The sequence below is a fragment of the Carex rostrata genome, chromosome 22 (genome assembly GCF_964058835.1).
Source record: "Carex rostrata chromosome 22, lpCarRost1.2, whole genome shotgun sequence".
Lineage (NCBI taxonomy): Eukaryota > Viridiplantae > Streptophyta > Magnoliopsida > Poales > Cyperaceae > Carex > Carex rostrata.
In genome coordinates this window covers 8,263,985-8,547,919 of record NC_135939.1, presented here as the reverse complement: position 1 = coordinate 8,547,919, position 283,935 = coordinate 8,263,985, and the positions used below count along the sequence as shown (strand labels likewise).

The 283,935-nt window shown below is 35.0% G+C and overlaps 27 protein-coding genes, 4 long non-coding RNA genes and 1 other non-coding gene across 45 annotated transcripts; 11 read left to right on the top strand and 21 right to left on the bottom strand.

Annotated features, from left to right (window-relative positions):
* Window positions 1–33,376: 33,376 nt before the first annotated feature.
* LOC144574023 (cationic amino acid transporter 4, vacuolar-like) lies at window positions 33,377–35,703 on the bottom strand. Of its 3 annotated transcripts, XR_013518116.1 has the most exons (6): window positions 35,556–35,703; window positions 35,346–35,461; window positions 34,907–35,017; window positions 34,210–34,344; window positions 33,762–33,844; window positions 33,377–33,588 (listed from the first exon to the last, which is right to left on the bottom strand). XR_013518116.1 is itself a non-coding variant. In XM_078323841.1 (4 exons), exons 1-4 carry the CDS (start codon window positions 35,690–35,692, stop codon window positions 34,316–34,318), a joined length of 393 nt encoding a protein of 130 aa, XP_078179967.1. In that variant the 5' UTR covers window positions 35,693–35,703; the 3' UTR covers window positions 33,853–34,315. The 3 variants fall into 3 exon arrangements, 2 of the variants coding, with proteins under 2 accessions (XP_078179967.1, XP_078179968.1); XM_078323841.1 differs by lacking the exons at window positions 33,377–33,588; window positions 33,762–33,844 and having other exon boundaries at window positions 33,853–34,344; XM_078323842.1 differs by lacking the exons at window positions 33,377–33,588; window positions 33,762–33,844 and having other exon boundaries at window positions 33,853–34,344; window positions 35,346–35,458.
* A 126-nt stretch (window positions 35,704–35,829) lies between these two features.
* Window positions 35,830–36,869, bottom strand: LOC144574305 (cationic amino acid transporter 3, mitochondrial-like). Of its 2 annotated transcripts, XR_013518179.1 has the most exons (4): window positions 36,646–36,869; window positions 36,437–36,503; window positions 36,152–36,311; window positions 35,830–36,056 (listed from the first exon to the last, which is right to left on the bottom strand). XR_013518179.1 is itself a non-coding variant. In XM_078324244.1 (3 exons), exons 1-3 carry the CDS (start codon window positions 36,747–36,749, stop codon window positions 36,255–36,257), a joined length of 228 nt encoding a protein of 75 aa, XP_078180370.1. In that variant the 5' UTR covers window positions 36,750–36,869; the 3' UTR covers window positions 35,830–36,254. The 2 variants fall into 2 exon arrangements, 1 of the variants encoding a protein (XP_078180370.1); XM_078324244.1 differs by having other exon boundaries at window positions 35,830–36,311.
* A 3,079-nt stretch (window positions 36,870–39,948) lies between these two features.
* LOC144573921 (uncharacterized) lies at window positions 39,949–42,156 on the bottom strand. The gene is made up of 7 exons (XM_078323699.1): window positions 41,921–42,156; window positions 41,715–41,842; window positions 41,121–41,372; window positions 40,718–40,817; window positions 40,560–40,634; window positions 40,320–40,418; window positions 39,949–40,044 (listed from the first exon to the last, which is right to left on the bottom strand). Exons 1-7 carry the CDS (start codon window positions 42,050–42,052, stop codon window positions 39,949–39,951), a joined length of 882 nt encoding a protein of 293 aa, XP_078179825.1. The 5' UTR covers window positions 42,053–42,156.
* A 1,003-nt stretch (window positions 42,157–43,159) lies between these two features.
* Window positions 43,160–45,351, bottom strand: LOC144574407 (uncharacterized). Its single transcript, XR_013518202.1, has 3 exons — window positions 44,887–45,351; window positions 44,192–44,287; window positions 43,160–43,469 (listed from the first exon to the last, which is right to left on the bottom strand). It is a non-coding gene; the product is annotated as an uncharacterized LOC144574407 (long non-coding RNA).
* Window positions 45,352–57,958: 12,607 nt separating this feature from the next.
* On the top strand, window positions 57,959–63,902 carry LOC144574020 (phosphoglycerate mutase-like protein). 3 transcript variants are annotated; one of them, XM_078323838.1, is made up of 9 exons: window positions 57,959–58,051; window positions 58,524–58,586; window positions 58,713–58,820; window positions 58,923–59,002; window positions 62,278–62,440; window positions 62,577–62,893; window positions 63,125–63,244; window positions 63,337–63,381; window positions 63,497–63,902. In XM_078323838.1, exons 2-9 carry the CDS (start codon window positions 58,527–58,529, stop codon window positions 63,579–63,581), a joined length of 978 nt encoding a protein of 325 aa, XP_078179964.1. In that variant the 5' UTR covers window positions 57,959–58,051; window positions 58,524–58,526; the 3' UTR covers window positions 63,582–63,902. The 3 variants fall into 3 exon arrangements, with proteins under 3 accessions (XP_078179964.1, XP_078179963.1, XP_078179962.1); XM_078323837.1 differs by lacking the exons at window positions 58,524–58,586; window positions 58,713–58,820; window positions 58,923–59,002 and adding exons at window positions 61,765–61,827; window positions 61,924–62,031; window positions 62,111–62,190 and having other exon boundaries at window positions 57,971–58,051; XM_078323836.1 differs by lacking the exons at window positions 57,959–58,051; window positions 58,524–58,586; window positions 58,713–58,820; window positions 58,923–59,002 and adding exons at window positions 61,204–61,393; window positions 61,766–61,827; window positions 61,924–62,031; window positions 62,111–62,190.
* LOC144574021 (phosphoglycerate mutase-like protein 1) lies at window positions 59,524–60,453 on the top strand. Its single transcript, XM_078323840.1, has 4 exons — window positions 59,524–59,662; window positions 59,869–59,988; window positions 60,101–60,145; window positions 60,264–60,453. Exons 1-4 carry the CDS (start codon window positions 59,601–59,603, stop codon window positions 60,268–60,270), a joined length of 234 nt encoding a protein of 77 aa, XP_078179966.1. The 5' UTR covers window positions 59,524–59,600; the 3' UTR covers window positions 60,271–60,453.
* LOC144574022 (uncharacterized) lies at window positions 62,611–62,941 on the bottom strand. The gene is made up of 2 exons (XR_013518115.1): window positions 62,800–62,941; window positions 62,611–62,646 (listed from the first exon to the last, which is right to left on the bottom strand). It is a non-coding gene; the product is annotated as an uncharacterized LOC144574022 (long non-coding RNA).
* Window positions 63,903–64,928: 1,026 nt separating the features above from the next.
* On the bottom strand, window positions 64,929–70,406 carry FAAH (fatty acid amide hydrolase). Of its 2 annotated transcripts, XM_078323834.1 has the most exons (19): window positions 70,178–70,406; window positions 69,929–70,038; window positions 69,666–69,726; window positions 69,348–69,535; window positions 68,985–69,114; window positions 68,787–68,864; window positions 68,563–68,710; window positions 68,261–68,449; window positions 67,687–67,758; window positions 67,537–67,588; window positions 67,266–67,346; window positions 67,101–67,184; window positions 66,901–67,004; window positions 66,421–66,513; window positions 66,211–66,279; window positions 66,059–66,123; window positions 65,573–65,634; window positions 65,380–65,475; window positions 64,929–65,180 (listed from the first exon to the last, which is right to left on the bottom strand). In XM_078323834.1, exons 1-19 carry the CDS (start codon window positions 70,257–70,259, stop codon window positions 65,115–65,117), a joined length of 1,830 nt encoding a protein of 609 aa, XP_078179960.1. In that variant the 5' UTR covers window positions 70,260–70,406; the 3' UTR covers window positions 64,929–65,114. The 2 variants fall into 2 exon arrangements, with proteins under 2 accessions (XP_078179960.1, XP_078179961.1); XM_078323835.1 differs by lacking the exons at window positions 69,348–69,535; window positions 69,929–70,038; window positions 70,178–70,406 and having other exon boundaries at window positions 69,666–69,683.
* Window positions 70,407–70,959: 553 nt separating this feature from the next.
* Window positions 70,960–72,917, top strand: LOC144574018 (putative beta-1,4-xylosyltransferase IRX9H). 2 transcript variants are annotated; one of them, XM_078323832.1, is made up of 4 exons: window positions 70,960–71,622; window positions 71,906–72,155; window positions 72,326–72,565; window positions 72,703–72,917. In XM_078323832.1, exons 1-3 carry the CDS (start codon window positions 70,991–70,993, stop codon window positions 72,497–72,499), a joined length of 1,056 nt encoding a protein of 351 aa, XP_078179958.1. In that variant the 5' UTR covers window positions 70,960–70,990; the 3' UTR covers window positions 72,500–72,565; window positions 72,703–72,917. The 2 variants fall into 2 exon arrangements, with proteins under 2 accessions (XP_078179958.1, XP_078179959.1); XM_078323833.1 differs by having other exon boundaries at window positions 72,326–72,591.
* A 900-nt stretch (window positions 72,918–73,817) lies between these two features.
* Window positions 73,818–76,995, bottom strand: LOC144574017 (uncharacterized). The gene is made up of 9 exons (XM_078323831.1): window positions 76,820–76,995; window positions 76,554–76,683; window positions 76,338–76,476; window positions 76,050–76,262; window positions 75,805–75,949; window positions 75,449–75,712; window positions 74,459–74,556; window positions 74,288–74,357; window positions 73,818–74,175 (listed from the first exon to the last, which is right to left on the bottom strand). Exons 1-9 carry the CDS (start codon window positions 76,910–76,912, stop codon window positions 74,077–74,079), a joined length of 1,251 nt encoding a protein of 416 aa, XP_078179957.1. The 5' UTR covers window positions 76,913–76,995; the 3' UTR covers window positions 73,818–74,076.
* A 219-nt stretch (window positions 76,996–77,214) lies between these two features.
* HIT1 (Membrane trafficking VPS53 family protein) lies at window positions 77,215–83,023 on the top strand. The gene is made up of 22 exons (XM_078323829.1): window positions 77,215–77,514; window positions 77,661–77,755; window positions 77,837–78,044; window positions 78,125–78,195; window positions 78,751–78,875; window positions 78,976–79,136; window positions 79,238–79,379; window positions 79,463–79,526; window positions 79,624–79,830; window positions 79,906–79,947; window positions 80,076–80,180; window positions 80,335–80,472; window positions 80,570–80,677; window positions 80,760–80,825; window positions 80,963–81,040; window positions 81,215–81,348; window positions 81,453–81,546; window positions 81,623–81,700; window positions 81,809–81,871; window positions 81,971–82,039; window positions 82,129–82,224; window positions 82,359–83,023. Exons 1-22 carry the CDS (start codon window positions 77,466–77,468, stop codon window positions 82,725–82,727), a joined length of 2,562 nt encoding a protein of 853 aa, XP_078179955.1. The 5' UTR covers window positions 77,215–77,465; the 3' UTR covers window positions 82,728–83,023.
* Window positions 83,024–87,957: 4,934 nt separating this feature from the next.
* On the bottom strand, window positions 87,958–90,333 carry LOC144573920 (uncharacterized). Its single transcript, XM_078323698.1, has 3 exons — window positions 88,807–90,333; window positions 88,200–88,699; window positions 87,958–88,116 (listed from the first exon to the last, which is right to left on the bottom strand). The coding sequence occupies exons 1-3, from the start codon at window positions 90,331–90,333 to the stop codon at window positions 88,032–88,034; spliced, it is 2,112 nt and encodes a 703-aa protein (XP_078179824.1). The 3' UTR covers window positions 87,958–88,031.
* A 21,137-nt stretch (window positions 90,334–111,470) lies between these two features.
* LOC144574015 (Zinc finger (C3HC4-type RING finger) family protein) lies at window positions 111,471–114,718 on the top strand. The gene is made up of 2 exons (XM_078323828.1): window positions 111,471–112,065; window positions 112,443–114,718. The coding sequence occupies exons 1-2, from the start codon at window positions 111,802–111,804 to the stop codon at window positions 114,315–114,317; spliced, it is 2,139 nt and encodes a 712-aa protein (XP_078179954.1). The 5' UTR covers window positions 111,471–111,801; the 3' UTR covers window positions 114,318–114,718.
* A 577-nt stretch (window positions 114,719–115,295) lies between these two features.
* On the bottom strand, window positions 115,296–117,517 carry LOC144574406 (Pentatricopeptide repeat (PPR) superfamily protein). Its single transcript, XM_078324369.1, has one exon. The coding sequence runs from the start codon at window positions 117,500–117,502 to the stop codon at window positions 115,361–115,363; it is 2,142 nt and encodes a 713-aa protein (XP_078180495.1). The 5' UTR covers window positions 117,503–117,517; the 3' UTR covers window positions 115,296–115,360.
* Window positions 117,518–118,362: 845 nt separating this feature from the next.
* Window positions 118,363–126,563, bottom strand: LOC144574047 (S-adenosyl-L-methionine-dependent methyltransferases superfamily protein). Its single transcript, XM_078323875.1, has 9 exons — window positions 125,895–126,563; window positions 124,920–125,248; window positions 124,381–124,530; window positions 123,004–123,274; window positions 122,621–122,713; window positions 121,678–121,852; window positions 120,240–120,485; window positions 119,080–119,274; window positions 118,363–118,828 (listed from the first exon to the last, which is right to left on the bottom strand). The coding sequence occupies exons 1-9, from the start codon at window positions 126,307–126,309 to the stop codon at window positions 118,630–118,632; spliced, it is 2,073 nt and encodes a 690-aa protein (XP_078180001.1). The 5' UTR covers window positions 126,310–126,563; the 3' UTR covers window positions 118,363–118,629.
* A 3,299-nt stretch (window positions 126,564–129,862) lies between these two features.
* LOC144574012 (Leucine carboxyl methyltransferase) lies at window positions 129,863–131,933 on the top strand. Its single transcript, XM_078323826.1, has 2 exons — window positions 129,863–130,427; window positions 131,113–131,933. The coding sequence occupies exons 1-2, from the start codon at window positions 130,034–130,036 to the stop codon at window positions 131,742–131,744; spliced, it is 1,026 nt and encodes a 341-aa protein (XP_078179952.1). The 5' UTR covers window positions 129,863–130,033; the 3' UTR covers window positions 131,745–131,933.
* Window positions 131,934–132,047: 114 nt separating this feature from the next.
* LOC144574014 (plasma membrane fusion protein) lies at window positions 132,048–133,994 on the bottom strand. The gene is made up of 6 exons (XM_078323827.1): window positions 133,706–133,994; window positions 133,418–133,525; window positions 133,222–133,340; window positions 132,825–132,925; window positions 132,399–132,458; window positions 132,048–132,290 (listed from the first exon to the last, which is right to left on the bottom strand). The coding sequence occupies exons 1-6, from the start codon at window positions 133,926–133,928 to the stop codon at window positions 132,206–132,208; spliced, it is 696 nt and encodes a 231-aa protein (XP_078179953.1). The 5' UTR covers window positions 133,929–133,994; the 3' UTR covers window positions 132,048–132,205.
* An 881-nt stretch (window positions 133,995–134,875) lies between these two features.
* On the top strand, window positions 134,876–143,468 carry LOC144574011 (HAD-superfamily hydrolase, subfamily IG, 5'-nucleotidase). Of its 3 annotated transcripts, none has more exons than XM_078323823.1 (17): window positions 134,876–135,419; window positions 137,789–138,045; window positions 138,397–138,474; window positions 138,793–139,013; window positions 139,910–140,002; window positions 140,179–140,262; window positions 140,483–140,599; window positions 140,922–141,012; window positions 141,111–141,167; window positions 141,402–141,455; window positions 141,552–141,609; window positions 141,711–141,787; window positions 142,078–142,148; window positions 142,572–142,632; window positions 142,715–142,774; window positions 142,933–142,995; window positions 143,118–143,468. In XM_078323823.1, the coding sequence occupies exons 1-17, from the start codon at window positions 135,359–135,361 to the stop codon at window positions 143,238–143,240; spliced, it is 1,626 nt and encodes a 541-aa protein (XP_078179949.1). In that variant the 5' UTR covers window positions 134,876–135,358; the 3' UTR covers window positions 143,241–143,468. The 3 variants fall into 3 exon arrangements, with proteins under 3 accessions (XP_078179949.1, XP_078179950.1, XP_078179951.1); XM_078323824.1 differs by lacking the exon at window positions 134,876–135,419 and adding an exon at window positions 136,324–136,493; XM_078323825.1 differs by lacking the exon at window positions 134,876–135,419 and adding an exon at window positions 137,157–137,508.
* A 775-nt stretch (window positions 143,469–144,243) lies between these two features.
* LOC144573882 (uncharacterized) lies at window positions 144,244–146,456 on the bottom strand. The gene is made up of 3 exons (XR_013518104.1): window positions 145,734–146,456; window positions 144,956–145,080; window positions 144,244–144,607 (listed from the first exon to the last, which is right to left on the bottom strand). It is a non-coding gene; the product is annotated as an uncharacterized LOC144573882 (long non-coding RNA).
* Window positions 146,457–146,591: 135 nt separating this feature from the next.
* Window positions 146,592–148,687, top strand: LOC144573881 (uncharacterized). The gene is made up of 4 exons (XM_078323658.1): window positions 146,592–146,733; window positions 146,957–147,040; window positions 147,132–147,253; window positions 148,171–148,687. The coding sequence occupies exons 1-4, from the start codon at window positions 146,607–146,609 to the stop codon at window positions 148,396–148,398; spliced, it is 561 nt and encodes a 186-aa protein (XP_078179784.1). The 5' UTR covers window positions 146,592–146,606; the 3' UTR covers window positions 148,399–148,687.
* Window positions 148,688–148,879: 192 nt separating this feature from the next.
* EMB2219 (Mitochondrial transcription termination factor family protein) lies at window positions 148,880–155,207 on the bottom strand. Its single transcript, XM_078323657.1, has 7 exons — window positions 154,827–155,207; window positions 154,447–154,689; window positions 151,275–151,683; window positions 150,853–151,068; window positions 150,535–150,642; window positions 149,438–149,712; window positions 148,880–149,239 (listed from the first exon to the last, which is right to left on the bottom strand). Exons 1-7 carry the CDS (start codon window positions 155,162–155,164, stop codon window positions 149,020–149,022), a joined length of 1,809 nt encoding a protein of 602 aa, XP_078179783.1. The 5' UTR covers window positions 155,165–155,207; the 3' UTR covers window positions 148,880–149,019.
* Window positions 155,208–160,228: 5,021 nt separating this feature from the next.
* On the bottom strand, window positions 160,229–164,168 carry LOC144574403 (putative LRR receptor-like serine/threonine-protein kinase At2g16250). Its single transcript, XM_078324365.1, has 4 exons — window positions 162,455–164,168; window positions 161,971–162,099; window positions 161,184–161,206; window positions 160,229–161,096 (listed from the first exon to the last, which is right to left on the bottom strand). Exons 1-4 carry the CDS (start codon window positions 164,143–164,145, stop codon window positions 160,516–160,518), a joined length of 2,424 nt encoding a protein of 807 aa, XP_078180491.1. The 5' UTR covers window positions 164,146–164,168; the 3' UTR covers window positions 160,229–160,515.
* Window positions 164,169–165,519: 1,351 nt separating this feature from the next.
* Window positions 165,520–171,747, bottom strand: LOC144574010 (cyclin-T1-3-like). Of its 3 annotated transcripts, none has more exons than XM_078323820.1 (7): window positions 171,604–171,744; window positions 170,620–170,955; window positions 170,090–170,171; window positions 169,189–169,323; window positions 167,259–167,434; window positions 167,020–167,171; window positions 165,520–166,549 (listed from the first exon to the last, which is right to left on the bottom strand). In XM_078323820.1, the coding sequence occupies exons 2-7, from the start codon at window positions 170,838–170,840 to the stop codon at window positions 165,828–165,830; spliced, it is 1,488 nt and encodes a 495-aa protein (XP_078179946.1). In that variant the 5' UTR covers window positions 170,841–170,955; window positions 171,604–171,744; the 3' UTR covers window positions 165,520–165,827. The 3 variants fall into 3 exon arrangements, with proteins under 3 accessions (XP_078179946.1, XP_078179947.1, XP_078179948.1); XM_078323822.1 differs by lacking the exon at window positions 165,520–166,549 and adding an exon at window positions 166,571–166,862 and having other exon boundaries at window positions 166,963–167,171; window positions 171,604–171,747; XM_078323821.1 differs by lacking the exons at window positions 170,620–170,955; window positions 171,604–171,744 and adding an exon at window positions 170,301–170,564 and having other exon boundaries at window positions 170,090–170,258.
* Window positions 171,748–172,535: 788 nt separating this feature from the next.
* On the bottom strand, window positions 172,536–176,628 carry PPA6 (pyrophosphorylase 6). Its single transcript, XM_078323734.1, has 5 exons — window positions 176,128–176,628; window positions 175,919–176,019; window positions 175,607–175,788; window positions 174,274–174,372; window positions 172,536–172,831 (listed from the first exon to the last, which is right to left on the bottom strand). The coding sequence occupies exons 1-5, from the start codon at window positions 176,577–176,579 to the stop codon at window positions 172,739–172,741; spliced, it is 927 nt and encodes a 308-aa protein (XP_078179860.1). The 5' UTR covers window positions 176,580–176,628; the 3' UTR covers window positions 172,536–172,738.
* Window positions 176,629–197,664: 21,036 nt separating this feature from the next.
* LOC144574009 (P-loop containing nucleoside triphosphate hydrolases superfamily protein) lies at window positions 197,665–205,127 on the top strand. 2 transcript variants are annotated; one of them, XM_078323817.1, is made up of 15 exons: window positions 197,665–197,904; window positions 198,018–198,095; window positions 198,262–198,378; window positions 199,221–199,306; window positions 199,405–199,549; window positions 199,659–199,754; window positions 200,426–200,517; window positions 200,599–200,700; window positions 201,622–201,768; window positions 202,137–202,287; window positions 202,447–202,509; window positions 202,761–203,003; window positions 203,296–203,388; window positions 204,131–204,244; window positions 204,593–205,127. In XM_078323817.1, exons 1-15 carry the CDS (start codon window positions 197,857–197,859, stop codon window positions 204,953–204,955), a joined length of 1,938 nt encoding a protein of 645 aa, XP_078179943.1. In that variant the 5' UTR covers window positions 197,665–197,856; the 3' UTR covers window positions 204,956–205,127. The 2 variants fall into 2 exon arrangements, with proteins under 2 accessions (XP_078179943.1, XP_078179945.1); XM_078323819.1 differs by lacking the exon at window positions 203,296–203,388 and having other exon boundaries at window positions 197,666–197,904.
* A 12,706-nt stretch (window positions 205,128–217,833) lies between these two features.
* LOC144574008 (uncharacterized) lies at window positions 217,834–218,412 on the bottom strand. The gene is made up of 3 exons (XR_013518114.1): window positions 218,328–218,412; window positions 217,964–218,253; window positions 217,834–217,868 (listed from the first exon to the last, which is right to left on the bottom strand). It is a non-coding gene; the product is annotated as an uncharacterized LOC144574008 (long non-coding RNA).
* Window positions 218,413–218,578: 166 nt separating this feature from the next.
* Window positions 218,579–219,421, bottom strand: LOC144573918 (uncharacterized). Its single transcript, XM_078323697.1, has 2 exons — window positions 218,775–219,421; window positions 218,579–218,702 (listed from the first exon to the last, which is right to left on the bottom strand). Exons 1-2 carry the CDS (start codon window positions 219,419–219,421, stop codon window positions 218,579–218,581), a joined length of 771 nt encoding a protein of 256 aa, XP_078179823.1.
* Window positions 219,422–219,644: 223 nt separating this feature from the next.
* LOC144574409 (uncharacterized) lies at window positions 219,645–220,717 on the bottom strand. The gene is made up of 2 exons (XM_078324371.1): window positions 220,059–220,717; window positions 219,645–219,975 (listed from the first exon to the last, which is right to left on the bottom strand). Exons 1-2 carry the CDS (start codon window positions 220,593–220,595, stop codon window positions 219,721–219,723), a joined length of 792 nt encoding a protein of 263 aa, XP_078180497.1. The 5' UTR covers window positions 220,596–220,717; the 3' UTR covers window positions 219,645–219,720.
* Window positions 220,718–225,055: 4,338 nt separating this feature from the next.
* On the top strand, window positions 225,056–228,957 carry LOC144574007 (uncharacterized). Its single transcript, XM_078323816.1, has 2 exons — window positions 225,056–227,718; window positions 228,238–228,957. Exons 1-2 carry the CDS (start codon window positions 225,198–225,200, stop codon window positions 228,675–228,677), a joined length of 2,961 nt encoding a protein of 986 aa, XP_078179942.1. The 5' UTR covers window positions 225,056–225,197; the 3' UTR covers window positions 228,678–228,957.
* Window positions 228,958–254,221: 25,264 nt separating this feature from the next.
* PMDH2 (peroxisomal NAD-malate dehydrogenase 2) lies at window positions 254,222–258,109 on the bottom strand. The gene is made up of 9 exons (XM_078323815.1): window positions 257,855–258,109; window positions 257,518–257,733; window positions 256,691–257,005; window positions 255,311–255,400; window positions 255,135–255,218; window positions 254,941–254,976; window positions 254,745–254,834; window positions 254,546–254,640; window positions 254,222–254,450 (listed from the first exon to the last, which is right to left on the bottom strand). The coding sequence occupies exons 1-9, from the start codon at window positions 257,924–257,926 to the stop codon at window positions 254,378–254,380; spliced, it is 1,071 nt and encodes a 356-aa protein (XP_078179941.1). The 5' UTR covers window positions 257,927–258,109; the 3' UTR covers window positions 254,222–254,377.
* Window positions 258,110–262,415: 4,306 nt separating this feature from the next.
* LOC144574005 (tubulin alpha-1 chain) lies at window positions 262,416–264,925 on the top strand. Of its 2 annotated transcripts, XM_078323813.1 has the most exons (4): window positions 262,476–262,688; window positions 263,238–263,472; window positions 263,748–264,579; window positions 264,665–264,925. In XM_078323813.1, the coding sequence occupies exons 1-4, from the start codon at window positions 262,596–262,598 to the stop codon at window positions 264,918–264,920; spliced, it is 1,416 nt and encodes a 471-aa protein (XP_078179939.1). In that variant the 5' UTR covers window positions 262,476–262,595; the 3' UTR covers window positions 264,921–264,925. The 2 variants fall into 2 exon arrangements, with proteins under 2 accessions (XP_078179938.1, XP_078179939.1); XM_078323812.1 differs by having other exon boundaries at window positions 262,416–262,688; window positions 263,748–264,903.
* A 608-nt stretch (window positions 264,926–265,533) lies between these two features.
* Window positions 265,534–265,607, bottom strand: TRNAT-AGU (transfer RNA threonine (anticodon AGU)). The gene has a single exon. It is a non-coding gene; the product is annotated as a tRNA-Thr (tRNA).
* Window positions 265,608–283,935: the final 18,328 nt, after the last annotated feature.

Genomic DNA, 283,935 nt, shown 5'->3' with positions numbered 1-283,935 from the left:
TTTCCATGCCTAGCTACAGTGGAATGGGAATGGCTCCAAGATCATCGATCGAGGTATAATTTTAGAACTCAGACGTCAATAACTTCAACAATGTTTTGTTTACAACAAAATAATAGAAGTACTAAGATGCAGGAGTGTAAATAGATCGGATACGGACCGATAATAATAAAATTGTATACTTATATATTAATTATAATTATTTCAATATATATATAATATAAATAAATTGTATACAACAAAATAACCAGTGTAGCTATATATATATAGCGTGTTTTGTGTTGTTCTGTTTTAGATTATGCAATTTTTTAAATTATTGGTAGATTGTAGTGGTACGTACGTACTTTCGATACTGGAACAATTGGTGAATCATGAACGGTTGAGATTTTGATTGGAGATATCTCTCTAATTAGCGCACAGCTGCATATTGCAGTCGTTGGATTTAACGACTCTGATTTACATATTTTCTCCTCTAAATTAAGTTCATAATATCATATTTACCCTTTTAAATTTTTAAAATTCTCAAATTTACTCAATTAATCAATAACTCAAATTAATCATATATACTTGATATTCTCCTTCTCCTTGATACTTGATATTTACCCTCTTCCTTCTCCTTCTCTGGTGGCCATGGCAGATGGAGCGGATCTCTTTGGGTTGCTAGCTGTGAGAATATTAAAAAGAACAAGTTTCGTTCGATCCTTCCAACTCCTTTTCATCTTTGTTTGGATCTTCACAATCAATTTGAAGGTCAGCTTCTAGCTAGCTTCAAGCAATTAATCAAGTTTCCTGCTTTGTTTCCAGTCTCTTTGAATTTCCTCTCATTTTTCTCAATTCGCAACCAATTCTCCATTTTGCATTGCACCTGAAGGCTCCATGGCAACCGATGGAGACAAACCAAGCCAACAACATAATTCCATTTCTCAAATATAAAAAGCTTTGACTAAAAGACCATCCAAGAATTGATTCGAGAGCTGCCACCGCAAATTGGGATTATCTAGTCTTACATCTATTAGAATCCAAAAAAGGAAGCCGGCTCATGTCTTTTCCAAATGCCCCAAAATTTCCAAAATCCTTTTATGGGAGCCATTCAATGGAAGGAGAAGGACATGGATTAGGGATTAGGTGATTAATTATATTTTAAAGAATATTAACCATAGTTAATTTTAGTTATTGATTAATTGAGTAAATTTGTGACTTTTGAAAATTTAGAAGGGTAAATATGATATTATGAATTTTAGAGGAGAAAATACGTAATTTTGAAGTTTTTGAGGGGCATACGTGAAATTTCTCCTTATTTTTTAAAATTTAGATAGTTGATTCAAATTGTGAAATATGATTTCTATATAAAAAAAATTGTTTTTTTTATAGATAGAAAATTGCTAATGTTGGATGGTCCATAATTTGGTTTTCCCCTTATCTGAAAAAAAAAGAAATATAAAATTATGTAAAATTAATCTGCAAGTACATTTTTATATGAAGAAAACGTTAAACAGTTCACATCAACAGTTTGGATTTTAAAAAAAGTGATATGCATCCATAGCGATGGTAGTTGTGTGTTAAGGATGTGTTTGGATGCACTAAAAATATGAGCTATTTGGAATAGCAATGTGCACACATATAACAGTTTTGCTATCGAAATAGTTAGAACAGTTGTTATTATCTATTCTTTGTAAATGTTGGAATAACTATTATTCGAAAGTTTGAAGAGAGATAAAAAATATATCTTTCTCAGATTTTCATCCACACAGTCTCAAAATGACAAAATTAACGATAAATCTGTCATCTCCATGTCGTAACAATTCGTTTGAGACCCTGTGTAACATCCCGAAAAAAAAATAAGTTATTATTATTTTTGCTAACAAATTTTTTTTTATATTATAATAAAGATTATATGATGTTTTGAAAACATATTTTATTTATACAACACTAGATTGTCTTTGAAAAAAAAAATGAATAAAATAATTTTAGTCATTAATGCTCATGTTTCTCTGATTCAATCACTGTTAGTATAATCATAACATTATCATCATCTCTATCAGATTTAATTAATATACTGTACAACTCTATTTTGAATAATTATGGTATGTAAGTGCTACACTATATATATATAGTTTACTTTATATATATCTTCATCCTTTATAGCTTTAATAAAACAAGGTTACAAATGCTATTATGTTTAATTTCCAATTTGGCAATAACCACCATTTCACTGTACTTTCGGGAGTTTAATTTTATAAATAACCGTGTCCCCTAAACGCATCCTTTCTAATTCATCCACGCACCCTTTGAATTAAACCGACTCCTATAAATAAGAACTCATATATACCCTTTGATTCATTAAAGCTCACACCATGTGAAATTCCTTCTCCTGCCTTCTACTTTATTCTCTTTTCATAAAATTAAATACTATTATGATATATCTCCATGAATTATATCTTCAACTGGATTGTCAATGATGATCATTCCAGTCAACGCATATCTCATATGTCAGTAATCATTTCTCATTTTATTTCAATTTCCAAAATTCTAATTTCAATTATTGATCGATTGTCCGTCTCATTCGTATTCTGACTACGTCGCAGTGATTTTGAGTTGTTGAAATCCGATTTGAAGTTCTGAAAATCTTGCTATCAGGTAACCGGACTTCTCTATAACTGTGTTTTCATTTTGTATGGTTGATTTGAATATTGGTATATGTTGCATATTGAATTATGATGGTATATTTAACAGGATAGCGGGTCTGAGGTTAGAATTTGATATGTGATTGTAGCCTCTCACTGTTGGATGGATTTCCCAGTGGGTTGGCGGTCTTCCAATGTTGGATGGATTTTCCATTGGATTGGCGGATTAAAAGAATGAGAAAAGGTAATGTCCCCCGGGCTACAGTCCCCCAAAAATCTCCGTGTATAAAAGCCTTCCCTTTTTAGCTTAGTTCTGACGCGTTTTTAACTGCTACAACTGCCATAATTTTAACTGCTATAATTTCAAGTAAACTATGTATGTTTACAGAATTACATGTGTATGTTTATAGGATAATATGTGTATGTTTACAGGATAATATGTGTATGTTTACAGGATATTATGTGTATGTTCACAAAAATAAAAGGTAATGTTTACAGAATTATATGTGTATGTTTATAGGATAACATGTATATGTTTACAGGATAATATGTGTATGTTTACAGGATATTATGTGTATGTTCACAGAAGGTGGTCCCCAATAGCTGTCACGCGTTTTCAACAGCTGTCACGCGTTTTTAACAGCTTTCACGCGTTTTTATGTTTACAGGATTTGTTGAATTAGTTTACAGGATTTAGTATTGATGTTTACAGAATTAGTTGAAAATCTCCAGGGATTTTTGGAGAACTGGAGTTGGGGGACTGTTAGCTGCTTCCTAAAAGAATTGTGTTATGAGAATGTGGAAATCGCCTGTGACAGATACACATGTGTGAATATGATGTGATTGGTTTTATGGATAACCTAGACCGACATGCTATTGCTAGTTAAATATGCGTGCATAATTTGATGTGAATTTGTGTGGATTAATCTGGTTTATTTGAATGGTTGTTAAATTAAGCCTATTATAGAGAAGCGCGTCGTTAAATAACCGGTTCCTGAGCTTTGTAGCTGACTCCGTTTTGTTGTTTTGTTTTCATTTTGTTGGCGACGTAGGTTGACGGGCCAAGAAAATGTGTGAAGATGCTTATATAATCACGCTCCGGATGGTAAAAATCTCGGGTGTGACACCCTGTTTGCTTATTTTTCACTATTTCAAATGTACAATCCAAACAATATTTATACTAATCCGAATAGCATCGTTTTCACACTAATCTGAAAATCACGATTTTTTCTCTATTCTCATCTACTAAACTCAAATTTCGATATTCTAGGTTCCCTCGAAATATACCCTGATATGCATATTACCAAAATAAAAAATCTCATTATGAACTTGATTTTGTAAAAAAATAACTTAATACTGCACGGCTAATTTCTAATTTTATTTTTAAGATGAACTTGATGTCACAATGATCCAAAAATTATGATAAACGTAGAAAACAAATATTGGTTTATATTATTTCATTCTTATTAAATACTATATATTATTTCAACTACTAACATTTTTGTAAGAAAAAGTTTAATTTTATATATTGTCCCTACTGAGGTTAAAAAGGTTGATTAGGCTATAAATTATAAATAAAAAAATTCATTGGAGAAGGTTAATGAGCCTTAACAGAAAAAAAATTCAGTTTGATATAATTTTCTTGTCTGAACCTGAGAGTAGGAACTCCAATTAAACTTTGATCAAATATAATTGTATATTATATATTATATTAGGCCAATTTGAAAATTTCACAAAAGAAAAGGTAATACTAATTCACTATATATTTGGCACTCAAATTTAAGTCAAATTCATTGCACAATAAAAAATAAATTTTTTGATCAATTTGTACACAAACTTCTGATTTGATAATAAAAGATCAGGACAGTTGTGCAATGTAACGTTATGTGACATATCATTTCAAATCAAAGAGAGATACGTGATACACAAATAATGTCACTTGACCAACACACGTGACGTGATGTGATGAAACTGATAATGGTATAACTAATTTTCTACAATAAATATTATTATGAAAAATATGTATGAGAAAGCAACTATAAATTAATACTCTTGAAACTTAATCTATATCCTCCCAAGCACTTTAGACGATTCAGACTAGTACATTTCAACTAGTGTAGTGACAGTATTATTGGACTTTGAGATTTATGTCAAGTTAAAAGGAACGGTCTGAATCCACTAATTGTAAAAGATTCTCTTGTGTAATAATGAAGATGATGTGAATTCTCTGAAACTAACATACAATTAAATATCTTATGAAAATATTCTGATAATTATAATTAACCTATAAGAAATGGACTGTAGATATTTTCTTTGGTGCCTCTTTCGACTATTGCTCCATACACAAGAGATCTAACCAAGAGTGAAGGTTGTGAGATCTAACCACTTTAAAAAAAAAAACTATAACATAAACCTATCAGCTCAAACAAGTAACGCCCAAGTCAGCTTTGGCTTACTTCTACCGGTCAGGAACACGAAACAACCACAAGGGAAAGAAATAAGCCGTGAAACAAAAAAAGAAAGGATATATTGTGAAGGAAACTTATCTTACAAGCGAAACCGCAAGGAAGTCATGGTTGTTGGATGCGTGTCGTTCTAAGAAACGAGTCCACTTCAAAAAAAACTTCATCTACATAAATAAAAGTAAAACTCAAATATTGGTACTAATCAAGAGTGAATGTTGTGAGATCTAACCACTTAAAAAAAACTATACCATAGACCAATCAGGTCCAACAAGTAACGGCCAATTCAGCTTTGTTTGACTTCCACCGGTCAGGTACACAAAACAGCCACAAGGAGAAGAAATAAGTCATGCAACAAAAAAAAAAAAAGATGTAATGTGAAAGAAACTTATCTTACAAGTGAAACCGCAAGAAAGTCATGGTTGTTAGATTCGTGCCGTTCCATGAAAGCAGCCCACTTCAAGAAATGCCCCATCTACATAAACAAAAGTACAACTCAAATATCGGTATTAACAAAGAGTGAAGGTTGTGAGATCTGATCACCTAAAAAAACTATAATAGAGACCTATCAGCTAAAACAAATAACGGCCAAGTCAACATTGGATGACTTCTACTGGTTAGCAACACGAAACAGCCACAAGGGGAAGAAATAAGCTGTGCAACAAAAAAAGAAAGGATATATTGTGAAGAAAACTTATCTTACAAGCGAAACTGCAAGGAAGTCATGGTGGTTGCATGCGTGTCGTTCTAAGAAAGCAGCCCACTTCAAGAAAAGCTCTATCTACATAAATAAAAGTAAAACTCAAATATTAGTACTAACCAAGAGTGAATGTTGTGAGATCTGACCACTTAAAAAAAAAACTATACCATAGACCAATTAGCTCAAAAAAGTAACGGCCAATTCAGCTTTGGCTGACATCTACTGATCAGGTACACGAAACAGCCACAAGGAGAAGAAATAAGCCGTGCAACAAAAAAAAAATATATTGTGCAGGAAACTTATCTTACAAGTGAAACCGCAAGGAAGTCATGTTTGTTAGATGCATTCCGTTCAAAAAAAACAACCCACCTCAAAAAAAGCTCCATCAACATAAATAAAAGTACAACTCAATTATCAGCACTAACCAAGAGTGAAGGTTGTGAGAGCTAATCACCTAAAAAAACTATAACATAGACCTATCAGCTCAAACAAGTAACAATCAAGTCAGCTTCGGCAAACTTCTACCGGTTATGTCACAAGGAGAAGAAATAAGTTGTGCAACAAAAGAAGAAGGGATATATTGTGCAGGACACTTATCTTACAAGCGAAATTGCAAGAAAGTTATGGTTGTTGCATGCGTGCCGTTCCAAGAAAGCAGCCCACTTCAAGAAAAGCTCCATCTACATAAAGAAAAGTACAACTCAATTATCGGTACTAACCAAGAGTGAAGGTTGTGAGATCTGACCACCTAAAAAAAACTATAACATACACATATCAGCTCAAACAAGTAACGGTCAAGTAAGTTTTGGCTAACTTCTACCGGTTATGTACACGAAACATCCAAAAGGAGAAGAAATAACCCGTGCAACAAAAAAGGAAGGGATATATTGTGTAGGATACTTATTTTACAAGTGAAACCGCAAGGAAGCCATGTTTGTTAGATGCGTGCCGTTCAAAAAAAGCAGCCCACTTCAAGAAAAGCTACATCTACATAAACAAAAGTACAACTCAATTATCGATACTAACCAAGAGTGAAGGTTGTGAAATCTGATCACCTAAAAAAAACTATAACATAGACTTATCAACTCAAACAAGTAACGACCAAGTCAGTTTTGCCTGACATCTACCGGTTATGTACACGAAACAGCCACAAGGAGAAGAAATAAGCCGTGCAACAAAAAAAAAAGGATATGTTGTGAAGGAAACTTATCTTACAAGCGAAACTACAATGAAGCCATGGTAATTGCATGCGTGCCGTTCCAAGAAAGCAGCTCACTTCAAAAAAAGCTTCATCTACAAAATCAAAAGTACAACTCAATTATCGGTACTAACCAAGAGTGAAGGTTGTGAGTTCTGACCACTTAACAATAACTATAACATAGACCTATCAGCTCAAACAAGTAACGGCCAAGTCAGCTTTGGCTGACTTCTACCGGTTATGTACGCGAAACAGCCACAAGGAGAAGAAATAAGCCGTGCAACAAAAAAAGAAAGGATATGTTGTGAAGGAAACTTATCTTACAAGCGAAACTGCAAAGAAGCCATGGTAATTGCATGCGTGCCGTTCCAAGAAAGCAGCCTACTTTAAGAAAAGCTCCATCTACATAAACAAAAGTATAACTCAATTATCGGAACTAACCAAGAGTGAAGGTTGTGAGATCTGACTACCGAAAAAAAAACTATAACATAAACCTATCAACTCAAACAAGTAACGGCCAAGTCCGCTTTGGCTGACTTCTACCTGTTATGTACACAATACAAAAACAAGGGGAGGAAATAAGCCGTGCAACAAAAAAATAAAGGATATAATGTGAAGAAAACTTATCTTACAAGCGAAACTGCAAGGAAGCCATGTTTGTTAGATGAGTGTCGGTCTAAGAAAAGAAGGGATATATTGTGCAGGACACTTATCTTACAAGCGAAATTGCAAGAAAGTTATAGTTGTTGCATGCGTGCCGTTCCAAGAAAGCAGCCCACTTCAAGAAAAGCTCCATCTACATAAACAAAAGTACAACTCAATTATCGGTACTAACCAAGAGTGAAGGTTGTGAGATCTGACCACTTAACAATAACTATAACATAAACCTATCAGCTCAAACAAGTAACGGCCAAGTCAGCTTTTGCTGACTTCTACCGGTTTTGTACACGAAACATCCACAAAGAGAAGAAATAACCCGTGCAACAAAAAAAAAATGATATATTGTGAAGGAAACTTATCTAAAAGCGAAACCGGAAGGAAGCCATGGTTGTCGCATGCGTGCCGATCCAAGAAAGCAGCTCACTTCAACAAAAGTTCCATCTACAAAAACAAAAGTACAACTCAATTATCGATACTAACCAAGAGTGAAGGTTGTGAGATCTGACCACCAAAAAAAAACTATAACATAGACCTATCAGCTCAAACAAGTAATGGTCAAGTCAGCTTTGGCTGACTTCTACAGGTTATGTACACGATACAGAAACAAGGCAAAGAAAAAACCCGTGCAACAAAAATAGAAAAGATATAATGTGAAGGAAACTTATCTTACAAGCGAAACCGCAAGGAAGCCATGTTTGTTAGATGAGTGTCGTTCTAAGAAAAGAAGGGATATATTGTGCAGGACACTTATCTTACAAGCGAAATTGCAAGAAAGTTGTGGTTGTTGCATGCGTGCCGTTCCAAGAAAGCAGCCCACTTCAAGAAAAGCTCCATCTACATAAAAAAAAGTACAACTCAATTATCGGTACTAACCAAGAGTGAAGGTTGTGAGATCTGACCACCTAAAAAAAACTATAACATACACATATCAGCTCAAACAAGTAACGGTCAAGTAAGTTTTGGCTAACTTCTACCGGTTATGTACACGAAACATCCACAAGGAGAAGAAATAACCCGTGCAACAAAAAAGAAAGGATATATTGTGACAGAAACTTATCTAACAAGTGAAACCGAAAGGCAGCCATGGTTGTCGCATGCGTGCCGATCCAAGAAAGCAGCTCACTTCAAGAAAAGCTCCATCTACAAAAACAAAAGTACAACTCAATTATCAGTACTAACCAAGAGTGAAGGTTGTGAGATCTGACCACCTGAAAAAACTATAACACAGACCTATCAGCTCAAACAAGTAACGGTCAAGTCGGCTTTGCTTGACTTCTACCGGTTATGTACAGGAAACAGCCACAAGGAGAAGAAAAAAGCCGTGCAACAAAAAAGAAAGGATATATTGTGAAGGAAACTTATCTAACAAGCGAAACCGGAAGAAAGCCAACGTTGTCGCATGCGTGCCGATCCAAGAAAGCAGCTCACTTCAAGAAAAGCTCCATCTACAACAACAAAAGTACAACTCAATTATCGGTACTAACCAAGAGTGAAGGTTGTGAGATCTGACCACCTAAAAAAAACTATAACATAGACCTATCAGCTCAAAAAGTAACGGTCAAGTCAGCTTTGGCTGACTTCTACCGGTTATGTACACAAAATATCCAAAATCAGAAGAAATAACCAGTGCAACAAAAAAGAAAGGATATATTGTCAAGGAAACTTATCTTACTAGCGAAACCGCAAGGAAACCATGTTTGTCGCATGCGTGCCGATCCAAGAAATCAGCTCATACTTTGGAGAGAGAGGTGTGCAAGGTCGTTTGGGGAATTACAAAAAGAGCCAGAGGAATTGATCGGTGAGATTAGTCGGCAAGCAGAGTTTTACCAGTAAAAGGAAAGGCATGGGCTGCTAGGGGAAGAAAAGAAAAGAGATAAAGTATCAAAAAGGGGAACACAGTGGGAGGTACAACAGAACTGGTACCGGTTTCAAGATGGAGGCTGGAAACAATGTTTAAATGTTACACTTTGATTTTATCTTCTTGTTCTATTGGTTTCTATTTGATAATTTTCTACTCTAGACTTTTCTTAAGCTCAACTGTTTTGAGCAATCGCTTTTTATTCTTATTTCTAAATTTCCTATGTAATATGTTACAAAACTTTTGTAACCATCTTAATGAAATCAAATGTGGACTTGATCCACGTTTTTTCTCAAAAAAAAAAAAGAAATCAGCACACTTCAAGAAAAGCTTTATCTACAAAATCAAAAGTACAACTCAATTATCCGTACTAACCAAGAGTGAAGGTTGTGAGATCTGACCACCTAAAAAAAACTATAACATACACATATCAGCTCAAACAAGTAACGGTCAAGTCAGCTTTGGCTGACTTCTACCGGTTATGTACAGGAAACAGCCACAAGGAGAAGAAAAAAGCCGTGCAACAAAAAAGAAATGATATATTGTGAAGGAAACTTATCTAACAAGCGAAACCGGAAGAAAGCCAACGTTGTCGCATGCGTGCCGATCCAAGAAAGCAGCTCACTTCCAGAAAAACTCCATCTACAAAAAGAAAAGTACAACTCAATTATCAGTACTAACCAAGAGTGAAGGTTGTGAGATCTGACCACCTGAAAAAACTATAACACAGACCTATCAGCTCAAACAAGTAACGGTCAAGTCGGCTTTGGCTGACTTATACCGGTTATCTAGACGAAACATCAACAAAGAGAAGAAATAACCCGTACAACAAAAAAGAAAGGATATATTGTGAAAGAAACTTATCTTACAAGCGAAACCGGAAGGAAGCCATGGTTGTCGCATGCGTGCCGATCCAAGAAAGCAGCTCACTTCAAGAAAATCTCCATCTACAAAATCAAAAGTACAACTCAATTATCGGTACTAACCAAGAGTGAAGGTTGTGAGATCTGACCACCTTAAAAAAACTATAACATAGACCTATCAGCTTAAACAAGTAACGGTCAAGTCAGCTTTGGCCGACTTCTACCGGTTATGTACACGAAATATCCAAAATGAGAAGAAATAACCCGTGCAACAAAAAAGAAAGGATATATTGTCAAGGAAACTTATCTTACTAGCGAAACCGCAAGGAAGCCATGTTTGTCGCATACGTGCCGATCCAAGAAAGCAGCTTACTTCAAGAAAAGCTTCATCTACAAAATCAAAAGTACAACTCAATTATCAGTACTAACCAGGAGTGAAGGTTGTGAGATCTGACCACATAAAAAAAACTATAACATACATATATCAGCTCAAACAAGTAACGGTCAATTCAGCTTTGGCTGACTTCTACCGGTTATGTACACGAAACGTCCACAAGGAGAAGAAATAACCCGTGCAACAAAAAAGAAAGGATATATTGTGAAAAAAAACTTATCAAACAAGCGAAACCGGAAGGAAGCCATGGTTGTTGCATGCGTGCCGATCCAAGAAAGCAGCTCACTTCAAGAAAAGCTCCATCTACAAAAAGAAAAGTACAACTCAATTATCGGTACTAACCAAGAGTGAAGGTTGTGAGATCTGACCAACTGAAAAAACTATAACACAGACCTATCAGCTCAAACAAGTAACGGTCAAGTCGGCTTTGGCTGACTTCTACCGGTTATGTACACAAAACATCCACAATAGGAAGAAATAACTCATGCAACAAAAAAGAAAGGATATATTGTGAAGGAAACTTATCTAACAAGCGAAACCGGAAGGAAGCCATTTTTGTCGCATGCGTCCCGATCCAAGAAAGCAGCTCACTTCAAATAAAGCTCCATCTGCAAAATCAAAAGTAGAATTCAATTATCAGTACTAACCAATAGTGAAGGTTGTGCGATCTGACCACCTAAAAAAAACTATAACACAGACCTATCAACTCAAACAAGTAACGGTCAAGTCAGCTTTGGCTGACTTCTACCGGTTATGTACACGAAACATTGACAAGGAGATGAAATAACCCGTGCAACAAAAACGAAATGATATATTGTGAAGGAAACTTATCTAACAAGCGAAACCGGAAGGACGTCATGTTTGTCGCATGCGTGCCGATCCAAGAGAGCAGCTCACTTCAAGAAAAACTCCATCTATAAAAACAAAAGTACAACTCAATTATCGGTATTAACTAAGAGTGAAGGTTGTGAGAAATGACCACCTAAAAAAAACTATAACACAGACCTATCAGCTCAAACAAATAACGGTCAAGTCAGCTTTGGCTGATTTCTACCGGTTATGTACACGAAACAGCCCCAAGGAGAAGAAATAACCCGTGCAACAAAAAAGAAAGGATATATTGTGAAGAAAAGTTATCTTACTAGCGAAACCGCAAGAAAGCCATGCTTGTCGCATTCGTGCCGTTCCAAGAAAGCAACCCACTTCAAGAAAAGGTCCATCTACATAAACAAAAGTACAACTGATTTATCCGTACTAACTAAGAGTGAAGGTTGTGAGATCTGACTACCTAAAAAAAACTATAACATAGACCTATCAGCTAAAACAAGTAACGGTCAAGTCTGCTTTAGCTGACTTCTACCGGTTATGTACACGAAACATCCACAAAGAGAAGAAATAAGCCGTGCAACAAAAAAGAAGGGATATATTGTGCAGGAAACTTATCTGACAAGCGAAACCGCGAGAAAGTCATATTTGTCGCTTGCGTGACGTTCTAAGAAAGCAGACCACTTCAAGAAAAGCTCAATCTACATAAACAAAAGTACGACTGAATTGTCCGTACTAACCAAGAGTGAAGGTTGTGAGATCTGACCACCTAAAAAAAACTATAATAGAGACCTATCAGCTCAAATAAGTAACGGTCAAGTCAACTTTGGCTGACTTCTACCGGTTATGTACACGAAACAGCCACAAGGAAAAGAAATAAGTCGTGCAACAAAAAAGAAATGATATATTGTGAAGGAAACTTATCTTACTAGCGAAACCGCATGGAAGCCATGGTTGTCTCATGCGTGCCGATCCAAGAAAGCAGCACTTCAAGAAAAGCTCCATCTACAAAAAGAAAAGTACAACTCAATTATCGGTACTAACCAAGAGTGAATGTTGTGAGATCCGACCACCTAAAAATAACTATAACACAGACCTATCAGCTCAAACAAGTAACGGTCAAGTCGGCTTTGGTTGACTTCTACCGGTTATGTACACGAAACAGCCACAAGGAGAAGAAAAAAGCCGTGCAACAAAAAAGAAAGGATATATTGTGAAGGAAACTTATCTAACAAGCGAAACCGGAAGAAAGCCAACGTTGTCGCATGCGTGCCGATCCAAGAAAGCAGCTCACTTCAAGAAAAGCTCCATCTACAACAACAAAAGTACAACTCAATTATCGGTACTAACCAAGAGTGAAGGTTGTGAGATCTGACCACCTAAAAAAACTATAACGTAGACCTATCAGCTCAAACAAGTAACGGTCAAGTCAGCTTTGGCTGATTTCTACCGGTTATGTACACGAAACAGCCACAACGAGAAAAAATAACCCGTGCAACAAAAAAGAAATGATATATTGTGAGGAAACTTATCTAACAAGCGAAACCGCAAGGAAACCATGTTTGTCGCATGCGTGCCGATCCAAGAGAGCAGCTCATTTCAAAAAAAGCTTCATCTACAAAAACAAAAGTACAACTCAATTATCGGCACTAACCAAAAGTGAAGGTTGTGAGATCTGACCACCTAAAAAAAACTATAACACAGACCTATCAGCTCAACAAGTAACGGTCATGTCAGCTTTGGCTAACTTCTACCGTTTATATACACGAAATAGCCACAATGAGAAGAAATAAGTCGTGCAACAAAAAAGAAAGGATATATTGTGAAGGAAACTTATCTTATTAGCGAAACTGCAAGGAAGCCATGGTTGTCGCATGCGTGCCGTTTCAAGAAAGTATCCCACTTCAAGAAAAGGTTCATCTACATAAATAAAAGTACAACTGAATTATCCGTACTAACCAAGTGTTACGTTACGAAATTTTTACAATTAAATTCAAATGATTTAATAGAAGGAATCGATAAATCATGTTAACAAAATAAAAGTTTAAACCTTAATTAAGGTTCCCCTAAATAATTAAGTTAAGTGTGAATCGAAATCGCGTCGAAATTTCGAGATTTCGGAACTTTATAGGCTCAGTGCGGATGAGATTGACCCGTAGTGCGGGTGGGTGCATCCGCACTCATGCCATTCTGTGTTGGTCTGCATTTTTCTAAGTACTGAGTGCGGATGGATGGACCCGCAGTGCGGGTGGAAGTCATCCGCAGTTGGCTCAGACTTTCTCTGGACTTGTGTCTAAAATTGACTAAGTAGTGAGTGCGGGTGAGGGATCCGCAGTGCGGATGGGTCCAGCCGCACTCATGAATTTCTGTATTGCACTGAATTTTCCTGAAATCGGCTAAGTAGTGAGTGCGGATGAGGTTGACCCGCAGTGCAGGTGGGATTCATCCGCACTAGGCTCGGAGTTTTCCTGGATTCTGTTGACAACCGACTAAGTCTCGAGTGCGGATCAAGCCACCCGACTCGGGGTATACCATTCACCCGACTCGGGGTATACCATTCACCCGACTCGTGCCCATGACCGCATATGCGTTCCGAATGACTCAGAACTGAAGAATCTGATTCTGTCAGAAGCACACGACTCGGGGTATACCATTCACCCGGGTGAAGTCAAGATGTACCAAGATTTAAAGCGATATTTCTGGTGGCCAAAGATGAAAAGGAACGTGCAAAACTATGTGGAGAAATATCAAGTCTGTCAGCAGGTCAAAGCAGATAGACGGAAGAAGGCGGGATTACTAAGACCTCTGGAGATACCCATGAGAAAATTTGAGTCGATCACTATGGACTTCGTGACGGGATTTCCGAGAACCGTTGGGCGATACGATGCCATATGGGTGATAGTGGATAGGCTGACGAAGATTGCACACTTCATTCCACTTCGGATCGAGACATCCGGAAGAGAGTCGGCTGATCTGTTCTTGCAATACCAATTTAAATACCATGGATGTTCGCGGCACATTGTCTCCGACCGAGACCCTCGATTTACATCTCACTTTTGGGAAAGTTTTCAAGAAGCCATGGGCACGAAATTGAGATTCAGTACAGCCCATCATCCGCAAACCGATGGTCAATCCGAACGAACAATACAAACATTGGAGGACATGCTTCGATCCTGTGCTTTAAGTTTCCGATAATCCTGGATCAACCATTTGTACTTGGTGGAGTTTGCGTACAACAATAGCTACCATTCGAGTATCGGAATGTCACCACAAGAGGCACTTACGGGACAGCAGTGTCGCACACCGCTGTGGTGGGGACCCGCAGGTACGTATTTACCTACCGGGCCTCAAATTTTAGAAGAGATTGCCGAAAAGACGAAAGTCATTTTGAGTCGGCTTAAGTCGGCCCAAGAGCGACAAAAGAAATATGCAGATGTGCATAGAAGACCGTTGGAGTTTCAAGAAGGGGATCACGTGTGGCTTCGAGTTTCACCCGTCAGGGGTGTGCACCGATTTGGCGTATCAGGCAAGTTGAGTCCTAGATATATCGGACCATTTCAGATTTTGAGACGAATGGGACCGGTGGCATATGAGCTTGCATTGCCACCAGCATTGGACCGGGTTCATCCGGTGTTTCATGTGTCACAATTACGCCGGTATGTACGAGATCCATCCCACTGTATTGATCACTCCGACTTGCATGTCCAAGGTGACTTGTCCTATCAAGAAGAGCCAATGCAGATATTGGACCGAAAAGAACAACAACTTCGGAGCAAGACGATTAAGCTTGTCCTGGTCAAATGGGGACGCCATTCGACGAAAGAAGCAACGTGGGAACATGATGAGACCATTCGTGAGAAGTACCCAGAACTATTCAACGACTAAGGTACGCAATTTAGTTCAGAGGACTGAACTCTATTTTAAGGGGGGGAGAAATGTTACGTTACGAAATTTTTACAATTAAATTCAAATGATTTAATAGAAGGAATCGATAAATCATGTTAACAAAATAGAAGTTTAAACCTTAATTAAGGTTCCCCTAAATAATTAAGTTAAGTGTGAATCGAAACCGCGTCGAAATTTCGAGATTTCGGAACTTTATAGGCTCAGTGCGGATGAGATTGACCCGAAGTGCGGGTGGGTGCATCCGCACTCATGCCATTCTGTGTTGGTCTGCATTTTTCTAAGTACTGAGTGCGGATGGATGGACCCGCAGTGCGGGTGGAAGTCATCCGCAGTTGGCTCAGACTTTCTCTGGACTTGTGTCTAAAATTGACTAAGTAGTGAGTGCGGGTGAGGGATCCGCAGTGCGGATGGGTCCAGCCGCACTCATGAATTTCTGTATTGCACTGAATTTTCCTGAAATTGGCTAAGTAGTGAGTGCGGATGAGGTTGACCCGCAGTGCGGGTGGGATTCATCCGCACTAGGCTCGGAGTTTTCCTGGATTCTGTTGACAACCGACTAAGTCTCGAGTGCGGATCAAGCCACCCGCAGTGCGGATGGGTACATCCGCATTCAGGGTAAAATTAACCCTAAAATCCAAATCAAAGCTTCTCTCTCTCTCTCCTCCATCATTTCCCCATTTTTAAGTTATTTTCGTCCAAAGAGAGAAGGAAAAGAGCCCGTGAGTTTCCGTTTCTTTCAGACTCCCGATTGTTGCGAGAAATCGAGTCTGGAACCGAGAAAGCAGCCGAGGATCTCTCCGAACCCTTCTATTTGGTATTTCTTTCTCTCCTTTTTGCTTTCGAAACCTCGAATTTTCTCGATTTCTCAGATTCTCGTTTTAAACTCGAGATTTGTGTTCAAATTGCTCGAGGACTAGTTCCTCTACACTCCTTACTAGTTTGTTTGTCAATCTTTTTCCCTATTTCTTCCGATTTGTGAAATCTGATTTCTAGGGTTTCGTGCCAAAATTGGAAGTTGGCATAATCGTGATTTGATTTGTTTAACCCGACCAATTAGACTTGTAATCGGTAGGGTTGCTTCCTGATCTTGAATTTTTAGAACGTTTAACGGCTGATTTGAGGTTTTGACCAAATTAGGGTTTAACCAATCGGTAAATTGAATTGATCCGAGAACCAAAGTAGTGAAACGGTGATTGATGGTTACCAAAGTGAAAGGGTATATGGCTAGAGGGCCTAGATGCAATTGTGCACCGTTATATGAGATTTTTAATAAGAAAGAAGGAACCGAAAAGAATCGATACCAAAACATAAGAATTGATTTAGGACTGTACAAACCCTAAGTAAACGTATAGACCACTGAACCCGAATTAAACCAAGTATACGTATAATATAGGGGTAGGCTCGGTCGAGCAAGACTTAACGAGGCAATTCGAGACGCCCGATCCGTAGCTAAGCGGTACGCTCGTCTTATTCAGGTGCGGGATTCTTGGACTTGTTTGATACTTTATTTTCAGGAATTAAACTGTTTATTCGTTTGTCATGTTGAATGATTAATGGTTGCATATTTTGGAATTCATGCTGTAGATTGATTCTTGCATAACTGAGAATGATTTGAATTGTTTGGTTAAGATTACTTGGCATGTTGGTATGGTTATTATTTGATTAGTTCTATTAATTGTTCTTGATGTGAATGAATCCGCCAGGCCGACCTGTTTAGGTGGCTGGATAAGGTAACGGTGACCTATCCGTTGACCTGTGTTTATGAATTTGCCAGGCCGACCTGTTTAGGTGGCTGGATAGGGTGACGCTGCTGACTTATGCGTTTGACCTGTTAGAATTTGCCAGACCGACCTGTTTAGGTGGCTGGATAGGGTGACGCTGCTGACTTATGCGTTTGACCTGTTAGAATTTGCCAGACCGACCTGTTTAGGTGGCTGGATAGGGTGACGCTGCTGACTTATGCGTTTGACCTGTTAGAATTTGCCAGGCCGACCTGTTTAGGTGGCTGGATAGGGTGACGCTGCTGACTTATGCGTTTGACCTGTTATGATTTTGCGAGACTGACCTGTATGTGTGGCTTTGATATATATATATTTGCTTGAGATTTAACAAAGTTGACCTGTATAGGTAACTTTGATTCCGTGTGATTGCATTTGTCAAGTTGACCTGTATTGGTGACTTGTAACCGGACCTTAGGTAATGGTTAAGCCAAACAGCAATTGCAAATGGGTGTCTGATAAAGGGTCCAGCTTGGTTGGCCATCTGTAGGCGTCTGTAACCCTACAGATGTGGGTTTGATAACGGTTCAGCTCGAGAGAACATCTGTAATTGCTACAAGCCCTAATGAACTGAGTTATGAATCGAGTTAAGCCAAAATATATGTTGTGTTTTGAAATCCATCTTGTAAATTCCGTAAACTGTTTTCAGGTTGATAAATTGTTGTCGAGTATTGGCATTCTGCTATTTATGATTATACATATATCTGTTTGCATTGTTATTGTTTGGGTTTCATTGTTGAATATAGAGTTTGATTGCAAGTCCAATAATCTAAACTGTGGCAAATTTCGCACTGAGAATTTATTCTCACCCCCACCCTCCCGGTTATTTTACATGTACTGGTGCGACTGATTCTGGAGAGGCACGAGAGGAGTAGGCCTTAGTAGCTTACCAGTATATGACCCTAGATATGTTTTGGTGGTATAGATTTAGGGTAGGCCTCGTGGTTGGTATCCGGATGAGATACTTTTGTTGTATTATTTACTGTCCAGACTGTGTACTCCGATTTTATATTAGAAACTTGTTTTTATTGCTTGTTATTGGGTTTGAATTGTTAATTGCCTTGTAAGCATACACGGCATTGTATGCTTACGGCGGGGGACTGTTACGACCCGTGGCCGCGGGGTGTGACACCAAGAGTGAAAGTTGTGAGATCTGACCACCTAAAAAAACTATAACATAGAACTATTAGCTCAAACAAGTAACGGTCAAGTCAACTTTGGCTGACTTCTACCGGTTATGTACACGAAACATCTACAAAGAAAAGAAATAAGCCGTGCAACAAAAATTAAATGATATATTGTGAAGGAAACTTATCAAACAAGCGAAACCGGAAGGAAGCCATGTTTGTCGCATGCGTGCCGATTCAAGAAAGCAGCCCACTTCAAAAAAAGCTCCATCTGCAAAATCAAAAGTAGAATTCATTTATCAGTACTAACCAATAGTGAAGGTTGTGCGATCTGACCACCTAAAAAAAACTATAACACAGACCTATCAGCTCAAACAAGTAACGGCCAAGCCAGCTTTGGCTGACTTCTACCGGTTATGTACACGAAACATCCACAAGGAGAAGAAATAACCCGTGCAACAAAAAAGAAAGGATATAATGTGAAGGAAACTTATCTAACAACCGAAACCGGAAGGAAGCCATGTTTGTCGCATGCGTGCCGATCCAAGAAAGCAGCCCACTTCAAAAAAACCTCCATCTGCAAAATCAAAAGTAGAAATTAATTATCAGTAATAACCAAGAGTGAAGGTTGTGCGATCTGACCACCCAAAAAACACTATAGACCTATCAGCTCAAACAAGTAACGGTCAAGTCAGTTTTGGCTGACTTCTACCGGTTATGTACAGAAAACATCCAAAAGGAGAAGAAATAACCCGTGCAACAAAAAAGAAAGGTTATATTGTGAAGGAAACTTATCTAACAAGCGAAACCCGAAGGAAGCCATGGTTGTCTCATGCGTGCCGATCCACGAAAACAGCTCACTTCAAAAAAAGCTTCATCTACAAAATCAAAAGTATAACTCAATTATCAGTTCTAACCAAGAGTGAAGGTTGTGAGATCTAACCACCTAAAAAAAACTATAACACAGACCTATCAGCTCAAACAAGTAACGGTCAAGTCAGCTTCGGCTGACTTCTACCGGTTATGTACACGAAACATCCACAAGGAGAAGAAATAACCCGTGCAACAAAAAAAAAGATATATTATGAAGGAAACTAATCTTATTAGCGAAACCGCAAAGAAGCCATGCTTGTCGCATGCGTGCCGATCTAAGAAAGCAGCTCACTTCAACAAAAACATCATCTGCAAAATCAAAAGTACAATTCAATTATTAGTACTAACCAAGAGTGAAGGTTGTGCGATCTGACCACCTAAAAAAAACTATAACACAGACCTATCAGCTCAAACAAGTAACGGTCAAGTCAGCTTTGGCTGACGTCTACCGGTTATGTACACAAAACATCCACAAGGAGAAGAAATAACCCGTGCAACAAAAAAGAAATGATATATTGTGAAGGAAACTTATCTAACAAGAGAAACCGGAAGGAAGCCATGTTTGTCGCATGCGTGCCGATCCAAGAAAGCAGCCCACTTCAAAAAAAGCTCCATCTGCAAAATCAAAAGTACAACTCAATTATCAGTACTAACCAAGAGTGAATGTTGTGAAATCTAACCACCTAAAAACACTCTATAACACAGACCTATCAGCTCAAACAAGTAACGGTCAAGCCAGCTTTGGCTGACTTCTACCGGTTATGTACACGAAACATCCACAAGGAGAAGAAATAACCCGTGCAACAAAAAAGAAATGATATATTGTGAAGGAAACTTATCTAACAAGCGAAACCGGAAGGAAGCCATGTTTGTCGCATGCGTCCCGATCCAAGAAAGCAGCTCAATTCAAATAAAGCTTCATCTGCAAAATCAAAAGTAGAAATTAATTATCAGTAATAACCAAGAGTGAAGGTTGTGCGATCTGACCACCCAAAAAAAACTATAGACCTATCAGCTCAAACAAGTAACGGTCAAGTCAGCTTTGGCTGACTTCTACCGGTTATGTACACGAAACATCCACAAGGAGAAGAAATAACCCGTGCAACAAAAAAGAAAGGATATATTATGAAGGAAACTGATCTTAGTAGCGAAACCGCAAAGAAGCAATGCTTGTCGCATGCGTGCCGACCCAAGAAAGCAGCTCACTTCAAATAAAGCTTCATCTGCAAAATCGAAAGTAGAATTCAATTATCAGTACTAACCAAGAGTGAAGGTTGTGCGATCTGACCACCTAAAAAAAACTATAACACAGACCTATCAGCTCAAACAAGTAACAGTCAAGTCAGCTTTGGCTGACTTCTACCGGTTATGTACACGAAACATGCACAAGGAGAAGAAATAACCCGTGCAACAAAAAAAAGGATATATTGTGAAGGAAACTTATCTAACAAGCGAAACCGGAAGGAAGCCATTTTTGTCGCATGCGTCCCGATCCAAGAAAGCAGCTCACTTCAAATAAAGCTCCATCTGCAAAATCAAAAGTAGAATTCAATTATCAGTACTAACCAATAGTGAAGGTTGTGCGATCTGACCACCTAAAAAAAACTATAGACCTATCCGCTCAAACAAGTAACGGTCAAGTCAGCTTTGGCTGACTTCTACCGGTTATGTACACCAAAACATCCACAAGGAGAAGAAATAACCCGTGCAAAAAAAAAAAAAGATATATTGTGAAGGAAACTAATCTTACTAGCGAAACCGCAAAGAAGCAATGCTTGTCGCATGCGTGCCGATCTAAGAAAGCAGCTCACTTCAACAAAAACTCCATCTGCAAAATCAAAATTAGAATTCAATTATCAGTAGTAACCAAGAGTGAAGGTTGTGCGATCTGACCACCTAAAAAAAACTATAGACCTATCAGCTCAAACAAGTAACGGTCAAGTCAGCTTTGGCTGACTTCTACCGGTTATGTACACAAAACATCCACAATAGGAAGAAATAACTCGTGCAACAAAAAAGAAAGGATATATTGTGAAGGAAACTTATCTAACAAGCGAAACCGAAAGGAAGCCATGTTTGTCGCATGCGTGCCGATCCAAGAAAGCAACTCACTTCAAAAAAAGCTCCATCTGCAAAATCAAAAGTAGAATTCATTTATCAGTACTAACCAAGAGTAAATATTGTGAGATCTAACCACCTAAAAAAAACTATAACACAGACCTTTCATCTCAAACAAGTGACGGTCAAGCCAGCTTTGGCTGACTTCTACCGGTTATGTACACGAAACATCCACAAGGAGAAGAAATAACCCGTGGAACAAAAAAGAAATGATATATTGTGAAGGAAACTTATCTAACAAGCGAAACCGGAAGGAAGCCATGTTTGTCGCATGCGTGCCGATCCAAGAAAGCAGCTCACTTCAAAAAAAGCTCCATCTGCAAAATCAAAAGTACAACTCAATTATCAGTACTAACCAAGAGTGAATGTTGTGAGATCTAACCACCTAAAAAAAACTATAACACAGACCTATCAGCTCAAACAAGTAACGGTTAAGCCAGCTTTGGCTGACTTCTACCGGTTATGTACACGAAACATCCACAAGGAGAAGAAATAACCCGTGCAACAAAAAAGAAATGATATATTGTGAAGGAAACTTATCTAACAAGCGAAACCGAAAAGAAGCCATGTTTGTCGCATGCGTGCCGATCTAAGAAAGCAGCTCACTTCAAAAAAAGCTCCATCAGCAAAATCAAAAGTAGAATTCATTTATCAGTACTAACCAATAGTGAAGGTTGTGCGATCTGACCACCTAAAAAAAACTATAGACCTATCAGCTCAAACAAGTAACTGTCAAGTCAGCTTTGGCTGACTTCTACCGGTTATATACACAAAACATCCACAAGAAGAAGAAATAACCCGTGCAACAAAAAAAATGATATATTGTGAAGGAAACTAATCTTACTAGCGAAACCGCAAAGAAGCCATGCTTGTCACTTGCGTGCCGATCTAAGAAAGCAGCTCATTTCAACAAAAACTTCATCTGCAAAATCAAAAGTACAATTCATTTATCAGTACTAACCAAGAGTGAAGTTTCTGCGATCTGAACACCTAAAAAAAACAATAACACAGACCTATCAGCTCAAACAAGTAACGGTCAAGTCAGCTTTGGCTGACTTCTACCGGTTATATACACGAAACATCCACAAGGAGAAGAAATAACCCGTGCAACAATAAAAAAGGATATATTGTGAAGGAAACTAATCTCACAAGCGAAACCGGAAGGAAGCCATGTTCGTCGCATGCGTCCCGATCCAAGAAAGCAGCTCACTTCAAATAAAGCTCCATCTACAAAATCAAAAGTAGAATTCAATTATCAGTACTAACCAAGAGTGAAGGTTGTGCGACCTGACCACCTAAAAAAAACTATAGACCTATCAGCTCAAACAAGTAACGGTCAAGTCAGCTTTGGCTGACTTCTACCGGTTATGTACACAAAACATCCACAATAGGAAGAAATAACTCGTGCAACAAAAAAGAAAGGATATATTGTGAAGGAAACTTATCTAACAAGCGAAACCGAAAGGAAGCCATGTTTGTCGCATGCGTGCCGATCCAAGAAAGCAACTCACTTCAAAAAAAGCTCCATCTGCAAAATCAAAAGTAGAATTCATTTATCAGTACTAACCAAGAGTGAATATTGTGAGATCTAACCACCTAAAAAAAACTATAACACAGACCTTTCATCTCAAACAAGTGACGGTCAAGCCAGCTTTGGCTGACTTCTACCGGTTATGTACACGAAACATCCACAATGAGAAGAAATAACCCGTGGAACAAAAAAGAAATGATATATTGTGAAGGAAACTAATCTCACAAGCGAAACCGGAAGGAAGCCATGTTCGTCGCATGCGTCCCGATCCAAGAAAGCAGCTCACTTCAAATAAAGCTCCATCTACAAAATCAAAAGTAGAATTCAATTATCAGTACTAACCAAGAGTGAAGGTTGTGCGATCTGACCACCTAAAAAAAACTATAACACAGACCTATCAGCTCAAACAAGTAACGGTCAAGTCAGCTTTGGCTGACTTCTACCGGTTATGTACACGAAACATCCACAAGGAGAAGAAATAACCCGTGCAACAATAAAAAAGGATATATTGTGAAGGAAACTTATCTCACAAGCGAAACCGGAAGGAAGCCATGTTCGTCGCATGCGTCCCGTTCCAAGAAAGCAGCTCACTTCAAATAAAGCTCCATCTACAAAATCAAAATTAGAATTCAATTATCAGTACTAACCAAGAGTAAAGGTTGTGCGATCTGACCACCTAAAAAAAACTATAGACCTATCAGCTCAAACAAGTAACGGTCAAGTCAGCTTTGGCTGACTTCTACCGGTTATGTACACAAAACATCCACAATAGGAAGAAATAACTCGTGCAACAAAAAGAAATGATATATTGTGAAGGAAACTTATCTAACAAGTGAAACCGGAAGAAAGCCATTTTTGTCGCATGCGTCCCGATCCAAGAAAGCAGCTCAATTCAAATAAAGCTCCATCGCCAAAATCAAAAGTAGAATTCAATTATCAGTACTAACCAAGAGTGAAGGTTGTGCGATCTGACCACCTAAAAAAAACTATGGACCTATCAGCACAAACAAGTAACGGTCAAGTCAGCTTTGGCTGACTTCTACCGATTATGTACACAAAACAACCACAAAGAGAAGAAATAACCCGTGCAACAAAAAAGAAAGGATATATTGTGAAGGAAATTTATCTAACAAGCGAAACCGGAAGGAAGCCATTTTTGTCGTATGCGTCCCGACCCAAGAAAGCAGCTCACTTCAAATAAAGCTCCATCTGCAAAATCGAAAGTAGAATTCAATTATCAGTACTAACCAATAGTGAAGGTTGTGCGATCTGACCACCTAAAAAAAACTATAACACAGACCTATCAGCTAAAACAAGTAACGGTCAAGTCAGCTTTGGCTGACTTCTACCGGTTATGTACACAAAACATCCACAAGGAGAAGAAATAACCCGTGCAACAAAAAAGAAATGATATATTGTGAAAGAAACTTATCTAACAAGCGAAACCGGAAGGAAGCCATTTTTGTCGCATGCGTCCCTATCCAAGAAAGCAGCTCACTTCAAATAAAGCTCCATATGCAAAATCGAAAGTACAATTCAATTATCAGTACTAACCAAGAGTGAAGGTTGTGCGATCTGACCACCTAAAAAAAACTATAGACCTATCAGCTCAAACAAGTAACGGTCAAGTCAGCTTTTGCTGACTTCTACCGGTTATTTACACAAAACATCCACAATAGGAAGAAATAACTCATGCAACAAAAAAGAAAGGATATATTGTGAAGGAAACTTATCTAACAAGCGAAACCGGAAGGAAGCCATTTTTGTCGCATGCGTCCCGATCCAAGAAAGCAGCTCACTTCAAATAAAGCTCCATCGGCAAAATCAAAAGTAGAATTCAATTATCAGTACTAACCAAGAGTGAAGGTTGTGCGATCTGACCACCTAAAAAAAACTATAGACCTATCAGCTCAAACAAGTAACGGTCAAGTCAGCTTTGGCTGACTTCTACCGGTTATGTACACAAAACATCCAAAATAGGAAGAAATAACTCGTGCAACAAAAAAGAAATGATATATTGTGAAGGAAACTTATCTAACAAGCGAAACCGGAAGGAAGCCATTTTTGTCGCATGCGTCCCGATCCAAGAAAGCAGCTCACTTCAAATAAAGCTCCATCGGCAAAATCAAAAGTAGAATTCAATTATCAGTACTAACCAAGAGTGAAGGTTATGCGATCTGACCACCTAAAAAAAACTTTGGACCTATCAGCACAAACAAGTAACGGTCAAGTCAGCTTTGGCTGACTTCTACCGATTATGTACACAAAACTACCACAAAGAGAAGAAATAACCCGTGCAACAAAAAAGAAAGGATATATTGTGAAGGAAACTTATCTAACAAGCGAAACCGGAAGGAAGCCATTTTTGTCGCATGCGTTCCGATCCAAGAAAACAGCTCACTTCAAATAAAGCTCCATCGGCAAAATCAAAAGTAGAATTCAATTATCAGTACTAACCAAGAGTGAAGGTTGTGCGATCTGACCACCTAAAAAAAACTTTGGACCTATCAGCACAAACAAGTAACGGTCAAGTCAGCTTTGGCTGACTTCTACCGATTATGTACACAAGACTACCACAAAAAGAATAAATAACCCGTGCAACAAAAAAGAAAGGATATATTGTGAAGGAAACTTATCTAACAAGCGAAACCAGAAGGAAGCCATTTTTGTCGCATGCGTCCCGATCCAAGAAAGCAGCTCACTTCAAATAAAGCTCCATCGGCAAAATCAAAAGTAGAATTCAATTATCAGTACTAACCAAGAGTGAAGGTTGTGCGATCTGACCACCTAAAAAAAACTATGGACCTATCAGCACAAACAAGTAACGGTCAAGTCAGTTTTGGCTGACTTATACCGATTATGTACACAAAACAACCACAAAGAGAAGAAATAACCCGTGCAACAAAAAAGAAAGGATATATTGTGAAGGAAACTTATCTAACAAGCGAAACCGGAAGGAAGCCATTTTTGTCGCATGCGTCCCGATTCAAGAAAGCAGCTCACTTCAAATAAAGCTCCATCTGCAAAATCAAAAGTACAGTTCAATTATCAGTACTAACCAAGAGTGAAGGTTATGCGATCTGACCAACTAAAAAAAACTACAGACCTATCAGCTCAAACAAGTAACGGTCAAGTCAGCTTTAGCAGAGTTCTACCGGTTATGTACACAAAACATCAATAATAGGAAGAAATAACTGGTGCAACAAAAAAGAAAAGATATATTATGAAGAAAACTTATCTAACAAGCGAAACCGGAAGGAAGCCATTTTTGTCGCATGCGTTCCGATCCAAGAAAACAACTCACTTCAAATAAAGCTCCATCTGCAAAATCAAAAGTAGAATTCAATTATCAGTACTAGCCAATAGTGAAGGTTGTGCGATCTGATCACCTAAATAAAACTATAACACAGACCTATCAGCTCAAACAAGTAACGGACAAGTCAGCTTTGGCTGACTTCTACCGGTTATGTACACGAAACATCCACAAGGAGAAGAAATAACCTGTGCAACAAAAAAGAAAGGATATATTGTGAATGAAACTTATCTAATAAGCGAAACCGGAAGGAAGCCATTTTTGTCGCATGCGTCCCGATCCAAGAAAGCAGCTCACTTCAATTAAAGCTCCATCTGCAAAATCAAAAGTAGAATTCAATTATCAGTACTAACCAAGAGTGAAGGTTGTGCGATCTGATCACCTAAAAAAAACTATAGACCTATCAGCTCAAACAAGTAACGGTTAAGTCAGCTTTGGCTGACTTCTACCGGTTATGTACACAAAACATCCACAATAGGAAGAAATAACTCGTGCAACAAAAAAGAAAGGATATATTGTGAAGGAAACTTATCTAACAAGCGAAACCGGAATGAAGTCATTTTTGTCGCATGCGTCCCGATCCAAGAAAGCAGCTCACTTCAAATAAAGCTCCATCTGCAAAATCAAAAGTAGAATTCAATTATCAGTACTAACCAAGAGTGAAGGTTGTGCGATCTGACCACCTAAAAAAAACTATGGACCTATCAGCTCAAACAAGTAACGGTCAAGTCAGCTTTGGCTGACTTCTACCGGTTATGTACACAAAACAACCATAAAGAGAAAAAATAACCCGTGCAACAAAAAAGAAAGGATATATTGTGAAGGAAACTTATCTAACAAGCGAAACCGGAAGGAAGCCATGTTTGTCGCATGCGTGCCGTTTCACGAAAGTAACTCACTTCAAGAAAAGCTTCATCTACAAAATCAAAAATACAATTCAATTATCAGTACTAACCAAGAGTGAAGGTTGTGAGATCTAACCACCTAAAAAAACTATACCACAGATCTATCAGCTCAAACAAGTAACGGTTAAGTCAGCTTTGGCTGACTTCTACCGATTATGTAAACGAAACATCCACAACGAGAAGAAATAACTCGTGCAACAAAAAAGAAAGGATATATTGTGAAGGAAACTTATCTAACAAGCGAAACCGGAAGGAGGCGATGTTTGTCGCATGCGTGCCGATCCACGAAAGCAGCTCACTTCAAGAAATGCTCCATCTACAAAATCAAAAGTACAACTCAATTATCAGTACTAACCAAGAGTGAAGGTTGTGAGATCTAACCACTTAAAAAAACTATAACACAGACCTATCAGCTCAAACAAGTAACGGTCGAGTCAGCTTTTGGCTGACTTCTACCGGTTATATACGCGAAAAATCCACAAGGAGAAGAAATAACCCGTGCAACAAAAAAGAAAGGATATATTGTGAATAAAACTTATCTAACAAGCGAAATCGGAAGGAAGCCATGGTTGTCGCATGCGTGCCGATCCACGAAAGCAGCTCATTTCAAGAAAAGCTTCATCTACACAATCAAAAGTAAAACTCAATTATCAGTACTAACCAAGAGTGAAGGTTGTGAGATCTAACCACCTAAAAAAAACTATAACACAGACCTATCAACTCAAACAAGTAACGGTCAAGTCAGCTTTGGCTGACTTCTACCGATTATGTACACGAAACATTCACAAGGAGAAGAAATAACCCGTGCAACAAAAAAGAAAGGATTTATTGTGAAGGAAACTTATCTAACAAGCGAAACCGGAAGGAAGCCATGTTTGTCGCATGCGTGTCGATCCACGAAAGCAGCTCATTTTTTAAAAAAACCTCCATCTGCAAAATCAAAAGTAGAATTCAATTATCAGTACTAACCAATAGTGAAGGTTGTGCAATCTGACCACCTAAAAAAAACTATAACACAGACCTATCAACTCAAACAAGTAACGGTCAAGTCAGCTTTGGCTGACTTCTACCGGTTATGTACACAAAACATCCACAAGGAGAAGAAATAACCCGTGCAACAAAAAAGAAAGGATATATTGTGAAGGAAACTTATCTAACAAGCGAAACCGGAAGGAAGCCATGGTTGTCGCATGCGTGCCGATCCACGAAAGCAGCTCACTTTAAATAAAGCTCCATTTGCAAAATCAAAAGTACAACTCAATTATCAGTACTAACCAAGAGTGAAGGTTGTGCGATCTGACCACCTAAAAAAAACTTTGGACCTATCAGCACAAACAAGTAACGGTCAAGTCAGCTTTGGCTGACTTCTACCGATTATGTACACAAGACTACCACAAAAAGAATAAATAACCCGTGCAACAAAAAAGAAAGGATATATTGTGAAGGAAACTTATCTAACAAGCGAAACCAGAAGGAAGCCATTTTTGTCGCATGCGTCCCGATCCAAGAAAGCAGCTCACTTCAAATAAAGCTCCATCGGCAAAATCAAAAGTAGAATTCAATTATCAGTACTAACCAAGAGTGAAGGTTGTGCGATCTGACCACCTAAAAAAAACTATGGACCTATCAGCACAAACAAGTAACGGTCAAGTCAGTTTTGGCTGACTTATACCGATTATGTACACAAAACAACCACAAAGAGAAGAAATAACCCGTGCAACAAAAAAGAAAGGATATATTGTGAAGGAAACTTATCTAACAAGCGAAACCGGAAGGAAGCCATTTTTGTCGCATGCGTCCCGATTCAAGAAAGCAGCTCACTTCAAATAAAGCTCCATCTGCAAAATCAAAAGTACAGTTCAATTATCAGTACTAACCAAGAGTGAAGGTTATGCGATCTGACCAACTAAAAAAAACTACAGACCTATCAGCTCAAACAAGTAACGGTCAAGTCAGCTTTAGCAGAGTTCTACCGGTTATGTACACAAAACATCAATAATAGGAAGAAATAACTGGTGCAACAAAAAAGAAAAGATATATTATGAAGAAAACTTATCTAACAAGCGAAACCGGAAGGAAGCCATTTTTGTCGCATGCGTTCCGATCCAAGAAAACAACTCACTTCAAATAAAGCTCCATCTGCAAAATCAAAAGTAGAATTCAATTATCAGTACTAGCCAATAGTGAAGGTTGTGCGATCTGATCACCTAAATAAAACTATAACACAGACCTATCAGCTCAAACAAGTAACGGACAAGTCAGCTTTGGCTGACTTCTACCGGTTATGTACACGAAACATCCACAAGGAGAAGAAATAACCTGTGCAACAAAAAAGAAAGGATATATTGTGAATGAAACTTATCTAATAAGCGAAACCGGAAGGAAGCCATTTTTGTCGCATGCGTCCCGATCCAAGAAAGCAGCTCACTTCAATTAAAGCTCCATCTGCAAAATCAAAAGTAGAATTCAATTATCAGTACTAACCAAGAGTGAAGGTTGTGCGATCTGATCACCTAAAAAAAACTATAGACCTATCAGCTCAAACAAGTAACGGTTAAGTCAGCTTTGGCTGACTTCTACCGGTTATGTACACAAAACATCCACAATAGGAAGAAATAACTCGTGCAACAAAAAAGAAAGGATATATTGTGAAGGAAACTTATCTAACAAGCGAAACCGGAATGAAGTCATTTTTGTCGCATGCGTCCCGATCCAAGAAAGCAGCTCACTTCAAATAAAGCTCCATCTGCAAAATCAAAAGTAGAATTCAATTATCAGTACTAACCAAGAGTGAAGGTTGTGCGATCTGACCACCTAAAAAAAACTATGGACCTATCAGCTCAAACAAGTAACGGTCAAGTCAGCTTTGGCTGACTTCTACCGGTTATGTACACAAAACAACCATAAAGAGAAAAAATAACCCGTGCAACAAAAAAGAAAGGATATATTGTGAAGGAAACTTATCTAACAAGCGAAACCGGAAGGAAGCCATGTTTGTCGCATGCGTGCCGTTTCACGAAAGTAACTCACTTCAAGAAAAGCTTCATCTACAAAATCAAAAATACAATTCAATTATCAGTACTAACCAAGAGTGAAGGTTGTGAGATCTAACCACCTAAAAAAACTATAACACAGATCTATCAGCTCAAACAAGTAACGGTTAAGTCAGCTTTGGCTGACTTCTACCGATTATGTAAACGAAACATCCACAACGAGAAGAAATAACTCGTGCAACAAAAAAGAAAGGATATATTGTGAAGGAAACTTATCTAACAAGCGAAACCGGAAGGAGGCGATGTTTGTCGCATGCGTGCCGATCCACGAAAGCAGCTCACTTCAAGAAATGCTCCATCTACAAAATCAAAAGTACAACTCAATTATCAGTACTAACCAAGAGTGAAGGTTGTGAGATCTAACCACTTAAAAAAACTATAACACAGACCTATCAGCTCAAACAAGTAACGGTCGAGTCAGCTTTTGGCTGACTTCTACCGGTTATATACGCGAAAAATCCACAAGGAGAAGAAATAACCCGTGCAACAAAAAAGAAAGGATATATTGTGAATAAAACTTATCTAACAAGCGAAATCGGAAGGAAGCCATGGTTGTCGCATGCGTGCCGATCCACGAAAGCAGCTCATTTCAAGAAAAGCTTCATCTACACAATCAAAAGTAAAACTCAATTATCAGTACTAACCAAGAGTGAAGGTTGTGAGATCTAACCACCTAAAAAAAACTATAACACAGACCTATCAACTCAAACAAGTAACGGTCAAGTCAGCTTTGGCTGACTTCTACCGATTATGTACACGAAACATTCACAAGGAGAAGAAATAACCCGTGCAACAAAAAAGAAAGGATTTATTGTGAAGGAAACTTATCTAACAAGCGAAACCGGAAGGAAGCCATGTTTGTCGCATGCGTGTCGATCCACGAAAGCAGCTCATTTTTTAAAAAAACCTCCATCTGCAAAATCAAAAGTAGAATTCAATTATCAGTACTAACCAATAGTGAAGGTTGTGCGATCTGACCACCTAAAAAAAACTATAACACAGACCTATCAACTCAAACAAGTAACGGTCAAGTCAGCTTTGGCTGACTTCTACCGGTTATGTACACAAAACATCCACAAGGAGAAGAAATAACCCGTGCAACAAAAAAGAAAGGATATATTGTGAAGGAAACTTATCTAACAAGCGAAACCGGAAGGAAGCCATGGTTGTCGCATGCGTGCCGATCCACGAAAGCAGCTCACTTTAAATAAAGCTCCATTTGCAAAATCAAAAGTACAACTCAATTATCAGTACTAACCAAGAGTGAAGGTTGTGCCATCTGACCACCTAAAAAAAACTATAACACAGACCTATCAGCTCAAACAAGTAACGGTTAAGTCAGCTTTGGCTGACTTCTACCGGTTATGTACACGAAACAGCCACAAGGAGAAGAAATAACCCGTGCAACAAAAAAGAAAGGATATATTGTGAAGGAAACTTATCTTACTATCGAAACCGCAAGGAAGGCATGCTTGTCGCATGCGTGCCGATCCAAGAAAGCAGCTCATTTCAAAAAAAGCTCCATCTGCAAAATCAAAAGTAGAATTGAATTATCAGTACTAACCAAGAGTGAAGGTTGTGCGATCTGACCACCTAAAAAAAACTATAGACCTATCAGCTGAAACAAGTAATGGTCAAGTCAGCTTTGGCTGACTTCTACCGGTTATGTATACCAAACATCCAAAAGGAGAAGAAATAACCCATGCAACAAAAAAGAAATGATATATTGTGAAGGAAACTTATCTAACAAGCGGAACCGGAAGGAAGCCATGGTTGTCGCATACGTGCCGATCTAAGAAAGCAGCTCACTTCAAAAAAAGCTCCATGTGCAAAATCAAAAGTAGAATTCAATTATCAGTACTAACCAAGAGTGAAAGTTGTGCGATCTGACCACCTAAAAAAAACTATAGACCTATCAGCTCAAACAAGTAACGGTCAAGTCAGCTTTGGCTGACTTCTACCGGTTATGTACACAAAACATCCACAAGGAGAAGAAATAACCCGTGCAACAAAAAAGAAAGGACATATTGTGAAGGAAACTTATCTAACAAGCGAAACCGGAAGGAAGTGATGTTTGTCGCATGCGTGCCGATCCACGAAAGCATCTCATTTCAAGAAAAGCTCTATCTACAAAATCATAAGTACAACTCAATTATCCGTATTGACAAGAGTGAATGTTGTGAGATCTGACCACCTAAAAAAAATTATAACACAGACCTATGAGCTCAAACAAGTAACGGTCAAGTCAGCTTTGGCTGACTTCTAGCGGTTATGTACACGAAACATCTACAAGGAGAAGAAATAAGCTGTGCAACAAAAAAGAAGGGATATATTGTGCAGGAAACTTATCTTACAAGCGAAACCGCCAGGAAGTCATGGTTGTTGCATACGTACCGTTCCAAGAATGCAGCCCACTTCAAGAAAAGTTTTATCTAGATAAACAAAAATAAAACTTAATTATCGGTACTAACCAAGGGTGAAGATTCTGAGATCAGACCAAACAGTCAATCTTAACCGTTCAACACGATCTCCACATTTATATGTACTTGCAGACTAAGTTTTATATGTTTGAGATAGGTAGAATACTACTATTGAATGGTCTAAAATCTTTAGATAAAGTGATTTTCTACCTATCGAAAAAATTATTTAAAAAATTCTAAAAATTGTAAAATTTGATCTACAAGTACATATACACTAAATGCCTTGTTGCGGCGTAGCCACAACCATTTCCTTTGTGTATGCTGACATACATATTTTATATTGAAAATGTGTGTATATGCTACAAATTGTACAGAAGCATTAAATATTTCTTGAATTTGTATGTACCTGACAGTACCATATCTAAAGGTATATGTTACAAGTTATGCTAGACTAGTAAATATTTCTTGAATTTGTATGTACCAGACGATACCGTACCCAAAGGTAGTTCCAATGGTTTGTAAGAAAGGATCATATATAAAGGTTAAAGGAGCTCTTGCTGGTATAAAAGTATATATAAAAATTTATTAGAGAGCAAATAAATATTTGTAAAAGGTTATTACACCACAAACTTATATGGTAAGCAGCTAATTTCACAAATAAATTAATATAAGTGCCAGCAATTTTTAAAGTAGTCATTAATATTGAAAAATGTAAGCAAGAGTTCTCATACAAAACAAAAATTGCAAAAAAACCATGTCACATATTTTACATGGGAATATAAGTAAGAGTTATCAAACAAAACAAAAATTGCGACAAGCATATCATATATTTTACATGTCAATAGTAGGTAAACTACATTAGTTATGTAAACATTAGTTTATTACAAAATAATTAGCAAATTAAATGGCAATAACACTTGGGTAATATGATATAACACAGTGCTTATGTCATACACCGTCATTCACGGTGTAGTGGTGTACAGCTTTCATCATCCGCAGAACGGAGAACAATGCAATGAATAGTAGAAAAAACAGGGAAAATAAGTGTTAAATGTGAGAAATTTGGATGAAGAGGCAAAGCAGTGTACATAAAGATTATAGGACAAAATAAAGAAGAACAGCGCCTATTAGATAAGATTTAAGTAATAAGTTGAACCTGAAATAGGGCATTTGAGGATCGCCCGCAGCACTAATCATAGGGTCGATTCTGAAATAATTGTCAAAAATAGTTTGCAAGAGCTGCACAAAAGCAAAGCACATCAATTATATTTAAAGAGAAATTGCTGTTGATAGGATTTAAAAAGTAAAAAATCAGAACTAGTAGCAAGCATGAACCATATTTCTCGATATAAACATACGTTTCTCAGGTTTGCAACATACAACCAGCATAATTAGGGTTATTTTTGCAAAAAAATAGAACCATTCTGTCAAGAATTGACAATTTAATCTACATCAGTATCACTGATACCCAGTCTAAAGAAATAAGTCAAGAAAATCAAATGTTGAGTTCTCAATTCATATGCACAGGTCATAAAAATAAAATGTCACATATTTGTTCCACTGATAAAAGGACAAATATTGAGAAATTCTAAAAGAAGCAAAACCTGATCAAGCAAGAAAGGGGATGGAGATGGGGAGGGAGCTTGAGCGGGTGGGACCACCTGAGGGACGCCATAAGGGGAGGGAATCTGTTCAGGCATGATAAGAAGGTCAACGTTGTCTTCTTCGACCAGTGCATACTGTAAAAGAAGCAAAAAGCTAAAGTAAACAAAAATAACAAATCTCAATGTTCGTAATATGCCATGGTATAATACTGGTGAAAATACTAATGTTGTTCAAAGCACTATAATTTCTGTCATATTTTATAATTCTTGCAAGTCTTTTATGGCTAGTAGCTAAACGAACAACTTTTAGCATTACCAATGCACTTTATCTTTTGATCTTTTAGTATTTTTAGTTATCCAACGTGGAAATACTGCAAAGATTTATACGGAATATCCTAACTGTATTTACTAATAAAAAAACACACTTAAAAAACTGCTCAGGAAATCCTCGCCCCCGTGTCAGTAGAATGATGCCATTTGGACAAATTAAACATCATAAAGACATGTTAACTCAATTCAGTTCGCGAGAACAATTAAACTCCAAAGAATACATGCCATAATTTGATATGCATAGAAAGGAAGCAGAGTTGCTAATATGAACCATTTCAGCAATAGACAATCTGCCTTGATGATACTAACTATTAATCATCTAGCATAAAATAACACCACAACATATTCGATAAGAAAGAAACTTAACTTAATACAACCCTAGAAGAAGGATGCCTTCCCCTCCCACTTGCGAAGTCATCAGAGTTGCTCTTGTCAGTTGGCATCAACCAATCCATGTTGAATTCATTCCATCTTTCAGCTTCAAGAGAAGAAAAAAAAAATAGTTAGAAGTGTGGTTTTATTTCAAAATAACAAAATTAATTATCAAGGTTTTTAAACGAAAAAGAAGCCATTCAGTGGAATATACTTCTCATGCTAGCATGCAATTCAGTGGAATAATTCCATTCGATCTAAAAATTAATTGTGTTGGACATTTTTTTTTTTTAAAAAAAGGTCCCAACCTTAATGGCAGCTGCTTTAGATGGTACTTAAGTGGAAAGGTTCTGCTCATCGTGTTTTCAAGTACCGTACAACTATAGTTGCATACTGTTCATTAATGTTAGGTTAGTTACAAAAAAATATTATACCTCCAGTGTGGCCGAAACTATGGCGGCCATCATCTTGGTCTATATAGGACAGTACACCAAGTCCAGTCAGGAGCAGTAATCCACCCGCAACGCACCCAAAATATTTTGGAAAACTACTATATAAAAGAGGTTAGAAATGTTTATCTCCTTGAAAGTGTTTCTATCCTTCTCTTTTCTTTTTGTTATTCATCTTGAAAGCATGATAATTACCTAGACAGAAATGTTGCAGAGGCTGAAGCTGTGAGGATAAGAACACCTACAACAACAAATGCTATGTTCATAGCTGCTAGTTTTCGCCTTTTCTCCTCGTTAATCTCGTCTGCAAACACAAAAAATAATATTATCATACATTTTTTATTTTTTTTTGAAGTAGAAGACCACTAAACACTACAAATCTCAAAACTAGAGTAAAGTTGAGGTATTTTAGATTTCCTTTTTTTCTGTTTATTTAAGATATCAAAAAGAATTACATCCCTAAATTTTTTCTTTGAGCTGCATCTTCTTGTGAGCTGAAACGAAGCGAGACTGAGTCAATCAATTCTCTCAATGATGAAGGCAATGGTACCTGTTATCCATAACAAAATACCAAATCAAGCACACATAAAAAAAAAAAAATAGAACAGGAATAAAAAAGAAGAAAAGAAGGACATATCTGAGTATCAGGATTGAAACAGCAACTATCGTGAATACGAGAAGTGTGCCAACACTAACCTGTATAATTTAAAAAGGAGTTGCAATGATTGCATGCGAATATAATTCTACAAACTATCAAAGACTATACAACAAGGTGATTACTGGTACCATACCATTCCAGTTAGCTGACAGACTTCCATGAAGAATGAAAGGACAGCCGCACAGATGCCGGTAAGAACAGTACTCTTCACTGGTGCCTGGGTTCTTTGATTTACATCAGAGAAGAATGGCGGTACAAAATCTGTCTCTGGCCATTGCCATTAGTATTCTATACTGGATTTATGAAACAAAAAAAAAAATTCCTTTGTCAGTTCGGAGCTGATTGGAATCTTGCTTGATTATATGAAATAAAGGAAATAATAAAACACTAGTATCGTTATTGGTACTAGTCCAAGTACCTGAGGAAGAACTGAGCCCATGAGAGTCGAGCAAAGGGCAAGAACTGCACCACTTGTAACAATGTCCCTGAATTTTATAGAACTGTACATAAATCTGTGATTTAAGGATCATATTTCATTTCTCACTTATGTACCAGTCACACCAGGGGTACTAAAGCCTATAGCAATTGTACAGTACAATTTAATAAAACATAGAAAATTCGACTTACATAGCCCAGTGTAAGCCATGTCTGGTAAAGGCAGATGAGATAGGGGTATCTGGGTCCATAGCAAAATACGGTACCAGCCCAGCAATCACCACAGAAACCATCATGTAAAGCGCACAACATGTTGATAGTGCCAAACCGATGCCCCATGGTAAATCCCTCTGAGGATTCTTCACCTGAAAAATTAATTCTGTTATTTTATCTTGTTTTCTCTGACTCTATATGAAAATGTAGGACATTATTAGATGCATAATGAACATAGTTAGTTTTTGATGCATAATGAAAATAGTTAGTGGTACAATCTTGATATGTAAAGGCATGTACAATTAATATAATGCCTAATGTGTAAATCAAAAACCGCTAATAAAAAACCACAAGTAGATTGTAAAACAAATTGACCAAGCTAATAATACAAATTAGCTTGCGGTTTTTAATTTACTTGTGCTTATTCTTCACCAAGCTACTAAAATTTTCATTTTTCTAGAACAATAAGCAATATCTAAAAGTAAATTAAAAACCACAAGTAGATTGTAAAACAAATTGACCAACAGATTTAAAAAAAAATAAAAAATAACTCACCTCAAGCCCTTCAACTTAGAACCAGGGAATTTTTCAATCACTTTGGAAGATTTATTACTACCAGGCAACTGAGATAACCTGGATTCTGCAACTATGTAAACCACTTTAGAAACTGATGACCAGATCACAATTCAAAGCACATAGGAATGGTACAAAATTTCAGATATGTAACCTTGTCGTGTACAGAAAAGCTAACCTTGACATAGGTTAGATTGTGATTTACACAAAGGGCAAGGTTGCTAGGCAAAGTCCAAGGGGTGGTGGTCCACGCCACAAGAGCGGCAGCATCAGAATCATTGACTACAGGAAACGACACCATCACTGCCGGATCAGGAACATCCTTATAATTTAGTCCTGCCTCAAAATTTGAAAGAGGTGTCTCGCAACCAGTACTGTACGGCATAACCTGCAACAGAAATAATTAGTTTACTAGCATTTTTTGTCTAAATTGGTTTACTATGTTTGGTTGCAAAACAAGTAAAGCTAGAATAGCCAAATCAAGAATAGCTATTGTTTGTCTTATTAAAATAGCCAAATCTCAAAACCCTTATTAATTAGCGACCAACAAAAGAATCAGGTTACAACCTAATTAAAGAAAACTATTGAAGTAAACTTGATCAGTGATGTGCTCCAGTATAGTAAAGTAGTAACCACAAGGTTCAGCACATCACTCCAAGCAAATTGGATAATTAAATGCAAAAAATGTTGTTAGAAGGGAAATTGAGCAAAATTTCCAGCACATAACAGTGAATTCTAAGAAATTAGCCCGAGCTATAGATAGAATATAACAGTGAATTCTAAGAAAAATCAACCATATACCGGATTCAACAGTAGCTATAATTAAATGCGTAACTAGAGAAGAGAGATGGGGGAATATCAAGTTTGAATTACCATAAACAATAAAACTTCAAAAAGAAATGAAATATATTGCTTACCAGCTCAACGTATCACGAAAACAACTGACAATAATGATCAATTGAGAAATAGAATGAGAAAACAATACCTAACAGGTTTAATGAGACAATTTTGATGAAAATTTGTAGTTATACCTATCATCTTCTATCTCGATGTCTCTTACACTGACTGTTCCAGTGTTTGCCTTTATATGTCTGGCTTGATCCACATCTGCAATAATTCAAGTTTATTTACCTCTAAAGTGAAGAATTTAGAAACTATGTAGTTATGAAGGACAAATTAGTGAAAAAGCTCTTCATGTTTCAACCAATTATTTTCAGTGTTTAGACTTTAAGAGGGTTCTGAGCCAGTATAGTTTGGAATACCTTATCTAATAAAACATGGGGGTCAAACCGAAAAATTCCCAGCAGCACTTCTAAACTATAGACAAACTTGCCTACTACCCAGGACCAAACTTCAATGAACTCAATTCACTCAACATAGGAGCCAAAAACCAGCCACAAAGCAGTACCTCAACTCAATTTGAAAAGTGACAGAAATTCACTATTCTAAACAGTGCCAATTAGCACCATTGTTATTGTTATAAAGATTAAACACAGTTAAAGGTTCTTAAAATTCTTGGAAACTCCCTGAGGTTCTAGTACAGCATGCAAACCATAACCATGCTTAAACCAGACTGAAACACCCATTTTGACAATTTAAATCTTGGATCAAGGAGACTTAGACATGATCTACCTGCTGTGATTTTAATCCATACGTTTTTTCTCAATTTAAGGGAAGAAATCTACCTGCTGTGAGTTTGATCTGTGCATACATTAGATTTCCTAAATGTCATGATTTGCAAAGGACATGATCCTAATGCCGTGGCCTATACAAGTTGTGAAACTAAGGTGAAAGTGAGAAGGCATCAAATTTTCTCAATGTGATGATTTCCAAAAGGCAAGACGTGTGCCACGTTCAACACTCTTTTAGAAGAGCTACGCAAGAAAGGAGGGAACGACAAAGTATCACATTTGCTGAATGCGATGATTTCCAAACTGAAAATGAAATTGACAACGCTCATGAGTCTAATGTCATGACCTATAGCACTCTTTTTAGTGGGCTATACCAAAAAAATGAAATTGACAAGGCATTTTTTTTTTTTTGTAAACAGATCAAACTAAAAATTTAAACAAATGTCAAACTGAGGAGAAACCTGATTTTCCAAATGTCATGATTTTCAAAGGGCATGAGCTGGGCTATACCAAAAAAATGAAATTGACAAGGCATTTTTTTTTTTTGTAAACAGATCAAACTAAAAATTTAAACAAATGTCAAACTGAGGAGAAACCTGATTTTCCAAATGTCATGATTTTCAAAGGGCATGAGCCTAACACCAGGACTGGCACTTGAACAGGACTATACTGACTATACTGACTATTTATCCTTATTTATATAATAACAGACAGGACTGGCACTTGAACAGCCATTCAGTAAATTGGCGGACAAAATATAAACAAAGAAGAGAAAGTCAATGCAAGTGCTTAACCAGCATGAACAAATAAGCATACCTAAATCAAAAACAAAAAAAAGGACGGGAAATTGAGGTCATCACTGGGCACAATTGTAGTAATAGATGTGAAAAGCAAGTATATATGGGATTTATGGGCCACATTACCCAAAATGGCAGTAGGAACATACTATGGCAGTGCCTCACAACATATTCCCAACTTTTACATTATTAGTTATCAAGCAAACATCACAGACACAATTCGAAATCGTAAGTGATGCTCTGAAAATGTTGCTTAACTTCTAGTAAATATACCTTAAATGTCATTGTGTCCCAGATTGCAAGAGTTTTATCAGCACCAATGGTGCACTTCCCATTACTCTTGAGAGCTCAACTGCAACAACACCCCCGTCATGTGCCTGTTCACACCCAATAAAATAATGAGAAAATCAGATTATTATATGATAGCAGTTTAAGAACAGGCACTTTATTAGACATACTAAATTTGTGCATTTTGAGAACTTCAGACTGAAGTGCGATACATAGTATCTACAAATACAATTAAGTGCTGTCCTGAAATAAGAAAGGGAGTCCCATTCTATTCATCAAAAGCATGAATTTGAATTTTGGTTTTTCTCATTCGTTCCTCAAAATTTCGAAGTTCCATGCTAAACAAATGAGGAGGAAAAATTACCTTGAGACTAAGTTTTGGAACGAGTTCACGTGAATCATTGATATGATCAGCACTCCATAGTATAAGAAGGCCATCACTAGCGCCCGATACCAAAAATTGCTGATAAGGTCAAAATAGACAACAAAAAAAAAATTCTGCATCAACTATAACAAAGTCTAATTTATCAAAATTCATATCATGTAGTAACAAGTACCAGTAAATTAACCATGTCTTAAAAGAAAAGTTAATGTTGTGTGCTACCTCACCACTAGCTGCAACAAATGTCATCAAGCAAGCTATGGAGCCTTTATGACCTCCCGTGTACCTTCTGACCATCTACACAGTATACCATCTTCAGTCATGATTCATTAAAATATACCAAAAAGTTAAAAAAATCAATTTAGGAAGCTTCATATAACCTTCCATGTAATCATTGATAATACTCTTATAACACCATCAGAACCACCGAAAGCAACAAGTGGGCCATCGTTGGAAGCAGACCGAGATAAGAACTCCATACTATAATAAAAGAAAAGTTGAACATTTACTGGTGGCTCAAGTGATATTCAAACATTAAAAATCGAAAAAATGGAAAGGATAAAAGAAAAAGGTCTTGCGCGCGCTTAATTAACCAAATGGGTCATCTACTACTGAATATTAACAAACATTTTATAAGAACACCAAAATATGTCCACTACCTCACTCTCGAGATAGATCACGAGGACAATTTGGTCATATTTTTAGAAGAAATAACAAAAGAAAAGCATAACATTTAATCCTATTATGCTTAGTGATTCACAAGAAGAAGCTTTTTTCACATACCAAAGTAGAGATCGATTATCAAGCTCCTGTTTGGGTACATCCCGTCCCCGCATGGTAACGTGATCCAAAAAGATGGCCTTATTCTCACAACAAATCACGACAAAATGTCTCCCTCTAGTGGATGTCACTGGGCTACCGCCAAAAGCAGAGGAGTTTTGGTTCACTGCAGTTGGGGCCTCAGAAGCCGCAGCCCGGCTACGCCAGTGCTGCCAGTAACGCACGTCATCGTCAAAGAAACCAACCTGCTTCACACTTTACAGAAAGATAGTTCGTCAGTGTAAGGGCATCATTGTAATTTTCCATGTCAACTAGAAGCACTGACTGTAATAGACCAACCATTACACACAAATCAAAGTGAAAGGGGTCATCCCAGATGGACTTGAACTGGCATGTCAATACAAGCTTGCTTTAGTAAGGTACCTCCATAATTGATACCAGTATGATACAGAACTGTATACCTAATTATGGTATGAACTGAAACAGTATGTACAGTTAACTTACAAGATGGTATTATGCAATTCAGCACTGAATGTTGTATATCAGTACCAAAATTCTAGAAAAATGATGGTCTAAAGAAGGGTAAAATTGAGTTACCTGCCTCCTCTAATGGCCTCTGTGGGCCTCCCTCTGTGGGAATCTGTGTCACCCTCTGCTAATTTCTCGAGCTTTGCTCCAACTAACCGCCTCTCATCTACTCCTCCCGCTTTAAGCTCGTATATTATCTGAAATATCAGATCAGTGAAGATTTACAATGCATTGATCGTAATTCCTACAGAGAAAAAATGAAGTTGAATGGAAACCTGGCGGTGCTCCCAGTCCCAAACGAAGACGCGATAGGAGGCATCAGCAGTGACCATCCATGGATGCGTGGGATGAAGCTGGATCTTCACGATCTTGTCGCTCGTCGGGCGAAATGCCCTTAAGCGAAGCATCTTACTCTCTCACAATGACTTTCTTCACTTCTCTACTTCTCTAGAGAGAGAGAGAGGTTTGATAGATCTGAGGAAGAAGAAGAAGGAAGAGTTTCCCGAGTTGTAACAGGAAAAGGAATGAATTAGAGATCTGGAGCGCTATGTAATTACGAGAAAGTCGGTTGGCTAGCGCAAGAGAGTTCGATCGGTGTATGAGAGGCGGAGGCTTGGCGCGAGAGGAGAGGGCTCTCCCGATCTCTCTCTCTACCTCGCTCTTTCTCCGAAGAACTGAACTAAATGCCACTAAATAGATAGAAGTATGGGAGGAGCTAGCCGTTGTGACAAAATGGAAAGAATCTTCGATCTGGATTTTCTAAGATATCAAACAGATTTGGAATGGAATGGAGGAGTGAGAGAGAGCGGAGATAACATAAATTCCACCTGAGTTTTTTAGTTTTAGGAGAAAGACGATGATAGCACCTGAGGTAACATAAATTGTGAGTTTAGATCTTGACCGCTCCATCTGCTTTTGCACGAATATTAAAGGTGCCAGTGCATTCCACATGAATCGTGTTTTATTTGATGGTGATTCAACAGAGAGCCACAGTCCTTTGCTTTGCGTGTAGAGCAAGCCACCTACTTCAATTATTAAATTACATAACCTAATTCATTTATCTATATCTATATATGTGCATTTAAATTACATAAATGAATTAGGTTATAAAAAGATGTTATTAAATTACATAAATGTACAAATTATTAAATTAAAATTCTGTAAATAAGAATTTTCATAAAAATAACATACAATTTTTTTTGTGACATATTAAAAATAAGTAGTTTGATAAGAATAAAAATGTTAATAAAAAGTTTGCTAATAAAAAAAAGGGTAACTTAGATACAAACAAATTATAAATTGAGTTTAGAAACTTTCGTTTGATTAAATGTAATGGACGGTATTGTTCTTTTAATTGCCAGAGAAATCTCAATCGATCAATTACAACTTGCACGAATCTCAAAGCCCTTCTTACCTCTATTATATTTGAAAGGTTGCTTCGGCAACTATTATGCAATTGTTTTTAAGACATGGAAGAACATATATAGAGATGTTATATATATAAGGTGGTGAGCTTCATAGACATTATAGAAATTGCGCAAGTAATAGATCATGTTTTCATCTTTAAACAACAAAAACTAACACTTCACAGTAGGTAAGTCTAGACTGCAGATCATGTTTGGAAGAGAGATAACATGCTCTGTGTATGCGTGCTATCTGTTTATGGCAAATCTTCCAAACATACCTTTTGTCTGACAAGATAACTGTTTTGTTGATATCTCTATCAACACAAAATAGTATTTACAACTAACAAAATATGTCAACGTTTTTTAAAAACCATAGCTCAGTTATGCCTTCTTCTCTTTTGCTTTCCTGCTGCTTTCACTGTTGTTTAAAATAAGGATATGTGTTAGTTTGTCTTGTAATTCGGAAATGATTGAACTACTTTAATTTATTCAATTGTTTTAGTAAAAAATGAAGTGCATTTTTTTTTATATATTTTTCATCCAAACTCTTAATAGGGGATTTCTTATTGTAAGGCATAGTGAATATAATTTGGTTTAACGAATAGATTGTGAAGATGTTAATAATGTGTTTTGCAATGTTTCTATATGAGGAATTGTTTAGGGCGGTTTGGAGTTCATGGGGTTTTTAGGTAGGTTGCTTAAGTTTATAATTGTTGGTTTCTGATTTGTGGTTGAGGGTTTAGGTTTTATGAGTTGCATAAAAAAAAAGTGAAATTGTGAAGGTAATGGATGTTGTAGATGACAGATTTATGAAGGGTATGTGCCATACAGGTGGAATTTAGAAGGCCATAAAGGTCATCAATCTGATATTGCGACCTATAACAATCTGATTAATGGGATGTGCATTGAAGGTAAAATTGATGAGGCCGGTGATAATTTAAATAGCATGATTGCTAGAAGGCATAAGCCTAATGTTATGGGCTACATATTTTTATCGATGGCCTATGACAGAATGGTGAAAGTGATGTTATGGAGTACATTATGTAGAAGAGAGGTTAACATTACGTAACAGTCTTTTTGGTTGTTCTCTATAAAGTTTTGTGTATTGTTGAATATTATATGAATATAAGATTTCATTACCTGGTTCGTGGCTTTTTCAACAATTCTTGTATAAACAGTGGTCTGCTTGTTTTATTTGTCTCAGAAGTTGCTGGAAGTTTTGGTTGTGATTCAGAGCTGCATGAGAAAATTAGTTGTAGAAATAGATTAAATAGTGATTTCAAAGAAAAGGCATCAAGTAGAAACAGATTAAGTAGCACTCAAGCTGGTCGGAATAAAGTAGCAGGCATTTTTTTTTTAGTTGTATATACATGAGATAATTCATCAGGGAAACTTGTTTTCAGTTTTGAATTTCATCTACCTTGTACCAACTAAAGTAGCTGTAACCTCTTTATTGTTGTATATCAAAAGTGAAACTGAGAAGATATCAGACTTTCTATTTAAGACAAATCCTAAAAAAGTGCAAACCTAATATTGAAATGCAGGTTAGTAATAAGAGAACTACAACCTATAGCATTTTTATTCTTGGGATGTTTAACTTATGTGAAGCTAAAAAGACAAATAACTGAAGATATTGACATAGATTGCATTCAAAATGTGTAAGCTAATTATAATCTAATACTCTATGTGCATAATGTATCTATTAAGCACTATGCCTCATTGGCAACAATACTTGAATAAAGAAAAATGAGAAGTCACAGGTGGCAATGACTTTGTAGCATTTGTGCAGAATTACTTGAAAAACTGAGAAAAATATTGTGTTTTATTTTTAGTACCTGCTTTTTTGATATGGCGTTGCTGGTGTTGTCGGTAGTTGCTGTGTTGTTGTTGGTGGTACATCTCATATGTTAGTCACATGATAGTAGATGCTATCTTGTGTGAACCTGTTCCTTTCCCATTTTATTGTAAACAACAATTCTTTGTTCGTCAGCTCGCTAAATTTTGGCGGTAAGTATTCCTTTCCTTCGGTTTTGGACCAGTTTAAAAGGTCTTGTGCTGAAGAGCCAACCAAGTCCTCGGCTAGTTTTCCAATAAAACTGAATTGAGCCTCACTCGTATCGTCAGTAACTATCAAGCTGAAATTGAGCCTGTAGAACGAATTTAACAAAAATATATTAATAATAATTGTAGGAGAGATTGATGAGTTTTGAAGAACTTTATTATTGGTTTCTTAATGTAATAAACTCACCATGGCATAGGTTTTCGTACGTTGGCTTTGCATTTGTAACAGCAGTAAGATGGTTTTTCTTTGGTTTTTCTTTGGTTTGTGTTGATAAGGACATATTTGGAAATATTGCATCTTTCTGACATAATTAATTGTTTTTTCGTTAAATAAAAGTAAGGTTTTTCGTGCACATATTAAAACCAATACAATAGTCTACAATTAGTTTAAATGTTGGGAGAAATGAAACATTTTTAATTGGCGAATAATAGACAGGAAGTTATAAATTGCTTATGGTGGTCCTTCAAATTTAACAAAGTCTCTAATATTAAACTTATGATAAATTAACGAAGGTAAAAAAAAAAATTGGTAGGAAATTATGCATGGCAATGAAAATAATTGTTGTAAATACGTTTGAAGATATGAAAAGTTTTACATAACAGTAACGTACCTCTTTGTCAACAAATATATAGTCGTGAGAAATTTTTGTTCAATCTTTTGCGTTGAGAGCTGTCCAGAATTTTGTGATTCTTCCTCTAATTCTTTGTCGATACACTCCAGGTTTAAGCATTGCAACGGGCGTTATATTGTTCCGAGCAGCCATCTGAATATATATGGTAATGTTGAAAGTGTTAGCTAAAAGTACCAAATTTGTGCAAACTAATTTAAACATGGAAGCAACTATAATTACATAATATTGAAATATTTGTTCATGCATGAGCAAGTAATAGATGATGCAATACAACTATAGTGCTTGATCGCTATCATTAAGGAAAAGTGAGACTTGTTTATATTGTTCCGAGCAGCCATCAAGGGAAATTGACAAGAGAGATTTGCTTACATGTGAAAAGAAAGAAAAACCAACAATATTAGCCAACAAAAGTATCAAACTACAATAGGAGAGTTCCAGTTAGCAGCAAATCCGATGTAACAGTAGAATAAATACATTAGTGTTATGGTTGGCGCATCATATCGATAAGGATTCTTTGATGTTTTATATGCAAGTTTGGCAGTTCAGCAAACTGATGAAACTTGGATTTTGAGGCTCCATTTTGGGAGCTTTAGGAATTGAATTTGGTTAATTCAAGTTCACAACCTGATAGAGGAGTGAACAAATAGTCTTTGAGAGTTGAAAGCATGTCATTTGAATTTATGGTTTGATTTCTATTCAATTTGCAGAAGGGCATGTCAATATGTTTTGACTTTTATGCAATCATCAGGTTGATACTCTTTTTTTAACAATTTCTTCAAATTTCTTTAACACTACCCATCATTTTAAGTTCATAGGCATGTAGTAAATTGGTTATTAAGTGTTTGTGTAAAATTTCAGATTCTGGATCAAAAGGGAAAGCCTTGTTTCAATCCATAGCACAGTTGGTTCTCTATACTATGGATTTTGGCAGTCTGATTTGGCATTTTGTATTCCTTGATTTCTTGAATGTCAAGGGGTGATCTAAATTCGTAGATGTCTTCTAAATGCTATCAGATACACATCAGATCTATCTCATATTTTTAGGAATTTTATTTCACTTATTTCCATCCAACTTTGTATCGTCAACACAGCAGTTCAGGATCAGTGTTGGATACCACTCGGTGATTTGAATTTCTCTTTCTTTGGTTGTCATTTGATTTTGAAATTTGTCGAGGTTATTCTTTGCTATTTTTTCTTTAGGCTATAATATTTTGAGGATTTAAGGCATAGCCTATAAGATTTCATCAACGTTTGAAAACAGCAAGTTGGCTAAATTTTATGGTAAAAGCAAACTGCAACTTTCTCTGATCTTCTAAAGTACTGACCTTGAGAAATGGAAAACAGAGGCACGGTTGCAGTTCAAAACTTCTTTGAATTAGCTCTTAATGGAAGTATTGACACCGTCTTTTTTAAGATCGGATCCTATGAGAAGGGAAAGGGAAAAATTAGTATAAAATTGCACAAAATAATTTTACACGACAAATTTCGAAAATAGAGTGAACACGCCCTTCTTCGATGGAAGATGTATATGTTGATTTTTTCTTCGTATGATTAAATAATTCATTGACAGGCAAATTTCTTGAAGGAGGGAAAAATTGAGAAGCTTTAATGGTTGTAAAGCCTCAGTTGCAAATTCAGGCAAATCTGAAAAAATTAGCGTGGCCGATAACTAAAAAGGAGTCACTAGTGTCACAGACCAAAGCACATTTTCATATGGAGATCATGTTAAGCTGAACAGATCGATTATTTGAACTTTTAAAATGGAGCTAAGCATCCATAGAACAGACCAAAGTGCGCTATGCATAGTACCATAGCCTCACACTCTCTTCTAAATACAGAAAAGGAAATAACTGACAGGTAGTCTGGTGTCATAATTACTCTTTACTAATTAAGTAGTACCTTGTTGAGTTTGACTCGCCAGTTGCTTCAGTGTCTCCATCAGTTGATCGCACATTGTGTTAGTCGAGGAGAGCTTTGAATCTAACCCAAGCCAGAGCTTGGCATTCTCAGTCTGTTTTGCTTTCAGCTTTGCATTTGCATTTATAGCATGTCGAAACTTGGTTTCTACAGTTTGCATATGCTCTGTTGCCCTTTTTAGCTTAGCATGCTGCTCAAATTGCATATAATAGAGTTGAGCAGTGAAATCGTGACCCTTCCTCTTTAATGTGTCATCTGTATAATCAATCAAAAGAGATTCATTCACTCATCAGCTGAGGAAGAAATGATAGCTATTTGTGTAAAAAATAGGAACTTGTTTGATTTGATCGAAATCAACGGTTGCTTTTGCGGCAGCAGAAAAATTAGAGGAAATCATATACTTAAGAGGCACAGTAGCTTAGGGTTTTAGCTAAAGAGATTAAAGATCTGCACACTCACCGGTAGAGAAGCTATCGATCGTGTGAGAGAAGCCGATCCGAGTCAGATTTGACGCCAAGGGTTAGTGTATGGAAGTGCATTGAAAGGAGATAACGATCGACGAACTGATCAGTGGTTATGTTGCGAGGAAGAGAATTTGCCCCGACTCCTCTCTCCTCTCTCTCCTCTCTTCTCTCTCGCACCCTTTTTTTTTTTAGAAAATGACTTTGTATAGGTTACCAAGTTTCTCTCTCGCACCCTTTTTTCTCTGTCCTCCTCTCTCTCTCCCTCTCCGAGTCTCAGTTAGAAATGAAATGAACTGGGAAAAGAACCGACTACTACTATGTGTCCCTTTTTTCGGCTTTTTTTTTAATTTCAGTAAGAATTTTCACAAATAATGTATTAAATCGGATAAAATTTTACTATTAATGACAAGTACTTAAAATACTTGTAGATCGAATGATCTACTAAATTATTCATTTTACGCAAATAACAAAGTTGTATGCATTTTTAGTATTAATGATTGTCATCAAATATACTTGTAAATATATTTAATAAATAATGAGTTTGTAATTTTTGTTATGAAAATGATATTCCTCTTCTCCTCTCCTGTGTTCAATTTTATTTTTTACATCTTATTTGAGTGATTTTTTTTCAAAAATAATAAATAAACAAGTAGCGAAACTAAAGCATCATATATATATAATTATGTAAGTTTTAAATCTCATGTCTTTCATCCTTTATTTGTATTTTACATTTTTTTTCAAAATTCAAATAGTTGATTCGAACTGTTCGGAGTCATTGAACAATTATGAGAAGATTTTTCATCAATTATGAAAAGATTTTCAAACTTGTGATGGAAAATATATTTCCAAACCTGTGATGGAAAATCTCTCCCATTGATCTGATTTTCATCACAGGTTTGAAAAATCTTCTCATAATTGATGGGATTAAAATATTTCATGCCTTATTCGTGTTTTACATTCTTAAATAGAAAAGGTTTGAAAAGGTCTGATAAGAACATCGAACCAGCGATCAATTGATGTCGAGAAAAAAAAAACAAGAATACTATATAAGGAATTTGATTATTTGAACAAAATTTGACAAGTTAGACTCTTCGAGAATATATATTTGATAATGTTTTTAAGGGTGGGGATTTAAAAGTTTTACCCTTGAAAAAAAAAAATTGGGCTTGCAAGCTAGGTAATAGAAAATACATATGCTTGTGGCCATACAATCAACCAACAAGCTTAGATAAAAAATTTAGTCTGTGATGGAGAGAAAAATCATAAGAGCCAAATTATTTTATTTCAACCATTATTCCTGAAAATATTTATCATAGATGCACATTTTTTTACCATATTAATTTGAAAGCTAATTGGCTCATTGTCAGTATTTGTAATTTTTAACGAAGCACTTTTCTATATTACAGTTTTTTTTTTGAGGAAAAATATGGGTCTTGTCCACATTAAATTCCTTTTCTATATTACAGTTGTTTCTAGCATTGTATTATTTCTCTGAAACACTAGAGAATGGTATTGTGCTAATTACCAGTAGCAGTACCTAATTAAACTAAATATTTAATTTTTTAGATGCAGCTAGTCAATACTCAATACGTTCTGTTTTTAATAAAATTATAATTGAGGACCGAAAATTTTGTTTCAAAAGAATATTAGAAAAAACCACCTTCAAAAATCAAATGGTGATGCAATTTATACAGAAAATTAATGAAGAAAATCCAAAGGCAAAATGAGATGTGCACAATTACAAGAACTAGTAGAAGAAAATAAATGTACATATATAGATATGTGAGATTCCAAAATAACGTATAAATTAATTATGTATGCTACAAAAAGAGAAGAACAGACATATATTAATTCTCGAGACTCCTCTGTTCTTCTCTTTTGTTGACATATGAATAAATGGTTTGAATGATCCCATCAGAGCTGTCAGGTCCCACCATATTTGTTGCCTAGAATATAAAAAGTATAGACCTATCTATATTCGTTAACTGTGAATATAAAAAAGCTTAACTAAAAAATAGTTTGTAAAAGAGGTAACTCAAATTATTTGAGTGCGATCGATATATATTTGTAGATATTTGGTTGTATATTAATTATTTAATTTATATATAAAGATATGATTTTCGGATTTATTTAATAAATTAACTGACACTTTCCAAAAATAAAACCGTTCAAAAAAAGAAATTATGCTCAATCAAATTATTCTAAGAATCTTGTATCGGTTCCAATTTACTAGCTATGAGTCGTTTGGTTTTTGTAGTTGAGTCCGGATTATCTGACGTAACTCAAATTTTGAATTTAGATTTTAGGTTTTGAGTCCGGACAAGCAATCGGATAAATTTTATTAATCATGAGATTACAAATTAATTTTCTACAAAATTAAAATCTAAAAAATATATAATCAAACCGTCAATAAATAAATGAGAATGATCAGATGTGAGTTTTCTCTAAACTAATTAGTGATAAAACAATTATATAGCAAGTCTATTTGTTTAAACTAGTTTCAAGTTTATTATTAATGTTATTATGCAACACTTTTTTTGTTTAAAAATAAATAAAATTTTACGAAATTAGAATATCATAAATAACCTATGTTGCCCGGATACTCCACTTAGGATGTGATCTAGTGTCAAAAATCATTTTTTTTTTTTTTGCAATAAGCGAGAATTGAACTCGCGTCCTCTAGTGAAGGAATATACCACTTTGTCACTGCACCAAGTCAATTTTACTGTTAGAACAAAGTGTCATGGTATTTGAGATACTATATGATCCACATCTAATATTTTTGATATTTATTAAGTGTTAGATTAATAATATAATTAAAATAATAAAAAATATTATATTTAATAAGCGTATCGTATCCAAGATTTTTTAAATTTACCGTATCACCGTATCCGTATCGTATCCAATACGATACCCGTATCGGTATCCATGCAACATAGTAAATAACTCACTTCCAAATATAATCCCAAGCATGATGACTTGAAATTCTATCCAGTGCAGTCAAGATGCATATGATTAAAAACCCAACAAGAATCTAAAGACAAACTGATATCATATGATATGATCTAACATGTCTTCTTGTTGTTGCCACCTCTAGTTATGACATTATGTATATATGGACTACTTAAGTATTCACTAAAAATTGTTTAATTTGACAATCTTAACAATTGTCAGAATAAAATAAAATAACAAATCCAACATCCTAAGTATATAGTATAGTATATAGCATGCGTATTAAAAGTGATAATATTGACAGACTTTTCATTGTTCACAAAAATATTTGGCTATGAACGACATAAAAAATAGATCCTATTTTCACTTTAGTTACAACAAAATTTAGTTATGATGGCATAACATGCATAGAAGATTATTTAAAAAATAAATATGCAAAAGTATAACCATTACTGAAGTTACTGGTTCATTAAAAAAAAATATTAATGACTCGTGTAACAATTTTTTTTTATATACAAATACTACATCAAAAGATTTTTAATAAGTATATTATATATTTTATTTGGCTCCATTAAAACTTACAAAGAGAATATCTATATACATTAGGCCAAATATTTCCACTACGATTGACAACAATAAAACTTTAAAAAACAAAAATAGCAGTGCTGCATAAATACAATACAAGTTGTTTTCCAAAAAGTTCGTTTCTTGAAACTTCTTTTTTTTAAACCTCGAATTTTATGCACCAATTTCTAGGGAAAATTTTTAGACGGGAGTTGTATGAATCTTACAGTGACCGATACTTATAGTGTAAAAAAGAAAAAAAAATGTATTGTAGCTTCATTTTTAATGTTATCGTCTTTCGTAGAGATGATTTCAAGATCTGTTATTTTTGTAAGACAAGCACTCTGCATTGATCAATACTCTTTGACTTCTGGGCTTTAGTGATATTAGATATCTTATACCTATGCAGATATACCCATTTGTAGCCGAAAATTTTATTAAATATAAAAAAAAATCAAATTCTATCCATTTTTGTGGAGAGTTTTAAAAAATGTCCAAGCTGATTAAATTCTCACCGATTTTAGAGCTACTTTTCGGTTAATTTTTCACCGGTTCAAGAATTGGAACCGGTGAGATTCTACCCAATTTCAAAGAAAGGAATCGGTGAGATACCGGTTATTTTTGTTTGATTTTTTGTTGGAGATATTTGACCGGTTTTAGTGTACTTTTTAGCATGTGTGTTGTTGTTAGGGATGTAAACGGTTGGATACGGATCGGATAGTGGTCTAACCGTATCCGTATCCGTTATAATTTTTCTGATACGGATATTTTTTTTTTCTCAATTTGAATTCAAATGAAATCGGATAATATTCTATCCATTTACTCCCCTAGGTGTTGTGTATGTTGTTTGAGCGCAAAAAAAAGAAAAAGAAAAGAAGAATACTATACCTCTGACATTAGTCGTTCAGAAAAGAGCTGTGCATAAAAAACAAAATCTTATGTTCTTTTTTTATTGATAGAGTGGCAATTTATTGCTCTCTGATAGAGCTGCAAATGAATCGAATCGAACCGAATCGAAATTATTTTAGTTTGAATTTAGTTTTAATTAATTTCAAACTAAGTTTAGTTTCAATTAATTTTGAATCAATTTTTTTACGAACTTAATTTTTGAATCTTTTACAAATCGCCGAAAGCGAGAGATGAAAGTCGTCTAGAATTTTAAAATTGAGAGCTAGAATTATAATTTATGACTGGACAACCTTATGTTTTAACTTATAGCTGGGCGGCACTCGATCTCTCTTGATTTTGACAATTTGATTAATCTCTATCCTCTCTACGGTATTCGAATAAAACAAATAAGAGACCATTCAATACAGAAAATGAATGATATTGATTCGATATTCGTCGTACTGATCCAATTCCAAATGAAGACGGGATGATTGGTCAATCCGAACTTAAGACTCACAGAAAAGTAGATATTGATTAGGAATAATAACCCTCCTAATTAAAAATAGTGGGTTCAAAGATTAATCCAGCGAGGAATAAATTAACAGAGTTGGAGACTTTACCTTTTTCCCGTTATTTAACATGATGTATCCTAATTAATATGTGCTCCAACTCTAGTTTTAATTATATCGATTGATCATATATGAACAGCTTTTAAGCAAGCAACTCTCATTGCAATTCTAGTTTTAATTATTTAATCAACATTTCACGTGCCTGTTCAAGAAGAAATATATATATATCGCGATCGATACACACAGTCAAGAATAACACCAGAGGAGTACATCCACCTCCCATTTAATTTATTCTTGTTCATCTCAATTATATATATGTTTACTTTAAAAGAACGAGGCTTTCGTCCTAGCTAACTGTTTTCGCTTTCCCTTTTTAACAATTTTATTTTTTATTCATGCTTCCAGCTTTTAAATATATAATATTCATCTCTCATTCATTCAATTCAATCGTAATGTGAAGTCCTACACCAAAACTTCTTTAGTAGTAGTAGTAGTAATTTTCTACACATAATTAAATTAATGAACCATCCGTTCCGTTGGTTGATGGAAATAATTAACCTTTTTCACTTAATTTTTTTCAAATTTGTTCATCTTCTCTCAAGTCTGCAAAAAGCGCACACAATTTCATTCCATCAACTTAAAATTATTTGGAGGATCAAGATATATCATCTTCTTAATTTCTTCATAGATTTGTTTGATCTGGATGAAGGGTTTATTATAGCAAGCAATTCGCTGAATACCTCGTCGGCACAACTAGAAACTAATTATGCACATATATATAAACTATTAATTAAGCAGGCCATCTAATTGTTGCGGTGGAGATTAACAATATTACATTGTTATTGTACTTCAAATGCATTAATGAATTTATTACATTTTGTATATTTTTTTAATTACTATCTCGTTTGCAATCGGTATTATATATGTTCCAACATATATTGCATAAAAATTTAAGAGAGCAATAATTTGTTAAAAGAAGAAAAAGAATAAATTAAATTATTAGATGCAAATTAACCAGTTGGCCGTGGCACTGGACCTCTTGTAATAAGGCTTGATTAGATGAAATTAATTAATATATATTGAAATATCACATTTATTTTATTTTATTTCAAAAGTAATACAACTAAGTTTTTTTCTTTTCACATCCTCATTCCTCAATGACGTAGCAAGTTAAAAAAAAGGCTTTAGATATTTCTTTTTAGAATGATGATTGATGCCGTGATTTTTTTTTACCCAAAAAAAATATATTTTATTATAAATAACCACGATTTAGAAAAATTTATAAAAATACCCAAACCATACAGAATATATACGGTCTGGAATTAAAATTCCAAACCGTATATAATATTTACGACCCGGGTGATCTTGTCCTTGTCGACTCATGATCATTTCTCCTTGCAACCACTAACAACTAAATGTTTAATTGTATCAAGCAAACAGCCTCTAGTTTAAACCAAAACCTCTACCAATAATATACTAGAGGTATCTAAATTAGGTACATATATAAAATGGCAGATATTAAAAATAAGATCGATCGATGCAGCTCTAATTTTGGTATGAAGCATACGAATTACTTAAACCAATGGCATGAATCAAGCAAAAACTAAATCAAAATCTACCACCACTCTATCACCCGGGCAAATCAATTAGATCTTCAAACTATAAAGTTAATTATTTAATAAATTTCTACATTCAATAGGAGTTAATTTTACAATATTGTGTCATTTAACTCTATATTATATATAAAAAAAAAATTATACATAAAATACAAAAATTGGAGATCAATTGACCACATTCCCTTTTCTTTCCTCCTCCGGCCCCTGCTCCCTCAGTATATCTTGAACTTTAGTCTCATTTTTAATTTCGGTCATATCATCTTTCCTGACAATCGGGTAATCACTAAAGTCATAGTTTCTTTTTGCTGAGAATAATCTCTCATTTTGCACAAGTTATGTAATTTGATAGAGTTGACGTGATCAGAAAAGAAAGACCAAAATAGAGAGAACAATCTTTTCAAAAAAGGAAAATAGTGGGTGCTATAATTACCGTTTTTGTGTAATAATACCACACCAATTATTTACTCGTGTAATAATTAGCGTTTTACCATTAGAATTTAGAACTCCCAAATTTTTTTTTTTTGAGAAACAAGCAGAGGCTGCCAGTTTTATTGATAGAACTCCCAAATTTTAATGACAGTTTTGATCTGCACTATTCCGTTTCAAGTTAGAATAATTTGACTTTACATCAACACTAAATAAATAACATTATATATATATATATAGGTGAAAGCTAGTAAACAAACTAGGGTAAACGTACTTGAGATCAGATCGATGACACCAAATTTAATTTCCACAATGAAATTAGTATGATCTGAAAATTTATAGGTACATTAATTATATTGCCTGGGGTTTAATTGACCATCACTAATTTAATTTGTTCAGTTCTATCACATTCATCACATGATGGTGGGGAAATATATGGAATCAAAACTAGGAGATATGGCAAATAAATTCCAATATAAACCTGAACATGCATTACCTTACCTAGCTAGTTTTGAAAAGGCGCTTCACCTACATATAAATATAATTAATTAATTGGAACTTGTTTTTTAAATTAACTCTTTAATTAGAATCCTCCAATTCGCATCTTGTGGAGGCCCATTTCGGCATTCTACGGGCCGAATTATAAATTTTGCTCTCGAATGGTACGCTAGCTGACGCACGGCACGTGGCACCACAGTACCAATTACCAAAGGAAAGGAAGTGTGCAAGTGCAATGCATAGAGAAGGAAATTCCAACTTTTTCCCGAACAGATGATTAGAATTAATTAATTGGGTAAAGAATTAAGTACAGGACGCGTGGCGTATCATCATAATCACTAATTAATTTAATTTAACGATTAACACTTAACTGGACGCGTGGCGTAATGGCGTAATGGCGTATCATCATAATCACTAATTAATTTTAATTATTTATATATATATATATATACCTGGAGCTGGAGCTGGAGAGACACGGAAGGTCAGGTCAAATATCCAAATCCGAATTCAGACATGTAATATCCGACCCGTTTGCACCCCTACCTAGAACTCACTTCTTTTGTTAACTATGGTTCTTAATTAAGCTGGAGAGAGAGAGAGAGAGAGCGAGAGAGTAAAGGTCCATTAAAAAAGGAGAAGAATGAATCGATTAATTAATTTATTGCCAACTTTTGTTTTATTTCAACTTCAGTATTTTGTGAAAAACTTCTTTGACATGACAAAATGACTTAGAGTGTGATGTGCTCACTAAGAGAGGTTGGTAAGCACACCTCCGAATAAGGAGAAAAAAAAAGAATTTGTTCAGTTATTATGTTCATTTCTATTTGGTTTATGAAATCATTTTGTTCTATTTTTTATTATGTTTTGCTTATTTTGGTTTGAAGATTTTATATTGTGGAATTTGATTATTCCTTTGACACTTTTTTTTTCCATATTGATGGTATAATATAAAACAAATCCTTACTCATTCACTATATATTTTTGAGAAAAAAAAACATATAATGAATAAAATATCTTTCATAATGGAGGACTCAAATAAGATGGAACAAGATAAATTCAAATAATGAATAAAATTTTCTTTTTCCAAAAATAAGGAGGAAAAAAGAATTCATTCAGCTATTATGTTTGTTTCTATTCGGTTTATGGAATCATTTTGTTCTATTTTTTATTATGTTTTGCTCATTTTTGTTTGAAGATTTTATATTGTGGAATTTGATTCTAGACTATCGGATTGACTTTGAATTACAAATTCAAACCGTTGAAATCCATGTACTTCGTGTGTGATGCATATACATTCAAAAATATAAAGTTTCGAATTCATTTAGCACAAGCGGTCAAAACAATAAATATTTTATAAGTTATTTTTTAAATTGTTTTATGTATTCTTTTTTTATTATTTTTTTTGACAAAATAATAAATATATAAAATATTATGATCCTTCTACTTTTGGAAAAAAAAACACTCTCACATAACTCTGACAAAGATATTAAATAACTTAAAATTTTTATTTTTTTCCAAAAATAGGAGGATCACAATATTTTATGTATTTACCTAGCAGTGACTTTTGAACCTGAATCAATAACTCAGATTCAAAACATTTTTATTTTATTTCCAATCACACAAAAACAAATATTTTAATTTTTCTTACAGCCGTAAAAAATCTGGCCTGAAAATTATTGATCTGGATTATTTGTTACAGTCATTCTAATAAATCAAATTATGTAACATTCTATCTATTTTCGAAGAAATATAAAAAATATTTCAATACAAAAAATAGATAAATCATAATTTTTTTCTAAATAAAAAAAAAATGAATTCCCAACCGGTCATTTAATGGCTGATTCTCATTTTAATTCTCAACGGGTCATTAAATGACCGGTTAATTTGAACATTTTTAACATTGTCCAGATAACGTAAGTATACTTATTATTTTATAATGAAAAAAGAAAAAAAAAAGAAGGAAAGGAAGAAATTCACCTTCTCAAATATTATGTATATATAAATATATATTTTTTTAAAAACCTGACAGTGGCTGAAATATTATATTTTAGAGTATACAAATTCATCACTTTTTTCTGGAAGCGATCTGGCATCCTTTATTTGGTAAATCTCAACCGTTCAATTACGTTCTGCACGGATCTCAAAGCACAAAGAATAATACTGGCCGCCCATGCGCTATCCCCGAATCGGTCACGCAAAAGCAAAAGTTTTGAGAAGAGATAATACCACTGAAGATCTCAACGGAGCTGATCGATGTTCAATCCGCCAAACTTTTGCAATGCAAATTTTATTATAATAAAATTTGCCTCCTCCTCCTCCTCCTCTCGATTAATGAATCACTTTTTTTCCAATTCGTTTCTATCAAGTGGCCATTGCTCCTCTATAATCTATTAGCTGTTCCTCCTCCTACTCACATCTCATTCGATCCTTCTTAGGTTAGGTACCTCCTCCTAATTTATATTTCACCAGAATTTTCTTAATATATATATATATCAGAAGAGTGTAAAGTTTAAGCTTTTATTTAATTATTTCTGCATATATACAGTCATCCACCAAGTCCAAAACCAACCATTTCCAATTTAAATGAGATAGAGCCTAACCCAATTTTCATCCGACTTGCTTTCTTTCTTTCATATTACTGGCAAATGTTCTTCTTACCCTTTTTACGCTCATTAATAATTCATTGTTATGGTTGTATATATATTTGATCCCCCTTCCCCATGGGCCATAATGGCATCATATTAAAACTAATTCAAACAAGCCATACATGTGCAACAATTAGCATCAAATTTATAACAACAAATATATGGAATATATCATGTATCGAATATTATTGTTCAATTTATTCTTTGAAGGTAGGTGCCAGTTTCTTCTGATTTTGTGTAGAGATGGAAGGCACAACCAGCACTGGTATGTACCCCCTGCATCGTTGTAAAATCCTACATCTGGTGAATTAATTCTCCTCTTTTTGCTCTTAACATACATGTATAGTATAGCATAGTTAACTCCACACCACACTAACACATATAGTGCACTAATTGAAATTGAAATTGAAATAAAAAAAAATGTCTAAGGTGAGGCATGCACAAGGGATCCACAATGTGGCAGGAGAGAAGGATTTCGGTTCATATCTGTCTAATGATTACTTGGATGCACATCTCACTGATCTCGGCTGGAGCCAGGTTTCTTTCTGTTTATGTATATCAATTTGGTTTGAGATTACGTACTTGGATGCGAATATCTGTCATTTGCACTACCTATAAATTTGAATGGTATTGGTCTAGGTGGATAATTTGAGAATGCATGTACAAAGAACTGGGCTTGTAAAAAAGATTGAGCTGGTCATCACTTCCCCTTTGCTAAGGTATTTGCACATTTAATTCATCTCTTCCATGTAGTATGTATGTGGTAATGTGGGTAAACATATATATATAATTAATGGGGGTAAATAATGACAGGACAATGCAAACTGCAATTGGGGTTTTTGGTGGAGAGGAATGTACTGATGGAATAAATGCACCACCTCTCATGATACAAAATGCATTTAATAGCGGTCGACCAGCTGTATCTTGCCTGGGTGCCCCTCCTTTTCTTGCTGTAGAATCCTGCAGAGAGCATATGGTATAGGCAACTCTTTTTTCTTTTTCTTTTTTTATCTTTTGATTTATTACTGTCCAAGATTTCATAGTAATTTTGACTAAGGCAGTTATTTTCTTTTCTTTTTTATATTGTAAAATAAAATTTTAGGGAGAGCACTCATTTGACAAGAGGAGAAGTGTAACCGAGTATCGCCCTGCTTTTCCTGCAATTGATTTCTCTTTGGCAAGTCCTCTTACTGCATTTCATTCATTTATGCTATGTGCTTAGCAAAACTTTGAGAATGACAGTGATAAAGGAGAAACTATCTTATTTTCTTAAAAATATTGTTACCACAGATTGAGAATGATGAAGATGTACTATGGATGCCTGGTGTAGAAGAGAAAATTGAAGTGGTCACTGCCAGAGCTGCAAAGTTTATTAACTGGTACAATTTATTTCTTCAGTTTTATTGCCTTTCAAGTTTCAATTATCTGTGAATTGATAAGTTTAGTAGATATATCAGGTGTTACTTTATAACGATGAGCAAGCACAATTACATGAAGCAAACTTTTATATTTCAATTGACTGTCATTGAATAGGTAGATAAAACCATGGAATTTGTCCCCCCTTTTTTGTTATTGTTTAATTAAGGTTGTGGACACGAGAAGAGAAAGAAATAGCAATAGTGAGCCATAGTGGGTTCTTATATTATATGATGAACAACTTTGGGCAGGACTGCCATCCTGTCATTCAACAGGAGATCTCCAAGATGTACGCTTGATTCTCTCTCTCTCTCTCTCTCTCACTCCCACACACGCGCGCGCGCGTACACACCAAAAAATAAGGGAACAAAAATTTCAACATAATGTATGGATTTCTGCAGCTTTGCCAACTGTGAGCTCCGGTCCATGGTCTTGGTCGACAGAAGGTAATTACCTCCCTCCTATCTCTGTCTTACACACACACACACACACAGAGACACAGCTTTCAGTACCACAGAAGAGATTTAAGTGTATATGCGCTGACCTTGGAAAATGTTATGACAGCATTTAGGAATGGGCATACTACCCTGCAAAGACTGTTGAAAAATAAAGGACTGGATTTCAGTCGTAGATCTTCAGTTAAAAGTATACTATATATATATATATAGTACGTTTGATTTGAAATTTTTATTGACAATATCATTACCTACCAACACATGAGTAAGTAATTTATGACGGTATCATTAATTTCCAATTGTGATTTTGATGTATGACTTTAGTAGATGACTTTGATATCATTGCCTTGCTCTCTTTTCTCTTTTCTCTTTTCCAATTGTAATTTCATGCGGGTTGTGATCGGACAGGGACAGTCGGCATATATATAAATAGAAAGATTGATTGGTTATTTGAAGCTCTTCGCATCAGGCCGTGGCCCATTGTTGGTTGTTGTTTGTTGTAGGCTGGAAATTAATTTTATGTTAGAAGGCCGGGCCGAGCCGGGCCGGGCCCTGTGGTTTTTACAGACATGAAAATAGATTGAAATTAAAATTATTCTTATATAAAAGTTAACTAACAATAACAATAACAATAGACTCTTCTTCCTTGATAAAACGCAAAGAGAATGGACCGAATCCGAATGAGCTGCATGTTGACGCTTGTTATCTTTTTAAGATTGGGGCAGGGAATATCAGAGAATATGCTCCCTCCCAATCCCTATTCCCTCCCAACCCAAGTCGGAAGTCGGAACGCAGCCTTTAATATTTTCAACAAAACAAAACAAAGTGGAGAGGAGAGGAGAGGAGAGGCCACCACCAGGACCAGGCCTGTCAAAAAAAAAATGTAAATTATTATAAAATAATAAAATAAAAATAAATAAAGGCAAAGCCCAGCGCCAACCAACCAAATGTGAGTGTGAACTGTGAAGTGTCCCCTTTCTTTCTTTCTTTCTTTAATATTATTATTATTCGTATAACGAGGAAAGCTGCACGATTTTTGATTCGTCTTACTCTTTTCTTTTGCGATGCAATTTATAGTTATTATTGGCACTCCGTCCTGTTCCTGTTCCTCTCCATTAATTCTTCATCCCTATTTTTCCTCCGTTTCGTTTCGATCAATTCGCCACCGCTCCTCCTCCTCCTCCTTCTCTATTCGCTGTTCCTCCTCCTCCTCCTCCTCCTCCTCCTCCTCCTCAGCAGGTAGGTTCATTCTATGATCATCTGAGCGGGTCGCCGCCTGAACTAACTAACACACAACTGCTTTCGTTGCTGTAATACATTAATTAATTTTTCATTTTCTGCTTTCCATCGCCTCTTTTGTTTCTGGTTCTCGAATCGAGTCTCTGCTGGATCAAAAGCTTGGGGCTTGGGCCAGGATGTGTTTTAATTTTCTGGTTAATTTCCATTGCCTGCTTAATTTGTCCCCCAACCAAACCCCATAATGGCATCATATTCCAGAACTAATTGAAACAAACTATACATATATATATATGCAGCAATTAGCATTAAGATTTATAATAACAAATTATTAAATAAATAGATCACTCAGCAGTTTCTTCTGATTTTGTGTAGAGATGGAAGGCACAACCAGCACTGGTATGTACCCCCTGCATCGTTGTAAAACCCTACATCTGGTAAGTTACTCTCATATTTTTATTGTGCTCATAACATACATGTATAGTATAGCACATATAGTGCAATCATTGAAATTGAACTGAAAAATGTCTAAGGTGAGGCATGCACAAGGGATCCACAATGTGGCGGGAGAGAAGGATTACAGTGCATATCTCTCTAATGATTACTTGGATGCGCATCTCACTCATCTCGGCTGGAGCCAGGTTTTTTTTTCTGTTTGCTTGGATGCACATATATGTCATTTGCAGTACTATATATAAATTTTGAATGGTATTGGTCTAGGTGGATAATTTGAGAATGCATGTACAAAGAACTGGGGTTGTCAAAAAGATTGAGCTGGTCATCACTTCCCCTATGCTAAGGTATTTGCACATTTCAAGTTCTTCATCTCTTCCATGTAGTATGTATGTGGGCAAACATATAAAATTAATGGGGGTAAACAATGACAGGACAATGCAAACTGCAGTTGGTGTTTTTGGTGGAGAGGGATTTACTGATGGAACAAATGAACCACCACTCATGATACAAAATGCATTTAATAGCGGTCGGCCTGCTGTATCTAGCCTAGGTGCCCCTCCTTTTCTTGCTGTTGAATCCTGTAGAGAGCATTTGGTATAGGCAACTCTTTTTCTTTTTCTTTTTTATTTCTTTATTTTAATCTTTTGATTCATTACTGTCCAATATTGCATAGTAAATTTGACTGATACAGTTATATCCTTGTCGTTTATATTGTACAATAAAATTTTAGGGAGAGCACCCATGTGACAAGAGGAGAAGTATAACTGAGTATCGCCCTGTTTTTCCTGCAATTGATTTCTCTTTGGCAAGTCGATCTTACTCCCTTTCATTCATTCGCTTTTACTATTTTATTTTAGTCTGCGATGGTACCATGCTATGTCATATGTGCTTAGCCAAAGAGAATGATAGTGATAAAGAAGAAATTATCTTATTTTTCTTAAATATTTTGTTACCACAGATTCAGAATGATGAAGATGTACTGTGGAAACCTGATGTGAGAGAGACAAATGAAGAAATCACTGTCAGAGGTGCAAAGTTTATTAACTGGTACGGTTTATTTCTTCAGTTTGATGTGTATTTGTTTAGTTATTAGCTTTGAATTTCAATTCTCTGCAAATTCATATTTTAGCACAGGTATATCATATATCAGATGTTACTTTGTGACTGTATGCGAACACAACTACATCAAGCAAAATTATATATATCAATTGACTGGCAGTGAATAGGTAGATAAAACCTTTGAATTTTTCCCCTTTTTTCGTTATTGTTCAAATTAAGGTTGTGGACGCGAGAAGAGAAAGAAATAGCAATAGTGAGCCATAGTGGGTTCTTGTATCAAATGCTTAGCAACTTTGGGAAAGACTGCCATCCTGTCATTCAAGAGGAGATCACCAAGCAGTACGTTTACTCTCTCTCTCTCTCTCTCTCACACACACACACCAAAAAAGAAGGTATAAAAATTTCAACATCTAATGTATGGATTTATGCAGATTTGCCAACTGTGAGCTCCGGTCCATGGTCTTGGTCGACAGAAGGTAACCTCCCTCTCTCTCTCTCTGTCTCTCTCTCACAGACACACACAGACAGCCAGCTTGCAGCATTAGAGATATTCAATTGTAGATACACTAATTGTGGGAAATGTTGTGACAGCATGATGGGAATGGCTGCCTCAGGTACAAACCACCCTGGAAAGACCCCGCCTGGACTTGACAAACCCAGTGATCAGTCTCAGTGATAGACTGACAAGATTTCAGTTTAATAGGCCCTGGTTGGAGATTTCATTCGCTGGTATAGAAATAAAGGACTATATTTCAGACCTCTTCAGTTAAAATATATCATAATACGTTTGGTTTTAATTGACAACTCCTTGTCTTCATTCATCAACGCATCAATAATTTATGAAAGTTTCATTTCCGATTGTTATTTTCATGTATTACTTCAGTAGATAACACCTTGGTTATGTACCTTTGATATCATTGTTTTATTCTCGTTTGTTGCACCTCTCTATCTATAAGAATAGCAATGTCTTTTCTCTTCTATCTATGATCAGTCCTTTATATGCATGTCAGCTTTTAAAAAAGCTTTTGACAGCACTTCACAACAGGGTGGTTCTTCAGCGGTTAAACGGGATAAAGCAGCTGTTAGGTCTTTGATACCAGAATTTTATAAGATCTATTTTTCTTTTTCTTTTTGTTTTTTTTTTTTTTTTTTGAAAGAAAGATGAAGGTCAAGACACTAAATTTCATACCTTTGTTATTACAACAAATGATATCTCTCATTCGGATTTCGAACCCATAATTTCTCACATGAAAATCATGTACCTTTGAACTAAACCAAATAATAGTGCTTATCTATTTTTCTAGTTAATCAATTATATACTTAATAATAAATGATCAACAATTATGACATAATATTTAATAAAAAAAAATTATAGCATAATATAATATAAATGTTAACAACACAATGCAGTGAACTAGCAATTAAGAAATACAGTAAGGTTTCTTATAAAATCAGACGTATGGACTATCAATTATGGTCCATTTCTATATATAATGATTTAGATTATACGGCGAATAATAACCATTAAAATGGATTTTACAGTACTTAACGTTTAATCACAAGTTGACGTGCAAGAGTTGTCATGACATATAAGCTCTTGTATTTTTATAGAGTATATTACTAGTATAACATTGGTGTCATGTGAACTTCAAAATCAATTGAATAGATTTCAAATGACTAATCCAAACTGTTCAAACCGATTTACTTTATGAGTGATGCGTTTACATACAATTTTTTTATATTTTCGAGTTATTTTAGTATTGAATCAAGCGGTAAAAATGTTGAAAAATGAATGTATTAAAATTAACTTAAAAACTCACATTTGACCGCTTGACTTGATACTAAATAAATTCGAAAAATTATAAATTTTATTGTAAACGCACAACTAATGAAGTAGATCGGTTGGGATTCACCGTCTGAAATTGATTCGATATGTTTTGGAATTGGTGTTATATAGATTGAAATGACACTGATGTTATATTAGCCAGACTCATTTTTATAAACAAATAGCAAAACCAATAAATTAAAAAAAATAAAAATAAAAATAACATTAGCAACCCTGAACTTATTGAAGTAATATAGTTGCAACTTTTGAATATATAAAAGGAGAGCGGCATAATGCAATTCAATCAAGAATTCCACATGTGGTCTTTCCTCTCTTTTCTTCTTGGAAGGTTTCATTGGGTAGCACTCGTATTTTACATAACTCTCACGAAGTCTGGAGCACATTGAAAAATACACCAGATGGCCTGTTACGAAATTTCATACAAAGTTCCTGCAGATGTAAAACATTTCAATACTCAACAAACCAACCTAAAAATTAGAACAATAAGCTGTCCCAAGGCCAAGGATTTATGTACAGCATGCTAGTAGGTATGGTACCAGTAAACTCTACAGACTTGCCAATGGTATTACCAACTGCCTATTAGTTTGTGGCGAGGGAATAAGAATTTACTAAAATTAAAGATGTTTACCTCAAGTGCAAAAGCAACCCTGAGCAAGCTAGCCTCACCCCAGGGCCGGCCTATCAGTTGGAGTCCTATTGGGAGTCCATCCTTATCATGCCCGATCTGCAAAAATATAATAGAAGGTTAGCAATAAAATTCAGTAGTTTATAAATCCAATCTACTGGTGAAGCAATATTATCTTGCAGTGTTATCAACTTACTGGAACAGATATAGCAGGGAGACCAAGAAGGTTTCCAGGTTGCACAAATCGCATCAGATAGCCTATGTGAATACAAAGTAAATTTTGCTCAGAATTATTAATAAATTAGTTAAGAAAATCATTGTAGAGCAGCACGTTCAAAAGGGAATCCTCCAATATCCCCATGTCATAAGCTCGAAAAATATAAATTAATAATAGAAAAATGCACCACTGAACTTTTCAATTTTATTAACACGGACATAATCTTTTGCCCTTCACTGAAGTATTTTTAATTGTAGAAAATTAGGGTAACTTGTTACTCCCATTTTCTCATGAAAATTCTATAGCGAGTTGTGATGTGTAACCAAAGGCCAATCAAACCTAATAATTTGGCATTTTCAATCCTTTCCAGGGACAACAGGTTAATTAATTGGCTGGTTCAAGCCAAAATTTGAATTTCTTGATCTTCTGGCAAGTTAGGTTTTAAAAAGGTGATGTAGCTCTCACCTGATACATCATAATCAGACTCCCCTACTTTCAGAGCACTTGGTGATATTTCTGGTGCGGTTATTCTGGAAGAACAAAAAGGAAAGTAAGACCGAGAAAAAACAATCTATCTGAACTTAATACTATGTCTAGACAAACCGAAGAAAGTGTACCCTGTGGTAGGAGTCACAATGATATCAACCTTCTTAAATGCTTCCATAAAATAATACATTATTCTCCTCCTGTAATTTCCATGGGGAAAACCACCATCAAGTATATAACATAAAAAAGTAACAAAAGAACGGGTAAAAGGGACCATGTGTTCATTCAGTCTATTTAAACCATATATCATGGTTCGGAGAGAGAGAGAGGGGGGGGAGGACCTTATACGCTGGCATGCAACATAGTCTGAAGCAGAGAAGGAACTGAAAAGTGCCAAACTTGTTCGTGTATCTAGTGTAAAATCAGATCGCCTCCTTTACAGTCAATAACCCAAAAAAAAGCAAATTCAAAAATATATCACAAGTTTTATCCAAAGACCTGGGTCTACTATTTAAGCTTCAGGGCAAAAATAAAAGTAAGAAATCATCACATTAACTTGTATCATTAGGCTTAACCCGACAATTGCAACATCACGGTACAAATTACAAAGTCATATCTCCTATAGTATAACTTCTGATGTGTCTGTATTTCATCACATTAACTTGTATCTTTTTTTTTTCTTTTTTAGATTTTTTCCTTTTTCAATAGTTTGTTTTATCCTAGGAGTAATTTCCATTAGAATAAACTTCCTTTTCTAGTTATATGGAATAGATTGCTGATGTGCAAATGGAATTTTGCACAGCAAAGATCAGAACTCTTACCCCTCCAAATAATAAGGATTGAGGGGGCAAAGTGATTCAGCCCCAATTGAAACAACATGTGCTGTCCGCATCTCCTCTAACTCTGGTAAAACTATCTCCTCTATCTAAAATAATAAAGAAGGAAAAAAGGACCACCTTGTTAGAGAAGACTATAATAATTGTAACTCCACATAATTTCATAAAAGACTAGGTATATTTACCTGACTACCAAAGGTACTACAAAGTAGCTGCAGGGTATCATCGCATTTAGTCGAGATCTCAGTATTTGATACATCATGGAACCACTGTAAATTAAAAAAGAAAATCAGATAAAGTGCATCTAAGTAGATAGAAAAATAAAATGAACTTATCTTAGAAATGGGCACCTCAGAGTATTTTCCGAGTTTCAAAGATTGCAGTGTGGTTAAATTATCAGAAGATGACAAGTTCGGCAAACAAAGAGGTGACTGAAAGTAACATAGAAAAGATTGTAAGTTCTGAAATTATAGTTATGATATCTTTAGAAACAAATAAGACAACTATTAATCAGAGGTGTGAAAGGAAAGAAATAAGGGAACTTCATCACGCTTTATTGCATTGTCTCCAGGAATACAGTATAGTTATATAAAAGTACGTCAATTAAAAAGGATTACTTACAGGTCTCAGACTGATTTTATCAGAAGGAGAGGAGCCTGCTATGGCTGAGTATCTAAACATTTACATGTAGACGGACATAGTGTTCATAAATAAAACAACAAGTATTTGTGACATGTGCAGAAATTAGGATAAAGAAGAAAAAGTAGATACATGAGCATAGCGTCCTCAACAGAGGCTGCGAGGGGAGAAACAACTTCAACTGTCCCGCCGTCACACAAAACACTGCCATTTCATAATAGCAAAGGGTTCTTTTGCAAATTAAACCGAATTTCATATTATAATTTAAAATAAAACCAATCTTTTCTTCTATTTGATGGAAATAAAATGCAAGTTTTTCAGATACTGCAAAATAAAACAAAGCTATAATACTAATGTTATTGTAAAGGTAAGTTCCGCTTAATGGGAACAGTTTGACCCTACTAAAGAGCCTCCATTTTACATAAATACAAATTAAGTGAAGAAAAATAAGCTAAGATGATTTATGTGTCAGTGTCGGTCCTTAAACAAACAGATCAGAAAGTTATTTTTGAGTTGAGAAAAGAAACTTTGGAGCAATAATGTCACTGTCTCATAGTATTATCTTTTGGTTTAACAGTTGTGGTAATTGCAAGTAAACACAAACAATATTGAGTCCTAGTTGAAGATATGGTACAAAGAGCCGGCCATATTGGCAAAAACCTATCAAATAGAGGAAAATGAAGAAGCAAAATAAAGCTAAATGTACCCAGTCATATCGGTGCGCCCATAAGTGGTCTTAAGGCCGACTATACCACAGAGGGATGATGGAATCCTGACTGAACCACCCCCATCAGTGCCAAGGGCAGCAGGACACAAGCCAGATGCAACAATTGAGGCGGGACCTGACGATGAACCCCCAGTATACCTGTCTAATGCATGTGGGTTTCTAGCTGTTCTGTATTCATTTGCAGTTTAAACAAATATAAGAAATCAAAACAGTGAGTACAGGTCAGAAGAAGTAAAGAGTACAGAAATTTTGAAGAGGTAAAAGCTGTCAAATTTTAATACCCGTAATTAGGATTGTTTCCAGTAACTCCGAGTCCCAACTCATGCATGTTGGCTTTCCCTATTAGTATCGCACCACATCGCCTCAATCGAGCCACACACACTGCATCCTTATCCACTGCTCGTACCTGATCAAACCATGAGGTACCACCTGCAATATCATTCCAAACATAAGTTTGACTGTATTTGCATGAAAATAACATATACGAAAGAAAGATGAGGCTTACTTCTGCTTGGAAAAGGATAGCAGTCAACATCATCCTTGATTGCTATGAAAATTCCATCCAGTATGGATATCGGTTTCCCTGTGCATAAGATGGTCTTAATCAGTAATGATTTTCCATTAAACCCTGTTACTGAATCTGGAAGCAAGTTATTTAGATGCACATGTCTAGGATTTTATAAGCAATTAATGTTATAAGAACCTTGAACAAATCTTGAAGTGGAAACCTCTGCTTGCTTTCTGACATCTTCAGGATTGAAGTATATCAACATTGGCATGGATGGTTTAGCAGTGTTCCACTCTTTTATTGCTGATATAAGTTGCTCGGCTACCTTCATAATTGAAAATATTTAGATTGCATGCCGTCATAAAAAGGACATATATACAGAAGAAGTTTTAACAATCACACCACCAACAAAGTTGACTTTTGCTTATGCTTGTAGAACAAGGTTGTACAAAACAGTTAGCAGAATTGTGGTAACTGCATGCATGCTCATCCAGCTGTTAATTATGGTCCTTGAAAGTATTATAAATAAAAAAAAAAATTATCAAGAAGATAACATACAACAGAAGGGGTGGTAAGATTAGATCGGTATGCATGTGCATAATCTCGTATCTTCCAGTAGAGAAATGGAGGGGTGTCTTTGTTATGATGAATGGAGGGGTCATAGTTAGGGAGACAATGTGTGGCGGTGTGAAGGCGATCAATTGGATCTCTCTCTTCATCCACAATGGCCACCTCATTTTCAGGTTCTGCCATTTTAATTATGAGTAATAAAATAAATAAAACAGAAAGTGTCTTTTTTTTTGGCAGAAACTGATGACATCAATTTAAAGTTATTCTGATGGTCAAGTATTAAGATATTCTGGTAGGTTAGGTTACCTTGGGGTGGAAACTCTGGACGGTACATTGGCCGTTCAGGGATGATCGTGTGACGGAGCAACTGCAAAAGTGAAAGAAAGAAAGCATAGCAATATAGCATAGATGAATGGAATGGAACTCTTTCTCCCCTCTCCCAAAAATTGGAAAGCAAAGAAAGAATTGTCAAGTTAATAACCTAACCTATATATATATATATATTATGAAGTTAATTATTAAGAAGATAAAAAAAGAAAAGAAAAAAGGAGATGAAATTAAGAGCGGACCTGAGTCATCTTATTTTGGTTCTTGAGGGTAGAGATGATGAGAGGACCCAAGACAGGCGACTCCATGAGCCACACAAAAAGCTTGAGCGAAAATCCAGTCAGGTGTGGCGCTGTTCGTTCATCGATCATTTATATATTTATATAGTTATTATTATTATTATATAGTCAAATTAAACTTGGAGAAAAAGAAAGAAAAAGGAGAGAAATTGAAATTGAAATTGGAGTGTAGAGTAGAGTAGAGTACAGTACAGGTGATATTCTGGGGCTGGTACTTAACGGAGGAGAGGTGAACCTCCTCCGCCGGTGGCATCAGCTTCTTCATCTTTCCCATTTCTTTTCTCGCTTGCTTCTTTCTCCAGTACTCTGTAGTCTGTACTCTACTCTCGGCGGAGTCTTAATTTGAAAGCTAAATGATTTGGGAGAAAAATGAAGGATGTAGGCTGTAGGCTGTAGGATGTAGGATGTAGGTAGGTGGTCAGTTAAGACTTATTTTCGTCTTATCCTCTCCTCTCCTCTCCTCTCCTCTCCTCTGCAATTGCAATTATTTATGGAAGGAGAGACCGATGGGACTTATTCGGAGCATTTCCATTGACGTCCAGGATTCATTCCATTCAATTACTCGCGACCTTTGTGAAGATATATTGGTAGTTCAAGTTGAGGGATCATTAACATTAACATTAACATTAACATTAATTGTGACTAATTCAAACTGCATGTGTTCAAGAATTTGTCTTACTGACTATTCTATTTCTATTCTATTATTACACGGTGTACGAATTAAAAGTAATTCCTGCTTCTCTCTGTCTCTGTTTAATAGGAAATAAATTTCATCAATCATTTAATGGTATGTGGGTGGCCACTGACAGTGACTTAAGGAAGGGTAAATGAAAGCCAAGTCAAAACTCAAAACAAAAAAGGGTAGGGACTCAGCGATGGTCGATGGAGACCTCTTCTCCTTCTCCTTCTCCTTCTCCTTCTCCTTCTCCTTCTCCTTCTCCTTTCTTACACCTTCTATTCTACCCAATCCAATTCAATTCAATTCAATTGATCCCTTAATTTCACATGGCCACCGTCTCCGTGCGTCGCGCTTCCATTCCCAATTCACACCAGCATCATCATCATAAATCAGTCTCTTCCCCTTCTTCTTCTTCTTCTCTCAGATCAAGAGCAAGGGCACTCACCGCACCTTCCATCCCATACCACCCACCTTTGCTTCTCCGCCTCTTGCTCTTCTTCTTTGCCTCTGGCTTCGTGCTCGGCCTCACGCTTTTCTCCTCCCCTTACAAACACCAACACCAACCCCAAGCCAATCCATCCCATCACTCATTCAATCATGTACCAGAGCCCAAGCTAATCATTGTCGTAACTCCTACCTACAACCGTGCAGCACAAGCCTACTTCCTCCACCGCTTGGCCCAGACCCTGCGTCTCGTGCCGCCACCTCTGCTATGGATCGTGGTCGAAATGGGTTCAAAAACCTCCACAGAGACCGCATCCATACTGAGACGGTCTGGAGTAATGTACAGGCACATCTCCTGTAAGCACACCTCAGGTCAGATTAAGGACAGAGGAGTGAATCAGAGGAACAAAGCATTGGATCTCATAGAGTATCATAGGATGGAAGGGATCGTCTACTTTGCTGATGATGATAATATCTATTCGCTCGAGTTGTTTGATCATTTGAGGGATATTAGGTATCATTTTATTTTTTCTACTCTTATTAATTCTGAAATATGTTTTCTACCAATTGCTCAAAAAGAATAAAATGGGTATACTCTGGGTATTATTTGGGAATCTTGTTTCTATTCATTTTGCTCAGGACCTGTATCAGTAAATTTGGGTATCTTGTTACTATTGATTTTGCTCAGGACAACTATTGATTTGCTCAGGACAACTATTGATTTTGAAAGAAATAGTACCAACTTTTGGATAAAGTGAGGTTTATGTTTTAGTCTAAATCATAATGAATAATTTTAGGGGTTTCGGTACATGGCCGGTTGCAATGCTGACACATGACAAGAGCAAGGCGATACTGGAAGGTCCAGTTTGCAAGGATGGTAAGATCTTAGGTTGGCACACAAATGAAAAAAGCAAGAGATTAAGGAGATTTCATGTGGACATGTCTGGTTTTGCATTTAATTCAACTATGTTGTGGGACCCTGACAAGCGGGTCCACCTTGCATGGAACACAATCCGGCAGCTGGATTCAGTGAAGGAGGGTTTTCAGGTACTGTAAAACACTTCATTGCCCTATTACTAATGCTATGTTTTGCTACAAGTTGAAATTCTTTTATGTTTTTTTTTTTTTTTTTTTTACTAAAGAACAAGTGGAAATTCTGCAGTCTTCATTTAGTGTAAAGTAAAATATCTCGTGTTTTGTGGAAAAAAAAATGGCAGGAAACAACATTTATACAGCAATTAGTTGAGGATGAAACACAGATGGAAGGGTTACCGTCAGATTGTGCAAAAATACTGAATTGGCATCTCCACTTAGACTACAGGGATGTGGTTTACCCTAAAGATTGGCATCTCGGCGACAACCTTCATCCCATTGTGCCTCTGGAGCTGTAACCCTAATCGCTTTTGGCTTTGTACGTAGCCATGATATACCTTGGAGTAGATTCACACGGCCAGAAGGTAGCTCCTTCAATCATAGTTGCTTTGTTTTGTTTTTTTTTTTTTTTTCATTCTTTCTCGCTCTCCTCTCTTTATGCTTTATCTTGTACTTGTTATCTGACTTTGTTGTCCATGTGTTATTACCTGCTTGTGAGAAGTGTCAAGGTGAGGCGCTGGTAAATCTGATGCAAGAAAGGAGGAGCCAAGATGCAAGACCGAGCCATGCTATGATTATGTCCATCAAAATATTCTTTGTCAAAAGCAAATAAATATATTCATTTGTTGTACAGGCTTGGTATAGGATTGTTCATTTATTCTTTTTTCTGTGCTTTGTTTCCCATTCTCTTTTCATATTGAAATTAATTTTCTTTCATTTTTTTTTCCGTCATTGTTTTAGAAGCAAATCTTTTTTATTGAAAACTGAACGTTAGCACATTGCAGAACCAATCTGTTTGTTGCTTGAACCTAAAAACTTGGTAGTGGCTACCAATGTTACATAGAACTCAGAACAAACAAATACACCATGCAGCTACTAACAACCCTACATCCAGATAATAAGTAAAATACAAGCCGCACAAGGCACAACACACTGCACAACTATTTGTATTGCGAAATGCCGTGTCTCTCTCCTTCCACAGTAGCCAACGAACAGCAGTGAATCTAGCACTCCATTCCCTGTATCTGTATGACATGCACCGTCATATGTCGCCTCCTTTGCTGATGCATCTGTCACATATTGGCATTCAAACAAAATATGGTCACCTGTTTCTAGTTGGCATCCTGAACACACCACATTTTGCGTATCAAGCTATTCTCCTTCATTTGAGTGCTAAATAGACGACGGTCTTCACTGTTGGGGTAATTGTGTTCTTCCAAGATCTTAATTGCGTTTGTCAATCCTGCCCAATTTATTTTGCTCCAATCAAGCTTGCTCTCGATTTTGATTGATTATGATATAAGCTTATACTGTAGGCAGGATGAATGGAACATGCATATTTTCATGCCTTCAAAATTAAAGTTCAAAGATGGATTACCTCCTTACAATTACATACCCACAGACATAATATTACTTGTCAAGTCCTTTTAAAGGTAGATAGATCCGGTTACCAATAATACATATAAACTATACAGCAGATTCCAGCTCTTCAATTAACCCCATGTGACCATGTCCAATCTACCCACAATTGCCGCATAACTTTTGCCTGATTCAAGCAAATTGAAAACTAACAATACTAATTAAAGACGGAAAAAAAGGAATTCCAAAAGTGCACTAGCAAATACAAGAATTTAACTACAATCTTATCTTTCAAGTACATAAAAAGTCAAAAGGGTTAAAATTTTAAAAAGACAACAGTGCTGAGGCCTCTTTCTAAAAGCTCAAACTACCTCTTTACTCTTGAAAATGCAAACATAATATAATGCAATGAACCTCGACAAAACTGGACAATGTTTCTCACAGAAGACACTAGTGATATATTGGGGAAAATTGATGTGGAGCCTTGATTTTCAGCTAAAGATCAAGCAGAAACTAATTAGGAGCGCATTGCCAGGCCTTGAGCAGAAGAAGGCTGTACAGCCTCTTCTGATATTTTGTTTGCTTGTATTGTGCTTATTGCACTCGCAATATTTCCCTGTAAACAATATAAAAATGTTATCTAATCTTTGATCAGTTGACATCTGTAATACCACGGTTTAAAAAAAAACAACTAAAAAGAAAATTAAAGAAGATGGTAAAGTAATTACCTTCCAAAGTGAGAGCTTGGAACGAAGGTTATTCCACTGAGGAAGCCCAAAAACTCTATCTGTGTGTCGGCTGCAAGATATACATCAATCAATCATTTTTTTACATTTTGAATTAGTAGCATATTCTTGTCGGTACAATTTGGACAAGTTTATGATGATTAGTGATGATACCTTACAATAACAGTCTGACTCATCTGATCCATCTTGCAGTCTAGCAACTTTAAAGTAATTGCTTTAACTATCCAATACTCCACCTCCTCGTCGCTAATCTATTTAGCATAACAAATGAATTGTTGCTTTCAGTATAAATTTAATCAATGGTCCTAATATTAAAATATTCCATATTGCAGAAACATCCAACATGTTCTAAGCTATTTGCAGCAAAACAATAGATTGATAAAACAAAGTCCATGATGATAAATTTGACTAAATCATCCTGACATTGTCATCTTGACTCGAAAAAATTGATCCTCAACCAGTACCACAATCAGAATCTTACATGTAAATCATCTTTGCTTGAATTCAAGTTAAATTGGTCTAGAAGATGCAGAGGTATATCAAGAGAAGGGCAAATTTTGTCAAATAATACCATATACATCACACTAATCGAAAGATAATATTGAGTAGAACTAGGGTGTTCCTATGTTCACCAAACCCTGTTGTGAACTCAACTCTAAAATTTATCGGATTGGCTTCAAACAATGAATCCAAACAGTTGAAATCCTTCTACCTTACGAGTGATGTCTACATGTGAAAATTTTAAACTTTAAAATTAATTTAATATAAAGTCAAGTGGTCAAATTTAGAAGGTTTATAAATTAATTTTAATGCATTCATTTTTTGAACGCCTTTTGATCACTTGACACCATACAAAATTATTTTTTTTGCATGAACACATCGCTCATAAGGTTGAAGGATTTCAACGGTTTGGATTTGTCGTTTGAAGCCAATCCGATAGATTTTAGTGTTGAGTTCACAAAAAAACATGATGAACTTAGGAACACCCTAGTTCTACTTGATAATATTTACAAGGTCCAAGCTATTTTTGGTGTATGTAGGAAGGATGAGTGTTATATGCAACTATCACAAGAAAACAGGGTACAAATTTGCAAGATTCTTCTATTAGCCTTCAGAAAAGAAAAAAAGCAATTATACACTCACCTGGAGCGAATCTCTGATAAGAGAGTAAGGAATTGGAGCAGGGCAGGCATGAGAAGCAAGGTCGATCAGAGTAATAAGCCTCATTTTGCTGACACATTCATCATGTACAAGACCATAGTTCTGTAGAACAGCAGAGTTGGCAGAGTGGAATTCCATGTAGGCATTCAACCTCTGCGTCAGGAATATCTTCAACAGTAGGTAGATCAACGCATGCTTCCCATCTTTCTCCAGCTGTGTCACTGCCGGCATCTCCAAGAAATCACACTGCCGCAAAAATCATAGTATGCTATCACATTACTATTTCTTAACTCTTTTTTATATAATTCCCTTGCAAGAAAGAAGGTAGAATATGATACCCGAAACAGGTCTGGAGTTTTAATAAACTCAATAATAGCACGCACAGCATCCTCTTTCACCTCATTGATAGCAACTGCATCTTCATCCGTACCCGAAAATGTTGCCAAGTACTTGCTCAAGAATGTGAATGATTCTTTCCCCATGCTACAACCAACCAACAATTAGTACAAAAAATACAAAAAAATATTAAAAATTACAAAAAGGAAGACAGGGAGAGAGAGAGAGAGAGAGAGAGAGAGAGGACCTCTTGTTGTCCTTGAGGATGTTAGAGATGGAATGAAAAAGAGCTCGCTGGTCAACCTTGCCAATATTCCATTCGCTCAAAAAAGCATCAATCTTCTTAAAAGAAGGAATGATACTTTCGGTCACTTTACTGGCCACCGCTAGTTCAAGAGTTTTGAGGTAGACAATGAACCGGCTGTATGGGTTCTCTAACATATTGTACAATGTGAACAGCCTGCAATAGCACTGCATAATCAATCATCATGCCATCAAAAACTGATAAGATAGAGAGTAACACAAGTGATCATACATCTTAAGGCGCAGCTGAGGCTTGTCTTCTGGGTGCTGAACAAGTTTAGAGGAAATAAGCTTGGCCATCTCAAGTGCCTCATCAGGGGTACCGGCCTTTGTGACCAAGTTGCATATCACCGTGATTATGCACTCAAAATCTACATTTCCATTTCAATTTTTATGGTCTTAGTACAAGGCTAACTTGAACGAAGCATGGATGCAACAAATTTTGTACCTTTATCTGAGACTCTGGATAGAATAAGGTCAGCAGAGGTGAGGATGAGAGACACCAGATCCAGGTACCTCTCCATGGCCAGAAAATCTTGTGCTTCCAAGCATAGCCGAGTCACTTGCGGTTCTGCTACCTATGTAATCCATACAACACCCACAATACATAGATTACCTAAAATATCTAAACAAAGCCACTAAAATTCTACAAATAACAACAAATCCAGTCCAGTATTATATTAGGAATATAGAATGAGAAGGAAAGGGAAACACCTCGGGGCCAGCGTCGGCCCAAGCAAGCTCGGAGGAGAAACGCACCACCGCCAGAACAGGATCCTCCTCGGACGTGGGTATCACCGTCGCCATCTCTTCTCTTCTCTTTCGTATCGAGGCGGAGGGGAGAGGGAGTGGAGAAAGAGAGAGAGAGGCTGTCCAAACCAAAAACCCTAACCAAAGAAGGATGAGTAATGGTGCTGAGCTTCAATTTGGGCCGCTTGTCCTTATTGGGCTTGAACGACAGCATTAGCATGTATTAGTATTATCTATTTCTCTATTCCGGCCCAAAAAAGACTTATCAAAGAGGCCCAATTTCTTTGGAACTCTATTGCATTGCATTGCATTCCTTTCCTTGTAAAATAAATATAAATATAAAAAAAATAAAAAAAAATAAGCAAAATGCAACTGGCAAGATCTCAAATGGAAAAAATGCAAGTGAAAGCAAGTGTTCCAAATCCAAATCTGTGAAATCTTTCTTCTTCGTCGGATCGCCGGTATCGGTATCACCGTACCGCGACCGTTCATACCAAATCGGGAGTCTCAGCCTCTAGGCGTTTTCCGGTAACCTGGTCAAATCGTAGCTCAGCAGCACCCACCAACACCAATTGATCTCACTTTCCCATTGAGAAATTGAGGAAGAGAGATGGATAAATCAAGTGCTCTGGAGTACATTAATCAGATGTTTCCCACAGGTGCACATCTGCAGAGTTTATTCTTTCTAAATCATTCTTATTTTTTATTTTACCAATCGCTCCAATTCTCAGAAGAGGAAATGAGAATTGGTTTCTTTAGATCCAGTCCGTCTTTGGCATAAATTGCTCCAATTGTGAATTTTCAGAAGCATCGTTATCTGGAGTAGAGCCACTAATGCAAAAGATACAGACTGAGATTCGCCGGGTTGATGCTAGCATACTTGCAGCTGTCAGACAGCAGGTAAATTCTCTTCTACTTCCCAATTAGGCTATTCATTCTTCCAAATTCAATCAAAAATTTAATCATTGTGTTGTAAAAAAGAGCAATTCAGGAACAAAAGCAAAGGAAGAACTTGCAGCAGCAACAAGTGCTGTTCAGGAACTGATGCTCAAAATAAAGGAAATTAAGACAAAGGCCGAACAGAGCGAAACAATGGTGCAAGAGATTTGCCGTGATATTAAGAAATTGGATTGTGCTAAGAAGCATATTACAACAACCATCACTGCTCTTCACCGGCTGACCATGCTCGGTACATATTTCAAAATTTGGTGGAACATGCTTCTATTTTTGACATTTTTGACTGAGATAAGTAGTGATGTGGGTATGCAGTGTCGGCAGTGGAGCAACTTCAAGTAATGGCGGCAAAAAGACAATACAAAGAGGCAGCTGCCCAATTAGAGGTACCTTATTTTTCTTTCCTTCTTTTCCTTCCAATTTGCATATTATCCCCATCATCCTTATTTGCAGAAAAGCTTATCATTTGTGGTTCTGCAAAAGTGAACAAGACCAATAAATAATGAATATTAATGCGATATAATCTTTCTCTGTGATTTTTCTTGCTTTGGATACCATCCACTACTTGCACGTCTTTGCAGGAAAAATAATATTTTGTTTTTGTTTTTCTTCTTTTTAAAGTATGTAACTGTAACTAGAGTTTGGACAAATGGGACAAATAATAAGAGGGAAAGAAGAAATTAGAAGAGGAGAAACTTAATCTAGAGGAAAGAAAAAAGTTATTTATTGGCTCCAGATGAGGGCTAGATGTGTTAACATTGTGCCTAGGATATTTGAATAAGCAACAAAGCTGCCACATTTACTTTTCTAGTAACTCCCAGTTAATGCTCCGTATTTTGCAAGTACAGATTTTAGTGTAAATAGTGGGCATTCTTTGCCAAAATTCTTGTAAAATTCTCTCCCCTATCTCTCTCTGTCTATGATGATTTTCCATTCTGCAGGCAGTAAACCAGCTATGCAGCCATTTTGAAGCATACAGAGATGTGCCAAAGATAACAGAGCTAAGAGACAAGTTCAAGAACATTAAGAAAATACTTAAATCTCATGTTTTTTCTGATTTTTCAAGGTGTGCTAAATGCTTTTTAACATTATAATGCAGTTATTAAAATGTGTTGATTGTTTTACTATATAGTAAATATTCACGTGATTGGATGAAATTGTTTCAGCTTAGGAACTGGAAAGGAAACAGAAGAGCCAAATCTATTACAACAACTGTCGGATGCGTGCCTTGTTGTTGATGCTTTGGAGCCTTCTGTCAGGGAAGAATTAGTCAAGAACTTTTGTAATAAGGAACTCACTTCATATCGTCAAATCTTTGAAGGAGCAGGTCTTCCTCTACTATTCTTGGCCTTTTGATGTGTTTTCCCTTCAATCTCCCTCTTTACCTTCGTTTGGTTAGCCATACTGTTTATTTTCAATGAAAAGCAGAACTTGCAAAGTTGGACAAGACAGAGAGGAGGTATGCATGGATAAGGAGGCGGCTAAAGACAAATGAGGAAATATGGAAGATATTTCCACAAACTTGGCATGTTGACTATCTGCTTTGCATTCAATTCTGCAAGCTTACCAGGTTTGTTTTCATATGCTATTCAATCTACCTAACTAATATCCAAAGCTCATTTTCTATAATATTTCTTAATAAAACTGTTTCAGGACACAACTTGTTGACATACTGAACAACCTTAAAGAAAAGCCAGATGTCGGCACCTTGCTATTGGTACTTTTCTTTCACAAATTACATTAAATCTGTCATTTCCCTCCCTATCTCTTTAATTCAAATTCATAGTGAAAACCTATCTTCTTTGCTTAATCAGGCTTTGCAGAGAACCCTAGAATTTGAGGAGGAACTGGCTTCCAAATTTGGTGCTGGGACTGAAAAATCTCGAAGCAAAGAATCAACTAATGATGATGAAGAAATCGAGGAAGATGATGAAGCGAATGACCGCAAAAGAATTGCCGAAATCCGAAATAGATATCAGAAAAAGGATGCCTCCACTGAACCTGATGCCAAAGCCCAAATGGTATGTGAAATATAATCTCATACGAAAGCTATTTGAACTACTTATAGAATTCGCTCATGAAGTTTATGGTTGCAGGAAAAAGACAAGCAGAAAGATCTTGGAGTTCCTGGTGCAGGGGTTAGTAATCCGTCTTTTAAATTGCCTATTAATGTTTTTTTTGCAAACCTATCCTCCTATGATTAATTTTCCTTTTTAAGTAAGAATTCTTGAGATCATTAAGACATAAGGGCTCTGAATGATTGCAGTTCAATTTTAGAGGCATCATCTCATCATGTTTTGAGGCACATATGACGGTCTATGTCGAGCTGGAGGAGAAAACCCTAATGGAGAGCTTAGAAAAACTTGTACAGGTAATGTGCCAACAAAATAGAGTTCAACAGATCAATTTATTGCGTGGAATTTGAACGAAAGGGAAGTTTGTTTCATCATGTGTTGGTTTTGTGGTTAATTAGTAATTACAAGGAGAAAGTTATTAATTTTCGTAATTGGTTATTCTAATATTAGGAAGAAACATGGGAAACAGATGAAGGAAGTCAAACAAATATCCTATCAAGTAGTATGCAGGTGTTTTTAATTATCCGCAGAAGTTTGAAAAGGTGTAGTGCTTTGACCCAGAGCCAAACCCTGTTCAAAATGTTGGAGGTACTTTTACTATTTGTTCCATACTTATTTAGCTTCAAGTTAAAGATACATAGAGAACTTGGAGGTTTATATGTTTGTGTGTTTTTGCCTTGAGCAGGTGTTCCAGAGGATACTGAAAGCATATGCAAACAAACTATACAATAGATTGCCTAAAGGTGGTACAGGCATAGTTGCAGCTGCAACTGGCACTGATGGACAAATCAAGGTCCCATTTCTACTTTATTGTGCGTGCTTCTTTTTTATTTGTTTCTGTTGTATGAGAAATTTTGATAACTTTTTAAATGCAGACCTCAGATAGAGATGAGAGAATGATATGCTACATCGTGAATACAGCAGAATACTGCCATAAGACGGTAATATTAACATATTCATTATTTTCTCTATATCTGCTAATTAGATATGCTAAGAACGTAATCTTTAATTTCTTTCCTCATTACTTTCAGCGCCATCTATTGCATAATTTTATTTACTTTTTTTTTTATGTTTTTAGTCAGGGGAGCTAGCTGAAAATGTCTCGAATATGATTGATCCTCAATTTGTTGATAAAGTTGACATGTCTGAAGTTCAGGCAAGTACACGCTGCATCTCTTCCCTTTTGTTTTTTGTTTTTAGAGCTTGATTGAGGTGAAAGCATTCAGCATATTTTAAAAAGTATGAATTGGTTTCCTTTATTTCATTTTGGAAATGAGGTTGCCGTTTCCTCCAATAATGATTAAATTGGAAAGCCAATGGGTTTTGACAGGATGAGTTCTCAGCAGTGATAACAAAAGCATTAATAACACTTGTGAATGGAGTTGAGACTAAATTTGATGCTGAAATGCTTGCAATGACGCGGGTCCCATGGGCTAGCCTGGAAAGTGTTGGTGACCAATCTGAGTATGCCCTTCACATCCTTTCCTTTCTTATTTTCTATTATTGAGTAAAATCTTTTGCAACTCCAGAGACATGATTAATAAAATATTATGATGCCAATAATGCAGATATGTGAATGGCATAAATTCTATACTGTCAACTAGCATTCCTGTGCTTGGTTCTCTTCTCTCGCCGACCTACTTCCAATTTTTCTTGGACAAGGTATGCCTTAACATCGAGAACAGAAATAAGCCTTCTTTTGTCCTTTTACTAATTTTGAAATGATGCAATGTGTCAGCTAGCAGCCTCGCTTGGTCCCCGGTTCTCTCAAAACATATATAAATGCAAGAGCATATCAGAAACTGGCGCACAACAGGTTTTTTGTTATTTTCTATCGAGTATCAGACGTAATTTATGTGCTGATTAGGAGTATAAATTGCTTTTACTTTTGCTCACAACTTAACATCTTTTTCCTTGAATTTAGATGCTGCTCGACACTCAGGCTGTGAAGACAATCCTATTGGAAATACCAGCTTTAGGGAAGCAGGTATTTTATATTTTTGTTATATGTAATCTTTGATAGTTAGTGCTGGTTTACAAAGTACTGTTTAGTTAATCATTGATGGACTTTGGGGTTTATAAACAGACCACAGTTGCAACAAGCTATTCAAAGTTTGTGAGTCGGGAAATGAGCAAAGCTGAAGCTCTTTTAAAGGTAATCTTGAAAATAAAACTTAACCTCAATAAAATTTTGTGATATAATTGGATGATCTAATAGATATTTAAATGGCAAATATTTGATAGGTCATTTTGTCACCAGTGGATTCAGTTGCAAATACATATAGAGCTCTTCTTCCTGAAGGCACCCTTTCAGATTTCCAACGCATTCTTGAACTCAAGGTCGCCCCTTTCTGCCCCCCCCCCCCCCCCCCCCTCTCTCTCTCTCTCTCTCTCTCTCTCTCTATAAAACAAATATTGAACTCTTAATGGACTTTGTTTAATTCTGAAGATCATCCGTTACTTTTGATGCACAGGGCCTGAAGAAAACCGATCAGCAAACAATATTGGAGGATTTCAACAAACATTTCACTACCGCTACCAACATTAGACACCCCAGTATGGTCCCCAGTGTCGCTTTGCCACCTGCAGCTACCACTGCTCTGTCCTCTGCTCCTGCTTCCGCTGTAGTGGCTTCAATTTCTTCGGCATCTTCAGCTCCTGCTACTGCTTTTGCTTCTGCTCTGACGACTCCTCTTTCTGCCTACTCCCGAGAGGATGTGCTGACACGTGCTGCTGCACTTGGCCGTGGGGCTGCCACCACCGGCTTCAAGCGCTTCCTTGCATTGACTGAGGCTGCTAAAGACAAAAAAGACGGGCCTTTCCGTAAATTGTTCAACTCTTGATTGTTTTTTTTTTTTTCTTCTGTATGTTAGTCTACTTTCTGCAGCCCCGGCAACAGTATAGAGCTCCTATCTTTCAGCTTTTCAAGCTTCACACAGTAGTATTTTTCAATTTTGAGGATCATTTAGGATCCTTGTTATAGATGACAACATGGATCTATTTGGACCCACCCCTTCTCCTTTGCGGAGGTTTTACAGAGATAGATTTTGAGTACTTGTGGAAGCCAAACTTAGTGTTGTTACATGTCCATGTGGAGAACTGTGAGGAAATTTATAATAATTAATTAGCTCTACAAAAATGGAGATTTTAGAAAATTTGCTTCTTGAACAGTGTGAAATGTCATCCGATTAGGGAGAATTTACGAAAACATCCACCAAACTAAAATAATGCCATAGGAAACATGTTGGTTGAATTTACAATATAACTGCTCTGAAAGAGATTTTCTAAACTAATTAGTGTGTATGAAGTAAGAAATATCCACTAGAACTTTCAAAAACGCCCATCATGCTTCTTTCATTTTATTTAACATCTACAAAAACAAGTAATAAGAAATGTGTTAATTCCACGATTTTAGATTCCTCTAACAAAATCACTAGTATAGTGGTATACCTTATAAACATACAATTAAATATGCATAAGCATTAGGTGCAGCGTACTGCCTCAATCATTAAAACAACGTATTGCCTAAATGCTAAATAGCAGAGGCGAGATTAAATCTCTCTCAAAAAGAAAATATATTATCAAAGTTGTTTTTCTCTTACAAAATGCTCTCCTTTTATAACCATAAGGAGGGATTAATTTGTAACTTAGAAATAAACAAAACATAAATAATAACTTAAAAAATGTAAACAATCATTAATATTTGTAGAAAATGTAGTTGATCAATCCTCAAAATATGAGTCCGAGTCGAATTGGTCGTCCTTGTGAGATACCTTCTGAGAAACATGTTGACAAAGAAGCAATTGTCGATTGAGTGTGTGATACAATGCAACATCAGGTACCTCGTTGAATTTCCAGGGGATGCAGGCCATCCCCTTAGCAAGAGATCCCCACGGCCACATCAGAGTGCACCCTTTGCTCAAGAAATTGTTGTGGTTTGTCATATCATTATCATTACAAGATAAAAGAATGTTATATTTTTTCCGTCTTAGATCTTGAATGATTGACGAGAGACTACAATCGTCTGTAATTAAGAAAATATGGGCTGGAGGGGGGTTCTGCGAGGTCCAAATTAAAACATCTCTTTGTAAAAAAGAGCGTATGTCGTGTCTTTCACCTGTCAAAACCAATTTAATTATTAAATATGAGAACATGACATGCATGCATATATATATATATATAGGTGGGAATATTAATAGGCTAACAAATAAATGTACTTAATTACATTGAGGTAAATGAATGAGGTGAATCCCTGATGAGCAGAGGGCCTTCTGAGTTGAGATAGGAACATCGACTTTACAAAAATTTCCATACGCCTTAATCCACTTGGGGGATTCGATGCCTATGGATTCGAAGGCTCTCCCAATCTGATTGTAAACTAAGCACGGATCACCTTCTTTCGGAACTGAGCATTCTAAGTCCCAAAATACGTACGAACTTACGCTACGGATCAACGGAGGCACGCCAGGCAGGCGACGCGACGTCAGAACCGACATTTCGCTGAACAACAGAAATTCGGTCAAACAGATAGATATAAAACTTATTTAAACAAACAATTATGAGATACATCTAACCTTTCTTTTCTTTTCTTTTCTTTTTTCTTTTTTTCTGCCAAGGAGGAAGAGAGAATAGTACGGATCTTTATTGTAATAGCAGTTTTCTTTATAATAAATAGCGTTGCCAATTAAAGGCGGTTAATTTTAGGCAGTTATTTTTGGAGATTTGTCATTATATTTTGAGAATCGACGTTTCTTGTTATTGTTATTGGGCTGTCAAAATCATTATTTTAATTTGAGGCTTTGTATATTCAGATGACCTATAATTGGAAATTTTATAATATTCTAATTCCGGCTATTTTGTATTCTTATTTAAGGTGCCTATTTTGTATTCTTATTTAATTAAACTATTTAATTAAGGAAAAAAGAAAGATTTCTAAATTATTTTAATTGTACATTCATATAGTATATATATTGATTAACTTGGCGTTACATAATTGATTATAGTTTAAAAATAAAATTTTCAATTAGATCGTACGTACTTAAAATTACATGACATTACATTTAGAATCTAAGGAATTCTTGCCAATGACTTGGACAAGTCTGTCTATATACTAAGCATAAAGATCTATAGAAATAGATCGAAGAGACTCATTGGATTGAGTCAAAGCACGTACATTGATAAAGTGCTGATTGGTTCAGCATGGAAGATTCCAAAAGGGGATTTCTGGCAATGACTCATGGTGTTCAGCTTAGCAAGACTCAGTGTCATTTGATAACTAATGAGCGAAGCATGATGAATAGAGTATCATATGCTTCGGCCATTGGGTCTATTATGTACGCCATGTTGTGCACCCTCCCTGATGTCTCGTACGCTTAGAGTGTGATAAGTAGATATCAGGCTAATTCTGGCTTAAAACATTGTAATGCTGCAAGAATATCCCTAAGTACTTAAGAAGGGTCAAGGATATGTTCCTCGTCTACGGCGGTGATTCTAAACTCGTTATAAATAGTTACACCGATGTAAATTTCCAAACCAACCGAGATGACTCGAGATCACAGTCTGTTCTTTGACGTTATCACCTGATACGAGTGATCGTAAACAGAGGTGATGTAAAGATTTGCAAGGTTGATACAGGCAGCAACACAGCTGATCCATTGACAAAACCTCTTCCTCAAGCCAAGCATCAGATGCATACTACTTCTATGGGTCTGAGACACATAGGCGATTAGCTGTGAGATTTTCTTGGGATCTACAAGATCTTTGAGAATATAGAGGCTTGTGAATGTAGGGCTTACGTTGATTGGCTCTAGCTTAAGTGGGAAATTGTTAGTGTAAGAATCTAGAAGTCAATCATAGGATAATTGAATTCTATATATTTTGTTCATGAATTGAATGATTAATAAAGATATCATTTTGTTTCTTGAGATTTATCGCATTTATGAATCATTTCGAGTTAAGAATTTGAAATTGTATAACTCCATAATATAGATGATAAATACTCTTAATAGTCTCTAACCGTGGTAATTAGCAGGAACACTAATTGACCATAAAAATATTAGTATGTGGATTAAATGATGACTAAGTTTTACAGACCATAGACAATGAGTTATCATTTTAATCACACAGATACATGTTACAGAACATGGTATTTGACAGACCCTAAATTAAACGTTAATGGATTGTATTCGTGTTATTAATGTTTCATTTAGTGTTAAGTTCTAAAGTATGAGGTATTTGTCTTTCCTACATGAGAAATGTGTATTCCTGAGTGTTGTTCAATGCTGTATGTAAAAAATAACTATACAGATGACACTTCAGTATACATGACTTGTGCGGAGGGGAGATGTTCACTAAGATTACTATTGTCCCTCATATATAATACGAGTGATGGTATCACTAGGCCTCTTGATGAACTAAGGTTATCAGCGCGGTATGATTACAGAGTTAATCATATTTGATCATCTGCTTAAGATCGAGAAAAGATTAAGTTTGCAAGGATAACACGAATAAATTATTTACTGGATCATGATATTGTACTGTACAAGATCATCTGTGTAAATTAGATGGTCATAATGCATTCTGCCAGATGCCGCTTATGATTTGTAGAAGTTAAAAATGTTTTAATTCTATTTACCAACATAACACAGATCCTATCGGGTCACACTAATAAGAAGTTCATCAGAGAAGTTTATGATTAATTATAAATTATTATAATTAATATAAATGACATAAAGATGACAAGCTTAAACATTAAATTTATGGAAAAATTTCCTGTATGCCCATTCAAACTCTTGAAATAGCCAATTTCCCCATGATATCACTATAATAGCCAATATCCCCATTAAAAAGTCATTTTCTTTCTTCCATCCCCATTTAACAATTTCATCTTCAATTTAATTATTTTAAATTTCGAATTGACCATTATGCCCTTCAAAAATTAAATGGAGGTGTCCATTAACCTTTCACTTCCTAAATCGTTAGAAGGCAAGAGTGTAGTTGGAGGTGTCCATTATCTTCTTCAAAAAGTCATCTTTGTACGCTTGAAATCATCTCTTCCTAAATCGTCAGACCACGCCACATCATGTCACTACACTGGTAGACACACAGGTGCACTGATTATGCAAATTTGATTGCCCAACTATTTTCGTGAGAAAGATATAATTGCTCCATATTCCCAATCTTTGTCTATGTTGATTGATGGATATTAACAACTTGGAATTTTTTTTTTTTGGTTCTTACCCGTAGGCCTACAGCAAAATCATCCTTTTAGAGAAATAGAATCACTACATCCAAATTCCCTACAAGGTGTTCATGCATTTTATCACAATAGGCAACTCTGATTTTGGAATCCGATTGAACTCTTACTTTCCATGATTGTGTCACACACGGTAGAATTGGGATTCATCATGGGTCATGGAGAAGGTCATGGAGAGAACGTGAGTGAAAGCGTAGTCACCATGGGTCATGGTGAAGGACATGGAGGAACCGTGGGTGGAACTGGAAGAAACCAGGAGATGATGGTTCGAATCCATCAAGATCCTTAATAACCAGTAGTGATTTTTTATAACCAATACTCGGTGCCTGTAGAAGAAACTTGTAACCATTATCATTACCATCAAGATCTTTTCCTGTAATTCTAAATGCATAGAAAAATTTAAAATCTAATTCAAACTAACAAAGTAATGAGGTATATTATGATATTATGATTTCTAGTAACCAGTATTGACACAACTCGTGAATTGGTCCGGTATATGGTACCAGAATCTGGTACAAACGTTTTAAATGTTGATACATGGTATTAAGGACTGGTATTTGAAGATAAGTTCACAAAAATTCAGATTGGCGAATACTCAAATGTCAGACAAAATGAGGGAAAATTGCAATTAAACCCTTGCTCTTTTTATTATCATGTTTTCATCTTCTTTTGTTATAAAATCATAGATTCATGTCTATCTCTAAATCTCATGATTAGAATTATGACAAGACATGAATTAAAACCATTATACCATGTCTTAAATCCACAACTTAACAAAAAGAAGTAATAATTTCTTCCATTCCTAAATCCACAACTAAACATAAAAGATACTAATACTATTCAAAATATCATAGAATTTTCAATTCAAAACACAAAAAAGAATTGGATAAAGTTAAATATTTTCTTCTTGAAGTAGCTTGAAGATGCTAGGTGGACATGCTCTTTTTTTAGATCCAGCTTTACCCTTGCTTGTAACTCTACAAAAGAGCACACAATTAGAGTAATTATATAATATCAATGAAAACAAACTTATATACAAGCAAGTTATTGATTGAGGAACCTTTTGGCTTTCAATTTCTGATTGATCTCGCCATGAGAGGTACCTTCACCGTCTTGTGATGGAACTGCATTCTTGCATGTTTTCCTATGATGACCAAATTGACCACATCGTGTACATTTATGGGATCTCTTCTTTGGTTCATCACATGATTTTATACGATTTTTTCGAGGCCTCCCTGCAGGTCGTTTTAGTATTGGTGGCAACATTTTATAACCCAAATCCAAAGTCAACCATTCACCCTTACTCGGCATGGTAGCAATTCCATTAGCATAAGCTATTCTCAACCGAGCAACCTTAAAATATGGATCGACATAGTTTTCCCAACTTGCATTTCTAAGTGAAGAAATAAATACTGCCGCATGGACACAAGGAACACCTTTCACTTGCCATGCCCTGCAACTACACTCTTGCGCTTCTAAATTCACATCCCATCTTATTCCACTCTTTTGTACTTCAGCACAATGATCCGTACTTCTACGCAAATCATATCCACCTAAGCTCTAAAAAATCAAATAAATATATTTATGTTTCAAAATGTATAACAACAATATTAAGACTTAAGAGTCATATATTTATGTTAAAAATGAGTAAATATAAAAGACAGTACCCGGGAAATTTGTTTTATGTAATCAGCCACCTTAGGGACCAACGGGCCTTTCAAGGATCTTGCAATTCTTTTTCTTTGTTCAAACTTCATCATTACCTTTTGCCTTATAGAATCAATCAAATCCACAACCGGTTTGCTCCTCTCTTCAGTTATCCAGTTGTTAAATGTTTCGGCAATGTTGTTGGTAAGATTATCACATTTTGCTATTGTCTCAAATTTGCTTCTACTCCACAATTTGTTATGATCTTTCCTAAGATATTGAATTGCTGCAGGACATTCTGCCTCGATCTCATTAATGAAAGCAGCAAAACGAGTAGGAGAGTATGTCCGTGCAGCACCCCATAGGCCAAACTTGAAAAGATCTCCGTGGTATTGCTTCTTAAAATTGCTAAATAGGTGTCTCATGCATTCTCTATGCTCAGCTAACGGGTAGACCTTCTCGATAGCATTCTGTAATCCTTTTTGCATGTCAGATGATATCACAAGACCATGAGGCATCCCTATTGCTTTGTGCAAAGCTGTTAGAAACCATTCCCATGAATCTTCACTCTCAACTTCCATAACAGAATATGCAACTGGATACATCCAATTATTCCCGTCAATTGCTGTTGCAGAAGCGAGCACTCCTGGCCACTTGTTTTTCAAATGACATACGTCAATACCAATGTATGGCCTACAACCTATAAGAAAGCCAGATGTGCAAGCTCCAAGTGCAACAAAAAACCGTTGAAAATGTCGTTCCTTCCCAACTTCAGGTTGTGTTTTCAATTCCACCACACTTCCAGGATTCCTCCTCATTATCTCCTCTTTCAATGCACCTACTTGAACTAATGAATCCTTCCATTTACCGTATATCTCCTCTATTGCTAGTTCTTTTGCTTTCCAAACTCTATTGTATGATAATGACATACCAAAATTCATTTCAATCCTTCGCTTCAATTCTTTTGCAGAGACATCCCCCTCCTTTCTTAAATCATCTACAATTCTATCAGCTATCCATGCTTTATTTGCATGTTTGTTGCCGCTCTTATTAATCCCACAACATGTATGCTTCTCTTGCAAGGTTCTCACAACAAAAGTTACCCCATCTTCAGCCACTGCTGCATGAATTCTCCAATTACACTCCCGGTTTGCACAAGTTGCTGTTACTCGTGTTGGCTCACTCTGACCCAAGTCAAACTCGAAATCATGAGTGATGGCATAGTGACTCAAAGCCCTTCTAAATGCTATGACATGTGGATATTGTGCACCTACATCCATCTTAGGATCATCCTTGTCATGTGAATAGAACTCTCCCTCATACTCGATATCAATTTCATCTTCATACTCGTTATCTAGACTACGGTAACTATCCTCACTGGGACAGTAGTCAGACCCATATTCAAAATCCTCCAACCGATATTCATTTTCCCAAGTATCCATATCAGCCCCAAGACTTTCATCTATCCTTACTCCATCTTCTAAAGTTGTAATCTTCTCCGTAGTCGCATATATTATCACTTTTTTCTCCTCTTCCTCTTCATACATTGAAAGCATCAATTTGTAACTACTATCATCATCAATTTGAATAAATGACTGAGAACTTACACGCTTGTCTACAAAAAATAATGAGAGCTTCGAAGTGTCATCCTCTAGATAGAACTTACTCACTTCTTCTAACAATTCTTCTACACTATAGCTTGTCTCATCCAAATAAATAGTTCTCTGCCTTGCTGAATAATATTTTTGTTTTGTCCCATTCTTGATTTGTTTAAAATATCCACCATATTTCACTATTATCTTATAACGAGATGCGTTCATGCTGCAAAAAAAATTACAAATTAAGGTATAGAAAACTGATGTTAAAAATTACAATGTGTTTCAATTACTTGAAATGCCTTCCAGTTAACAATTGAGTACTTACTTTGAACTTTCATCAACATGCTTCTTCTTTTTTCTCCTTGTTTTCATCTTCTCACAGGTCACATTGATCGTAGGTGGATTCTCAATTTGTTCTTCGTGGTTGTGAGTAGAGATTGTAGCTTCAATCAGAGGCATAGGCTCGGGATGGATTATGAAAGAAGAGAAGGGATCTTTAGTTGCCATAGTAAACACTGTTGAGGAGAAAAGACAATTGATTTTAGAATACAAGGAATATGAGAAGTTAAAATTCAATTAGAGCTCTCAAAATGCATAGTTGATCTTTGGGAAAATTTCATTAAATGAACAAGAACTAGTTTTACAATTACATAATCTTTCAAAGGGAAATAAATAGAAAACATAAATTATGACATTTAAAAAACCAACGCTACTGAACTTCCTAAATACCAAAGTTACTGGAATTTCTAAATACACCTACATTAAAAAACACCTATCCTCCTAGCTGATATGTGAACCAGAGAAGAAATGAAGGGGCTCCTTGTAAAAAAACCATCATTCCTATTTGACAGCCTCTCCGTTGAAATACCAGTATCATAAAAAGGGGTCAGTCTCACCATTTAATGCCCTGTACCGGATTATTTTTCATACCAGTAAACCTTCTAGTCCGTACCAGTTCCTTCGACACTGTGTATCTTCAGTATTTGTTAACAAGGTTCAAACTTTTTTTACTTTAGAGACGATGATTTTAAAAGGAAAGTCAGAAAAAGAAAGAGATGATGAAATAACGATGAAAAGAACATCTATTACCGAGTATTAGAGAAAAAAGGAGACCAACGATAGAGAACCGAGAGGGCGGAGAAAATCGCGATCGAAGGAAAGAGCGATGAAAAGTTTGGCGGGAATAACATCGATCACAGAGGAAGATGAAGCGTCTCAAAGAAAGAAAGTTTCTTTTCAATCCTGTAAAAAGGTTAATGGACACCTCCATTTAATTTTTGAAGGGCATAATGGTCAATTTGAAATTTAAAATAATTAAATTGAAGATGAAATTGTTAAATGGGGATGGAAGAAAGAAAATGACTTTTTAATGGGGATATTGGCTATTATAGTGATATCATGGGGAAATTGGCTATTTCAAGAGTTTGAATGGGCATACAGGAAATTTTCCCTAAATTTATAAGCATGTATGACACGTTGTATAAATTTGTCGCAAGAAATATAATTGTTCAAAACAATTATATAGATATTAAATGGATTAAGAATATTAATTATGAATTAATATTTTGGGCTTAAAACCCATTTGAATTTGAGCATAAATTAAATCTAGAATTTAATTCAAAAGCTCAAATCAAAAGTCCAAAATTAACCAATTGAATTATGGGCTTATGTCTCAAAGGGTAATTTTGGAAATTACCCCATAACCGACTCTATGAGGGGCATTTTGTTAATTTCCAAAATCGACCCTAATGCCTATATAGAGGCATGAAGGGTGAGAGAGAAAAATATTCCGATAGTCTGAGTATGATTTTTGCGAGTTGTGAATAGTGTTTTCGCAGGAGTAGTAAATAGTGTTTTTGCAAAAGTTCCGATTTTGTTTTTACGCAAAGTTGTGAATCAGTTTTTGCGAAAGTCATGAATAGTGTTTTTACGACTGTCGTGAATAGTGTTTTTGCGAATACCGCTATTACAGTATTTCTGGCAAAAGAAATACCAGTTCTCTAGTTATTTCCCGGTGGACACTGATAGAGGCATCAGACGTCTGGTGCTTCAAAACGAGTCAGACTTCACTTCCAATTCGAATTTGGAATAAGATACAAAAGTTGTTTTAATTTATTTAAATGTTAAATAATTTTAGTTTTAGAAATCAATCAGGGAGCAGATCTTCGACTTTTGGTAGAAGTAAAATTTTTGTTTTACGTTATTTCCGCACCTTAAGTCTAAACGAAGTTCTGTGGTAGTTTTTCAAGTGGGATTTGACGCATCATTCCCCAACACATGCTTTCTTTACGTAACTATCCAAAATATATCACTAGTTTAATTAGCCAAAGACCTTCAACGAATTAAGTAAACACCAATTCAATCAAGAAAACATCAAATAAGCAAACAAGCAACAAATAAATATGTTGGAGGAATCTGAGAAAGACTCGAAACCCACAGCTTATTGACAATATTAGGATGATGTGTTCATGATTTACATAAGAGACAAACCTGTATCGAGGCCCAGGGAAGGGGAGGGGGATGGAAACTGCTCTCTTGGATTTTGAATTCTTATAGAAATATATATGTTCAAACTGATGAGTTTGTTCTCCTATACTTTTCTTTTGTTCCCTCTCTAGAATTCTAATTTATAATTTGTGTTAAATTTTAGAATTAAATTAAATTATTTGAATTTCAATTGATAATTAGAATTAAAAATTAGAGCATTGTTTTATATCTAGTATCCAATTAGCTATATATTTATATCTGATTCGTTATTTTTTCTCCTTTAATTTCTAACAAATTTTTTGAATCCGGCCCTGATATCAAGAAAAGTATAGGACCAAAGAAACCCCTTAATTAATTAATTAATATATGTTCAAGTAGTTTCGACTCTTGTATACTGATTTCTAAAATTATTTGTTTTTAGTTATGATCGTTAGTTTTAGTTTATACTGTTAACAAAATGTTTCACTATTCACTGTAATGTCTTTCATTTAAAATTAAATAAATAAATAATAAAAGTAAGAGGTTCAGATGAAGCCAGGTGTGTACGCTAGTCCACAATACAGTATATGCTATGTGGTAACAAGGAAGCACACAAAAAACATAATAATTAATGCATATATAGTTTTTCCATCCTACATTTTGTGCTGCATTTATAATGCAAACATATGCATATATATCATTATATTATATATCTACAGTACAAGTAGGTTTCTGATCAAAAGGAAAACAAAAAATTAATGTTAACAGACTAACGGATTTGAAATAAAGAGATAAGAAGACCAAACAGGAATATAAATTAATGTGTGTATATAATATAAAATATATTTATGAAAAGAAAAATTGATGGTGAGTAGGACTGGTTTCTGCACAGCAACTGCCAACAATTAATTGAGTGCATCTCTATCCTTCTTTCATTTTCTTTTTATTCTCTCTCATGGTCATGGTCATGGTCATGGATCATCCATCCAATCATTGGATCAATTATGCATGGGATATCATATTCATATTTCATATTGATCAATTGGTTGGTTAAGCTCGCTCTGTACATGCATGCAGAATGTCCCTTCTTCTGTTCATATATAATTATATCTTTTCTGTTATAAATGATTGAATAAATCAATGTAAAAATTAGATTGGTTATCTCAATCAATGGACTCAATAGCAATTTAATTTGTCATGCCTTGTGGGCCTATTTGTGAAATACTAATTTCTCATCCATAAAAAAATACATATATAGACCTTAATTCATTCATCATATAAGTAGGACTATTAATAGATATTTATAATCCGATCCAAATTTGCATCTAGCCACTAGTGGAAAAACTGGAATTAGGATCGGAATTTAATCGATCTTAATTCGGACGATACTAATACTAAACTAATTTGGATCAGTTAAACAACCAATCCTAAAAGTTTGAATTAGGATCGGTTGTTTCAAATAACCGATCCTAATTCGAGTTTCTGCCGAAAAAAAAAATTAGGATCGGTTGTTTCAAATAACCGATTCTAATAGTACTATTAGGATCGGTTATTTGAAACAATCGATTCTAATTCTTTTCTTTTTTTTTCTTTCAGAACAAACACTTTGTGAATCCAGATATATTGTATTACATAATATAACAAGAAATTTAAATCCAAAAAAATTAATTAACAAACATACAAAGTGACTGATTGAGCTATTTCTTCAATTAACACACATTTATGCAATATACACAGTTATGCAATTAGTGTAAAGCACAACAATAATAAAAAAAAAAAATTACCTCGTTTGCAATCACATCACTTTAGATTAGAAAAGACCCGAAAAACAAAAACAAAGGAAACAATTAGATGGAAAAATATTTTCCAATGAAAAATACAAAAAAAAAAAGTGTTTTAAAAGTATAATAATGAGAAAATTAGATAAAGCTAATACCGTGATAGTTGATCGACCGAATGATTAAGTAACTTGAGCGAGATATCCTCAAGACTGTAAAACAATATACAAACACCATTAATTAATTTTTGAAACAATAAAAAAAATTAAAAACTGACACAATTGAGCCGGAGGTGCGAGAGACTCGGCTTTGAGAGGGAGAGAGGGAGACAGAGAGAGAGAGAGAGAGAGAGACATGGAGGAGAGGGAGAGACAAAGAGAGAGACACACAGAGGTCTGAGGATTTAAGAGGGAGAGACGGAGACAGAGAGAGAGAGACGCTGTGTTGAAAATGAGAGGCGCGAAATGAAAATAAGAACCCTAAGCAGGTTATATAGGGAGTTATCAGGATCGGCTATTTCAAAATAACCGATTCTGATTGTTTCTAGGATCGGTTATTTATTGAACCAATACTAATAGTATTGAGACTCAAAAATTTTGGCTAAGTACAGAGGTGCGAAACAAAAATAAACCCTAGCGCCAAATTAGCATTAGAATCGGTTGTTTCAAAAAACCGATTCTAATTCTTTTTTTTTACAGAACCAACAATAAAAAAAATAAAAGAATTTTGATCGTTTTTTGAAACAACCGATCATAATTCTTTTTTTTTTTTTTTGTAGAACCAACATTAAAAAAAAAAAAGAATTAGGATCGGTTGTTTCAAAAAATCAATCCTAATAGTACTATTAAGATCGGTTATTTGAAACAACCGATCCCAATTTTTTTTTGTTTTTTTGGAGAACCAACATTTTGTGAATCCATATTATAATGCATTAGGATCAGTTATTATAAACAACTGATCATAATATATGGACCATTAGGATCGGTTGTTTATAATATTATGATCGGTTATTATAAACAACCGATCCTAATGGTGCATATATTAGGATTGGTTGTTTATAATATTATGATCGGTTATTATAAACAACTGATCCTAATGGTGCATATATTAGGATCGGTTCACTAAAAATACCGATCTAAATAGTTTTTAGGATCAGTTTTTTTGAAAAAACCAATCCAGGTAGGTATTAATATCGGTGGCTTAATATAGCTGATCTAGATAGGCCAATCCTAATTCCAGTTTTTCCACTAGTGAGCTTTGAATTACATAGTCGATAGCATATTAAATTTGCATTTGGATCTTGAATAAGGATCAATCTACTTACAAAATTTGCATCTAGATCTTACATGATCGAATCCATAATCCATGAAGAATTCAAAAAGTAATATTATTTAACACGCTAAATATTTTATTTAGCTATTTCCAAACTAAATGTCAAATATGTTAACGAAATTTAAAATTACACTAAATGCACTTAAAGAGTTCTTTCTAAACCATATGCATGTCACGCATGTTCAATGAATCAAATTAAAATTATTTATATGAGTTAATTTAATTTTTACTTTATAACATAAAATGTTTTTTTTTCACTTGTGTTATTCCTATATTTTTCCTATTTTAGATATTTTAGCTAAAACATCCGATATATGATCGTAATTAATTTATCTAAAATTTAAAGCCATAAGTTCCTATATATTGAATATGAATCCGCATGTAGATATCATAAAATCTTAGAAAGTTTCTCATTTAGATCATACTAGATTCCGGCCCTAATCCGATCATTAACAATTCTACATATATACATATCACCCTCATTAATTTATCATATGTATTTATTTAATAATTAATTTTTATTTCGAGTTCAATATGCAACGTATGTAATAGATAAATTTAGCAGAAATAATTTTAAAGTTTTACGAATGGTTTCTCACTTGCCATTATATATCTATACCCTCGTATTTGTCTAGGAAAATTTTAGTGAAGGCATCAGGGGCAGATCTACTGTAGCACAGGCGCGGGGGGGGGGGGGGGGGGGGGGGGGCACTGAAATATTTTTTTTATCCCCTTTGGATGTTTGATTTATAATTCAGGTTAAATTTAGTGTTAAAATCAAAATAAATTTCTTAAATTATGATTGGTAATATTAATTATAAGTCAGGGTATTGAAAAATATAAATCAAATCATTGTTTTTTTTATCGAGTACCCAATTAGTTAATGAGTTTAAATCTGATAAGCTATTTAAACTCGATTCAATATTTTTTTTGTTCCCCTGACGAAAATCCTGGGTCCGCCCCTGGAAAGTATCGAGAGCAAAAATAATTAATTAATTGTATGCAATCATCCTTTTCAATTATTAATCATTCCGCTAATTAATTATTGCACTTGTCCTATCCAAGGCATCTCGTTATGGACTTAATTATATTACTGTTTAGTTGTACTTGTTGATAGGGGGCCAATTAATTTATGAAGGCGAGACAGCTCCCATTCGAACAAATAATGTGAAATTTTTAACCGATGCAGAACAAATTATTGCATTTTTTGTATATATATATGACGAGGGATGAAGTTACAACAACCATTTTCTATATTTTCAAAGTCCAAATCGTTAGATGTGATCTCCACAATAAAATGTCATTCCATACCAAATTTTACATTTTTTGGAAATTTTTTACTATTTATTAAGATGGATACAAAATTCAATGGTCTGAATTTGACTAGTTTTTGTACCCATCTTAATAAATAGTAAAAAATTCCAAAAAATGTAAAATTCGGTATGGAAGCACATTTTATTGTGGAGATCACATCTAACGGTTTGAATCGACGATTTGGACTTTGAAAATGTAGAAAATGGTTGTTGTAACTTGTTGTAACTCAAAAATTGTTGTATATATATAGAGAGAGAGAGAGAGAGAGAGAGAGGGAGAGGGAGAGTAAGGCTACGGTGCCACGGCTCAATATTCGAGTTGTCAAAATCTCTAACGGTGGATCCGAACCGTTCCTCTTGTTCTCCATATTAATATGTGTTTGGAGACCAAATTTTACATTTTTTGAAAAAAATTTCCTATTTTTTTAGATAGGTAGAAAATCAAATATCTTAATGGTGCAAAAAATTTTAGATCAAGTGATTTTCGACCTATCTAAAAAAATAGTAAAAAATTTTCAAAAAATATAAAATTTGGTCTCCAAATACATATTAATATGGAGAACAAGATGAACAGTTCGGATCGACCGTTAGGATTTAAAAAACTTGAATATTAAGCCGTAGCACTGTAGCCCTGTAGGTATATATATATATATTGATTTAGACTACTGCATGTACAAATATTTGTATTTCCCTCAAAATATAAATAATTTCAATTATGTTTTGGTTGGGACATGAAAATAATTTTTCTCATATTAATTTAAAACATATTTGAGCGACTTGGATCTATCATTCAATACGAAAAGTCGGAAAGATGTAATTAGAGTCATTTGTTGTCCGAAATACAGATTTGTATAATAGCTTAACTCTCTCTCTCTCTCTCTCTCTCTCTCTGTATATATATATATATATATATATATGAGGTGGGCTACGGTGAGTTGCGAAGTAAAACGCGTTTCTACTTCACGCCGTATTTTTATTTTGAAAGTCCAAACGACCGATCCGAACCGTTAGATGTTTAATCCATATTGAAATGTGTTTGGAGACCAAATTTTACATTTTTTGGAATTTTTTTACTATTTATTAAGCATTTTTGAAAATTGCTGTTTTGCTGTGAACAGTAAAAAACAGTAAAATTTTATGGACCATCAGACCAGCGACATTCAAAAATGCTTAATAAATAGTAAAAAAATTCAAAAAAATGTAAAATTTGGTCTCCAAGCACATTTCAATATGAAGAATAAGATGAACGGTTCGGATCGACGTTTTGAACTTTAAAATCGCAAAATATGAGCGTGAAGTAAAATAATTGCTTTACTTCGCAACTCACCGTAGCCTAGCTCTATATATATATATATATATATATATATAGTTTAATCAAAAGAAAACAGTTAGTTACTCAGTCGAGAGAGGAGAGGTATCTTCCAACGGTCAATCAAATGAAACTAGTTAATTAAGAGTTGTATTAATTTACTAGTATATATAGATATAATATATATAAGATCGAGGTAAGCCAACAATCTCACATGCACCCAATTATACAAGTTTCTCCTCTCAAGATCTATTCATTTATATATATACCCATCTCTCTCCCATGACAAACCTTTTTTTTTTTTTTTTTAAATAAAAAGAAATCAAATTGTGAAAAACAATATAGCTTTCTTAAGTTGCAGCGTGTCTCCACCGCAAAAAATTTAAAAGTTGCAGGGACTAAACTATTGATTCGGTCCAGTAAGACTATGAAATCAACGGACCATCTTCTTTCTTTTCTCTCTATCACATGGGCCCCCATTGGGGAGAAGCCGATATTAGTTTGGTCAATTGATTTAATTTTCACATTTGTCTAGTTGTTGATAAATTGTAGAAATCAATAGGCCTGAACTATTTGTTTGTTTGGTCCCATTAGCTTGCCTTCCATGGGACCAAAGCAACAATTTAGTTTCATTTATTTATCGAAAAACAAAAACAATCTTGTTTCAATAAATTTATTATTCAGTTTCTAAAAATACGTAGAATTGAAACCTAGCTAGATATATAGAAGAATCCATTATTATTAAATAGTTGAGTAGCTAATTGATCTTCAACCTAGCTTTACGATTTAAAAAAAAAAATGCTCTTCCATAATTAGGTATTTGTTTGTTCTAGCTAGTTTCATAACATATAATTAAAAAGGGCAATATTAATTCAAGAGAAGGGAGCAGAGAAAGAAAGAAAGTGTAGTTAATGATTCTCTCAAACTCGATCCCCCTAGCTCTATCTAATCATTAGTCATAATATTTATTTATTTATTTACTTAACCTGTATCGATCTTTTCCTAAAGGCACCTAACATTTGTTTTCTATATTGAATGCAATTTGTAATCCATGTGATCACCATGTTATGGCATCCAATTGGGAGATCATCACAGATTAATTATACATGCATATATATATATATATATATATATATATATATATAAAAGACGAGTGACATGATACCAAATCCAGTACCACTGGCAGGTCAAGTTTTCGGCATTATTTCTTTTTTTATTATCCTCCTCAATTAATTAAATTATAATCTAGCTCTCTTGATTAGAAGGCCAGGGTCCATGTGAAATGAAATCAAATTAACAACTTGATCGCCTAATATATATAATTAATAAATGTCAACAAAGAGTATAATTAGATTAATAAATATTGTTATATAACCAACCTGTAGGTGTATGATCGATCAGTAAATATGCATGTTAATTTATGATCTTAATTTTGACTTGTCAGATATATCCCAGGGCAGTTCCAATTAACACCATATATACATGGGTTTGCAATTAAGGAAGGATCCGGAACTAGCTAGCTAGCTAGAGATTCATTCGTTCATTCTAAAACGCATGCAGATATATATATAGGAATATGCTAGCATGCTACGTACGCGTAGCATAGAGGGTCTCCGTGCAACGGCTTAATATTCGACTTTTTAAAATTCTAACGGTCGATCCGAACCATTCATCTTATTCTCCATATTAATGTGTTTGGAGACCAAATTTTACATTTTTTTGAATTTGTTTACTATTTATTTAGATTTATTGAAAATCACTGTTTTCAGTAAATTTGGACCATAAAAAAATAGCGATTTTCAATCAATTTCAAAAAATGTAAAATTTGGTCTCCAAACACATTAATATGGAGAACAAGATGAACGGTTCGGGTCAACCGTTAGGATTTTGAAAAGTCGAATATTGAGCCGTTGCACGGAAGCCCTCTATGCTACGCGTAGCATGCTAGTAGGTTCCTATAAATATATATATATATATAGAGAGAGAGAGAGAGAGAGAGAGAGAGAGTGGCTAATATGCATTCGGTTGCATATGGACCGAAGTGCTTACGTCCAAATTTGATTTTTCAAAATCCAAACGGTCGATCTGAACCATTCATCTTGTTCTCCATATTAATATGTGCTTGGAGACCAAATTTTATATTTTTCTGAATTTGTTTACTATTTATTAAGTATTTTACCAAATTGTTGATCCAACGGTAGCTGCTGATTTTACTGTTTTGTTAAGCTACTGTTGGATCAACAATTTTGTAAAATACTTAATAAATAGTAAAAAAATTCAGAAAAATATAAAATTTGGTCTCCAAGCACATATTAATATGGAGAACAAGATGAACGGTTTAGATCGACCGTTTGGATTTTGAAAAATCAAATTTGGACCGTAAGCACTTCGGTCCATATGCAACCGAATGCATATTAGCCACTCTATCTACTTACATAAGTATATGACAACTCTATTGAAAAATTAGAACCCACCGTTGGATCAGCAATTTTCAAAGTGGCTTAATAAATAGTAAAAAAAATTCAGAAAAATGTAAAATTTGGTCTTCAAGCACATTTCAATATATAGATCACATCTAACGGTTCAGATCAACCATTTGAATATTAAAAATGCAAAATCGAGTTATAAGCATATGCTCTCATATGCTTATGGAAGTAGAATAGCCAACCTCTATATATATATATATATATATATATAGAGAGAGAGAGAGAGAGAGAGAGTGCCTAATGTGTTAGTGTAATAATCTAGAAGTCAATAATACGATAAATTATCATAAAGCTTTGTTCATGAATTGAATGTTTAAAATATCATTTTGTTGCCTTGAGTATTATTGCATCTATGAATCATTCCGAGTTCATGACTGGAATTGTGAAATTTCATAATACAGATGATATATACTCTTAAAAAGTCTCTGACCGAGGTAATTAGCAGGAACACTAATTACCGCTACAAGGTTAGTGTATGGATTAAAAGATGGTTAAGTTTTACAGACCATTGACAAGATATGTCATTTTAATCACACAGATATATGTTCTAGGAACATGATATTAGACAGACCTCAAATAAACATTAAATAGAATTGTGTTCGTGTCATTAATGTTTTCATTCAGTGTCAAGTTCTACAGTATGAGGTATTCATCGTCCCTACTAAGAGATGTGTATGTGTAAGTGTTATCCAACGCTCTGTAAAAAGCAGTCATAACGGTAGCACTTTCGTATGTATAGCTTAGCTGAGGAAGTGATGGTTTACCAAAAGTACTATTGTTCCTCGTATTTTGTACGAGCTATAGCATCACTGGGCCCCTTGGTAGAGTTAGATTATCTGCATGTGGTATAATTACAAGAGTAATTATATTTGATAATCTACTCAAGATCAAGAAAATATTAAGTTAACAAGGATGACACACACACCTACCTTGAAACTAATCTGATAGCTATGTGACAAAAGAACTGACACAAGTAAATTATTTACTGGATCGTGATATTGTACAGTACAGCATCATCTGTGTAATTGGATGGTCATGATGTATTCTACCAGATGCCTCTCATGATTATAGAAGTTAAAACAGTTTTAACTCTATTTACCAACATAACACAGATCCTATTGGGTCACACCATATAGGAGTTATTCGGAGAATCTTACTGATTAATTATAAATTGATTATAATTAATATTAAGATGGTTATAATTAATTATACGTGATATAATTAAATTATAAATGTCATATAAAAATGACAAGCAGAAACAACGGTTAATTTATAAACGCACACGTTACGTTGTATAATATATCAAATAATAGCTCAATTCAAATCTAATATCAACATATAATATATCAAAAAACATAAATAAAAAGTGTTATCGTGTGTATGTATAGGATATATATATATATACCCACACATATTATAAGAAAAATATATATTCACATACATGTTCCAATTTATATTCTTCTTTGTTTCCAATCTATATTATTCTTCTTCTTTGTTTCCAATTTATAATATACACACACACACATTGATATATTTTATATTGAAAATATATTCTAAATTGCCCACACCAATATGTATAGAAACAAAGAAAGAGAAATAAGGAATAAAAAAAAATTAATTGTAAAGTAATCGTGTGACAACACATGTGGTAAATATGTTTTTAACTAAATTTAGACTTTTATACATAAAATAGATGTATTTAATCAAAAGAAGATAAATTATGTAATTGGAGGGCTGAGATCAAATACAAAGTTTTATCTTTCAATCGTAGCCGTTGACAGATTGGATACCTAACGTGCTTAATTAATAATAGAATGGAGATATAACACGTGGTCCAGTACTTGCCAGGTCAATGACAGGTGGTCCCAACAACACAATTATAGTAGTATAAAAAATGGCATAAATAAAAATGGATGGGTGTTGAATAAAATAAAGAAATGCGCCTACGGACTTAATTAGCAAAGAATTAATTAATGATTGATAAAAGATAAATTAATTACTCAAAATGAAAAGAACATGTACATGCGATAGCTGCAATTAATCTGCAAAGAAATTAAAGCGAGGGGAGGTCAGAGGTCAGAGGTCAGAGGTCAGAGGTGGGGGTTAATTGCTAACGTGGTTGAAACGTGCGTGCATGGTGCATGGTGCATCAACGCCGCCCGCGGTTTGTAGCTAGGGAATTAATTAATTAATTAATCGGATCAATTTAATTTGTTGGATTAAGTTATATATATATACGTACGAGCGGAGCGGAGCCATGCATGCATCTCCCAATCTCCCATGCATGATTAATTGTTCATATCAATTGTTGAACATCAAGAACTCTACTTCTTAATTAATTATTATTAAGATTATATATATATATATATATATATATATAAAATTAAGTAATTAATGTAACTTAATTGCAATTCTTTTCAAAACCACTGTCTTATAATATCATCCCACAGTACATCTGACTGTATGAATAAAAATGATCATACACGTACGCCATAATTAATAACAATTTTTTTTTAATTTTAAACTAGTTAGACATATAAAATTGATGATATATCTATTGCAAAAATGTGCATGATCGAGGGAGATATGTTTTAAGAAGGGTTGGAGACGATTAGTCGTCTGCAAAACGGAGATAAATATATAAATATTACTTGTTAGTGTAGAAATTAGTGGTGATCCAACAAGGTCACATGTGCCGCCATATCGTCTCCTAAAATACATGCCTACTCTCGGCTCATCGCTCTCTCTCTCTCAATTCTTCCTCTTCCTTCAATAATCAATATATATAGGTTAAATTTCGTTGTAGGTCACTAAACTTTGTTATTTGTCACGAATTGGTCACTCAAGTTTGATTTGTTCATTTTGAGTCACTCAACTTTGTTATTTGTCTCAATTAAGTCTCTTTATATTTTTTTCATCCAAAATTTTAACGGAATATGCTAATTCCGTTAATATTTTGGATGTAATGAGTATATTCCGTTAATTTTTTGGACGGAATCGGAATATTCTGTTAAAATTTTGGATGGAAAAGTATAGAGGGACTTGATTGGGACAAATAACAAAGTTTAGTGACTTAAAAGGGACAAATCAAACTTGAGTGACCAATTCGTGACAAATAACAAAGTTTAGTGACCTACAGCGAAATTTACCCATATATATATATATATATATATAGAAGAATTGGATCGAGTTGGAGGCAGCGGCACTTAATTAATTGCTTCCCTACCTACAAATTTATCTATTGCACGGCACCACTGATAAAAAAAAAAAAATTAAGTACATCCTAATTCTACTCATATATACATAATTGTTTTTAATTTGTCACTCTTAAATTATAAAAAAAAGGACTAATTATTTAATTTGTGGAGAACAATGATGTTTATAGCCTATGCCTTAAGATTTAATTGCTTTGTCATATCCAACCTGGCAAAACCTGTATATATATTCCAAGAATTCCATGCATAAATCCTTATAATTAAGCATCAATCAATCAAACTTAGCCAGCTTTAATACTCTCCATTAGGTAATGAACTGGAGATTGCCTTGGGAATCTTAATTAATTAAGTCAACTTTGAACAGTTTCGCCTGAAATTTTCTTATTTTTTTAATATCGTACGGAAATAACCCTTACATCCTATATTTCATACTTATTATCTATATCTTAAAATTTTTTACTTAAAATATATATATTTATTTATATGACATCGGTGTCATATAACACTAACTTTAAAATTTATTAAATAGATCTCAACCGACTAATTCAAACTATTCAAACCAATTTACTTAATGAGTGATGCGTTTACTGTTGAATTTTGGAGCCCTCAACTTATCTGTTTGACTAGATTGCAAAACATACATAAATTGCATTTAACAGTTTCCTTGAGTTGAGATGTATGCATGTTCATAAAATTTAGAAATGCAACAAAACTGTTGAGGCTATTTCCTTTATTCTTGAGATAACTGACTGCATCACTGCTCAAATGATGGTTAAGACTTCAAAATCAACATCTACTCTTAACAAGCTTTCCGAAAAGTTATCATATGCTGAAATTGGACACTCGAGCACCAAGATACGCCTGTTTGAAGAGTGCTGAAGTTCTAGAACAGTTGTTGACCGTTATAATGGAATAAATACCGAACACGCCGCATAAAATCAATGTTAAGCAGCTCCAGCTGCTTGTTGAAACAGAGCCGACCGTTATAACGGTCATGGACAGTTATGGTCTGTCAGCTTGCGCACCTTTCGTATTTTGGCAATCGTTTGGTCATATGAACTCCGTTTTGAGTGAATCAAAACTTGAAATTCTCAGTAGACCGAGATCTACAACTTATATGTTGTTCAAAATATGAACGGATGGATCGCTGTAGTCCTTGGAAGACAGACGCCAGATTTAGAAACAATAATAAACCTAGATTTGCTTCTCTCCCTTTATATAGAAGCCAATACTAGGTTTCTTGAGTGTGCTCCAGCCGTCAAACTTCATCTCCTCTATTCACAAGAGAGCCACTATGGTTGCTAGACCTTAAACTTCAAGACTTATTCAACAACCGAAGATCTCCTCCACCATACTCAATCAACTTCAATAATCCGAGTGATTTGTGAGAGATCTTTATTTACTACAAACACCTTGTAACCCTTTAAGCCTTTGTGCTCACCCTTGTTATCTTGAGCCTCACACTCACCTAGCAATCCTTGAGTCCTTGCGAATCGGATTATCTTTGAGCCTTTAGTGCTCCTTGTTCGGGCCGTGTGATTTCTCATAAGTTTGTAAGGGCTCACTGGTTCTACCTTGTAATCTTTTCTCATTTGGTAAAGAAAGGCGCGCCATCTCAAAGGTCGCGAGCCCCGGAGAAGTAGGCGTTAGTGCTGAACTCCGTAAACAACTATCGTGTCAAGTGTCTCTAAACTCTACTCTTTACTTTATTTATTTTATATTTTAGTTTAGATTCAAGTTATTCGAGTTTCCGCCAAGAATAACTATACAGCATACTAGAACATTATAACTTAGATTAAAAAGTTTAAAAGATCTATTCCCCCCTCTATTGGATTTCAGCTGCTGATACAACCTAAACCCTCGTATTGGCTTAAGTGTGAAAAAGACTGTAAAACAAAAATTTTACGTCTATCTTAAGCTGAGGATCTATCTCCCCGATTGATTTCTAAAACTAAATTTGTTTAACAATTAAATAAATTATCATAACATTATACCTTGGTTCCAAATTCGAATTGGAACTGCCGCTAGACTTGCCTTGCTACTGCTGGTTGGACAAGAGCACCAGATTTCTAGTGCCTCTATTAGTAATCCACCAGGAATAATCAGAGATCGAGTATTTCTCAATAAAAACAGTTGTCTCACGATTCGCAGATACTCCCATTTTCACAACCTCGTGCAAAAGCGGAGTTACCGCAGATTTCGCGAGATTACAACTACTCACAACACTCAAAAATATATACATCTATACGTATATAGTTCTTTCCTAACTCAAACACTATTTAAGAGGAAAAACCGAGAAAGAAAGGAACCTGACTTCGTCAGACGATCAGTCAGACTTTTCAATCTTTACAATGGAATGAGTATGCCTTCTCTCCAACCCTCCACCCCTATTTATAGGCATCATGAACAGTAAGTCGGTGAACAGTAAATTACCAAAATGCCCTCGGCCCAAAAAGGCCCAGATTGAATAGTAATGGGGGCTTTTGGGCTTTCTTAATTATATTCTAAATATAATTAAGGTCCAAATATACTAATCATTTATATAATTGTTCTGAACAATTCTGAACAATTATATTTAATTACGATTAGTTGTGATAACTTTTACACAACGTGTCATACACGCTTGTAATTTTAATATGTTTAAGCTTGTCATCTATATGACATTTATAATTAATTATATCATTTATAACTAATTATAAAACCATCTTATTGATTAATTATAATATTTATAATTAATAATAAGATTATCTGATTACTTCCTATGCGGTGTGACCCGAGAGGATTTGTGTTATGTTGACAATAGAGTTAAAACTGTTTTAACTTCTATAAATCATAGGTGGCACCTGGCAGTACATTATGACCCCCAATTACACAGATGATGTTGTCCAGTACAATATCACAATCATTAAGTAAACAATTTACTCGTGTTAATTCCATCGTCTCATAGTAACTGATAAAGTCCAAGGTAGGTATGTGTCATCCTTGCAAACTAAATCGAGTAGATTATCATATATGATTAATCTCCATTAATCATACCGTATACGGATAATCCTACTCTATCAAGTGGACCCAGTGTTACTATTACTCGTATAATAATACGAGGGACAATAGTAGTCTTGGTGAGCATCTCTTCCTCCGCACAAGTCATGTGTACTGAAATGTTACCCTTATTACTCCCTTTTACATATAACATTAGATAACACTTACGAATACACACTTCTCATGTAGAAAAGACCACACCTCATACTTTAGAACTTAACACAAATAACCGTTAATGACACAAACACAATACCATATAACATTTCATTTAGGGTAAGTCAAATACCATATTCACAACATGTATCTATATTGTCTATGGTCTGCAAAACTTGACCATCATTTAATCCACATACTAAGCTTCTAATGGATAATTAGTGTTTCCTGTTAATTACCACGGTTAGTGACTATTAAGAGTGTATATCATCTATATTATGAAGTTTTGCAATTCCAGTCATGAACTCGGAATGATTCATAAATGCAACAACACTCAAGAAACAAAATGATATTAATCATCCAATTCATGAACAAAAAATGATTGACTTCTAGATTACTACCCTAGCACACCCCCCCCCCCCCTCTAGGTGCCTTTGGGACCAACATTTACATGTAAACACTTTATTTTTTCAATTGATTTTAGTGTCAAGTCAAGCGGTAAAAAATGTTAAAAAATGAATGCATTAAAATTAACTTAAAAATTCACACATTTCATTGCTTGACTTGATACTAAATAAATTTGAAATATTATAAATATTTTCATGTAAACACAACTAATAAAATAGACATTTGAAAATTTTGAATTCACCGTTTGAAGTTGATTCGATAAATTTTATAATTGATGTTATGTATGTTAAAATGACACTGATGTCATACTAATTACCAAAATCATTCATACCTACTATTACACAAAGTATTCAGCATTTTCCTTTCCTGCACGATCATATTTTTTATTTATTTTGAAAATAAGATATTAATATATTACTGTCAAATATATACACTTTTCAGAAACAATATAGACATATATCTAAAAAAAAATAGATGTATAGACGATGAAGTGCAGATATCTCTCTGTAAGTTTTACCAGAATCAAAAGAAAATGAGTCGTGAAGCTAGAACTTTTAATGTGTTAATCTAATTGTTGACTTGGGGAACTCACTCTTAGTATTGATCTTAGTTTTAGTCTTAATTTTAATCTTAATCTTAATTAGATCTCCCTCCAGCAAAAGTCAGAGAGAGAGAGAGAGAGAGAGAGAGATTTTAGATTTTGGCAGCTACTGTCAAATTTTCAAAAAAAAAAAAAAATAGAGAAGAGTCTAGAGAGAGAGAGAGAGACGTGCGTCAGTTGTAAAAAAGAAAATCTGTCTGAAGTGTATTTAATGCGGATATAAATTATAAATTTATTTATTTATAATTCTAATGATATATAGCTGCCTGTGGCTACCAGAATTGAACACATGCACTTGCATAATGGATAAAGCTAACCATTTTAAAAAAAATGTACGTATAATCGTATATAAATGCTAAGCTAATTAGATACCGTGACCGTGGTAGCTGAGCTTCAAACTTTGTAACATTTATTTCATTGTTTAATTTTGCGAGGATATATAAATATAATTTTTCTTTTTTGCTTGGAACTTTTTGAATTTGTGAATAAGAAAAAACATTCTTCTGCTTCTGGCATTCAATTTGATCCATCTCTTCTCTTGAAAGATCATTCAATTTTTTTTTATTTTTTTTTTGTAATTTAATAATAATAAAGAGGGAGGGAGGGTTGGGTTGGGTGAAACAATAAATAAAGTTGTGGAGCAAATGCAATTGGGACATTGGGTATTGTATTGTATTGTATTGACCAATCCTCTATAATCCTACTGGCCTATTGGGGTTCAATCATTAAATCGACCTGACAAATATATATTTTCGGAGCGGAGGCGGAGGCGGAGGGTCCTTAAATCCAACGAAAAAGGCTGTTGGATCAAATCAGAATAATAATAATAATAATAAAAAGGTAAACAGAGACAAAACAGGCCTCTTACTGACTTACTCTTAGAGTCTTAGTAGGTCGTAGTCTCTGTTATAAAAAAATAAAAATAAAAGGCAGATCACAGATGCATGAGACGAGATGAGCATGGGATCCGTGATTATCATTTCCCATATTTACAAAAATAAACCAAATAAAATAATGAAAAGAGAGAGAATGGAAATCTCCTGTTTTTCTGTGACCATTTTTTTTTTATTTTATATTTGCTCTCAGTAAAATTAAATTAGGAGAATAAGTGACAGGACCGACGCACGGAAGGGTGCATGAGAAATGGCATAGAGGATCTAGATTAGAAAAAAGAAGATGCCAAGATTTGAAAGAAGGGAAGGGGAAAAGGAGGGAGTCAATTTATTAATTTTACCTAACTAAACGATAGCGGATAGCCTATAGACTCTATAGAGTATAGAATGGCAATTTTAAATTTTTTTTGTGACCTCAATTGTACAATAAATATAACGAGTTTGGATTTTTGGCCAGAAAAATAGAGCTGGACCACAGCAAGGAAAGGATTTTGGATCTACTTAGTTTACTTTAGTTAGGCGAACTGCCGAAGGCCAGAAAATAATAAAGAATAGAGAAAGAGAGAGAGAGGGTTACTTGGAGCAATAGAAGATCCGAAAGTGGATAGAGAATCCCAAAGAGGGTTACTGGAACTCTGGAAGGAAGGCCGGCCTAAGCTTAGCCTTGTACATCATTTCATTTCAATTCAATTCAATTCAATTCAATTCAATTCCATTCCAGTAATAAACGTCACATCCATCCACCACTTCATTATTTACAATAAATAGTATTGCGGCCGACGATCGATGAGCAACAAGTCTAGCTCTAGCGTCATTTTTCTTAACCTTTTACCTAACCTATTACCTATTACCTATTACCTATTACCTATTACCTATTACCTACCCCCCACAAAAAAAAAGAAAAAAAAAAGTAACTTTCACTTATCTACGGCTCCACTATCATTCATCATTCATCATTCATCATTCATAGCCATAGGTAGGAGACAAGACATTTGGATATATATATCTATGCTACAGACTTCGGTTCCTTAATTAATGCAGTGGGTTTCAAATACAGAATCAATAATTTACATAATCAATCTTCCATTATAAAACTTATTTTATATCACTTTCCTAACTGATTCTCATTGCAGAAAAACATAATTTAGTTTTTAATACATGCAAATAATAATCATTTTCATCTTAGTGATCGAGATATCTTTAATTACATGTTTTGATGCTTCAATGCGCATAAATAATACATAGATAGAGCGCCATACAAACATTTAGATGACAAACTTGTATTTTTTTTTTTTAATTTTCAAATCACTTAGGCTACGATTGATACGAGTATACAAAACTAGGAATAAAAAAAACAATTCATTGTGCTTGATAGAAATATACGAAAAGGAAATGAAAAAATCTCTCATTAGAGAAAAAAATAATAATGTACTTATCACTCCTTTTAAATTATTTATGAAATATTATCATAAGAATTATTCCTTTGTTTACATTTATTATTGTAAAAAAGTTTGTTTCAACAATAAAGAAATTTAATCGCACTTTTTATCTTTAGATGTTGTTCACTCTACTATTATATATTAGGACAAAGAGTTGTCTTAATCCACATTGCAATTTCAGATAAAAAAAAATATATATATTTATATATTCAGAGGCGAATCTGAATGGAATTGAATTGATTTCCATTCATTTAAAAAAAATATTTAAATCTTATTTATAATAAAGTTGAAAGTAAAATATTATAGATAGTATGAAATTGATGTAGTAGAAAAATTTTATGTAATTAATTCTATTTACGTTGTAATCCCGTAGTCGTCTGAAAGTCTGATTCAGTCCCATTCTTATATTATTAATTATGTTAATAAAATTAGAAATTTGAAAAGAATTTGTTTTTGAACACTTAGGGTTGATTTGATTGATGGAATAAAAAAAAATATAGGTGATGAGATAGAAAATTAAAGGGAGCAGCAATGGAGATGGTTATCAATGAAGAAAAATATTAAGGATGAATGAGATGGTGGGGAACTGGGGATGGAGAGCGCAGAGATAAATAATAGTAAGCTACTGGGCTCTTCTCACCTCATCTCTCTCATCTCATCTCTCATCGCATCTCATCTCATCTCATCTATTAGAATTAGAGCCTAGCTAGAGCTAGTTAGCTACAACTATTCATTCATTCATTCATTCATTCCCGTATTCCTCCCTCCTCCCTTCCTTCCTGATCCGGTGATCCCTCCATCATTCAAACACCTCTCTCTCTCTCTCTCTCTCTCTCTCTCTCCCTCCAATAAAATAAAAGCCAGCCAATGATACATCCAACTTTAATTTCCTCTAACAGGAACTAACTATAGGAATAGGATCAATTTGCAAAGGTCAGATCGGTTATACGTACAGACTACAGAGGAGTGAGTGAGTGAGTGATAAATGGGGACGGGCTGGAGAAGAGCGCTGTGCACCTCCGTCCGCCGAGATACCACTGCCGGAGACAGCCCTAGCCCTAGCCCTAGCCCTCGGAGCTGCTCCAAGATCTCCTTTTTCTCCAATGCCAACACACCACGTGGCCTCCGCTGCCGCACCAAATTTGAAGCCGAGGAGGAGAAGAAGGGAATCACCGCTCCTGCATCGGCACCTTGCTCGCCCCGCTCTCCATCCAAATTTGCCCTTTTTAAGGCCTCTCTTCTCTCCAGGGTACCTTTTATTTCTATTTCTATTTCTATTTCTTTTTCTACTTCTTCTTCCCTTGAGCTTACATGGCTTGTGGGGCAGAGGAATAGATTATTTACTTCGCTTTTGTACTTGTTTTTCTCTTTTGCCTTTTCCTCTGTTTTGTTTTGTGTCAGAGAGAGAGAGAGAGAGAGAGAGAGAGAGAGATCTAATTACTTTTTGCTCTTTCTTTTTAACACTTGGAATGTTAGATTTGCCTATTGTAATTGTAGGAGTAAAACCTAGTAGAAATTAATATGAGAAAATTAAATTGGATTGGATTTTGTTTAAAATATCTAGATCTAGTTGACATTTTTGGTTGATATTAAATTAGATCTCTCTCTCTGTCTCTTGTCTTTCAGGGAAGATGTGGTGTGTGCGATCAGAGCGTGAAAAGTAGGTCTACTGGAAATATGGCGGTTTTCACGGCAGAGTGTGGACATGCATTCCATTTCCCATGCATCTCCACTTACATGCGATCCCATCCCCTTTCCTGCCCGGTATGCTCAGCCACCTGGCAACATTCTCCTTTTCTCTCCGCTCTCCGCTCTCCCCTAGCCGCTGCGCCAAAACCAAATCCAAAACATCAACTCTTTGATGACAATGCTGAAAATCAGACTCCCAGGAAAGAGAAAGAGAAAGAGAAAGAGAAAGAGAAAGATCAGATTTCAAAACCTGTTGCTTCCAATAAAAAGTACAAGGTATATAACGATGATGAACCCCTTTTGGCCAAATCAAGGTTGGTCAATCATGGTGGGTTCAACCCCATCCCAGAAGCAAATGAAGATGCTGACCTTGAATTTGAATCAGAATCAGGGCATACCAACTTTGGATTGTCCATCGCTGTATCACCAGAGGCTGCCCTCATATCAACTGGCCGTAAACATGGTAAATATGTAGTATCAATCAAGGTAAAAGCACCTCCACTTGCAAAATCCAACCATGCAAGGCCAGCCCCAGTCGACCTGGTAACTGTCTTAGATGTTGGGCAGGGCATGACTGGAGAGAAATTACAAATGCTCAAACGGGCTGTGCGTCTTGTCATCGCATCGCTTGGACCATCTGATCGGTTATCTCTTGTTGCATTCTCTGGCACAGCCGCAAAACGTTTGCTCCCTTTGCGCCGCATGTCCAGACAGGGGCAACGCTCTGCCCGTAGTATTGTTGATCGATTGGTTGTGGCGGCTGAAAACGCACCTGTTGGTGTGGTTAGCAATGTATGTATTGGTGATGCGCTAAAGAAGGCCACAAAGGTGCTAGAGGAGAGGAGGGAAAGAAATTCTGTCGCTACTATTATGCTTCTTTCAGACAGACAACAAGAGATGAAGAAAGAGAGGGATCATACAACAATACAACAAGTACCAACACCTAAAGCAACTACGCGCTTCGCACATGTCGAAATACCAATTAGCAGAGGACCAACAACACTGGAGGCCACACCAAGAAAGGAGGATGCCTTTGTAAGGTGCCTAGGTGGGCTCGTGAGTGTTGTCATGCAGAACGTACGGCTACAATTAAACTTCCCTTGTGGTGAGATATTGTCAGTATATTCATGTGGGTCCGGGCAACAGGCAGTGGCATTACCAATCGATAATATAGGTCGAGGAGGCAGGGTTATTGAGGTGCCGCTCGGGGATCTCTATGCCGAAGAGGAAAGGGAACTTCTGCTGGAGTTAAGAACCCCGCTCCAACCACAGGATCACATGTCATTGTCAACCAGGTGGAATTACCGTGATCCGACTTCTCGTGAATCCATTTGCGGATCGGAGAGGCCTCTTTTGTTACCTCCTCTGGATTGCAGCAGCACGTCCATCCATTTGCGTGACCTCTTTGTGGCAACTCGTGCACTGGCAGAATCAAGGAGGCTTGTCGAGTTAATGGACTATGCAACAGCACAACATCTGCTATCTTCAGCTCGCTCCCTTCTATTACAGACACAAATGCAGTCTCCGTGTGAGTACTCTTCGTTGGAAAGGGATCCCCTTATTGAAAAGTTGGATTCTGAGATGAGGGAAGTGCAGTTGCGGCGGCGGGAGATGCGACAGGATCCACCAACTCCACCATGTCAGTCTCTGAGGACACGAAGAAGAGACGAGGCAGTAAATGTTGTGGCTGCAGATGCACTGACGCCAACATCAGCATGGCGAGCTGCAGAACAGCTGGCGAAGGTGGCAATAATGAGAAAGTCGTTGAATAGAGTTAGTGATCTTCACGGCTTCGAGAACGCCCGGTTCTGAGTATGCATCTTTGACTCAGAAATGGCGAGGCGCAAAATCATTTGTTAACCCCTTCCTCCCCTTCTTTGGTGTATGGTTTTTCCCTTCTTTTTTTTTTTTCTTTTTTTTTTATCAATTTCATTGCATCTTATTCAAATCCTTTTACTTGGGTGGTAGGCTTCTTTGTATAAAAAATAGCCTAAAGATCTACTTTGATAGTCATCTATTAGATCCTTGTACATCTCATCAGGATTTGAAGCTCTGTTAGTTTCGGAAAAGGAAAAAAATGATGGCTCTGTTTTGTGGTGTGCAACGTAGAGTCAGATAAGATTAAGCGCTTTGACAATCATTTAGATTTTGTTAGCGAAAATATCTTTTGGGCAAACTTTGCGCATGTCTTGCAATGTCAACCCTTTATTGCAACTGGGATCAATTAGTAAAACAACTAATCCAAATTCCATTTTAAAGTTTATTTGGTTTACAGCGGGCGGCAATAAGCAAGAAGCCAACAGTTCATATTAATAATGCCTAACAGAAACAAACAGTACTAGTATAAAATTGACAAATAAATAAATAAATATATATGAAATAGTACTGGACCCACATATTTTAAGAAATAATAAAGGCCGGTCAACATCTGATTAGTTAACCTCACCTGCTCTCCATCAGACTTATTTTAATACTTAGAAAGTACCAATTATTAACAATTTTGGCATCTTATTATCATGAGAGAGAGAGAGAGAGAGAGAGAGAGAGAGAGAGATTGATTGATCGTTTAGGTTACATGGCACTAGTTCTTTCTCTCTAACTTACCCTTACTCTTACCCTTACCCTTACCTATCCCTATCCCTACAGGCTACAACAATTATTGTTTACTGCATGCTTCCGCTGACTAGCAGCACATTCATATTAGAAGCCATGGAGAGATCAAATCAAACAATTTCAATGATAGAGAGACGAGACGAGACGAGACGAGACGAGAAAATTATAATTAAATTAAATTAAATTAAATTAAATTAAATCAAAGAATATATTTTTAATCTAAATACAAGTTTAACAGAAAATTACAACAACCCAAACACCCTCCTTGCAGTCCTTGACAGAGGCTCTTTTGCATCTCCAGGTACATGACAAGCCCCTTCCATTAATTCATCCAGCTTACAATGTAAAATACTGTCATCAGAATTCACTTTTAAATTTGCTGAAACATCCTGGTTATTATCGCACTTGGACCTCCTGCTCTTAACCATCTCCAATTTATCACTGTGATGCAACTGATTTAAAGTCCTCCAAGTAACTGCATCAGGTTCCAAACCATTCCTTCTCATCTGCTTCATAAACAAGTATGCCTTCCTTTTCAACCCCTTCTTACAAGCATAATCAATCAATATGTTGTAATTAACAACCCCAGGTTTTACCCCATTGTCCACCAATTTGTACAAGAAATCACATGCTTCCTCAAATTTCTCTCCTTGGCAGAAGCCCCTAACCATTGCTGCATAAACAAACTCATCATGCTTTTCCCAAGGCCATATGATATCATCCCAAAATCTCTTCGCCTCTTCAATCCGATCAGCCTCAAATAAACCCTTTATTATATGTGTATAAGTCAAGCTATCACAATAAATCCTCTTTCTGAGCATTTCATCAAACACCTTCAAGGCATTTTCAACCTTCTTTAGGTCAAATAACCCTTTTATGATGACATTGTAAGTTACTGTATTTGGTGCACAATTATGCTTTTGAACCATATTACGTAACATATCAAGTGCCTCATCAGATTGACCAGTATTAAGTAACCCATGAATGACCATGGTAAAGGTGACCACGTCTGGTACACACAAGGGGAATGTGCCATCAATCATATCATGCAATATTTTTCTTGCTTCATTGATCTTGCCAACCTTACAAAAACCATGAATAATAGTATTAAGGGTTATGGTGTCAGGTTGACACTGCTTCTCGAGCATCCTCACTAGTATATCAAGTTGTTCACTGGGGTTTTGGACAATGCGCAATGCACTGAGAAATATGTTGTACCAACGTGTCTTAGTCTCCGTGTCAATCTCTCTCCCTAACATGATCTCTAGAACATCTTTTGCGGTGGCAACATCATTCTCTCTGCATAGTGACTCCACTAGTGCTTTGTATGTCACCTCAGGAAGTGTGTACCCAAAATCATTTCCTTCTTTCAGTAGCTGGTATGCTTTCATGCAATCTCCATTCAGACAAAGTCCATGAATTATATAATTGTAGGAGACCGAACTTGGTGCAAGACCTCTCTTCTTCATTATGTAAACAATCTTCACCGCACCGTGGTAGTGACCATACCGGCAAAGAGAATCAATCATTTGGCTGTATGCAAACTCACCCCTTATGCAATCACCTTGTGGCATCTCTTCAGCTATTTGAAAGACCTCGTGAAAGAGAGCCTCCTGACATAGGCATTGGATCAGATTTGCAAAAGCTGCATTTCTCAGTGACTCTTCTATTCGTCCTTCCTTTTCCAATTGCATATCTAACCAGAGTTGTTCCAGCAACAACATAGCCTCTGACAGGTGGGCTCGTTTCCTGAGTGCTGCCTTAATGAGGGTACTCTGTGTAAGTGAATTGGGGGAAAGGTAGCAATGATGAATTTCATCGAACAGGAGGCGTGCGGCAGCGAATTGTCCAAGATATGCATAGCCATTTAGAAGTATGGTATATGTAGCGGTGTCAGGGGATGGGCCGGTAGAGTGAAGTCGAAGGAGAAGGCGGTGAGCATGGGCAAGGAATGGTTGGGAGAGGAGGTGAATTAGTTTATTAAAGGTGGAAAGAGAGATGGAAGAGAGGGGTTTGAGATGGGAGAGGCGGAGAAGGAGGCGAAGTGTGAGAAGGGGAGTGTTGTTGGATTGGAGGAGAGCGGAGAGAAGAGCGTTGTAGGTGTGATTGGTGAAAAGTGGGGAGGAAGAGGAAGAAGATAGGAGGAGGAGGAGGAGGCGGTGGTGCGCCTCCTGAGATCGGCCAGTGAAGCAGAGGGTTTGAAGGAGGTGTAAAAGAGAGGCTGTGTGGGGTGGGTGGTTTGTGCAGAGGGAAAAGAGGTGGGGGGGAGGAGGAGGAGGAGGAGAGAGAGAGGCAGTGGAGAAGCGGAGGGGGGAAATGCGAATTGAGGCTGAGAAGAGGCCTGGGACCTTACGTATCAGCGAAGGAGAGAAGAAGCACGCCATGGCATTCGAGTTCGACTTCCCTAATCGGCTAATCCCTACTCTACATCTACATCTACATCTACATCTACATCATCTACATCTACATCTTTTCTTTTCTTTTTGAGGAAAAGCCCGTAAGCATCTACATGGATGAAAATTGGAAAGGAAAAAGGAAAATTACTCTTATTGGAATTAGAAAGGCCTGCAATCTAGCTAGCGATGATGCTTATGATCAGTTGACACTTGACAGTCAAGAAACCACACATTGAATTGAATTGAATTGAATTGAATTGAATTGAATTGGTTAATTCATGATTAATTCATAGCAATCTGCAATTCTTTTTTTGAAAATTCTAGATACGTCCCTTCTAGTTCTAGATAGCTATTAGAACTACAGGGACAGACAATGGCTGTTTTGTTTTCTCACAATAGCTATTAGAACTACAGGGACAGGCTGCAGGCCAGTGCATAGGAAACCTGTGCTGGTAGGCCAACTTGTGATATATTGCAATCCTGACACAGGATAATTAAATTAATTGTAATTGTTCATACCACATTACCACCTAGCTAGCTAGCTAGCTATTTGCCTTCTAGCTGCTTTCTGATCAGTCTGATCTGATGGAGCCATTGGCCCATTGCCATTGTATGTATACAGTTTTGTCACGTACCTTGTTGTCATTTGTCAATCTGTTATGATCTGGGAGTGGGACCGACTGCTACACATGTTTTTCTTGCTGTTTATAGTCAGTTCTATGGGCTTCATTTGCAGCCCAATCAACCACTCTTCCCACTTGGCCTGCATGCCTCTCAATTCTCAATTCTCAATTCTCAATTCTCAATGCAATGGCCAACTCTAAAAATGTTATACATCAAATTAAAGCTGAAAAGCAATCCAATCAATCAACTCAAAATGATTTCAATGAACATGATATTATTGACAATACATGTGTGTTGACTGTTGACAGCCAAATTACATTTAAGTATACATCAAGAATAAATGTAATAATACTCTACAAATTTAAATCCCACAGCAGTATAGTATGATTAAGATTGCCCTTTCTACATCACAAAAAAAATTCTCCTCCTAAACCCCACCTCATTCATAAAATAAAATAAAATAAAAGCGACGGCGGGAGGCTCTTTTGATTTCAGGGTCGCCAAGTCGTCTTTCGTGCGACGATGATACCTTCCTTGTCCTTGCCATAGGTCATGGGTATCTCCCACAACAAAGATTTTAATATATTTTCCAAAGGATTCAATATTTCTAATTTGTCACGGATTATAGCCCACCCTCCTGGCCTCAAAATCCGATCCATTTCCACTACAATAACGATAGGATGTTTGCATCTGGAAGGAACAAGTAAATCAAAAAATCATGTGAAAAATGGGGAATGCATGCATAACTCCACAAATGGTAGGAAAGGAAGGGTACAAAAGGAGTATATGTGATATTTAGCATTCCTTTGCAGGGGCATATGAGATGAGTATCATTATCTACTTATATTTTTCTTGTTTTAACACATTGCATTATATTAACAAAGATCAACAAAAAAAGACGAAAAAGAAAAATGAAGAAAAAAAAGGGCATTAAGTGATACCTATTTTTAAGGCGAGAGAAAAGATGGTCGGCATGTAAAAGGTCATAAGATCTTGGATGTGTGTTAAATGGTTCACACCAATCATGGTAGACACCAAAAAGCCCCCTCTCAAAAATTATCGGAAGAGTATTTGGCGCGTGCGCTGGTACAACATTCATCACCCAAACCTTTTGAGATGCTAATGCTGCCGCAAACCTACATAATGACATCATAAATTTAGATATAAAAAGAGAGAGAGAGAGAACTGCAAGTTCTGACAATGATTAGTTCTTATTATATGGATTGTCATAATATGAAGTACCTACATGAATGAAAATATCAGTCCCGTTCTGATTGATTACCAAGTACAGATGAAGCCTCTATTAATCCTTAATTTTGGTAAATCATGTCTTTGTTTTATGTGTTGCATACAAAATTATTAATAGGAGGAAATTATTTTCTAATTGATGTCTGGCAGGATTCAAACTCAAGACTTAGCTCTGATCCATGTTAACCAACCAACTGCCATAAAAGCTTTAAGAGTAGGAGTCATCTCCAAAATGCAAGAAAAAAAAGAGAGGCAGATAAAAGAGGACTTAAATTCTTATCTTCAAAATAGATGTGCAAAAATTTTCCTTCCACAGAAGACTTTCGAAACTCACATGCATAATAATAGAAATGTTCGATCAGTATGATGCAATGGTTTAAATAGCGATTATAGCGGTATAGCGGGATGGTTAAAAAAAATAAGCGAATACACTGAGTAGCTAGCTATAGCGCCGATAGATAGTTAGCTATATATCACCCATAGCGCCATAGCTTTTAGGGTCCGAAAAAGCTATAGCAGAGCGATAGCGTAGCTATTTAGAACACTGGTATGATGACATAGAGGTGAGGTGCCATTTCTAAACTATGATTTCATCACCTTCTTTCTGTCATAGTCGTTATAATTTTAAGTTTGAAAGTACCTCTCCTTTCATGGGTGGGTTGGGGTTATTTATATGTTAATGTTAGAATAAAATTTATATGTTGATGTTAGAATAAAATAAATAGAAAGTAGCACCCAAAATCTCGCAAAAGTTGCAAAGAGCCTCCTTTTTCAATTATTTAAAGGCGAGGGCCTATTTAAATTTATCAAGGAGAGTACCAATTACTCAAATAAAAGAAAGGCTATATCTCACCCGCCATAGATGGCTTTCATATCCATGACATTGCGAATTGTTGACCAGTCAATACCCATCCCATTAAGGTATGATCTCTCGACAACGGTTCTCCAATGGCCTTGGTCAGCATGCAACCTCCCTTGCAAGTCACCTAACCAATCAGGAAAGGCCTCCAGTCTATTTGGCCATTCTTCAGGCCAGTCACTGCCTCTTTCTTCTATTGCAGCTGGTACTCTGTGTAGGCATGTGGGTATCGGAGTATACCTGTAGTTTTACAGAAAGAGATATAAATAAATTATTAATAAATAGATAGATAAATAAACCAACAACATAAATATGCATACGTGTGCATGTGTTTTATGATTATATAAATGTTTTCTAGGAGATTACAGCCAAAATTTCACATGTTTGCGACTGATGCCCCATACATTATGGTACGGAAGGGATGCTCAATTAAAAGTTGGAAACTATGCCCTTTTTAGTGAGTGTTTTTTTTTCTTTTCTCCATCTAGCTCCAAGATGAGCTGAAATCAAGAAAATTAAACTCCATATTTGTAAGTGATAATTACGAAAAGGCTTGATTGATTTATATGAGATGAAGTGGAACAGTTGGTCTTTTGTGGTTCACTTTGTCTTCAGCACCCTTGCATACAATAAAAACAATGCTAGGTGCTAATTTCAGATATGTGAAATGTTTGATGTTATTTGCAAATAATGCAAAATGCATGGTGTGATGTTCGATACAAAAAAAAAAGGCAAATAAAGAGATATGCAGCTAGAAAATTATGCAACCATAGATCCACTGAACTGACCCAAATTGAGACACAACTCAATCCAAAATGTTTCTAAATTCCAATCATAAAAATCTATTGGACCCAGGACAGAACTGCACCCAAATCTAACCTAAGCCTTATTAAAATCCCTAAACCCACATGATCTGAACATGTAAAATAAACAGTCTAAATCACAAATCTTAAACCAGCAGTTGGAGATAAATGGCATAAAAGAATCATAAATACCATGCTAACCCCACATAACATCATAAATGTGGGCTAGCCTACTTACCTGAAAAAACATCATAAATGTCACATTTCTCCAAGAAATCACATAATATGACAGACTTCTCTTTCTAATTTTCTATGGAAGGTATTTGAATTGTCCCAGCTTCCTCACAATGTAGGCATGCAATAACACACCATCAATTATCACTGTAGCCTACAAAATGTAGAAGAGATCATGCAAGTAGCCAAGTAGGCTACACATCATCTATTCCCCTGTGCCCTATTTTCATGCCCAGACATGCAAACACCAAATAAAATGTAACCCTTTCTAATTCCCGAGAGAAAGAACCCAAAGAAACGCACTCCTCACTATTTCTCTCTCTACATGCATGAGGTAAATGAAAGGGTACAGTGAGTATTTCTTGAAAAATAGTAGGAAACAGAGAAAATTGTACCAAGCTAGGTCCGGTTTTTCGTCCTCTTTGCAGAAGGGAGGGTTTTTGCTTGTTCTAAGCTCATATATATCGTTTGAGGCCGGTCTTTGATAAACTCTTATTCCCATTTCACTTTCGTCGTTGGTATTATGTGCCAGTATAATCCAAGATATTGATGCCAATAACTTTGACATACCTGGAAAAAATGGAAACAGCATCATTGTAGTATTGACTGTTATAATCATTTTCTTTGATATACTGTTATGCTAGTATCCAATGGACCATTTTCATATAACTTATAAAATCTTATAGAAACCAATTTACAACCAAGATCTAAACATGACAAAACTTTGCTGAAGAGTCAATCAGAAGAACCTGAACCAATCTGAGGAACGAACCTGGCCTGACACTACTTAACTGAAACCAGACACCTTGACCTGCCCAAATCCAACCATCAAATCCCAACGAGCCCCTGATCCAGCCAGAAAGAACCTGAATCTGATACTGGAATCAAACTTACAGAACCACCTAACCCAGCCAGAAAGCTAACCTGCCCCGCCTGACAAAAAGAAGAAGAATATAAAATAACATCTATATGATCCAACATATCACTCAGCTGCAACTCCAAATCAGTTCATTTTATGAAAAAAAAAATGGCCTGAATCCTAAACCCAGCTTACCTGGGGTTCTACCTATACAACTACTGATTTGAATCTGGAAAAACCAAATTTCCAAGCCCAACAATGACCTCACCTAAAAGATCATGACCAAATATCCAAGACCTAAACTTAATTTAAACAAAATATTCAAATTAAACACGTGTTTGCCACCTTAATCTTTGCAAATGTATTGCAATATTTAGTCAAGTATTTGCATCAGACACGATGGCATACATGATTTGTTGCCTTGCAGTACTCAGTGTGGTTTTCTTTTTCACATACGGAACAAAAACATCTAAAATTACCTTCTTCAGTCTCAATATCTCCATGCTTAGTGGATGTAATAAAGTAACCACCTGGACGCAAAACTCGATTCATTTCTAAAAGCAACTTCCCACCTAGAAAAAAATATGTAACATAAAATTATTGCTACAGCAGTTTATTCACTGTCTTATCAGCAAAATTTTAAACCTGAATGCGCTCATCCAACCCTTTTGGTTCTTTCCTTATTTTGCTACCAATAGCATGCTAGAGAAGCAAAGTAGAGTCCAATCAAAATTTATTGCAAATTTGGTGATTCGTTGGTTTATTTGGGGCCTAAAGTTCATAATTAGGGTACTTAAATTGAAGTACTCAAACAAAGCTCAAATTAATTAGACATTAATTAGAAGTGATCAATGATAAGTACCATTATGGTGCCAAGCTATATTGCAATCACCACAATGGATTGCATCGAATACCCCGCTAGGGAAAGGGAGCCGTCTTGACCCCAAGCTGCCCAAAATTGCGGGCATGCCTCTCTCAAGCACCACCTGGGCTAGGTCAGTTTGGTCATTTGCTAGTGCAAGCGTTAATGCCAATGCATTCTTCTCTAATAGAGCAACACTGAAACTGGCACCAACGGATCCTATGTCGAGGATTATGCGGATGTTCTTTCCCCATTCCAAGTCCGGTACTATCTAAATTAAGAAAAATATAATAAAAAATTGAATCATGAGAGGAGTCTATATGTTAAGTATCCACCTTGCATTCACTCCTTGACGTCTCCAGTTCAAGCTTCTTTTAACAGATATGTTGTGCTTATAAACACTTCAGTAATTAGATTTAACACAAAGCTAGTTACTTTCAACATATAATCATAAAAAATATGACGGTGTGACTGTGTTTTTAAAAATATTAAATAAGTTACTTTTAACAAAAATATTTCTTGTAAGCACTTGGCTAATTTTTTATAACATTTTCAAGTTCCTTATAACACATATAGTTACAATTCTCACGGCACTTCTGGCAACTACAAAAGTCTCATGGATGATCATCATTACACTTCCGTAACATCATCAGACATGTATTGAAAATTGTAAGAATATAAGTGTTAAACATAACAAAGAAATGTGAAAAGAAAATAACTAGCGTTTACAAGAATAACATTTTTGTTAGAAGTAACTATTTTAATATTAAAAACAATGTCTGGTCATTTTTTTCCATTATTATATGTTAAAAGCAATTAGCTTACTGTGAAAAACAACTAGTTCAGTGTGCATATGTATAACATATCTGTTAAAGAAAGCATGCACTGGACATATTCAGGAGTGGACATTTTAGGGATGGACTCAACACATTCCCATAACAATTTTAGCTGAAAGAAGTTGCATGTCCAACCCTGGCCTCAAAGTATCACATATGCAAAAGCCCCTTAAAATGAGAAAAACATCTCATGTACCCTCCCTCCAACCTAGGCTTTGTCAAAAAATGCTGAGGCTACATCTCAGCTATCCTTAATCAGGAAATAAATCTGCTGTTATCAGGAACCTGTTATCCTGATCTCAACCATTGATTTTCGTTGAAATTCGTGTATGAAAAGGTTTCTTTGTTGAGATTCGCACATGGAAAATTTGAAAGGTTGGGATCGGGATAACAGGTTCCTGTTATTCCTTTGGAATAACAGCAGATTTATTTCCCCTTAATCATTGAGAGGAAAGGAAACATCTGGATTCCATTGTTTGGGCATAGATATTTTTTTCAATGTTTTGGAATGACATATTTTATATGACAAAAGAAATTTTACCTCTTCAATGGCATCAAGATACTGGTTGGCTCCACCTTTGAATTCAGATTGCTCTTTAGGAAACACCAAATGGTCTCCAGAAATCTTTAACCAAGAATGAGATTTTACGTATGCTGATAATTTTGGATGATCCACGTTATTATACCATATCTGAAATAATTTAAAAGCATATAAATCATAATACCATATCCGAGAAGATAGCTGATGTACCGTGCACTTTAAGCACATGGGTAGTAACTTAAAAGATACTGGTTATGGAAGTCTCAGCGAAAATCTTTCACCATGTAGTTTACTAACAGCACTGGTATGAATCTTAAGGAAAAATTGAACCACCTTTATTAAAGATATTACCGAAACAACCACTGTTCTAAGGAGGTTTACTTGGGTATCTACCAGGGTCAATCTGGTAACATTGAAATTTTCATGGTATCACATAAATTCCCCGAAATGATAGTATACCTTTGATTCTTCAAATTTTAGTTAGTGCAACAATATGGGCTCAACCTTTTTTCCCTGTCAAAAATATAATAGTAGCTTACCTTTGATTCTCTCTCTGGCCATGGCAAAGGTTCCCTATATCCCTTGGGTAAGGAAACAAGACACATAACTGGTGTGTGTGGGCAGCTCCTCTCATGGTGCCTTTGATGGCCATCGGACTCAAAATCCCAACATGGTATGTAATTGTTCCCGCTTTTCGTGCCGCACTGCTTCCAATGGTACTGAGTCGAGGGGTCAAACAAAGGCCCCATATTTTTCTTTTTATTTTGACTTTTTCTGTTGTTATTATTTTCTCCTCCATCATCTTCATCTTCTTCGAGATTGGTATTCACATCCTCTTCTATTTGATTTTCATTTTCATCTTTGGTTTCTACAAAGGTTTGTGAATCCATTAATGTGTCAGTCAAGTCTCGTATCAGGTGTTGAAACAGATTACAGGGACTTCTTTTGAGTGGTATTTCTAGCAGTAGCAGTATGAGGTTTATATGGAAATCCTTTTATGTACGAATGTCTTATCACAAACAAAGAAAACATAGCCTTTTTTAAGAACAAAAAAAATAAAGAAAATAGTACCATTCTGAGCAATGGTGAATCCACTACAAGTGAATGGGGGTCAATTGACCCCAATTTTTTTAAATGTACTTAAAGCATTATTTTCTGTAGTTTAGAGCAAAATGCTATAGACACTGTAAAATTGACCCCCATACTCAACAGAAATTTTTTATATGATTGACCCCCATTGCATGTTTGACCCGCATAACTTGAAAGTCTAGCTCCGCCCCTGGTTCTGAGGATTGAGGTCTCAGAAACATGCAAGTACAGTAGCAACCAGATTGTACCAGCAATGAAGGTTATACTGGCATGTGCGTACCAGTCTGGCAAGTAAATGAACCACATTGGTATGGTCCTAGCTTGGACATTGTGAGCCAAACTGACAATCTGGTACCACCACATTCTCATACCTTAACAGTATGTTACTAGGTAAAACAAAAAGAAAGGAATTAGTGGTTGAATACCTGCTTGCTCCTGGTTGTTCTCTCCCTCCCCTTGCTCTTGCCTTGTTTCTTCTTCTCTCTGCTCCTCCTTTACCTCAACCACTGTTTCATTTCCCTTCAAGGTTTCTGCGTCTGGATTTGACACCTCCACGGTAGCAGTAGCATTGGAGCTGCTTTTCCCCAAGCTGGCATCTGTCTCTTTGTTTGTCTCCTTCCCTTGACCTTTAGCCTTAGCAGGAGGAATTTTTGATTCTGGTTCCAAAATCTCTCCTTCAAAGCTGTTCCTTTTGGAAGATACCTCTGCCTCGGAAGAGTTGGGAGAAAATGTAGACCAGATGACCGCAAAAGAGAGGCCCAATACAATGGCTATGGACACCTTGGTTACGAAGCCAAGTGGGCCCCGCTTTGGGGTGAGCTTGAATTTGGCAACCGCCATTGATCAAGCGAAGAAAATGCTGGAGAAGAAATATAAATAGAGAAAGATCTGAGCTTTGAGCTTTGGACTTTGGGTGGATGAGGGGTCAGGTTGTATCTCTCTATCATCAGTTGTTAAATTGTTGGTTGGTTAATCTCTCTCTATCAATAGAGTTGTTGAAAATTCAAAATTAAGTAGACAAAATTGGGAAAGGCAGAGTGGAAGTGGAGAAGTGGTTGACAGAGTGCTAATGCTTGCTTCTCTCACAAGTGACACTTTGTGTCAGGGAGAGGGAGAGAGAGAGGGAGAGAGAGGAACATGTCTGTAGCGAGAGACTGTAGATCTTTCCATGTGGCGATTGACTGACTGGAGAACAAGTCTATTATACTTATACAGTTACTAGTTACTAGTATAGTGCCCGTGCGTTGCAATGGAGACATATTATAAGATTGAATAGAATATGAATAGACTTTTTATTTGACATGCATTCACACAAAATAAAAAATTAAATGAAAATAAAAGATAAATTGAAAAAAATGAAAATCCAAATAATAAATAACAATAAAATTAACAATAACAAATGAAAAAAAAAAATCAAATATAACATGATTTCTTTTTTTGAAATATCATTGCAATTTAATATCTAATTTTCTCCACAAGCGAGACAGGTCATTAAACGATTTAGAGGAGATGATATGTGAAGAAACAGATTTAAAAAATATATAATTAAATGATTCAAATAATAATTTTCTCTACATATATATTCTTCATGAAAATTATTTTAACAATAGAATTTTCTCTACAAATCATTTCTGTACACGAAAGTTCTAGATATTATTCATTTTCTCTTCAGATCAGAAAGATCTATTATTTTTGTCAGCACAAGATCTGATATTTATCTATTCACAGAAATATAATAGCCCTAAACAAAATACAGAAAAATATGATCATTTTCATTTTCATTGTCGAAACTATAGAGGAGAAATGAAGGAATCAAATCCTCTGTCCACCGGTGGGCTGAATTTTCCTGCCATATATGAAAACTAACCAAATCCTGGTCTGCCACGTTTTGGACCTCTCAATGATGGTTTTCACATTAATTAAATACTTGGTCTGTCATTAATATTTCTAAGCATAGAAAAATTGACTCACGTGGCCAACAAAAATTTAAAAAAATAAAAATCGAGTTTTTCTTTATGAAATCTCCATTCTTATATTATGACACCGCAAGTAAAATAAATTTATAACAAATTACCATAAGATATTTTTTATGAAAAAATAGTAATTTATATAGAAGAGATGCATGTGCAATTTGAGTTATAAATTTTCAAATATAAATGAAAAAGTAAACTTTGAACATTTTATAGCACAAAAAATTTGGGAGAATTTTGAATTTTAAAAATTATTATTAAATAATATAAGAAAATTGATTGAGTACGTCAGATTTTTAAAGGTCTAGAAGGCTCTGAGTTAGTGATTTGAATTAAAACTTTGAAGCCGAATTAGTGATTCCGACTTAAACTTTGAACCCAAATTACTAACTCAATTTCAAAATTTAAATCCGAGTTACCCACTCAGTGCCTGCTAAACCATAAAAAAATTAACGTACAGAATCTATATTCTTATATTATTTAATAATAATTTCTAAAAATAAAAAATTCTCATAATGTTACGACATTTTGTAGCAAAATTCACCTTTTGTTTATATTAGAAATTTTTTAACACAAATTGTACATTAAATTTGTTATATTGAAAGTCTTCTCTGGATAACTTCACATAAAGAATACCTTGTGATATTCTTATTATTAATTTTTTTTATATTCATTATAATGATTATTGTCTAGATAAATTGTGGTATTAATAATTATTTCATAAAAGACATTGGATTGTACTTTAAAATATTTGTTCATTATGTGAGTTAATTTTTCGGCATTTAAAAAACTTTCTATATAAGTTAGTCTACACATATTAATGACAATTGATTATTGTTCATTGAGAGTTAACAAAATGTGGCATACGCAGATTAATGAATTTTTATAGATGGCAGGGAAATGAAATGGAGGAAATGGAAAAACAAGGAAATAATTTAATTGGAAGAATAGAAGATAGTTGTAAGGAAAAATAAGGAAACGAATTGCTAAGGATTTATTCAATTTTAATGTGATAAACTATGTAGTAGTTTGTGTGTTGAGCATGTTTTTAACTAAATTTAAACTTCTACACATAAAATAGATGTATATAATCAAAAGAAGACAGATTATGTGATTAAATGGTTGATATTCAATTTGAAAATTCATCTTTCAATCTCAGCCGTTTGAGGATCAGGACAACTACGTGCATAATATAAGAATGGAGATACTTGTGCCTGCACGCGGTATCTATCTGGAATTCTGGATTCACCGATGATCCTCTTTTACGGGACGGGACGTGACGGTAATCAGCTAGTTCGACTAGGCACAACATAATTTAGTAATTATTATTTCCTTTGCTGCATGTCATGTTGCCATTAATTTTGACTGATTCATTTCATAAAGTCAAAATAACAAATCCTTCTAACTTTTTCACGTGATGCATGCCACGTTAGTTATATTATAGAAGAATGCTGTGTAAATAGACAAATGAACTAGAAATTAATGATGTGTATCTAATCTAATTCTAACGTTATTTATTAATTACATCTCCATTCATATAGTTCGCTGTTCGCTGTTCGCTGTTCGCTGTTCGCTGCCGCTGGGATGTAAAGTGTGTCAATTTCACCATCCCATTCATCACCTTCTCTGAATACAACTGAAAAAAAATAAAAAATAAATGGTGAAATTGACACACTTTCCATCCCAGCGGCAGCGAACAGCGAACAGTTCGCTGAACTATATGAATGGAGATGTAATTAATAAATAACGTTAGAATTAGATTAGATACACATCATGGTTCATGGAGAGAGAGCAAGAATTTGATACACATCATGGAATGGAAATATGGAAATATGGAAATATGGAATAGCCGAATAGGACAAATGTAAGTAAAGTAGACTAGTGGTGGAATGGAATAGGTTATAGGTTGTAGGTGTCATGCCAATTGCCAAGTGCATTCGGCCCATTACTTGACCAATACAATAAGGCCTGCGACTCAATATTGGGCCTTCGATGAAGTATTGTATTGTTTTCTTTTCTGTTCTGTAGACTGTAGGCGATCAAGCAGCAAAGAATTAAAATCCTAAAATCTGATAGATAGGATAGCAATAAAATAAAATAAATAGTTGAAGAAGACTAGCTAGCTCTATGATCTATGATCTATGATCTATGATCTATGATCTATCTAACCACAACAGATCAGATCGATTCAAATCCAAAATCAAACTTGTTGGAATTAAGTGCATAACACTTAAACCCAACCAATCTCCAACTGGTGGTCCAGGTTAGGGCTCCAAATTAAGTACCATGCAACCAATATATATTAGCTACATCGATCTCTTATTCAATTGTTCTGTGGTTGTCTCTCTATCTAATCTATCTTGTATTCTACGTGCGTACGTACACACAGTTGTACCTTCCCATTTCTCTTTCAACCTTAATCAGTTAATCTTTTTCTCTGTGTGGTGTGGCTCTCTTTCCTTATCCCCTCCATCCTTAATTTCCTCCTCTACAATCTACACACCCCCACCCCTAGTTAGTAGTTAACATCCTCCAACCATGCACTCTTCTCTTCTCTCTCCATGTGATAATCCATTCTTAATTCTCCCATCCACATGGCAGAAGCACAAGAAGAAGCTATAGAGACAGCCACATCATCAGACACCGACGACCAGCTCCCTCTGCGCGACTTGGTCATGTCTGATGCGGTTAGAGCGATTCATATGACAATCGACACACAGTGGGGCTCCCTCCAGCAGAGCGCCAGGCAGACTGCTGCTGCACGTGCACTGTGGGGCCGTGTTGTCAATGACCCATTAGCTGATGTCTTAGCTGGCGAGCAATTATTGCAGGGTTTGTACAAGAAAATGACAAGGGACAGAATGAGCAATGCAAAAGAGGTGTCTGGTGTGATGCTTGCCATAAGGACACTGTGGTTTGATGCAAGGCTCCAGGCCGCAATCGAATCTTTTGGGGGTGGCCATGTTCAATTAGTACTGTTAGGTGCAGGTAATTAGTTGAAGGATTGGTTCAATTAATTTGTATAATATATATTTAGACTGCGTTAATTAGCATTTTAAATTATTCAATGTAATTAATGCGATGATCATGTGGAGACATTTTAAACAAGAGAACCAATAATTAATCTTATATTGAGCTAGTTAGTCTGATTTTCGTTGTAGAGTTTATTTTGCTCAGTAAATATATTAAGGCAGGTGCGTGTTGTAACAATCAGTCATGAAAACAACCATCATTGCTCCAAAAGTATGATTACAATCCATAACTAATATATATATATATATATATATATATATATATATAAATTGTTTTTTACAGTATTAATGGACGGACGGACATTCATAATTACTTCAAAAGTAAGCATGAATTAACAAGTCCAAAAGCAAGGAAAAGTGTATCTTAATTACAAGGACCCAGTAGTACCCAGCTCAGCTCAGCTTTTATTTAGATGTAAAGATTGATCACTTGAGATATATATATATATGATCCTTGACTCATGCTCCATAAAACTGACCGGTGTAAACTTTTGCATATTTTTAATTAGATTCAATCCCTTCCCCTTTCTTTTTAGAAAAACGGGGGCAGGGGGGGGGCATATATATTTAATACATGTCATTTAACTCGATCGGTATTCTATATTTTTCTCACATGTATATATGACTTACCACTGTACAAGGAATGGATGCCAGGGCGTATCGATTAAGTTACCTGAAGGAGACCACTATTTTCGAACTTGATTTCCCAGACTTAATACAGCTCAAATCTGACCTGATTTGCCAAGTAGTAGCATCCTCTGACAACCAGACAAACCTAACAGTTTCATCTGACCGACTGATCCATGTACCGGCAGATTTACACGAACCCAACTGGCTCCAAAAGCTAACAGACTCCGGCTTTTCACCAGGAACCAACACGGTTTGGATACTTGAAGGAATTCTGTATTACCTCTCATACGATGATGCAATGCAAGTGCTAGAAACAATTGCACGGGCACTTGAAAAGACTGCACGCATGGTGCTTCTTGCGGATTTTATGAACAAATCGGCAGTGTCATTGTCTAATGATATGTACCAATTTTATAGTGATTGGCCTGACCAACTCTTGCCTCGTATTGGCTTTTGCAATGTAAAGGTGTCCCAAATTGGGGACTCTGATGCAAATTTCGGTCTGCTAACTGATCCTGAAAATCTGTTTGAGAGGCGAAGGAAGATACCTAGATCGGTTGATATTGATCCGCGGGACGGCTCACCCTGCTGCCGTCTTTATTTGGTGGAGGCAACGGGGTCCCGGTCAGGTGAGGATAGCTGACAGGAAGAAAGACAAAAAAAATGTCAAGGATGCAACAGGGTCTGTGTTCTATTAGGATAGCTTACAGGAAGGAAAAATATGTAAAGATTTTTTTTAATTTTCAATGTAAGATAGATATTTGTGATTCCTTGTCCTACATCTTTCTATATATGGTTCTGGAGTTGTTGGAATAATTATCTGATTTTACTATATTTCGAAATAAGCCTACGATTTTCCTAAATATTTAATTCTGAGTTGTCAGTGTACCAAATAATAAAGGCTGTTCAAACAAGTATTTGAATCATAAAAGATAGCAAGAGCAAGTTTGCTGTAAGAAAGAGATGTATTGAAAATGGATACAGACAGAAACCATCTGTGGTATTTTTTCCTTATCTAAGAAAAACTTAAAGGAATATAAAGATACAATTATTTTTGTTCTCCAACTAAATTTCTACATATTCTAAAAATACAGAATTCAAATTTCAGATGCCTAAGCAGCTCTTAACTCCTTGTTCAAATTTGTCAAGCAAAGAGATCGTGTCCATCAATTTATCTTCTATTTGCTTTCTACAGAAACAAATAAAGTTTATTCCACATATACATTATGAAAGTTAAGGTGCTCTTTCCTATGACACTCAGTAACTAAGTATAATGAAATGAGCCTCAGTGACTAACCTATCAGAAGATAGTTCAAAGTTGCTAGTTTCCATAAGGATTCCAATATCTGAAAATGATCTGCATAATAACAATTTATACACTTACTATAACAAATATTATGAGTTTGAAAATATAGTTGATGCAAGAAAATAAGAAATTCTGTAGAAGCATACTCTGTAGCAATTCTATCCTGATTCCTGAGAGAAGTTTTCAAAAGCATTTCATCTACTCGTTTAATATATACACATATAGTTATCTGCATCTAATTCATAAACAGATGCATAAATAAATTACTTCATTTATACGTGTTGCATTGGGTTTGGTTTTGGATGACATAAAAAAGCAAATCAGCATATCAGGTACAATGGATGAAGCTGATAACCGACCCTCCAAAGTTAAAAGTTAAAACACATTTGAAGTGAAGTAAAGAAAAGCAAAATATACCTGATAAGCTGATTAAGGTCAGCCTCAGCCTCTAGCTTAACAGGATCCTTGTCATCAAGCAATGAAGAGGCATTCTTCAGTACCAGACTGAATGTGCAAACCTGAAAATAAAAAAGAATGCAGTGTGGGTATTACTCTTACTCAAGGCTGGTACTGATACAACAAAAGTGCTATCCAACACTTTACCAGTTAGGGGTTTCTCTTTTAATTTTGTTTACCTGTATTGAAGGTTTTTGTCTGTCTTTGATAGATTTTGGGGGTATTTGTGGTTTCCGGGCAGTAGTCTAGATTGCAGCACTTGATGCATCTAATAGGAACAATGCCTAACTAACTACGAGGAAGTTACTTGCTGTATTCCTTAAAATGAATTAGAAAATTGGAAGGAACAATGGGAAACCTCTACTCCTGTTCGAGATTGAAATGCAACGATGGAGTTTCTTTGGTCTGGTACACAATCTCTTGTTGCAGAAGTAAGCAGGCCACGGATCTGTTCAAGCTCAGCTGGCCCAGCAGTTTCTGGTAAATGAAGGTAAAAAGTGATAGGTAGATATATTTGAGTAAAGTAATTGAAGAGTAAGAGTAAGAGTAATAACTTAATAATTGGTAGGCTTTTTGGAGTGTCTGATGGGAGGCGTCGATGGGGGCCAGCACGTACTTTGAGGTTTTCTTCTTTTGTTCCCTTAGCCATTCTTTTGGTCCAGCTTCAATATTAATTGTTACAAGCAATTAATTAAGTATAGCTGATAGCAACTATCAGTTTTTAAAAAAAAAAAACAATTAATTAAGTAGCTAGTTTGCTTTGCTTTGCTTTGCTTTGCTTGCTCTGATAAATAAACAATTAATTAAGAATTAAGCATGCATTGCAATTGCATTAAACGTACGAATCCCTAAGCAGATAGCTGGGGCTGAACCAGAGCAAGCCAGAGACGGGACAAGGAAAACAAGGATCACAGCTCGGCGATTAGTGGTCAATTGGACGGAAACGGTGCTGCTTGCCTTGGAGCAGATCCGGCGGCGAGACTCAAGGAGAGGAGGATGCGAATTCGCGAGAGAGGCAGTGGCTGAGCCTAAATGGATAACTGTAACTGCTCTCATGGTTCCCATGGCGACTCGATCTTTTCTCCTTTTTCTTTTTAATTTATTTAATTTAAGGCCTACCTAAGTACCTAACCTACCTATACGGCTATACTTTCTGTTCTGTAAATGGGCTTTTATCTTGGGTTTATTGCTATTCAGTGTCCTCCCAGGTCCCGGCCCATAAACCGGTACAGCTATTCAGTGCAAGTGTTTGCGTAGGCAATGGGGGAACCAGCACCACCACCGCTTAAAATGTATTCCACCTAGACTTATTCCATAAAAATAAAATATATATATATATACTAGTTGTTCGTGTGCTTTTTCTCTGGTCATAATAAAATACAATACCATCCCCAGCCCCCAAAAGCAATTCCAGACTAACAATTCTTATCCAAAAAGAGAGGCTGAGTCAGTTCCTTTTGTCCAAGTGGCTCCGAATCATGCATCCATCCATCCCATGATTCTCACACCCACTGCCACTAGAGTCTAGAGAGAGAGTTATGCTTTACCTTTCTTCCCCTTCTTTCTATCTTATTCTTAGCCAAACAAAACCAAAAACCAAAATTTCCAAATGGAATTTTGTCGGATCTAGGCATCTACCTTATTAAAATACTTAACGCTTGACCATGACTCTACGTACTAATTAAAAAATATATAAAAAAAAAAACGCAGTTAAGACTTGCACTTATCATTTCGCATAAAAAAATACATGAATTTGATCTAAGTTTGAAAATAAGATTAATTTTACCATGCACAAGGAAGTGAAAGTGACATGTCAACATGTAATCAATTTCATTATATATAATCAGTATTATAAATGACAGTATGCACTCGTATAAAATACCGCTAAGAGATTAAGCAGACCAGGTGCATCTGAGCTAATTAGCCTTAATCCTCCCTCAATCTGACTATAAAATAAAATAAAACCCAGGCGTTGTTAAGAATTGTTCCCCGCCAATCGCCATCAGCTTTGGTGGGATCCTCTCTATATTCCCTCCGCTCCAACTCCAAGGGACTCGCAAGTCGTAATTGAGATCAGACGGTTAAGGTTACTCTTTAAACGGTGCAGAGTGAGAGTGGATATGCAGGCCCCAGTGGCCAGTGACATAAAACTCCCCTCCGTTCCTCCAATCAAATCGGGCCATGTGGCCCAACCCGACAAGCCTACTTTCCGAATCTCGTCCAGAATGAGAATGAGAATGAGATGCGCCTACTTTGTTCCTCGGGACCATCGTATTCCATTCTCCATTCTCCATTCTCCATTCTCCATTCTCCCTCCTAGTGTTCAACTCGAGGCATCGGTGGTGGCGGTGCTGGTGACAAGCGAATTTATTCTTCTTTCCTTCGCCTTATCCGAATCCGACCCGACACGACACGACACGACACGACACGCGTTGCTTTCTCCGTGCATTAGCGTATCATAAATAGGCCCTAGCCCTATTTAAGGAGACCGAAGCATGCGTTTCACCACCGCATTTCGTCTCTTTTCTTCCTCTCTCCCTTCTCTCTCCCCAAGAGGTCAGCTACAACTCTACTCCTCTCTTTCTTTCTTTTCATTTTATCACCTTTTCTTTACTTTCTTCTTCTCAAATTCAATGTTACAAACCATTGTCTGGCTGGATTCCAGTTTGCTTTCAGTAATCCAAGCTTGCTCCCCTGAGCTAATTAGCTCATAGTTTATATCTGGTTTAATTTCATCTGGATGAGATTTCGTAGCGTATATAGTGAAAGTAAAGTAGTCGTACGATGCTATGATCCGTAGTTCAACGTGGACCTAAGCTGATTAGGATTCGCACATTTTTTAGAGGATGCATGGTGATCAAGTTATTTCCTAGGAGCCTTCACTTTTTTTGGAGTTATTCCAACGAGCTGAATATAATTATCATTCAAGAATCTCACTTATTTTGCACATTAAGTGGATGTGCTCTATTTAACTAAATATACACTCTTCTGAGCTCACAGCTAAATTTGAGTTGAAATTTTGTGAGAATTTGGAAATTGAGTTGAATTTGAAAAGAGGCTTCTGGTTATTTTCCAGTTTTTCACATTCTATTTAGTAACCAGACCATGGTTTTGATTGAGAATGAGCCATTATCTTATTATAATTCCAACTCTGCTTCATATGACTTAGATGATTATTTTCCCATGACCGAAATTTCAATTCAAGAAAAAACATCACCAGGCTAGGATTTTCCAGCCAATTTAATTTGCTTAAATTTTATGTAGTGTGCCTGACATGTTTTTTAATTTGCTTAAATTTTATGTAGTGTGCCTGACATGTTTTTTAATTTGCTTAAATTTTATGTAGTGTGCCAATTTAATTTGCTTAAATTTGATGTAGTGTGCTTAAATTCAGCTTGTTGGATAGTCCATATTTTTATTTGACTCTCTAAATAATGTCAAACTGTCTGTAGTGTGCCTGACATGAGGGGTTCCCTAAGCTGCCTGATTTGATAGTTTATTGTCTGTGGAGTGATCCTGACAGCTAGATCTGAATTGGAGAGTCCATATTTTCCTGGGATTCTCCTGTCATCTCTTTAGAGAGAGAAGCTAAACAAAAGTTCTACATTCTTCTGAGCTAATGAGCTCCCAGTTAGTGTTTTTACTTGAAAATTTTCAGGTGTAATTTCATATATAACCCTGTAAAAGCCTCAAAACATCAGGTATACCTTGCAGAATATGAATATCAGAATTCTATCAGACCTCTTTACTGTGGATCCACATCATTGATGTCCTATTGTTACTTGGTAGTCAACTCAGTTGATTTAACAGTTAACACTTGCCAATATTAAATTAGCCTGGGTTGATGACATAAAGTCAAGTGGCTATTTTGTAATTGCTAGTAATTTTTTAATACTCTATTATATGTCTTGATACTTTTCCTTTCTGAAATTGTTCATTGCTTCTTCTGAATCCAAAATTACAAATGCTACAGAGAGAGGGGAAGTTAGTTCGCATGTGAATTTTTTCGCCTAAACTAAAAGGTGTACTTTTGAGTGGAAAATATTCTATCCATAAAGCTAATTTCTGTGTTTTGTGTTTTCAACAATTCAACATATTTGACATGATGTAGATGAATTATGTGTCCTAGGGAGTCAACAAAATATGTGCAAGGCAAAATAATTCCTTGACATATGACAAGAAGTTTCTAGATTCCTCCCAAAAGAACTCCTCTAGAACTTAAGTTCCTAACTTATCCAGTTGGATCCTTTTGGCTTTTTTGTAAGGTAATTGTCTCTCCTAGTTGAATCCCATTCCAAGAGAACCAATCCAACTTTTCTAGCTCTCTATCCAAATAGAATAATGTTTGCACTTTTACTTATTCTCTGATACAATCATATCTTATTCTCAAATAGAAGTGAAATTTCCAGTGCTAATAATAAAAAAAACTTTGTTTGAATTGAACTTTTCTTCACTTCCCTTCAGCAGTGCTTATCTCCAATTAGGCATTTATGAACTTCAGCTTATAAAGGATCTAGGTGTCTCAAGTAATGTTGTATAAATACCTAGCTCATTCTATAATTTTGTTTGTACTTAAATTCTTTTTCGTCAGAGACACACACACACAGAAGGGAGGTATCCTCATATTTTTAAGAGGAAAAAATTGGTAAATACTTTTGTTCATGAAAATAATGATCATCAAACTGCTACGAATAAGCTGGATAGACTATACCATGTTTATCCTATAAGTTATTGTAGTACTTTGAACCACTGTATTTTTTGTACATGCTTCCCTTTTGGTGGTTTGGCTGCAATATTTGTCCATATTCACAACCGTCAAAGTAACTTTCCTTGAACTAGACATGTCTTCATTTATTGCAGCATGCAAGTTTGTCACTTAGTTTAAAACTGTTATGAAATATTAAACAATCTAACACTATAATCAGGGTGCAACCATTGGATCGCGAAGGTTGCAATGGAGCCGATGGTTGGTAAAGTCTGGTCAAGCACGCAAATATCAGGAGAAAGCATTCCAATAGGAAAGCATATTTTCTGTAACAGATCGTTAAATATGAAGAATATAACAGCTGTTGGTTTTGACATGGACTACACTCTTGCTCAGTACAAGCCTGAGACATTTGAGGCATTGGCTTACCAAGGGACTATTGCCAAGTTGGTTAACGACCTCAAATATCCTGATGAGGTTAGTGAAGTTACATCTTTGCCCTTGTGAATGAAAATATGATGTGTTCCCCAAAAACATGGGAGATAATACACGGCACATTGTAAAGAGCAGAAATTTCCTCTAAGCTCTAATCTACCTTGCTTGTTTCATCTCTGTATTGATGGGAAGAAAAGAGGTTAGCTTGGCTATTACTTGAAGACATTCACAGAGGAGGGGCATGCAAAACATGAGCCATGTTTTAGAGGGCCATATGAAATGTTTATTGCATGGTTAATAAGCTATTTTGATGTTGTGTAGCAGTATAATCTTGATTATTTTCTATTAATTTTTCCCAAGTGACACAAATTTTATATGATGTTACTATTTTAGTTATTGAAGTGGCAATTTGACTGGAAGTACATGGTCAGAGGTCTGGTACTTGACAAAAAGAGAGGAAATATCTTGAAGGTACTTGGCTTTACATGCCAATTTCATTGATAGTTCTTAAAATTTTCTTGAGAAACAAGAAATACCATGCATGCCCATGCAAGGAATTGAAAAATATCATGAATATCCTGTGAGACATTTAAAATTCTCTTTGAGCATCTCACTACCTTACTGATCATTGCTGCGTGTTTAGAAGATGGGAACTCTTTTTTTTTCTGAAGAGAATTGGAGCACAGATATACATGTTGTTTCCAAGTGGGACATGCAAGATATTTCACCTTTTCTATCTAAATACATTAAATTATTCCAATTTTAACTAGTGGATACCTGATATTTCAGATGGATAGGCACAAGTATGTCAAAGTTGCTTATCATGGATTTAAAGAAATGTCAAAGGAAGAAAAAGTTGCAGCCTATGGAAGCACATTAATTAGGGACTCTTTTGACGAGCCTGATTATGCACTTATTGACACTCTTTTCTCACTAGCAGAGGCATACCTTTTTTCACAGCTTGTTGATTTTATGGACAAGAACCCTGGCAAAGTCCCTGCTGGCACTGAGTATGTTTTTTTTTTTTTTTTTTCATTTTTGTTTTTTGGTTTTTGTTTTGAGGTGATTTGATATTTGTTATATGTAATATCCTTCCAAATTAGGAGCTCAACTTTAAGTGCACTGCTAACCCAGAAATGTTGCTGTGATGGTTGGATCTCTGGTACCGAGTCCTGCCCTGAATAGCCTGGGCTGAGCCAACCGGAGTATATCATATTTTAAAGTACACAAAAGAATCTAACTAAAATCTAACACAAAAGAAAAGCATAGTTTCACCATTCAGTATTTAATATGAGTTAAGTACAACAATTTCAGATTATTTTTAGTCTAGCCGTATTACTTGATGCACTCAATAATATATTAGACTGAATGCCTCATGTGGTCCCTTATGGAAAGTGGCTATCAGGCCCAAATAAGCCTAGCCCAATGCCATTGTTGGACATAAGAAAAGAAACTTTTTACTTGGGGAAAACCACGAGCATTTTTCCAGTTTTCAGAACTGGTGGCTCTGAAGAGAAACCACCAAAAAAAGTGATTTTTGTGGGTTGCAATGCGAGGGATAATGATCTATAAATGCAGGGGTGGTGGGGGACACTATATAGGCTTGTATATTATTATCCTGTATTGATCTTTTCTTAGCTGAGGCGGGTGGGGGGAGATCTACTGAGATAACTCCCATAAAATATCTAGAATTTGTATATACTGGAAGTTTTGGTTGGTTCATTACCTTTTAATGGTTGGTTGTTCGCTTTGTCTTGTTTAAATTGTTCCTTTATATGTTGTTTGGTACTTTCTTACTTAGGTTGCTGTTGTTCTGCTTAAGGTTGAATTTATAACTTGCAAAAGATGAGAAATTTTGATTACATGTTAAAACATTCACTGATACCTTTCCATTTTATGTTGGCAGCTATGCTGTTATGTACCGAGATGTCAGATTTGCTGTTGATTTGTGCCACCGTGATGGAACCCTGAAGAAAATGGTTGCCTTGGATCCGGGAAGGTAATTTTGTTAGAATTTTCTGTAGCACTAATATACAATTGCTGCTATAAATGATTCTTTTCCCATACACAAAGCTGTTGAGCTATACCTTGTACAATGTTACTCCAGACATTCAACAATCATGATATCAAATCTTCTATTGCAAATAGTTTCTGTTACTTACACCAAACAAACAGGTACATAAATGAAGATCTTGCCATTGTCCCCATGCTTAAGATGATCCAGAAATCAGGCCGATCTACTTTTCTGGTGACTAATAGGTACTTGTGTTTTTCTTCTTCTCCTTGTTCACTTTGTATTTAATCAAGGAGCACATGATGTTGTTTACAATTGAGTGGTTTTTATACTAGTCAATTAGTCATTGGTTATACTTCTTAGTAAAAATTAAGTTAATTCTCACCTGTTAAATGCTCTTCTTCTTCATCTTCTACTATTTTTCTGCAAAGTACTTCTTACATGCTTAACTTCTTTCTGATACAGCTTGTGGGACTATACAGATGTTGTCATGAACTTTCTCTGCGGGCCCCACTATTCAGATGTTGGCTATCCTGACAATCACAAGTGGCTCCAGTACTTTGATGTGGTAATAACTGGCAGGTGGGTTGTTTCTGTATCCTGCTTTTAGATACAATTTGTGTTCTTTTACATTGCTTTCTATATTTACTTTTCCGAGAGTGACATTTTCAACAAAATTCTATATTAAGATCTGAGTATCTGATTTAATGTAATTTTAAAATTTCGGGCAGTTTTTATCTCACTGGTATAGCTAAAAATCAACCAAAATTTCAGCCGTGGATACCGACTTTGTTTTTGTTAGTTCATTGCTTGTTGCTATTAGAGCTAAATTTGGTTAAATACCATCAATAATGACAGATAAGAAAGTTACCTAAATCATTTTTATATGTTGTTTCCTTTCTAGTTCAAAGCCTGGTTTCTTTCATGATGATAATCGGGCAAATCTATTTGAAGTCGAGCCCGATTCCGGAAAGCTACTAAATGCTGATATTCAGGTTGCACATAAATTGGGTTTATGCTTCTTCTTTTCCTTGTATTTAGTCAATTGTTGTATTATACTCTTAATCTAATTCATTTCTGATCCTGCAATAAGATTCCAAGTCCCAGACCAGCAGTGAAAGCAATGAAACCTACCCACAAAGTTTATCAGGTAATTAGTGTTTCCTAATTCAATAGTTGTATACAGTTTCATTGTATCATGAGAATACTTCCTCACAAATTGCAAATAAAAGAATGAAGCCATGTGGGAAATTCAATTAGTTTATTGGGTTTTCAAGGAGAATACTTCTTCACAAATTGCTTTTTAAAGCATGGCCTTTGTTTAATAAAAGTTTTGGATGTTAAGAAGAAATATAAACATCTTTTAATTGATCCGTCTTTTCAGGGAGGCAATGTCGGGCACCTTCACAGATTGCTTTCAATCGAATCTAGTTCCCAGGTATCGTACTATTTATTTTGGTATATGAAGTTTACAAAATCTGTCTCTTTAAAACTTGGGGCAAATTTTCTGATTTTACCTTTACTGATAATATAGATTCTCTATGTTGGAGATCATATTTATGGGGACATACTACGTAGCAAGAAAGTTCTAGGTAAAATTTATTTAAGCTGTAGCTTCAAATGGGACTGCTTACTAGAGGCCTCTTCTTCTTTCTGTTCTTGATATTAACCATTATTTATCATAAAATGTTAGGTTGGAGAACCATGCTCGTAATTCCAGAGCTAGCAGAGGAAGTTATGCTCCAATTTGATTCTAAGGTCACCCGTAAGGTAATGAACTAATTTTTATCTGTTACTACCTTTAAAATTAGCTTAGTCTAATATTTGTATCAATGAAACTATCATCTGAACATTCATACAGTTGCTTCCATAATTTCAATTAGTAATTCGATGAATAAGGTAATGGGGGCACACGGGGGTTAATTGAAGTTAAATTGGTTGTATTTGAGTCTCCTTTTTTTATAATAAAAAAAGGGTGGTTGTATCACTTCGATTTATAAAAGAAACAATTTCTGAGGTATGGATGCACAAATTAATTTCATGCTATTCTCTGTTTCCAGGAGCTGAGGCAATTGAGAAGAGATCGGGATCTAATTGAAGACAAAATTCATCGATTAGAGTGGTCTCTCAAGTAAGCTGCTTTCTTTTCTCATATAATTTTGTTAATCAAACAGTAGTTACTGATTCTTACTGTTTGTAACTGTATGCATTATGTTGGGTTTTTACTGAAATTTATCAGAACTCGGGAGCTGTTGTAAAATAAACCAAGTTTGCAGTTTTTCTTTTCTTCTTTGATAATTGAAGACCAAAAAAGCTTGAACAGATTAATAGCTGGAGTTACTAGATCCAACCAAAGAACAATTTCGACAGGCTTATTTTATTCAGCTCGGGCTCAAAGTTATGGTGTGATACAAGCAAATTCAATCTTTCCTTATTATGATTCGGTCTCATTAGAAGCAAGCAATTCACTCCATACGGATCACATATTATGCTCTGCATCTTTGGTTCTGAACATTGAATCTGGATTTGTTTACTATTTGCCTTTTTGACTCAGCTTTGAAGACCTTGACAAGCATCAGCAACAAAGTTTGTTATCTGAATTGGAAGATCTCCGGGTTAGCATCTTTGAAACTATTGCTCTATTGATATATTTGTGCAAGTGGCTTTCCTCTATTATTGTGCTTGTATAATTTATAGGTAAAAAGGGAGCATGTTCGCAAACTACATCAAGAGGCTCAAAGAAATTCCCATCACAGGGTAAGCACTCTAATTTTGCACCTTTTAGAGCAACCAGTTCTTGGAATGACATTTTTCTTTTGTTCTATGTGAATTTCAAATAGTATGGAAATTCCACAATTTGAAGAATTACATGAATTTAATTTTTAACTATTTTTCATTTGATGGTCTTATTGCAGTTCCATAAGGTATGGGGGCAACTTATGAAGACTGGTTACCAGAATTCCCGTTTTGCCCATCAGGTAGAATATATATTGCATCAAAGATAACAAATATATATATATATATATATATAAAATTTGGATGATTCGATCAAGTAGAATATAAAAAACTATTATGGTCATATTCTCTCTTTGATGCACAGGTGGAAAGGTTTGCATGTCTGTACAGCAGCCAAGTAACAAACTTGGGCTTATATTCTCCAGACAAGTACTACCGACCAAGTGAAGATTTCATGCCTCATGAGTTCGACGTGCTCGGTCTTTGATCATATAATTGTAGTAGCTAATCAATCATCAAAATATATGTACCTAATTTCTGTAATTGACAGCTGGCAAGGGTAGTTTACACTTTACATAAAGGTCGAAATAGTGTGTTTGAATTTTGTTGCAAATGAGGTACTTGTGATTAATATTTGTAACAGTAAACCAAAACGTATCTCAGTTGTAACCATTGCTTGCAGATAATGTGAAATAATAAGAAAGTGTTGTTCATAGATGAAAGCAGTTCCTTTACCTATTTTTTTGTGGGGCCCGCCTGTTGTGCAATGTGGGTGTATAAAATTAGAGAGACTTATATTCATCACTCTAAAATACATCTAAATGCATGTGTAGACTTATATTGTCAGGCATAGTTCACGGTGGACATGTCAGGTCAAGGGCCATACATGACTTGTTGGGTCTGTCTCACACATGGTATTCTAGTATATCTTCAAGGAGATAGAAGAAAGATCATGAAAAAAAATACATGGGTTTAGACTTTTAGAGTATTAATTAATAATGAAAACAAGAAGAAGAAGAAGAAGAAGAAGAAATTTCTACTATGCACATCATTTGCATAATAATATGTTAAAAAAACTGAATCATCGTTAAATGTTTAGACGATTAAATTGAGGATCACCAGGCTTGTGAACTTAGAGCATCTCCATTCGTGCAAGAGATTTGCAATTGCAAACAGCTGTCATGCAGTAATTGAAATTAATTTTATTTCTTAATTGCATAACTCTCGCATCGGTGCAATTGCAAATTAATTTTTTTTCGGCGCCACGTCAAAGAATATTTTTGTTTGACCCGAACTGATCCCTTCCTTTCTCCGTGACCAAGCTATTTAATAAAGCTTCTCTCCCTCGACGCCCATCTTCACAAAAATGATCAAAAAAAAAATTTGCGTTGGAGAAAAGCCCTTAACGAAAAGTAAAAGACAAGCTTTAATTCAAACAAGTCATAAAGAATGAAGGCTAAAATTTATCAACCAAGAAATTAAAGAATGACTAAAAGTAGATAAGCTTCAAAAAGGTTCTAATAGGTAACAGTTTCAAGCTAATGTAATACTCAAGTAAAAAGAATCACAAGAAATTAAAATAACATAAAAGTCTATCAAAATCACAACAATATATGAGCTCTCTAGTTGTCTCCCAATCGTATTATTACAATGCTAAACAGGAGCTCCCTAGCTACTATTACAAGGAAACAAAAAAAACAGCTACTTGATGTTAATAAGCATCTTATCAAAGAGGGAGGCATGCTCAAGAAAATACTCGAGCAATTCTTCCTTTGTAACCCATGCATAGTCCTTGCATTTTTTGCTTATGTCAAGTTTATTGGTACCAGTTACTTGCGACTTGAAAAAGAACCACTGAAAAATAATTTTGCATAAAGTCAGCACAGTGACATCAAAACTATGCTCAGATTGCATTATCAACCCCCTCATTATTTTGCCTCAATATAAATCTAAACTGTGCAATCAAACCAACTTTCAGAACAACTCAAACTAACACCAATTTACATCAGATATGGAATTAATGCAAGTATACTGGTTCATACTGGTACAGTAATGAATAAAGTTAGTTGATGTATTTTGTTTACTCTTTCACAATTTTTTGTTTTCAGTGATATGAACACGTTAGATACTTACATCTAAATTGTGCACAGTTTTTGTTTTCTAATGACTTGCATGAAAATTATTCTGACAATGGAAACATACTAGTATATGACCATGCTGCAAGCCATCCCACCATTTCTCTTTCCTTTGCATATTGCAAAATCAGCCGAAACTCCCGATTTTACCATCTGACAGGCTGAATTCACAAGCATGCTGAACCCGTTTTCCTGAGTTTAGAAAATAAACATGAAAAGTATCAGATATCAGCAATTCAGGTTCATATACTGCTAATGCCTAATGGTTCCTTCGTCCAGCTTTGCTTCAAATTTGTTTTCCTCTTCAGACCCATCTAATTTATGTCTTTTTGCAATTTGGGTCCTAAAATTCTAATATTCTAAATTCTAAATTTGGAACAATAGGAATAGGAACAGTTAGCATGTATGACCCTAAGCCTCACCTTAAGAGTTGTCAACCATAATTATTTGATTTATTTACTATTTCAATAAAAGCACAACAAGACTGGCAAAAGAAGAGGATTAAGTCTAAATTGCAGATTGCAGTCATCCCTACCGCAGATAAAGTAATGCGCAGTTGAAAGTTAAGAACTGAGAGAAATCAGCCTTAATCCCCAATATTCCAATTCATCAATTTTACTGCTATTTTACTAGTTTGGTCCAGCATTAACACCAATTCATCAACTTTACTGTTTTCATTAATCTGTTAGTTGTAAATTGTGTTTAACTAAGTTCTGAGCAGTAATCCAGGCAAATGAGGCTTCACGTAATGGGCCTCACCAAATACACTGATAAACTCAAAACAAATAAAATGTATGCAAAAAAGGAAAGAGTGAAAATAAAAAATAAAGTTTAAGAATTATGACCTCGATAGCTGAACCAGCAGCAAGATAAGCAGATTCAGAAGAGCCCTTGTTGAAATAAATTGAATTGAACTTCCGTGCAACTCTATGTCTTCTTGAATCTAACTCTTTAGAGCTTATTGTTTTTAAATTTAGAACGATTTTCAAATTTTACTAGAAATGTATATTGGAGCTTACGCCAGATGGATCGGAGGCATTTGGGTTTCTCAGGGTGGGGTTCACCGTCAGGCGTCACCTGGGCGCACATCCGCTCGACGAACAACCGGCCAACCGTCGGCGCCGCCATTTCGTCGGTAATTCCACGGCGGAGAGGTGAGCAATAGACATCAGCAACACAAATTAATACTGGTAAAGACCAAGTCTTCTTTCTTGTTTGACGGATCCGACTTTGATCCGAGAAGAGAGGTTATCAGGGCAGCGGAAGCTTCGTGGAGAAGCTTGGCGGAGGCTGAAATGGGGAAGAACGGCAGTGAAAATGAGAGAGCTAGAGAGTTTGGCGGAGGCTGAAATGGGGACATGTAGGGGTTTCGCAGCGAGATCTTTTCCATAGTGCGCGGCAACGGGAAATTTCAGCGAGCTCACGGTACATTTTCAGCGCTTTGCAAGGGATTTGCAAGCTTGCAAATCCTGAAAGCTTTCGTTTCTGCAATTGCCTCTACATCGCTGCCTTTGCGTTTTTGAAATGACACGTCGGATTTGCAAGCGTATTTGCAAGCCGCTGTAGATGCTCTTATGAAGTCTATTTATTAATACTAAATGTTGTAGTGAACTTGCTTATAATTTTAATTTTGGATTCCAATAGTGAACTTATGGGCCGGTTTGTTTTGGGCTTTAATGGAAGCAAAATGGGCCTGTTTGTATTGGGCTTCGTGACCGATGATAGGCATTACGAGTTACGAGTACGACGGCTACGACCGAACTATCTCCGATCTCAGTCCGTCGACGCAATCTCCGCTCTCTAGCGTCTCTCCGGTGTTCTTCGCTTGGTGCGAATCTCGTCTCGGTTAGTCTTTCTCTCTCTTTCTCAGATCCGAACTGACTAGCTGGTGCTGGTGCTGGTGCTGGTGCTAGTGCTAGTGCAAATCCACTTGTCTATATTACTTCTACTTGTAATTTGGTCGAGCTTTGGTAATGCTGAGTTTCCTTTTCATCTTACTACATCCTCATCCTCATATAAATTTCAACCTTATTTGATATTTATTGATAAGTTCCTTTATGATTTACAGATATAATGTCTCTCTCAACAGTTTTCCGGCGAGTTGGTCTCAAAGACATAGTCTCAAATGCCCCACTCTACACTAGCCCCATTGGTAACTTCAGCTTTTTCATTGATGTTTTTTTACTCTATTTGGTCCTTACTGCCAAGTTGAAAGAATAATAGCATATATATCATTTTCTCAGAGTCATCTGGAGGGTTAAGCCTCTTGTTTAAGAGGTGGGCCACAAAAAAGGCAGCCGGATCCACAAAAAATGGCCGCGATTCAAACCCTAAGTACTTAGGTGTGAAGAAGTTTGGTGGAGAGGTAACTAACAACATCATGCAGTATCTATTTTTTCTATGAATTAAGTGGTTTTTAATCTCTCGGAGGTGCATCAGAATGATTTATTCACAGTAATGCCTTATTATACCTGATATAACAATCAAATGGTTTGACAGGAATTGAGGCTACGTAAAGTTCTCATTACTAATTGAATAAATTTATCTGATTTAGCAATACAGAAGTACGAGTTATTTCTAGTCAAACTCCCACTGTAACTAGTTAGGTCTTGATGTAAAAAGAAAAAAACAAGCCAGCTAATACCCCCATTTTCTTAGTCCATTTTCCTAGTAAAAAATGCAAGATGCTACATCCATTTGCCCAACAAAATTTATTAATGACCTGGTTTTTATAGACACAGGGCCGCTGATCCCATTTTGCACTTATCACCATACTGTTTGGCATCTGTAATTTTGTGTTCCACACGTGCTAACATGCAGGATACACTACCTGTTTAACAATGACACACCGCACTGTTTTGACATTTGTTTGGCCCATAAGCTATTCAAACTTCTAAACATTGCATCTTTAATAGTAGCACATCCGGGATGGTTATTTACTTCATTGCAAAATGGCACATAACGTTATCCTGTACTAAAAAAAATGTACCAAACTTGTTTGCAATTAACACCAAATACTTTTGTTGCTTTATGTACAAGAATATCATCTGGTAAACAATGATTAATACAATCAAAATGACCAAATTTCCTCAAACAAGGAAAGCTATCACCCTCAGAAAAGTATCAAGAGTCAGATGGATATTTGCCAAATTTGTTAGATGAAAATTTGACAATTTGGGTGATATTTGCTAACAAGGTTAACTGATATGTGTAAATTGCAGAAGGCACTTCAAATGTTTTATACCACCCCTTAATGTAACATTTGGTGTTGTATAAATGCAGAAGGTTATACCAGGAAATATAATAGTTCGTCAGAGGGGAACCCGCTTCCACCCAGGGGACTATGTTGGCATGGGAAAGGACCACACTCTATTTGCACTGAAAGAAGGCAACGTCAGGTTTGAGCGCAACAAGCTCACGGGTAGAAAGTGGGTTCATGTCAACCCGCTCAAGGGTCATGTTCTCCATCCTCTCTATGCCAATGTTGAGACTGAAGCAGAGCCTTGTTAGCTTGCTAGTTTTTATGCTTCCTGGTCCATCCTTAGACTACACTAACTATTTAAGATGTTTCTCTTGACAAATTTTTTTCACTTTTCTTTTAAAGTTTCGTGCAAGAGTGCGAGACATTAGTAGATCTACTAGCAGAAAGCAGTAAATCTGGCACATTTTTGTTTGTTTCTCCTTATTTCTTCTACTGGAAAATAAGTACTTTATGTTGTGATGCTTCTCTCACAAATTTGGAAAAACTGTAGAAACTACTACATTAGAGTGCACTGTTCAATAAGTAGCTGCTTCAGTACCCTTCTCTTTCCTTTTATAATATGAAATCACTAGACACGATGAGCTTAATATCATCCAATTTATGCATTAGTACGTGGAGTAGCATCATCCAATTTTTCATACATGAACAATTGTCCTCTTGGAAATTGAATTGACGGAGAAAGTTTGTGGAAAATTATCCAACATCAACATTGATTTCCAACGAAAGGGATAATTAGTTAATTACCACATTTTCAATATCATTAAGAAGAGCAAGTGTTATATACAACAACGCAAAGAATAATATACAGTATCACCTTTTTAAACAAAAATGTTTCATTACAAAGGCTGTGCATAATTCTGCTTCTGATTCTACATCTTACTGTGAGTCTGAGTCTGTTCAGGTTGAGTTTCTTCAGAATGTACTAGGCCGGACTCAAACCTCTCTCTTCTTTGAACAGCTTCCTGGACTTTCATATTGAACTCTTCATCAGAACTAGCCAACATGTACCTTAACTTGAAATTGACCCTGTTTTTGACTAATATTTCATGCCTTGGCATTATTCTTCCTTCAAGCGAATAACTGAAAAACCTAAAATGTCATGTAACATGTTAGCTAAAGCAATACAAGGCAGAAGTTATAGGTAAATTTACCTATCAAGAGAGAAGAAATCAGTAAAAAAATTAAAAGGAAAATTGTCCCAAATTATATCTGAAAGCCGATTCAAAAATAATTTCAATAGTTGATATGAATAACTATATTATTGTGCTAGGCTTGTAAGAGTGATACCTGGGGAACTCTATGAGATCTTGCAGAGGTCGTACCATAACACGTCTCAGGTATTTGTATTTAGGTCTCAGGACGTCCAAATTATATCTCAGAAGCATGGGGAAGTCCGCTACCATCTGACCAAGTGTTCGTCGTCTAATTCCCAATGAGAGAAAATATTTTACATTCACGTCCAGTTTGTTTATGATATGGCACCCAACAAGCTGGGGATCCAATGCAATGACTTTGCCTATATCTTCTTCTGTTACCCCAGCATCTGTCATTAAGAAGATAACCTATACAAAAATGAAATATCAAAATTAAAAACAAATAAACATTGTATCTCACCTTGAAAACCAATAAACATCACCTCTATCTTCCTCCTTATATTTCTTAAAGAACAACCACATAACATTTTCTTCTATATTAGGAGATGTGCCTTGTACAGATGATATTTTGAAGAGGCATAACTCAAGTACCTTTATCTACCCCACCCAGAAAAATAAAATTATATACATGCCATATAAACTCCACCTCCTTCCATTACATGAGATTTATTGATATAGAAAATTCATTTGAGTTTGACCAAAGTTGGATATTTTAATTTTTGGAGAAGAAATAGTGATACATTTTACAGACTTTTCACTTTTACAGAATTATAATGCATTATATGTAGGCACTGCTATGATTTTGTTAACTTGTACACAAACTCAAGTAGGCACAGCTATGATTTCGTTATCATGTAAGCTTGACTAGATTTTTGCATGTACTAATTTTCATTTGAGCACCAGTATTAATGTTTGAGTTGCATTATTAGTACCGACTTATTTCATACAACTAAGTATTAACTATATTCTTAATGTACTTGTTCAGGACTACATAATGAGATTCTCATAGTTCAATTTTTTTTTTATGTCCCTCCAAACATACGAAAACATAGTGGAGTGTTTACAGTTCTGACAATTTTGAATGAGCCACGACATTATGTATTTTACTATTGTAAGTGGCAACTACGTGTAATTTCAAAAAAGTTTGAACCGTGTATATATAAAAGATCCTTTAATATTTTCAGCTACTTAGCATTACACACTCATTAAACATTAATAAAATATGCTTACCACTCGTTGAATTTTCTTGAGAAGATTGTATGTCAAGAAAGCTGGAAATTTGACGAGGACACTACCTACTGCTTCGTCTCTGACGCCTATTTCTTGTAAAAACTTTACCTACAAGAAATAACAAAATAATACAAGAGAATTAAATGGCTATAAACTTATACCCAAGAAAAATCAATAATAAAATTTGTTAGATAAATCTGTACCCAGCTTTGGCCTTATTTTATGCAGTTTTAACCTCATTTTTTCATCAATTAAATTCCTCGATAAAGAAAAAAACTAGCCAGCTAGAATCAAAATAAAAAGGAGCAGCAGTGCTACCTTCGGTGATATACATGCCTCAAGGTCAATGCAAAAGACCATAGGTTTCACCACTAAAATCCTCTTCATACCATCTCTTTTGACCCCCAAATAATACAAGTACTTCACCAGAGGCTTCCATCTCTCCTCTATGCTACATCCCATCAGCTGTGGCTTAAAAGCCAGTAGCCTTCCTACCTCTTCCTTGCTCAAGCCGAAATGCATAAGGTACTCAACCTAAGACAAAAACAAATGATTTTTCTACTTAGTTCAAAATTCTACTTCAGTTTTGTAGGAAATATTTCCCATCCATGCCAAGCCGGGTCGGGTCTATGCCAAATCTGGTTGTAACAAACAAAGGAACTAAAGAAAACATACCCTACTGTTCAATACACCTGACAACAATAAACAAGAAAAGAAAAAAAAAAGACCCAGAAAAGCACCTTACTCTGCATCTCCTCCAAGCTAAAGAACCCTAAAGCTTTGGGATAATCAAAAACCATGGTGCCAAAATCTCTCTCATTCAATCCCATCTCCTTGTAAAAACAAATCCGAGCCTCCATTTCCTCAACCGGCATAACCAAAAGCTTAGGGCATTTAGTCACAACATACCCTATCCATTCATTTCTCACACCATAACTCTCAAGTTGATTGATATTCTCCTCAAGCTGTTCAAATTTTAGATCTAGTAAAGTGGGTCCTGCTTTGACCATTGTGGGCCCAAGAAATTGTCCCTTCACATGGATTGACTTGAGCCACTCAGCCATATGCCTTATATGGTTGAGATCATTGTTGCACTTGCAAATAATCTTGCAAATTTGGGGATATGTCATTGAGTTGTGCTTCAGCCACCTAAACCAAAATGATAACCAATTTTATTTTTGTTTTATCAGTGAATAGTTGAAACTATTGCAAAACCAGTATCAGCCTCAATTTTTGAAAAAGGAGAATTTCATGTATACCCCTCATCAAAATTACGTATTCCCCCTCTAAACTTCATAATATCACATTTACCCTTCTAAAGTCTAAACTTCAAAAACTCACAAATTTACCCATTTAATTGTCTTTTCTATTAAAACTAATTTTAAATTTATAAAATGCCCATTATACCCTCTAGCTGAACTTAGACCAACTGACAACTATAAAAGCATTCAGTAATTCTAATCCATTCATGAAATTGAACTAAAACATAAGATCAGATATATCACTTCTAATAGCATGCTCAGTTTTGTCTCCATTTCTAAAAGTCGCAGCCATTGCAAAATTAAATAACAAATACGTAATCAAGATGTTATCAGATAACCAACTTACATATTTCATTTCGATCAAACTAATCAGCTTGATGCCAGAAAATGATCCAAGTCCAAGCCAAATTAGCAGTTACAAATTATCCAAGACCAAAGGTAAAAAGGACAGTGGCTTGCCAGATGCTCAATTTCAGGGGATTTTTTAATTTTTCAGTTGATTGTGGTTTTCTTTTTTTGATTTCGAGCCGAACAATCTGATGATGCCGTTCCAGACGCTGGTACAGTGATGAGGTTCAGATCTCTCGCATATTCTATTAACTGGTTGAAACACTTGGCATTAAGGTCTTACAAATCGATCAATCGAGAGAGAGAGAGAGAGAGATACCTGCTAAGAGGAGCAAGTAATTATCCACATGGACCGAAATTATGGTCAAAGAGAGGATTGTTTTTCTGGTGTCAGTTGATAAAAATAAAGTACTATTTCAATTGGAGCACAACTTGGGTTATGGGAAACGGCAGGAGCATTTCATTCTGGTACAACTCGTGGTGTGGTATGCCACATGCGGGTCTGGACAGGGCACACAGACTGGATGAGCTACCCTCAATATCTCTGAGAGATGCTCAGCCAATATGGGCTTCTCTAATGCCACATTTGCAGGAAATTATTCAAGAACCAGTACTGACATCAGAGGAAGATACTGTTCAGTGGTGCTAGAATTCAATAGGTGTTTACACAGCTCAATCACTATACACTGCACTGGCAGCGGGTGAGAAGGTAAAATGGAACTTTGATCTGAATGGGACAGCAAGGCTCCGCCTACAGGCAAAAAATTTTGTTACCTGTTACTGCAAGAGCACATATTGACGCAGGATATCATGCTAAAAAGGGGTATGAATTGCGAGTTGGGTTGTAGGATTTGTAACAATTGTCTGATTGAGTCAAGTTTACATTTGTTTCTTGGCTGCCCTTATGCTGTTGAAGTCTGGTACTGGATATCGGATGCAATTGGATTCAGAGTAATGGTACCGGCTCAGACTATACATCAAGTTTGGGCAAGCACGCTATCACAGCTAGGAGATCGGACAAAGGGGAAGCACAAAATGGTGGACTTCGTTTTACATGGGAGGTTGCTGGCATGTGTGGAAGCAGAGAAACGAAATTGTTTTTGGGGGCTCTGTGATACCAACAAAGAACTTGGCAATGCGGGTCGTGCAAGTTGTCGGTCTGTGGAAAGCGCACTGCTGATTTAGAAGCATAACAAAGATGAAAATGCAACTAGGTTTTAATATTTGGATTGTAGCATTTGATTGTGTTGTTTTTTCTTCATTTACTTAATTGAAGTGTGATAAGATAATTGTAGGTAGTAATTATTTTTACTTTTATACTATGTGATGTAAACAATCAGTTTATTTAATCAATAAATTGGCAGCCACTGCCAATTATTTCTAAAAAGAGAGAGAGAGATACCTGCTGCATTACCCTGATTAGAACCTATCTTTGTTGTGTTTGCCCTTTTTCCTTTTATCTTATATTTCTCTGTTTTTATTTTTTTTTTTCCAATCTGGTATGATGTGCAAGTGGGTTTCTTTCGCTCAGAGGGTGCGGGTGCAGGTTTGTGAGGCGTAGAATGCAGTGGATATGCTTCAGTTTCTTGTCTCAGTAGGAATAGATGGTGTCTTTCAATTACTTGTCTTGGCAGAGAGGGCGAGGGTGAGAGGGGACGGAGTTGGTTCAGACATTGGGGCAGGATTGGCTTAATTTCATGATTGGAGAGTAAATATGGGGTATAATGGGCATTTTATAAATTTAAAATGAGTTTTAATAAAAAAAAAAGTAAAATGGGTAAAGTTGTGAGTTTTTGAAGTTTAGAAGGGTAAATAAGATATTATGAAGTTTAGAAGGGGCAATACGTAATTTCAAAGTTTTTGAGGGTGCACATGAAATTCCCCCTTTGAAAAAAAATCTTGTGATAATATAAAGCAATATATATTATACATTAAATTATTAGTAGTTATTCATAGAGAGAATTTAAAAATTGGTTCATTAAAAAGGATATTATTACAAAACTCGATGCAAGTCACAAATCTGTGAAGGATATTATTTTTACTTTTATACTATGTGATGTAAACAATCAGTATTATGTGCAAGTCACAAATTTACCATGACTTACCTTTTGGGTGCCATATTCAAATAACATCAAATATTGGGTCTTGTGGCAAAGTGAAAGAGGCTGGGTGCTCTTTTGGTAATTAAAAAAAAAAAAATGTGGGTCAAACTTGCTTGCACTAGCTTATAAGTGCTTGATGGAACTTTTTAAACACTTAATGGACACCATATCAAACAATGAAAGCATGGGGAGTAGATTACTTGACAAGAGGAACAACACCGGTGCTCTGAATGTATCCCTTGGCTCGTGCATTAAATGATTGGTGTGAAAATTCAGGATCAACCTTCATAGCCGCAGCACCAATGACAACCCGATCGACAAAAGCACCCAAGTTGGAAACTAGGTTAGTTGAATAAGTGATGCTCATTCTGCCAGCCCGAAATGCTGCTTTTAATGTTTCACTAGCGACCCCTCTTCTAACCTCCAAAGCCTTTCTCAATACCCTTGAAATATGTTATAAATAAATAAATAAAATAGTGAGAATTAGAGTTGGGATTTGAGTTGATATGCAGCACAAGGAAAGGAAAGGAAAGGAAAGTTACTGTCATTGGAATTGTAATGAGGGTAAAACTGTAGGTACCTATCTTGTTCCACGCTGCTGTCAAACGAAGCAATTGAGAAGTCGACTTGTGGTAAGTCGGGCTTTGGGAAATCGACAGAGCCCGGGAATTTGGGGATTCTGCGTGTGGCGAGGGAGGATTCATTAATGATCTTTCGACGGATCTCATGTTGTTGGTCTGATTGGTGGGGATTTTGGCGCAATTGAATTGGGTTGTTGTGGGTGGTTTCTAAGATGGTGTAGGAGTTGTGGCGCCGGCAGCATACGAGGTGGCTGAGGAAGACGAGAGAGGAACTAGGGGTAAGAGAAGAATGGAGGAAGCGAATAAGAATTGGGTGGTCGGAGAGAGGAGAGAGCATTGGATTGGATTGGATTGGATTGGATTGGAGGTTTATCCCAACTATACTATACAAGTATACTATACAGTCTATACTGGAACTCTTGTCCTCGGGGAGGACGAGGAATTTAAGGACCAGACATTTTTATCCTTTTGTCTATTTTCATTTTCAATTTGAGAAAGAGTCTTTGTCCATTAACTTTTGTTCACGAAATGTCCACAAGCCTTATCCACTTGCCTTTAACATATATTAATGATAGTCCCCACCTTTCAATGGATATTCAAATCCTTCGCCTATTTGAACCTTCTCGATCAGATCATGGGTTACTGATACCTCGCATATTTAGCCTATATTTGACTTGATTTCGTACCAAATTCACGTTCTAAATTGTCAAAATCATGTACATTTCATTGATATATCCTTAGAATTTGGTACTGCTGAGAGTTTGTTTGTTTTCTGCAGGATTGGAGCAAAATAAACGAAGAAATGGTGTTTTTGGACTTTCTGGTACGGCCCTTACCAGGCTTGGTACGGCCCTTACCAGACTTAGCCGATTCAGCCCATCTCCCATCTTGTACGGCCTGGCCGTACCACCTTGGTACGGGCCGTACATAGATGCCGCCTGACAGAATTCAAATATTGGCAGAGGCTATTTAAAGCGAGGGATCTCTCCATTTTCGAGGATTCCATTCCATTCCAGATTGAGAGCTCAGAGAAAGAGAGAAAGAGAGCAAAGGAGCAAGGAGAGAAGAAGAAGGAAGAGGAAGAGGCGAGAATCGACGGATCAACCTCTTCTCCACATCCGATCTTCGATCTAGTTCTATCATGCCTCTCTTTATCTCTTTATTTGTATTTCTGGACAGATCTATGACTTGTGAGTAGTTGATCATTGTTTCTAGGGTTTGTAGATGGATTTTCTTGATTTGTGTTGCTTTTCTTGATTTGGATCTTGTATGAACTCTTTTGATTGAATTGATTGTGTATTTGCTTGTCTTGATTGATTTGTCTCTCTGTGATTGCATATGGTGTGCCTATAGTGGTAGATCAACCCTAACAAGGTCATGTGACCATTGCTTTCTCTCAACCAAACCAATCCCTTTAGGTAGACTTGTTCGAATTGAAGCCGAAAGGTTGAATTCTCCCCTAATTGACAGATTAGAGGATACCTTAGATCTCCAATCAATCAACTAGAGGATCTGGACCAAAACACGAGAGTTGAGGTCTAGAAACCCTAGAAGGTGAAGAATTGACTCCAAAACCTAGATCTTGAGCCAACAAACGAGAGTTGAGGTTTAGGAACCTTAGGTATGGTCAATTGAACCTTTCTGAAGAGTTTAATACGAGGTACCAGCAAGAAATGCATCAACTCGAACTTGTAAGCTCTGTACTGGTACATCGGTACGGGTCTTACAAGAGTGGTGCGGCCTACCTGTACCAAGCCCCACTCGGCTTGGTCGGACCAGGTTGGTGCGGCCTAGCCGTACCAACTTGGTAAGACCCGTACCACTAGAGGCAAATCAGAGATGAAGTCTGAAACCCTTGAAACATCTTTTATCCCAAATCAAAACACAGTTTATACTTTTCCTTGCACAGTTACTATTCTATTGCATTGTTTGATTGTTTGAATTGATCCTTTAGGAAGATTAAATACCAAAATTCCTTCTTTCTCACTTCTAGTCTTTAGTCGAGATAAGTAGATATCTAGATAAAGGAACCGTCCCTGTGGATCGATACCCGATTATACTCCTCGATAGGGTTGTGCACTTGTAACCCTAATCGGAAGGTGTAACCGCGATTTTAAAAGGTACGCTCTCAAGCATACCGAAACTTGTGTTGCGCTTTCACGCGAACAGTTACCTTTTTTGAATCTCATTTCTCAAACTGTCTTCCCGATCGCGATTTCTACGGAGCTAATCGACAACCCAAATGAGATTCAAAAAAGTTAAGGCTTTCCGTCATTCTCTTTCCCGATCAGATTTTCCCAATCATCCGATCAGATATTCAAATTCTTTCCGTCATCCGATCAGATTTTCTCGATTTCTCAAATCTCATTTCTAATAACTCTTCTCTAGTTCATCGCGATATCATAGCAACTGAAATTGATTCAAATGAAATCGTAATTGTTGTTTTTTTGTATTTACCTTCTCTGATTCATTTTTCCTCTGCAATGTCGATTTTAATTGAGATTACTGACTCAATCTCGTTTTTTATACACGATCGCAATGAAACCTTCAATCGTGGAACGTGATCGAATAGAAGTTGTTTTTGTTGAAGAGCATGGCAAAATTCAAATCTAGCAAGTTATTTCTGTTGAATTTGTTATTTTTGTTGTATGCAGTAACAGATCTAGCATTTCAAATGAAATCTGGAGGAAAGAGATGATAGAGAGGCGATATGGACTATTGATCTGTTAATTTTACTGTATTGCCCCGTTAATTTTACAGTATTTATCTTGTCATTTTACAGTATTCATCTTCTGGAAATCTGGAGGAAATAGATGATAGAGAGACGATATGGAGTATTGATATGTTAATTTTACAGTATTGCCCCGTTAATTTTACAGTATTCATCTTTTCATTTTACAATATTCATCTTATGGAAATCTGGAAGAAAGAGATGATAGAGAGGCGATAGGGAGTATTGATCTGTTAATTTTATAGTATTGCCCCGTTAATTTTACAGTATTCATCTTGTCCTTTTACAGTATTCATCTTGTGGAAATCTGGACGAAAGAGATGATAGAGAAACGATATGGAGTATTGATCTGTTAATTTTAAAGTATTTTCCTTGTTAATTTTACAGTATTCATCTTGTAATTTTACAGTATTTATCTTATGGAAATCTGGAGGAAAGAGATGATAGAGAGGTGATATGGAGTATTGATCTGTTAACTTTACAGTATTTTCTCTGTTAATTTTACAGTATTCATCTTGTGAAAATATGGAGGAAAGATATGATAGAGAGGCGATATGGAGTATTGATATGGTAATTTTACAGTTTTTCCCCTATTAATTTTACAGTATTCATTTTGTAATTTCACAGTATTAATCTTCTGGAAATCTGAAAGAAATAGATGATAGAGAGGTGATATGGAGTATTTATCTTGTTAATTTTACAGTATTCATCTTGTGAACAGTTACTAATGTTTAACAATGTAGTTGTGAATATTTGATGTATTGATGTTTTATAGTTTGCATCTGTTAATTTTACTTTTTACATCTTTTAAATTTATATTTTTTAAATTGTATTTTACTCGTTTTCATCTGCTAATTTTACATTGTTGTAAATTTATAGTTTTTACTTTTTATTTTCATAGTTTACGTTAACAATTTTACAATATTGAAAATTGATATTTTTTTTAAGTTTTATTTGATCTGCTAATTTTACGATTTTGAAATTTTATAGTTTTTACCTTTTGATTTCACAGTTTAATTTGATAATTTTACAGTATTGAAAATAAATATTTTTTAATATTATATTTTATTATTTTCATCTGTGAATTTTGCAATTCTGTAAATTGGTCAATTTTATTATTTTGTTATTTTCATCTGTGAATTTTTTAATAGTTTATATATTTTATTTTTATAAGTAAAGTGGTCAATTTTACCGTATTCAATATTTTGATGATTTATTTGTGTGTTCATTAAATTGACAAAAAAAAAGTAATCGAAAAATTTAATTTTGCCTTGTTATCACGTTTTTTGTCAAAATAACTGCTAATAACTAACATTAACTGTCAATAACTTCATATAACTGCAATTTCTGAAAGTACAGTTTGAAAGTACAATTTTTTTGTCCTGTAGTGTAAGTTGCAATATGTTTTTAATTATCATGGGACCACTTCAAATAGTTACTGGATGTTTTGTGATTAACTGATATATTTTATGTGATATATTGTTTAATTATACAGCATGTAGAAGTAATTTTACAGTATTCGCGCGAGTCAAAGCTGTGGACAAATGGTGAACAAAAGTGTGTGGACAATTAGACGCTTCCTTTCAATTTTTCATGATCATTGTCAAACTTTTTAAAAAATTAAATTTCAGAAATACATGAGTTTGAATATGGATCGCCCGATCAGAATTCAAGCCAATCCGATCCAAAATTGCTCTTATCAATCAATCGGAACAACATTTTCTGCCATCTATATCTATATATATATATATAGATGGGCTATGGTGCATTGCAATGCATGGAGGGGTTTATGCATTGGACCATAAATCTAAAATTCAAAATCCAAATGACCGATCCAAACCGTTCATCTTGTTCTCCATATTAATATGTTCTTGGAGACCAAATTTTACATTTTTCTGAATTTTTTACTATTTATTAAGTATTTTACAAAAATGTTGATCCAACGGTGGCTTAACAAAACAGTAAAATCAGCAGCCACCATTGGATCAACAATTTTGTAAAATACTTAATAAATAGTAAAAAAATTCAGAAAAATGTAAAATTTGGTCTCCAAGCACATATTAATATGGAGAATAAGATGAACGGTTTGGATCGACCATTTGGATTTTGAATTTTAAATTTATGGTCCAATGCACAAATCCCTCCATGCATTGCAATGCACCATAGCCCATCTATATATAATTATATATATATATATAGAGTTAGGCTGGGTGCTATGGATAGCATAGTGGCCTCCCGTGCTACGGCTCAATATTCGAGTTTTCAAAATCCAAACGGTCGATCTGAACCGTTCATCTTATTCTCCATATTAATATCTGCTTGGAGACCAAATTTTACATTTTTCTGATTTTTTTTACTATTTATTAAGTATTTTACAAAATTGTTGATCCAACGGTGGCTGCACAAAACAGTAAAACCGTTGGATTAGCGATTTTCAAAGTGGCTTAATAAATAGTAAAAAAATTCAAAAAATTATAAAATTTGGTCTCCAAGCAGATATTAATATGGAGAATAAGATGAACGGTTCGGATCGACCGTTTGAATTTTGAAAACTCGAATATTAAGCCGTAGCATAGAGGCCACTATGCTATCCATAGCACCCCAGCCTAACTCTATATATATATATATATATAGATAGATAGATAGATAGATTCATAGCACACCAACTTAAGATGAATAAATAAATCAAATTCCCAGCATTTCAGCTTGTTTGTTTAAATGGGAAAAAAACACGAAATTAAAGAGAGCCAAAATTACTGCCCACATTCCATCCCTCGCCCTCTTCCAAAAACAAGAAGAAATCCACAAAAATGCAAAAAAAAAAAATGCACCATTTTATCCTTTCAAACAATGAGAAAATGCATGGCAAAAGACAAAAATGCATTTCCAAATAATGGTAAAGCTATAAAATAAAACAATGAAATGAATTTACATATATATATAGAATGGTTAAAGAATTAAGGTTTGATTTCAATGACACCCTCTTCCAAATCCGATGGCTCCGGCACCACCTCTCGAGAAGATCTTTTCTGTGTAAAAGATTTTTCACTCCCTTGTGACTTCATTGAATGCCTGAAACTGCGATTCTCCACAACCTGACCCGATGAAGCAATATCAGACCCGAACCGCCAGCTGCCATGAAATGCACCTCGCCATGAGCTCCTATTAGACATGCTTCGAATCCGACCTGACAACGAACTTGACCTCTCCTCCTCTCTCACAACCCTTAATGGATTCTCAAGAGCCTTTAACACGTACCGCGCGGGTGGTCTTTTTGACGGCCTAGAGTTTAGGCATGATTTCGCTACTAAGGCCATGGCCCATACCTCCTCCAAATGGTCTTCATAGAGAAATAGAGATGGATCAATGATTTTTACAATTAGGTCCCTGTCATGTATAGTTATGTGGGTCAATGCCATCTCGATCCAGTCAGCTGTGGCCGGGTCCTCAGATCCACTAAGACCGAGCTTACCGGTTACTAGCTCAAGTAGTACCTTACCAAGACAAAATATATCGTAGGAGCATGCAGCTGGTGGTCCTGAAAATATGAGATATAAAGATTCATTTAGCATAGGTGATAAAAAAAGGGGAGAGAACAAAAATTGGGATGAGAAGTAACACATACCAGAAATGGCCTTGTCAAGTGACCTACATGTGAAAGTAGACGTTAGAAACTAGCAAGAGTTTTCTTTTATTTCAAAAGAAAATAAAGTAAAACAGAAAGAAGTACCTAAGTTTTGGGGGAACAAAAAAAAAAAAAAAACTAAATTAAATTTTGTGTCATTTGCAGTTCTGGAAATTATTGGACAAATTTTCAGAAGACTTCCCTTGTTCAGTATGATAAGCAACTTTCAACGTTGTTGAATCTGTTTTGTAAGAAATTCTGAATTTTTGATAGTACATCGCAATACTCCCGTAAGCAACATGGAAGCATTATCTAAATTAAACCTAAAACTTCAACATCTGAGACTCTGTTTTTAAAGATAATCACTTAACAGCTAGAAGTGCACTGCTAATTCATCTTTCTATGGTAAAATCCTGTCAAAGGTAAGAAGCAGCAACTATTATTGACCACGTACCTTTGTTTTCTCAGACTACCAGGAATACCATCAAATTAGCACTTACATTTTGATTCAACTATACATTTAATTTAAATCACCTTATAAGTTATCAAATTCACCAAGTAAGAAAAAAAATCAGATGATCAAATCATATGACTTGGAACAAGTAGGATCTATTTCTGTGAAGAAAACATAATGGGGTATATTGTGTCCAGTCGGTACGAGTCAACAAATGAGATCCCGAGTCAAATAATTCCAAAATCAGGATATAATCTAAACCAGACAGAAAGCAAACTTAAAAGAGTTTCAATTAAGAAATTACAATAACAGTAAAAGAACAGAAAAGCTTACTTCGAAGACTTCAAAATTCGAGAAAATACACTGTTGTGGCCATCCCCTTGTTGTGCACAAATCTCACTCAAACTTCCAAGCCTCACCTCAAATTTGTCATCTAGAAGAATACTGCTTGCTTGAATATCTCTACAGTTCAAACAGAAAAGGTACAGAGATTAGTGCCTGATCATACTAGGTTTTGTTGATTTACAGTGTTAAATATCGATCCCCTATTTTATGGGAGATTTATAAACTACAATAGGAGCTTGCTCATATTCTTATATAGTTGAGGCTAAATATCAACACAGGCAGGAATGCAGGAATGCAGGATACATGTACCAGTACCACACATATTGTAGTCAGTATATACTTGAAGGGTATTCAAGTCATACCAATCTAAATATATAGGCATTCAAAGTACGACCCATGCAACCTCCTCCCCTACTTAGGCCTGCACTTTGTTTAATTTTGACTAAAAATAAAATTTATTCAAAATCTGTACCTATGCACAATTGGAGGATTGCACTCCTGGTGCAAGATACAAAGTGCTTCGGCAACTCCGGTTGCAATTTTCAGCCTAGTTATCCAGTCTAAAGATGGCAACTCCTCTAATTGTGATTCCCTTTCCAATTCCAATTCCAATTCCTCTTTTTCTACCTCTTTATGCCTCTTATGCAAAGCCCCTGTCAAGTCCCCTTTTGGCATGAATCGGTACACAAAGAACTCTACCTTGTCTTCATCCCGCACAAAACGTCCCAAAAATGGTACGAACCTCGAATGCGTCATCTTCTCAAAGAAACTCAATTCCCCTATAACTCCCTCCTTTTTGACAAGGCTGCCATTGACACGTTTCACCGCCACGTGGGACCCATCTTCCAGCATCCCATGATAGATGTCTCCAGTGTGACCATGTTTGAGACATTTGTCCTCTGCAAAGTCTGATGTGGCACGTGCTAGTTTGTCAAAGGTGAATGAATCTGCAACTGCTGATGGATTTTGAGTACCAGTAGGAGAGGTTGGTACCGGTAATGTGGCAATGGGAGAAGCTTGGGCATGAACACTACTGGTTAAGCCACTGCCTCTCCTGCTCATTGGTTGCGTTCGGTTTTTCCTCGAGAATATGCAAATGATAACAAACATAATTATAGCAAGTAGCACAATCAATCCAGCTGCACCAATAGACCCTGCTAAAATATACTTATTTTTATTTTTTTTAGTTTTTGATTTTTTTAGTTTGCTCCTAAATGAAGTTTTTGTTGTTGGAAGGTTTGGCATTGTAGGAGCAAGGGCAGAAGGTAAATTGGTAAATTGATCATACAGTAGACCTCTCTGCTTGTAGAACTCAGAACAATCTGATATGCTTCTCTGATTAGATGCATTACTGAAGCAATTCATATAATTTGCTATAACATGGGTATTTAAAGAGCCCTCAAAATAATTATTAGAGATGTCAGAAAGATTGAAGCTTCGCATAAATGATTCAACTGCCGGAGAGACCTTGCCGTGAAAAAGATTATTTGATAGGTTAAAAGTATATAAAGTGCCAAATCTACGGGTTGGCAGTGTGCGTGTTACCTGACCCGTCAGCTGATTTGATGACAAATCAAGGTAATTCAACTCTGGAAGCGCCCAAATCGAATCGGGCACACTACCCGTAAGATTGTTAAACCCAATATCAATGTGACTGAGGGAGGGAACATAACCTAGTTGTGATGGTATCGTACCAGTAATGTTATTGTGTGAAAGGACCAAACTTTTCAAGCTGGAGAGAAGAGCAAGCTCGGAAGGTATGGACCCGGTAACACCCGTGAACCCAAGGTCCAGGGTCGTGAAGCCTGACCCGAGCTGGCGGCCAAACCAGATTGGTATGGAACCCGGTAAATAGAAACCAGAGGCATTAAATGTGGTTAGATGAGACAAGTTTTGCAAAGCATCTACAGAAAATTGTGGGTTTAACCTGCCAATCCGGGTGCGACGGAGACCTGTTAAGGATATGGAAACGACCCGACCAGATAAGCATTGGACTCCAGTCCAGGTGGTGCAAGGGTCGGATTTGAGAGGCCAGTAGGTGGAACGGATAGAGAGAGAGGAGCGGAGGCTGTACAAGGCGAAGAAGTCTGTTGAGTTTGATAATGGCTGGGTTTGAATGGGAGAGAGAAGAAAGAAGAGACAGAGGAGGAGAGAGAAAGTCATGTGCAATGTTGATAATGCATCAATGCATCAATGCATCTGGAGAGAGAGAGAGAGAGAGAGAGAGATGTTGGTTCTGGAAAAAGGAGAGGAGCTGAGAGTTAATGAAGAGAGAGAAATGAATGAATGAAGAAACAGAGAGAAGGAGAGGGAGAGGGATACGCACTCGATGGTGGTGAGGGAAGAGAAAGGTGGAGTTGACTATGAAGAAGAATATAATTAAGTGGGGTGGGGTGGGGCAGCACAGCAACAAATGCAACAAAGGCGGGAAGTGGTAATAATTACTAATAATTAATTAATTAATTATTAGTTAAATTAAAACGACAAGGAATAATTAAATTAAATTAAAGAAATGAAGTGGTAATAATCAAAGTAATTAACTTAGCTAGCTTAGCTGCATCTTGGTTCGCATTTCATGTTTTTAATGCCTGCCTGCCAAACACCTACACTACACACAAATACAATACTAGCTACTAGCATTACTATTACTATTACTATTACTAGCTACTATTACCAGGTCAATATAATTGTGGTTTGGTCTTTCTTCGCACAAGTGACGTGACGAGTCCAACTCTCCAAGTCAACAAGTCTCAATTTACCAGAAAAAACAAATAGCCTAATAATAGTGAAGAGTGAGAATAGAATAGTAGTAATTAATTTAATGCTGCACCGCACAGATGAGATACTCGTACATTTAATTAATTTGTTCATACTCAGAGAGAAATAACGTTCCTTCTCCACTTATTCAATTTATCTTATTGGATATAAAAATAACTGATTCTTCGATGGATGACAGAAATAGTTGATGTCTCCAACAAAAGTAAACAAAGTATCAAACGCGATGAGTTGGAATTTATGTCGTCTTTCGTAAGTTAAGTTTTTTAACGGAAAAAAAAAACGACTAAATAATTTGATCGGAACAAATACCAAGTTTAGAGCTGGAATTCATGGTCTTTTGTTAGTTTTTTCACGGAAAAAATGACATAATGATTTAATCAGAACAAATACAAAGTTTAAGTTTAGTAGCTAGTGAAGAACAAATTATGATTGAGTGACCAATTCGTTACAAACAGTAAAGTTCAAATGACAATTCTTGTCAAGTTATATTGCCAATTGCTCCAGCTATTGGATCTGAAGAATTTTATATCAAACTACAGCAAAGTTCAAGAACTAAATATCATATACAGATATCAATTGTATCGTTTTTCCTCGTGTTCCCTCAAATTGACCAAATTACGTGTCCAGAGATCACGACATAAAAATATGAAATGAATAAACCAATTGGCCATCAAGATTAATAAACTATTTGCACGCAAACGGAAATGATTTGTAAACTATTATCACTGAAAAGAGACAAATTTAACAGGTAGGTCTAAATATTATGATTTGCTTCTACTAGTGTTATTGAAGGAAGAAGCCACCTCCTGGACAATGGAAAGAAAAGTAAAAGCAAGATTGAGGGTCATCCTAATATTATCCACAGTAGCAGAATAACTTAATACCTCAATATCATCTCCTCTAATATATATTTTTTTTTTCTTTTATCCTTTTTTTTTTCCCACAAAAACCAAGTAACAATAAACACAGTTAAGAGGGGTCCCATGTTTTACAAGCATAGGTTTAACTCTCTTCCTGACATAATTGAAGTATATATAAAGACAGCTAAATCTACCTCTAACCAAAAATTAGACATGGCTCTCATATTTGAACCTTTTTACCCGTACATCATTCAAGGAATTCCCATAACCCTTGCCAGTCCCACCCGGGCTAGCGGGTCTCTTCTTGCGGGTCCCAGCCTCAGGTGAGTGCAACTCACCATCTATAGACAGCTCCCCTTCCTCCCCCTTGTCATTTCCATGGTAACCATTTTTTGTATTTTCCACATGGCCACCACTATGTCCCTTCTTATTAGAAATAGCAAGCTCGACACCATGTTCCAGTTCTCTCTCTATAAGGTCGTCTTCATCAAACACATCAACCTTTCTGGAGTTATCTAGCTTTGATTTGCGCCTTTTCTCCACCAGTGCCTTGACCTTGTCAGTGTTGATTTTCTTCATGGCATCTGAGACCATCGGTGACGAAGCAACCCTAGATGGGCCACCATCAGAGGTTGGCCCGGCATGGTTGTCTTGTTGCAGCTGCTGTTCATCAGGCTTGCTGTGGTGGGGCCCATTCAAGGAAGAGTGGTGCCGCACTGTTGGTGGTGTGGGGTGGCCATTGCTGCTTGGATGGTGGTGGTGAGAGGCTGATGATGGGTCCCCACTTTCAGAGGGAGGTGCTTTAACCGGAGTGCGAGGCTGGTGGCTGGCAGAGCTGCCCTCGGCCTCTTCGTTGGCAGTGGCTTCACCTTGGGAAAGAGGGGCTATACGGTTCTGCTCATATAGCTCCAGCATCTGATTGCTAACCTCTGTCATTTTTTTAAAAATAAAAATTATATCCATGGAAAATAATTAATGTTAGATATGACCAAACACACCATAAACTAATTCAATTTTTCATTCCTTTCTCATTAAACCATGTCTTTGCTATCTTAATTTAAGATATATATTGCTTAAAGAATTGTATACCAGACCAGATATGAAACCCCAGATCGAGCTAATTCTGGTTAATTGATTAAAAAAACCAACAGATAGTGCAATAAACCAAAATCTCCGTTTTTCTACAGAAAGAACTACAGACTTCAAATATTTCAGCTGTTTTCTCCTATTTGCTACTTTAAACTTCCTCCAAATGAACAAAGTTTCAATGTCTCATGCTTTGTGCATGGGTGTACACCATGTGGTAGAGGGTGGGTGTTGGTATGGGGTTTGTCGACAGTACAATAAATTTGAAAGTGTGAATTTATGCAGGGGTCAAAACGAATTTTCACACACAAACCTTCTAGCTGGCGGGGGGTGACATCAAATTCCTGCCACCAAACCTTATCTCCATCAGAAGGGAGCTTTACTTTCAGAAACTTGGCCGCCAAGAAAATGGCACCCGCCGCTATGTGGTGTGGTTTGAACTGTAAGCACAGCGACGTTCTTAGCCTGTTCCATTACCATTACCCCCTTTAAATTCCAACTAATGGTACTACATGCAGTTTGTATCTTTTTATTTTGGTAATTGTACCGTACCCATCATTGACGAAATTCCAGGCAACCTGTGCAAGGGCATTTTGGGCAACGTGGAATTTCTTTATCGCCTCCACAAGCGGCTTGTATGGGTGATGGACATTAAGATCAAAAGCTAAAGTAGCCAGCACAAGTCTTTCGCCTATTAATATTAACTCCTTCTGTTGTTCATAGACTTCCTGAATAAATAAAAAAAAGACAATTTCTCCATCAAAAGGAAGTTCTGGCAACCTTCATACATTTCCTAAATAGTAAATTGATAACAGAAAGACAATTTGTTCATAGACCTCTGTTGTTCCATTTTAGTATAAATGTTCACTGGCATGCATAAAACATCACCAACAAATATAGTGAACTTGCATACGTGGTCAGATAACATGAAGGGGTTGGAACAACTACTACCTAACTAACAACGTAAATAATCACTCGTCAGACATCATTTCCAGCTCTCTAGTACCTTTTAACTGGTCAAACTCTTTCAGAACACTTTTGGCAAACAAATGCAAGGGTATAAAATCCAAGTCAAATACAGCCGTTTAATGAGATAATAGGGATGGTGCACACTTAGGTTGGAACCCAGTGCCTACAGCACCACCCAATCACAAGGCCTAGCAACATATTTTACATTGTAGTAGATAGACTTCATAAGAAGAAGATGAGTAAATCTTCACCAACTTGGGAAAAAACAGGGGCTGAACAAACTCATTTACTGACCAAATGTGAACAAAAATCAAAGAGCATATTTTGTAAAAGTATCATTGCAAAGTGCTTTTTAAGTTTAGACCAGTAAGGAACAGCAGATTCCACTATTGCCAATGACTAGTACAATAAAAAATTCCAAGACTTTGTTGATGGAAATTATAATAATAATAATAATTGCCTGTCAAGAAAAAACCATAAACCTGACATTGTTAAATGATCAGAATAAACTTTACCACAGCAAGAATTTATAAAAAGGTAACAAGGAATTGTCATAAAAATAAAATAAATGGAACATCTTTTTCAAATGAAGACCAGAACCAAGTAGAAATTATTTCCCATAAAAATAATGTTTAAAATGATGATCTTGAACCAACTCGGTATATAGCTTAGTCAATGTATATGGGGCTTAATGTCCAAATCAAAAGAGATTGAGATTGCTCAAGTTCCCCATACGACAATGTCACAATTCTTTTCTAGAATTAAAAAATTTGAAATGCATGAATACATCAGAACTCTTAGAATCAAGCTATATTCAAGAATTGAACTTTCATTTAGAAGAAAACAGAAAAGATAAATATAGACAAATAATAATCAGAATAAAGATGCAAAACATTTTAGGTTTCTTTGTAGAGTAAAATGCAGCAACCACTACACAATCTTCACACAATTTCAAATGTTCTTGCATTTGCAGCCAGTATACACAATTTTGGGTTTCATGCAAATCTGTCATTAAACCACAACTCGTATTCTTTAGATAAACTAAAGAACACACCAGCCAGCCAGAGATAGCAAGCACTGGCCCGGCAAGGAATGTCTTTCTTAAGACAACAACCCCAGACCCGACCCGAACCGGAACAATCTGTGCATGTAACCCAACTAGACCTGAACCCAAACTAACCCAGACCAGGGCTGAACCAAAACATAAAACCAAGGTCTCGGATCCAATTGACCCAATATACAGCCGAAAACCTGAATAACCTAAGATTTGAAACAGCCAAAACACAAAGTGACCCATTACCTGAGATAACTTGGACTCCAATGACCGGAACCCAAAATAACTGGAACCCAATTGACCGGTACGCCAACCTAAATGTTTTACGACCTGAAAATGACCCAAACAGAAACGACCGAACCCACCCGATTGCCATTTCCACGGTTGGCGAAAGCAGAATTGTTCAGACGTTCAAGGAGCAGAAACCAAATGAATAATAATAATGCCTAATTGCTTTACCCGTTGTTTGATTCGCTGTACCGCATCGGCATCTTTCTTGTTGATGATCTCGTAGGAGACAAGAATAACATCCTTCAACGGCCTTGGAGTCTCCTCCACTTTCCCAGCAAGAAACATGCACACTGTTGCTATTGTCTGTACCAAAAAAGAAAATTGACATATAAATAATAACAATGATACAAAAACTTTCATCAGTCGTATAAGTGCTCTCGATATCTCAAAAACTTTCTCCAATATCTCAAACCATCATTGCTTTCTCTTTACTGTATAAACAATATAGAAAACCTTGACTTGAATTTAATAACAAAATAGGAAATCTTGAATCATCATCCAAAAAATAACAATCAACCTATTACAAGATTCACAACTTTGTAAAAATAATCAAGGATAAGACACAGATAAGATGAAATCTAAAACAGTATAGCACAGAATGTGGCAGACTAGAACTCAACAGGAGAACAGTCTTCTCCCCATTCTTCTCTCTATTCCACTTCTCCATTACTTACTGATATTTATTCTCTTACCAACAATAATGGAGAAGCAGAAAGATTAAAACAAATGGCAGGTAATAAAAAAAGAAGTGTGATCGGAACAAAATATGGACATTCCACAACATCCATGCGTTGTTATACCACATACAAAGGGCCTTTCTATAATAAAAATTGAGCCTTATGTATGAAAAAGTTTTGATGTGCAACCAAAATCAGTACTTTCCAGAAAGATACGACAGAAAATAATTTGAAGATGAGCACCAACCTCACATAAGCAGAAGAATTAATGAAAACAAATATGCCAACACCAGCAAAGAAACACAACCAATGAACTTGAAACAGCAGAGTGCAACCAACACAATATGGCATATGAAATTATAAAAAAAAAAAAATAACATGAGAAGACATACTCGTCTATCATTCTTGGCATGCGATTGACGAAGGAAGAAGCGATGGGAAAACACTATGGCTGTTGCTATTGTCACTTGGGGCCTACACATCACAAAAAATTTATTAAAAACATAGCAAAGAAAATGGTTCTTTCAATTTTCTAATAGGCATCAAAAACAGTATAACAATGTCACTACCAAAAAAGCTCTTCATCAAAAACAGTATAACAATTTCACTGCCAAAAGCTCTTTGTATACCTTATAAGATCAATATATGGGAATAACTTTCTAGCTCACTAGACCTCCTTGACTTGTTGCGGCCTTTGCTGGTGTTTTTGTGGTTAAGATTTTTGCTGGACAAAATAGTTCTAATTTTTCTTTTATTATTTCCCAAAAGAACAAATGTTTTACAGTATTGCAATACTACCCACAACTCATATTCACAACTAACAGCCAGCAATTATTGTACTGCTTGAACACAACAGCCAATATCAAATAAACTATACTGGTTAAGGGGTAAAGAGACCTTGATGTCACGCTATACGACTTACACTTTAAGTCGCATGCCAAGATCTTGCAAGAAGGTGCAGTAAGACTTGCGTAGATACGTCTCTTTCTTCAGATCAATACCGTCTCCTCTGGAAGGAGAATTCTCTTCTATCTCCTTCCGGCTGTAGTACCAGGATGGACCAGTCTGGCCTATCTCCTCATGCCGGTATGGGCTATGATCTGTTGTGCTGCTGAGGTACGACTGGTCGCCATGTGGCGCCATAACAGATGCTGACCTTTAGCTGCGACTTTCTCCTCTTCTAATATCTCTTCTTATCAGATTAACTTGAGCTGTTGTGCTTCCAAAAGTACCAGGGTTCTCTATTCAGTAATGATGCCTGAAATGAAACAACACAACACAACACTAAAAATAATGTAATGTAATTGACATGTACCTACGATTACTGTCAATTAAAAAAATTTGCAAAAGTCCTTGGAGACTTCAAAATTTTCAGGTTAATACCAAGTAAGTAAGGAAACATATCCTACTATTTAAATTTCAATAAAACCTAGCAAAGATAGACTGGAAGGAGACACCTTCACATATGTTTTACTTCAATTAAAAAAAAAAAGATAAAAGTTTACCCTGACCTCTTTTATGAAGAAGATAACATAACCTAAATTGAGATTGAGGGATGTTAACAAAAGTATGGCTGAAATTATAAATCCACGAAAATTTGAAGTAAAACTGATAGCCAAGATTTCATTCCGCTAAATCTATTGAAAGGTATGTGAAACCCTAAATTTCGTAGTTTAAAACCAGCGGTAAATTCCGTAGCAAAGATTTGGTATTAGTGAAAGAAATGAACAAAAGAAGGAAGTTTGTGCGAATTTTTGTCAAGATCCCAAAGTTAGAAAGAAACAGACAGAGAGGGAGAGAGAGAGAGAGAGGGGAAAGCAAGAATAGAATTGCTGTAGAATGGATAAGTTGAGCGGCATGAATGCGAAGCCATGAAAAGAAATTTGAGGATGATAAGATGACTGACCTTGAAGAAACCCTAACCCTAACCCTAGCTTAGCTCGATGCGATGCGATGCGATGCGAGGTGCCGCCGACCGTGGGAGTTGGGAGTTTCACGCGAAGGAAGTCCCAAAAAAGAGGCCACAGGTTAGGGTTTCTAGTATTTAGCCAAACCTTTTTTCCCCCAAATTTCACGGATCTACCCTATACAAGTTCATATTTCTCAAAATGGTCCTGTCACATTTTTCTTTTCCAGTACCCCGGCCCGTCTTATTCCATCTTATTTTCTCCACTCACGATTGTTGACTCTACTTTTAAATTATACTTAAATAATTCATTTTAATGCTAATCTTGTTTTTTTTTAATTATAATTATGAAAATAAAAGTATTGAACAAACCAAAGAAATGTCGAAATAAAGTAGTTAAATGTTTACAAAGAACAGTATTTGCATTAAAAGAAACTCGTTTAACGTTAAAAATACGGTCATCAAATCATATATATATATATATATTTTTTATTATTTATTACCTGTTAAAAACAATTAAAGTATTGTATTGTATTGTATTCTGTTAAAAAAAATTAAACACGGGGACGTATTTAAAAATGAACATTAAAATAAATGTTCAAGGGATGATGCATTTGCATTTCCCTTTCTTAATATCTCTTTCAGAATTTCGAATAGCTTAAGCTGTTCCAATTTGGGCCAGATTCCTTTCCAATAATAATAATACAGAACAGGCTTAACTCCACTCCAGTTTCTACTTTCTAGCCTAGTTGTTTTTAGTTTTTGTTCTTTTATCTTTTAGCCTAGTTGGTACTTGGTTGGAACCATACTATCATATCATGTAATGTAAGAATTTTTCTATTAAGATCAATGCATGCCCAAGGGCTTTCACGGATCCAAGTGATGCCTAGCCTATATACTTTGCATTTCTGTAGTAAAGACCACAGCAGTACTGAGATTGGTGAACAAAATATTATTATTTTCAAAGTATACTTTAACGAGTTGAAAACATACTCTAATGTCCAAATATTGCCATATAGCAACTATTTATGAAAGCTCTCGTCTTTAGAATTAAATATCCACTAGTCATATCATAATTTATTGAATGCCTAACAAAAAATGCCCACAAGAAAAATATGCCCTTTCAGGTGCTTTTTTAGGCTAAGCTCAGTTCTCCAGATGGAACAGATCTTTTCATAAGTTTTTCCCATGACTCGTTTGTCTCCTTTATAACCTTCAAAGCATAATCCTATTAAATCAAAATTAAGAAACAAATTAGATACCTTAACAGAAGTGGCCATTTGGCTGACTTTCTAAAGATAAGTTTTATTTTTGAGACATCAATTACAAAGTATCTATTAAAATTACAAGGAAATGATCAGGTGTGAAGTGCTGTGAATCATGTTTTCCGCAACAAGAAAATCACAGATTAACAAAATAACAATATTTCTTCCACTTTTCAGACAATTTAATTGAGACCTTGTAAAAAATTTATTTAAAAATGAACATTATCTACCTTAGCAAAAATTAGAGTCGGGTATAGTCTGAGTTTTATGACCAAGTTAAAGCTGGCGGTCTAGTTAACCTCTGAAAGTTACCTTTCGAAAGGGCATCAATACCAAAAATCTATATTAAAGGCTGAAAAGGCATTAAACTCTAGTATCGTAGCATAGGAGTAAGGCTAGTATAAGCTCAAGATTACCAAGGTGCTTCAAAACCTATTCGATCAATTTCAAATGACGAATCCAAGCTCTCGAAACCAATCTATTTCATGAGTGATGTGTCAATATGCTAAATTGGTTAGTTTTCAATTTTATGTAGTACAAAGTCAACCGGTAAAAAGGAATATGAAATATGAATGTATTGAAACAAACTTATAGACCATTTCTTTTGGTTGTTGAATTTATACTAAATGAATTTGAAACTCAATAAATTTAAAATGTAAATGTATCACTCATGACATAAATTGGTTTCAACTTTCAACGATTTCAATTCATTGCTTGAAGTCGATCAATTGTTTTTGAAGTTAAGCTCGTCAATCATCTTGGTAAGCAAAAGTTCTTATAGCTTTACTCCATACATTTATGCTACTTTAGTACTGCACATGTACCAGGCAGCCTAGGATAGGTAAGGATGATAAACAACACATCCTAGTATTAGTCACTTCAATTAGGACTGAAATGTAGTAACAGGACACTTCACCAGTTCATATTAGGACAATATATGCTGGTGCTCTATGCATAGTACCAAGGGACAGTATTTGCCCAAATACCCAATGAATTTTCATTTGTAACAAGGCAGGAACTATTTAATAAAATATAGGTCTCTAGAATTATGCTTTTCTGCTCCTCTGACAAACTGACACCTTCAAAAGTTTTCTTCTCATGGTGTGTTCCAGAAAAATTACCTTTGCAGAATAAAAAAATCAGACAGAATAGAGGTCCCAAATATGTATTAGAGAGATGAATTCAATCAGATGAGAAAATTGTTTTCCTTGCAAAGTAGTCAGGTTTTTTTTTTTTTTTTTTTTTTTTTTTGAGACCTAACAAGTGATCGTGTGATAATTGGACTTTCTTTTGATAGCAAATGCTCTGCGGTGCTTCTAGCAAATGCCTATAAATGGTGGGGGGGTGTTGCAAAATATTAAAATACAAAAAAATTGAAAGATTCTAAAAAGAAACAATAAATGACCTTGCTAGCAGCCTTGTTCCCGAGACCAAATTGGTTAGCTGGCTTTCCATCAGGAATCTTGTAATCTCTGAACCAGTCTCTTATTGCTGTAAGAGTTCCCTAAACAATAAACATATACACTAATTATACAACATAACTTAACAGATTTTGAAAGGATAATAGTTTTATCATAGAACAACATTTTAACATATAAGCCAGGATCAAGAGTCCAAACTAAAAGATAACGATTAAGAGAACTTTTCCAGGTTCCTACCAGGCTATCATAGGATATTGATTAACAAAAGTCTCTATGATGCTGGTATTAGAACCATACTTACTTTTCTCATACTGGGTCATGTCTGGTGTCGATAGTACAATACTTTCAAGTCAGATGGATTGAATCCGCAACCATACCCAAACCCCTGGATAGTCAGGTCAGGTAGGTCCAAGTTCTGGTCCTGAACCAAGTTATTTCTTTGTTTCCGTTGAAAGAAAAAGAATATTCTTACTAGAAGCAGTATGAATGAGGTAGATAAAGCAAATCAACTTCAATATTCAATGAGCTATTAAAAAAAGAGTACCTTGCATTTTCTGAAAAAAAAAAAAATCACATTCCATATCCTTATAATTGAAGTGGGTAAAGCGTACTTAGAACAAATATTTAGAATGAAACATCGTAATCAAATCTTCCTAACTCCTTCGAAGGAACTGCTATTTAAAAACACTATTGACGACAAATGCTTGAGGCGGGCAGGGGGCGGAACTAGAAAATTGAGATTGGGGGGCTGAAGAAATTATTGTAGTGTAATTTTATTTTATAAGGGGGGCTAAAAGGGTATAAATACTTATACGGATTATAAAATATAAAGGAGTGAAACTGCTAATTTTAAATTTATATAGGGGTGGCTTGCCACCCCTATCCAAATCCAATACATGGATCTGCCCCTGGAGGCAGGAATTGTATAGAAGTCATGTAAAGTTGGATTGTAGACATATTGTGCATCATAAAAGGATTTCACTAACTTGCAGATTTAATTTTACCAAATTACTGCATTAGCTTTAACATAAACCCGGTAGTTTTCACTGGTATCAGGTTGGGTAGGTCTTGAACAGGTCCCTAACTACCAATTCAGGATCCTGCCTCACATCACTATGCCAGTACAAAGTAAGACCCGCACACAATCAATTTGATTAGACCCGAGCAGGTCCAGTAACATATAATATAGATACAGGTACCACTGATTTGTAGGTGTGTGAATTTGTTGGATAATTTTTTAAAGCTTCTAGCATTGTCTTGAGGATGTAAAACCTGTTTTGCAAATTGCCGGCATAAAAAACATATGTTTCTTCATACCGGAAAATGTTTCTCTACATCGTTGACATCATTAACAAGAGAAGCTCTGGGGTCATCCAATGAGATTGCAATAATTTTCCAATCAAGTTCTCCTTCGTCTATCATAGCTAAAGTAGCCAAGGGTTTGACCTTTAAAATCTCACCTATCTTAGCCTTTCTGTCTCCTATCTCCACCACATCCACTATTATCAAAAGCAAAGGAGAAAAGGAAGGGGAAAAAAATGAACTTAAATAAATAAATAATAGTATGGTTATAATGAGAGAAAGAATAAATGATATAGAATGGAAAAGAAAAGGCAAGAGATTGTAGACCTGGGTCATTATCCCCAAGAGCACCTTCGACTTGTTGATTTGCAAGAGAGGGGTCTTCCCATGTTTGGGGTAGTAATCCATAATTCCAGTTGATATTGTAGCTGCCACCAAAATGACATGACATTCTGATTCTGATTCTGATTCTGATTCTGATTCTGACAGAATGGCTGAAACATTAATTAATTGCAGATATAAAATGAAAGTCTTACGGGTAGTATCTGAGCTTGCCCTTCTTAGTATCCTGTTTGATGGGAGTATAGGCCTCATCTGTGGCGATCTCCATTTTGGCACTGGTCTCTTTGGGGATCTCGACGATGAAATTGAAGACACCATCTCCCAGGTGCAATGGCACATCGTGCCAGGGGGAGACCTGCTTCTCAGATGAGTCAAGGAAGAAAACCCTGTAATCTAGGGTTTCAGGCTGCCCCACCTCCTTGGTCTTGAAATTGAAATTGGTCTTGAGAAGAGCCGAAGGGGAGGTGAAGTGAAAGTGGCGCCGCTGCTGGCGGAGAGAGAAAGCGGAGGGGGAGGTGCGAGGAAGGCGGATACGGCGGAGAGATGCCGACACGGCGGTCAAACGGGCGGTGGATACAGTGGCTGCTGCCATGGCGATGAGAGCTTGAGGGCGGCCTAATAATTTATGAGTAGTGACAAATGTCATATATTTATATTTATATTGTGGTTTGTTTGTTTTTAGTGGATAAAAATAGACGCCAGGTCGCCAGCCATTAGCCATATACATATATGATATGATATGATATGATTGCTTTAATGCTTTGCGAAGAGTTAGTCTGGGTTGCTATGGATAGGACAGTGGCCTCCATTCTACGGCTCAATATTTGAGTTTTTGAAATCCGAACGTTCGATTCGAACCGTTCATCTTATTCTCCATATTAATATCTGCTTGGAGACCAAATTTTACATTTTTCTGAATTTTTTTACTATTTATTAAGTATTTTACAAAATTGTTGATCCAACGGTGGCTGCACAAAACAGTAAAACTGTTGGATTAGCGATTTTCAAAGTGGCTTAATAAATAGTAAAAAAATTCATAAAATTATAAAATTTGGTCTCCAAGCAGATATTAATATGGAGAATAAGATGAACGGTTCGGATCGATCGTTTGGATTTTGAAAACTCGAATATTGAGCCGTAGCATAGAGGCCACTATGCTATCCATAGCACCCCAGCCTAACTCCTTTGCGAATAGATAAAGTTGATGATTCCCCTCCCCTCCCCTCAAATTGAGCTTTGGAGGGAGGGAGGGACTCAAGTCAAGTCACTCAGGGATAGGGGTGAGTAAATCGCTCATAACTCGTGAGCCGCTCATAACTCGCTCATTAAAAGCTCGCCTAAACTCGCTCATTTATCCGCTCATTTAAACTCGCTCATTAACAACTCGCTCATTTACTTAATGAGCGAGCATGAGCATGACCCAACTCGCTCATAACTCGCTCATTAAGAATTTGTCACATCTAATCCCTGCCACATTTAATCCTATATAATTATGTGTAACATCAACCTTGCCTCATTAAGATTGATAGATAGTGACCATAATTTCATATTTAATCCTGTGTAATATACTAATATTCATAGTTTCATATTCATTTTTTTTTGTAAATCGGCAGAATCGAAACCTCCGCCTAAAGTCCAAAACAAGTAATAGTCATAACAACTCGCTCATTTAAATGAATTATGACAATTTGTTGGATTTTGTTATGATGACTTTTAACAAATTTTGTTATGCGTGGACAAACTATATAATTTTGTTATGAGTCATAAGTCATAACTCGTGAGCCGCTCATAACTCGCTCATTAAAAGCTCACTCATTTACAACTCGCTCATTTATCCGCTCATTTAAACTCGCTCATTTACTTAATGAGCGAGCATGAGCATACCCTAACTCGCTCATGCTCGCTCATTAATCACCCCTACTCAGGGATACTCCATTTTCTTTTCCTTCGAATTTCTAAACTAAACTGCTCAAATTTCGGAGGTGAAAATTATTGGATGACGTGTGTTTTGAAGTATTTGGATCATCTATTAAGAATGAGAATCAAAATAAAATAATTCCAAGTTGATGCGAAGTGTTCAGAGCAAATTGAATCCGGGTAAGAGAGGGACCCACTGACCCTCCTCGACTCCAATCCAACCCAATTACCACTTTTTTTCTTCTGGAAACTCGAGATTATCGAAACAAAACCTAACACCTAAATTGGACCCGATCCGACTCGGAAAAAAAAAACTGATGACTCAGGTATTGTGCTTTGATCGGACTAATACCGTAGCGAATTTTTTTTTAATATAAAAATTATTATAGAGTACTCCAGTTGTTAGATCCACAGAAAGATGGAAGATAATTTTTCTTCTTGTCCAATATTATCATATCTCTTGTGTCTAAAAATATAAAATTTGTAGGTTCTATGTCAAAAAAATTCAGTTTGAAATACAAATAAGGCGGCCATTTTTATTAATATTCCTAAAAAAAATCAAAATTTTAAAAATGTCCCTGCTCCTAATTTTTTTTTTTAAACATGCCCTGACCGTCAGAATTACGGGCGGCCCATTTAACAGATGAAGCGCCAGCCCGCCAGGCGGCCCACAAGCCGAATGAGGCGCCACAGGCTGGGGCGCTCCATGAGCCAAGTGAGGCGCCACACCCCCGGGCGCCCCATGCCCCATATATCCAACCCGAACCCTCACGCCTCTCCCCCACTTTGCCCCGCCTCCAAACCAGAAAAAAGGAAAAAAAAAAAAAGCCCCTGCTCCGCCCTGCCGATCGACGCCTCACCACCCGCTCCCCACCACGACATTGTCATCTCCCTCGCTCCCTCTCTCCCTCACTCGCTACACCACCGAGCCGCTGCCCCGTCGAGCCGAAGCCTCCTCGATTGAAGGTATGTTTTTTTATTGCGATTCGATTAGTTTAATTTAGGGTTAGGGTTTAATTGTGAATGTGATTCAATTCGATTCGATTCGATTCGTTTATAGTTGAATTGCTCAAATTGGATACTTGAATTGGTTGAATGCTTGAATTGGTTGAATTCTCGAATTGCTCGAATTGGTTCAATTGCTTGAATTTAGGATTATGATTTATAGAAAAATTGCTTGAATGTGATATGGTTTAATTTAGGGTTTATGGATGTGAATTGTGAATTGCTTTTAATATTTAGGGTTTGTAGTTAAATTTAGGATTTATGGTTATGAATTGTGAATTACTTAAAAATTTAGGGTTTATGGTTCAATTCAGGGCTAAAATTTATGGTTCAATTTAGGGTTAGAATTTATGGTTCAATTGGTTGAAGTGTTTAAGAATGTAGGGTTTGGGTTTATGATTTCAAAATATGCATATTTATTTTTTTTTAATTATTTTTGTGATAGTTGGCGAAAAACATATATGTATCAATAGAAATTAATTTGCGGTAAAACTAATTATTTTGAAGTATATCAATATTTGTTTAAAAATGACATATATATTTTTTTGTTACAAGTAAATTGCATGTATATCATATATTTTTTTTTTTAATTTTAAAATTTAGGGTTAGAGTTTATGGTATTAAAATATGCATTTTTTTTGTTAAAAGATTAATTTTGTTTTTTGTAAATTTTATTTGTTTGTCGATTTTCAAAATAATTTCTATTTTTAAAAGTAAAAATTTAACAATGATTTTTATATTAATTATATAATTAATAGAGTGAGTCTATGGTACTATGCATATCACGGGTTGGTCCGTGCTATGGCTGAATATTCGAGTTTTTAAAATCCTAATGGTCGATCCGAACAATTCATCTGGTTCTCGATATTAATATGTGTTTGGAGACCAAGTGGTATATTTCTGTAATTTTTTTACAATTTTTTTAGATATTTAGAAAATCACCTGATTTGAAAATTGTGGACCATCCGAAAACAGTGATTTTCAATAAATCTAAAAAAATTTGAAAAAATGTAAAAATTTGTCTCCAAATACATATTAATATGGAGAACAATATGAACGGTTCGGATCGACCATTAGGATTTTGAAAACTCGAATATTGAGCCGTAGCACGAGTCAAATTGTAATATGCATAGTATCATAGACTCACTCTAATTAAATAATTACATATTATGAAAATATTAAATTCTTATTAAAAAAATATTATGTAAATTGTATGTTTTGATTAATAATTATTGGTAAATTATAATTATTCGATTAGTATTTTATTATTAGTAATAGTTATTAATATATAATTATTTAATAAATATGTTATATTCTTAATATATTAAATAATTATTATAGTAATAATATAATATACTATATTTATTGTATAATTATTGAATATCTTAATATCATATAATTAGGAGTTTATTATAAATAATTAATTATTTTTCAATTGCATGAATTTGATTTTCTTAAGTTGTGATTGATTAATATATATTTTTTGGTAAATGTAGTATGCCTAGAGTTAGACGGTGGGGAGTACGAGCTGAGCCTGCAGCAAGTGCAGATGCTGTGGATCCGAGTGGAGGGGGCACGTCCTCGATGGATCCGACTGGAGAGGGCCCGTCGTCGTATGATAATACAACTGGCAGGGGTTTTGAGGATCCGACTGGAGCGGATCCGTCGTCTCAGGCCGATTTTCCAGATGGTGTGCATGATCCTGACACATTTAGTCCTCTTCTATGGACCCATCATGTTAAGCACCGCATCTCATTGGCATCTGTTGAGTTACGTGATTTTTATACCTAAAAAATGACATCTGTTGAGTTACTAAAAAAATGGCACGATTTTGACGCTGACAAATTGATAATAAATACATGATGATGTCATGCTTATGGTGAGGCACCGCAGGTCTGAGATTCTGTTCGTTCCCCATAAAGAAATGCAGCGATACATCTTGAACCTCGGGTTGTACCAGCTTGCCACCATGCCGCAGAGTAAGATCGATGTGTCTCTCATGCATGGCCTAGCAGAGAGATGGCGACCTGAGACTCAAAGATTTCATCTCTCGGTCGGGGAGATGACAGTCACCCTTGGTGATGTGAGCGCCTTATGGGGTTTACGTGTTGGGTTTTTGACGATTCAAACCCATTGATTTAGCTTAAGGTGCGGAAAGAGTAAAACAAAAAATTTTACATCTACCTTAAGCTACGGATTAAATGAATCAGGAAGATCCATTTAATCCTATTTACGGATCTACTCCATAATTGATTTTCTAAAGGTTTAAATCTATTTATCAATTAAATAGATTAATATAACATGTTTATACCTTGTTTCCAAATCACAGTTGGAATGCAGACCGAGCGAGAAGAGCTACACCAGGGAAGGAATCGACTCGGAGTATCACACGTGTGATACCTCTATCGGTTATCCACCAGGACTAACCGGAGAGCAGTTTATTTCTTCTGCCAGAAATACCGTAAATCGCAGAATTATGCAGAAACACTATTCACCGAAAAGGGACAGATTAAATATATTTAAGACTCCAAGTTATTCCGTTGCACTTAAAAGCAAAACAAGAAATACCGCAGAGTTTGCAAAAATATATTTTTCCGAATCTCGTAATAAACGAAACCGGGAAAGAGAGAAAACCCGATTAACGAAGTAATCAGATTAACACATGAATTAGTAAGTTTTCTCTCTACCCTCACCCCTCTATTTATAGTGTTTTGAGGAGGTTCGCAAAAGACTGAAATACCCCTCAAAACAAATCTATTTACCAAAATACCTTGACACCTCATGCTTTAATATGTGAAATGACCAAAATACCCCTTCCACACTCTTCTCCATGCTTCTACACCCTAAGGTGTCATACAAGGTGGCATAGGTGTGAAATGACCATTTTGCCCTTGGCCCATTAAGGCATGAATAGTAAAAGGCTTTGATTTTGGGCTTTGACTTTGGGCTTTTAATTTTAATTAAGGCTTTGATTATTTTTGGGCTTTTAAACCCATAATTCAAATCCATAATTAACAAATTAAAATCCAAATCAAATATATATAATTGTCATATACAATTATATTTCTTTTCGGTTGTTGTTCGGTAACTTTTATACAACGTAACGTGTACGTTTATAAATTAACCGTTGTTTTTGCTTGTCATTCTAAATGACATTTATAATTTAATTATATCACGTATAATTAATTATAACCATCTTAATATTAATTATAATCAATTTATAATTAATCAGTAAGATTCTCCGAGTAGCTCCTATATGGTGTGACCCAATAGGATCTGTGTTATGTTGGTAAACAGAGTTAAAACTGTTTTAACTTCTATAATCATGAGTGGTATCTGGCAACACATCATGGCCATCCAAATACACAGATGATGTTGTACTATACAATATCACGATCCAGTAAACTATTTACTTGTGTCTGTTCTTCTGTCTCATAGCTACAAGATCAGTTTCAAGGTAGATGTGTGTCATCCTTGCTAACTGAATCTTTTCTTGATCTTGAGTAGATTATCAAATATAATTACTCTTGTAATTATACCGCATGAAGATAATCTAACTCTACCAGGGGGCCCAGTGATGCTATAGCTCGTATAGAGATACGAGGGACAAATAGTATTCTTGGCAGACTATCACTTCCTCAGCTAAGCTATACATATGGAAATGCTACCGTTATGACTGCTTTTTACGGACAGTGGTAGATAGCAATCACACATACATATTTCTCAGTGGGAACGATAAATACCTCATACTTTAGAACGTGACACTGAATGAAAACATAAATGACACGAACACAATTCTATTTAATGTCTCATTCGGGGTCTGTCAAATACCATGTTCCTAGAACATGTATCTATGTGATTAAAATGACATCTCGTGTCAGGTGGTTTGTAAAACTTAATCATCTTTTAATCCATATACTAACCTTATAGCGGTAATTAGTGTTCCTGCTAATTACCTTGGTCAGTGACCTTTTAAGAGTATATATCATATATATTATGGAGTTTCACAATTTCAGTCGTGAACTCGAAATGATCCATAAATGCAATAATACTCAAGGCAACAAAATGATATATAAATAAACATTCAATTCATGAACAAAGCTTTATGATAATTTATCGTATTATTGACTTCTAGATTATTACAAACTAACATTACGTATCGATGGCGACCCCATAGGTGGCATCTCAGACCATCCAGAGCTGCAGAGGATGATACCGGAGTTGTTAGGGTGTGATCCGAAGACTCTGTAGAAGAAATATAAGAAGAAGAAGGGGGAGGAGGAGGAGTTTCGTTATTCCGGGTACTGTATTTCTCTAAAGGCATTCCGGTCTCACTTCTTCCAGAATCAGATATTTCCTGATACTGATGACATTGAGGCAGTCAGGAGGTACTATTACACTCTTTAAATTAACTTAGTAGTTCCTCAACAATCTCAATTATTTACATTGATTATTTTATATTGCAGGTATACTAGGGCATATGTGCTGGATTTGTGCGGTGCTGTCATGTTCGAGGATTCCAGCGGTGACGCGGTTCCGATGATGTATCTCTCCCTGCTGAGGGACCTGGAGAAAGAATCGAGATGGAACTGGGGTGGAGCTGTCCTCGCCCACTTATACAGAGGCCTCTGTCATGCTTGTCTGGTAAGTCTGTATTAATATATGTTGTTATTGAAGGTTGGATAAGAAGCACCCAGTTTTTATTTTAAGTTAAATTTTCAGGTGAAGAATAAACAGCTTTTTGGACCACTTCTTCTGCTCCAGCACTGGTCGTGGTCACATCTGCCCATCAATCAGTCAGTTATACCATTGCCACATCCCCAGTGGGGAGGTCCTGATCCAGACAGATGCCTCGCGTATGCCGCTATATGGGGCAGTCATCACGATCATGATGAGAAGGGCAGGGGGATTTCTTATGTCCGGGGTCAGCTCCAGATGCTCCGAGATGCGAATATCGATTGGTTTCCATATCGTGCATGGTATCAGCGTAGATGGCTGAGCCCGCTGACATTAGAGCAGACACATCTATGGTATTATCAGGGATCGGTCGTCTGTTTCTGGATAGTGGAGTACCACTACCCCGATCGGGTATCCCGGCAGTTTGGCTTGGATGCTTTCATCCCGGAGCACCCGCTGATGGGCAAGGATGCTACTGACAAGTTCCACAAGTAAGTACCATCTACTTAATTTCATTATCACTTTAATATATCCACTGTTTCTCTAGTTTCTAATTAATTGCACTTGCAGAACGGCGCACACTAAGTCGAAAGTCGACTGGAGCCAGCATTTCGTCATGCAGTACAATTGGGCTCGATAGCCGGAGCAACACTTATGGAGCCCGCCATCTACTAATTCGTTGGGTGCTAGTCCCGGGGATCTGAGATATGTCGTATGGTACCAGAGATGGGGCATGCCGTCAGTCTACCTGACGGGCCATTATGGCGAGACCCTTCGACGTAGACTGATGGATTCATCCAGCAATTACATGCCTTGGGGTCCGATCAATGCTCGCGCGGTAAGTACAACTGAAACATACTTTAATTTAAAATTGCAAAATTTTATTACTTACCGTTGGCATAATCATGTTGTGTGCAGCTGTTGACCGCTATGAGAGGAGTTGGACACAGCTTGGTGTGCATGGCGACGGATGCTTGGCGATATATAGGATGCCAGATGCTCGAGCACACTGCACCAATCGTGGAGACAGGCAGTTTTGAAGGCCGCCTCGTCGGCATGCTACGCGATGCTGGGGAGAACATCAATTGGCGGGAGATAAAGTCTGCACCGCGAAATCCGAACTACCAACCAGAGGCCATCTACGGGCACGATATGCCGCCACCTCCTGCAGGTAATTACATTTCAAAATTAAAAGTACGGCACACACAATATTCTTATTTTCGTTGAATTGTTCGTTCTAACTCAGTTAACTTCCAATTAAGCAGTTGATGACTCAGGTTGGGCGTTCCACGACTGGGTGTTGAATACCCAAGGATGAGATGCTTATAAAAATAAATACGGAGTTCCAGTAGAGGTTGGCACGGTCAGTTGCCAATTATACCATTATTTGTTGCAGAGTTCTTTGTATGTAGAAAAACTAACATTATTTTAATCTAGGATGGAGAACCTCGTTGGAATGCCGATCCCAGATTTAGCGTGGATGAGCCGGCCTCATTCGAAACAGATGCAGAGGCGTATGTCTCCCACAGACCACGATATGGAGTGGAGATGGAGCACGACTTTGAGGCTGGTGGGAGTTCATCTCAGACTGCAGATGGCTTTGTCTCTGCATTATTTGGCGCACCGCCTCCTTCCACGTATCCTGCAAGCTGGGAGCTGCGTACACAGCCCGCCAATGCAGAGTCAGCTGCTGGATTTGATCCATGGGCAGCCAGTACAGGTACACAACACATGTGTACGGGGGACGAGGATGAGGATATGGGAGACGATGAGGAGGATTTGGGAGAGGAGGCGTTACGAGATGTGAGTCCGCAGAGGCGCGTGCAGCCGCACAGGCATGGCAAGGGCATAGCGGCTCCTAGGTTGTCTCTATCCGGAAGGAGACGAAGATGATGATTGTAGAGTTTTTATTTATTGTGATATATTTCTGACTGTAGTATTTTGACTATGGGACTGTTGTATTATATTGGCGCACATTAGGTTGACATTATGTTTTTTTATTTTATGTTCGTGTTGGTATTATGTTGTTTGCACTTTACATTTCTTTATTATAACACAGTTTAATAATACAATTAAAGTTCAACAATATAATTAAAAGCGTAGCAGTACCAAGTAATTACATTAAAACTAAGAAATTATCTTGAAACCGTAATTTTTATTTGCGACCCACACTCCCAGCAAACCATAATTTTTATTTGCTAAGGTCCTGACCGCATGGGCCACTCTTGATTCATCCCAATTGCATGGACCCGCATGCAGATCTGCTGAATGACGCTCGTCTCACTACGTGGGAGTGTCCTGCGTGCGTCCGTCGGGCTGAGGAAAAGAATGGAGCAAGCTCCTTAGCTCGTAAGGCTTAGACCCCAATTGTATGTTGTTATAGTATTTTGCTTATGCGAATTGATTTATTTGGTTTGAACTATGTTATGAACGTTAATTGCGTTTTTGATTATATTGTTGAACTTTTTATTGTTGAACTATGTTAAACTATTTTTAGAACTATATGTGTATATGTGTATATTATACATATAGTTCACCAAAAAAAAAAAATCAAAGTTATAAAAATTTACGACATCACTCCGTAAATATATCAAATATTTTATTTTTTGGCATACACATATACATATACATAATATTTTATTTTTTGACATACACATATACATAAACTCTAAACCCTAAACTTTTTTTCACAAAATTATTCAAATCAAAATACTAAGATTTCTCTAAAAAAAAAAAAAAAAAACACGGGGCGCCCGAGGGGCTGGCGCCTCACATGATATTTGGGCTGCCCGAAGCCCAGGCGGTCAGGGCATGTTTAAAAAAAAATTGGGAGCAGGGGCATTTGTAAAATTTTAATTTTTTTTAGGAATATTAATAAAAATGGCCGCAAATAAGGTTACATAAATTGTTTTTTAATGTTGTGAGCCATTGATAGATTTTGTAAGCATATTGGGCATGTTTGACAAGAGAGAAATATGAGAATATATTGGAATAAATATACAATTTCTGTCGAACGGAAAAATAATTTAGTGGATTTGGAGAAATGAGAAAAATGAAATTGAGTGTGAATTTTTATAGTTAGACCCTTACTGTTTACAACTAGATTCCTCATGTATTCTTCTACGAATCAATTTCTTATTCCATCGAGATGGTGGAATAGCGGAATTGGTCTTTCCTAATTGGGTCCGTTTGACAAATAGATGGAATAGTGGAAGAGTGGAAAATGAAAGATGCTTATATTTCATACAATTCAAATCATGTTTGGCACATTTGAAATAGTGGAAGAGTGGAATAGAGCTAATTCTCACGTGTGAAAAAGTCACTATTCCTCAATTCCATCTCTACCATGGACTAATTAATGGGATGGAATAGAGAGGGGCTAAAGTGTAAAAGAGAAGGATTTGACTGCATATTTCCATCATAATTCAACTTTTTCACTTTTTCTCTATTTCATTCAATTTCACTCACGTTCGGCTACTATTCCATCATAATTTCTCACTCTTCCTCTATTCCACCACAATTCCTTTGTGCCGAACAAGCCCAATTAAACATAGTGTTAGTGTTAAAGCGTAATTCAGCGCCTAGAACATTTTTTTTATTTTTCATCACAGTCGCTCCTTTCTTTACTGCACAATGCGTATTGGATTTTTGGCGGTATAAACGGAGTGGTCGTGGTGACCCCTTAATTTGTATTATTATAAAGTGTCGACCTTCGTGCATGAACATGAAATCTCAATAGATTTCGCATTTGACGTCTTTTCACCCTTTCCGATCAGAGGGTAAATCTCAGCCGGGTAATTGAAATTTGGTGTCTATTCTATATATTTTACTATAGTCTATATATAGGATTAGAGGGTCAGTTCCGACTTCCGAGATACATGAAACTTAAAAATGACGAATGAGATGTAATTGTTTTGGGTATAACGCGCGGTATTGATTGCACTGGATACGAATTCCTTTTTCTTTTTTTGTTTAAATGCATTAATTTTTAATAAAGCTATGAAGAGAAAATAATTGCAGGCCACATAGACATAGACATGGGTGAAAAATAAAGAAGCAAATTAAGAAAAGTGTTAGTTGGTGAAAGCCAACTGCTCAAATAAAAGTACCACTATCTCGTCTTTTATACAAAAGAAGAAAGCGACTCCATTAATTTCATTCTAAAAGCTGATAATTACTCCTAAATTAAAGAAGAGCCCTTTCCTTTATGTTATAACTTCATTATACATACATCTATCTAATTTTCTCACCATAATATATATATGAAAAGGAACGTTTTAATTAGTTGCCTTAATTAAGTTGGAGGTACTTGACCTAGAACTAGACCATGAAACACAGATAGGGGTGTCAATGGGTATGGTACGGGTCGGGTGGAGGCATTTTCATACCCATACCCATTAAAATTGACATTATCCATACCCTACCCATACCCATTAAAAATTGATCTTACCCTACCCTACCCTTACCCGTTAATATTATCGGGTAACGAAACGGTAGTGGGTGAATAACGGATAATACTAGTATAATAATTAGTTTTATTATATTTTACAAATTAAACATCAAAAACTCATTCATTTTAACACATATATAATTACATTTTTAATAAAAAAATAAAATATATGTGCAATCAATTTCAACTAAATTATTTTTTATAAAGAGTAAAAATTCAAAAACACGAATATACATTTAAGTGGGTTGAAAATTGAATTGAATATATATTTGGATTTTATAATTACCCTATAGGGTAACGGGTACGAAATAGTCATTACCCATACCCTTACCCATTTATTTAACGAAAAAAAATTCTTACCCATATCCATACCCAATAAGCTAACGAAAAAAAAAAACTTACCCATACCCGCCTTATTGAATACGATACGGGTCGGGTAAACGGCTAAAAAGGTACCATTGACACCCCTAAACACAGATGATTGTTTCTCAGATTCTCATAATTAATAAATGACAAATGCATTGGAATTTTTTTACTATTTATTAAGCTGGTTGCGGTTTTCAATATTTCAGAAATTTAATAAAAACAACGGTTTTCAAACCAGCTTAATAAATAGTAAAACAATTTCAAAAAATGTAAAATTTAGTCTCAATGCAGATTTTAATATAGATTGAACATCTAACAGTTTGGATTTGTTGTTTGAACATCAAATACTAAAATATGAATCCGTAAGCACCTCGGTCGAAGTGCTACCGATAGCAATTTAGCCATACCCTCTCTCTCTCTATATATATATAATAATAATAATAATAATAATAATAATAATAATAATTTAGTGGATTTGGAGAAATGAGAAAAATGAAATTGAGCATGAATTTTTATAGTTAGACCCTTACTGTTTACAACTAGTCAAACAGATAAGTCGAGAGCTCCCAAAAGCCAACATAAACCACTCGTACACCATGTCTATTCAAAATTTTATGATGCTTTAAGCTTCTTCTCCTTTCTTTCCTTTTGAGCCGCTTGTGGCATCTATATTATGTCCCCAAATCTCTTCGATTAACAATGAAAAATTAGTTCGATTAACAAAGAAGTAAGTGGCGCTGACTGTTGCAACGGTACAGGGGACCATCATAACGGTAGGTCAATCGGAGTGGTTTGGAGTATAACGGTGGTCACTGTTGATAACGGTAGATGACCGTTACAATGGTTCCCACCATGGAAATCCTCTGGAAGGATTAGCGTTCGGTGACGCTAAAACCTATTCTATGCGTCACGGGATTTGTACAGGATTTATTTATTCCGTTATCACGGTCATTGGACCGTGACAACGGTAGGCCTTACTTAGGTCAATCTCAAGCATATTTTATCAATCTTACATATACGTTATCCTTAATCTTGAGTTAATGTTTTTGCTATCCAGTGTCTTACGCCTTCATGACCATATCCATGATGTTGTATTGTGGTGTATTAATTCATCCTTAATGTGTAATTACTAGTCCTTCATTTGTCATAAACCTGCACAGATACTTGAGAGGAAAACTGTAAAATGCAATTATGTATGTTTTGCAAATCTAGTCAAACAGATAAGTCGAGGGCTCCTAAAAGCCAACATAAACCACCCGTACACCATGTCTATTCAAAATTTTATGATGCTCTAAGCTTTTTCTCCTTTCTTTCCTCCTGAGCCGCTTATGGCATCTATATTCTGTCCCCAAATCTCTTCGATTAACAATGAAAAATAAAAAATTAGTTCGATTGAACTACCAAAATGGTGTAATTTTTCTCTAAAAACAAGATATTAAGTGAAATTTGGTTGATTATTTTGATTCAGCTTTAATTTTAGCAATTTTATGTAGAAAATTCGTCCAATCGAGAAAACTCAGAAAAAATTGACTCGTCTCCGGTTGATTCCGTTCCGACTCAGGTAGTCGTCAGAGATAGGAAAGTTTGTCAAGGGCAGGCAAGTCTGAATTATAACCGGGTTAAAAAAAAATTTCAGGGGTAGGCATTTACCTTCACCCCTGCACATTATGATATGTACGTTTTTGGAAGGAGAGACTGTTAGTTTTATTTTATTATGTGGTCTATGTTATTACTGTGCACCAATTTCATTTAAAGAAATTAACGAAAATGCATCTAAATTTTTGATGAAAAAATTCAGATTGCTATTAATAATTATACTGGTCCCAAAAGTTGCCTCAGAATATAAAAAGACATCTTCTCTATTTGGACAGATGCCATTCCAAAATGTTTTCTCTGCCCACTTATTTTAAGGGAACATTTTTGGAAACGTTTCTCTCTACTGATTTTGAGAGATCTCATTCTGAAAACGTTTTGTCCAATTTTTGACTAGAGAACTTAAAGAAAACGCTGAAGGTCTTCATCATCAGATCTAAGGAAAACAATTGAAGATTAGTATTAATGCTTCCTTCTAAAGATGTCTGCACTTTAGAACTGCAAGATTTAAATTACTTTGCTATTTTATTTTGAATTTACCTGGATTACTTGTGTGTTTTAATTGAAAAACACATTATGTTTTATTCAGTGTTGTAAAAAATGTCCGTTTAGGCCGATTAATCGGCTGATTAGTCGTTGGCGGTGACCAAACTGTCATGAATTTTTTCGACTAATCGACTGATTATTCTCGATTAATCGCTTGGTGGTACCCTACCCATCCGACGATCGCATAATGTTATTTACAACACTGGTTTTATTATGTATATCAGAGACGTAAGAAAAGCGTGAACTAAGTATTATTTTCAAGCAGTGTTTTAATATTCGGTCTATTCGGTCGAATATTCGTATTCGGTTGGAAATCAAATAGGAAATGAGTATTCGGTCCAATATTCGGTTTCGAATATTCGGCCGCATATTCGGCCGAATATTTTTTTCCGCATATTATCTATTTGGCCGAATATTTTCGAATAGAGAATAAGAATCTGAATAAGAACCGAATATTTCCGAATAGAGAATAAAAATCCGAATAAGAACTGAATAAATTATAATTTCATTTATTTAAGTTTGAACTTATGTTTTATTTATACTTATTTGTAGTTTTGTTAACTTGTTCTAACTTATGTTATATTTTATTTATGTTTATTTGCAATGTTTATCTATGTTTATTAGAATTAATGTCTATAATTTTTCATTTAAAAATCCGAATATTCGACCGCATACTATATACTATATACTATATGTAGTATTAGGTTTGTTTCCGAATATCGAATAAAAACGGATTATTAAAACACTGTTTTCAAGTAAAGTTATATCCCGTGTGCACGTACTTGACTTGTACGTGTCATCGCATGACATGAAATGACTCGGGGAAAAGTAAAACAAAGACAAACTTTTGTTTGATTTCTTAGTAGTTCAGTTCAGCCTTTTTACATTTTGGCGAGGCTAGCTGATCATGACTCTCTCTGTTTTTTTTGTTTTTTTTTTGAGAGAGAGAAAAGCCCGTGGGCATTGAAATTTCTAATTAGATTACGAAGTAATTCAAATAAGAAACAATGAAAACGAGGCTAGCTGACTGCTGGGCTGCTGGCTGATAGGCTGATACAATGAACTACGCCTAAGCCAAGGGCTTTTAAATATATATATATATATATATATATATATATATACTAGTAATCGTGCCCGTGCACAGCAACGGGAGCAAATTAAATATTTTTTTAGGAGCAACATAGAATGAATAATATGAATGTTTAAGAACTAAGAATGAATAAAATATATTTGGAAAAACAAAATGGAATGAAAAAAATGATTTTTTATGAGCTACTTTGAAATTCTAATATGAACACAAAACTAACATCAGAACAATAAATATAAAATCACCCTCTCATTCTTTCGTACCAGTACCGGTACATATCGAGTATTTCCAAGTCTTAATCACAGAACACATTGCTTTACAAAATCACAGAACACATTGCTTTACAAAATCATTAACCTATACTATTTGCTAAAACACAGAACACATCAGGTTAGTAGATAAAACACACAACACAGGCTATACTATTTGCTAAAATACAAAACCATTAACCTATACTATTTGCTAAAACACAGAACACGTCGCTTTACAATATCACCAGCTACACAGACAGCAGGGCCCACTAATCAGAGAAAGTAGCAACAGAGAAAAGTCAAGACATAGGGTACAACATTAATAGCAGTACAGTACCCTGAGATATTATAACTGGGTCGGGTAGAAATGAAAGTAATTTCAATTCAATCCCATCCAACTCGCTGATGTCCTAGTTAAATAAAATAATAAAACAAAAAAACTATATATAGCTAAAATATGGATTAAGGTTTGGCTTTTGGAAATTTGTCTTCATACTATTCACAAACCAGTATATATAGATTACAAAACTGTCAAGTTAAGAAATAAAATTGCAATTGCATGAGCAGTCCAAATTATAAAAAAAGAAGAAGAAGATTATCTCCATGTGCACATTCAAGAAATAAGATCATGCATTGAGCATCTCGATTGCTTCATTTGTTCGTCAATTTTCTAGGCTCATTTACTGTTGTATCTTATATGGTACTTGGATCACCGTGAATTTAGAAATTTTGAAGCCATATAGGTACTCAACCTGAACAGCCCCAAATTGGCACCAAGCTGGTACCGGTAAGGGAGCTGCCACGACCATAACTTATCATTACAACCTCCTTTATTGACCTACTGGGCAATAAAGTTATAGCTATACAAGTGAGCAACACATTATCAATTGAATAGCACCAATGAATTTGCCATTCATTAGCTACATTTCGAGCGGGAGAATAATAGCAAATTGTGTGCTGTTGGATTGATAAGTTTTCGTCATGAGATATGTAATATTTAGATAGTACAGGACCAGATTTTTATAATTCTAGTATAATAAAAAATGTGAAATGGCCAAGGTAAATATCCAAGGATATAGGAATGCCCCTGGTATTTGAGAAATACAGTACCCTCCGAGGGTACTATATATGAATTGCCCTGCTCAATAAAGCCTATGATGATTATACTGAGGCCATTATCTAAAATTTAATAAAATAGGTAGGCAAAAATGATGAAAAATTCAAGGATTTTGGCAGACTGGACTGATATCACAAAGCATATGCACAAAGACCAAGATGTTATGGTCTGATATACTGATACATACATACCAGAGCAAACATTACATAGGAGGATTGCAAAGTTATAATATAAAAGAATCTAAAAGGTGAAAAAAAAATCAGGCTATAGAAATCAGGCTTTACACAAATTTGATGTTCCAGTGCTCTATTACTGTTATTGCCCATCAAAGTTAAGGTAATGTATTGAGGATACGGTACTATGCATAGCAATTTGAAAGCCTCTCAATTTTGGCATTTTTTAGCGTACTATTTTGAATTTTGTATAAATTAATTTACAACTCTTTTTTAAAAGTTCCTCCTCAACTTTGCTTTAGCAATTTGAAAGCCTCTCCTTGCAAAATTTACCAGTAATTTGGTCATACTCTCACCTTGTATAAAAGACAATTAGGTATATAAAATTCAGAAATGTGAAGATGCAGAAAACCTACATCTGCAAATAGAGAAAATGCAGAAATGTGAAGATCAATAGAATCAACTTATTTTTATTTAATTTATGAGAATACATGAACCAAAATCACAATCAGTGGCCATGGCCAGGTTTTTTTACAGTTAGGTCTCTATCTTTACTATTATTATTTTTGCAAAGAGGAATGGAGCGACCAACTGATATGAAGAACAAATTCCCTGTTAATTACGCAGGGTGACAACATTTGCCTTACACAAAATATCTATATGAACACAGTCCCACCCAGCAAACTTTTGATAAATAAACCCAAAGGAACCTAATTATTAACTAATAAAACCAATCTAACACTTTACATTGACCAACAGTTGTCTGATAATAAGGAACACAACCCTGAGCCAACAGTTGTCTTCTCCCAAATAGTTCCTTTCTTGTTCTTTGTTTATTCATATCTCCCACCCAATTCTGTTATGACAATATATTTAATTAGTAGAACACAACCCTGAGCCAAAAGAAGCCTGAAAACCCGTAAGGGGATGAACCAATCGAAATGTCAAATCTGAGAGTGACTACAGCCAAATTTCAAAATGATCTGGATATGAATGACCCAAGATATGAAATTCAACCTGAACACAAAATTGCCTTCCCTATGGAGTATTGACCATCCTAATTTAACCTAACTTGCAAGACCTTCGAGTCCAAGGGGAAAACTTACAATAATAAAATAAAAGAAAATTCATAAAACAGAAGTTATCAAGGAGACCACGTCATCAGTATGTAAAAATAGAAAATTGGACGTATACCACTTAATTCATCTGTATTAGATATTTACTTTTTCATAGTAATGGACTACTTGGATTAATGTAAAATTGTAAAATTGTTGTTAAATAAAATGAATGTTATTTCGATGCAGACATTTTCAACAAAAACACACACAAGAATACAGGAAGAAACCCAAATTGTATGTGTACAGGAAAAAAGTAATTACCTTGGATTTACCCATGACCTTTACCACCTTGAAGAATATAAACTGGACAATTTTCAGTTTAAGGCGTATTCATTTTTTTTTTCTTTTAGCAAAAACAAAGGATAAATTGAACTGACCGTTAATCGGAGAGCAGCTGATGCAAATGGAGGAGAGGACTGCTGCCTCTTTATTTGCATCATGGTGAAGTCAATCTTCTCCACTTCTGACTCATCTACCTCGCCCGGTCGTCATCCCACGCATCATGATGCATTGCCGGTTGCACCGTTGCTCGGAAGGTTGCCGTTTAGTGTGTGCTCCACAAATCTATTAAGAGGGGGAGGGGAGGAAGGGAAGAATTAAAATGGAGTTACTTGCTCCACAAATATTACCTTGAGCACGAATCGTGAAATGGTGAGAGCGGCGGAGTGAGGAACCGAGTGTGGGGCTGGGAGGAACAGATCCTATCCAGATCGGAATCGGGGGGAGGGGGTGGTGACCGGAGAAAGAAAGTCGGGATGAAGGGAGAAGCGGAGAGGAACTAACAAAGAAAGAGAGGAGGAAAGGAGAGACAGTGGGAGGCGGGGTCTAGGGTTTTGGTCTGATCGGGGAAGAAGGAGATTTGCGAGAAGAGAAAAAAAATTTCAGCGTCTTTAGTTGTATTATATTGTGTGGCAATACATGTAGCGGGTATAATTTCCACTAAATTTAGATTTCTACACATAAAAATGGTATATTTAATCAAAAAAAGACAGATTATGTGTGATCTGAAAATTCAATGGCTGGGCATCATTTCACCAAAAAAACAGTAAATCATGACCCTTACAAGATCTAGACATTAAGCTCCTTAATAAGGTAGGGAGATATCCAGTTATCCATAAATATATATATATATATATATATATATATATATATATATATATCCAGTTAAGCATATATCTCCTCTCCAGTGTAACATGACCGGATAAATCCAGTTATTTTTATAACTCCGTATCAATCACGAAGTCTATTACGGAATCCGGACGGTAATTTGTCCATTCTGCCTCAAGAATCAAGATTAACACCTAGACCTAGGTGGATTTTGTCATTTTGAGAAGGAGAGCGGGTTGTTCTGGTCCATTGGATCCGTGACACGAGCATTTAAATTCGTCGTAGACCAGACCAAGTCCCGTTACTGTTCTTAACTTTCCTTCCCTAGGTACCGTACACGGTACACGACAACAAAAAGAGACCAACCGCAGTGAAAGTGAAAGTGAAATCTCTGATCTCTGAGGTCTGTTGTTACTGCGGTTCACGGAATCATCTTCGTTGGGGTTTGGACTTTGTGTTTTACTATTTATCTCTCTCTCTCTCTCTCTCTGTTTTTTTAGTAGGCCCTGCCGCCTGCGCCTGCCCTGCCGGCTAAAGTTGTTTGTTAAATCCTCCGGGACAAATTACGGAGGAACCCACCACTTTTATTAAATAGAAAAATATATAATATCTTACGTACACGGATCTTTCATCCTGAGCCTCAGGGTTTTATACTTTCTATTACAATAATGCTAAATCACATTCACATTTAATTTTAATTTTCAATACAATATCAAATTCCGCATTAACGTCATTGGGCCGAAATATTATTTAAATACATTCTACAATGATTCACAAAATATCAGTCATAAATAAACAAACTTTTCTTAAGTATCCCTTAGTTGTGTCAAAAATTTAATTTTTTTCCCCCAAATTTTGACTTGCTGATCTAAACCCGTTTTTTTTTTTTTTTGGAAATCGCCTTAATTGTGTTAAAGTTGAAAAGTTATTTTAAAATTTCAATGATGTCCTAAAATGTAACAATATATGTCACGTCACTTGTCACTCTAGTCATGACGTATCATGACATTAGGTGATTATAATCCTCGTTCAAATTAATAATATTGTGAATATTTTACAACTAAATAAGAAACGTCAAGTCACGATTTTAATTCAGCGAATATAATCATTGTTCAAATGAATAATATTGTAAATAATTTTATTTTACAACTAAATTAGGCACGTCACGTCACGGTATTTTGAAATAATAATTTTCAATTGTTTATGTAGTTATCACAATTGGATTTATAGCATATAGTATCAAATTAAATGTGGATCGGAATCTATTGACAATATATTAACATATTACAATTATAAATAATAATTTGTAATCTTAAAACTTGACCATTTAAAAATAATCCATCGGATATTTATATGATGAAAAATGATATAATCTGTAAAATTTTATCATTTATTAAAAAAAATTAAATATTATAATGGTCAATATTTAATTGAATGACACATGATATTACATCCATTGATACTAAAATTATATAATATTTGATACACAACTATTATGTAAACTAGAAACATCTCATTCTTTTTCTCTATTTTATAAAAAAAATAAAAGTTAATTAAAAAAAATCTTTTCGAATTACTTACTTTTCTGATAACAGATCTATGACCGATCACAAAGATAAGAGATCGGATGAATGGGTTCTTGTAATTTGTAAATAGTATTATTCACTACAGGATCTGGAGACGGGTTTGTAAGTTAATTTGTAATAATTAAAAGTACAGGGGGGTGGAGGGCAAAACAGGAAAAGTAAGATAAATTGGTACGGGGTTTTAAGTCGTACCCGCGTGGCAAGGAATCCTTGGGGTTTCCTACCAGACGCCAGCTGCAGCTATTAAAAACAATTTATTACACAAGGAAACCTCTAGACTAACCTCTCTTCTCTGCTCTTCTCCTCTCCAGCAATAGCATAGCATAATCTCGTCATCCCTTTCTTTGTCTCCTTCTCATTTCTCTTTTCTTTTCTTACTCTCCGGCCTCTCCTGTCCTGTCGGTGTGCTCAAACAAGCATTCCTATTCCTAGTGTTGTTCTGCTAAAGAATTTCGATCGATCGATTCTGTCACTGCGGCTAAAGAGCTTCAATTTGATTCCTGAGAGGTTTATCGTCTAAATTGGATTTTAAAACCTCACATTGCTTTTCCAGAGTGTTCTGAAGGCCAAAGAAGCAGCTGAAATTCGCGATTACTTGTTTGCTGTTCTATGTTTATGATTTAATTTACGATTGATGTCAGGTCATGTCCTGTCATGTCATGTCATGTAATGTATGTAGTTTGAGAATGTTGATGGAGTAATACTGTGATGCTTCTGGTCTGGTCTGGTCTGGTCTTGTCTGGTGGTTGGTTTCTTTCTCAGTTTTTATTGTTGGTGGAAAATGTAGCTAGCTAGGTTGGTTGCTTCATCTTTCGCTTTATACATCACATCACAATATCACATCCCATCCCATCCCATCCCATCCCATCCCATCCCATGTTTAAGGATTGAACTTGTAGTAAGTAAGTGAGAAATTCACAAAGTATTGAGATGCCTGGTATCAGACCCCCAGCTACAAAACAGACCGCTACACTCTCAGTATGCATCTTTATTAATTGCAATTATTATCCATCCCTACTCCCTAATCCCTTTCTTTATTCATAATTTCAATTTTATACACTATCCAATTACTCTCTCTGTACATCATGCAGGTGGCAGTCAAGTGCAGGCCACTCAAAGAGGCAGAGAAGCGTCGCTCCCGTCATATCATCCAAGTTATAGATCATAAGGTGCTTTACTTCACTTTTTTCTTTTTCTTTTATTTCCACTTATTTCAACCACAAATTGTTTTTAATTATGCTCTTACTATTGATCCTTTCCAATTCTTCCCATATAAAATAATCTACACTTCAGCTGCACTTTATTACAACTTCATTTGCTCGGCTTCATTTTCAGAATGTGGTGGTACTGGATCCTGATTTATCAAAGGATTACCTTGAGATTATACAAAATCGAACCAAGGAGAAAAGATATAGTTTTGATCATGTATATGCACCTGGCTGTTCTAATGCGGTATGTCAATGTCTGTCTACTCCAGTTACATTTTCATACCAACATTCCTAGTCTTTAATCCTACATGGTTTCTCACTTGCAAATTGATGAAACCTACAGTTAACTGAATTTGGCATAAATCCACTTACATTAATGCAAGTCAACCACACAAAATTTTGAAATTCAAAAGTATACCTTAATTAATCCAATCGAAATTCAAAATTTAGCAATTAAAATACCCACCAACTCTATCTGCAAATTTATGAGTAATATTGAATTAGACTATGAACAGGAGTGAGGCTATGGTACTATTCATAGCTCATATTGGTCCGTACTATGGATCAATATCTCAATTTTCAAAGTCTCAATAATTCATCGGAACAATTCAACATGATCTCCATACGAAAATATACTTGTACATCAAATTTTATATTTTTTAGATTATTTTTAATTACTTTTTTAGATGGGTAGAAAAGCACTACTTTTGAATGGTCTAGAATCTTTAGATCAAGTGATTTTCTGACCATCTAAAAAAATAGTAAATTTTTTTAAATTTATCTACAAGTATATTTTTGTATGGAGATCATGTTGAATTGTTCCGATCAATTTAGACTTTGAAAATTGAGATATTGATCCATAGTATGGACCACCAATATGCGCTATGCATAGTACCATAGCCTCACTCCTATGAACAGTTATTGTTTTTCCTCCTCGGGGTGAATTGAAAATTTAGTCATGTTATAGTTATACACATTTCATCAGTAACCTGCCTTGTTCATGTTTCTTCCATGGTTTAGTGCTTGTTCCATGAATGAAAATAGAAGATCATATAAATGATTAAATATTCTTGCCTTTTCTCTTAGGATGTGTACAGAAACATATCATCTACTATTGCTGGTGTAATCCAGGGCCTCAATGCAACTGTTTTTGCTTATGGTTCTACTGGAAGGTATCTATTGTTCTTTGTTACGTTTTCCTTGTTGTTGTGGCTGCTGCTCATGGTATTTGTTTTTCTAATTTTCATGTGTCCTGTATATTTATTTACAGTGGTAAAACTTATACAATGGTTGGGACCTCCAAGGACCCTGGTCTGATGGTGCTTAGCTTGAACACAATTTTTGATCTTATAAAAAGAGACAAGAGCTCTGATGCCTTTGAAGTTTCTTGCTCCTACTTAGAAGTCTATAACGAGGTCAAATTTTGAATTTGTCCTTGCAGAACACAAAAAGTTCAATTTACTTATTTACTTGCTTGTTTTAGATATTTACGTACTTATTTATCTATTTGTTATTTTGAGATAGGTAATATATGACTTGCTTGAGAAGTCATCAGGTCATTTGGAACTCCGGGAAGATCCTCAACATGGTATTGTTGTTGCCGGCTTACGAAGGATTAAGGTCTGTGAAGGAACTCACCACATTCCAGGGGCGGAACTCAACTTTGAGTATAGGGGTGGCTAACCAACTAAACATCATATACTCAAAAAATATTATAATAAAATTCAAAAACTACAAAGTATAAAATAATATGATTCTTCACTATTTTCTTTGCTTTCTATTTTTATAACTGCTTTTTTTGTTCTTCTAAACTTACAATAACTTGTTTTTTTCGGTTTCCACGTGCAACAGTCTTCTTCCAATTTAAACCTGTAAATTTCTATATTTTAATATTAAAGCACTTTGACCGGTCACGCCAAACCATCCCAAAAAGAATGCTCTATATTCTAATATTACACAACTTTGGTCACGGGTCATGTGAAACTATCTCAAAACAATTAAAAATTGATGTTACTTTTGCACTTGCAACCCTCTAAATTTTATGTATCATCATAGGGGGAGCTGAGGCATACCAAATATAAACTTTAGTAAAATTTCTTGGTACTAGTTAAAAAAAAAATGAAAATATTGGGGTTTACTCAGCCACCTTTCAATTGCATTATCTTCCGCCCCTGCCACATTCCTTCGTATTTGAAAAAAAAAAAAAAAAAAAACTACATCAGTTGATAATTGGTATCTCTCTACAATGTGATGTAGCTTTTGCATAACTATGGATACTTTTGTTTTGACAGGTTCACTCAGCAGATAGGATCCTTGAGCTACTCAATCTTGGCAATAGTAGGCGTAAAACAGAGAGCACTGAGGCAAATGCCACCTCGTCACGGTAATCGGACAACCTGACAATCCATTTTAATTGTTCTGTATAGTATCATCAATCATATTGCTATTGTTTTTTTTAACACAGTTCACATGCTGTACTGGAGATTACAGTGAAGAGAAAACAAAAGAACCAATATGGAAATCAAATTCTTCGTGGAAAGCTTGCTTTAGTTGATCTCGCTGGAAGGTAACACATGTATGCTCTTTTAGCAAACCAGACCAACATTTTGCTGTTTATGCAACTATGCAAGCAACACCTCAAATTATTTTTTTGTTCTTTCAATGCTCATTATTTATGGGTATCTGACTATCTGCAAATAACACCCAACCCCAAATCAAGGCTATCAACAAGACAAATATGAACAATTGCCCCTAACTTTTCTGTATGGAATTGTCCAGATCTATTTATTACAAGTTTTGAAGTTTTTTTCAATTTTGTTTATGACCAACAGATATAGAATATTCTTTTTTGAGGGTTTAAATGCATCCTTTTTTGGTCTCTACTAGCCTCCATTTTTAAAGCTTAATAGTTCTAAGTGTAAAACTCAAATATCAGAATAAAATCGTTAGATCTGATTTGTATCACTTTCTCTACACGCACATGAAAGATTACAACATTTTGGTTTCATTTTGATAGGAATTAAGAGAATGAAAAAAAGGTTTGGCAATTGTCTACATCAGTAGATTATTAGAAACTATTGACTCTGATCAAAACAAAGTTAAGATGTCGTGATTTCTTACGCGCATATAGATAGATGATGTTGATCACATTGGTTTTATTTTGATACTTGATTGTACGGTTTAAAGTTATTAAACTTTTAAAAAGGAGGCTTAAAAATTGAGGCAATTGAACCTGCCTCTTTATTTATTTTTTCTTTTGTGGAACTAGAGTTGAAAAAAATTGTCAATATTTGTGGAAAATAAAGTTCAATCATATTATTGAAAAATCAGGAGGCAATTTCAAGTATCTTAGAAAGTAGAATGACAGTTGCAAAAACTAGAAATGTTTCCTCTCTTCGCTTACGCCATATAAATTTTGAAATAAAAAAAATCTTGTCTACATGGTATCATCTTATTAGATAATTGTACTTTTATATGCTGTGAGCAGTGAAAGGGCATCTGAGACTAATAGTGGTGGCCAGAAGCTGAGAGATGGTGCCAACATAAACAAGTCTCTTCTTGCTCTCGCAAATTGCATAAATGCTCTTGGAAAACAGCACAAAAAGGGCCTTGCTTATGTCCCTTACCGCAACAGGCATGCACCTTCTTGTTTTGATCCTTTGGAATAGGCTGTCGATATAATAAATGCTTTCTGTCCCCTCAAAATATGTATTTGGAAGTATATTTCTTATCCACATTATTCTTTAATACTGGGAGACTTCTTCTATATCTCTCATATACTGATTTCTTGAGAAAGAAACGACCCAAACAACCTCTTTTCATGATTTGTGAGAGATGATCAACGGAGAAGGAATGGCAGTATGGCCATCTTCAAAAGAAAGAGACGGAAGCCAGAGGTTGTTTGGGTAAAGATGATTTTTGTTTCTATTTCGTGGATTTACTGGCATGCATCCATTACTGCATAGTCAGTATTTTTGATTAATTCCTGATTCTTTTTCTCAGTAAATTGACTCGCATTTTGAAAGATGGATTAAGTGGCAATTCACAAACGGTGATGGTGGCTACTATATCACCTGCTGACGACCAATACCAACACACCATTAATACTCTCAAATATGCCGATCGTGCCAAGGAGATAAAAACTCATGTCCATGTATACTTCTCCTTCGCAAGTCCTTTTCTTTATTGTTACCTTTTTTTTTTCTTATATTCCTCTAGATTGCTCATGTTTTGGTCTATTTCGTGTACATAACATACATTTTGGGTTATAACAATATTGTCCCATTTTCTTACTTTGTGTGCATTTACTCAGAAAAACATAGGTACTATTGATACCCATGTAGACGACTACAAGACGATGATTGATGATCTCCAGGTAATTTTGCCCTTTTTATTTTTTATTTTTCATGCTTACTTTCTCTACATTTGTAGGTTCGCACCAATAAGGTGTCACCAAGAGATGCTTCTTTTTGTTTATTTATGCTATTTTGGGTTTTCTGTGTACCAGTGCAGGTTGCTGTTTAACACAAACTACAAATTATATTGATTAATCTTTAGGAATTTGAATAAAAAAAAAAATCTTATATAGTACTTATATAGAAGTTACTGATTAGAATAATTTCGAAGGTCGAGGTGTCTCGGTTGAAGAAGGAACTTGCCGAGAAGGAATTACAACTGAGAGTAAAACCTTCTGAAAAAGAAAAGACAGCCGATGATGAGTTATCATGGCTAAATATTTTGAGTCGGGAAACCAGTGAAAATGTACAAGAGAGAATAAACCTCCAGAAGGCCTTATTTGAGCTAGAGGAGACTAATATTCGCAATCGCATTGAACTACAACACCTAGATGATGCTATTGCCAAACAACATGTCAGTCATTTATTCCACTTTACATTATTTAGTCAGTGATAGTTTCGGTTGGAACAAGTAAGTGGAATCATGGGTTTTGTAGGGCCAGTTCAAAAAAAGGTTATTTGCTCTGTTCCTCCCTAGGTTTATATAAACATTAATCTGTCGCATTCGACACGAAGTGATAATTGGCCGCCCCACCCACCACCACCACACACACACAGAGTTTCTTTTTGAGAAATACATTGCACTGCAAATATCCGTGCCAGAGCAATGATTTGCTCCTATATGACTAAAAAATGGATCACTGCAGAGCTCTGCCATCATAGAAGCCCTTAGATCAAGAAGACAAATTATACTCGACAATATTCGAGACAATGATGAGGCTGGTTCTGGTTATAAGAAGGTTCAACCTTATTTTGAATTTGCTTTAGTTTTTTGTTGGTCAATTACACTTATCCAATATTATTTGCAAATGACACCCACTATACTTCATACTTGCGCTTAACAGCTGACATCATTTGGGTAGTTATAGATAACAATGAGCTGTTTTATATTTGGCTACTTGAATACAGTTGACTAAGTCATCCATATTACTTGCATAGAAATTAAATTAATCTTTTAGCAAGTAGATGAGTAGATCAGACTTATTAATTGCCAGCCTCTAATGAGGATGGTTTAGATATACTTGAAATCAAATGTAAAAGAGGTTCTTTATCGGTGGGCAAATTGTAAAATATCTTGAATAAAATATATTTCCATTACTCAGTTCTTGGGTAGCATTTGGAACATCTCAAATGTCAGTGTTATTTGCAAAAAAAAAAAAGGGGGTTTCCAGGCGCTAATTGCAACTACAAATAGTGGTGTTACGTGCAAAAGCTTGTATTTTTTCTTTATTTTATGATTCCTTGTTTTTCCTTGGATCCTTGCTGATTATGTTCTATTTTTTTTTATCTTGCTAACTATGTTCTGTTCTTCTTTTTTACCTTGCTAATTATGTTCTATTTTTTTTATCTTGCTAATTATGTTCTGTTCTTCTTTTTTACCTTGCTAATTATGTTCTATTTTTTTTATCTTGCTAATTATGTTCTGTTCTTCTTTTTTACCTTGCTAATTATGTTCTATTCTTTCTCTTTTTTATCTTTAAGGATATCAAAATAAATGAAAACAGAAGGGCTCAATTACAAGATATGATCCAAGAAGCCATCAGTAACAACGGCAACAAAACCTACCTTTATATTCTCAGCCAATACCGGCTTCTTGTAAGTAGCACTTTTCTTTGCATATTATCATATTAAATCTTATTTGTCCATGACGTTTGAAGCATCAAACTTCTCCTGAAAGAATTGCATATATGAACTTAAATAAATCTGATTCATGAACCACCATAGAAAAGGGCCTTTTGGTGCTTTTTGAGTCATGGAGGGTTGTACTCTAATTTTCCCAACAGTTGAGGGGAAAAAACTGCATCTATAAATAAATGAAATCCAAAGTAACAGTAGCTATGCAGTATCTCATACTTAACCAAAAGAATGTAATTATCTGAGGTTTTACTTGTGCCTAATCAATGCCTGAAGGTGTATGATGTTTGTTTTTGCAATTATATGTAGGGAATGTCAAATGCAGAGCTCCAAATAGAGATGGCGATGCGAGATCAAGTTATACACAACCAAAGAGAGACACTTAGAAACCTTTGGAATATGCTCTGCAGTTTAGGTCTTAACCAAAAACAAATTGCTGAATTAGCTTCCAAGCAAGGTTTGACCATAGAAGGCAGCCAAAAGCTACTTCCAGATGGGCATGGTGTACCAGATAATGGTGCACAAGCATGTGTTCCTACAGCTTGCTTTGTTCAACACCATCATAGTTCCTATTTTATGCTTTCAACTCCCGAGAAAATTGCGAACAATAATCAAAATCCTCCTAAAACACCGATGCATTATGGTTCCATGATGATGTCAAGGCCTTTTTAACTTCGCCTTGATAATCTTGTATGGCTCCTCTTTTGTAGTTGTACAGTCGATGACGATGTATGTTATCATGCTGCGTGCATTGTTATGTGAATTCATTTGTATAGGATTTAGGATTAGACCAGTCAAGTCTTGTAAGATTTTTGTACTTGCTCAAGCTTGGTTCCGGTTGTCACATATATGATCTTTCTATTCACATATACTTGCCAAGTTCTGTCCTTGAAGAAGAAGAGAGAACCAAGCTAAAATATGAAAATAGTATTTTTCTGGAGGCAATTTGGGTCTCGATAATAAGCCCATCAAATAGTCTTTTTTTTTAAAGATTTGACAATGGCTGCCAAATAAGCCCATCAAATAGTTTTTATTTTGAAAGATTTGACAATGGCTGCCAAATAAGCCCATCAAATAGTCTTTTTTTTTTTTGAAAGATTTAACAGTGGCTGCCAAATAAGCCCATCAAATAGTCAGTTGCAAATAAGTGAAGTCTGTCTAATAGCAGGCAGCATATGATCCGAAATACAAACAGACAGTGCACTATCATATAGCTAATTACAAACAAACAGACAGTGCACTAGCAATTTGTGTAATGCAATGCAAGTGATGGGCAAGGCAAGCATTAGAATTAAATTGAAATTGCATGCACCTAACCTAGCTAATTACTTTATGTGTGCAGTTGGTACACACACTACCCGTCAATCTGAGTATATACATTGTGTCTTGCATCAATGTTTCTTGAATGGTCCCAAGATTATCTCACACCAAACAGACACATTAACATATCATGTGGTGTGTGGTGTGTGGTGTGACCATTCGATCAGGACTGGACATGGATCTATCATGACCAATTATTTTTCATCTTTGCCAGATGGAAATTAATTCAAGGGAGGTACTGGGACATGTATCTTTTACTTTCAATCATATTCATATATGTAAAACTATTAATTCCATGCTGAGTTGTATTACAAGTTTCCATCACATATATATATAATAGCTAGCTAAGCTACCCAGCCAAAAAATACTAGGATAAAAAAAAAAAAAAAAAAGTAGAGTCATTTGGATTGCTTAATGCAATCCATTATGTTCCAACAATATTCAATATACACATTTGATCATTATATGATTTAATTTATTTGTTATTTTCAATTTTTTTTTTATACTGCAAAATGCAACACTATTTTATATAAAATTAATAAAAATAATTAGAAAGTTTTTACAAGTGATAATCCGGAGGGAGGGTAAATGTAATTCTAATAATTTATTAGGTTTCTGGAAGGTTGGTACAGGATAGCTAGGCTAGGGTAAAATGGTAAATGCATGTATTTGTTTGATATTTAATTTGCTTCCTAGCTAGTCTAGTCTAGTCTAGTCTAATGTAGACCTATCCGTAGCAAATAACACAGTAGAAATTAAGTAGAAGCGATACATCATATCATAATATATGTGTATGAAGTATGATATATAGAAAATAGAAAAATTATTAAAAAAATTGTGACAAGTGCTAGATAATTAGATAATCATCAATTTCGAGGTCAATTTAATTCGATTCACTTGAACAAGTACACTTTCGAAAAATTTACGAATTACAAGAATATACATAAATCGCTAGCTATAGCCTATAGCTACATGCAACTGTTTGGATATGTTTATTCTTCATCCCCAAAATCTCCTGTATCATGGTTCATCTGACAATAATTATTTCCACAATATTAAAAAAAAAATCAAATAATTAAAATTAGAAGTATTGTTTGATAATTAATGCATCAATAATCGCTAATTTCAAACCAATAACATTTAGAGTCAATTAGTATATGATGAATATATATTGAATTTCATCGTGTTAGATTCTAAATTAAAATTTTATTTTTAATTTTGTTAAAGGGATCAAAATAAAAATTAGCAAGTAATCCCTCTGTTTAATTTGTTAAAATTTTGAAATATTGGTGTCAAAACTGAAATTTTGTCATGTCTGTCCCCGCTTTCTAAAGAAAATGCAAAAAAATATTCACAAATTAAGAGTACAGTTTTCCAATTTTTAATTTTTAATTTTTAATTATAAAAGAGTTGGGTAGAAGAATTAATTTAATTAAATGGTACCATTAATTGTGTAAAGAAAAAAAGAAGAAGAGAAATTAATTAATTAATTAATTGTGGTTTGTAAGTTGTAACAGGTAGCTAGCGCATAAAGAAGTGGAGTTGAGAAAATCTAGGTGTTGGTCTTGAAGCTCCATGAATTAAAAGAGAAGGAGGCTTGGGAGACAGTGGCCACATTGGCCGAGACATGAAACCGTATTTCATGGCAAGAGTCAAGAGAGAGGGTCTTTTTGCAAATGGTCCCTAATTCATGCACGCATAGCACTGTAGTCTTCTTAGCTTAATTAATTAATTAAGAGGCAATCTACGAGGTAAGGGGTGGAAAGAAAAATATAAATTCATAGGGGGGGTCCTCTTGTTTCTTTCTTGAAAGGAACTGTTTCATTGCAACACCTTCTGTCCCCGTGTGTGTGTATATATATATATAATTAATGAAGAAAGGTGGGATTAAAGTTAAACCCGGTCGAGAGTCGAGAGTCGAGAGCTAGTAGAAGGAATCTCTTTTTACTTGTTTCAAAGGCTGTGCACATGGCCAAGGCCCAAGGGCTCATGTCTCTAGCCTTTCTTAAGTTCTTTACCTTGGAAGTAAACATGGATTAATTGGTGATGACTTGCTGTTCATATTTAATTACTTCTTCCTATATATTCCTTGGGGTTTGGTACTAGGTTTTAAAAAAAGAGCAACTGTAATAGTAATAGTTATAGGTTTACAGCAATGTACGTAAGTACTGCGTTGGAACCAATGATATATGTGGTAGTAGTTTACAAGAATTGCACATTAATTATCACACACACACACACATATGTGTGTGTGATGCTACACGTAGCGTTCATTAGTTCTTTTAAGAGATTTATTATCAACTAGTCTAGTCTAGTCTAGTGTGCATGCAATGCAATGCAATGCATCGATCATGCATGGGCTTTGGATTGGATTGGATATGACTTATCAACTTCATGGTCCCAAGATCTACGTACCAACCTTTTAATTCAGCTAATTAATTATTAACTATATATATTATTTTTGGATTAAATTTATAGTATACACTAATTAATTAAGAGCATCCAGCTTGAGTTTTCTTTTCAATTTATAATTCGACGTGACATATTAATTTTATTTAATTATTGAGATGTACGAAGACAATTGCAAGTGTTACTTTAATTTCTAGCTAATTAATTAATTGATACGCTGGCGAAAAGAATTAAAGAAGAAGAGCGAGTGCATGATATATATCTGATATTTCCATGGCAATTAAAATCCTCACAGCATGGATATATATTAATTTTATATATCATTAAACAAAATAGAATTATTTTATGCTCAATCATCAGTCATCACAGATTCGCGTACTTGTTACTTTTTAGTTTTAGCACAAAAATAGTTATCACATCACATATATGATATATGTAGGAATCATTCTTTTTTCGGGTACTACGTACGGAATCAATTAATCTTGAAAGGAAAGGCACTAATTTAGACTTAATTTAGTAGTAATTCAATTTAATGCTACTTTTTAATTCTCCCAAACACACTAGACAGACAGTATGAAATTAATTAATTAAGAAATTATCTGATATTTTTTATTTTTAAGTACCAATGATATCAAATAATAGCTTGATTCGAATCTAATATCAAATATCATACAATAATTCAATATCAACATATAATATGATATCAAAAAATATAAATACAAAGTGTTATCGTGTGTATGTATAGAATATATATACACACACACATATTATAAGAAAAATATATATTCACACACACGTTCCAATTTATATTCTTCTTTGTTTCCAATTTAGAACACACACATTGATATATTCTATATCGGAAATATATTCTAAATTGCCCACACCAATATGTATAGAAACAAAGAATGAGAAATAAGGAAATAAAAAAAATGATTTCCATTGTGATCCGTATAGAAACAAAGAAGTAAGGAAACAATAAATAAAAAAATAGAAGGTGGAGTCTTCTCAATTAATGAAGAGGAGAAATATGGAAACAAAAAAAATAAGGAAACGGATAAATATATCATTAAATTTCAGAATTTATTCAATTTTAATTGTAACGTATCGTGTGGCAGCATATGTGGTGGGTATGTTTTTAACTAAATTTAGACTTTTACACATAAATTAGATACATTTAATCAAAAGAAGACAAAATATGTAATTGGAGAGCTGAGATCAAATCCGAAGTTTCATCTCTCAATCGTAGCCGTTGGCGGATCGGACACCCAACATGCTTAATAATAGAATAGAGATAATAGAATAAAGATATGTATATGTATATATAATATAATACATGTATATATATGTATATATAATATAATACATGTATATATATGTATATATAATATAATAGATGTACATGTATATATATGTATATATAATATAATAGATGTATATATATGTATATATAATATAATACATGTATATATATATATATATATATATATATATATATATATATATATAATATAATACATGTATATATATGAGATGGGCTACACTGAGTTGCGAAGTAAAGCGATTATTTTACTTCATGCTCATATTTTGTGATTTTGAAATTCAAAACGTCGATCCGAACCACTCAACATGATCTCAATATTGAAATGTTCTTGGAGACCAAATTTTACATTTTTTGAATTTTTTTTACTATTTATTAAGTCACTTTGAAAATCGCTGATCTAGCAGTCCGAATTTTTTTACTGTTTTTACTGTTCATCCGGATTTTCAGATTTTCAAAGTGGCTTAATAAATAGTAAAAAAAATTCCAAAAAATGTAAAATTTAGTTTCCAAGCATATTTTATTATAGATTAAATATCTAACAGTTTGGATCGGCTATTTGAACTTTGAAAATGAAGATATTGTGTGAAGTAAAAACGTGTTTTACTTCGCAACTTACCGTAGCCCATCTCTAATATATATATATAGGCTGTGGCTAATTTACTGCCGGCAGCATTTCTGCCGGCGGTGCTGCCACCCATTTTTCTATTTTATGATGTCCAAACAACAAATCCAAACCGTTAGATATTTAATCTATATTATAATCTACTTGAAGACCAAATTTTACATTTTTTGGAATTTTTTTACTATATATTAAGCTGGTTTGAAAACCGCTGATTTCAATGCTGCAGAAATTTACTGAAATCAGCGGTTTTCAAACCACCTTAATATATAGTAAAAAAATTCCAAAAAATGTAAAATTTGGTCTCCAAGTAGATTATAATATAGATTAAACATCTAACGGTTTGGATTTGTTGTTTGGACATCACACGACTAAATATAGCCCCGGAAGCACCTCTGCTGAAATGCTGCCAGTAGCAATTTAGACAGACCCTATACACACACACACACACACACACACACACACACACATATAGGAATATGCTAGCATGCTATGCATAGCATAGAGCCCCTCCATGCAACGCCTTGGATTTTGACTTTTCAAAATCCTAACGGTCGATCCGAACCGTTCATCTTGTTCTCCATATTAATATGTGTTTGGGGACCAAATTTTACATTTTTTGGAATTTGTTTACTATTTCTTTAGATTTATTGAAAATCGTTATTTTTTTATGGTCTAGATTTGCTGAAAACAACGATTTTCAATAAATCTAAAGAAATAGTAAACAAATTCCAAAAAATGTAAAATTTGGTCCCCAAACACATATTAATATGGAGAACAAGATGAACAGTTCGGATCGACCGTTAGAATTTTGAAAAGTCAAAATCCAAGGCGTTGCATGGAGGGGCTCTATGCTATGCATAGCATGCTAGCATATTCCTATATATTTATAGAGATGGGCTACGGTGAGTTGCGAAGTAAAACGCGTTTCTACTTCACGCCGTATTTTTATTTTGAAAGTCCAAACGACCGATCCGAACGGTTAGATGTTTAATCCATATTGAAATGTGCTTGGAGACCAAATTTTACATTTTTTGGAATTTTTTTACTATTTATTAAGCATTTTTTAAATTGTTCTTTTGCTGTGAACTGTAAAACACAGTAAAATTTTCTGGACCATCAGATCAGCGACTTTCAAAATTGCTTAATAAATAGTAAAAAAATTCCAAAAAATGTAAAATTTGGTCTCCAAGCACATTTCAATATGGAGAACAAGATGAACGGTTCGGATCGACGCTTTGAGCTTTAAAATCACAAAATATGAGCGTGAAGTAAAATAGTCGCTTTACTTCGCAACTCACCGTAGCCCATCTAATATTTATATATATATATATATATATATATAGAGTGGCTAATATGCATTCGGTTGCATATGGACCGAAGTGCTTACGGTCCAAATTTGATTTTTCAAAATCCAAACGGTCGATCTGAACCATTCATCTTGTTCTCCATATTAATATGTGCTTGGAGATCAAATTTCATATTTTTCTGAATTTTTTTACTATTTATTAAGTATTTTACAAAATTGTTGATCCAACGGTAGCTTAACAAAACAGTAAAATCAGCAGCTACCGTTGGATCAACAATTTGGTAAAATACTTAATAAATAGTAAAAAAATTCAGAAAAATATAAAATTTGGTCTCCAGGCACATAGTAATATGGAGAACAAGATGAACGGTTCAGATCGACCGTTTGGATTTAAAAAAATCAAATTTGGACCATAAGCACTTCGGTCCATATGCAACCGAATGCATATTAGCCACTATATATATATATGAGTAAGGCTTGGGTGCTATGGATAGCATAGAGGTCTTCGGTGCTACGGCTCAATATTCGAGTTTTCAAAATCCTAACGGTCGATCGGAACCGTTCATCTTGTTCTCCATATTAATAAGTGTTTGGAGACCAAATTTTACATTTTTTGGAAATTTTTTACTATTTATTTAGCTGGGTAGAAAATCACTTGATCTAAAAAATTCTGCACCATTAAGATATTTGATTTTCTACCTATCTAAAAAAATAGTAAAAAAATTTCAAAAAATGTAAAATTTGGTCTCCAAACACTTATTAATATGGAGAATAATATGAACGGTTCGGATCGACCGTTAGGATTTTGAAAACTCGAATATTGAGCCGTAGCACCGTAGGCCTCTATGCTATCCATAGCACCCAAGCCTTACTCTATATATATGGAGTTAGGCTGGGGTGCTATGGATAGCATAGTGGCCTCTATGCTACAGCTCAATATTCGAGTTTTCAAAATCCAAACGGTCGATTCGAACTGTTCATCTTATTCTCCATATTAATATCTGCTTGGAGACCAAATTTTACATTTTTCTGAATTTTTTTACTATTTATAAAGTATTTTACAAAATTGTTGATCCAACGGTGGCTGCACAAAACAGTAAAACCGTTGGATTAGCGATTTTCAAAGTGGCTTAATAAATAGTAAAAAAATTCAGAAAATTATAAAATTTGGTCTCCAAGCAGATATTAATATGGAGAATAAGATGAACGGTTCGGATCGACCGTTTGGATTTTGAAAACTTGAATATTGAGCCGTAGCATAGAGGCCACTATGCTATCCATAGCACCCCAGCCTAACTCTATATATATATGTGTGTGTATATATATATATATATAGAGTACGGCTAACGCGCTTCCTCTAGCATATGGGTCGAAATGCTTCTGGTGAAAAGTTGAAATTTCAAAATCCAAAAAGTCGATCTGAACCGTTCATCTTCTTCTCCATATTAATATCTGCTTGGAGACCAAATTTTACATTTTTCTGAAATTTTTTACTATTTATTAAGCCACTTTGAAAATCGCTGATCCAATGGTTTTACTGTTTTGTTAAGCCACCGTTGGATTAGTGATTTTCAAAGTGGCTTAATAAATAACAAAAAATTTCAGAAAAATGTAAAATTTGGTCTCCAAGCAGATATTAATATGGAGAAGGAGATGAACGGTTCATATCGATTTTTGGATTTTAAAATTTCAAATTTCCACCGGAAGCATTTCGGCACATATGCTAGAGGAAGCGCGTTAGCCGTACTATATATATATATATATATATATATATATATATATATATATATATATATACATATATATAGAGCTAGGCTACGGTGAGTTGCGAAGTAAAGCGACTATTTTACTTCACGCTCATATTTTGCGATTTTAAAGTTCAAAACGTCGATCCGAACCGTTCATCTTGTTCTCCATATTGAAATGTGCTTGGAGACCAAATTTTATATTTTTTGGAATTTTTTTCACTATTTATTAAGCAATTTTGAAAGTCGCTGATCTGATGGTCCAGAAAATTTTACTGTTGACAGCAAAACAGCAATTTTCGAAAATGCTTAATAAATAGTAAAAAAATTCCAAAAAATGTAAAATTTGGTCTCCAAGCACATTTCAATATGGATTAAACATCTAACGGTTCGGATCGGTCATTTGGACTTTCAAAATAAAAATACGGCGTGAAGTAGAAACACATTTTACTTCGCAACTCACCGTAGCCCACCTCCATATATATATATATATATACATATGTATATATATATATATATATATATATAGGCTGTGGCTAATTTGCTGCCGGCAGCATTTCTGCCGGCGGTGCTGCCACTGTTTTTTCTATTTTTTGATGTTCAAACGACAAATCTAAACCGTTAGATGTTTAATCTATATTATAATCTACTTGGAGACCAAATTTTATATTTTTTGGAATTTTTTTACTATATATTAAGCTGGTTTGAAAACCGCTGATTTCAATGCTGCAGAAATTTACTGAAATCAGCGGTTTTCAAACCAGCTTAATATATAGTAAAAAAATTCCAAAAAATGTAAAATTTGGTCTCCAAGTAGATTATAATATAGATTAAATATCTAACGGTTTGGATTTGTTGTTTGGACATCACACGGCTAAATATAGCCCCGGCAGCACCTCTGCCGAAATGCTGCCAGCAGCAATTTAGACAGACCCTATATATATATATATATATGTATATGTATATATGAGAAGGGATCGGATGACACCGTTTTTTGGTGACATCGGATGACACTATGTATTTTCAAAGTTCAAACAGTCGATCCAAACCGTTCAACTTGATAGATATATTAAAATGTGCTTGCAGATCAAAGTTTACATTATTTTGAATTTTTTTACTATTTATTAAGATGGGTACAAAAATTCAACGGTCTGAATATAGCTATTTTGTTAAATACAAAATTCCAAAAAATGTAAAATTTGATCTGCAAACACATTTTAACATATCCATCAAGTTGAACAGTTTGGATCGATTGTTTGGACTTTGAAAACTTTGAAAATGCACGATGTTATCTGATGTCACCAAAAAATGGTGTCATCTGATCCCTCCTCTATATATATATATGTATATATGTAAATGAGTTTATAAAAAAATAAAAAAAAATTTGGAAAATCCCATTTCCAAAATTTATTTTTCTGATTTTGAGACCAAAAACTGGAATTTTTTTTCCGATTTTGGGATTGAGTTTCCGGAAAAAAAATTTCCGGTTATTGATGTTAAAACCGGAAATATTTTTTCTGATTTGGGTAGTTTTGAAAATACTGTCGACATTTGGATATTTTTTTAAAATTTTGTTTATTTTTTAGATATAAATAAAAAAATGGGGTGATGATGACAGTGGGAAAACTAGTATACTTTTTGGAAAAATAGTGACAGGTGGTGAAAAAGGGTTGACCAGTGTCCAGTGACATATATCATATATGTAAATTGTAATGTACCGAAACAAACTGCTACAGCGATCTTCTACAAGCTGACAAGGCCACCTGCTTGAACAGAGAGTCAGAGACCATGGCTGTTCCTGTTCGTTCTCATTAGCGGGAGTTTCGACTTTGGAGTGTTCCGCTCTCTGAGATTCGCACTGTCTCTAGAGTCTAGACATAAACATTACAGTGATATATTATTATTATTATTATTATTGAAAGATAACCAACCATCTATGATTATGCATTATGCAAGGAAGAAAATAAATCATATCTAGATTCTAGACTTAGACCAATTATTGTACGACTCTAGATAACTTAGTCATATAACTTTATTTTAATTAAATTTATCTTTTCATATTTGAATTAATCCAATTTAGGTAAGATGTCCATGACAGAATCTTATTGGACCTCTTTAAAAAATATACTGCATACCATGTTTGATAGAAGAACAAATAAATTTGTGTCACCACTATCATGTGAAATTAACACGAATTATTATCTTAGCCCTTCAACCATTTTTTTTAGTTGCCACCCGAATAAATTAGAATTAATTGAATACCATCCAATAATTTGAAATTTAGATTCTGCCACGAACTCTGATCCAATCCGCGCACGGATCTCAAATCGGAACTCTTACCAAATCTGCGGACCGATCCGAACTCTCTCTGGATCTGCGCACCCATCCGCGCGCGTAACGGGTCCCAGCGCCTTCATTTTTTACTCACCCAGTCCGGTCCCCTCCCTCCTAGCAGCGCGTTTTCTCCCTGGTGTAAGGTAAATTTTTTTTTTTAAACTTAAATTTTGTTATTTAATTGTTTATTTAAGTAGTTTAGTTGAGTTTAGAGTTTAGGGTATCAAAATAGTAATGTATTGTAATATTTGTGTATTTAGACCAATTTATAATTTATAATTTATAATTGTATTTAGAATATAGAATTGTATTTATGATTTAGAATATAGAATTGTATTTATAATTTATAATTTAGAAATGTATTTAGAATTGTATTTATGATTTAGAATTTAGAATTGTATTTATTTTTTAGAATTTAGAAATGTACTATTTTAGAATTGTTCAACTTAGACCAATTATTGTATTTAGACCAATTTAGAAATGTTCAACTTAGAAATGTACTAATTTAGGATTTAGAATTTAGAATTTAGACCAATTTAGACCAAATTAGAAATGTACGAATCTATATTAATTGTTCGACTAATGTCCAAAAATTATAAAAATGCACCAAATTATTAGACCAAAATTGAGTAGAAATGTACTAAATCAGGAATTTATTTTTCTAAATTACCATAGATTGTATGATTTTTTACCGATTCATTCCCAGGATGGTGATATATTATTGAATTACCATAGATATTTTTATTATTGTTAGATTGAATTGTTTTAAATTATTGATAGAGTGAAAAATTGACAAAATTGATGTTAGTATGGCGTCAACCAGTGCTAGTAATGAAAACCGTACGCAAGATGATTTACAGTTGGATTTATCACTGGCCTGTACCATATTTTCAAATATGACGATAGAGAGTATCAGACCTCTTTGCTGGTATAAATTCGAGGAGCACAAGATCATAAACTCATATGTAAGTTTACGTTTTGAGAAATGCAAATAATTTTCATTTTCATTTAGATAAAATAGATAAGTTATATGTTTGTTTGTTATGAAATTGAATGCAGACTCATATCTTGACGACGACACAGAATAATCAGATGAATATTCTCTACAACGGTCGATTCGGTCCCGCGTTAAAGTGTTTGGGTCTGTGGCATGTCTCACATCTGACTCCCATTGTTGCAGATGTTGCCCTTCTATCCGCGTTGACCGAGAGGTGGCGACCGGAGACACACACATTCCACCTGCCTATTAGAGAGATTACGGTGTCTCTCCAGGATGTCAGTTGTCTTTGGGGACTGCCTATTACAGGAAAGTGCGTGACGGGTGTGGAGTACAGGGACTGCACACAGTTAGTTGAAGAGCTGTTGGGCCCCAATCTGTTGGACTTCATCTTTTGACTCGCAATTTAGAATATTGATCAAATGGTTTATTCACAGGTACTCATGAACATCAAGCAAGTTCTGAGAAGTGCAAAATATGGGATCACAAGAGGTTGGAAGAAGACGGGGAAGATTATGTTGTGCATGTTTGCACCCCCGGTGGTCGTTGCCAGGTACAAGGACCAGCTAGACAAGATCATGAGGCTAGCGGATCTTCCAAAATACGAGAATTTGGCATATATGGATGATGCAGATTCTGCAGAGCCGATGAGCACACCAGAGCCGGATTTTTCAGAGATCTTGTCTGCACCGACGCCCGAGGCAGCATTTCAGCGATTTGGAGACGATGTGGTACGTGTATTTTTCTAATAACCTACTTATTGAGTCTTCAAAACTTTATTTGTTAACCATTTATTTTTCAGCAAGATATGCCCCGGTTTAATGAGCAGACTCAACAGACTCAGCAGTCTCAATAGGATTTTGAGTTCGACTTAGGTTCTCAGTACGGAACCGTATACACTCAGGATTACCCCTCTCCTCAGTTTTACACATAGGATGAGCCACTACCAGAGGAGAGTGCACCAGTGTACCAGACTGAGACAGGTCGACCTCCGCAGGACTATGTAGAGGCTGCTGCAGCTTCTATTTTCAGTCATGAGGAGGTTTTGTTTGGACAAATACCGGAGAAGACTCCACCACAGCCACCGCGGCAGTATACCCCGGCTTTCAATTTCTTAGGTTCGGAGATTGAGGAAGAAGAGGATGACTTGGGGCGTGGCAAGAGACATAAGATTGCGAGGGCGCCATACACACCACCGACCAATTAATTAGTTGACCTTTTATGTAGTTATTTTACTATTTAGTATTTTATTCAGACTGTTATTTAGTTATTTTCACTTATTCTAACTTTTATTTGGTTTATGTTTGTCTTTTATTTACGTCTGCCATACACACCACCGACTTCGAACAAAACATGAGTACATCATTCAAACTAATCACTTCGACTTTAAGTTCACATAAATTCTATTACAATAAAAATTAAAATAATTTGTCCTACAATAAAAAATAAAATACATAAAATACACATAAGTTGTTCTACAATAAAAATATTTTTACTTAACATAAGTTTTACCACCTCTTGAACGATGAAACTGCATTGAGAAAACGTACATGTTAAAACAATACATCCAATTTTTTTTTAACGATCAAAATTATTGTTTTTTGCCAATTTTTTTTTTTAAATTACCTTATTGCGTATTTCCTCTCGCATCCCTTCTTCTTCTCGCATTCCTCTCGAGAGTTTCTCTGCTGGTTTGGTGACCCCTTCGTCGTCCTTCCAATACATCCATCCACATTTGGATGCGGTTGTGCCGTCTCCTACCCAACTTCACCATCCGATGCTCTGGAACTAAGACATCTCCTTCGTGTGCCGGCCAATCACATTGATTGTTATACACATGAAATTCACCACTCCATGTGTCGATAAGTGTTTGAATGTTGTAATAGTAATTGACGAAGTTATTTGGATCCAAGTTCCTATAATGTTAACACATTAGTAAGTAATGTCGTTCCTAATATCAAGTTTCAAATTAAATAAAACATAATTTTACCTTAAACGACACATCGCCATCACATGAACACATGGTATTCCGACCATCTGAGGCTTCTGGCACAGACATTCCACCTCATGATCGTTCTTCACAATTACCTTGTACCTGCAGTCACTAGACGTGTGCACCAATCTGCAATTCTCCATGTCAAAATTAATTTTTTCGTCATGTGAGGTCACTATAAATTCTCCATGATGGCTGAATGCAAGTGTTGACATTTTTTAACCTTCTCAATGTGCTTATCCGGCTTCTTATGTACGCGAATGAAAAAAAAGTTGACCTGCTACTTGCAACTGCACAGCCTTCTCTCTTCTTTCAACAAACCAATTGACACACTTGTAGAACGTCTCCTTAATGATTGCGGCAACTGGTAACCTATGAGAATTAAAAATTACAATTAAATGAAGAAAATGATAATAAAAAATAGGAGGATTACAAAATACAAACCTGCGAGAAGTTCTGAAGACATTGTTGAGCGATTCAGAACCGTTGCTAGTCATTATTTCCCAACGAGATCCATCATTCATAGCTTGATACACCTTCCATGGCTTAGGCAGTTCTTCCTCGTCATTTTCATTATATTTACCACATGTATCCAAATAAGCCAACCAAGCAGGATTTCGTCTCCCAATTGAATCAAGTCCTTCTTGCAATCTTCTTCTCTTCTTCTTTTTAACCATAATCTTGAAAAAAGTGGAAGCAACCTTATCCTTAGTGTGCTTTCCAAAATTCTCAAACACATGTTGAGAGTAGTAGCGGTGAGTACACTCCCCTTTCTCCTCACACCAACCCAAATCATCTTGAATAAACACTTTTTTTATACCCTTGTGTCGGTCAGATACAACACACATGTATCTGTTTCGCCCAATTACAAACTCCCGCACCCACTTCATGAACCATCTCCAATTCTCAAAATCCTCATTCTCTACCAATCCAAATGCTAACGGGATTAACTGGTTCTTTGCATCATATCCGGTTACAATTAACAGCTTACCCTTGTATCTGCCAGACAAGAAACAAGCATCGATACTGATGACAGGTCTGAGGTGATCGACTGCGGTAATACATGGTCCCCATGCCCATGCTGCTCTCATGAAAAAACGATACCCTGCCTTACTGGTTGGCTTTGAAACAATTTTATATTGGGTTCCCGGATTTGTCCTTTTTATTGCCTCCAACAAAGAGGCAATTAGCCCGTAAGACCCCTCCCAACTACCAATGGCCCGAGCAATTGCTAACTCTCTACCATGCCATAATTTATTGTACTTTGGAACAATGCCATAGTACCTTTCAGCGCATAAGTCAACGACTGCTCGGATAGAAATATCAGCATTTTTTTCCAATGACAATTTTATACAGTCGGCGACCATAGCGGACGTCAACTGTGCATGATCTAACCTGGATGTTGATGCGTGGCATGTGTGCTTAGCCACATTCTTCGTGATGGCCTAAGTATTACCAAGCCTGTAGCCCTCGCAACCAACGCCCACCTGCACCGGGCGCTAACACACTTGTACCTCAGCCTGGTGGTATCGCTGTGTGTATTTTTTATCTCCCTATTTTCTTTGATGTGCCAGTGGTTAATTGCATATTTCATCTTATCCTTGCTGTCATACGTCATCCCCTCAGACAATTCATGTCTTTTTCCCTTTTAATTTACAAAAGAAACAACAAAAATTGAACAACATCAATTTAATAACAACAATTTAATAATTAAATTAACAAACATACCTCACATGTCGCAAAAAAAGAGCTATCGACCTCTTCAAACCCTGATGTGTCATTAAATTGCTCAAACGGATGTCTTTCCCCACGACCCAATAAAGACCACTTCCGCCTACCAAGCACAGGAATACCAGTATCCTCATCACTGTGATCTGATACCCCACCGTTCCCATTATCATCCCAATTAGCCCCTGCCTCCCTTTCTTCAGGATCCTCGTCCGTATTGTAAGCATAATAAAGTCGTTCTGGGGTTTCAGATCGGTCCCTTTCAGATTGGACTCGGCTAAAGGATGAGGATGGAATCGGAGATCGACCCCTATCAGATTGGACCCTACTAGGGCCCGCTATAGATGGCGCCCGACTAGGACCTGCTACAGATGGGGCCCGACTAGGACCCGCTACAGATTGCTCGAGCCCCAAACCCTGAGTCAACTGCAACAATTGTCTGGTGTTCTGTCTGGAGTTCTGTCTAGGGATTTGTGTGGGGTTGGCTACCACATATAACTCTAGGAACTTGAAAGGAGTGGTCATATTCATTGTCATTTCGACATATAACCCCCAACTGCTATCGTCTTGAACCGGAAGCTGTTGGAACCATGTTTGGTTGTCTTGGCCAATATTGATTCTTGCGAAAATTACCAGTTCATAATTACAGTGGTCAATACCGAGTTGTTGGTACATTTTCCTATTTATACCTCTAAAATCCAAACCTAAGCCGATATTGAACATTTTCGGTATTTGGTGGCTATAATAAGCGCCATTTGGTCCTTGTAATATTTCACCACCAAAATAACAAGCAATTTCAATCATAATTGGTTGAAATAACCAATGGACAAACCTAATAATTAAAAAATACACTAAATTAAAAAATCTGCAAAATATAAATTTTTTGAAAAAAAAGGGATGAAATTGTAAAAATACTTACTTCTTCTGCTGCTGCCTCTTTGTCGCGGATTGGGTCAGAGTTCGTGGCGGAATCTGAATTTCGAATTATTGGATGGTATTTAATTAATTCTAATTTATTCGGGTGGCAATTAAAAAACGGTTTTCTAGGTAATATATGTTTAAAAAAGATGAAGAGCTAATGGCGGATGGAGATTGAAGGAATTGACCTCACTCAAATTATGAATCTCTATTTGGAGCATATGTAGCTTCCAAAATAAATATTGCTAAAATATATCCAATTTGGTGCACAGTTGGCCCCACTAATAGCCCCATGCCTCCATCACCAAATTCATTTTTAACACTACCAAACAAGTTCCAATTTAATCGCTAAGTTTGGAACATAGACCCTTAAGTTGTCAAATATACATATCTGCCACAGAAAATCAGGGATCTGGTCGACTGGAGCCTGAGCCTGGAGTTTGGACCACCAGACCTGACTCATACGTCCAATGCCGCACAGACACAGGCACAGGCACAGTAGGTAGAGCTAGCCTACAATGCTACATACAGGTTACCAACCACCACACACCGTAAATCTTGTAATACGTAGAAAGCTAGGCGTATATCCTTAAAGATAGATACAAAGTATGTATACTTTTTTCCCGTAAAATATGGCGAAACGACAAAAGAAAAATGAGTATGCTCAATTGCAAATTTGCAACCACCTCGGTCGGATAAATCAACCAAACTTTCGGGCAAAAATAACTTTACGTTATTTTACTTTTTTGATGACATGGAATTTTTTTACTGGTTTTGTGTCTCTGATTTCCAGGATTCCCTTCCCTTTGCTGATGTTGACGTAAAGGTTGGAAAAAGCCGTAAAGTCGTGAAAAAACAATTTTTAGGTTTTGTTATTGGACAGGTAAAGAGGCGCCAAAAGCGTAGAGCTGCGGTAATTAAATTCTTTATTTGTACCAATCCACGTACCCATGTTTCACCTAAGACCGATTAACAATTTTTCTAAAGATGATATCTGTGTTTGCCCCATATAATAAAATACGACACGCTTGTAGTAAAATAATGCACAACCTTCATATATTGCAGCACAACTTCTGAACTGATTAAAAAAATAAAATACTTTTCTTTTAATTGATTTGAATAAAAAAAGGATATCTAATTTTAATTAAGTATTTAAAAGATTGTTCAATAGCCACAAAATTCTAACATAACATAAGTCCTACAAAGCGATTTGCATAATTTCTGATGGATACAAAAACAGATAGGAAAATTTGAAAATGATTTGTTAGATTATGAAAATTTTAATAGAGAGACGTTCAATTTTGAAGATTTAGTCGTTTCAAATTAATAAGTATATTGCTATATGTCACAATTAATGTTCATAAATTATTATAATTTTTTCACAATTATGCATAGCTAACAACATATTTGTTTCTATAATGTATATTTTTATATACTTTTAAACAATGTGCCTTGATTTGGCATTTAGTATATTTTTCATTGGCAACAACTTTTATTCTATTATATAATAATTTTTACCATGATTTTTGGTAAAATTAAATAGAGAATAAAAAATGCTATATGTTATAAGAAAATGGTTGGATCAACATTTATAAGACGACCATTTTTATTAATACCCTAAAAAAAATTAAAATAACCCCACATGTCGTTTTTTTTTTTAAATGCCCCGATCGCCTGGGTCTGGGGCGGCCCAAAAATCAAGCGGACCGCCTGAGCTTGGGGCGAGCCACACCTCAACCAGACCGCCCCTGGTAGGGGCGGTCCTTTTTTTTTAGAGATCTTAATATTTTTTATTTAAATAATTTTGTAAAAAAAAAGTTTTCCTGTTTATAGTGTATGCCAAAAAAAGACATTTGATATATTTATGAAGTGATGTCGTAACTCTTTATAACTTTGATTTAGTTTGTCAGTTGGATATTACAAGTTTAAAGATAACACTAATTAAGGACTTGGCCTTGATTCTAAAAAAAATATTTTATTTACATTTACACAAGAAAATATAGTTAGATGAGTAGAACTAGGGTGCTCTTAAGCTCACCAAAACTTTGGTGAGCTTAACTCTAAAACTCATCAAATCGATTTCAAATGACGAATCTGAACCGTTGAAACCCGTCTACCTTACATGTGATGCATCTACATGTGAAATTTTTAAACATTCGAATTAATTTAGTATAAGGTCAAGCGGTCAAAATTAGAAGGCTAATAAATTAATTTTAGTGCATTCATTTTTTGAACGTTTTTTACCGCTTGATTTTATACTAAATTAATTCGAATGTTTAAAAATTTCACATGTAGATGCATCACACGTAAGGTAGGCGGGTTTCAACGGTTCGGATTCGTCATTTGAAATCGATTTGATGAGTTTTAGAGTTAAGCTGACCAAAACTTTGGTAAGCTTAAGAGCACCCTAGTTCTACTCTAGTTAGATTGCCTCAATGATGTCAAGTTTTTTTTTCCTTTTCTTTTTCTTTTAGAGAATAATTGGATCATTTGCTAACTGTCAACATATACCATTTGCTCGGAGATAGGAAAACGAACACAATAAATAGTAGATGCATTTTAAAATAATTATATGGATAATTCTTGAATAATCTCTTAGGCTTATGACTAAACAAAATACCGATCGTTGTAAGTCTACCGTCAAACGAAAACTTAAACTGAGTTTTTGAGGCACTAAACGATGTTTTTTTGAAATTCTGATGCTTCGAATACAACGATGCCCAAGATTACTCCTAGACAAAATCGGATCCGTCTCGTCCTCCCCTTTCCGAAAAGTGCTCATACGCGTAAATCCGACTTTCCTAGCCAAAGTTATGGCTGTTTAAAGTTTTTCAAAAATTAAACTTTAGAAATTCATAACTAACTGTAGAAAAATTCAAACAAGTTGAAATTTATATCAATTTTGTGTATTTTTGAATGCTCTACATGCTGGTGTAATCATTTTTGTAGTTTAGTTCCTGTATCAATTCATACTTGCTGATTTACTAGCAAATGTCAAATTTGATGTTTTTAGTGCATTGCACTATACCAGTGGCCTTTGCCTAGTGCTTGGCTGCTGAGTTTGGACTTGGTACCATACCAGAGGTCAGTCTAGGATACTTTGTGCATGGACAAAGATCTAATTTGATGTTTGAACATATTTTAGTAGCTCTAAACTACTGTTTTAGTACCATAAATAAAGAGAAGAAGATCAACAAGCTGTCAGAGCTTGGAAATTTTTGAATAAATGTCATGTCCTTAATTAGTGTTATATTTAGACTTGTGATATTCAACTGACAAATAAAATCAAAGTTATAAAGAGTTACGACATCAATTCATAAATATATCAAATGTCTTTTGGCATACACTCTAAACAAGAAAACTTTTTCTTCACAAAATTATTTAAATAAAAAATATTAAGATCTCTAAAAAAACAAAAAAAAAAGGACTGCCCCTGCCAGGGGCGGTCTGGTTGGGGTGTGGCCTGCCCCAAGCCCAGGCGGCCCGCTTGATTTTTGGGCCGCCCCAGGTCCAGGCGGTCGGGGCATTTTAAAAAAAAAATGACATGCGGGGTTATTTTTAAAATTTTGTTTTTTTTGGAGGGTATTAGTAAAAATGTCCGTTTATAAGATATATGAAAAAAATATTGAGAATACATAAAGATGGAGGTTAGCAAATTGATGTATTTGAGAGAATGTGAGGTTCTATTCAACTCAACTGGACTAGTTTAAAGTTTGTTATTAACTTGATAGTTTTATGGTGAAAGTTTGGTTTGAAATTGATAGGGAAACAAAGTAGCATGCTTTAGAAGTAGTTGGTATAGTTTTTAGAAATATATGAGAAATTTAGAAAGAGAATTTTTGTAAGAGAATGAATTGGTGTATGAATGATTCATTCATCCATATATAGTGGCTAGCAACCGTTTAGGAAATGAGGAAATACTTTTCTTTTTCTTGCATGGTGTACAATTAATTCTCAAGAAAACAAATACAAGGGTGGGCAGTGGGCACTGTCCCACTCCCACTGGGGTACACCTAGCAATTCGTCCCGTATAAACGGCACGCAACCCACACCTCCTGCTTCTCTTCTCTTCTCTTCTCTTCTGTGAGGTGAGGTCACACAAACAACGAGCCACACTCACTCGAGTACTCAACTCAATCCTTCTTCTCTCTTCTCCCTCTTCACAGAGAGACAGAGAGAAACAAGAGGAAAAATAAAATAAAATAAAATTATTTGAAAGCAATGCGCACTCTCTTCCTCCCCTTCCTCCCCTTCCTCCTCTCCCTTCTCTCCATCGCTGTCACCGCTGCCACCCTCCGCTCCGATGAAACAGCCTTACTCACTGCCAAATCCCTCCTCTCTGACCCCTCCAGTTCTCTCTCCAGTTGGAATGCCTCCACCGACCGCTGCTCCAACTGGACTGGTGTCTCTTGCGATTCCTCCAAGCGCTTCATCCTATCCATTGATATCTCCGCACTAAACCTCTCCGGTCCGGTTCCCCCTTCACTCTCCCTCCTCCGTACCCTCCGTCACCTTAACCTTTCCAACAATGCACTCAATGGCACCTTTCCTCCATCCCTTGCTCTTCTCAGATCTCTTACAGTATTAGATCTGTACAACAACAACCTAACTGGTCCACTACCACTCCAATTGGCACAAATCCCAAACCTACGCCATGTTCACCTAGGCGGAAACTTCTTCTCAGGTCAAATTCCGGTGCAGTACGGATCCTGGCAGTACGTCGAGTACCTTGCCTTATCTGGAAATGAGCTCGTGGGACCCATTCCCCCTGAGCTGGGTAACCTGTCGACTCTCAAGGAATTATACATTGGCTACTTTAATTCCTACGCAGGAGGTCTCCCTGCTGAGTTTGGGAACCTCTCCAACCTAGTACGGCTCGATGCTGCCAATTGCGGTTTATCGGGTGAGATACCCCCTGAGCTTGGACTGTTAAAGAACCTTGATACCCTGTTTCTACAGGTTAATGGATTCTCCGGAACACTACCAGTCGAGCTCGGGTCTTTGTCCAGTCTCAAATCTCTTGATCTCTCCAACAATGCACTGACCGGTAAAATCCCAGCTTCATTTTCCAATTTGAAAAACCTGACCCTGCTAAACCTATTTCGCAACAAATTATATGGTGAAATTCCAGAGTTTGTTGGTGACTTGCCTTCCCTTCAAGTTCTCCAGTTGTGGGAGAATAATTTTACTGGAAGCATCCCTCGCACACTTGGCCGAAACGGTCAGCTGCAAAATCTTGACCTTTCTTCGAACAAACTGACCGGGTCATTGCCAGCAGACCTGTGCTATGGCAATAAGCTGCAAACCCTAATTGCACTCGGTAATTTCCTCTTTGGGCCAATACCTGATTCTCTTGGCCAATGTGAGTCACTGAACCGGATTCGGCTTGGGGAGAACTACCTTAATGGGTCAATTCCACCGGGATTGTTCAGCCTTTCTGAACTCACACAGGTCGAGTTGCAGGACAATCTTCTTACTGGTGAATTTCCCAACACAGTGGGTTCTAGTAACCTAGGCGAGATTAGTTTATCCAATAACCAGCTGATGGGTGTCCTACCTGCTTCTATTGGTAATTTCTCAGGAGTTCAGAAACTGCTCCTCGATCATAACTCATTTTCCGGCAAAATCCCACCAGAAATTGGGAAGCTACAACAGCTGTCGAAAATGGACTTCAGCAGCAACTCATTCTCTGGTGAAATCACACCCGAAATATCCAAGTGCAAATTACTCACGTACTTGGATCTGAGCCGAAACAACTTATCAGGTCAGATTCCAGAGGAGATAACGGGTATGCGAATCCTGAACTACTTGAACCTTTCTCGAAACAATCTCGATGGACAGATCCCACCAATGATTTCTACAATGCAGAGTCTCACAGCTGTTGATTTTTCATATAACAATTTATCGGGTCTGGTACCAGGCACGGGTCAGTTCAGCTATTTCAACGCTACCTCATTTATCGGTAATCCCAACTTGTGTGGACCTTACATTGGTGAATGTAAGCCGGGTGTATCTGATAGTGAGGTGCACACCAAACGAAGTGGTTCTCTACCAAACAGCTTTAAACTCCTAGTAGTGATTGGTTTGTTACTCTTTTCTATTACATTTGCAATAGCTGCCATATTTAAAGCACGTTCATTGAAGCGTGCCAGCGAGGCACGTGCATGGAAATTAACCGCATTTCAACGATTGGATTTCACTTGTGATGATGTGTTGGACAGTTTGAAGGAAGAGAATATAATTGGCAAAGGTGGTGCTGGGATAGTATACAAAGGTGTGATGCCTAACGGGGAGCATGTGGCAGTAAAGCGTCTTCCAGGCATGAGCCGCGGCTCGTCCCATGACCATGGTTTCAATGCTGAGATCCAGACTCTTGGCAGAATTAGACACCGCCACATTGTGCGGCTACTAGGGTTCTGTTCCAACCATGAAACCAACCTTCTAGTCTACGAGTACATGCCGAATGGCAGTTTAGGGGAAGTACTTCATGGCAAAAAAGGTGGGCATTTGCTCTGGGACACACGATACAAGATAGCAGTCGAGGCTGCTAAGGGGCTATGCTATTTGCACCATGATTGCTCCCCTCTGATACTTCATAGAGATGTGAAGTCAAATAATATCTTGCTTGACACAGATTTTGAGGCACATGTAGCTGATTTCGGCTTGGCAAAGTTCTTGCAAGACTCAGGTGCATCAGAGTGTATGTCTGCTATTGCCGGATCCTATGGCTACATTGCTCCAGGTAATATTGTTCAACTAATTTTTTCTGTGCAATTATTAATGCTAAGATAATTTATGCTTTTATAATACCAAATAGGGCTATCATGTTATGCTTGCCATGTAATACTAAATATGGTTGGTGGTTATAATTAGCTTGTGCTTAGCATATACAAATGTACTTTAGATTCCTTTAAGATTGTGTGGTATCTCTTGTTGAAAAAATGGTAAATGAAAAGTGCCATGATTGAAAGGTGTTTGACATCTGCCTGTCTGTCTATGATTCAATATCATAGTGAGACTGCTAACTAGCTTGGTAGATTAATAATAGCTACCACCCCCTCCCTCACCTAAAAAAATGGAAAAAAGTTTAAGTTGCTTTGTTTAACATATTCTTCTAGTACAATCATGGAAACTACACCCCACTGTGGTCAATGTCAATAATGCATGATGACCCCTTTTAACCAAAGTAGCTTTCAATCAATTTTGACACTTTCCTATTTTATTTTTGTAAAAAAGAAACCTAATATAGCTTCTTAAACAGAATATGCTTATACCCTAAAGGTGGATGAAAAAAGTGATGTGTACAGCTTTGGGGTTGTTTTATTGGAGCTGATTACTGGCCGTAAGCCAGTCGGTGAATTTGGGGATGGTGTAGACATAGTGCAATGGGTACGCATGAATACCAATTCAAGCAAAGAAAATGTGACTAAGATTTTAGACCCTAGGCTTGAAGCTGTACCGATGAATGAGGTGATGCATGTGTTTTATGTGGCCATGCTGTGTGTGGAGGAACAGAGTGTGCAACGGCCTACTATGAGAGAGGTGGTGCAAATTCTGACTGAGTTGCCGAGGAAAGAAGATGCAGGTCTGAAGGATAACCGGTCTGGATCTGACATGGGAGATGAAGGGGAGAAAGGATCTGAGGAGCCGCCCCAAGCGGGTCCACAGACACCTCCTGCACCAGATCTACTCAGCATTTGAAAGGGGAGAAACTATGTTTAACAGAGTTCATTTACCAGTACCCTTTTCTTATGGGTTTTAGTAGGGTTTTCTGTACATAAAAATCAGTGGGGCAAGTTGTTGGCTTTTTAGTCTACTTTTTTTTCGGCCTTGTTATTTTAAGTTGGTTTGTTATTTTTCTTAGGATGGGTAATATGAGGGATGGATTGCACTAGCTTTGACTTTTGGGATATGCTTTTTCTGTCTCGTAATTAAATTGCTGTTTATGAGAGCTCATTAATGAATGAATGTTTAAGAGCAACAATATAGTTGTCTAATGGCTGGGGGGCTTTTGGTACTATTTGCCATTTTTGCTTTTGTTTTTCTTGTGAATTGCAAGTGTAGCAACCGTTGTGAGGAATTTCATCAATTAGTGGCTTTTGTAAAAGTTATATTAATTAAATACGGTACTTCAAATGGAAATTAACTATATAGATTAGACGGTACGGTACACACTACACTTGTACCTAAAATCTCCTTTCAAAATTATAAGCATGCTCTTCATTTATTGATTATAAATTTATAATTAAAACTAAACTACAACACACGGTTTTTCTTATAATATTATTAGATGATCTCTTCATTAATTAGCGTTTCTATTTGTTGATTATGAATGGATGTTTGAATAGGAAATAAAGAAATGCCCCTACTGCATGTTAGCATCACGGCTATCACTTGTGGTTTGGTGGTAAGTAGAAATCGCAACTACTACCAGTAGCCAGTAGCAGACTAGCAGTACCAGACCGGTTGTCACCTTGTCACTTTTTTGCTGGTTTGGGCACTTGTTGGATAAGTGATTTTCTTCATGGTTCCTTCCTTGCCAGGTACGCCTCTCTTTCCTTTTCTGTTAACGAGTCAGAAAAAAGTAGCAGTACTGGGATTTGAATATTTGATACCCTTCCCGTTTATACTGTATAACTATTACATAATTAGCTGCATACATTTATTTATAATTACACGTTATACTAGTAGTACAGTTATGGGCTTATGGGTTCCTTAATTTCATCGATCCCCAAAGAACAGCTAAGAGAAAAGGGTCCTTTGAATGGAAGCGAAATAAAAAGAGATTATTATGTGTTCCGCCTTGGCAGTTGGTAGTAGTAGAGAAAAGTTTGTAGAGGAATTGGAGAGCAGCTAGTGTAGAAAGAGACGAAGGGGGTGGGACTGGGGGCTCAATGCCTCAATCTCATCTATTCTATGTCTCTCTGAAACCTGTGCAGCAGTGTCTCAAACAAATACTTCTCTCTCTCTCTCTTAATAGAAACCAAATACTGTACATCTTTCACGCACAGTTAATTTTGTTTCCTCTAATGAGAAGTTTCTCTTTCTCTTTCTCTGGTCTTTACAGAGACTGAGAGACACTCCACTAGTACTTTCTTCATTTAAGTCGAGCAGCTAACCAGATTTTAAAACAAACATTATCATGCACTTTCATTTTCATTCTATATATTAAGATGTGCTCAATATATAATATATATAGACCGCTTATGTTACTGAACCGGTGAAAACCGGTTCAATTGACCGATTTTTCTTGAAAACCGCAGACCGTGCAACACATATAAACCCGGTTTTTTTACAAGTGCGATTCAGTTTTTTTCTTCTTCGAATATCATCGGGAATCGCCTCTCCCAGTCCCACTAAGGCGACTCTATAGTACAGAGAGAGGGAGAGGAGCTTGAGCAGAGGCTTGACGGAGCAGTCCCTGATCAAACCATGTTTAATTTTTTATTTTTTATTTGGCAAACATGTTTAATGTTTTTAAATAGCGTACTAACTGCATCAGGTCTCGCTTTGTATTTTGCATTAATTCAGTTTTACTTCTGCCTTATATATATGATGATTACGTCGTGCTTGAGAATTGAATTAGCTTTTCACTATTATGCAATTTAAAACTGGTGTACGGAGTTTTCTAAATTGTAGCTTTATAACTTTGTTAGTTATTAAAATTTCAATTTACTTATACAAGTCATACGTAATACATCATTCAATATGTACACTGTTAAATTTTTTATTCAATATGTATGCTGTTTAATTATTTATAAATTTATGTATACACAATCTTCATATCTTATTAATATATACTATTTAACAAATCAGCGGTTGAACCGGTTGATCCACCGGTCCAACCAGTAAACCGCTGACTCGGAACTTTGCCAGGTCATCGTCCGGTTCGGTTCTGATAACATTGATTTCAATATTATTGAGGATTGGAACTTGAAAGAGATGAAACATGAAAAAGCTAGAAATATAAAATTTTATTCACAGATTATTGATGGGTTGGACTTATTTTGGCAACTATTAATTGGTTAAAATTCAAAGATGTGAAAATGTGAGATAGTTGTGAATTTGAAATGCGGATCTTGGCATAAACTCTTTGCCGTCTCGATCTTGACGGAGAGACATAGATTCAATTATTGATAATCGTATTTAAAATTAATATTAAATAAAAAAGAATGAATATAAGATTAAAATAAAATTTTGATAGAAAAAAACTTATAAGTTCACTAATGCTAATGCTAATGCTAATGCTAATGCAACAACAGATTTTGGGTGAGAATTAAATCAAATTCAATTTAAGTTGACTGAAATAATTTGTAGTATTATTAATGCTTTTAATTCAAATGATAAAAACAAAATGAAATTGCAATAAAAGAGAAACATGATGCATTGTCACTTGCCACTTTGAATAGTCTTTATTTATTGGGGGCGCTTTTGATCTGTCACTGTGACAAAAAGCTAAAATGTATGTTTCCATCTACCCAAACATCTCTGCACTTGCACAGTTCCTGTCATTTTCATTTTCTGATCTTCAAATTCAGTAAATTTGAAGAAACTTGGTCTAAAAGTTCTAAAATTTATAAATTTGGGGACACTGATTCAGTACATTGATGGGTGTTCTGAGCCTCTGAGGAGGAGCTATTAATTAATTAATTACATGTTTTCATCATCCACTTGGACTGCTAATGATTTTCACCGATCATTTTATGTATCGAAAAATCAAAATATTCTTTCTCTCTATTATTTTATTTTATAATATTTTCTACAAATAAAAAATTCTCCCACAATTACATCTCGATCTCACCCCACTTTTTCTTTCTATTACAGACACGAGAGGATTTTTCCAAAAAAAGGAAGGAATTCCTTCCTAATTTTCTCTAAATTAGACACCTACTTAGTATGAAAATCCCAAATCCGCTGAAAATATTTATGGAGGCAGAATTATTTTCAATAAGAATAGAAAATCATACGAAAAACTCTTGATATCATATAAGGTTTACTTTAAAAGTATAAAATAGTAATAAATACGAGAGTAACAATGAAATAATATTTACACATTCACATTTATGAGGGGGCAAACATAAGAAATTCCTTAAAGAAATACTTAATATAATATATAAATATATACAATTAGAGAGAAAAAAAAAAAAAAAAAAAAAAAAAAAAAAAAAAAAAAAAAAAAAAAAAAACTTGAGGACATTGATCTCATCGATCAAACTTAAATCCGCCCAAGGCTGCAAATTAAATTGGGACGAAATTTCGTTGAGCAATGATTATAGCCGACGAGCCTACGAGGAGGACGATACCAACTACTCAACTGTACTATACCTTCACTCTCAAGTTGTTCAGACTCCTCGTTCTTGTCTTTTGTTTTTTAACATGCTCAACTAACATTTTCTTGTCTTTTGTTTTTTTAACATTCTCAAACAATGAATCCAATACGTTGAAACCGATCTACCTCACGAGTAATACATGTATACTGGGCGGATCCATAATTTCTATTAGGGTATGAAAAGAAAATAATTAGTCGGATTAAGTAGCTAATCGGGTTCAAACTCATTAGCTAATCGGATACTAAATAAAAAATAATTAACATGATAAAAAAAGTTCTTCGGATCTAAGCATAAGATAAGAAGCTCAATATTGGTTTCTGTCAAGATTCTAAATAGTGTTTATTGTGTCATAGCGGGAATGCTACAAAAAAAAGCTATAACGAATAGCGTAGCTATAGCGAAAACTATGCAATATAGCATTTTTTTTTATAAAAAAATATATTATGTATTTGTACTAAATATCAACATTATCTAAGTTTCATAGAACAATAAATAACACCAAATTGATTAAGAAATTATAATATTCATATTGAACTAATACGAAGTTTCAATCGCGACTCAAAATATCCACAGTAATATTAATATCATAAACTATCGATCTTTTTCTATTCAGAATATTTTAAGCATCATGATATAATCTATATTTTTTCTATTTAAATTTCAAAATAATCTAGACACCAGGGCATGATTATCTTTTTTTTTCTATTTTAATTTATTGATATGGATCTCTCATTTAATAATTAATAGATTAATATAAAGCTTAGTACGTATATTACAAAAAAAGTCACGGTTAAAGCCCAGATTGAGCCTTTATTTAAATCCCATATAAATTGAAAAGGAAAAAAAAAATCATGTTGCATAGTGCGCTATAGCGTCCGTAGCTCAAATAACACGTTTTGATGCCATAGTTTAGCGTTTAGGATCCAAAAACGCTATAGTGCGCTATTTAGAACACTGGTTTCTGTACATATGTCATTAAGCTCTTGAAATTATATATTAATAACCGTGTGACTCTTAAAAAAAATGTAATAAATAAATGAAAAAATGGCAAATTATTTAAACAATTAGCAAACTTAATTAGTAGATCAAAGGAAATGAAAACAATCAGTATCCGTAGCTTTGAAAATGGAGAAGAAGAAACAACAAAAGAAAAGAATTTAAAATCAGTACTTTATTTTTCCTTCTAATCTTGGACGTGGCTCATAGAAAACCACCATGTGCTCCTTATTAGCTCATGTGCTCCATGTCTATGTAGACGAAGGGATCTTTTTTCTCTATAAATCATTCAAAATTCACTATTAATTACCAAAGAAAATCACAGAGGAGGAGGATAGGAGCCAGAAATTGATTGCCAAAACTTAATTCTTTGTACAAAGAGAACAAGAAACGAAGGTTCAACGGGGTAGGACAATAACTTTTTTTAGGGTAGGACAAGAGCTCAAAACACATATTGTGAGAAGGCCACTTGCCCATTCCTGGTTCCATGTAGATCCGCCCCTGCATGTACAGAGTAGAACTAGGGTGTTCTTAAGTTCACCAAGTTCTTTTGTGAACTCAACTCTAAAACCTATCGGATTGGCTTCAAATGACAAATTTGAACCGTCGAAATCCATCAACCTTACGAGTGATGCATCTACATATGAAAATTTTAAATTTTCGAATTAATTTTGTATAGAGTGAAGTGGTAAAAAAAACGTTAATTTTTTGTATGCATTTAAATTAATTTTTGAATCTTCTAATTTTGACCGTTTGACTCTATACAAAATTAATTCAAAATTTAAAATTTTCATATGCAAACGCATCACTCGTAAGGTAGATGGGTTTCAACGGTTTGGATTCATCGTTTGAAATCAATTTGATAGGTTTAGATTTGAGTTCACATAGAGCCTTGGTGAACTTAAGAACACCCTAGTTCTACTCGCATGTATATACAAAATTTTAAAATTTTCGAATTCATTTAGTACAAATTCAGGTGGTAAAAAATTATGAAAAATAAATGCATAAAAGAACTTTTAAATAACTTATAAAAAAAATCATTTTTTGACCGCTTGCTTTTTTACTAATTGAATTCAAAATTTTACATGGATAGTTATTACTCGTGAATTAGATCGATTTCAACAGTCACTTAAAACCAATCCGAAAGATTTTTGAAATTGTGCTCACCAAACTCTCTTGATTATGAATTTTCATTAATTTTTAGTCGAGTAAATGAGTAGCAGGTATACTAATGATGATGATTATGCAAGTAATAATAACTAGGTCTCTCTAAAGACTAAATTAGAGCTTTAGAGGTGTTGTGAAGGGCGGGGGAGGGGTGATCAGGATTTTGAATCTGTGACATTCTACAAGGATGATATTGTATTTATCACTAGATCAAAGTTTGATTCTCAATTTAGAATTTATTTTTAAAATTATGAATATAGTAAATAAATTTAATGAATTGTTGATATATATATGGCACGCATTGTGGTGGGGTGCAACTGTGCAAGGAGGGAGAGAGAGAGAGAGAGAGTAGATCGAGGACGTACAAGTGCTAACTCTTTGACCATATAATTAAGTTGAGACATTGATAGACAATAAATAAGTTGATCTTGTTTGAATGGCGCAATAAATACCTGTAATTAATAATTATAGTCGCAGCAAGTCAAAGAAACAGTTAGGATCAAATTCTGGTACCACTCTAAATTAAATACCCAACTTATATCTGTCTACGTGTTCAATGGATTTGGTGGACCCACATTTAAAATATCATATTAAATATATTGAACTAGAAGAGAATTACACCCTTTATCTTAATTCACTGTAATTATTTTATAAAAGAATCCAATGCTAGTGATTTTGGTGTGTCAGATCAGTGTCTTTTTTTTTTTTTTTTTTTTGAGCAAAGTCAGATCAGTGTCAATGAAATTAAATTCATTTTTTTAAAATATTTAAATAATAAACTAATTTATTAGATAAATTATATATAAAAAAGTACATCATTTTTATTTTGTTTTAAATTTTAATATACATGTAGAGCTAGATTAATCATTTTAAAACATTAAAATTTGAGAGGAAGTGGTGAGAATAGATTGATATCCTCTTTCGTGAACAAGTTAAGGTTGTCACAAAATGATGTAATTCTGAAAGTTATGGAATAGCTCAACCCATCGCCATGTGGAAGGCAATAAATAAATAAATAAATATGAGTCAATGACATCACATGGCTACAATTTAATGACGATGGCTTCTGTCTGTGTATTTCAGTTCATTTCCTACACTTTAGTCTAGTCTAGTGTACCATTTATGAGCATTGTACCACGGTCAACTGCAGTTGGATGGAGAGAACTAACTGCCACTGCCCCAATTCCAAATTAGATGCACTTTATTTATTTATTACGATGCTTGGAGACATGATTTTGTAATTATATATTAATCATTTATTCCATATTTACTTCAAAATTTTACCTATATATTGCTTTCTTATTACGAGACTATTATTTTATTAAATAATAAATATGGTTATCAGTATCATTCTCCCATGTGTTAGGGAGACCAAAACAAACATATATGATATATTTATATCTCCATTATATTATTAAGTACGTTGGGTGTCCGATCCGCCAATAGCTACGATTGAAAGGTGAAACTTCGGATTTAATCTCAGCCCTTCAATTACATAATTTGTCTTCTTTTGATTAAATGCATATATTTTATGTATAGAAGTCTAAATTTAGTTAAAAACATACCCACCACATGTGCCGCCACACGATATGTTACAATTTAAATTGAACAAATTTTGAAATTTAGCGATATATTTATCTGTTTCATTATATATTGATATTGAATTGTTGTCTGATATTTAATATTAGATTTGAATCGAGCTATTATTTGATACCATTGGTACTTAAAAGTAAAGAATCATCACATCATCAAATTGTTATCAGAGGTCACGATTAAAGGTAATTAAAAATACATAATCATATAAATTTTCTATTAATTTGTGTTTTAATTTTTAAATAGTTATTAGTTTTATTGATATATTTGTTTCTTATAATATGTTCCGTTGCAACGAACGGATATGATACTAGTGTGTGTGTGTGTGTGTGTGTGTGTGTGTGTAGAGAGAGAGAGAGATGGGTTACGGTACATTGCAATGCATTGGACCATAAATCACATGATTCAAAGTCCAAATGACCGATCCAAACCGTTCATCTTGTTCTCCATATTAATATGTGCTTGGAGACCAAATTTTACATTTTTTGAAATTTTTTTACTATTTATTAAGCCACTTTGAAAATCGCTGATCCAATGGTGCCTTTTGATTTTACTGTTACCGTTGGATCAGCGATTTTCAAAGTGGCTTAATAAATAGTAAAAAAAAATCCAAAAAATGTAAAATTTGGTCTCCAAGCACGGACTTGGCTACGGTGCTATGGGTAGCTAAGAGGCCTTCCGTGCTACGGCTCAATATTCGACTTTTCAAAATCCTAACAGTCGATCCGAACCGTTCATCTTGTTCTCCATATTAATATGTGCTTGGAGACCAAATTTTATATTTTTTGGAAATTGTTTACTAATTTTTTAGATTTATTGAAAATCGCTGTTTTTCAGACAAATCTGGACCATAAAAAACAGCGATATTCAATAAATCTAAAAAAATAATAAAAAATTTCCAAAAAATGTAAAATTTGGTCTCCAAACACATATTAATATATAGAACAAGATGAACGGTTCGGATCGACCGTTAGGATTTTGAAAAGTCGAATATTGAGCCGTAGCACGGGAGGCCTCTTAGCTACCCATAGCATATTAGCCAAATCCCTCCAAGCACATATTAATATGGAGAATAAGATGAACGATTTGGATCAGTCATTTGGACTTTGAATCGGTGATTTATGGTCCAATGCACAAAAATGCCTATGCATTGCAATGTACCATAGCCCATCTCTCTCTCTCTATATATATATATCTCCATTCTATTATTAAGCACGTTGGGTGTCCGATCCGCCAACGGCTACGATTGAAAGATGAAATTTTAAATTTTATCTCGGCCCTCCAATTAGATAATTTGTCTTCTTTGATTAAATACATCTGAAAAATATGTAGAAGTCTAAATTTAGTTAAAAACATACCCGCTATACGTACAGTCACATGATGCGTTACAATTAAAATTAAATTTAGTGATATAAGGAAGTTATCTTTGTTTGGCTGGCCGACATTTATTAAAATCTGCATTCCAAAGAAATTAACAATAATTTGAAAATATCTTCCAAATATAAAGATTGAGAATCTCATACTATTAGTGCTACTGTCAAATGCTATGTTGTCTTTACAAATAAACACATAATGCAACAGAGGAAGATATCTCCATTCTATTATTAAGCACGTTGGGTGTCCGATCCGTCAACGGCTACGATTGAAAGATGAAACTTCGGATTTGATCTCAGCTCTTCAATTACATAATTTGTCTTTTTTTGATTAAATGCATCGGTTTTATGTATAAAAGTCCAAATTTAGTTAAAAACATACTCACCACATGTGCAGCCACACGACACGTTACAATTAAAATTGAACAGACTCTGAAATTTAGCGATATATTTCTCTGTTTACTTATTTCTTTGTTTTCATATTTCTCTTCTTCAATTGAGAAGACTTCACCTTCGATTTTCTTATTTCTTCTTCATTTCTATACGGATCACAATGGAAATCATTTTTTTTTATTTCCTTATTTCTCTTTCTTAGTTTCTATACATATTGTTGTGGGCAATTTAGAATATATTTCCAGTATATAATATATCAATGTGTGTGTGTATATATTCTAAATTGGAAACAAAGAAAAAATATATATAAATTGGAAACAAAGAAGAATATAAATTGGAACGTGTGTGTGAATATATAGTTCTCTTATAATATGTGTGTGTGTATATCCTATACATACACATGATAACATTTTTTATTTATGTTTTTTGATATCATATTATATGTCGATATTGAATTGTTGTACTATATTTTATATTAGATTCGAATTAAGCTATTATTTGATATCATTGGTACTTAAAAATAAAGAATCATCACATCATCAAATTGTTTTAAGAGATCACGATTAAAGTTAATTAAAAATACAGAATTATATAAATTTTCTATTAACATATGTCTTAATTTTTGGATAATTATTATTTTTACTGATATATTTTTTTCTTATAATATGTTCCCGTTGCAACGCACGGGTATGATACTAGTATATATATATGAGTAAGGCTACGGTGCTATGGGTTGCATAGAGGGCTACGGTGCTACGGCTTAATATTTGAGTTTTCAAAATTCTAACAGTCAATCTGAACCTTTCATCTTGTTCTCCATATTAATATATGTTTGGAGACCAAATTTTACATTTTTTTGGAAATTTTTTACTATTTTTTTAGATAGGTAGAAAATCACTTGATCTAAAAAATTCTGCACCATTCAGATATTTGATTTTTTACCCATCTAAAAAAATAGTAAAAAATTTCTAAAAAATATAAAATTTGGTCTTCAAACACATATTAATATGGAGAACAAGATGAACGGTTCGAATCTACCGTTAGGATTTTGAAAATTCGAATATTGAACCGTAGCACCGTAGTTCTTTATGCAACTCATAACACCGTAGCCTTACTGTATATATATATCTCCTACAATTTGAAATGCCTTTCATTTTATTTTCAAGAAAAGTCAAAAGGTCTTTAATTATATACTTGTTTATCTTTTGTAATTTATCTATCAATGATACATTAAAAATGATAGTTGCAATGCAATAGTTAAAAGGGCCAAAGAAACGGTAACATGCTCCTCTCATCATGTATTCATGTCCCTACTTAAAAATGCAAAATCATAAAAAGATGCAGAAAGTCATGCATGCACGCTGCAATATAGAGCCTTTCATAAAGATCCAAAACAGAAAACAAAAAACAACGAGAAAAGTATTTTAAGCCCGAAATTTTTATTAATACCCAAAAAAATTATAAAATTACAAAATCTTTTCAATTTTTCGGAGGAATTTGAAATCTTCCTCTTTCAGTGACTAAATAACCGAACAAAGCCCATCTTTCCGGTTATTTAGTCACCGTATCTAGAAATTGGTCCGGTGACTAAATAATCGGTTTTGTGTTTTCCTTTTTTTTTTTTACAAAACAGAAATTTTTAAAATTTATTTATTTTTTGTTTTGAAATATTAGAAATGTTGAATATATTTATTTGAAAATAGATGGAATACAATATAATTTGATTTATTAGAAAGACTGCTACAAATAACCCGGATCAACATTTTTTAGGCCGGATTTTTCGCGGCTGTAAAAAAAATTAATATATTTCTTTATGTGTTATTGAAAAAAAAATAAAAATGTTTGGATTTTGAGTTATTGATCCCGGTTCAAAAGTCACTTCTAGATAACCGGTTCAAAAGTCACTTCTATTTTTAGTCAACGGACCTATATCTTGAAACCGGTTATTTAGTCACCGGACCAATTTCTGGATACGGTGACTAAATAACCGGAAAGAGAGGCTTGATCCGGTTATTTAGTCACCGAAAGGGGTAGATTTTGAATTATCACGAAAAGTTGGATAGATTTTGTAATTTTATAATTTTTTTGGATATTAATAAAAATTTCGGAAAAGAGGCGGAGGCAGAGGCAGAGAGAGAGTGGACAACCAAAAATGACTGCCCCTCTCTGGACTTGGCAGCTGCAATGATATCAGCTTTTTTTGGGCTGATAAGCCCATAAAAATATAAAATGGCGAGTGCGTGCGAATTCTCTGAGATATCTCAACTTTTTGCGTGACCAACGTGCACCCTATTCGGGGTCCCCCAATATTATTGTGCTTTGTGATTCGTGCAGAGCGTATTTGAACGGTTACGATTTTCCGAAAAAACACGCAACAGTTGAGATATCTCAGAAGATGGGAATTCTAAAATGGCACTGCCATTGTGCCGTACTAATAATTCATAAATAGCTTTAATTTTGAGGATATTTTCCTAAATGTTCTTTATTTCGAGGGGAAAAAATTAACATGATGACTGTTTCAAACTAAAAATTAAAATATCCTTGAAAATTTCGTAAATTTTATCATAAATTAATGAATTAGAATTGTTGAACACTCTTAGTCTTAGTTGGGACGGTTAATTTGTTTTGAATTTTCTATTTCAAATTAAATTAAACTCTCCCAATCTTCCATCTTACTATTAAAATCAAAAGGTTTGCTAAGTATTTCATGCAACTTGACTTGTTTTAGACTCACTAGTGATATTATGCAAATACCTCCTTGATTTACTGTCTTCAACATATATATGTATAGAATTTTGGCTGCAATTATTATTTTCAGATAATTCACATTATATATGTTGGATGAATATTTTTTTGGAAGCAGCTAATAGTCCCCCAAAAATCCTCGGAGATTTTTAACTAATTCTGTAAACATCAATATTAAATCATGTAAACATCAATACTAAATCCTGTAAACTAATTCAACAAATCCTGTAAACATAAAAACGCGTGAAAGCTGTTAAAAATGCGTGAAAGCTGTTAAAAACGCGTGAAAGTTGTTGAAAACGCGTGACAGCTGTTGAAAACGCGTGACAGCTGTTGGGGACCACCTTCTGTGAACATACACATAATATCCTGTAAACATACACATATTATCCTATAAATATACACATATAATTCTGTAAACATACATAGTGTACTTGAAATTATAGCAGTTGAAATTATGGCTAATATCCTGTAAACATACATATATTATCCTGTAAACATACACATATAATTATATAAACATACATAGTGTACTTGAAGCTATTTTTGTAAATCTGAATCATCTAAAAACAATATTTTTGTACCTATCTAAAAAAATAGTAAAAAAAATTCCTAAAAATATAAAATTTGGTCTCCAAACATATTTTAGTATGGAGGTTAGGTTGAGTGGTTCAGATCGACTGTTTGAACTTTAAAAATGATGGAGAGAGATGGAGGCACAAAAACATGGAGGCATTTGAACCCTCCTCTGTTAACATATGGTTGATACTTTGAGCCAAACCGTTGACGTACACTATCTCTCTCTCTCTCTCTCCAAAAGAAAAGAAAATTCAAGTGTTTACACTTGTCAATACAATTTAAACTTTCTAAACTAATATCAATTACGATAAAAAAAAAAACAATTAAAGTCATTGACTCTTGGTTTTAATGTCCACTATAAGAAATATGATATTTCTCGACGCTGACCTTAGCCGGCGCTCGCAGAAACACCAGCAATACGCATAGAAAATAATGTCTAACAATACTTATTCATGATTAAAAAATAATTTTGTTCCAATTTAATTTTGATAATAACATTATTTTTTCGGCGACTATTACGTTTCAATTTATTTTTTCCCGGCCCAGGGTGCTAAATCCTATCTCCAATTCGCGCCAAACTAGTTTGCTTCCAGAAAATTAAAAAAAAAATGAAAAAGAAAATGAGTGAGTCTATGGTACTATGCATATCACGGATTGTTACTGTACTACGGCTCTATATTCGAGTTTTCAAATCCTAACGGTCGATCCGAACCGTTCATCTTGTTCTCCATATTAATATGTGTTTGGAGACCAAATTTTACATTTTTTGTGATATTTAGAAAATCACTTGATCTGAAAATTCTGGACCATCCAAAAACAGTGATTTTCAATAAATCTAAAAAAAATAGTAAATTTTTTTCAAAAAATGTAAAATTTGGTCTCCAAACACATATTAATATGGAGAACAAGATGAACGGTTTGGATCTCCCGTTAGGATTTGAAAACTCGAATATAAAACCGTAGCACGGTAACAAATCGTAATATGCATAGTACCATAGACTCACTCAAAGAAAATTCTAAAACCAACTTGCTTCAAAACCTCCCAAAAGTTAATAACCGTCTCTTGTAATATTTACCAGTACTACTCCGTCGGTATTGTTAACATACTAAGTTTGCAATTTGAATCTATATGTACTTTGGAATATCTTTGAATAATCTTATTAAATTTCAGGGACCTTATGGTGTTAAGTGTTGACCAAACAATTTTACTTTTTTTTTTTCAAATAAAGTTTGATCTATTAATATGTAAGTATTCTGTGTGTCAAATTTTCATAAAATATATAGGAGGATTTTTCTGATCTTTATTCATAACATTACAAATTTAAAAATTAAATCGATGGTATCATTCAAGTAAAAAGCTGAATAATAGCTTGATTCCATTGCTAAATTTCACAGCCAAATGTCACGTGGCGACCTAAATTCCACAGCCAATAGGAATCCAAAAACCAAGTACCCACGGATCACAACCCGCACTTGCACAACTCTTCTCATAGAAATCAAATCGTTTGCCCCAGAGTCTCTGCGCGGTGGGACCGGAGTGGGACTGGAGTGAGACCCGCAGAGACTCTGGGGGCAGGAATTTCCTGCCCCCCGGAGGGCAGACGATTCGGTATCCTTGTCATATCCACCGTCTCTTTGATACCCATCCGATGCTTCAAAACCACAAAATTGTTCTTTCAATTCCCGGCCTTTTGTTTTCATTCTCAAATCAGATTTTGACAATTCAAAACAACTTTCGAAACTATCACAAATAAAGTCATTTTAAGTATGAAAAATGGCATATAACTAAGGGTTTTTTCTTTTTTTAACAAATTACTAATTTAATATATAAACCAAAAATCTTTAAAACTTAACTTATTCAATTTTCATACTTAAATTTTATTAATTAGGATTCATATATTTAAATTCATCTAATTTGATTATCCGATAATTATTCATTTTGTATTCATATTTGAAACCGTATTCGTGAATTATTCGGTCTGAATCGGATCGGTAAAGTTGATTATAGTCTGACTCGGCCGATTCCGATATGAATCGGCCAGGTTTGTCTTCTATGCTCCTCTATCGATTATATTCAAGAATATTCTTCGTTAAATGTGATCATTGATTTTACTTGTCATAATTAAAAAGGTGAAATTATAAAGAAACATGTTATGGAGAAAAAGTAAAATTTCATATAAAATAACATATTTTCATAAAAAAAATATGAAAAAAAATAATTATTCAACAATACTTATAAATGATATTAAAATAAATTGATTTAAAATTCAAATTAAAATAAAAGGTTAAGAAGTCTAATAAAGTTTATATACCTTCTATATATTAAGGAGAACAAATATTCAGCTGTTACAATTGGAAAAATATAATAAAATTAAAAATATAAAATTAATATGAATACTTTATCATCATTCAAAATCTCCCGGTAAATTATATTTTTGATATACACTTCTGGAATATCAATTTTAATAATATTAATAGTTTTTAAGATTAAACTTAAATTTGAAAATCAATATTATAACATGAGTCCAATCATCCTCATATTATGTCCCGATTTTTTTATTTACATCTAAAAAAATAATTAAATTAAAAAAAAACTAACCAAAGTTGCACTGTTTTTCGAAATCTACCCAAATCGCAAAATCTTTTTGCGATAATTCAGTCTAACACCGTAAATTTTTTTTGCGGTTTTGAAATTCCAAAACTGCAAATTTTTTTTTGCAGTTTTTCCAATTTTCCCGATTTTTTTTAAAAAAAGGAAAAATTGCAAAAATATTATGCGGTTCCAATTTTTTTTTTTATATTGTTTTTTATTTAAATAGAAATATTTATAATATTCTGTTACATATCCCCTGGACACTCTTATGATATTCTGTTACATATTCACTGTTGAGCTTCTCTGGCACTGAGCCCCACTATGTCGTTTATGTTAATCAGTAGAATAAAACATGAAACTTGCAAGGAATATGGAACATAGAACCAAGACTCCGACGACTAAGCAATAAACTAAAAAATCTCTGGGTTGTTGTTGTTGTTGTTGTTGTTGTATGTTCTTTCATATCTATTTGGAGTGGGTCGAGATTTTTATTTGGTGCGGAGAGAAAAGCCGGCTTTTACTTTCGCTAATGGCATATAACTAAAAGGATTTGTTTTTCTTTTTTAACAAATTACTAATATAAATTATAAACTTAAAATCTTCAAACTTAAATTATTCAATTTTCATATTTAAATTTTATTAATTAGGATTCATATCTTTAAATTCATCTAACTTGATTATCCGATAATTATTCATTCTATATCCGAATTTGAAACCGTATTTGTGGATTATTCGGTCTGAATCGGATCAGTAAAGTCAATTATGGTCCGACTCGGCCGATTCCGATTTGAATTGGCCAGGTTTGCCTTCTATACTCCTCTGTCGATAATATTCAGGAATATTTTTCACAAATAATTTTAAAATAAAAATAAATTAAAATACTATTATGATTCTTTTTAACAGAGTTCATGTTCAAGTTTGAAAATAAATTAAAATACTATTATCATCCTCTTCAAATTTGAAAAAAAAAATCTAATTTAATTATATCTATTTCACAAAAATATACAGGCCGTTTCAATTTTACCTGGCGCGATAACAAAATTATATACTATTAAGTTGGATATTAATAATTTCTATTTAAGTTGGATATTCATAAATTTAAATAGTCGATCCGAACCGCTCAATACAAATTTTATATTAAAATGTGTTTGAAGACCAAATTCTATATTTTGTATAATTTACTTACTAATTGTTTAAATAAGCATTTAAAAAATAAGCGATTCATAAAAAGAAATGCAGGTTTTAAGAAAATATATTATGAATTTCGTCTAGTGTATTGTAAAAACACGGCATGTCCATCGCAAGTGCTGACATGCATGTCTAAGAACATAGTATAACGACGAGGGTTCAAATACCTCCATTTTTTGTGCCTCCATTTTTAAAAACTTAAATAACTCAAAGTTTAAAACTTAAACGTCAAAATAAAACCGTTAGATGTAATCTATGTTATTTTCTTTATGTGCCCATAAAAAATTATCACATTTTGATTTTGCTTTTATATGAATCAATAAGTTGAAAAATCAACGTCTAGAAATTATCTACATTTGTATACATTTTTACAAGCTCAAGATGACAATCAAAACAAAGTTGAAATGCCATAATTTTTTACATGTGCATAGATAAAATGATATAGTTCATATCCAACGGTTTTATTTTGAATTTTAAGATTTAAATTTTGAGTTATTAAAGTTTTGAAAAATGGAGGCATGATGGAGGCACAAAAAATGGAGGCATTTGAACCCTCCTCTAGTATAACATGGCACAGCAAAAATACAGCGTGTCAAGACGTGTCAGTGCCGTGTCTAAAATTTCATGAAATTGGTAAGTATAAAATACAACACAACACAGATAGATACTTTTGTGACACCGTATGTCTATGACACGCTTCGGACACCCAAAAAAACTGGCGAATCACAAATGGAATATTTAGCATTTTTTTTTTGTTTCATTGGAGCTACAGAAAAAATAAATTCGGAGCATGTGGTGAAGTGTAGAGTGTAGACCCATGATACTTGCACAAAAATTTTGTTTTGTTGAAAAGAAAATGAACAATTAACCGACTGGTTGCTTATTTCCTGAATGCTTGCTCCGGATTTACAAAACTTCACACATTTTTTTGAGGCGCTTCACGCGGCTCGATTACTGCACGCTTATTCAAAATTAACCGCTCTGAGCCTACCACGTGGCATACTCTGAATGGTCTGTTTTGAAGCACATGGATCTTGTTTTTTCCCTAATCTATATCAGCTGCCGATTCAGATCTAACGGTTCTAATTAAAAAATTTCTTCACATCTGTTTTGATTAAAACCGTCAAGTCACACACAAACCCATCTTATCAAGTTGTGTTCATTTTTAATACAGTATGATACAACACAACAAGTCTTAAAATTTAAAATCTCAACATATTATTACAATACAGTATGTGTTCCGGAGACATAAATTTTGTTTAATATGAACTAAAATATTGACTTTTCCTTTTTTTAATATCCAACATAAAAATATAAATCGCATCATTTATTTCAGTATAAAATAGTATAATTAACATTCATATAATTTAACATAATTTAGTATAATTTAGTTATTTTAGTGTAATTAGCATAATTTAGTACAATGTAGTATAATTTAGCATAATTTAGTTTTTTTTAGTATAATTAGTATAATTTAGTATAATGTATCATAATTTAGTATAATTAGCATAATTAGCATAATTTAGTATAATTTAGTTATTTTAGTGTAATTAGCATAATTTAGTATAATGTCATATAATTTAGCATAATTTTTGCGGGACAGCTCAATCCATTATATTAAATTATACTAAATTATGCTAATTATTCTTATATTATACTAAAATATACTAAATTATGATACATTATACTAAATTATACTAATTATACTAAATTATACTAATTATACTAAAATATATTAAAATAAACTAAATTATACTAATTATACCAAATTATACTCAAATAAACTAAATTATACTAACTGTAGTAAAACAAACTAAATTATACTAAATCAATTACCTTAAATTGACCTTCATTCAGGTTGTTTTTCTTATTAATTCAAATACCCGTTCAAAATTGTTCGACATATACATATACATAACTTGCTAAATAAATTCTCAAATTTGAGATTTTCATTATTGTTGACAATACAATAATGATCGTAACATTAGGTTTTAAGAAAATAAGGAGACTCTGAAAGCTTATTAAATGAAACCATCAGGACCACAACCTATTAAATGAAACCATCAGGACCGTTCTTCACTTATCAAACGGTCTGAAAGCTTAATACTTATAAATCATCTAATACATGTACAATAATACATATGAAAAACATTTTTATTTTCCTTACATCTTATATGGTCAAATAATCCTTATACATGTCATTTTTATAAACTTTTTTCATTATATGCACCTTCAAATTAAAAAAAAAAAATTGGACCGTTCATTTTCAAGCGAGCGATCGACGGTTGATCTGAAATAAAATGATTCCAAAATTATTTTGAAATGATCAAGGAAAACCATTGAACAAAACCAACATAGAAATTATGAAGTTTGATTATGTCTGAGTTTCGATCCAATGTGAAGTGTGTATGGCCCTTCGATCTTTCAATATTCTGTCGGCTTGATGGATATGTAAATAAAAATAAAATTTCATCTAACTTCGCTGCAGGAAAATAAATTCAGTGCTCTTTAATTGGCCAACAGACGAGGTGTTTACATGCGCCTTCGTTAACTCACAAAACAAGAGTTTATGAAACATAGAACATAAACTCTTGCTCTGTGAGTCAATGAAGACGCACGTAAACACGTCGTCTGTTGGTCGATCGGAACCGTTAAAATTAAAGAGCATTGAATTTATTTTCCTGCAGCGAAGTTTGATGAAATTTTATTTTTATTTGCCCATCCATCAAGCCGACATAATATTGAAAGATCAAAGGGCCATACATACTTCAAATCTGAACCGTTTGATAGATGATGTGCTGCTCTAATTACTAATGGACACCTCCAATTTAACAATACTGTGTCACCGTCTCCTTTTTTTTCTCTACTTCAATATCCGTTGCTTGAATGCTCAATTTTCGTGCGCACATATCTCTTGAAGACCAGACGGTGATCAATCTTATGGGACTCAATTTTCGTGAGCACTTAATTTATTTTCCTGAAACAAACGAACAGTGATGAGCTCTCCCTGCCGCTATCCAGTGATGAGTTCTCTCCTCACCCTTCTTTTTCCCTCCGTGTCCCTCTCTCAAGCCGCACGGTGATGAGCTCTCCCTGCCGCTCATCCGGCCTACGACCGCGCCGCCCACCTCAATTTGGCTATGTCACCTCCCGCCTCTACACAATCGCCCTCTATCCTCTCTAACTTCCTTCTGATTTTGAGATCGGTACAGTCCCTCAACCTTAAACCGTTATTTACTTAAAAGATATTAGAAATTAAAAATTAGAAGGAGAACTAGAAATTAGAAATAAAAGTAATAATGGTTTTTCCTCCCCTCTTATAAGATCAAACCGAACTAGCTAGATTTAATAGACGGTGACACATTATTACTCCCCTCTTCATACCAATAGAAATCTTGATTCGTGTTTACAAACTCTTCTGCAGCTTTGGTTCTGTTGGTATGAAGAAGTCAGAGAGTCATGTCTTTGTTTGATTTGTCCCTTTGTTTGGATGGTTGAAAACTTGAAATTTATCAGAAATAAACAAATGATGTCGGTGCTTTAAAAATGATCTGGTCGTTTCCATGTCTGGTACCAGTTGGATATGCAGTTGTGGATTTATATACATTGGATCTCTCTCCTTGTTCTTTATTAGTTGTTACAGTGTATAATTGACATTTTTTGCTAGAACAACTTGAAATATTATTGCGAATCAGGTATAAAGAAGTTTGAGATTAGAACCATTTCTATTCCCAATTGACTACATATCTCCATGCCAGTTCTCTTTGCATTGTTTCCCCTTCTTGCGTAGTTTGCCAATTTGTGTGGTTGTGTCATCCTATTCCTTCTCGCATGAGCAATCCTCACCCTGTGCCTTATCGTCTCCCATGTATCAATGCATTCCTCCACTGTGAGACCAGCCCGCCAAGATGGCAAAGACTCCAGATTTCTTGTACTGATTATCTCCACCAGTGTTTTACAGTCAGTAAACACCAAGAACCGGGTTGCATCTGTTTCAATTTGCTTTAGCGCCACTAGTATAACTGCAAGACGGTAAAAATGCAAATTAACAAACTTAGCTATCTTTCTATGTACTAATAGTCAATCAAAGCAGAAAATGGCTCGCAAATTAACAAACATAGTAGGCCAATGTGGTGCGCACAGCCAAGATTTTACCTTAATTTTCAAAATTCTCGAAATATCATTAAACAATACTTTATTACATGTATATAAATTGATTTATAACATAAGAATCTTTCTTGAATATAATTTCATACTGATTTGCAAATTGCAAAAATTCAGCCAAAAATCACAAAATTCTGAAAGTGCAAAGTATTCAAAACTCCCAACATTGATAATTTGAGTACTGGTTTGATGACAATTTCGAAAAAAAAAATCCAATCGTACAATTGATTTGTACCTGAGAATCAAGAATTAACTGATCTTTTTGACATGTAGAAGTCAATACAAATCTGATAGTGGGAATATGCACATTTCTAAAATATAGGCACTGATTAGTGGGAATATGCACATTCCTAAAATATAGGCAACTAATTATTTAATTGGTGGCAATATGGTTTGGTATGCACCGTTATGTTTATCTGTCATTGATCAATTATTTAAAGGAGTATTAATACTGACATAATCGTCATCTTGAGTTTCTACTTCAACATCAGAACATGCAAAGCCAACAATTGTTGAATTATATCTTTACATACCATGAAAAGACAAAGTACCTCGACTTGAGCTCGGCATAATACCTAGAGCTTCAGGTTGCTTAATTTGGCCATATTTTATTGGTACTGCACAACTGGTACAACAACCTGACAGTGGAAAATAGAAGACAATTGATTAAAAATGAAAACCAAATACAAAAAAATAACTATGTTAAATTAATTTAAAACATTGTCAAAAAATAATAACAACTGAATAGAACCACAATTGGTGTGAGACAAATATATTAATAAGAATTATTCCGTTGCAACAAATATATTATAATACAACTAATTAATTTGGTAGCAATATTATTAATTTAATGCAACCAATTAGCATAAGCATAAGCAGACCTCTTGTAGTTGTATCCCCTAATCACCTCTCAATGTGCCGCTCTCTTGCAGTTGTCTAAAGAATGTTCATATGCATATTTTTTTCATTTTACATGATTTCTAAATGTCTAAATTCACTGTTCTAACACTTAACTGACTATACTACCCCTTTTTGAACAGTCTGACTGTGTGGAATTGCTACAGCCAATTGTTTACATTAAAATATTATTTCTTTACATCAATATGCTTGCTAGGTCATGAATGATGAGTGCAAAAATTATCAAAAATTGCAAGTGTTCAGAGCTTGGTCAATTTAGTGTGTTTGTGTAACTCAGTTTTGGTGACAGTATTCAGTACACTATGCAGTCATATTTTACCAGTATGGGATTCAACAGTTTTTTAAAATTGTTTAAAAATCCCAATAAATAGAACATCCAAAGTAGTAATGTCTAGCATGTTGTTTTTCATACATGGGTGTGGTTTTGTGTCAATCCATGACCTATGGCTGTACCTGCTGTTCTACTTTGTTTGGACTGTTTTCAATAGACATGACTGCACCAGTATGCACATTGCTCTTTTTTTGTTCTGTGTTCACAGGGTAGTTGGTACAGGTACATAACACTAGTATATGGAGTTCTATACAGTGCTCAAGACATATACACAATAGTCTCTGTTTTTGGGTTTTGGATTGTATATATACTAGTTCATTTCTTGTCAGATTTTAAGAGTGTTATTATGCATTTTGGTCCTTGCTGAAATTTATATTTATATTTATGTCTCATAATCATGTTTCTGACAGTGGGCTCAATATGAAATCAAATTCATTTGAGTAATGTGGGGGGTGCGGAGGAGAGAAAGTGGGGCAGTACGGAGCAAAGACAGTGGGGCAGTACGAAGGAGAGACAGTGGGGGGTACAGAGGAGAGCTAGTGGAGTGGTGCGGAAAATCAACGAAGGTTTTGAATAGCGACGAACAGATCAAAAAATTGGGGGAGGCAAAGAGACTGGAAGGAAAGAAGTAAAAGATGGTAGTAAACTGAGAGGAAGGGGAAATTTTCACATTAGTGGATCACACAAGGACATTTTGTCATGAAATTTAGTGAGAGGGTATTTTGTTTGAATTTTTTCACAAGTGGGGAAGTTTGTAAGAATTTCCCAAGCAGTCAGGTATAGTTTTATTTATTTTAAAAATGACATGGATGAGAGCTACAAAATCTGGACATTCCGGTCCTTGATTCTGTGATTTCTCCAACTTCCTGAAATCAGTCAAACAAATAACAACAAGGACTAAACAAGTCAAGTCGTCAATTAGAGACAGAAATGGGTTGGGTTTCAGTCCAACCTGACCTAAAGAGCATTTCAATTGGTTCATCTCCTAGGTTGCATCAATTGGTTAAGGCTTTGACTCAGAACAGAAGGCATTGATTTCCTTTTAAATTTATCAGAATATAAGAAGAATTTAAATTTTCTATTAAATTTGTGAAACAACAAGTATTTCAATATTTCTAAGATATGGATATGTCTATTAAAACTTGACTAAAACACCACTTCATGTATCCTATAATGAGATTACAATTATGTTTTTCTAAAGTAAAACAATATCTACATATTTCCATATCAGGTCAGTTCTAGATGTGACATGGACCTGACCTAAAGGAAGGGTCCCGAGTCAGGTCAGGCACCCACAGTTGAGTCAATTATTGTTGTAAACATGACATCCCTATCTTTTGTGGCTCAGAATTAATTCAAAATCTGATATGTAAGGATTATTAAAATAGTGTTTGAGTTGCAGCTGATGTGGGTCTTGTTCTAACTAAATGTTTCATGTGGTCAAACTGGTAGGCTTGGGTTACAAATTTGGAATGAAAAAAAAATATGATCAGTATAAAACAGGAAATGCAACATCATAATTTGTACGAGCTTTTACCAATTTTCGTCATTATTGCTGCAATTTTGGAAGTAGTACATAGCTTCTTTTTATTTAATTTATGTCACCCAAATTGTACATACATACAAGGATGGACCGTTAACCATAATCCAACTATATGAAACCATCAAGATTTGTAATACAAAACTCAACAAACCTCGTTTTAAGACAACGGTATTTCTCGGCTGCAATACCATTTAATTTTGTAGCAACAGTTAAAATTTGGGGCAATACCAATTAATTTGGGGCAACCAATTACTTTCGTGGAAATTGAACTAATCGGTTGCAATAGTTAAATTTTGCCGCAACCAACTACAATCGTGGCAACATCGTTAGTTTATTGCATCGATTTTCTTTTCAGTTGAAATAAGGTGTTGCACATATTGAATACGCTGATTTTAGGTGAAAGTACGTACCTTGTTAATAGAGCCTAGGGAAAGCGTGGATGAATATGCCGAAGGAGGAGGACATAAGGATTTGGGAATAGTGGATGCTGGGATGGAGATAAGCGGAGGAGAAGAAAGGAAAAGAGGTGACCGGATGAGGAGAAGGGGAGGAGACAATCAGAAGAGGGAGAACAGGAGGTGAGCGAAAAAGGAAGACTCTTGAAGGAGGTGGCGAAGGAGGAGAGTAGCTGGTTTTTAGAAATTTTGTCGATGTAAGGAGAAGGGGAAGCAATGGAGGTGAGCGGTAGAGGAGACATCTTTACCCTCTCAAAGTTAAAATTTTACAACACGTGCATATACACGTGACCTGGAGGCGTTTAGCAACAGAACAGATAGTTGCGATAACAGTGATATTGGTAGCAATAATTTTTTTCGGGCAACAATTATGTTTGGTTGCAATAATATTTTTTTGGTTGTAATAAATATATTTTATTACAACTAATTAATTTAGTAGTAATATTATTAATTTATTACAACAAATTAGTTTATTGGTTGCAATGTGGTGTTGCGAAAAACTGAATTTGGTGTAGTGATATAGTTAACCACTCAAGAGTTGATGCTTAACATTAACAATTATTTTTAATTATTAATACTTAGAAAGTATTCAAACAGACAAATTTTGTAATTAGAAAAACAAAAAAAAGCTTAAGGATCACTGTTACAAACTCCGGGCCATCCAATTAAGTATCATTCAAACTTGTGGCATATCAAGGGCTGTTTCAAAACTCACGGCCCATTCAACAGCTGCTATTTTCATTTTTTTTTTTTTACCCTTTTTTGTAATATAAAAATAAAAATAAAAATAAAAACTGAGTTTATGCCCAAAATTGAAATTCCATGGTAGGATTGGAATTTCAAATCCCCACATTCGTTCTTAAATTCCCAAGTTCATATAATATATATTTTTCTCTAGAAGATTAATTTAAAATTTTACATTTTTTAAATAAAAAAAAATCGATAGAAAAATATTCTTCGAAAAAATACACACACACACATATATATAGAAAGTTAGAAACGACACTAGCTAGCTAGTTTCACTCTTCAAGAGTCTTCTGCTCTTAATATTGGAGCGAGCCTACAAATTAAGTAAATTAAAACGTTCTTCTAAAATTAAATTGGGGAAAGACATTAGTTTTTGTCAAACCCGATTCTTTAATTTGTTTAATTTGAAATGAACCGTCCGAATATAGACAATGGTGGATGTACTCAATCAAAATGAAGTCAATTGACCTTAATTTGTTTGTTTTTTTTTTAAAAGAAAACTAAATTTTTATGAAGGCCGGGCTTCTGACTCGATCATGGTGCAACAAGAGATCATGTGCTGAGTAAGCTACGTACCATCGGCATTGCGTGAAAGCACTGCTTAATTCTATTCCTTTTTGTAGAGAAGAGATGGATATATGCCACTCTCAATCAAAATCATAAGTTACCTAGTGCCAGTGAGATCTGATTGTATTAATTGTACACGTACTCGTGTGTATATATATGCTTCTTCCCTTGTTTGTGGAATTATACGTACATATGGTGTTTAAGACTCCGGATATTAAATGTATATAGCTACAACTTCATGAATGAGGTGCGGTACGTACGTCGACATGGATCCTCTAAGGTGTGCTGCAGCTGGATGCATGATTGCATGGGAAGATAGTGCTCGATCTTCTCATAGCAATCAATCCGATGGCACTTGAATGGAGAGTACAGGCCGGGAGGGGACCTCAAAATTATTAATTAATTATATATACTACGTACTCTTCTCATAATAGAAAAATTAAGGATACATAAGATTAAACACGCCACTGACATTTTACTCCTATCAATCCTATCAAGTTCATAAAAATATTAGAAAAAAGATACAATTGCAGAGTCTCCTGACCTGATTAGACAAGTACATATATATATTTCTCATTATTATTGCAAGGTCAGTGTTCTCAAAGTATATATAACATCTCTCTTTAGTCTTTACCAAGGATTGTATTGTATATCAATAATTAATCATAAAATTCACAAGCTAATTGCACTGATTTACATTATATATATATATACTTGACTCAGCCTTTGATAAAAGAAGCGCCTTTTAGGATACTCTCCGCCAATTCTTTCTTTACCTTCTCCAAGCCAGCTCTGCCATTATAAATTAAACAATGCTTTTCAAAATGACAAATTAAAGAAGAACAACCAAATAATCTACCAGTTTAGCTTGAGAGAGAGAGAGACACCTTTCAAATTCATTGACAGGACCAAGAGGGAAGACTTCTTCAACTCCCGTACGACCTAGCCTCACTTTGCATGCAAAGTATGGCAATTCTGTCACCTAAAATTAAGAATAGAAAATGTTGCAATCAAAAGAACATTTGTATAAACATAACATATAAATGATAAAATAATTTTAATGGATGTTGAGATATATTATCTAACCGGAGAGTCAACAAATGAACACTCGATAACACCGGCATCTCCTCGCAAACCCCTCAAGCATGCATCAGCAAACTTAGCAGCAGCATATGCCTATAATTGCACATCAGCACCAAATTTGTTATGTTTTTGTCAAAATGACAACTCTGTAAGATATTTCTTTACTAAACAAATCTAAAACTATGTAGAAAACGCTGACCATAGATAATGTTGCAGACCCGGCTCCAGCCTTGGCCTATATAAGAAAAAGTAGAAAATATATCATAATTTTTTTAGCTTTCAAAGAAAATAAATTGAACAAAAGGAAATATAGTGTAATTCATATGGATATGTTGTGGTACAGCAGCCAAACACCCAATGAAATTGAAGGATAAAAGTGAAAACTGTAGATACCTCAACTACTTCTGTGCCTCCATTCTGTATGCGATCAGTGAGATATGCAGTTTCCTCTGGCGTAAATGAACAAGGCGGTGTTACCTGAAACAAGAAAATACATTAAACATTAAGCATAGACTAAGTAAGAAAATAAACATCACATAGAATGGGTGAAAAAGGAGGTCACAACACACCTGAGACAATAGGGGCAAAATGGTAACGCCAGCATGGCCACCAACAACGGGGACACTCACATTTCTTGGATCAACACCAAGCACTTCAGCCTGCCAAAATATTTATAATAAAAGAAACAGATTAATGCGAGCACCATAATGAAAAAGGATAAATGTCTCGCATGCCAACTGGAAATAACAAGTGTCCTCTTTATCCCTTTACCATGCAGGAAACATCTTCAACACAGCCTATTCTTTAGTCTTTTTTTTAAATAAACAAATGGGTAAATTTCATCAGAGGCCATTGAACTTTATCTTTTGTCACGTATTGGTCACTCAATTTTGATTTCTCTCTTTGTAGTCACTGAATTTTTCATTTGTTCCAATCAAGTCACTCTACAACTTTTCTATTCAAAAAACTAATAAAATATAAAGTGATATAAAGATGAATGAGCATATTCCGTTAGTATTTTGGACGGAATGAGCATATTCCATTAATATTTTGGATGAAAAAGTTATAAAGTGACTGGATTGAGACAAATTAAAAGTTCAGTAGAGAGATACAAATCAAACTTGAGTGACAAATTCATGACAAATGATAAAGTTTAGTGACCTCCTAAGAAATTTATCCTAAAAAAATTACCTTCTCCATCATGCCCCTTGCTGTTTTATAAAAAACAACTTAACTAAACTAACAGTATGTAGATAACATCATTTTTCCATAAATGCCTAAAAAGTACAAGGATAGCTTATTCCTTTGTCAATGGCCATAGAGAGAGTAAGATAGTTTGATCATATCCCTTGCAAAGATTGGAGAAGGGAGAATATTTACCAGTGGTGATGGTAGTCTAAGCTACCTATCACGCATCAAAACAGCAAAACAAGGATAGCTTATAAACAGAAAAAAAGTTTCTTTGAACAAATAATTAACTCATTTCATTTGTTAGTAAGTAGTAACATACTAGTTTTAATTTCTTAAATTTGCAAATGACACTGCCCAGTATTTCACTTTTAGCAAAGAGAAACAATCATTATCTTATTGTGATGGTACAAGTATGGGCTGTTAAACATTTGACAATTGTGTCCCTAACATTACTTATTTATTTTCCTAAGCACAAACTGAAACAAATTCAAGCAAAGCAAACCATATGTTTGATTAGAAGTTTCAATGGCATTGTTATTAAAAGGCATGACAGAATTACATGAGAAGATCAATTCAAGTTGGCCGGTTTTTGCTTGACTAAAATCTGCTTCGTGTTTGGCATTCTTTGCAAATAACCAAAAAAAAGTTGCAGTCAATTGACTGAATTCCAAATATAAGAAAAGTAGGGAGTGGCAAGTACAATAAATGAGTGCAAATGTACTTTGCAATGGAAAGAAAAAACAGAAAAGGATGCTTACAACAAAGGTATTAGCTCTGACAACATCAAGAGTCGTGACCCCAAGAAGCTTTTTGGGGTCATATGTGCCAGCCTTTTTGAAAACCTCAGCTGCAATCGCAACCGTCGAGTTAACTGGATTGCTGATCAAATTGACTAATGCACCTGGGCAACACTTTGCTATCCCCTCACAGAGTGTACGCACAATGCCTGCATTGATCTTGAACAGGTCGTCACGGGTCATACCCGGTTTTCTGGGGATACCTGCAGGGATTATTACCAAATCCATGCCAGTCAAGGCATCTTCTAGCTGCTTCTGTCCCAGAAAGCCACGCACCTGAACCAAAGGTACAGAAATAGATGTTATATTTTTATCATTTTACAGATCATGTACTATTTATTTTCACAAATAAAACAAAATTTTCTTCTTATATTTAAGGGAGTTTAGTTGGCATAGTTTAGAGGCTGCTTTGATGTTTAATGTGAGTTTTGGTGACTAATGTGTACTATTAATTTTATAATAGAGATAATAAAAAAGTCTATTAAGAAAAATTATCAAATGAAAAAAATACTCAAAGATTGCACTTTCAGAAAAAGAAAGAAAGTAAACGCTCATCTCAGAAGCAGTGCTGGTATGTGAAAGCACTGCATTCCAATTTTATATTGTTTTCTATATAGCCACAATTAAGCCTGACCGATCCTAATAACATACCTAAACTCCAATAAAGCTTCAACCGAGCAATTAAGCCTTAATCTAATCTAACTGTTCACAAACCATCAATACCTACGCTGAATGTAATTGACATGAACAAAAAAGAAAGGAAAAAAGAAAAAAACAAAGTAAATTACCACAGCACCAGTGTCCATGTGGCTGATATCAGCAGTGACACCCGGTGCGTTTACGACATCATACAAATGCAGAACGGATACAAGTGGGTTCATTTTCATGAGCAATGCTAGAGGCTGGCCAATGCCACCGGCTGCACCCAGGATTGCCACTTTAAATCCTGGAGCACCTCCTTTAGCGCGGCAGTGAGAGCGCCTCAGCTCCAAATTATCTTCCATCTAGATATAAACAAACTTACTTTGTCACTACAAAATGACATTAATAACTGAATTTGGAGGGGAACATAAAAACAGGAGCCAATTGTAAGAATTGAGGAAAAGAGAAGAGAAGAGAAGAGACCTGTGGAGGGAGAGGATGGAGGTGAGCAGCGATCCTCTGGATTCTCTTAAGAGCCTCGTTTTGAGGGTTCATCTTTGTTGATCAGTAAATGAATGATTGCACTTGTAAGTTGTAATTGTATGTAAAAGAAGAAGAAGAAGAAGAAGAAAGAGTATATCTTAGAAGGGATTAGGAGGAAGCGGGTGTGTGAGGTGGGCGTGTGCTTATCCAGCGGTTGTGGTTGCTGAGCAATGAAAGCTTCGTCCCCTTGATTTGATTTGGGATGGGGCCATGGGATTGGGGGTAGACTGACTGTAGAGGCGGAGAACTACAAGGTCCATCTGTTTTGTCCTCATCTCTCATTACAAATCTCGAGGCACGAATATTAAATCGGATTGACCCGGGGATTCTGATCGCACGATCCATATTATCTCAGAATATGATGCCGAAGCGGAGAACCTCTGCCTCTGCCTCTGCCTTCTGTTATTACCAAAAAATTGCATCCTGATGAGATTTGGATTTCCTTCAAAATATTCATACAACTAGCAATGAGCCAATGAAAGATGTCTTTTTTTCTTTTCATTTTTCCGGCGCTGACACAAAGTCTCTTATTTGATCATTTATATGCGCGTAAAATAATTTATTTGTGTAGGGGTGCAAAAAAAAATCAAAACTCGAAATTCAGTTCGAAATCAATTTGGATTCAACTCGTTAATAATTTAAGTTGAAACTGACTCAAGTCAAAACTTACTCAAGTTTATTGGCTCGGTTGATTTATGAGTCGAATTCAAATTATCACCAACTCAGTTCGGAATCAACTCAGTTTGACTCACACCAAACCGTAATTCATATATTCCTAATTTTTATGTCCCCAAACCTTATACCTATTTGTAATATTTGGCAATTTGATAAACTACTATTTGTTTTGTTTTGTTAATTTATTACATTATGTATTATTTTGTTAGATTTTATCAGTATGTAATTTTTAATTATGTACTATTTTGGTATTTTTATAATTTTTAATTATGTATTGGTCATTGTCTCATTTTGTATTGTCTTTAATTGTGTATTATTTTGATAAACTATGTACTATTTCGTTTGTTATAATTAAATTAGATTATCTCACTATGTACTATATTATGAGTCACGAGTCGACTCGTTTTGACTCGAGTTGCTCACGAGTTGATTCTAAATTAGAGTCTCTGACTCAAAACTGGATTAACAACTCGAACTCAACTCATAAGTCGCAAGTCGAATCCAAATTGTCCTCAACTCGAACTCAATTTGGTTCATAAGCAGCCCTAAATACATGCATCCAATATTACTCATAAAATTATACAAAATGTATTTGCATGTGTTTGGATGTGTCTATTCTTGTCTTTCTTTAATTAATTTGGGCCAATCATAAAAAATAAACACCTAATATCTATCATTTGTCATTTATATGTGGTTTGTTTATGATCACAAGTCAATGTATTAAAAATCATAGCATAAACTTATGTTCTGGCATGTATTTTTAGTTGTGTTTGATTATATCTAAAATCAATTTGAATTACCTTTGTGTGGGTGGCAATTAAATATAGTTGGATGGCTTGACTCACAACTTAACTCAAAAAAAAAAAAATCAATTTCAACCACATTTTAACACGCTAATATCCCGAAATTTTTAAAAATACCATTTTATTAAAATTGATAAACCAAAACACCAATCTGGGTCGGAATTAATATAATTCGCATGGCTGCTGCCAAGGAAAGCGGGCAGCTGGAACCGGGCTGCTGCGAGGGGAAGCGGGCGCTTATTTGGGCCGCTTTGGGGGCCAGCGGCCACACTGGATTTTGCTTCTTCTTTTTTTTTTTTTTTTTTTTTTGGAAAACAGAATTTTTTTTTTGTTTTAAAATATTAGAAATGTTGAATATATTTCTTTGAAAATAGATGAAATACAATATAATTTGATTTATTAGAAAGACTGCAACAAATAACCCGGATCAATATTTTTCAGGCCGGATTTTTCGCGGCTATAAGAAAAATTAATATATTTTTTTATGTGTTATTGGAAAATAATAAAAATACTTAGATTCTGAGTTATTGATCCCGGTTCAAAAGTCACTTCTAGGTAATCCAGAAAATATTGTGATCTTTCTAATACATTTAATTTATAAAAAGTTATATCTATTTTGAGAATTATTTTTGAAAAACAATCATTAAATAAATTAAAGTTTTTTTTTTCAAAAATAGATACAACTTTTTAAAAATTAAATGTACTAGAAGGATCATAATATTTTTTTTATTACATAGAAGTGAATTTTGAACCGGGATCAATAACTCAGAATCTAAGTATTTTTATTATTTTTCAATAACACATAAAGAAATATATTAATTTTTTTTACAGCCGCGAAAAATTCGCCCTGAAAAATATTGATCCGGGTTATTTGTTGCAGTCTTTCTAATAAATCAAATTATATTGTATTTCATCTATTTTCAAAGAAATATATTCAACATTTCTAATATTTTAATACAAAAAAAAATTATGTTTTCCAAAAAAAAAAAAAAGCAAATTCCAGTGTGGCCGCTGGCCCCCAAAGCGGCCCAGCTCGCTGGGCCCAGAAGCGGCCCAAATAAGCGCCCGCTTCCTCTTGCAGCGGCCCGGTTCCAACTGCCTGCTTCCCTTGGCAGCGGCCATGTGAATTATATAAATTCCGACCCAGATTGGTGTTTTGGTTTATCAATTTTAATAAAACAGTATTTTTAAAAATTTCGGCGCTAATATCACCCAAATAAGCAAAAAAATTATAGTGTTCGTTATTTATGAGTTCAAAATTTATTTGTGATAATGTAAACATATGCATTAAATTTTATGGTAAAAACTAATTTTAGATGAACATTCCAATAAAAACTTAAGAACCGAACTTAAAAAATATATCTAACAATGCAAACGAAGCCAATTTTTTATTTATTAATATCTAACATTAAATAAAAATAAACACAAATGTCCACGTTTTTTTAGTATTTATCATAATGCCAAAACCGTCGAGATTCTCAGCAGTTCACTTTCCTTTTTAATTGCCAGGAAGTGGACTGCCGAGATTCATGACGGCCCTATTTTTTTTTTGGAAAAAAAAATTGAGGTATGGTGCTTACTTCTTCTCGATTTATATTAAATCTATCATTCCTTGATCATAACATGATATGACACACAATTAGTGATAGATTGTGTGTTTTTTTTTAATGTTTTAAGTTTCCTATTCAGAGGAAAATCGACTGGAGAAAACAAATTCAAAGGTAAGGGTCTGATTTTATAATACGTACATTCAATTTGAAATTTGAAAATATCTGTCTAAAATAGCTCAAACTAAGAGGGTCTTTGACCAAACTTTGAATTACCATAATTTTATGTAGAAAACTTTGTTTTGAGTATTAGACCATTTTTCAAAAAGCTTGGGAGGATGAGATATAGATTTTGAAGATAAAAGTAATGTTTATCTTACAAAATGTCCCGCGCACTAAGAATTCTTAAATAATATTGTTTAGGGTCTCAAAACTACAATTAAAATTTCTGAAAAAATAATAGTAAGTTACAAAATTGATTTCAAATGAAAAATAAACATAACATTTTTTTTGCAACAAGAAATAAATTTGTATTTATAAAATATTTTGTTGTATAAACAATTTAAATTGTATTTGATCAGTAGACAATTTTTTCAGTACTTGTGAATCGAGAGGAAGTAAGTACCAGATATTAGTTTTTCAAAAGAAAAAAAAAAAGGCTGGCAGGAATCCTGGCGTTTGGGCATTTTTAAAAAAATTTAAAAAAAAATGGGCATTTGTATTATTTTCTAAATCGGTTGAATGAAGATATTTAAAATTTTCAAATAATTTCTATTCAATCAATCATAAGTATAAAACAGATTCCTTTTTAAAAACCTCTTGATGTACATACGATTTGGTAACTTTATCTAATTATTTCCGAGTAGTTATGTTATGTTGTCAAAAGAATTAATATGCGGTGAAACGGTAAAATAAAAACATGGAAAGCTTTTTTGAAATTATTAGGAAGAAATTTTGTTACTGCCTGAGATTTACATTTACCCCAAAAATGCGGCATCTGTGGGCACACAAGCAAGAAGCAACAGCAGATGAGATTTACATTTACCATTTCCAGCAGGGAAGAGGGATTAACCGCACTTTAAGCAACAGACTCATGAGTCATGACTCGTGACAAGAACCGTCCGTTTGAATACATTTCTTGTAAACCGTCAGATTAACTCGGGACAATCAATGCGGATAGGCACAACAAGGGTAATTTTGTTATTACCATAAGTTATCTGCCTATTCTCATTTCAAAGTTGAATTTGAGCACTAAATTATCTATCAGACTATCACCCGACCGTTTGGACTTTGGAGAGACTGAACTAAAGATCTCTCCAGTGCTCGTTAATCCCTCCGTTTAAATTCAAAACAGGACAACTCCATTTTTCAAAATTGAACGAGCATCGAGTAAAAAAGCGGTTAGTCAGTCGGGCTTTGGTGAGCTGGCTGCTGGCATACCGTGGTCTAACCACGGTTGGTTGGTTGGTTAATCAGGGTTAACGAAAGAAACCCTAAGCATGACTGGCTGTGTCTATATAACAACGGTTGATCACTCAAAATTGCCATAGCTCATAGGCGTCTTCGTATACGCCGTTTCAAATTTCCTAGTTGAATCTCAACTCTCTCCTTCTTCGAATCCTCTTAGTTCCTTTTTGTCGAAATTTCAATTCGAAAATGAGGGAGTGCATTTCGATCCACATCGGTCAGGCCGGTATCCAGGTCGGCAATGCGTGCTGGGAACTTTACTGCCTCGAGCACGGTATCCAGGTATTGCTTCTCTCTAGATCTAATTAGATCTGTTAGTTTTTGTTCTAATTTAGCGGTTTCCCACGATAATTTGAGTACTGAGATTTCTTAGGGCAAATGTAGGCAAATATCCTCATTCCGCGTTTGACTATTCAGATTTCTGGTTATGTAATCAATTTGCGGCTGCAAATTTAAAATTAATTTCATTTGAACCTGTAGGTTAAGTGACTGAAAGGAAATAAATAGTAATTTATGGTGAGATCTGTTTATATACTTGTAGATTGTTTAGATCTAATCATTTGCCTTTTTGGTATCTGCAAATTGTCAGACCATACTTAGTAATTTAGAAAGTCTTGTGTTGTTAGTTAATAGATTTTTGTTATAAGGTTGATGGCTGCACAATATACTTCAGATCTGCCATCACAAGTTATATGTGAAGAGATGAAAATGTGAACAGATTGTCGCTGATACCAATATATATAGGCTTTATTTGCTTGCAGAAATGTATTAATTTGTTATAAACAACTTCCCAATACCTTTCTAATTTGTTATATCCAATCCATTTTGAAGCCTGATGGCCAAATGCCCAGTGACAAGACTGTTGGTGGAGGAGATGATGCCTTCAACACTTTTTTCAGTGAGACTGGTGCTGGGAAGCATGTCCCTCGTGCTGTCTTTGTGGATCTTGAACCAACTGTGATTGATGAGGTGAGGACTGGTACTTACCGCCAGCTCTTCCACCCCGAACAACTTATTAGTGGCAAGGAGGATGCTGCCAACAACTTTGCCCGTGGCCACTACACAAGTATGTTTCATCTTTATTATCCATTTCAATTTCGTTGAAAGTGAATTATCACACAGAATGGTCTGTTTGTATTGACAGGATTCATCAATTTAAACTGTTGTTTGGGGACAATTTTTTGTTTTAAGTTATCAGATCAAATTATCTCAGATTTATCTGTGTTAATTGTTATACATGTAGTTGAATATTCTTATTCTATTAATAAAATGCTAATTTCCTTTAAAAGAAACTATGGCAAAATTGGAATAATAACATTGGTTTGTTTCTTTTCTGGACAGTTGGCAAAGAGATTGTTGATCTTTGCCTCGACAGGATCCGCAAATTGGCTGATAACTGCACTGGCCTCCAAGGTTTCCTCGTCTTCAATGCTGTCGGTGGTGGCACAGGCTCTGGTCTTGGATCCCTCCTCCTTGAGCGTCTCTCTGTTGACTACGGCAAGAAGTCCAAGCTGGGTTTCACTGTGTACCCCTCTCCCCAAGTTTCCACCTCTGTTGTGGAACCATACAACAGTGTGCTCTCAACCCATTCTCTCCTAGAGCATACTGATGTAGCTGTGTTGTTGGATAATGAGGCTATTTATGACATTTGCCGTCGCTCCCTTGATATTGAGCGCCCTACCTACACCAACCTCAACCGCCTTGTCTCTCAGGTGATCTCATCCCTCACTGCTTCGCTGAGGTTTGATGGTGCCTTGAATGTGGATGTGACTGAATTCCAAACCAACCTTGTCCCTTACCCTCGCATCCATTTCATGCTTTCATCCTACGCACCTGTTATCTCTGCTGAGAAGGCCTACCATGAACAACTCTCAGTGGCTGAAATCACCAACAGTGCCTTTGAGCCCTCGTCCATGATGGCCAAGTGTGACCCACGCCATGGCAAGTACATGGCCTGCTGCCTCATGTACCGTGGTGATGTTGTGCCAAAGGATGTGAATGCTGCTGTGGCCACCATTAAGACCAAGCGCACCATCCAATTTGTTGACTGGTGCCCAACTGGGTTCAAGTGTGGTATCAACTACCAGCCCCCGACTGTTGTCCCAGGTGGTGATCTTGCCAAGGTTCAGAGGGCTGTGTGCATGATTTCCAACTCGACCAGTGTGGCTGAGGTGTTCGGCCGCATTGACCACAAGTTTGATCTGATGTATGCTAAGAGGGCCTTTGTGCATTGGTACGTTGGTGAGGGTATGGAGGAGGGTGAATTCTCTGAGGCACGTGAGGATTTGGCTGCTCTTGAGAAGGATTATGAGGAGGTCGGTGCTGAGGGTGGTGAGGAGGATGAAGGTGACGAGGGTGATGAGTACTAAGTTAAGTTGGTCGGTGTTTCTGGCTGTGTTGTTTGTTCATGTATTGGTTCTCCCGTTGTATTGTTGTGGGATTATAACTAGTAGCTACTGTCTTGTGGCTTTTGTTATCTGGTTGAATCTTTGTTATGTGGCTTTTGTTATCTGATTGCATTGGATGTCTCTTTTTCATAATTCAGTGTGTGGGATATTTTCTTTTGAAATTGCATTTGAATGCCGACAGCCTAAGGCCTAATGCATCAATATACTTTTTTAATGTTCGCTTTGCCTGTCAAGGTTTCAAATGTCATGATCTTAATTAGGTTTTCAAGTAAAAGTGTTATGATCTTGCTCTAAAAATGATAATATATGGAGTGATTAGCTTCGCAAAATCATACAATTCATTCAAAATCCTTAGCACAGATGAAGCGAAGCGTATTACTAAATAGTACAGTGAGGGAGCCAAAATATCTTGGCGTGCAAATAACTTTGAATTTTTTTTACATATAACTATACTATTATCTTCATCAAGTTGTGCAAATAAGATATGGTTGCAATAAACTAGATAACTTTTGTTTACACGATGAAAACATAAAAGAAATTGTTATAAAGAAAGGAAAACCAATTTTTCGATTTTTATAATATATTTTATACAACACATAAACGAAGCCATGGCCCTCCCTCCAGTACTCTCTCTGTCTTCGTCCTTGTGCACTAGTCCTCTAACTTGAATAGTGACAAATTTGTCTTCAAACATAAAAGAATACACCATTAATTAATATTGCTCTCGTTGAGAGTCGAACTCAAGACCTCCCGCTTACTAAACGGGTGCTCTAACCAACTGAGCTACGAGAGCTTGTTGACAATTTAAAACACTGTACTTAAACAATAATATATGGGAATACGACGCTGCCGTAACTACATCCAATGCCCCAACGGCCAACCCTGTGAAACTTGCTCTCAATAAAATGTCAAAAGCTAAAAATAAAAAATGTTCCTCTCAATTCTCAATACAGATAGCTTCAGACTTTTCAATATAATTCATGATGTTTTCACAAAATTTAGGTTTATTCCTAGAGTAATAATATTTTATGGGCCTATTGAAGTTTCCAAATTTATAAGGCTTTCTCTTCAAATGGATCAAGGGGCGATGCATTCAATCATTCAAACAGATCCAATCAATAGCAGTTTGTTGCTATTCATTTTTTCATGGCGCAATTAAGCTTGCTATAATTTAATTTAAATGTTATACATATCTTTTTGTGGAAAGATGTTTAATATTTAAACCGTATTTGAAATCGATCATTGTTTTACCGCATTAAAAAGAACATCAGGTGGCATGCAATGTGGTAAACATAAAGTGGCTGATACAAATTAACGTTTATTATGTTACTTTTCTCATTAATAATACATATATTTAATAGGCCTAAGGTCTAATATAATTCTTATTGATTTTAATTTATTGTTTTCTGCATAAATACCTTGCGATTAACTGTACTATTAATCATTGTACACATTTTTAGCAGCAAAACTAACTATGCTTTATGTTCACTAAGAGAGTTTAGTGAGCATACTCTAAAATCTAACGGATTGGCTTCAAATAACTAATTCCAACATTAAAACCAATCTACGTCACGAATGATGCATGTACATTGAAAATTTTAAAATTTTAAAATTCATTCAACACAAAATCAAGCGGTAAAAAATTAAGAAAAAATGAACAAATTAAAATAAGTTTTAAACTTCATTTTTTTTAAATTGTTTTTTTTCTACAAAAATAACTCGTAAAGTAAATTGGTTTCAATAGTTTGGATTCGTTATTTGAAAACGATCCAATATATTTGTATAAGAATTTAGATGTTTAAGTAATATCGCAAAGAATACCATACTTATTATTTGCGTAACATATAATTAGTATGAACCATTAAGCCAAATGGTTTGTTTGATTTTAGAATTTCCTAAATACCCGAATACTTTCCTAATTATCTGAATAATTTTAAAGAAACAATTTTAAATCCGACATATAAAAAAATTATAAGATTTGTACACATTGAGTTTTTATTGTCCGACAACAATTTGAAAATGCATAAAAGCACAAGCTGAATAGTTTCATTTTTCCTTGCACTGCATTATCACATAAAAATAAATTAATTTTAGGATATTATAAATAAGAAAGCCATTGTTTTATTTTTTTATGGCTGTATGTCATCAATTTTGAAGAGCAAATGAATTCCTATTACGCATTTTTTTTAAAATTATTAAATACATAGCATAAAAAACTAATTTCTCCTATTTTCAATAAATATAAATTCGAAATAATATCTTGCCCAATTCAAAAAATAAAACATATAATAGACATAATTGCTGTAAAACAGTCCAATATGAAACTCATTGTGCTTAGAAATGTAAATAAGGCGAGTAATAATTGAAAAATGAAATTCATCTTGAATCTAAGCAAGCAATAAATCTACGCAATTTGAAAAGCATAGTGCCTCATACTATAAATTTGAGGGGCTTCTGTATAAAAGAAGTGACCTTTTTGCAAGTGTTGAGGAAAGAATAACTATTAGTAGTGCTGCCCGAAAACAACTATAATTGAGAGTTTTAGTACAAAACTTACATGGAGATGTTCACAGTTAATCTGTAAGAGTCAATGTGCTTAATGGGAAAAAATTTTTTCTGTAGAAACTAATAAAAAATAAAAAAAACACATTAAGTTTTTAATTAGTAGAAAGATCGATATAATTTTTATCAATTTTAAAAATTAAAAAGTTTGAATCGGTAATAATTATACTGCATCAAATTTAGTTATCTTTTTTTTTATTTAATACATACACGAAGGAAATTCTTCTATTAGATCTCTAGTAAAATATAATTATTTTTCAAAAAGTAGATGAAATATTTATATTTTAAGATACTCTATCTATTTTTGTAAATTTTTTATATTTTATTAGATAATATTAAAAGGAAGAAAAGGAAAAACTGGTTTGGATCAGTGTTGTAAAAAATATTTGTTTAGACCGATTAATTGGCCAATTAGTTGTTGACAGTGATCAAACCGTCGTGGTTTTTTCCAACGAATTGGCCGATTATTTCCGATTAATCTTTTGACGGTACTTTGTCCGTTCGACGAGTGTATACCATTATTTACAATACTGATTTGAGTCGGTAGAATTCTTACAAATTTAAAGAGTTTTATTTATAAAATCTATAAAATGATCTTTCTATTAATAAAAAAAATATGATGTAATATTTTAATTTCTCCTTTTCATTTATTAATTTTTATGAAAAATATTCTCTTATTAGATGATGGGGGGTGGGGGTGAAAACAGAGCGAATTTGGAGCGGATAATGCTGATACTATATTCGCATCCACATTTCAATGAACAGATATACATACAGATATGGATAGTAAATGAATATCAAAATTCAAAACCAAATCCGCCTTAAACGGATACGGAGCGAATAAATTCATGAATACAGATTCGAATACGGATACAAAACGAATAATTATAAGATAATTGAACTTCAAATACTAATTAACAAAATTCAAATATAAAAATGAATAATGTATATTAATTAATTTAAGTTTATAATTTAAATCTATGGATAAAACAAAATTAAAACAAAAAATATAATTGAATAGTTTATGTTAATTTATTTTAAAGTTTCTTCATTTGTGCTTGTTTGTATAGACTATAGAGTTTCCTCAAAAAAAAAAAAAAAGTATAGACTATAGAGGGTCTGCATTTTCATAAGATTTGCCAGTTTTTTAATGATTTTTTCCAACGAAAGAAAGTCAAAAGCCTAGTCTTGTGAGCTGTGTCGGTTCAGATGTAAACTCTAAATTTATAATGCTTAATTTATTTGGGCCAAGAAGCAGTCCAGTCCAGTCCAGTCCAGTTCAGTCCAGCGCCCAACATCTCATCTCAGAAGTCAGAAGTCTAACCAAATAAATTCCGGTTTGTACTTCATTGGTTCCACAACTTCAAAAGAAAAATTTTAAGGCGCTGGAATCCCTATAAAACAAGCTAGGAAGACTGATCATTTAACTGGACAAGTCCGGGACTCTAAAAGTGAGTCCTGCATTCGGTTTGGGTCGGACTCAGTTAATGGGTTATGGATTCGAGTTTTGAATATATATTAATATTTTTAATTTTAAAATACTGTTCTGGATAAATGCAGATATCCAATCCATTTATACATTTCTATCTGAATCTACATCTGTATTTAGATGCTATTGTACTCTTTTAAAAATTATCCGGATCCGTATCCAAAATTATCCATATCTGTTTAATCCTAATTTAGATAATTCTCAGATTTGGAGCGGATTGTCAATCTGCATCCGTTTTCAGCCCTGCGGGGGTCATGTTTGCTCGTGGCGGACGCACAGTTGTTTCTCTCGATGTGAACGGAAACTTTTTTTTGTTTATGAAAAATTCGATATGGAATGAATTTAAAGCCAATTGGTTTTTTGTTGCCAGTCCTTTGTCTTTGATACACTACAAATTATGGTCTACAAAATCCATGTCACACAATTATGGGGATGCTTCTTTTGAAGTACACGGTATACACACCATTTGTTTGTTTGACGAATTATTTGTGTTTATGTGCTTCTATTGTGGGACCAGTTAACAACAGTCTTAATTTGATGGCGCCACCAAAATTAACCCTGCAGGCTGCAGGCAGTATTAATTAGTATAACACATTAATTAATTAAATACCATGGGCAGTTCGGAAATACGAATTTAATGCAGATAGAATAGATGTTTGTTGTTTTTCATTTTATTCCACTATCTGAGGCGGATATATAGGATATACACAATTCCAAATATACATGTTTTAAAATTCAAGAGACGGAATTTAATATAAAATATTCGCACGAATTATAAAGCATATCCAACGGCTGTTACCGAACATGGAACCGAATTTTGCCGTCGCATGACAAGTGAGCAGCAGTAATCATAACGGAGAATAATGTTGAGTCTTGGCTTATTCCGTTTTTTTTTTCCTACCACCCTCAAAAATCAGAATTAAATGAATACCACCCGAATAATCAGATTTCAGATTCCGCTACGTTTGCACCGTGGATCTGCGGACGGATCGCCAACTCGTTCGCAGAATGGATCTGCGGACTGACCCGCTCGCGCCCTAACCCGCTCGCGTGACCCGTTCGCACCGTGGATCTGCGCACCGACCCGTGGATCTGTGCACTAACACGCTCGCTTTGATCTGCTCGCGTTATGACCCGCTCGAGTGACCCGTTCGCACTGTAAATCTGCGCACTGATCCGTTCGTACCGTGGATCTGCGGACGGGTCAACCCGTTCGTAGATCCATGGTGCGAACGTGGCGGAATCTGAATTCTGATTTTTCGGATGGTATTCATTTAATTCTGATTTTTGAGGAGGGTAGAAAAAAAAAAAACGGTGGCTTATTTGGCTGTTGCAGATTAGGGATAAGGCTCGGATCGAGAGATATATATATATATACATGGTGCATGCACGTGATGTCGTTTTTTGAAAACTTGACAGAGGCTGTCAAGTAATGATGCATGTGATGTCAATAATGTACACTTTCAGACTCACACATGAAAACAAACAAACATTGCTTGTTGGCATGCAATTCAAAGCATCATACTAATTTATTTCATAGTTGCGTATAGTCTTTTTGATAAATTTTTTTTTTTTTTTTTAATTAACATTGTCTTTAAGCGAGGCCAATTTGATATGCATGGTCCTGTGCTTTATTATTTCATTATATTATTATTATTATTATTATATATATATATATAGAGGTTGGCTAAGATCAAAGTGGTAGTTCTGAGCTTTGGTGCTACTAATTTGTTTTTCAATTTTTAAATTTCAAAACGTTGATCCGAACCGTTAAAGTTGTTCTCCATATTAAATTGTGCTTGAAGACCAAATTTTACATTTTTCTGAATTTTTTTACTATTTATTAAGCCACTTTGAAAATCGTTGATCCAACGGTGGCTTAACAAAACAGTAAAATCAGAAGCCACCGTTGGATCAGGTGTTTTCAAAGTGGCTTAATAAATAGTAAAAAAATTCAGAAAAATGTAAAATTTGGTCTCCAAGCACAATTTAATATGGAGAACAACTTGAACGGTTCGGATCGACGTTTTGAAATTTAAAAATTGGAAAATGAATTGGTAGTACCAAAGCTCAGGAACTACCACTTTGATCTTAGCTAATGCTCAATATGCTATGGGTAGCTAAGAGGCCTCCCGTGCTATGGCTCAATATTCGACTTTTCAAAATCCCAACGGTCGATCCGAACCGTTCATCTTGTTCTCCATATTAATATGTGTTTGGAGACCAAATTTTACATTTTTTGGAAAATTTTTACTATGTTTTTAGATTTATTGAATATCACTGTTTTTTATGGTCCAGAAATTTCATAAAAACAGAGATTTTCAATAAATCTAAAAAAATAATAAAATTTTTCCAAAAAATGTAAAATTTGGTCTCCAAGCACATATTAATATGGAGAACAAGATGAACGGTTCGGATCGACCGTTAGAATTTTGAAAAGTCGAATATTGAGCCGTAGCACGGGAGGCCTCTTAGCTACCCATAGCACCGTAGCCAAGTCCTATATATATATATATATATATATATATATCTACCTATATATGAATTTTGTCGATTTAGGTGTTTGCTCTTTCAATTTTCAACCATGATCGTAACACGGTAAATTCAAACAACGAAATATATTAAATTGGAAGTTTGGAACTCTCTATATGTCTTCATTCTCTACTAAGAAATTAAGGAGGTAATTTGAATTTAAGATGGTCAGTACAGATGTAAAATTAGGTCTCGCTTACAAATACATAGTCATTATTTTATCATTGAGGAAGTGGGTCACTCTTATAATTTCAAAATTTTAATTATATATACTAATTTTTAATTGAATTTATTTTTTCTAAAAACTTTTATACATTCCATCTCTTCTTATGAAATATCAAATATTTATTTACAGCCTAGTAATTAGAATCAGGAGTGGAGTCATGCTCTCAAATTATGAAAGATAAATACATATTAAAAATCAATAACATAAAAATTTCTATTGAGAATTAGAATCAATTTTACAATACAATGATATTTTAATCTAAATTATAAAAAAAAGTATACATAAGTAAAAAAATTTGAATAGAAGGAGGTCAATTAATGTCTATTTTTTTTTTTACTTAAGTCTGCCTTTGATTAGAATTTCACTTTGTGGTTGTTGAGACCAATGTTGTAAAATGGGCTAATTGCTCGTTTAGACGCTGGTAGTGACTAAACTGTCACAAATAGACTTGTCAGTTGATCATTTATTGGGTTTATGATATGTTATATATTGGGTCGTTTAGTCTGTCAATTCGGTTGATTTGTCTGATTAATCCATCACATACTTTGTCTTGTCTTATCTGGACTTTTTTAAATAAAAATTTCATGAAACTTAATTAACAAATAAATAAGTTAAAATTAGTTTATTTGATAAATTTGATAAATTAAATCAATCATTTTTTATAATTTATAAGTATATACACATAATTTTAATGAAAACACAAAATTGTCTGTAAAATTCTGATTAATCAACAACATAATGATTAATCGCTTGACGATACACTATCCGTTCAACGAGTGCACACTGTAATTGTTGAGACTTGAGTTCAAATTCCACCTACTACATAGTGTGTATTTATGTTTCAGTTCTAATCAAATGGTATAATTTGATGCATTAAGAATAGAGACTATTTGAGAATAGGAGCTATTCGGAATAGTAATGTGCACATAAACAATATTTGTGCTTTTCGGAATAGTTAGAACAAATATTATTCTCTATTCCTTGTAAATGTTGAAAAAAAAATACTATTTGGAGTGTGAAGAGAGATAAAACAATGTTTTTTTTTTCGGATTTTCACCAATACAGTTCCGAAATGACAAAATTGAAGCTATTATGTCATCTCCACGTCGTGACAATTCGTTTGAGATCCCACTTGCCTATCTTTTCTCTTAATTAGTACCTTGTTAATAATATTTTGTCTCAGTTTCTGCTATTTACTATTTCAAATATACAATCCAAACAACATTTTAATTAATCTGAATAACAACATTTTCACACTAATCTAAAAATTAGTATTATTTTTTTTTTCTATTTTCAACTACTAATTTCAAATTTCATTATTCTAACTCATATAAACGTACCACACAAAGATCAAATTTTACCTTAGAAAAAAAGAAACTCGCTCTAAAATTTTGTCGGTAAAAATGTACACCTCAATTATTCAAATATGATTCAAATATGCAACCTTAATTAAGAAGTTTTCCTCCAGACCCAGAATAGGCCCAAAGATAGTGCATTAGTGCTACATCCTAGCTAGCTCTACCCGGCCACTCTATGTAAAATATTTATACAGGAATTATGTAATGTTACTGAAGAGTTAGGCTGGGTTGCTATGGATAGCATAGTGGCCTCTATGCTACGGCTCAATATTCGAGTTTTCAAAATCCAAACGGTCGATCCGAACCGTTCATCTTATTCTCCATATTAATATCTGCTTGGAGACCAAATTTTATAATTTTCTGAATTTTTTTACTATTTATTAAGCCACTTTGAAAATCGCTAATCCAACGGTTTTACTGTTTTGTGCAGCCACCGTTGGATCAACAATTTTGTAAAATACTTAATAAATAGTAAAAAAATTCAGAAAAATGTAAAATTTGGTCTCCAAGCAGATATTAATATGGAGAATAAGATGAACGGTTCGGATCGACCGTTTGGATTTTGAAAACTCGAATATTGAGCCGTAGCATAGAGGCCACTATGCTATCCATAGCAACCCAGCCTAACTCGTTACTGAATTAATACACCTTTTTGTAGGTGAATTCTTATAAAATTTTAAATTTATGTATTCATGTAAAATTCATATAATATTATATTTATCATTCTGAAAATGTTTTACATTTAAAATTCATAATATTATATTTATCATTATAATTTTTTTTGAAACGATTCTCTGCAATGTATCGATACTATAATTCTCTCTCTCTCTTTCTGTTTGCATCCACGTTCCATAAATGAGGTTCTGTTGTAACGCAATGTGATTTGGGTCGTAACAAATTAAAGTACACAGACCTCAATGCTATATCTATACATTGTGTTTTTTTTTTTTTGAAAAATAGTGGTATATACCACCAATTTCATTGAAATCAGAATCCTTAGAACAATCGATCTGGTACCTAAAATTGGTACCAAAATCAAATGTGGTTTACAAACAGGTCAAAACAAAAGTAGCAACGTGAGAAAGTAGCAAAAACATAATAACATGCACAAAACATAAGGCAGCAACCTAAGAAAATATCTAAACAACATAACATGCACACAAAAAACTAGGTACTACATATCTAAAAGGTCTTCATCCTCCTCCTCTTCTCCAAACATTGGAGATGGAGGGTTGCCATTGCCAAAATCCTGCATATCTCCCACTGGTGTTTCCTGAGACAGGGACAACGGAAGGTCCATCACTTGGGTCGTATCGGGACGTCTTTCTTCCTCCAACAGAATGAGATCTGGGAGATCCTTAACATCAAAAGGCATTATGAGATTTAATTTAAAGAAAGAATTGTCCCCTCTAGATTTACACCAAAATTGAGTAAGAGAAATAATCTTAGTACCAATAACCCTAATAGAACATGGAGAACTATCATTAAAGCATAATCTATTTCGTTCCAACCAAATAATCCATAAAACAGCCCTTCTCAATAATTCAACTAATAGTCTATCTTTTAAAGGGATAGAAGCATCAATCAACCATAATTCATCTAAAGTATGACAATTATAAACAAAATTGTTATGATTTGCAATCCAAATCCAAATTAATCTAATAAAAGAGATCTATACATTGTGTTAATACATAGATATGTTATAATAGGATCTAATTAACATAGATTACAAATTTATAACATGCATCTCCTGATATTGATGTTGCGTAAATTAATATATATATATACATTAATTATATTGCATATATATGGATGCATCGATCTTATATTTGATGCTGCATGCATGCTTTGATTAAATTTTTTTAGACATGATTCAAATAACTGCTGTACGTGCATGTATCGATCCTTCACGCCTGAGTTGTAATTATATATAATTAAGTTTATAACAGATAGCTAGGCACATGCATGCATGCTTATATTAAAGGTGCTTAATACATTCAGAGAGCTGTACGTACGTCGTCAGGTAGACCAAAAGTATATATTTTGTAATTTTAATAACATAATTAATCATTTTTTATTCGGTCGTCACTTATATATATAGCAGAACTAGGGTGTTATTAAGCTCACTAAGTTCTTTGGTGAACTCAAACCTAAAACCCATCAAATCAGTTAATTTAAATGACGAATCCGAACTGTTAAAATCTGTTTATCTTATAAGTGGATTTTAAAAAAAAAAATACAACTCATTTTAATTCTTTCAACAGAACAAGCATGCTGTGCGAGTTTTTTTTTTTTTATTATAAAAATAGCCTCCACCGATCCCTAGATCGGTGGAACAAAAAAACCATTTTCTCCACCAATTCTAGAATCGGTGGAGCTATTTTCGAACCTGATGAGTTGCCGACCACAAAAGATCCCATATCATACCTCCACCGATCCTAGAAATCGGTGGAGGCTTGGTTTCCAAATCTTCATCCAAATTTTATTATTTTTTAAAGTCTCAACGTCAAAAATGGGCTTAAGGTTAAACCTCCGTGTGCTTGCCAACAAGAAAATATTCATCCAAGTCCATGTATTTACTTACTTATTTATTTTTGCTTTGTAAATTTTATGTATTGATATCAATAACGATTCTATCCGTAAGTTTAGCAGCAACTTGCTAATTTTTTAAAAAAAAAAAAGGCAATTTTCCTGTGTGTCCATTTAAACTTTTAATCTAGTCAATTTTCTATGAAATTTTTATAATATCCAATGTCTTCACAACGAAATAACTTTCTTGCTTCTATTCTCTTTCATTTATTTTACTTTTTATTTAATTATTTTAAAAATTAAATTAATCATGATACCTTTTTAATATAAAGGGAGATGTCCAATAAATTTTTAGACTAAAGCTAAAACCAAACGGTATTGTACATCTTTTATTTTTTTACTTAGCATCAAACAGGTTCAAATGCTTTCGAATATAACCATGTGCTCTAATTACCATTATTCAAGAATGTGAAAATTGAATGTCAGTTCTTGTGTAGGTAACAGTAATAATTCCTTCTCATTGAGACTCCGTTAGAAAAGGAATAGACAAAGGAATAGAATTTGGAAATCAAGCCTCCATCGATTCATTCTAGAGATCGGTGGAGGCTATTTTTATTTGAAAGAATTAAAAGGAGTTATATTAAAAAAAAAATCTTACGAGTGATGTGTCTAGATGTAAAAATCTTAAACATTCAAATTAATTTAGTATAAAGTCAAGTTGTAAAAAAAATTAAAAAAATAAATGCATTAAAATTAATCTATTAACCTTCTAATTTTGATTGATAGACTTTATACTAAATTAATTTGAATTTTAAATTTTTTACATGTAAATACATTACTCATAAAGTAGACGGGTTTCAACGGTTCGGATTCATCATTTAAAACTAATTTGACAGATTTTAGACTTGAATTCATCAGTAAACTTTGATGAAGTTAAGAACACCCTAGTTCTGTTCTACTCATGTACACACATTGATACTGTACCCATATATTTTTTACTATTTTGATTGTCCCGATACTGTTTTGAAAAGTTGAAAATACACGTGGCCTATAAATATATGTCAACTATATATATCTTTTCTCCAAACAAACTTTCTATCAACACAATATTCCTTGCGACTGTTAACAGTCCAGAATGTTGGCTAGTTTTAATATAAACCACCAATTTTACTTGGAAACCGGCCGAAAGGAGACTCCAAACAAGCAAAAGATTTTTCCTACTAACCCACTTTCAATGGCTGTTCACGCTTCCTATATATATATATTGCCAAACAAAAGTCATCCTTACCCTTCTAATTATTGCATCTTCCCACAACTGCTTGAATTGGGCTTCAGCTTTGAGTATCCGGCTATCCGCTCCGTATTCACCCCCACTTCTTATGCATCGTTTTTTTTATTTATATCCAAAAATAATATAAAATTTTAAAAAATAACCAAACCGCTGTTGTATTTCCAAAACTACCCAAACCGGAATTTTTTTTTTCCGATTTTAGCACCAATTACCGGAAATTGATGTCTAAAATCGGAAAAAAAAATTCAGGTATCCAATTCTGGAAATTTTTTTTCCGGTTTTTAGTCCCAAAATCGGAAATTTTTCTTCCGGAAATAGAATTTTCTAATTTTTTTTTATTTTTATAAAACTCATTTACATATATACATATACATATATTATAAAAAAAATGAGTTTATAAAAAAATACTCAAACGACGTTTATAAACAAAATACCAATCGTTGTATGCCTACCGTTGAACGAAAACTTAAACTGAATTTTTGAGGCACAAAATTTTTCCAGTAATTGGTGTTAAGATCGGAAAATTAATTTTTTTTTTGGATATAAATACAAAATTTATATGTATAATATATGTATATGTATATCAAATTTGACCTCTGCTGGTAAATCAGCAAGTCTAGACTGATACAGGGATCAAACTGCAAAAGTGATTACACCAACATGTAGAGCATTCAAAAATATACAGAATTGACACAAATTTCAATTTATTTGGATTTTTCTACAGTTAGTTATGAATTTCCAAAGTTCAGCTTTCGAAAAAAGTTTAAACAGCCATAACTTTGGCTAGGAAAGTCGGATTTGGACGTATGACTACTTTTCGGAAAGGGGGGAGTCGAGACGGATCCGATTTTTCCCAGGGGCCCCGGGCATCGTTGCATCGGAAGTATCAGAATTTAAAAAAAAACGTCGTTTAGTGTTTCAAAAATTAAGTTTAAGTTTTCGTTTAACGGTAGGCATACAACAATAGGTATTTTGTTTATAAACGTTGTTTTTTTTTATATAAACTCATTTTTTTATAATATATGTATATGTATATGTATATGTATATATAATATAATATAATATAATATATGTATATGTATATATATGTAAATGAGTTTTATAAAAAAAAAATTGGAAAATCCCATTTTCGGAACTTTTTTTTCGGTTTTAGAAATCAATTTCCGGAAAATTTTTTTTCTGGTAATTGGTGCTTAAACCGGAAATTTTTTTTTTGGTTTGGGTAGTTTTGGAAATACAGCAGCGGTTTGGTTATTTTTCTAAATTTTATATTATTTTTGGATATAAATAAAAAAATCGGTCTTATGCAAGTATGTATTACACTGATTAATTGCTAAAGTGAATGGAAAGAAGTGAACTCATGCCATATTTGAAACATGACAATATTACATAAAGACACTTGTCCCTTTGGTCAAGTATGTCTATTTTAGTATTTTTTTTTTTTTCTGAAAAACAAATTACACAAATATAGATATTTATAGTTTACAATAATTGCAATTGTAAGGGATCAAATTTGATTGACAAAATATATAGCTTTGCTCCGGATAAAACACGCGCGATCTGCTTTTCTTTTTTTCTTATATGGCGTTGAATTCTTTGCCATTTATAAAGGGATTAGATTCCAATTAATTATCGTACGTAGTATATATCCCGCGACGACACCTAACCTAACCATATCCAATGTACAAAAATCACCTTGAGCCTTGAGGGAAGGAATTAAGTTGGAAGCATATATATATATATATATATAGATATATATATATATATATAGAGAGAGAGATGGGCTATGGTGCATTGCAATGCATAGGCCATGGTGTGCATTGGACCATAAATCACCGATTCAAAGTCCAAATGACCGATCCAAACCATTCATCTTGTTCTACATATTAATATGTCCTTGGAGACCAAATTTTACATTTTTCTGAATTTTTTACTATTTATTAAGTATTTTACAAAAATGTTGATCCAACGGTGGCTTCTGATTTTACTGTTCCAAACAGTCACCGTTGGATCAGCGATTTTCAAAGTGGCTTAATAAATAGTAAAAAAATTCCAAAAAATGTAAAATTTGGTCTCCAAGCACATATTAATATGGAGAACAAGATGAACGGTTTGGATCGGTCATTTGGACTTTGAATCGGTGATTTATGGTCCAATGCACACCATGGCCTATGCATTGCAATGCACCATAGCTCATCTCATATATATATATATATATATATATATGTTTGTACACAAGGAATCTTTTTTTATGTAAAGTCTACTCCGATATATTCTATACATATGCAACAGTACAATTAAATTCTATTCTATGGGACCAGCAGTTGAAGCATTCTCTATCGTTCATCTTTCCTTCTCTTTTTTAGAAAAAAAATTAAATTGATGCGTAAACAAACACATCACATAATATACTTTTGAGATATTTACTCCTCACATTGTTTTTTCTATATACCATGCACACATTTTCATGTAACCTCTCATTCTTTTTTAGCTTAATTATGTTTATCTTTTTGTTATTAAGTTTTAACTTTCAAGAAATACATTTTCCATCCTTTCGCCCTTCCTTCTTTTGCCCCTAAATTCTGAGATCTCATCCTTATTTCTCACATATTTAGGAAATAATTATATATTCGTAATTAATATTTAAGAAATATATATACTTATTATATGGTTTCTACCATGGCAGCGTCATTATCGTCTAGAGTTGGACATCTGTCCTATCCTGAATTTATTTTTTTCCTTTTTTATAAACTCATAATATTGCATTAGATTGTTGCCATACTCTCAATTTTTTTATTATGTAAAATCTAAAATTTCAAACTCATGATGCAATTTTTAATTTTTGATTATGTACTTTAAATTTTAATGAAATTTGAATTGTTAATATTTTTGTACACTTTTGACTAGATTTCTATACAATTATGTTAATGATATATATTATAAATATTCGAGTATATAATTACTAACGGCTATATATTTGAAGCATAAACAATCAGTCGTGCAAATATTAATATTTATTTTACATCATCAAGTATTTGTGTACGATAATTGATATGAACATGTAATAGTAAAGGTACAATTAAGCACATGACATAACGATACGAATATTAATAGTTGGCATTCGATGTAGGCATAAAAATTTGAAATTGCTACGCAAGTATAAGCACCTAATTGCTTAATTCTAAACCCAGAGAGTTCAAATCCAAACACTCACCTGATCGATTAGGGATGAGATTAGAAAATTGAGATTTGATGCGGGAGGCTAGAATAATAGAATAATAGAATAATAAGCGTTATGTAATAAGAAATTGACAAAGGCATAGGGGCGGAATTAGAAAATTGAGATAGAGGGGGCTGGATGAATAAATATCATGTAATTTTATTTTATGAAAGAGGCTAGTGATATTTTTTTGTAAAATTTAAAATTTTCAAGGTAAAAAATACAAAATTTTCAAAGGATAGGGGAACTTAGCCCCCTGTTCTTACCATGTAGTTCTGCCACTGTAAAGGCACATGGTCTCTATGTAAAAAGTCATAAGTTCAAAATCCGAATGAGAGAAATCATTTGTTGTAATAACAAGGATATTAAATAGTTGGGGTGGCTTGACCTCCAACCTTTAATAAAAAAACAAGAAGTGTTATGTAATTTTGTTTTACAAGAAAGGCTAATAATATAATTTTTTATAAAAATTAAAAACTATAAAAAACAAAACTAACAAATTTTAATTAATAGAAGATGCTTAGCACCCTTTAGGCTCCACATTCTTCCGCCCTTGCATCTGACTAGGTGGTAATTTATACGTTCAAAAATATAAACACATAACTATATATGTATGAAATAATATTTGACTCTGCAATATCAATATCAAGTGTTAGTATATTATCTTTGGAGACTTCATCATCTTTGACATGTATATATATATATATAGGCTGTGGCTAATTTGCTGCCGCTATTTTTATTTTATTTTGTGATGTCCAAACAACAAATCCAAACCGTTAGATGTTTAATCTATATTATAATCTACTTGGAGACCAAATTTTACATTTTTTGGAATTTTTTTACTATATATTAAGCTGGTTTGAAAACCGCTGATTTTAATGCTGCAGAAATTTACTGAAATCAGCGGTTTTCAAACCAGCTTAATATATAGTAAAAAAAATTCCAAAAAATGTAAAATTTGGTCTCTAAGTAGATTATAATGTAGATTAAACATCTAACGGTTTGGATTTGTTATTTGGACATCACACGGCTAAATATAACTCCGGCAGCACCTCTGCTGAAATGCTGCCAGCAGCAATTTAGACAGACTCTATATATATATATATATATAAAGAAGAAGAACAGATATTATGTCTTTATTTCAAATTTGGAATATTTTTAATAGTCTCTCGGTAGTTTGTACTATGTAAGATTGTCCAACTAACTTAGATAAGTTGGTCGATCTAGCAAATAGAGAGTTTGCTACACCTATATTAGGGGTGATTAATGAGTGAGTTGGGATATGTTCATGCATGTTCGGCTCATTAAGTTAACGAGCGAGTTTAAACGAGTTGATAATATTGAGCAAGTTTAAGCAAGTTGTTAATGAATTTTTAGTGAGCGAGTTATGAGTGAGTCACGAATTATGAACAATTTACTCACCCCTATCTATATATGAGGAGGGTTCAAATGCCTCCATGTTTTTGTGCCTCCATCATGCCTCCATCTTTCTCCATCATTTTTCAAAGTTCAAACAGTCGATCCGAACTGCTCAACCTAACCTCCATACTAAAATATGTTTGGAGACCAAATTTTATATTTTTAGAAATTTTTTTACTATTTTTTTAGATAGGTACAAAAATACTGTTTTTAGATGGTTCAGATTTACTGATTTTGTACCTATCTAAAAAAATAGTAAAAAAATTTCTAAAAATATAAAATTTGGTCTCCAAACATATTTTAGTATGGAGGTTAGGTTGAGCGGTTCGGATCGACTGTTTGAACTTTGAAAATAATGGAGAGAGATGGAGGCATGATGGAGGTATTTGAACCCTCCTCTCTCTCTCTATATATATATATATTATGAGGAGGGATCAAGTTACAACACTTGAAAGTTACAACAAAGTTACAACATCATTTTTTTTCATTTTCAAAGTCCAAATCGTCGATCCAAACCGTTAGATATTCAATCTATATTAAAATGTGCTTGCAGACCAAATTTTACATTTTTTGAAATTTTTTTGCTATTTATTAAGATGGGTACAAAATTGCTGTTTTTTAATGGTGCAGAATTTTAATAAAAACAGCGATTTTGTACCCATCTTAATAAATAGCAAAAAAATTTCAAAAAATGTAAAATTTGGTCTGCAAGCACATTTTAATATAGATTGAATATCTAACGGTTTGGATCGACGATTTGGACTTTGAAAATGAAAAAAAATAATGTTGTAACTTTGTTGTAACTTTCAAGTGTTGTAACTTGATCCCTCCTCATATATTATTTGTCAGCTTATAGCTACTTTTTTGAAGGGTTGGGTGTGTTTAGCCTACATATCCCAAAATATCCGGGCCTATGAATTTTTATATACATTATGTTCAAATAATAACAATTAACGTACTTTTAAAGGATAGATAATAATTTTCATATTGAGCTACTATATATCAGAAATTATATCACAATTTCAAAGTTAGCGCTCAATAAAAAAATTTCTTTTCATCTACTAATAAAGTAACAAAAAATATTTCATTGTTGAATACAAACATTTTAGTACATTTTAATTAGAGTTTAAATTTTAATCACATAATAATATAATATACATACGAGAAATTTAATCGAAGCTTAAATAAGGATCGAGACTTAATATTGTTCAATATATCGATCCGAAACTATTGCTTCATATATATTAATTAATTACATATGATTGGCATTAATATTACGAATCACGTGAAATAGACATGCATGTATATATGCTTTGAATCGGAGACGCATGTTTGGGTCCACAGCACGTTTCCCCTGTTTCAAAGTTCAAAAGACGACATTGACAAAATCTCAAATTGACCAATGAGCTAGGCCATGGCCATGGGGCCGGGCCAAAATTAAAACTAATGACATGATTGGCAATATATATATATATCGCCTGTCAGAATCGCAAATTCCATTAATTGATGTTTAGGTTTAGGTATGCCGCATGCAGCTAGTGTCTTAATGGTTGGGCGGGTACGGGTACCCCGGGTATACCCGGGTACGGGTACGGGTACGTCTCGGGTACGGGTATGACGGGTACTAGGGTATACGGGTACGGATATGTCGGGTATTTTTTTCAAAAACCATATCCTACCCGTTCTATACCCGTACCCGTGTACCCTTGACGGGTAGGACGGGTACGGGTATTTTTTTTATTTTTTTTTTGCTGTTTTTTTTCTGGTTTTTTTGTTTTTTTGTTTTTTTTCCGTTTTTTTTCCTGTTAATTTTTTTTTTCTGTTTTTGTTATGTTTTTTTTTTACTTTAAAACAATAAAATATAAATAAAAATATAAATAAAAAAACAGAAATTAAAAAACAGAAATTTAAAAACAGAAATTACAAAACAGAAATTAAAAACAGAATTTTAAAAACAGAAATAAAAACAGAATTTTAAAAACAGAATTTTAAAAACAGAAATTAAAAAACAGAAATAAAAACAGAATTTTAAAAACAGAAATTAAAAAACAGAAATTAAAAAACAGAATTTTAAAAATAGAAATTAAATTGAATTTGGGGGGAAATTTGAATTTGGGATTTGAATTATTGGGTCGGGTATAAGGGTACGGGTACGGGTAAGGGTAGATGGGTACCCGGGTAGGGTAAAGTCGGGTATGGGTAAGGTCGGGTACGGATATGGTCGGGTAGGGTATAGTCGGGTATTTGTCCAAAAAAACCGGTCCGGTTCTTTTTTTGCCCGTACCCGCGTACCCGAGTACTCGACCCATACCCGGGCTCGGGCACGGATACCTCGGGCGGCGGGCACGGACGGGTAGGATAGGATATACCCTTAACGGGTATAATTAATACTCTACATGCAGCTTGTTTAACATGCCAACTTGATTCTTGCTTCTTTCTTAATTTTAAAGACATATTTCTCCGCATGTCCCTAGCTAGCTAGCTAGCGTTGTACA

What these genes read in the sequence shown, in the direction of transcription:
- LOC144574047 (XM_078323875.1), bottom strand. Translation starts at nt 126,309, where the DNA reads ATGGCGGTTGCCAAATTCAAGCTCACCCCAAAGCGGGGCCCACTTGGC. An exon ending in GGCCAGAGAGAGAATCAAAG is followed by an intron (nt 124,531 to 124,919) that starts GTAAGCTACTAT and finishes AAATTATTTCAG; the next exon opens with ATATGGTATAATAACGTGGA. An exon ending in ATGAAAGCCATCTATGGCGG is followed by an intron (nt 119,275 to 120,239) that starts GTGAGATATAGC and finishes GTCATTATGTAG; the next exon opens with GTTTGCGGCAGCATTAGCAT.
- LOC144574305 (XM_078324244.1), bottom strand. Translation starts at nt 36,749, where the DNA reads ATGATGGTTTCTGTGGTGATTGCTGGGCTGGTACCGTATTTTGCTATG. An exon ending in CATGGCTTACACTGGGCTAT is followed by an intron (nt 36,504 to 36,645) that starts GTAAGTCGAATT and finishes TATAAAATTCAG; the next exon opens with GGACATTGTTACAAGTGGTG. An exon ending in TGGGCTCAGTTCTTCCTCAG is followed by an intron (nt 36,312 to 36,436) that starts GTACTTGGACTA and finishes TCATAAATCCAG; the next exon opens with TATAGAATACTAATGGCAAT.
- LOC144574403 (XM_078324365.1), bottom strand. Translation starts at nt 164,145, where the DNA reads ATGACTTTCTCTCTCCTCCTCTGTCTCTTCTTTCTTCTCTCTCCCATT. An exon ending in CGAATTTTGAAGTCTTCGAA is followed by an intron (nt 161,207 to 161,970) that starts GTAAGCTTTTCT and finishes TTTCACATGTAG; the next exon opens with GTCACTTGACAAGGCCATTT. An exon ending in ACTTGACAAGGCCATTTCTG is followed by an intron (nt 161,097 to 161,183) that starts GTATGTGTTACT and finishes TCATATTTTCAG; the next exon opens with GACCACCAGCTGCATGCTCC.
- LOC144574007 (XM_078323816.1), top strand. Translation starts at nt 225,198, where the DNA reads ATGCGCACTCTCTTCCTCCCCTTCCTCCCCTTCCTCCTCTCCCTTCTC. An exon ending in CTATGGCTACATTGCTCCAG is followed by an intron (nt 227,719 to 228,237) that starts GTAATATTGTTC and finishes CTTCTTAAACAG; the next exon opens with AATATGCTTATACCCTAAAG.
- LOC144574014 (XM_078323827.1), bottom strand. Translation starts at nt 133,928, where the DNA reads ATGGGAACCATGAGAGCAGTTACAGTTATCCATTTAGGCTCAGCCACT. An exon ending in AATCTCGAACAGGAGTAGAG is followed by an intron (nt 132,926 to 133,221) that starts GTTTCCCATTGT and finishes TTTTATTTTCAG; the next exon opens with GTTTGCACATTCAGTCTGGT. An exon ending in TTTGAACTATCTTCTGATAG is followed by an intron (nt 132,291 to 132,398) that starts GTTAGTCACTGA and finishes TTGTTTCTGTAG; the next exon opens with AAAGCAAATAGAAGATAAAT.
- EMB2219 (XM_078323657.1), bottom strand. Translation starts at nt 155,164, where the DNA reads ATGCTCTCTCCTCTCTCCGACCACCCAATTCTTATTCGCTTCCTCCAT. An exon ending in TCAAGAAAATTCAACGAGTG is followed by an intron (nt 149,713 to 150,534) that starts GTAAGCATATTT and finishes ATTTTTGTATAG; the next exon opens with GTTATCTTCTTAATGACAGA. An exon ending in GATCTCATAGAGTTCCCCAG is followed by an intron (nt 149,240 to 149,437) that starts GTATCACTCTTA and finishes ATGACATTTTAG; the next exon opens with GTTTTTCAGTTATTCGCTTG.
- PPA6 (XM_078323734.1), bottom strand. Translation starts at nt 176,579, where the DNA reads ATGACATTTGTCACTACTCATAAATTATTAGGCCGCCCTCAAGCTCTC. An exon ending in GGCAAGCTCAGATACTACCC is followed by an intron (nt 176,020 to 176,127) that starts GTAAGACTTTCA and finishes TTTTGGTGGCAG; the next exon opens with CTACAATATCAACTGGAATT. An exon ending in TCTTGGGGATAATGACCCAG is followed by an intron (nt 175,789 to 175,918) that starts GTCTACAATCTC and finishes TTTTGATAATAG; the next exon opens with TGGATGTGGTGGAGATAGGA.
- LOC144574021 (XM_078323840.1), top strand. Translation starts at nt 59,601, where the DNA reads ATGCCTGGTGTAGAAGAGAAAATTGAAGTGGTCACTGCCAGAGCTGCA. An exon ending in GCTGCAAAGTTTATTAACTG is followed by an intron (nt 59,663 to 59,868) that starts GTACAATTTATT and finishes TGTTTAATTAAG; the next exon opens with GTTGTGGACACGAGAAGAGA. An exon ending in CAACAGGAGATCTCCAAGAT is followed by an intron (nt 59,989 to 60,100) that starts GTACGCTTGATT and finishes GGATTTCTGCAG; the next exon opens with CTTTGCCAACTGTGAGCTCC.
- LOC144574009 (XM_078323817.1), top strand. Translation starts at nt 197,857, where the DNA reads ATGCCTGGTATCAGACCCCCAGCTACAAAACAGACCGCTACACTCTCA. An exon ending in GCAAATGCCACCTCGTCACG is followed by an intron (nt 200,518 to 200,598) that starts GTAATCGGACAA and finishes TTTTTAACACAG; the next exon opens with TTCACATGCTGTACTGGAGA. An exon ending in ATGCTATTGCCAAACAACAT is followed by an intron (nt 203,004 to 203,295) that starts GTCAGTCATTTA and finishes GGATCACTGCAG; the next exon opens with AGCTCTGCCATCATAGAAGC.
- HIT1 (XM_078323829.1), top strand. Translation starts at nt 77,466, where the DNA reads ATGGATAAATCAAGTGCTCTGGAGTACATTAATCAGATGTTTCCCACA. An exon ending in TCACCGGCTGACCATGCTCG is followed by an intron (nt 78,045 to 78,124) that starts GTACATATTTCA and finishes GTGGGTATGCAG; the next exon opens with TGTCGGCAGTGGAGCAACTT. An exon ending in CAATTCTGCAAGCTTACCAG is followed by an intron (nt 79,380 to 79,462) that starts GTTTGTTTTCAT and finishes AAACTGTTTCAG; the next exon opens with GACACAACTTGTTGACATAC.
- LOC144574406 (XM_078324369.1), bottom strand. Translation starts at nt 117,502, where the DNA reads ATGGCGTGCTTCTTCTCTCCTTCGCTGATACGTAAGGTCCCAGGCCTC.
- LOC144574011 (XM_078323823.1), top strand. Translation starts at nt 135,359, where the DNA reads ATGCGTTTCACCACCGCATTTCGTCTCTTTTCTTCCTCTCTCCCTTCT. An exon ending in CAATCGAATCTAGTTCCCAG is followed by an intron (nt 141,456 to 141,551) that starts GTATCGTACTAT and finishes CTGATAATATAG; the next exon opens with ATTCTCTATGTTGGAGATCA. An exon ending in AAAGAAATTCCCATCACAGG is followed by an intron (nt 142,775 to 142,932) that starts GTAAGCACTCTA and finishes GTCTTATTGCAG; the next exon opens with TTCCATAAGGTATGGGGGCA.
- LOC144574015 (XM_078323828.1), top strand. Translation starts at nt 111,802, where the DNA reads ATGGGGACGGGCTGGAGAAGAGCGCTGTGCACCTCCGTCCGCCGAGAT. An exon ending in AGGCCTCTCTTCTCTCCAGG is followed by an intron (nt 112,066 to 112,442) that starts GTACCTTTTATT and finishes CTTGTCTTTCAG; the next exon opens with GGAAGATGTGGTGTGTGCGA.
- LOC144574012 (XM_078323826.1), top strand. Translation starts at nt 130,034, where the DNA reads ATGGCAGAAGCACAAGAAGAAGCTATAGAGACAGCCACATCATCAGAC. An exon ending in ATTAGTACTGTTAGGTGCAG is followed by an intron (nt 130,428 to 131,112) that starts GTAATTAGTTGA and finishes CCACTGTACAAG; the next exon opens with GAATGGATGCCAGGGCGTAT.
- LOC144574017 (XM_078323831.1), bottom strand. Translation starts at nt 76,912, where the DNA reads ATGGCGACGGTGATACCCACGTCCGAGGAGGATCCTGTTCTGGCGGTG. An exon ending in ATCCAGAGTCTCAGATAAAG is followed by an intron (nt 76,477 to 76,553) that starts GTACAAAATTTG and finishes ATGGAAATGTAG; the next exon opens with ATTTTGAGTGCATAATCACG. An exon ending in CCAAGCTCTCACTTTGGAAG is followed by an intron (nt 74,176 to 74,287) that starts GTAATTACTTTA and finishes TATTGTTTACAG; the next exon opens with GGAAATATTGCGAGTGCAAT.
- LOC144574409 (XM_078324371.1), bottom strand. Translation starts at nt 220,595, where the DNA reads ATGACAATGAATATGACCACTCCTTTCAAGTTCCTAGAGTTATATGTG. An exon ending in CTTTTTTTGCGACATGTGAG is followed by an intron (nt 219,976 to 220,058) that starts GTATGTTTGTTA and finishes GTAAATTAAAAG; the next exon opens with GGAAAAAGACATGAATTGTC.
- LOC144574005 (XM_078323813.1), top strand. Translation starts at nt 262,596, where the DNA reads ATGAGGGAGTGCATTTCGATCCACATCGGTCAGGCCGGTATCCAGGTC. An exon ending in GCCTCGAGCACGGTATCCAG is followed by an intron (nt 262,689 to 263,237) that starts GTATTGCTTCTC and finishes TCCATTTTGAAG; the next exon opens with CCTGATGGCCAAATGCCCAG. An exon ending in TGCCCGTGGCCACTACACAA is followed by an intron (nt 263,473 to 263,747) that starts GTATGTTTCATC and finishes TTTTCTGGACAG; the next exon opens with TTGGCAAAGAGATTGTTGAT.
- LOC144574018 (XM_078323832.1), top strand. Translation starts at nt 70,991, where the DNA reads ATGGCCACCGTCTCCGTGCGTCGCGCTTCCATTCCCAATTCACACCAG. An exon ending in GATCATTTGAGGGATATTAG is followed by an intron (nt 71,623 to 71,905) that starts GTATCATTTTAT and finishes GAATAATTTTAG; the next exon opens with GGGTTTCGGTACATGGCCGG. An exon ending in CAGTGAAGGAGGGTTTTCAG is followed by an intron (nt 72,156 to 72,325) that starts GTACTGTAAAAC and finishes AAAAAATGGCAG; the next exon opens with GAAACAACATTTATACAGCA.
- LOC144574010 (XM_078323820.1), bottom strand. Translation starts at nt 170,840, where the DNA reads ATGGCGCCACATGGCGACCAGTCGTACCTCAGCAGCACAACAGATCAT. An exon ending in CTTGGCATGCGACTTAAAGT is followed by an intron (nt 170,172 to 170,619) that starts GTAAGTCGTATA and finishes TGTGATGTGTAG; the next exon opens with GCCCCAAGTGACAATAGCAA. An exon ending in TGGAATTTCGTCAATGATGG is followed by an intron (nt 167,172 to 167,258) that starts GTACGGTACAAT and finishes GTAATGGAACAG; the next exon opens with GCTAAGAACGTCGCTGTGCT.
- LOC144574023 (XM_078323841.1), bottom strand. Translation starts at nt 35,692, where the DNA reads ATGATAATATTATTTTTTGTGTTTGCAGACGAGATTAACGAGGAGAAA. An exon ending in TAGTTTCGGCCACACTGGAG is followed by an intron (nt 35,018 to 35,345) that starts GTATAATATTTT and finishes CTTCTCTTGAAG; the next exon opens with CTGAAAGATGGAATGAATTC. An exon ending in TTCTTCTAGGGTTGTATTAA is followed by an intron (nt 34,345 to 34,906) that starts GTTAAGTTTCTT and finishes CTTCTTTTACAG; the next exon opens with TATGCACTGGTCGAAGAAGA.
- LOC144574020 (XM_078323836.1), top strand. Translation starts at nt 61,219, where the DNA reads ATGCAATTTATAGTTATTATTGGCACTCCGTCCTGTTCCTGTTCCTCT. An exon ending in GGTGCAAAGTTTATTAACTG is followed by an intron (nt 62,894 to 63,124) that starts GTACGGTTTATT and finishes GTTCAAATTAAG; the next exon opens with GTTGTGGACGCGAGAAGAGA. An exon ending in CAAGAGGAGATCACCAAGCA is followed by an intron (nt 63,245 to 63,336) that starts GTACGTTTACTC and finishes GGATTTATGCAG; the next exon opens with ATTTGCCAACTGTGAGCTCC.
- LOC144573881 (XM_078323658.1), top strand. Translation starts at nt 146,607, where the DNA reads ATGATAGGCATTACGAGTTACGAGTACGACGGCTACGACCGAACTATC. An exon ending in ACTCTACACTAGCCCCATTG is followed by an intron (nt 147,041 to 147,131) that starts GTAACTTCAGCT and finishes TCATTTTCTCAG; the next exon opens with AGTCATCTGGAGGGTTAAGC. An exon ending in TGAAGAAGTTTGGTGGAGAG is followed by an intron (nt 147,254 to 148,170) that starts GTAACTAACAAC and finishes GTATAAATGCAG; the next exon opens with AAGGTTATACCAGGAAATAT.
- LOC144573920 (XM_078323698.1), bottom strand. Translation starts at nt 90,333, where the DNA reads ATGTATGAAGAGGAAGAGGAGAAAAAAGTGATAATATATGCGACTACG. An exon ending in ACATAAAACAAATTTCCCGG is followed by an intron (nt 88,700 to 88,806) that starts GTACTGTCTTTT and finishes TTGATTTTTTAG; the next exon opens with AGCTTAGGTGGATATGATTT. An exon ending in CAGAAATTGAAAGCCAAAAG is followed by an intron (nt 88,117 to 88,199) that starts GTTCCTCAATCA and finishes GCTCTTTTGTAG; the next exon opens with AGTTACAAGCAAGGGTAAAG.
- LOC144573921 (XM_078323699.1), bottom strand. Translation starts at nt 42,052, where the DNA reads ATGCTTCGCTTAAGGGCATTTCGCCCGACGAGCGACAAGATCGTGAAG. An exon ending in GGGACTGGGAGCACCGCCAG is followed by an intron (nt 41,843 to 41,920) that starts GTTTCCATTCAA and finishes CTGATATTTCAG; the next exon opens with ATAATATACGAGCTTAAAGC. An exon ending in TTGTTGCAGCTAGTGGTGAG is followed by an intron (nt 40,419 to 40,559) that starts GTAGCACACAAC and finishes TGACCTTATCAG; the next exon opens with CAATTTTTGGTATCGGGCGC.
- FAAH (XM_078323834.1), bottom strand. Translation starts at nt 70,259, where the DNA reads ATGGGAAAGATGAAGAAGCTGATGCCACCGGCGGAGGAGGTTCACCTC. An exon ending in GGAAACAATCCTAATTACGG is followed by an intron (nt 68,450 to 68,562) that starts GTATTAAAATTT and finishes AAATGAATACAG; the next exon opens with AACAGCTAGAAACCCACATG. An exon ending in GGGCGCACCGATATGACTGG is followed by an intron (nt 67,759 to 68,260) that starts GTACATTTAGCT and finishes ATGAAATGGCAG; the next exon opens with TGTTTTGTGTGACGGCGGGA.
- PMDH2 (XM_078323815.1), bottom strand. Translation starts at nt 257,926, where the DNA reads ATGAACCCTCAAAACGAGGCTCTTAAGAGAATCCAGAGGATCGCTGCT. An exon ending in ACATGGACACTGGTGCTGTG is followed by an intron (nt 257,006 to 257,517) that starts GTAATTTACTTT and finishes CCTTTGGTTCAG; the next exon opens with GTGCGTGGCTTTCTGGGACA. An exon ending in TTTTGCCCCTATTGTCTCAG is followed by an intron (nt 255,219 to 255,310) that starts GTGTGTTGTGAC and finishes TTCTTGTTTCAG; the next exon opens with GTAACACCGCCTTGTTCATT.
- LOC144573918 (XM_078323697.1), bottom strand. Translation starts at nt 219,421, where the DNA reads ATGAGAGCAGCATGGGCATGGGGACCATGTATTACCGCAGTCGATCAC. An exon ending in GTCTTCAGAACTTCTCGCAG is followed by an intron (nt 218,703 to 218,774) that starts GTTTGTATTTTG and finishes TAATTCTCATAG; the next exon opens with GTTACCAGTTGCCGCAATCA.